Here is a 288,358-nt window from a genome sequence, read left to right as displayed (position 1 = left end):
AAAATTTTAATCTGTGTTGTACAATATGACAAAGTGTTACCTACACAATGCTAGGAAACAGCAGACAAAGTACTTAAAGGGCAAAATCCTGTTGTGTAGTTATGCAAGCAGGACAGAAATGGCATATCACACAGTGGCAAATTACTGCGTGTTAGCAAGTCCCTATTTGGATTCCTAGGTGTGCAAGTAGGAATCCAAGAAGAGACTTATTAACCAATGGCAATTTGCCACTGCAAGTTCCAATATTTGCTTTCCACCAACATTAACTACCCAACAGTATCTCCCTCCTCACAACATACTTTGCTAGTTTTCCATCATGATGTGCTGTCAAGTCAATTCTGACTAATGGCATCCTTTTTCAGGATCTTCCTGGTAGAGAATGCTCAGAAGGGTTGACTCTTCCCTTCCATTGGGGGGGGGGGGGGCACCCTGGGAGTGCACAGCTTGCCCAGGGCCACACAGGCTGGCTCCACTTGCCAGAGGCACAGTAGGAAATTGAATTCTGGCTCTGCAGACAGATACCTAAACCACTGAGCTAGCAGACAAAAGCTTATACTGAGTAGATTATTTCTTTCTACTTTATATAATTATAGCACCATGGATACATGCAGGGACCAGAATCCATGGTCCCTGAAAGAACTGTAGGTATCAGTACTTGTTTGTTCCCTTTGCATAACTGATCATGCAAAGAGTACAAACCTACCTAGGCAATTATCCTGGAACATGTGGTTTTCTTCCAAGGATTCTGGGCAGAAGCTTTAAATACATTCCACTCAGCACTGCAACCATTCTGTCTTGAAAAAGAATCTACTGTTGCATAAAAATGTGAAAAACGTGGCACCTTTTAAAACATACCTGTAAACCTGGAAAAAATGCTAGCAAAGAGTCCATCCAAGTTCTAGCATTGAGCATTGGTTTGTGTATATGCACATCAAGCAGAAGAGGTGGCTGGCTAATATATCTCATTATGGCATCATAGTGCTGAAAAACAAACTCCTTGTGAGCTCACATGCTCTCTGAATACCAAATCCAACATCAGATTTAAAGCAGATAAACATACTAAAATGAATGCAGATGTAGAGGCTTCTTAAGAACCAAATTTCAAGCTTCCAGTTACTTGTCCAATGTCTGCTATACTCTCTTAGCCTAAACTATCTTATAAAATGGTAGAACAGACACTGATGTACATAAATGAAATTTAAGAAGTCTGTTTATGTGTGCCTTTTCTACTGGATTAAATTCACCACCAGAAAAAGTCTTAAAAATAATTCCATGAACAAACAGAACTAAGTTCTAAAAGGCTATGGCTTGACACAGATAGTGCATCAGCCATAGGATTATCTGTTATCCCCATCATCAGACTCAGAAAATTCCCCTTAACCAAAATTAAGGGACATCGGACGGACTACCAATCAGGTTAACTAAGTTTCTCGCTTTAAATCAAGGTGAGGTGGGAAACTTGGGGGTCCTTCATAACCTACTGCAGGGACTATTTTTATATGAGTTCTTCCCACTTTCTGAAATAATATATGAAAGCTAAAAGCATGTGAGATGGGGTAATTACACAGGTAATCACCTGTGAAGGAACAACAGGAAAGACCCATGCAGTTGATCCTACACATCATTCAAGTCTTTCAGACATTATCACTCCAGAGTGTGGGTGGTGGCAGCAAGTTGCTATTTGTGATGATATGTTCTTTAAGTACAATTAAACAAGAGGGAGGAATTTACTTCCAGGATTTCCAAGCATCACCATGCACTAGTATCTTATCTGCTCTATATCACACATATTAATAGTTCTAATTCAGTTTTAATTTAAGCCACATGGGGCTGAACTAAGCTAGCTTAATTGCTGCTGGATAATTCTGAATTGCTCTGGATCAAAATGCATCCAGAGAGGGCATCCCATGAGCCACAGATAAAGCAGAACTTCTGTTTCTATGTCCACCTTTACAAACTGTCCCATTGCAAGTGTGGGAATGACTCCAGCCCTGGCCTCTCCAATACTTCTGCTGCCAAAACCCAAAGGCCAAAATCCTTCTGTTCTCCTGACACACATCCCAAACTCACAGCAGCCAATTTCTTCCTATTAGAACCAAGACTGAGCATGAAGGAGTCAAAGGAACGGAACTGAAGTGTGTGTATGGGGTGGGTTAAAATTACTGTCCCCTTCCAGCTGCTGATGCAAGCCTGCCAGGGTCCAGAAAAAGGCAGTCTATCTATTTTGGATGCTTTCTCTCATACATTATAGGATTGCCCTGTTAATCTTTTATCCAATACAGTATGACAAGGTAGACAGGTTCTAGGTGTCAGAGGGCCACATGCACCCCGAAATAAGGCATTCAACATTAAGCCAGTTTAAAACTGCAATTAGTTTATGTATGTTAAAAGCAACTACATCCATTTTTCAAATGAAGAGAGATTTTGTCTCCATATCAGTAGTTACCTTAGACAGTGAGTCACTAATACAATTAAGTCCCACAGCACATTGACATATTTTGTTATAAGTATTTATGGATAAGAATCCACTTCCTATTTTTACAACTTCTGAATCCAGTGGATTTGCTAACATTTGGTGTTTGATGGACTTCTACATGAAACTGATAAAGGAGTGCATCTTGATAGGGAGTTGGGGTGGTGATTACGCCACAGAATGATTGCAGGTTCTGCAATAATATTGCAGAATAAAGAGCAGCAGAAACAATTCTTACTATACCTTCCCCTCTGCCTTATATGTCTTTAAATGTTTACCTACTGAGACTATATTCCATGCACTGAAAGAAGCGGGCTGCAGTCCACAAAAGCTTATGCCAAGTAAAACTTGGATGTCTTTAAAGTGGCACAAGATTCTTTGCTGCAACAGGCTACCGACTAACAAAGCAACCACCCTAGAGGATTCCTGCCACATCTCATGAAATAAAGAGAGAATTAGCAAGTCTACTTACTGTATTAAATCTTTCCAAAAAACTGTCATCTCCTAATAAGACATAGGCCTTCAATAAATATTCATAGTATGAATCTATCCCTGCTCCAACACCACTATCTAGAAACAAGAAAAAAAGTTGTATTATACTTAGGATTAACTAATTGAGTTTTCATTCCAAGGGGGTTTCTTCTGCAGTAAAAGAATTGGTGCAACTGCAGCAAAAACAAACAAAATAAATAAAGAACAAGCAGCAGAGTGGTAAGTGCACGGAGCAGAGTGTGATATTTTTGATTGATGGCAAGACTTCTTTTTGGCATGCAGTTTATGTTTCTGCCCCCATCCTCCATAAAATGCATTTATGAGACTGCATATGCAATCTCTCTAGTTTTTATATTCTCACTCCTTGCCGCATTGAATGTTTGTCATGCTTGAGGAGGAAAAGGTCAATCAATGGACACCAGAAGCAACAAAATGGAATCAATCACTTCCGCAAGGAGAGGGAGTACAAAAACGAGAGAAATTTTATGTGCAGTCTCATAAATGCATTTTATTTGCAGGGAGAGGGCAGTTCATGTTATATTTCATCCATATCTTAAGAAGGATAGCTAATTCCAAACTGACAAATCCTTGGTGATAATAGCTTGCAACATTTACACCTCATCTTTCCTACTACTAGGTAGTGCTCAAGGCAGCTTACATACATAGAAGTTAATTAAAAACATAAATGACAGATTCAACCACAAAATCATTAAAATGAATTTTTTTAAAAAAAACCACAAAAACCATTAAGATCAATAAATCTATTATTAAAATCTAATAATAAAATAATGACTATCATAAGCCAGTTTAAAAAGATGTGTGTTCACTCCCCTACTAAAGACAGTGAGAGTGGAAACTGATCACAATATGGAGGGGTGTGTGTTCCATAGTCTGGATCCATGCAAGAGAAAGTTGTCTCCTATGTGCTCATTTGGCCCTGAAACAAGATGCTGGTTTAAAGCTTCAGAGCCCTGAACAATTCAGACCTAGTTATCTGAGGGGACTATCTGTATTGCTATAAACCTATCTGGATGTTAAGCTCTTTGGAAGAGATCTTCTTGTGAACACCAACAGTTGCATAGGTGACACCAGATGCTAGAGGCCATGATGTCAAAGGTAGCTCCCCAGCACCACTTTCTGAATATGACCTGACAGGTAGGATCAGAACCATGCCAGACTAATGCCCTCAACATCTATCCCAGCCAAAAAGTCCAATGGAACACCATGGTAAATTGTACCAAAAGGCACCAAGACATCCAGAAAAACTAACAATGTTGATCTTAACCATTCCCCAGAATATGTATATCCCCAGGACATTTTGTACTTTTTGATTCCCGCAAGAGCCAGAAATCAAAGCTTCATACCTTTGCGGACCCAGTCACCCGTATGAATATTAATAGTGACTCCAACTAAATTGCTGCTCCGTTGCCTTTTCTCCCAAAGAAAATCAAGCGCTTTCCGTGCATATTCCTGTAAGAAAACCAAGTTTCCTAGTTAAATTAAACTTTAGGTGCAAAACTGATGCAGACAACTAGAGCATCAATTTCTCTCCAACTGTAATACAGTATTACATGAAGTTGAAATATTTAGTAAACTGTATTGTATCAAGAGAGAGGATGGTCTTAAGAAAATTATTTAAAATTTTTATCCGCAAAATCATTGTATTCTTTGCTACTAATAAGGAAAAGAATGTGCTATTTGCAGCCCTTCAGATGTTGTTGGGACTCCAGCTCCTATTAGCTCCAGCTAGCGTGGTCAGATGTACCTAGCTCATCCTTTAGCTGGAAATGTGGCCATTCTAGTCTAAAAGCCAGTTGTTCTTTAAGGCTGGAATTACTGAACAACACACAGAGCCAGCACTATTCTCTGTAAACTCTTATCTGCTGTAGGCAACTAGGAAAGTCCAGAACAGCATGACTGCTACAGGATTCAAAAAGTCATGGTATGACCAACTGGTGATAGACTGCAAGTAAATCCACAGTACGAGCCTTTTGGATACCTGAAGAAGTGGATAATAAACTACACAGCTAGTTTGTGACAGGGTTATTTGATTTATAAATGGAATATTTCTAGCACATTTAAACCCACAACTCAAACTATCCATAGGAAAGCATGTTATGAGCTTCTGCTACAATAGGGCTTGTAACTAATTCAGTAACGGATACATCACTGGTAGACTTATCATATTTTTTCATGTATACAACCCCCCAATGTATAAAACGACCCCCTAATTTTGAGCCTTGCCAGAGGCGGAGGAGCAGTTAATGGGCAACTGCTCCTCCACCTCTGTCTCCTGCTGCCTCTCCCAACCGATCACCTCCTCCAGTGTGACTGCCTCCAGCTCAAGTCATTGCCACCTTGTCTCCTGCCCAAAGGGAACGCTGGAGGAAGCGATGTGGCAGCAGCAGTCTATGGGCAGCAGCAAGAGGCGCCTGAACGTGTGCAAATGCCCCTTTGTCTCTGCCTCCTTCTGTGTATAAAATGACCTTCAATTTGTCCTCTAATTATTTAAGGAAAAAATGTCGTTTTATACACGGAAAAATGCAGTAATTCTACCAGCCACATATAAAATACTCTAGTTTAATCAAATTACAACTACACACGAGATGAATCTTGAGTCGTTAAGCAAACCTCAAATACTGATGCTCCTGTGAAGCGGCTCAGAGCAGCAAACTCCAAGATCAAGGTACCCGCACAAGCTGTGCAAGTGTCTGTCTCTGTTCCTGTCCGAGCCTCTGGACTCCTCACACCAAATTTTAAGTTAACCTAAGAGAAAGAATGCTAAAACTTTTTACTGCAACAGTGCAATTTCCTATGTAACCAGATGAAGTTGATTTCTTATATTAGATAAAACAAAAGCTATTAAAATAAAGTGTACACTGCATTAAGGAGAAAAAATGTACTAAATAACTTCAAGCAAAGATTAAACACAAAAAACAGGAAACATCATGAAAAGTTCGCAAATAAGTGTTGGCACAAAGACTGATTTAAACTAGATTGTTTTCAAGTAAGTTGACTTAATACAATACAAGTTGCTAAAGCTGACACTCATTCTGCCACTCTGATTTACAGCAACTTATTTAGTGCAATAAAAGCTGCTGAGGTTCACACTGATTTTTAAAAATGAAGAAGCCCATTACAGAATTCTGACAAAGGCATCTCAACTGAGCTACTGTCATAATTTAAAAAATGTTTTTATCAACATCACATAAAGTAATATCTAGGCAACTGAATTCTTGTATACATTTTATAAAATCTAGGCTAAAAAGTGAGCACTGGCAGGAGAGTTCCAGATCAACTATTTGAGTATCTTTCAATGCTGAACAGAACCCTATGCAATTCTACAATAACCACAAACCAGAGCCAAACTCAAAAGCAACCAAGGACTGTGCACACACTCTCTAAAGTTCCCATTGCAGCACTCTGCACTCCTAAACTCTGTGCTATTTTAACAGCAGCTTGCTTTCCAATGGTGAACCTGCTCTAGAAGGGACCTCAAACTGAAAGGAGTCTCTCGCCACAACTACATGGACATCATGGCCTCAAACTGTGGCACAAGAAAACAATTGTTTAGGTTATTAGAAGAATAATTACTACTGCTCAACAGATAATTTGTTTTGGATGTTGTTACATAAACAAATAAGCATCTGGTCTGGGTAATTTCAAGGGTTGGCATTTTTCACGTCATATTCTGACTCTGAGGTTCTCAGCCAAGGATATCAACAGTGACATCTCACTGGTCATTACATATCAGGAGGTGGCAGCAGCTATAGTTTTGGGGAGTCCTAGGGAAAGTATGGGTTGAAGAATCTAAGGGTCCTTGTTGGGGTTCCTTAAATATATGAAACCTATCTAGAATAATTGTTTTATACTAAAAACAGATGTTCTGTGCAGCAAAGCATGATTTTACTATAAAAGGAACAGCATTTGCTCATAGTATACTTACTCTTGGGTAGGGGAGACCACTGGTGGTGTTAAAGGCTGGCAAGAGCTTATAACCCAGCTGTTTTGCCATGTGTAGAAGTTCCCCGTTGTACCACTGCATTTCACCTTTCTCTTTGAGCATGATTGCTACTGAATGACCACCTAAAAGACCTCTAAATACAAAGAAGTAATACTATTTAGAAACTGATTATGAAAAATCCTCTCACACAGAAATGCTTAAGAGTAGGATCCATACATAGGTAACTAGGCTTGACAATGGTCAGGCTTAACACCTTATAGGGCAAGGAACAGTGAGTAGGAAATTCAGTGCACAAGGTGGAAGAAAAGGTAATGTGAGATGATAAGAATTGCTTCAGACAAAATAGTTAGCAATTTTATCTCTATTAACTAAAAATGTATAGGTACAGAAAATGATGTTAATGGTGATCTGAATTGTCTCCAGCTTAGACAAATGCATATAAGTAAGGCTTTATTTGTGCTGCTATTCCTGAGGAGTGCAAAACTTTCACAGAATGTGGTGCAAACTGCAGAATTTAGCTTCCTGGGAATCCCATCAAAACTCTACTATTGTGTTTCCCCGAAAACAAGACAGGGTCTTATATTAATTTTTGCTCCAAAAAACGCATTAGGGCTTATTTTCAGGGCATGTTTTATTCTTTTCTTGTACAGCCATCTACATTTATTCAAATAAAGTCATGTCATCTTCTTCTGGTGACTGCACCATGGTGGATGGTGGGGTTTAACTTAACTGCGGGTTATTTTGGGGTAGTGCTTATATTACGAGGATCCTGAAAAATCATACTGGGGCTGATTTTCAGGTTAGGTCTTATTTTCATTGAAACAGGGTAGATCGTGTAAAAAGGAAATTAGTTCAGCATCCCATTTTTCACCATGGCTAGAATGTATGTACATATGTATATATGCATACATTGTATGTATTTGATTTATATATCACCCCTTCAGTGCTAGCAATACTCTGGCTGGTTTACACATTAAAACTAAAACCCCATGAGACCCAATATAACAATACAGTCAATATGGCTGTTTATAGATATGGGTCTAAAATTCCTACAAAAGGAAAAGTAGGCCCAGAAGTGATAGTACAGCCCTTTCTTGTTGCTATTATACATTAATCTGGAAACATTTTTTTAAAAGGATGACTACTTTTAAAAGTCATCTTAAGGGACCAACATCACATTTTGTGGTATCTTTGCTTCTTGTCCTTACACAAACATGTTCATAGAAACTTGTCAACAATAACTGTTGAAATATCACAAGCCAGAGTCAACCACCATTTGACAGATTGAGCAAGGAACAGTGAGTAGGAAATTCAGTGCACAAGGTGTCTTTTCCTTTGAAGCATAAAACTTACCCAAGGACTCGGATGTTGGTTTCAAACACTGATACTACAATGTCATTGTCTAGATTAACATCTCCGATCACTTTTTTAACAGCTTCTTCAAACTCTTTGGTTTTATTTAACACCTGGGGGGGAAAAATCCTGTCAACAACCTGATTCCCTCTCATAGAAACAGTTCACTAGAACAGCGGTCCCCAACCTTTTTGGGGCCACAAACCAGTTCAGGGGAGCGAGCTCCATGCGCGGTGGGTGTCACGCTTGCACGGGGGGCTGTCACCACACAGGGGTGACACGCCCCCTGTGCAAGGGTGACACGCCCACTGCTAGTGCAAGAACCCCCCACAGCGAGCGTCACACGCCCACCGCACATGCATGCAGGGGTGAGATCCGTATCTGCAGCCCAATTCCAGCAAGCCCATGGACCGGTAACAGGTTGTGAACCGGGGGTTGACGACTCCTGCACTAGAAGACGTATTGTGGGCTTTATTTTTAAAAACAGATTATTAGATCATAATATAGTCAGATGAAATTTTGTAAACACTTAATAAAATTGTTAAAAGTGGATCACAGGAAAATATGCAGGAGCAACAACAACAAAGATTAAACTTACCACAAGAGTGTCCAAAGTATCAATCAAAGTCAGTGAAAATCTGGGTGAAGAGTGAGAAGAGAGCAAGGAAAACTTTAATAAGTACATTATAAGTATTACAATAAACTATCTCAGCTACAATTAAATATATTCTGATGTTCCTTACTAGAGCAGCAGTGTGAACGGGAAAATTATCATGCAAATGGACCACATGCGTACATGTGGTACATGTGTGTAAGAGTTGCACACACAAAATCCAGATTATTTTTGTAGCTCTCTCAATTGATGAAATGAACTATTGTTTGAAATTCTTTTACATTCCTTGTACAATACTCCACAGTTCCACCTCTCTCATCTCCAGGACAAGTGCTGATTTGCAGGCAGATTCTGACAGGCCCTCTCACCAAATACATAACTTAGTCACACAATTTATTACACATTATGTATATAGAAAGAAAACAACTGATTCTAATTTATCACAGCTATCGGGTAACACAGTCAGATTCTTGTTCCTCTATAAATAAAGGGGAAACGGTATTCATCCCTGACTCTGCAGTACAGATATTACATGCTACGGAGTGTAGGAGAAAACCTTGTTCCACCAATAAATAAAACACAGTGCCTATGTGTATATGTGTCTGTGGATCTTCCCAATCTCTATGAATCTTATACAATATTTTTATTGCCAAGAAAGGCCAAATAGATTGTACAAGCAAAATGCAATGACATAGGCCCAGTCACATTAAGATTCTGAGAGTACTACTACTCTGAGTACTTCTGAGAGTACTACACAAGCCCTGAACTTATGTATATGTATAGTATATAATACTATAATACAATAATTATACCGGAACACATTCATATTTAAAACTGTCAATATACATTAACTTTAATCTCTATAAACATAAATTCCAATACTACTAAATGCGATATCCATTTTAAAATATCAAATCGTTTCTAGCAGAGCAATTAAGGTGAACAATTCCATATGCTTTGAGTTCTGGTACATTATAAACTCTACTTCTGAACAGATTTACTATAGATGTGTCTACCTTCTGGAACTTTAACAATTTGGTTAATGTCCCATACTTTTAAAAAACAATTTATTATTGCTGGTGGATCCTTTACCTTTGTAAAATACTTCTTCCTAGAAGCCTACAATAGATCTTACCATAGATTCACAAGTGATGGGGCTATTTACAAGTCTATGCTGAGTGACAGACTATGTATGAAGTCAATGAAAGATATGTACCTACTACTATGTAAACAGCAGAAGAAAACAATCTCAGCAACATTAGGATCATAAGAAAAAGGCTGGAGCCCTAAATTTTCCCTCTGTCATGGACAACCAAGAATTTCTGCTCCAAAAGCAATGTTTTGATTAGGACTGCTGACAGGAGAGAAAGGGCTAAACTACTATACACCTCCCATGATTACCCTGCATAGTCCTGAGGCTGCTTAAGCTTTTTTTAGACTATGTGGATTACACAAATGTGCATATTAATCACATTCATGCAATTATTTCCATGTCTAGTTTGCCCTTATTTTGCTTTGGAATATTCTCCTCTATTCTTAATTTCTCAAGAAGAAATGATCCCTGCCATTGTAATTATCCAGTATTGACATTCAGGTCAGGTAGATTCTAAATACAAACGTATAGCCCAAATCCCGAAATAAAATGTTGCAGCTTCATCATCAATATAGTCATTTCAAACTACTAACTTTCCCAAGGCATCATCCACATCCCCACGACTTGGTTCTTGACCCCGAACTCTTCCACGGCAAGTTAAAGGCATGAGCTCATCAGCTGGGTAGGCATGTTCCTGTTCATTGTAAAAATGGAAAATGAGACACATAGGTTGGTAGGCATGTTGAAATTCATGGCACAGTTGTATCTAGGCCTTAATATAAATATGGGAATTAAAGAGGCACACAGTCTCTACAATCATGGGAGCCTATGTTTACAAAAATAAAAACTGCTGAAAAGCTCTGAGTAGAACACCTATTCTCTGGCTGGAATGATTAGCATTTTATCTAAGTGGCAATAGAAGCTTTCCACATAGGAAAATAAATATACAAAAATATTTAGAAAATATTTTTCGGAAAATTTAGAAAAACACAAGCCACTACAGTGTGTTTTTAACAGGTAGCCTTTTCTGTGATTTTGTGGTGGTGTTCTGGTTTATTCAGAACATAGCTTGGTATGTAACACTTAGGTAGCCACAATTTTTTCTATCATGATCTTTCTCTCATTCTCCACATCTTGTATCTTGAGTCATGCAGAGTAGCCACTCTCTTCCTACTGAAAGTACACCATTAATGTGAGCCACAATTACATGGTTATTTTAAAAACTGAATAAAAACCTTGGCTGTTTAAGGCAAGATTGAAAGGTCTGACAGTGGAATCCCAGATGTACCTATTCAAAGTAAGACCTATGATTCAACAGGGATCATTTTGAAGTAAGTGGTTATATGACTTACAGGGCAAACCCAAGAAGGAAGGGGCCAAGGCCACTTACATTCCCTTGCAGAGCCTCAGGATCTATCATCCATTGGCAAAATGTGGACAATTTAGTAGTGTAGCTTATTTTGGTGCAAGGTTAAGATCACTTTAATTTGGTATGAAACCGTAGTGGAAAAAAACAACCTTCAATGATTATTAGAGCTGACCCTGTTTCCCTGAAAATAAGACCTATCCTGAAAATAAGCCCTCGTATGATCTTTCAGGATGCTTGTAATATAAGCCCTACCCCCAAAATAAGCCCTAGTTAAGTGAAACCCTGCCCTCCACCATGAAGCAGCCACTAGAAGATGACATGACTGTATTTGAATAAATGTAGATTGTTGTAGATTAAAAAAAATCCCATGAAAATAAGCCCTAATGCGTTTTTGCAGCAAAAATTAATATAAGACCGTATCTTATTTTCGGGGAAACACGGTATATAGTAAAATGTATGCATGTTTCCATTATACATATAAGAAAATAAATTTTCAGCATATCTTCAAAACAAAAACAAGAACTCAACTCAGCACTTAGCAGTAGCCCATAAAATCTTACTGTCATATAAGTCTTAAAACCTTATCTTGCTTGTCAAGCAAGAATGCAATTTGTTTGTTTAAGGTCTTAGTATACGTGGCAAGTAAATATCCTTTTGACTTTAAAGGTTCCAGGATATGCCAAGTCATACTTCCTTATAATCCAAACATTTCATGTTATAAGTATAAAGAGAAAGTCATTTTCCTTCTGTCAGCAAGATGACAATACAGAACATCCAGTTTAATAATATATTTCTCTTCCCTGACTCTGCAAGTGTCAGTCTTACTGTGTACTAAACAAATTTCCCACTGTATTCTATACACAACAGACACCACTGACTTGGGTTCCACCACCACAATAATCTGAGATTTGTATTCTTGAAGGCTGAGATTTGCTTCACATAATATAAGGCATTATATACATATTTTAAACCATGTTTACTAATAACCCAAGTCAAGTGCTTTACACTCACTGCACCTATTCTTATCATAGCCCTACAAAGATCAGCATTATTACTCCAATCTAACTGAAGCACAATAGAAAGAACAATATGTCTGTTCAGAGCTCATGGCCTCAGGCACCAGTATATTTGCTCTCATAGCAATTGTACTTGATTAATGTTCCTTGCTGGGAAGGCAGGGAAATGGCTTTCTGTTTTAGTTTGTTTTCATGAGTATCAGGCATAAAATCTACATCACATAATATCTGAAGTGATAAATAGCAGTACTACTAACATACAGTCATGTGAAAAAGAAATGCATGCTCTTTGAATTGTACGGTTTTATGTATCAGGATATAACAAAAATCATCTGGTCCTTAACAGGTCTGAAAATTAGATAATACAACCTCAGATGAACAAGAACACACATTACATTGTGTCATGATTTATTTAACAAAAATAAAGCCAAAATGGAGAAGCCATTTGTGAAAAACTAAGTACACTCCTACTGATTCCATAGGAATTAAGAGGATAAGTAGCAGCCAGGTGCTGCTAACCAAATGCCCTTGAGTAACTGATCATCAGCAAGTATGACCACCTCTATAAAAGTCAATGTTTTAGCAGTCTGCTGGTCTGGAGCATTCAGGTGTGTGTTAACACAATAGCCAAGGAGGAAACACAATGGTGGCAGAGGAGCAATTGTTGCTGCCCATCAATCTGGAAAGGGTTACAAGGTCATTTCCAAACAATTTAAAGTCCATCATTCTGCAGTGAAGAAGATTCAAAAGTGGAAAACATTCAAGACACTTGCCAATCTTCCCAGGAATGCACATCCAAGCAAATTCACCCCAAGGTCAGACCTTGCAATGCTCAGAGAAATTGCAAAAAACCCAACAGTTACATCTCAAACTCTACAGGACTCAATTAGCATGTTAAATGTTAAAGTTCAAGGCAGTACAATTAGAAAAAGACTGAATAAGTATGGTTGGTTTGAAAGGGTTGCAGGAGAAAGCTTCTTCTCTCTAAAAAGAACATGGCAGCACAGCTTAGGTTTGCATCCGGACAAATCACAAGACTTCTGGAACAATGTTCTTTGAACAGACAAGCCCAAAGTGGAGATGTTTGACCATAATGCACAGTGCCACATTTGGGGAAAACCAAACACAGCATATCAACACAAATATATACCAACTGTCAAGCACGGTGGTGAAGGGGTGATGATTCAGGCTTATTTCGCAGCCACAGGACCAGGGCACCTTGCAGTCACTGAGTCAACCATGAACTCCTCTCTATATACTAAAGTATTCTAGAGTCAAATGTGAGGTCACCTGTTCAACAGCTAAAGCTGGGCAAAATTGGGTGATGCAACAGGACAATGATTCCAAGCACACCAGCAAATCTACAACAGAATGGCTGAAAAAGAAAAGAATCAAGGCGTGCAGTCGAAGTCCAGACCTCACAAGCCGACATAAATGCTATGGCCAGGACCTTATGAGAGCTGTGCATAAACAAATACCTGCAAACTTCAATGAACTGAAGCAACGTTATAAAGAAGAGTGGGCAAAATTCCTCCACAACACTGTGAGAGACTGATAAAGTTATATAAAAATGGCTTTATTTTTGTAAAATAAATCATGACATGGTGTAATATGTCATGTGTTTACCTGACATTGTAATTACCTAATTTTCAGGTCTGCTAAGGACCAGATAATTTTTATTACGCCCTGATACATAAAAGCATAGAATCCAAAGAGAATGTACTTTCTCTGAGCTCCACTATTTTTAAAAATAGATCTGGTTATTATTTATGTTTCACTTCACTTAACATTAGTGTTAACTAGTGTTAATTAAATGTGCATAAAAGTCCTTCAAGAAATTGTTGCTTGTTATGGGTAAGTAGGTGAGGTTTTATTAGGACTGAAGTTTCAAAGCCCAAAAGCAAACACATCAAGACAAATGCATGAAAGTGTAACAGAAGTTATTGTTTCCCCATTAACTGAAAATGATGATTTCTTGACTCTGACATAAACTCAATTTATGGCTATGTTTCCTTACTCCTGACTGATACCAGAGTCACATCCATTAAGTATTTATAACTTCAATCTTACAGGTTGAATTGAAGGGCATTTTCTCTGAATGAATCCCATAAAGAATGTACAGAATTGCATCCATAGTCTCTATATTAACGTAAATAATCTTTGGCCAAATAGCATTAAAACAAACTTAATATCAAAATGCAAGATTGGTTATTAAGTAGCTTTGCTATATCGGTCAAAATCCCACTAGTTACACCCACTGGTGTAACACAATCAGCATACATCTTGGTGACAAACAGAGTATGCAAGAGAACAACAGCAAATGCCTACATTGATTTGCTCCAATGCACCATGCAGATTTAAAGCAATTGTGCTATGCTACACAGTGTAAAAATGTCACAGGATTTTGGCCATTAGCATAAAAGTATGAAAAATCCATTAATGTATTAACAGAAGAATTACGTTAATTCATTTTTTTATTTATACAGTTTATATACTCCCCATCTAGCTCCCTGGGCTATTCTGGAGGTTCACAAAAAAGGAACAAACATTAAATCATAGTTACATACACATAATTACTACTCAAAATTAAATAAACGTATCATCAACTAAACACAACATATGAGAAGCATATGTTTGCTTTTCATATGTAAGCATATATAACACCTCTATGAAGATTACTGTTTGTTAATTTGGAAAGAAGCTTATGCAGAGGTCTACTGGTTTAAGAAATTACACACAGAGAAATCAAAAATATAAAATATAATTTAACTACGTGAAAAATCCCAGAACACTAATCCAAAAGCAAACCGAATCAATTATTAATTGTTGCAAGTTAAGCAATGTTCGAAATAATTACGTGTCATTTTCCTTACCATGTAATTACTATAGGCATGATCAAACATTTCCACTACTTGATTCCTGAAAAAAGAAACAAAAACAGAATGACTGAGTTAATTAACTGAAAAACTAAAAAAACTAAAAGTAAAAACAAACTATAAATGGAAATAGCTACTGAAATAAAAAATGAAAACACAATGAGATCTAGAGTATCTTCCAAACTGATAAAAGTAGTAGTGATCAACCAAGACAAAAAGCCATCAGTCATAAATATTCACTATTTCTGGATACAAAAAAGATACGTAGTATTTAAACCACCAGCAGCAACAAAATCAAACAAGCAAAGAATGCTGTTTACATCAATATCTATCCCATACTTAAATATTTTTAAAACTGCAGTTTAAAACCAAAACTAAGATTCTCTCATGTTGGCTCACATGTTATAAAGCCAGGAAACAGGAAGCTAAGGCTAGTGCCCTAAGAGAAAGGTCCTTTGATCAGGAATTACTTTATGTAAATGTTACACATTATGCTTGCTTACAATTTACCCTTCCTCCACCTATGTATCTTAGCCTTTCAAAGCCCAATACAGACTGAGCAGATGGAATGCATAGGACTTAGCAAAGGCACCAGATTTTGTCTTCATCCTGTGCTCTCTGATGAACCATTTGGGAAATACTCAACAGCCAGAGGACTCCTTCTGTGAGCTGACCCATGTCTGGTTGTGGATTACATTAAACCAGTGTAATGGAAAGTTTGCTGTACAAAATAGTGTACCAGTATAGAAGGACTTGCTTCTGGATTCCAACTGACATTTTTCATTTCTCCGTTTTTCAACTGTCACCTCACACTTTGCTCAGTTGTCATTTAATAGAATACACAGCACAAAACACCCTACAACTCTTTTTCTTAAGTTTGATCAGCAAAATCCCTCAGAATAATTTATTATGCTTGAAAATGTTATCCAATTCTAAGAAGCAGAAAAAATATCTAGAAATTTGTTGACTTCCAGTGGAACCATCAGGAAACATGGCAAGATTTTAACATCAGAATAAAGAACCGAATTTGGACACTGCTGTTGCTCTCACTGAGATTAATGGAACATAATTATTTTGAAAAAATAAGAAAGGAAAGCTACTCTGTGAGTAGAAGAAATTATATACAATACCTAATTGGAATAACAGAGATCCACACACTGCTTTCCATGCACACAGCCCCAGCGCTAATCTCAGTTCCTACTACTTATTTTATTTATTTATTGTATTTATACCCCGCCTATCTAGTCATTTCGACCACTCTAGGCGGCTACAAATCTGCGTGTACATTGCTATCTGTCCTTTCAATTACAGGTAGAAGATGAGCAGTCCATCCATTCTCCCAGGATACTGATTTTTGCTTATGGCAAAACTGTAACTAGAATAGGACTGTACTTTAAAAATTGCACAGCAAAGTTTGTAAGAAGAAATAAGTGAGTATCAGAGGCATTTACTCTGTGGTGATGTATGTAGCTCAGTGGCAGGACAGGCTTCACATAAAGAAGGCCTTCAAACTCCTACTAGTCCTGAAAAGAAAATCCTGTCTCAAATGCTGAAGAGCAACTGCCCTTTAGCATTAATAGTACTAGCTTAGGCAGACCATCATTGCAGAAATCAGCTTCCCATGTTCTTTGATCCACAAGGAAATCCCATTTTAGAAAATCCTTTAAGCAAGAAGTGGGTAGCTGCACTGTTCTTCTCACCTGAAATGACAAACTTTGCTTTATTAATTTATCAGAGTGACTTTCCATTGTTAATAGAGATTCTAACTTGATGTAACCATCACTGTTATTACATCAGTTAAACTGTCCTACCCAGTCTGGGAGCTGATTGAATACCTAATATTGCTCATTTCATTCAGAACCTAACCCAAAGTTTTTACATTTTTTTACGTTGCACATGGTTACATATGCAACATTGTAGCCATACCATTTTATTAGCACCTGATTACTTCACTGATAAGAACTACAGGATATATGCGTGCACACCTGTATAATAAACAAAGCCTGACATTCTACTGCATTTGGTGTAGGGTAAAGTTAAACCTTAGGAGGTTTGCACTGAATACCCGATTGTGCAACTGACTGCAGAACTGGGCAAAACTGTTTGCTGAAAATGACTTCTACCTTGGCATGAATGTCACAACTGCCTATGCAACTTTGAATCATCAAGGTGTAATTTACATGCTAATCACAATATATGTTTCTCTGAATCCTATTTATTTTAATAGAATTATTCCGAGTATGTTACTAAAGCTTCAATAACACTGTGGAGGAGATCCAGTCCTCTTTCTGTGAGGAGGTCCCTTGTGGCACTACAAACATGAACAACTCAACACAAAAGGCTCTTTTTCAGTATTATTTTTTAATTCAGAAAATTTCCATGAAATTTAAGTGAAGCTCAAAAAGAAAAAAAATGTTGAACAGTAATCATAATCTAAGCAGTCTTCCAACTGATGGTTAAATAATCCGGTGGTCACAATGAATTCAATACACTCTAGGGCCTTGGGTGCCCTTTATTCCCAGATCGACCAGAAAGGGGCAACACACTGAATTTTTCAAAATGTGCTATTTTTCTGTTCTTGTGTCTGAACATTTGATTAAGCAATTATAGTGCAACTTCTTTTTTTTGAAAGACTGTCCTCTGATTTGTCATGTGATTTATGCATAATTGAATTGGACAATTTCAGAATGCCATCATACAAATACGAACAAAGATTTCAGAACTGGCAATGAGAACCTTGTCCTTCTAGCTAAGTAGAGGAAGGAGGCAAGGATTCCTCCTCCCTTACGTCTTTTTGTCATCACAGTAGAGAAGGGGTAAGCCACTCTGGGGTGTTTTGTTGCCAACTGTCTGAGGACTCTCCCATGTGCCATACAGACCACAAAAGTGCGGGAAAATGCTACAAAAACTGAAATGGAAAGTGGTTACACTGGAGGATTCTAGGAGCTGTAATTCACCTTTCTGTAGTGGAAGAAGAGGGGGCTGCCAAAGGGCTGAAAGCAACACGAACATTCTTGCGGTACAGCCAATGGTAAATATGACTCCATTAAGTAAAAAAAGATTAATACAGTAGCCATCAATCGGAAAGTCCATATGAATAATTTACTTGCTACTATTGTTCCGCCCATTATTGCTAACCCACACATTAAAATCACCAGTCCATGCACACAGAACATTAAGAATATGGACACACATATCATTTACAACTTTTCATTTGTGTATTATCCTGTCACTTTAAATAATTACAAACATGCCTCTAAATCTGTAAATAACAGCCACTGAGAATTGCCTATAATACAAGTTTTAATACTGCCTCTGATATATGACATTATCAAGTACTACAGCTGTGAGAAATATTGCATATTCCTCTGTATGTCACTGTCAACAAAACCACTAAAGTCAACAGGCATGTGGATGCGAGTGAACCAGTGGATATTGTCTATCTGAATTTGCAGAAGGCATTTGACATGGTCCCTCACCAAAAGCTGCTGACAAAACTCCACAGTCAGAGCAGGTCCTCTTATGGATTGAGAATTAACTGAGAATCAGGAAACAGAGTAGGTGTCAATGGGTTATTTTCACAATGGAGAGAGGTGAAGAGTGGTGTGCTCCAGGGATCTGTCCTGGGACCAGTGCTTTTCAACCTGTTTATAAATGGCCTGGAGACAGGGATAAGCAGTGAAGTGGCCGAGTTTGCAGATAACACGAAACTTTTCCGGGTGGTGAAGACCAGAAGGGATTGTGAAGAGCTCCAGAAGGACCTCTCCAAACTGGGAGAATGGGCAGCAAAATGGGCAGCAAAATTCGTTTCAACATAAGAAAATATAAAGTAATGCACACTGAGGCAAAAAATCAAACTTTAGTTATCAGCTAATGGGTTCTGAGCTGTCTGTGATGGATCATGAAAGAGATCTTGGTGTGCTGGTGGACAGCTCGATGAAAGTGTCAACCCAATGTGCAGCAGCAGTAAAGAAGGCCAATTCCATGCTAGGTATCATTAAAAAGGGTATAGAAAATAAAACAATCAACATTATAATGCCATTGTATAAAACGCTGGTAAGGCTGCACCTGGATTATTGCGTACAGTTCTGGTCACCTCACCTCAAAAAAGACATAGTGGAACTGGAAAAGGTGCAGAAGAGAGTGACTAAAACGATGGCTGGGCTGGGGCACCTCCATTATGAGGAAAGGCTACAGCATTCAGGGCTCTCTAATCGAGAAAAGGTTCTGGGGGGGACACGATTGAGACGTATAAAATCATACAGGGGATGGATGAAGTGGATAGAGGGAAGCTCTTTTCCCTCTCACACAATACCAGAACAAGGAGACATCCACTCCAATTGAGTGTTGGGGGAGTGAGAACAGACAAAAGGAAATATTTCTTGACCCAGCATGTTGTTAGTCTGTGGAACTCCTTGCCACAGAATGCGAGGATGGCATCTGGCCTAGATGCCTTTAAAAGGGGATTGGACAGATTCCTGGAGGAAAAGTCCATTGCAGGTTACAAGCCATGATGGGGGTGTATAATCTCCATGCTTAGAAGGAAGGTCCCTCCAAATGCCAGATCAGGAGACAGGCATCTAGTTACCTCGTGTGCTCCCAGAGGCATTTGGTGGGGCTACTGTGAGTTATAGGAAGCTGGACTAGATGGGCCCTTGGCCAGATCCAGCAGGGCTCTTCTTTTGTTCTTATATGATCTATTGCCTTCAGATAAACTACACCATGTTTTGTTCACACAGGTCAACTGCACTGAAGCTCTGAATGCACACCAGACAAGGATCAATTAATATACCCACTTATTAGAAGGTACTATTATCCATACAGATTTGATTTAAATATGATTTTTAAACTATTAGCATAATCTGAAGAGGCTGCCCATATGTAACTAAATTTCTAGCTCATCCTGTTTCCAAAATGGAGGGAAAGCAACAATTTAAGTCAATCGTACAGAACAGCAATAGAGAACTATGCTGAAAGCCGAAAACATCACTATCTCATATCTCACATGGGCTCTTAGATGCATGAAACACAAATCATAAACAGCAGCTTTTGCCCTTTCTTTTTTTAAAAAAGCTTCAATGTGCATTTTTCAGATTTGACTATTTTTACATATTAACCCATGACAACCGCATCCTTACAAAAAGTGCCATGAGCCAAGAAGTCACGGCAAATGCTACTGCAGCAGGGATTTCCATCCATAGAAATGTGTCCAGGCAGCAATGATTTGCATCATGGAAACAGCTTTATGGCGCAGAAATGAGAACACATCTATCTCACAAAGAATATAAATACTTGTTTTCAGGGTTATCTTTCCCATTTCATTACATGATAACAAGGAAGATCTTTCTTTTTCCTCCACCTGAATGTTTTTAGAAAGGTATTTATTGATATCCATGTTAAAAAAATTGTGTAATAGTTTGCCAGCTCCTGCGCAACAATTTGTATGAAAAATATCTTCTAGGTTGAGAAATCTGACACAACATTGTCTACACCTATGCCTCCACTAGAAAGCAAACAAGATAGTAGGAGAAAGAGGAAGGCTATGACAGAAATTGCCCCAACCGCATAATGAAAGAAGTAATTTCTTTAAATAAATGCACAAATGGATAAAACATAAGTGCACATGTAAGGTGAATAAAATTAACATGTTGCACAGATATGCCTCTTAACACAGGCTCAAGAGTCTTCTAGGAGTTACTAACTTGTCTGTTATGAACAGTTAGAACTGCTGGATAGCTCAATGGTTTAGGTACCTAGTTGTGGAGCTTGAGAGAATGGGAGTTCAATTTCCACCCATGTCTCCTTTTAGGGTTTAGATTACATGATCCACAGGGTCCTTTCCTGCTCCGCAGTTCAAAGATAATGATGACTATAAACCTGTGTAACCCTTATCCTATTTTTTCCATTCAGTCTCAACACTAGGGTATGCATAATTACATCTGACATCTCTCCAAAAGCCTCAAAAATAGCAAAAACTCACCACTTCTTCATGGGTTGCCTTAAAGCTAGGAAATATTATAACTCGTTACAGAAAATTGTCCTCTCTTCCTCAAAGATACAAGCTTTGGAGTTCTCCCTGAAGAAAGACATGCCTTTTCAAGAGACAGTTTAGCTCCTTAAAAACAAAGCGTTTAACATTTTCCACTTTGATAGAACCAACAGTTCTCTCAGGCTTGCACATAACTACTCCTCTGGTGAAATACACCAAGAGACAGTTATCCGTGTTCCAAAAATATGTTAAACATAGGAAACTGCCTCTCAAGCCCTTATTGTCAGGTCTGAGCAGCTGTTGTCCTTCCCGGTTTCAGGAAGGATTCTCTTCTAGATCTACGGACGATTTTCAGGAGAAATCCCATTCAAGAACTAACCGGGCCTGGCCCTACTTCAAGAGTCGTAAATGCAGTTCAGGCAAGTGCGACAAGGCGCTCGGCTCGAGCGTCCTCCTTGTTTCTGCCACAATGACAACACGAACCCCCGGTCAATCTCCTCTTCCCCGCTTCGAGGAAAGCAACCGCACTCCCTTCTTTGGCCCTGCCAGGGTGACCTCGCCGGGCGGAAACGAAGAGCAAAGTAAGGTGGGTGCTGTGGAGAAGAGCCAGCCAGCCAGCCAGCCACCTCCCTCTTCTTCCGCATCCCTCCCTTGCTTGCTCGCTCGCTTACCCGAGGTGACGCTTCTCTTCCCGGCTCATCGCCTGCACGGCCGGGGTTGCCACCAGTACCGAAGAGGCGGAGAGGAGGCCCAAAGCCAGCAGTTTCCAGCCAGGCCAACGGCCCGCCGGGGAGTCGCCGCTCCTTCCCTCGCCCCCAGTCGCTGCTCCGCTCATGGCGGTAGCTGCCCCGCTAGGCCCGGCAGTGTCCCATCCCTTCAACAGCGCCGCAGCCGCGACAAGAAAAAGGCTTCCTCCCTCCACTCCTTCTTCCCCCTTCCCGCCCCCTCCTATCTCTGGCGTAGCCAAGGAAACAACACTCCCACCGCTAGGCTGCTTCCGGGTTCTTTCCCGGTCAGGTGACACGAATGTTGCCTGAGAGCGAATGGAAACTCGGGACTTGTGTCACCTGATTGCCAGCTAAGCGGACCCGGATACAGTGATACGTGGAATAAGGAGACAACCTTCCTCCTCGCACCCTGCCAACCTGGATACGGCTCTTGCATCTAGAGATAAGAATACAGTAGAGGAGCAGATTCGTTATTAGGAGACGGAGCTTCCGGATTCCCTTTGGAGACGTGCTTTTTAAATGTCCGTCAGGACTGTACAGGAACAGGACGCACGCCCCGTCTCCCGTGGACTTGAATCCACGTGGTTGTGTTTTAAGTCACATTACATTTGTCAATCGGGTTATCTTGCCAAGAGTCACTACTTTCTGAATGGCCAACGTCACCGGCACCGTCCCGCTTCCTTCCCACCCACTTCCTTTCATTCGCTCCGCGCATCCCAGGAAATCACCGCAGCCCCACGAACGGGCGCCCCTCGACCTCCCGGCCCGTCTTTACAGGGACACACAAGGAAGGCCTCCTTGTCACTTTGGCTGCAACCGACGTCCGCGGCCAGGCATAAGGGAATCGAAGGGAAAGTTTAACGGGACTCCGCTACAGCGGCAGGAGTCCATGGGGAAGAAGAACGACGAGGCATCTTGTGCCATTTGAAAGCCGCGTGGGCTATTGATGGCAGGGCGCCGTTTCTCTTGGTGCCACAGACGACCCGTGGGGTGGGGTGGGGTGGGATGGGGAGCGTCCTCGCTCGGAGACAGAAAAAGAGCATCCTTCGAAGCCGAGGGTCCTCCTCCTTCCGGCCCTAGCTCTATATGCTCTTAATGGGGCAAAAATATATATAAAAAAAATAAATAAACCACCGGCCCCGAGATGCAACGCTTGAAAAGGCTTTCCTGATTCGTGTCCCGGCGGTTTCCGGAAGGCTGGCGGGCGGTCTTTCGAAAAGGCTTGGACTTGCTTTAAGAGATACTAGCCGCCTTTCGAAATTGGGTCCTCGCGGTGCTAGCACAGAAAGGAGGTTTGATCATCGATTTCCTGATCCGGGGAGTGTAACAAGTAGCAGATCTACATGGCGAAAATCATACCTGCATGGATTGCCTAAATCTTCACTAGTTGTGAACAATATTGTTACATCGAATAAGGGCTCCATTCCAATTTTTCTTGTACTCTTTAGGGGCTTTATATGTTTGGATTAGATCCTAGATCATAAAGTGTAACCCCCTTTCCCAACAGGGACCCATACTTTTTGGGAGAGATTATTTGGAGCTGAAAGTTATTTAAACCAGTAGTTTAATTATAATAATAATCTTTGAACTGCAGAGCAGATCATCGAATCCAGCCCCTCTCAAATAGGCACAGTGGGGAGTTAAATTCTCAACCTCTGACTCCGTTGCCAGAGACCTAAGCCACTGAACTATCCATCAGTTCATTCTCAACCTTTCATCCTTCTCATGATCTGCTCCCAGAAGTACCACCCATCTTGCCTAATAGTCAGGGATTCTGGGAACTGAAGACCTAAAATCTGTCAGACCAAAGCTTGAGAACCAAGATCTGAAAGGAAGGACTTTGCTAGATGGCCAAATTGGATCAGGCAGAGCACCCCCCAGAAGAAGGGAATAATAAACCACTTTGGTGTATTCTGTACCTGGGAAACCCTGGAAAGTGCCACATCTCAAGCTACTGTGTTTAACCCAACCAAGATCTTCTTTTCTTTCAAGCTCATTAAACAGCTGGCTGGCTGTCCCTTTGAAGAAGGTGGTTAACATTCTTGAGAAATGGAAATTTTCTGGTCTGGCAGGAGAGAGTGAAAGTTTTGCATTTATGTTTAAGTGTTGCTAAGATATCAGTAATACAGTACTTTGATTTTTTTTAAATAGCCCTGTCAAAGTATCCTTGCTGCATTGTATTAGTTAGCAGCCATTAAAAAGGAATGCAAAACTTCCACTCTCTTGGTTGTTGTGGGTTTTTCGGGCCCAAAAAACTCACAACAACCATTAGATCCTCAGCCATGAAAGCCTTTGTGAATACATTCCCCTCTCTTCCCTGCCAAAGCTGAGCTGCAAGGAAAATTTAAAGAGAAAGCTTTCCATTTCTCAAGATCATTAAGCAGGGACAGCCAGGCAGCTGCTTTGGTTTGATCCCAACAATCACATGCTTGAATTGAACCAAAATGGAGCCATGCTACCCGCACCTAAAAAACAACAGTCCTTGACAGAGACCCCAAATGATGCGGGTAGGAAAGCTCTGCGGATGGGCTGGTTTGTGCTGGCAATTACAGTATCTGGTTGTCAGCAAAAGGAGCAAACCAGCCCATCCCCAGAGCAGACCGAACAGCAGGGGCATATGCCTGTGCAGTAATCCGCTAAGTTGAGGTAGGATGTGCTTTACTGCAGAGGAAGCTCTGGTCAAAGATGTTTTCTGTCTGAGACATCCATAGGTGCCATCTGGAGTTCACAAATTTGTATCAAGTTCTGGGACTACTGTCTTAAATTGGGAGTTTTTGGAGATGCAGATGTCTGAAAAAATGATGCTAAAATATAAACCACACAATAGCAACTTTTAAAAAGTATATTGCTTTATTTATTATTATCATTATTTATTACAATTACTTATATCATGCCTTTCAAGACAAAAGTCATTCCAAGGCAACAATAATTAATAAAATCACAATAAACAATTATTTTAAAATGACCAGGATCCTTTTCATAGAGCAATTGTAATAGATGGACTATAAGAACAGAAGACAGTCCAGCTGGGGAAATGGTCACCCGTGCAAAGGGAATTGTAGCAGTGGCAGACTGCTGCTGATTAAAAGCTTCCTGTCATGATTTTGGGGTGTAAATGACTCTCACACAACACACTTACAAAATAAATCCTAAATTAGCATGTATCTTCTGCCACCAATGACACCCTTCCCTTTGTTCAGGTGGATCCTGCCCAACGGAGTCCCAGTCTGTATGTTGTAACATAGATCTCAGTTGTCATTACATAGAATATGGTTTCTGCCAAGGGGCAAATTGAAGTAAAGGAGATGTAACTGAGTTTGGCGATAATAGTTTATGTTACTTCACTGTATTAAAACGAATACAAATTTTAATAGAAAAATAAGGACTGTCCTAATATTCATCTTGGCATGCTACAACATATCATTGTGTGTGCCACCCAGGGCATGCCCAATGCAGGTGAGTCACCAATTCATCAGGGAAAACATTAATTAGATGTATTTACTTCGGGGGGGGGGAATACTATAAAAATATGAAAAGTTGTGCTGATAAATTTTAAAATAAATGCTAGATATCTCATCAGTTTTATAACCCGCTCCCTTTTGTTCTTTAGATAGCACTGCAAAGATAGCATAGCAACTTTTCTAAAGCTAAATCCTATCAATACTTTTGGTTAAGCCAAGCGCTATGTTTTAACATGAACCTTTGTTTTATTGTTATTACAGTATAATGTTTATTAACAAGATATTCTGTGATTGCACTTTTCTTTTAAAACAGCTGAAGCAGCACATCTGCCCAGACCACCAACTTAAATATTCCTAGCATTGTACTTGATGATGTCTGTCACCAGTAGATGCAACACTGACAGAATGGATTGTATCCCCCTCCAGCTCCATTTGCACCTCCCAAATCTATGTTGGAAGACTGCGGGATTCCCCTGAACAGATGAGGGGTATGAGAGGGATATAGCAGGAAGAAAGGAAGGAAGTCCTTTTGCAGAAGCAGGTGCTGGATGTTGTCCTTTGAGGTGCTACTGTAAAATCATGTTTTCAATCTGAGCAGCCAAGGACTAGTGATGAATACATTGGCCCACTCTGGGATACCCAGTACCTCTTCTGGGATTTTCAGCTCCTTTTTAAAAATGATAAATCTTTTTAGCCCTGTTACTTTCAAAAAATACAAGAGAAAAATATGTGGGTAGTACAGTATTTCTACCACACTGCTCATTAGGAAGTAAATTCTGATCCTAATCCTCAACCTTCTGGCTTATAGAACTACAATGATCTGATAACTGGTAGAGCTCCTTATTGCTCTCATGACTAGAAGGATCAAAATATATTCTCTAAAGCAGGGGTCTCCAAACTTTTGAGCGTGAGGGCCACATAAATTTTCCACATTTCAGGGGGCAGAAGGAATGTGTGCGAGTGTGCATGCATGTATGCACGCACGCACACACACCCCTGCACAGATGCCCACCTGCACGGCTGCCCATATGCATCCCCATGCGTGCATGTATGGACTGAAGAGAACGGGCCAGATAAAATGGCAAGGTGAGTCGGATGTGGCCCGTGGGCTGTAGTTTGGAGACTGCTGCTCTAAAGCAATGCTTATGCAATGCCCTTAATTTACAGAATGCATATGGAGGTTGCATAGTTCCCCTTTCCTTGCTGCTAAAAATGAGATGCTTCATCACTGAATCTGCAATTAACTGGGTATTTTTTTAAAAAGCACACACATAACCCTGGCTTTAAGGCACCCTGGAATAGTTAAAGGTGCAGATTATTGTAAACATTTATTATTCCCTTTGGAAAAAGAAGTATGTATAAAGTACCCAGCAAAAGGTGCCTCTACCCCCTTTAAAAAGGACAAAGAAGCCTCCAACTATTCTGAAAGCTTTAAATATTGCAATAACTATAAAATGAGAAGAGGAAATCAGACCACTCCATTGTCAAAATATCTGAATGCTTTTAAATATAGAAGCTCTAATTTGACTACTAAATGTCCGAACTCCATGCACAGTTTTGCTGTACAAACTCCAGTAAGCAAACCACTTTACCCTTCACTGAAGACTTCTGTCACTTTCTTCTTAGCACACTTCATGCAAATGTTCTTGCCCTTTAATTAGATTTGATTTAGCATTTCCTTCTAACACCAGCATTTCCTTCTATTGTTACAGCACTGTAATCCTTATGCATGTGAAGAATTATTCCTTGTAAATAGTGATGATGAACATTCTCAGTGAACTTTGTTTTCAAGGAGTTCAAATATTTAAAATCTTCACTCAACTTTCCACAGACAGATTTTACCAGTCTTTACCATTTTGGTGACAACAATCAATCTTTTGTTAGCCAAACTCTGAGTGGTTGGAATGCATGAATTACAAACAGCAATAGCTAGCAGAGAAAGGAAGTTACACAAACAGTAAGCTACAGATTCCAAAAAAGGTGAGTGTTTTGAAATAGGATGTGTGAGTTTGATTAAATCTCTTCATTCTGCTTTCAAGACATCTCTATTATAATGACCATAAGTCTAAGATTTTAGACTCCCAAGATAATCTTTATTTCTCAGACTGTGACATGGGATACATAGCCTCAGCATTTTCCCATCTGTCCGTTGCACTTTCTGTTGTACTTGCAGAATCTGAACATTCAAATGACATACTACATGCTGGCTTAGGATCGTACCCTTCACCCAGAGTGAGGGCTTCATTGTCTGTCTTCAGCAATGTCTCTAGATTTTTACACTCACTCTTTTTGACTTCAGGAGAAACTGACAGAGCAGTTGGTTCTACGGACAGGTCTGCAATATTCAAAATAGACTCTTCTGTTATGACTGCACCACTTGAGTAGGCTGGAGCATCCATGTCTCCTGGAGCAGACTCAAGAGGGGAGGACTCTGCTTCCTGAAAATCACCATCAGCAGATTTCTCTACTTGGGAACTGTCATCCATTGGGACAGAGGGAAGGGAAGAAGGCTCTTGTTTCTCCTGGTCAAGTTCTCTACTTTCGGCAGATTGTTCCACTTGCGATATCTGGTCCATGAGAGCATTATGAACAGGAGGGATACCTTCGGTCTGACCAGATTGCCTGGGTTCAGAAGGCAGGTTTGCTTGTGACTGTTCATCAGTACTGCCACTCTCCACATCAGTATACCACATGCTTGTCTTTGTCTCCAACTCTGTCTTTGAGGCTTGACAAACACCCAGTTCTTCAGGCACCTCAGAAGAATCCATGAAAGTTATGCAGCTTTCTTCCTTGGAAATCTTCACTGGATTTACATCATTTCCTTCCACACTGGAGGGAAAAGGCACCTTGGAAAGCCCCTGTGTCTCCCACATTCCACATTCCACCATGTTCATTTTGCTGTCCTTCTCTCTTTCTTCTAAACATTCCTGTGGCTTTGAAATCACAGATTCACAAAGAACATTTTCTTTGCTTTCCAATGAAACATTTAGTGGCAATTCGACTGTGAATGTCAGCAAATTCCTTATTTCATCCACACCACCAGGAACTGAACTTTTTCCCTCTTCCACTGGTACCTTAGTTTCTACCATTGTGCTTCCACCAAAACTTGTCGTTACTACATCGGGAAGCTGAGGAGCTCCCTGTTCCTCTGCAGTGCTGTACGTCACAGAAGGTGGCTCCTGATTATCACTGTGATCTGAAATGATTTCTTTTTCCACTGGTGTAGCAAAAATACTAGGTGCAGCAGTAGAGGTTTCTGCATTATAGTCCACCATCTTCCTAGTTTCATGGCATTCCTCCTGAGAGCTTTTTTCTGGTGTGAACACGTCATTACTTTGACTGTCAGCATCTGGTACTACTGTCCCATTGGTGGCTGGCTTCCTAGCTGGGCTAGCTTGGGTTGATCCTGAAGGGGTTTTTAGGTCACTCAAGCTGGATACGCTTTCAAAAGGCAGGTTCATTTCTTCATAGAGGTTGTGTTTCTTCAAGTGTGCAGCTTCTCTTATCACTAAGCAGGAAATGGAAAAAGTTAGCAAAAGTTTAAGGCACAGGAATACAACGAACAATGGCTACAGAGAAAGAAAGACAGTAAATAATGCAGCAACACAAGACTATCATTTCACTTGTTGGGCTTCTACCCCTCCCTGGATTTTGACATTATTTATTATACATTTGGCTGAAGAAAGAAGAGAGCTTGAAAAGTTACTTCTAAAACATAATTTGTTGCCCTCACTTGTTGTAGTGTCTGAAAGATATTGTCATTGTCAATATTTAAAATGTAGGTAGCTGTATTATTTTGTTACTTATCTGTACTCTACTTTGCGAAAAACTTTTTAAATCCTTAGAAGGGATAACAAAATGCATAAAACTCAAAGTGTTCCTAAGAAAATGCCCCAAAGGCTCTTGAATTTAAGAAACTTGAAACTTACTCATTCATTGACAAAATAATCTCATTCCCACTCATGTTACTTTTGTATTTCTTTTTAAATATAACCATAAAATTTACTCATTACAGGTAACTACATGTCATTTTCAGTTGCACTAATGACAGTTGCAGGTCAAAATAGTAAGAGAAATGGCTTTACTTAGGGAATAAGACTGTTATGGGATAATAAATAGAACTAGGCTTGAGATGTGGATTTGATGGAGAGATGGGGAAAGGATAATATTTATGATCCTTTAACAGAACTGGGTATCTAAAGACTTCCAAAGTCCAAGGAAGTTCAAATCTCTGTGAGCTAAGGGAAGTGAATCAGAACAAAACTACTATCTCAGGATATCTATTGCTGGTTTCTTGCTTCATTACGATATTTTTATAAGCTGCTACCTTTAAGAGTTTCATCAAGCAAAGTCTGAAGTAAAATCTCTTCATAGACATTTTCAACTTGTATCACATTGGTATGCTCAGCAAAAATGTACTGCTCATACTCCTGAAGCATCTGTATAACAAGATACAAAATCATAAATTTCATTTTGTGATATCATTGCTTTATGAATAAACTAAAGCAGTCAGAGCTCTTAAAGGTGAAGGACTCTTGGTTAGAGATAGGCACAAATTTTAAAAATGAATCACCAAATTCATTCAAAAACACTAATTCATTGATTCATATTTGTACAAATCAATACAGTACCTCTGATGCATACAATCATTTAATTTTTAGTGTTTTTTTATTGATTGAGCTATAAAATGGTCCCTCAAGAACCTAGAGACACCAAAATTACAGGGAGGCTTCCCCTTACTCTCCTCTACAGTCTTTCCAAGTTTTGTGAAGATTGGTTTTCAGATATCTAAGCTATACACCCACAAAGAGCCCCAACAGGAAAGTTCACGCCAGGTGCTGAGAGACACCAAAATCACAGGAAAGCTTCTACTGACCCTCTTCAGTCTCCCCAAACCAGCTGCCAAAGGGCACTTTCTGGGGGGGGACAACTTTGTGGGCGTAGAACTTGGATGTCTGAAACCCAGTCTTGAAGGCACTGTAGAGGAGAGTCAGAAGAAACTTCTCTGTGATTTTGGTGTCTCTAGGTCCCTGGGAGGAACTTTCCTGGGGGGGCACTATTTGGGGGGTATAACTCAAATGTATGAAACTCAAACCTCACCAAACTTGTAGAGGAGTGTCAGGGTAAGATTCTCTGTAATTTTGGTGTCTCTAGGAGCTTGGGGAGCCATTTATAGGGGTTTAAAGTTAAAAAAAAAATTAGTGAATCAGTTCATCAGAATTTTTTATAACTTGTTATTTGTTAACCTTGATGAATCACACATCAAAAGGAATCATCATTTTTTCCCCTGATTCACGCCCATCTCCACTCTTGATCCATCTTTGTATCAAGAGAAAATTTCATGGGAGGAGTAAACAATTTGCTAGGGACTTTGTGCAGATCTGTAACAGTAAAGCCTTCCATAGTACAGTGGACCCTCGACTTACAGACGGCTCGACTTACAAACTTTTCGAGTTACAGACTTCTCTGGCCGCAAAATTTAGATTCGACTTGCAGCCGGAGAATCGACTTACAGACCAGAAAAAAACCAAAATGGGACAAAAATAGAATAAAAACTGCCAGTTATGGGATTAATCGGTTTTCAATGCATTGTAGGCCAATGGAGATTCGACCTACAGACTTTTAGACTTGCAGCCACCGTTCCAATACGGATTAATTCCGTAAGTAGAGGGTCCACTGTAGTAAAAAGGGCCCTTCTGGCCATGAGCAGTGGTGAAGTGCTTCAGGCAAGCAAAGCACAGGGGTGGGGGGAGAAGTGGAGACACCACCAACTTGCTGCCACTTGAGGCGTAGCCTCCCTTCATCAAAGCACTGCCTTCCTAAAGCATCCACTTCTTGGCTGGCTGTTTATAATGGCTGCTCCAAGGAGATCTTTAGGGCTTGAGGGATTATCGGACAGTGGCCAAAATAATTCATCTGTGACATGACACTCCCCCCCCCCATGTTGCCTACAATACCTTGACCTTGAGGACCCCCTCAGAGCCAGGCATTACTCAAATAGCCTATGAGAGGTTGCCATGCTACAAAGGTAGTGGTTTAGCAAAGGAAATCTCTAGTATTTGTGCCTTTGGCCTCTCCCTCTTCTCCCTCTTCCTTTTGTGTGATTGCTGTGAGATGGGGCGGGTTGGGAGCCCAGGGAATGCCTGCAACACCTGGGCAGCAGTTCTAAGCAGAGATTGCACAGTTCGGACAGCAAGGAGCCAAAGGAGCATTATGCTTGGCATGAAAAGTAAGAAAATAAGAAGAAAGAAGACAAAATTCAGGGAATGAAAGGAAGATAAAGAGGGGCCACACAAAGCTGTAGGAATCAACGAGGAAACTCAAAATCAAGATGATCTTAAAATATGACTTCTATGGGTTGTCATATCAAGAACCCCATTGATATTTACAGGCTTTAAGCACAATGAAATCTAGTCTCAAATGGTTGTTTCTTTGTCTGGACATCTACACCAGTCATTTTTCTATTTTAATAGTCTTTAAAATACACAGAATGGTGCCATTAATTTTTATAGCTTCCATATATGTGTCTTATAATTACATACTTCAGTGTGGATACTTACTGGTTTACAAGTGGAGGCCAGTGTTCGTTGCATTGTAGGCAAAGAGATTTGGACCAAGGCATCCTGAAATATCTTCTTCCGGACCGTACTGCTGTCATAATCGTATTGCTGTTGTTTATTTAAAAGATAATTAGCTGTGAGATCCTGAAGTGCTGGCAATTACCCTCCTGCCTTCCTACACCAACACAAAGTAATCCCACCAAAATCAGTGCACAGAAGCAGTAATTGTTTCTGTCCCCTGTGAAACCTGAATAAGACTGGCTGTTTTACAGCGTATGTACCAGAAATATATGAGTATCAGACCTATGCTTCCTTTTATATTTATGTCTGGTTGCAACTAGACATTTAGCTTTTCTGGTGCAGACCTTACCATTGGGCAGAGTGATGCAGCTGCTTCAGGCACTAGATCTGGGGTTTCATGAAAGGAAAGTATGTGGTTAGCTATTTAATTTGATGTTTTTATATTTTTACTATCTAAGGAGGGAGAGGTTGTGAGAATTTCTCATGCCTTGTTGGGAATGCATATGGAGGTTGCATAGTTCCCCTTTCCTTGCTATTTTCAAACAGAATTTCAGTATGCAAAAGAGAAGATACACTTTCATTGGATTTTATAACAGATACCCTGATCCTAAAGCTTCACTGTACAGAAGTGTGGGGAAGCATACCTTTAAGACACGAAGTTTGACTTTTTCAATAGCTGTTACCATTTTGGCTGTATCTCGGGGATGACTTAAGCCCAGCAACTGTTCAAAAGTATACACTGCATTTTCCAGGAGCTACAAATATATTGAAAAACAAATGACATATTTATTGATCTGCAGTGGTCCAGATGACACCCATCAGTCAATATCTTATATACTAATTAAGATTCATAAAGATTTATTTATGCCCTTTTATGATGATCGTTCGTTCATTTAGTCGTTCAGTCGTGTCCGACTCTTTGTGACCCCATGGACCAGAGCACACCAGGTCCTCCTATCTTCCACTGCTTCCTGGAGTTGTGTCAAATTCATGTTGGTTGCTTCGATGACACTGTCCAACCATCTAATCCTCTGTTGTCCCCTTCTCCTCTTGCCTTCACACTTTCCCAACATCAGGGTCTTTTCCAAGGAGTCTTCTCTTCTCATGAGATGGCCAATATTGTTACTTTTATATTCTTGAGGCGGCCCTCCCGCTCTCCCTATCTTTGCAGCTGATTCAGGCATATACACCATGCCTTAAATAAGCCATAGTACTATATCTCTTGTATAAAGTTTTGTAGCAAGAGGATGGGATCGTATCTGGTCACTCTAGGCCTGATCAGACACAGGAAGGAAGCCGTGCACATTGCCAGTCCTTGCAGCTGGCATGCAACATGAAGCCTTCAGGCTGGTTAAGTCTGGTATGGATATTAATTGCCCAGCTTTTCTTCCTTTCCTAGCCAGCACCCCTCACTTCCTGCTTTAGAGATTGAACCTGACTTGGCAAACATACATGCACAATTGGATTCTGATGTGGCTGCTCACATGACTGGCCTTACCCATGCTGGCTGAGCAGTTCTCTAGATAGCCTTTAGCCATTTGGTGAATGCAACAAATGCAACTTTTGTTCCAAAGCATATCAACCAGCAATCTATATGTATGTCAAAGCACTCACTCACAAGATGCACTTCTTCTGAGATGAAAACTGAATGGATAGTTAAAGCATGTGTGAAAATACTATACCTCCTGCATTAAATTTTGGGTCTTCTGAATAATCAAGTCAATGTCATGGAATCTGAAGCGGCTCTTGAGGTCCTGGAGCTGCTCTTGAAGGAGGTTGACTTTCAGATAGCAAGGTTCCATTTTTACTGAGTTGTATGGAAGACTCATCAGGCAGTTTACATTCTGTGAGAAAGACAGTTTTGCAAGGAAGTACACTTTTAGCAGTGATGCTGATGCAACGATTTGTTTTAAATGACAACGTTGTGTAATCAGATGAAGTGAAGTGTTAAATTGAGGGCGTGAGAGCAATGGAAAACGGGTGGCCAAGAAAAACCTGACAGCCAGTGGAAGAAAAGGGAGAGACTATTGGGTTCTTTGAAGAGAACAGCTTTGTTACATGGCTGTTCCATTATTAAATTAGCCTAGAGGAAACTGGCTTCCTGGCCTTTACAGCACAGACATAGACTGAGGAGTTGTGTCCTAAAGCAGTCTTAGAGTATCTCAGAATTGCCATTAGAGGGTAGATGACCAAGGTAAGCTGCAACCTTTTGTATGATAATTTATTTACATAAATGTGTTGCTTCTTACTATTTTAATAAAAAGCCATTAGCTGATGACAGACAGAATTTGCTTCTTATGAAATACGTTTTCATTAGCTTTATTGTCATGCTCTTTTAGCTCTGGACAGGAAGCCGTGCCTCCTTAGCATATTCACCAAGCTGACCCCATCAGAGCGTCTGCTGTTACTTCTAGTATCCAGAGCAGAACTGAGATCAAGAGATAGTCACTAGCTACAGGCCATGTCATGAGTCCTCAAACAAGCATGGAAATTGGACACTGACCCCATTTACACACTAACAAGTTCCACAGGTGTGTTGATTGCAGTGGAGTCCACTCCCATAAATGGTTAATTGAACATCACTCTTACCTCTTTCAGCTTTGTGGTATCACTTGTTGCTTGAAAGCTTTGGCTGATTCCATTGACCTCTTTTTCAAAGAGAAGATGGACTTCACTGAAGCCAGAACTCACTGGGCCCATGAGTTCCTCCAGTATGGAAGGCAGAAAGGGCTGAATGTTCTCACCACAGCATTTCTGGATAGGTTCAGATACAGTTCCTAAAGATTTAAGCCGATCATGAGAACTTACTTCAAAATCTTTAAACTAATATTTGAATATCATGGCAGGGCATGAGTGTCAAGTCTATAAATCCAGAAGTTCCTTCTTTTTTCTAACATATATTGATCTAATAGCATTTTCTATATGAATGATTGAAAGAGCAAATTGGCTGGGATAAATGTTCTGAATTAGAACACCTAGGCACTTTCTATTCCAACTTCTGGTCAAGATGTATGATTTCTGAAGTGTGTACATGGGTTGGTTGTTTTACTTACATACTCAAAATAAATATTGCCTTGACATCCTGCTCTTCTATACTCCCTCTTTCGACGTGGTACATATGCACACATACATGATTGGTGGTGGCAATGCAATTCATAGTTCTCTGTATATACCAGGAAAAAAGTGAGCTAGACACTTTTCACTGTGAAGCACAAAAATGGGTCTACCCTTTTTTGCAGCTTGCAAAGAGAAATAAAATTGTTTGGATTTAATCAATACAGTAATTGTATTGATTAAATCCTTTATCTGAATAATTTCATAATTATTCAGATAAAGGAAAAGACCAATAAAGCTTTACAAAACAACTTTAAAAGCCATACATTCCTGTAGTTAAAGATGGAGCTACCCCTGGCTTGTGCAAATTTTTGGAAATCTGAACACAAGATATAACCCAGTTGCCAACTGACTTTATTAGTGACCATCCTATGGTGCTTAGTGGCAGTTTTACAGATGGGGGGTTAATAGGTGAAGCTGCTTTTTTACACTGTCTTTCCATGGCAGGGAAAACTACAGGTTACCCACCTGTAATTGTAGTTCTTCGAGTGGACCTCTGTGATTCACACCCTGGGTGATTCGCGCCTGCACGGAGCCTCACTGGAAGATTCTATAGCTTCTGCGATAGCAATAAACACATTAGAATATGCCCCTCCCACCCGTATAAGTACCTTGGTGCCAAGCGTCCTCTTTCAGTTGTGTCAACCACCGCTTAATAGTATGTGAACAATGGCTTGACAGATGAGAGGTTGGGTGGGATGTGTGAGTCACAGAGGTCCACTCGAAGAACTACAATTACAAGTGGGTAACCTGTTGTTCTTCTTCATGGCCCCTGTAAATCACACCCTGGGTAACTAATAAGCTGTCTTACCTGGAGGCAGGGTGTCACACCAAAGTAGAGGCTAGAACAACACATCTAAATGCCGCATCAGACTTCTGCCAGAGGTCAAGTCTATAATGATGGATAAATGTGGACGGGTGTGCCCAAGTGGCAGAGGCGCAGATGTCTGGAAGAGGTACACCGCAGAGAAAGAAAGACTGCCACTGCCCTGGTGGAGTGAGGGCGAACCACTCTAGGGGCTGGTTATCAAGCAAGTTGATAAACCAAATGAATGGTAGAGGTGACCCATCTGGAGATAGATTGGGAAGTCACCTGACGACCTTTTGTAGGTAGCTGATGGATCGAGATGTCTAAAAGGTTGGGTACATTGGAGATAAAAAGCAAGAGCTCTTCTGACATCCAATGTATGGAGTATTTTTTTCTTGGTTTGAAGAAGGTGACGGAAAAAGTGAAGGAAGGACAATCGGGAAAAATGAAATTGAGAGACAATTTTGGGGAGGAAGGAAATGTCCATGAATAACTTCAACTTATTGGGAAAAAATTGTAGATAAGGGTAGTCATAGCGTAAAACTGCCAATTCACTAGCTCGTTAAGCTGAGGTGATGGCTACGAGAGAAGCTGTTTTAAAGGTGAGAAGTCTTAAGTCAGTTGTAGCTACTGGCTCAAAAGGAGCTTTGGTAAGCTGTTTCAAAACAAGAGTTAGTGACCATTGTGAAGAGGGAGGTCAATTATTGGCGTAGATATGAGAGAGACCTTTCAGAAAATGTTTGTTGTTGGATGTTTGAAGAAGTTTGCTGCTGGAGAATTTGGAGGTTGTTATGATATTATTGCCGAAAGGTAGACTCTCAAGGATGAGATGGAGAGGACCTTGGATCTGAGATGTAGGAGGAAGCAGAGAACAGTGGAAAGTGATGGATTGATGGAAGATGATGAGGAAGATTTGGTAAAGGATTGAAATTTCTTCGATTTTTACAGGTAGGCTTTCCTTGTGGATGGTTTTTTTGGCATGATGAAGAACGTTCATTAACGAGGGAGAATCCTCCATACTGCTAGGTGCAGAACAGGTAAGTCCGAGTTTAGGACTTGGGAGTTGTTCTGTGTGAGAAGGTTTGGCAGGCAGGGGAGATGGTGGATGTCTGATGAGAGACTGTGCAGAACTGGAAACCAAGTCTGTCTTGGCCACCAAGGGGCTATAATGATGACATTGGTTTTGTCTTCTTATAGAAAACAACTTTGTGGAGGAGAGGGAATGGTGGGAAAGGGTAGTTAAGAGTCTTGGGCCAACGGCCAACAAACACGTCTCCCTGTGAATATTTTCCTATTCCTGCTCGGGAGCGATAAAGTTGGCATTTCCAATTTGTTCAGGAGGCAAAGAGATCGAGAGTCAGTGTGTCCCATTTCCGGCATAGTTGGTGGAATACTGATTGAACTAGTTCCCACTCGTGAGCTTGGGCATCTGTACGGCTGAGCGAGTCTGCTAGGTCATTGTGTTGACCAGCGATGTGTAAGGCTGTGAGACAAATGTGATGTTACAGACACCACTCCCAGAGGTCAACTCCTAAGTAGAGGAGACCTGAGGAGTGGGTGCTGCCTTGTTTTAGAATGTACATCGGTGTGGTGTTGTCGGTGGCGATCGGTACCATTTTTTGCAGGCCTTTATGACGGCTAGTAGCTCCAACTTTTTTATGTGGAGCAGTTTTTCTCTGTGAGACCATTTGGCATGGGCTGTGTGAGGGATTTGCAATGAGCCCCCCAGGCAGTGTGACTGGCATCAGTAGTGACTTGTATTCGCAAGCGAGGTTGTTGGAACGTTTACCCAATAGAAAGGTTGGTATGGGAATGCCACCATTGAAGTTGAGAGGCCAGTTCTGGAGTGACTCTTAGGAGAGTGTGGGGAGAGTCTGTTAGTGGATTGAATAGGGCCAGAAACCAGGATTGGAGAGATCTCATTTTGAGACGCACATGCTGTACAACTGACATCATAGGCGCCATGGTGCCTAGAACTTGTTGCACCGTTAAGGCATGTATCAAGGCATGCGGAGTGAAGCCATGAAGTAATGGTGAAGAGATTTTGTCTCTTTTCTGCAGGAAGGAATGTGCGAGTCTATGAGCGTGCCTATGTAATGTATAGTCCTTGTGGGTTTTAATTTTGATTTCTGTTCACTGATAGTTAGACCAAGATCGCAAAGAAGGGCGAGGGGAAACGGGTGTCTTGTTGAGCTTTGCAATAGGAGCGTGGTACAAGGAGCTAGTCATTAATATATGGAAAAACGAGAATGTTTTGAAGTTTGAGGTAGGTGGCTACCGGCACCATGCACTTGGTGAATACTCTCGGCACTGTTGCAAGGCCAAATGGGAGTCTTTTGAATAGGTATGCTTATGATCCAAGTTGGAAAAGAAGGAATTTTCTGTGTGCGGGATGTATTGCAATATGAAATATGATTTAATAATCTTAAATCTAGAATAGGGCATAGTCCCCCATCTTTCTTGGGGGATTGAAATAGCGAGAAAAAAACTGGTGTTGTTTTGATAGATGAGTTGTATGGCATATTTGAAAAGTAAATTTGTTATTTCTTCTTGCAGGGGTTGTGACGGAGGAGTAACGATGTGTGTTGTCGGAGGAAGTTCAAAGAAGTGGATGGAGAGTACCCAGGAATCTGTGGTGATTGATTCCCATGCAGGTAAGTGTTTCCAGAGGGCAGGGTTGGTGGGGTGGGTTTTGGCTCTTTGGTTTTTGAAGCATAGATTGTAAGAGGTTTGTTGTGGAGGGTCTCACTGGAACCTCTGGCATGAGTTATAGGGTCATTTCCATTGATTTTGCTGAGGACCTTGCTGGTAGGAAGGGTAAACTCCCCAACATCTGGCTGCTGAACATTTCTTTTGTACGTTCTCTAGTATATTGTCAGTTTCAGCATGAAAAAGACCCCATCGAAGGGGAGGGCTTCTGAGCATCTTCGGCTAAGTCGGACATTCTGAGCCAGGAAAAACGGCAGTACTAAGGAGAGATGGCAACATCGATATGTGTATCGGAGTGGTTGTATTTTTAGAGACCGGATCATATAGATGATCAGCTGGTTCTGTCGATGGTCAGTGGATTTGCAGATCAAGGGATTTAGCCATGCGAATCGTAAGTTGGGCATAGTTCTGAAAATCCTCTGCCGGTGACAACAGATCGGTATCGACAATGTCCGACTCTGGAGAGGTAAGTAATACTGATGGAGTCTGCAGCCAAGATCCATGGTCAGAGCCATCAAGGTCACGTCTGGAGTCAACGGACTGTTGATCCACTTCGGTGTCGAGAGGGTGAGTTTCTTACTATTGCCGGTTATGAGTCCAAAAAGATGGAGGTGGCATGTCCATGCACATCTGTCGATGTCGAGGATCGCTGACATCGAAAGATGGTGGTTGAGCATCGACGGACTTCAATTGGTAGGGATGGACCTCGGTGTCAAGCTCAATGTCGTAACAGTGCCAGGGTCGATGACTTGGATTTACCGGAGGATGGGAACTGCGGTGATGTAATGGAATGGAACGTGTGTCCACAGACCAGGATGAATATTGAGGATTGTCAATATTAGAGCCTGTGCCTCTGTGATGTCGAAACGGAGGTTGCTGATGCGATGGCATAACAGTAGAATAAATGGATGCTGGTGATGCCAAGCGTGAAGAGTGATTTCCGTCATCTATTGTAGTAGGAAAGTATCGGGAGGCTGGGGCTGCAAAAGCCTCACATGTGGATGAAATCTGCTCTACTGTCTGAAGTTTTTTCAATACCAAGTCGGAAGCAGGTTGAGGTATAGCCACCGCTCGGTGATGTGGCCACTTCGACAGCAATGGTTGTCAAGAGGTAGGCTGACTACTAGATGGTATTATTCAACTGGGTAAAACACCTGGTCGACTAGTCGGTGCAGTTTGTTGAGCAGAGCACTGGTCGGGGCAAATGGCAACCTGATGCATGTGCTGAGCATGGGTTTGAACCCACACTCAGTGAAGCGAACTGTTGAGATTGTTGATGTCGACAGTTCTGGTTAGGGATTGGTGGGCAATCCAAGGCCATTGAATATGGAACGGTGTCGAGCCATTCGGGATGGGAATCCTCGGGCAATGGAATAACTGAAGGATTGCTGGAAGGAATGGAAGGTTGTGGACTGGGAAAAGAGGACGTTAGTCGGTCGACTCTATCATCCCATTCTGGAGACTGAGAACAGAGTTGATGGGATGGAAGTATGTCATCATCTGAGGGAGATCTGATCGAAATTGACTCAGAGAGTTATTGTGGCTGTGGTGGGATGTCTGTAGGCTTAGACTGTTTAGCTCGTTTAGGAGGAACAGGCTGCGGAGCTGGAGCAGCTTCAGTAGGTCTCTGATGTTTAGAAGTTGCTTTCAAAGTAAAAAAACTTTGATATCGAGGGTTTCAATTTGTGTGTCTTCGAAGTCTTAAACGATGCAGGTGGAGAACTGGAATGAGCTGGTGTAGCCGATGGACGTTGTTTCAATGATTCGGTAACGGCTTTTTCCATTGCTTTGGTTTAGGAAGTGGCCCTACATGGAGGTTGGGCCATTTGAACTGGTTGTAAGGATTGTTCCCAAAGTCGGAGTTTTAACCTTGAGAGGCAAGATTGAAGAACTCTGTGCTTAAAATTTTTGCAATGGGTACAGGAGGAAGTTTGATGTTGTTCTCCCAAGCAGAAAAGGCACTTAGAGTGTCTGTTGGAAAGTGGGATCTTATTATCACAGACAACGCAGTGCTTAAATGGGCCCAAAGGGGCCATGAATAAGAGAAAATAATTGAGGAGAAAAACCGATGATTGGAGGGGTGTGTGCTGTGGCTAGAGGCCGAGCGGGGGAAAGGAAAAAAAATTCTGATAACAATGAGTTTGATCTAATAGTTTAAAAGGAAAAAAAATGATAACAGGAAGGAATAAAGAATAAACTCTCTCTTTTACTCACAGAAGCAGAATTTGAGGCTCTAAATGCGTCGGTTGAAAGAAACTGAAAGGGGATGTTTGGTGCCAAGGTACTTATGTGGGTGGGGAGGGACATGTTCTAATGAGTTTATTGCTACCGCAGAAGCTCTAGAATCTTCCAATGAGGCTCCACGCAGGCGTGAATCACCCAGGGTATGATTCACAGAGGCCACAAAGAACTTAGCTCACAAATCTTTGCTAGTGAAATGTTCAGTACTAAGAAACAATGAAGATTTAATATTCAATTTACCTTTTATTTTCCCAGCTAAAAAGTTCTTAGAGGTCACAATTTGATCCATATTTGAACGAATGGTTCCTTCAAGCCCCATGGTAACTTCTTTGCATTCCTCCTTCAGGGCATGCAGTCCATCTGAAACCTGCTCTTGGACTAAATTGTAAGTTTCTTCTATTATCTAGAACAAAAGAAAATATAGATGGAGTCAATGGTAAACCAGCTGCTTCATGAACTAGCAATGCAATCTGTTCAAAGATAGCCTTCCTGGGATTTAAAAATAGGACTTTCAATGAAGGCTCCCAGGAGAGATACCCTAGCTTTTTCATTGTAGTTGCCAGTCTGAGTGACAATTTCATTGGCCAAATGGCATTTCGATCCACCATTATATTTTGTTTCATGACCCTGAAAACCTGAAGCACTGTGAGGTTGGTGCCCATGTATTTACGCAAATGGTCTATCACCAGGTCATAAAAAAGTTCATTATCTGCAAAACAAAATCCCCACAGCAGCAAGACCCATAATTTTGTGTAACTGGGCAGTTGGAAGTGTTTCCTTAATAGTCTCTGATGTTTGCTGTACCCTGGAATTTTTAAAGCACCCAACTTGCCTTAGGCTGCAATGACATGGTCAAATACCATAAGATTTGGTCTGCTTATAAAATGAGTGAATCTGAAGTATTTTTACTGACCACATAATACAAAAGCTGATTCAAGTTGGTCCAGCCCTTTTTACTCCCAAGGTGCTTTTTCTTCTCTGCCACTGGGGGGCTTCTACTTTTTCCAAGCATAAACAATTCGGACTAGCTTTTCCCTGTGCAATACATTCTTGAAAAGATGGGTGTGTGTCTACAGGTGGCATTTCAGCGATACAGGCAGTTGAGGTGTGATATTCAGGACTGGGGGAACACACACACACATACTTTTCTCTCCCCCAATCATCCTCTGGTTTCTTTTATTTTTAAAAATGTCTTACATATTTGAGAATAGTGCTAGATCACTCTATCACCAGGTCATCATGATCATTTCCTGTATTTACATGCCCATCAGTTGCCTGCCAAATTGACAGAGGTAGAATCATAGGAAAGAAGGCAGGCTATGGGCTGGAATGTGATTTGCATTGCATCCAGTATGACCAGTGAACCCCTGAATCAATCTGCAGCCCCTGTGTGAGCACTGGCTGCAATTTCAAATATAATACAGGCTGCAAAACATATTGAAGCAAAGCCAAATTTGAGCATAGCACAGTATATTCACACCCTTAGTTGAGTCTGAAGCTGGTTTGAATATATTTAGTTTTAAAGAAGGAAGGTACCAGCTGCAGCATCTGTTTCAAAATTAGTATTGGCTGATAACACACCTGCTGACTTCTTGGGGTGGATTAAACTGTTATTTCCCCTTTCTTTTTGTTTCTCATTCTTCCACCTTCAATTCATTCCCTTCCAAATTCACCTCAGTTTCAGGTTATTATTTTTCATTCACACAGAAATGTGGACAGAATTTCAAATTTCTTCTAATATACACATTTATGAAATTACATTAGCAAGAACCTCTCCTATACAATGCATTTTTATGTGCTTTTTAGTAATATATCACTTTTGTGCACTTTTTTTGCCAAGGATATACATTTTAGGCACAATTTCCCCCTGTTGTGTATATTTTTGTATGCAAGTTTTGTTGGGAGAACTGCATCACAAAATCCATGCAAGTGATAACTATATTCTCTTCATATATTGATCCAAGAACAGTAAATTTATTAAGTCTAGATCAAATGCAAACTAAACACAATTCTTCATCGCCACCATTGCCCTCTGTTCCACCTGTATATTCATAAACCAACAGGTTTTTTAAAAGATACCTTTGATTTCTAAACCACTCATTCAGTAAAAGTTTGTTCTGAAATTTATGACTGCTCTCAAAATTAGGGGTCTGAAAACAATACTTACACCAAACCATGCCCTTTTTCGGTCATTTCTCTTCCCTTTCAGTTTAGGAAGCAACATGCTCTGAAGGCTAGGTAGAAGCTCCTCCATCACAAGGTTACTGAGAATCTAGAAAAACACAAAATAAAACAATCATGCATCTGAACGGTATTATATAGACATTAACAACGCAGCCTAATCAACTGACACAAACAAGTGGTTTCAAACAGTATGGCAGGAGGAATCCTATTTCTTTCCAAGAGGTCTTCAGGGAGATGAATACTCACTGATACCTTTTCCCGAACAACAATGTTGTAGCATCCCCTCGTTCTGCACAGCAATGGGGGTTTAGAACAACAATGGGGAGTCCCCAATATCCTGGACAGTGCACTACTTGAATTCCACACACTTGCTCAAAAACACCTACTACAATCCTCAACAATATGAAGCCGGACTTTTGAGTGTCTCGATGAAGCATTAATTGTACTAAAACTAAGGCAGCAAGTCTAAAAAATTACTGTTTCATTATCTCATCTGCAAATTTCTACAAATAACTCTGGGATAAATCCAACATTAGTTTTCCCTAGAGTAGGCTTGTTGACATCAAAGGGACTTAAATTAGTGGTAATTCCATTCATTTCAGTGGTTCCACCCTTGAAATTTAGCCCTATGAAACATCACCAGTGAAAAAGAGGGAATAGTTTTGATCCTATCAAGGCTTTATTTCAAAGATGAAAACTAAGAACTGCACATTGATATAGTAAAAACATGGCATACAGTTTGAATATCTATATGGCTATTTATGAGGTTTCCAAGAAAACTTCATGAAATATTTATATGCTGAATCATTGCACACTGTTCTCATAGGCTAGAAAACTGCCTTAAAAATACCTGGTTAAAGTCCGTAAGAGTACACATTATACCCACAGCATCATATACCAGGCACAGCATGAATTGTTACTATGGAGATAATAATGTAATTCATCAAAGCTCTGTTACAATAACTCTCAAGGGAGGCCATGAGTAACTCCCAATGTCTGCCAAGTGAGCTAATGAGATGCTATAGAATTTATTCAAGCAAGCTGTAACCATGTGTAAGTTTCAAGCAGTATTTTTAACTGTAATCCCCCAAGGTACATCACAATTTCCATATGATATCATGTTTTAGGGCTACATCCCTTAGCTAAAAAATATAGAAGTTGGATATGAATCTGGCGTTCACATTGTTAAAGAATCTAAATTTTTATCAATTTGATTAAATGTACACTTATGTATGGTGTCAAGCTATCTGCCCCTCCATGTAATTGTCCTTGCATTCTAAGATTTGTATCATTAGTGGTAATTACAGCTGTAATAGCAGTCACATAGCACATTTCAAGTGCCTGAAATGCTCCATAAGAATAATTATGGTACCTTAATAATCCATATTGCAAAGTAGTACAAATACAAGGCTAAGACTGCACTTAGACCCACATCACATTTAACATTTTTGAATGTGTAAGTCAGTTCTTATAAGAAATCTTATAAGAAACATATTAGTAACACACCGTTCTTAAAGTGACAAGTAGTGATCAACACAACAGTTTTTCAAAAGTAAAGACCAGTACTAATGTGTTGCATTTAAAAAATAACATTCCAAGCCGTGTGGAAATTAATATTGAAACATGTCAAAGTATAAGAGCCAGACTTAAATTTATTGTGTTTAATTCTACTGAAATGATGGCACAAGTAACACACATCCAATACATTTCAACAATACAAAGTCTTTGGTGTATGGCTTACCATAATAATTCAACAAATATGCCAAATTTCCGCTGGGCTTTCTATTCCCAAGCTTTCTGTGCATTATGTTATTTATGCCTCTACAGCTATCTTAAGGCTTGATCACATCGGGCAAAAGAACCCCAGTTACACCAATTTGGCTAGTTTTTAGATTGTTCATAAATTTCTGAGCACACAACATACAGCCAAGATATAGACTCATTTTCTCAGCCAGCAGTTTATTTGTAGTTTATTTCCCCCTTGCCAAGAGGATGGTTTTAAATTGTACCAATGATGTATCAATTCATTCTTACCAGTAAAGCATGTGTACACATTCCTATAAATTCTTTTCCCATCCTTGGTCCCCAGGGAAGGTGGCCATCATGATTTCCATGTGGCTGCCTGCGATTAATTTATTTAAAAAAAATCTTGCAGCCAGTATATCAATAAACCAAGGTCTAAAGCTTTACATGGTCAATCTCAGTGTGGATTGACTTCTATGTACCATTTGTCTTGTTTACTGCTTGATGCCTCAGCTTACTGTCTGCAAAGAGGCACCTCTGTACAGGAGGAAGCTGGGATGATGGTGGGCAATGCATTACTTCCAGAGTCACAGACACCACAGATCAAATGTTCCCAAAATATAATCCCTTTCCACCATATCAATGTATCAGTTTTTTAAAAATAGGAGTAGAAGTAGCACTGCCCCAGGAAACACCAGAGAAAATAGATTCCATGGTGTATCGTGCATTTCAAATAGGAAGAAATGAGTCAATACAGTGGGGTCTCGACTTACGAACTTAATCTGTATTGGAAGGCAGTTCTCAGGTTGAAAAGTTCTTAAGTCGAATCTGCATTTCCCATAGGAATGCATTGAAAACCATTGAATCCGTATCTGCTCTTTTCGTCCATAGAAACTAATCGGAAGCTGCTATTCCGCCTTCTGCCACTAGAGGGGGATATTTTTTCTTTTTTCCTTTTAACCTAAGATGACTTAGCTTTTAAAAAAAGGGGGAAAAAAGTTCGTAACTCGAATATAAGTTTGTAAGTCGAGTCCATATATTCCTATGAGAGTGGTTTGTAAGTCGAAACGTTCGTATGTCGAGCCGTTCGTAAGTCGAGACCCCACTGTATTGTTAAAACCAATGGAATGTTTCCACCAGTAAGTATATATACCATATGATCATGAAAATAAACGTATCGGTACAACAGAGGTGTGGAAATAATTGGTAACTGGGGTTCTTTCAGCAGGTATGGTTAGGTCCTTAGCTAAGTAAAAAACCCAGCCAAAATAAGGATAGTACCTGAATTTCATTTCCAGTTATCATTTCCCACGAACCATAGTGACCTTTCTCTTGACGGAAAAACTGGACAGCTTCTAAAAAGGCTTCTGCTTCAAAGGAGTACTGCTTGAAAAAATCTGAAACAATAAATAGGCATTGCTGATTATAAGAAATACTGCTTTTTTCCCCTCATTCTCATGACGCCCAGAGTAGACCATTGGTCTAGATGGGCAGGGTATAAATCTAATAAAATAAATAAATAAATAAAATTATACTTTCTGTGATCAGTCTCAGACCAAAGAAAGCTAATTTGCAAACTATTAGAAATATGAAAAGTTCATACTATTACAGGTGTCTTTCAGCACTTTAGAAATTCTCTCTCCTAATAATATGCCATTTATGCCAGTGCAGGCTGATGCTCAGAAGGGATTTTTTAATGCTTCGTCAGTCAGCCTTAATTCAGTCATGACACAAGGAGTTCAGGGTAAGTCTTCTATTCATCCCGGGAACAAAACCACTATATTTTCCTTTTAACCAGGCTTTGAATCTGCGTGAATTCACTGCCTATTTCTGCTTCCAGGCAGAAGAAGTCAATAACTACCCTCGGGACAAGCCAACCACCTTGCCCACTTTTTGTTTAAGGGATTCACCATGGGACAGGCCCTGCGTCATGCGGCTGCCAAATGTGCCCAAGGTTCATCTGGCTCTCAAAAATCTACATAGCTCATATTTAGCACTTTCCCTTGCTAGTGCTGCAGCCTAACTCATGTTTTGTTCCTCGTTTTTGCTTGAACCACCATCTAATATGAACAGACAGATCCATTGCTATATACATGGAACTAGAAACTCGCACCTGAGAACACACTGCTACGTTTTGCCCATATTCTATGGAGGAGCAATGTCCTTCAGTAAGGCAACAGGGCACTTAAGGTTATGGACTCTCTCTCTCTCTCTCTCTCTCTCTCTCTCTCTCTCTGGGTTTGTTGGAAAAGCAGGTCCAGGACATAATGCTGAGGAAATATCTTGGAGCAGAGTGTGTGATGAATTGAGTGTGACTTAGAAATTAAATAAACTTGCTCTAACTACACAGCCAGTTACACAGCAGATAAAATGATACTGGGTACATTAAGTCGGAAGAAACAACGGCCGTACTCCTGCTACACCACATGGGAGCATAATGAGACCAACGTTGATAATAGTAATTTTAAAGGAAGTTTCTACACTTATCAAAAACCTCAGCAAAAATGAACTGCAAAATCCACTCATGCTGGTGTTTACTGATTCCTCTTTTCAAGAGAACCATTGTAGGCAGAGGAGGACATAAACTGCTTGAAATGTAATTATGTCCCACTCTGGCAGCAATAGATAGTTATTCAGGGTATCTCCCTATTGTCCAATAAAAAAAGAAAACAGCTGTCTGATCCGTTTACCTACATCTGAAAACAAGAGTGAGGGATACTTCTATTAGACTAATAATAAAGGCATCTGTCAGTAGCAGCGTCTAGCAGAGGGGGCAACGAAGAGACAGCACCTTCCCTTGCAACACTCATTCTGTTCTCTCCTATCAAGAAGCACAGCCAATACCCTAGCACCAAAGGCTTGCCCCCCAAGGAGGTGTCGAACACAACTGGGCTGATCCATGGTTGCTGGTCCAAAGCAGAGATGGAAAACATGTGGGTTTTGGATTACAAATCCTGAATCCCCTTTGTGGATTATAACTTTTTGGAATTTAAGTCCAGCCTCCCCCCCCCCAATGTTTCCCATCTGTCTGGTCCAAAGCTAGATAGGATAGAGCCTGAGACTCCCCTGCTAGCAACACCATTCGCAAACTGAAAAAGGTAACTTCAGCTGACCATCTAAGCAAGTACAAAACTGAAGTCCCATTTCTAAGCAGTATGATATGGTCCCACTTTGTACAGCAATCTCTGGGTTTTTTGACATTGCAAACAAGAAGTACAAGGTTACAGTGGAGATAGGGCTTTTCTCACATCCATTTGTTTTCATATAGAAGGACAGAATTGGATCTTGGAAACTCTGTTCTATTGGACTCTAACAACCAGAATCATCCAGAAACCTCCAGCTCAAAAAAAGTAACTTTCCCAAGCCCAAGACGGAATTAAACCTTCCCTTGCTTGTAATATTTGACCGTATGAGGTTAGAGAAGTGGTACATAATAATGTGTACAGAATTTGTAAGGAAACCATTGGGCTGCTGGTCCCTCCTAAATATATATTTAGGAGCCGGCACACTATTTTTAATAGTGCAAAGGCACTCCTGACTACTGGTGAAACCTGTGCATCCAAGCTTAGAGACAAATCCAGGAGCACCCCCAAGGTGTGGAGTGGATCGAATGTGTTTGGAGAGGGAGCGTAACCCCATCCAGTACAGGTTGCATCCCTGTTCCTTGTTCTGCCTTTCAACGGACCACAGATCCTGATCTAGAGCTGAAAACAGACTCCTCCTTTTACCGTTGTTGCCATTTGTTATGTTTTATTTTATGTTGATGAGTCTCCTTGAGGGGTCTATGTGGATTCAAAAGCCAGAATACATTAATAATAACTAAATATTCTATTAATTTTGAGCCCCAGTTAACTCGTTAAGCCAACCATTCTTTCCAAAATGTCTATGTGTCTCATTCAAGAACGGCTTGCATAATGCAAAACATAGTGTTAACCGACGGAGCAGTTCCATTTATTATGTTCCTTTGAAGGCAAAGCAGGTTTGCCTGCACTGAGGGACTGTTAGTCAGAATTCAGGGCAAACTGCCAAATACTGGGAACATTGGGATCATCAGTTTACACTAAGGCTGTTTTCCCCCTAAAGGCCAGAGAGGAAACAAGCTGTAATGCTGTAGGGCACATAGCTGTAATGTGGCACAAAATGTCTGTGACAGAATTATCAGTCAAATGGATTCATTTAAGGCTGTCTCTTTGAGTAATCAGAATGAATAAGGGCATTCAAAGTACTCAGCATCACACAATGAAATGTTGGGGAAAAAATGTCAAACCATCACTGCTACAAGCAGTATTAACTGCATTGTGTGTGTGTGTGTGTGTGTGTGTGTGAAGCTGGAACCAATGTATAGTGACCCTAGTAGGGCTTTCAAGGAAAGTGAGGTATTTAAGGAGCAGTTTTAGCAGTGGTACATTCTCTGTGAGTTTCCATAGCTGAGCAGGGATTCAAATCCTGTTCTCCAGAGTCCTAGTCCATCATTCGATCCACTACACAACACTAGGAATCCCATCAACTGCAACAGCCTCTGCCAATTTCCAACTCACTCTATCACTCCTGAGCTAAACATAGTTCATCTAGTTCTGTCTTCCCAACTTTCTCTACCTGTTCTGCTTGTGGAAGAAATATATTTGTAAAGATGAGAAATCTCTGGAAGAAGTCCTGCATAATCTCTCTCTGTCTTTTGATGTTTCATTAGTTAGAGCCAACAACTGGACAGCAACCAAAATTTATGAGGCAGCTTTGCCTGTTCTATAGCACAAGGCAATTACATCTTGATTCATTCCACAGAGCTGAGGCACGCTGCTGACTCAGTATTTGGAAGCAAAGTATTTAGTCTGATATGTAGCTCGCTAAAGGAAAAGAAATGAAGTTTGTGAGATATGGAGTCAAAGCATGACTGAACTAAAAACAATGTTCCTAACTGCTATTGTACAAAATGTACAGTTTTGTTGTGCATTGCTTTGGCAGATTGATGGAGGAAAAAAGGTTGTAAATATTAGTAATAATAGTGTATACACTATGATGCAGTAAAAAGCCTCACCACCATGAAGCTACATGAACCCAATGCGCTAATACAATATATTCCATTTGGATTGTATTTTCTTAATTTGTTAATTAATTCACATCTTGGCTTTCTATTAAGTTAACATACTGTGTGTGTGTGTGTTAAAATATTAAGCTATTGAAAAAATATAGAGAAAATACTGAGGAAAATAAGACCCTATAATTTTGGGTTAATATCAGGTTTTGTTCCCAATCATAGACATATGGTGACCCACTCTAGCATCTTTGGCCTTACCTCTCTTGATTAGATAATGTGACATTTTACTCACACCAAAATGTCCAAAAGGTATAATGTCTATGCTAATAGCACATTTCTCTCTGTAGAAGGGGTGTCAACTGGTGGCTCTTCAGGTATTGTTTGATTAATGTTTGAAAAACAGCTGGACCAGATGGAATCATGGGATGTGCTGCAGAATTAGCTGAAGTTTTTATGGATATTTTCAATCTATCCTTGTTGCACTGTTCTGTCCCCACTTGCCTGAAGACATCTATTATAGTGCCAGTCCCCAAGCAGTCAGCTGTGGTATATCTCAATGATTATAGACCAGTAGCTTTAACATCTGTTATTATGAAATGTTTTGAGAGATTAGTGCTGGATTACATTAAGACTAGTCTTGCCTCCGGCAAGGCACCTGGAAGGGACAACATCCCTGTTGAAGTGCTGAAATGCTGTAAGGAGATCATCACCACCGAACTATATGAAGTCTTTCGTCTCTGCTGGAGGGAAGGTGGAGTACCACAGGATATGAAGGATGCAAACATCGTCACATTGTACAAGAACAAAGGAGACAGGGGCGACTGCAATAACTACCGTGGCATCTCTCTTCTTAGCGTGGTAGGGAAGCTGCTTGCCTGCGTTGTGCTGAAGAGGCTCCAGGTGCTTGCAGACAGAGTCCATCCAGAATCACAGTGTGGATTTCGAGCCAATAGATCCACCACTGACATGGTATTCTCCCTCAGACAGCTGCAGGAGAAATGCAGGGAACAACAACAGCCACTCCTTGTGGCCTTCATAGACCTTACAAAAGCATTTGATCTGGTTAGCAGGGATGGCCTTTTTAAAATACTTCCCAAGATTGGTTGTCCACCTCGTCTCCTCAACATCATCAGATCTTTCCATGAGGGAATGAAAGGCACTGTAGTTTTTGACGGCTCAACATCAGACCCCTTTGACATTCGAAGTGGAGTGAAACAGGGCTGTGTCCTCGCACCAACCCTGTTTGGGATCTTTTTTGCTGTCATGCTGAAGCATGCCTTTGGAACTGCAACCGAGGGCGTCTATCTCCGGACTAGATCAGACGGAAAGCTCTTTAATCTCTCTAGATTGAGAGCAAAGACCAAAGTCCAACTGAAATGCATGCGGGACTTCCTCTTCGCAGATGATGCAGCCATTGTTGCCCACTCTGCCGATGACCTCCAACAACTCATGAATCGTTTCAGCAAGGCCTGCCAAGACTTTGGACTAACAATCAGCCTGAAGAAAACACAAGTCATGGGCCAGGGCGTGGACTCACCTCCTTCTATTACCATCTCCACAAAAGAACTGGACGTTGTTCATGACTTTGTGTACCTCGGCTCAACCATCTCTGACACCCTCTCTCTAGATGTCGAGTTGGATAAACGCATTGGCAAAGCAGCCACCATGTTCTCTAGACTCACAAAGAGAGTATGGCTCAATAAGAAGCTGACGACACATACGAAGATCCAGGTCTATAGAGCCTGTGTCCTGAGCACACTCCTGTACTGCAGTGAGTCCTGGACCCTTCGTGCATGGCAGGAGAGGAAGCTGAACACCTTCCATATGCGTTGCCTCCGACGGATTTTTGGTATCACCTGGCAGGACAAAGTTCCAAATAGTGTAGTCCTAGAATGAGCTGGAACTTTCAGCATGAATACATTACTGAAGCAGCGACGTCTACGTTGGCTCGGGCACGTCGTGAGAATGGCTGATAGTCGGATTCCAAAGGATCTCCTCTATGGAGAATTAGTGCAGGGAAAGCGCCCCAGAGGGAGACCACAACTGCGATACAAGGACATCTGCAAGCGAGATCTGAAGGCCTTAGGAATAGACCTCAACAGATGGGAAAACCTGACATCTGAGCGTTCAGCCTGGAGGCAGGCACTGCATCACGGCCTCTCCCAATTCGAAGAGACCCTTGCCCAGCAGGCCGAGGCAAAAAGGAAGTCACAAAAGCAGCAAAAGCAGGGAGCCGGACAGGGGACAGATTGGATTTGTCTTCAGTGTGGAAGGGACTGTCACTCTCGTATTGGCCTTCTCAGCCACACTAGACGCTGTTCCAAGTTCTCCATACAGAGCACATTACCATAGTCTCTCGAGACTGAAGGATGCCTATCTATCTAGTCTTCCACCTTCTTTGGGCCCATGGCAATTTGCATACAAGAAAAACAGATCTACTGATGATGCTATGTCCATTATTCTCCATACTGTATTGAGTCACTTAGAACAACAGGGAACTTATGCGAGGCTGTTGTTTGTGGATTATAGTTCTGATTTTAATACAATTCTACTCAATAGGTTGTTTTTTAAAATGATCAAACTGGGATTACCTCAGAAGATTTGTGTGTGGGTAAAGGAGTTTCTGACAGATAGGCCACAGTCAGTAAGAATGGACTCTCACCATTCTTCTACCCTGGTACTAAGTACAGGCGCTCCCCAGGGCTGTGTGTTAAGTCCCTTCCTCTAATAACATCAACGCAATTATTAAATTTGTGGATGATACGAAGGTGGTGGGGCTCGTAAATAAGAACAATAAGTCTGCTTACAGAAAGGAAGTACAAAGGTTGATACTGCGGTGTAAAGAAAATCTTACACTTAACATCAAGAAAACTAAAGAACTCATAATTGATTTTAAGAGGAAGAGAAATGTACATTTACCACTGTACATAAATGACGAGGAAGTGGAGAGGGTTGGTAGTTTTAAATTTCTGGGCACTTACATCTCAGAGGACCTCTCATGGACTATAAATGCCAACATGCTAGTGAAGAAGACACAGAAGAGGCTGTATTTCCTGATAATGGTCGGGAAGTTAAATTTATCTCAGTATTTACTTCTGTCCTATTATTGTAGCACCATTGAAAGTGTCCTAACCTATGGCATTCTTGTATGGGTTGGGAGTAGCTCTGTAGCAGACAAAAAAGCTCTACAGAGAACTATTAAAATTTCCCAGAATATCATTGGGCTCCAGCTATCAGCCCTGGATGACATCTCCAGATCCCGCTGTCTGAAGAAGTCACACAATATCCTTAAGAGACTTTTCCCATCCTGCTCACAACTTCCTTGAACTGTTGCTGTCTGGCAGAAGATACAGAACAATTAAGACTCGGACCACACATTTTCTGAATAGTTTTTATCCCAGAGATATATTAGCACTTAACAATGAACTTAAAGACCACCAGTAACGAACAGTTGGACAGTGTTACTTAGCCTGTAGTGTAGATGTTTGTGTTCTTAGTGGGGTTTTTTTAGTGGGTGGGGAGTGTTTTGGGGATTTTTTAATGTGTGTGCATGTAGGTCTGGTCTCTGGGTATCTGTGTGAATTACGTTGTATATATGTACTTACAATGACAATAAATAAATTTATTTGAAATTTATTATTTATTTGTTTATACCATTGAATATGCTGACTAAGGCTGCTGGGAGCTGTAGTTCAGCAGCATCAGAAAGGTTACACGTTGTCTACTCCTACACTAATGGTGTTTGATCTGTCCCCAACCCCCAGTCCGTGGCCTGAGCCGCAGAGACAGACCTCCCACCACTACCACATGCACTTCCCCCCGCACAGCCTGTTTGCGCCTGCGTGTGTGTGCCTGCACCCACAGGTGTGCTCCCCGACCCCTTTGCACATGCGTGCGAGTGCCCCCTGAGCACCAGACCACCCTTTGAGCATGCGTACGAGCACTGCACCACCCTCTGTGAATGTGCACGAGCGCACCTGCATGAACGCCTCCCCCTCCTTTGTGCCCGCAAGAGAGAGAGAGAGCACCTTCGCTCATGCACACGAGTGCAGGGGCTGCCCCTCCTTCCCCAGCCGGTCCACGGGGCTAAAAAGGTTGGAGACCGCTATGTTACAGTACATCATTTGATAACTGTATGGCTATGACAGAACTATCATTCATAAAGAATGATCCACACAGGAGCTTCCTGATGTTTCTTTAGCATATGAACAGTCTCCCTATGAAAGAGAGAATCTCAGTGGGTAAACAAATGGTTTTCTTTCATTAATAATACGTAATGGTTCCGTGTTTTCTGTGTGTTGTGAGCCGCCCAGAGTAGACAATGTCTAGATGGGCGGCATATAAGTTTAATAAATAAATTCCTTCACCCTATGAAGAAAACCTTCTAGCCTAGAGTCTTTTCCTTCCCCAGAAATCTTCTCAAGAGAGCATCTGGTTTTCCTGACAGTCCCAAATTGCTGGAGGCTACATCTCAAAAGGCTACCTATCAAAAGACACATGATATTGAATGTCTGTCTGTCTGTTTTCCACCTACTCAAGATCTATGACTTGTTTTTAAATTCCATCTCTAGATTGTTCAGAGATAAAGAAAACCAATGGCATGCAAAGGAAACTCCACTTTTCCTCCAGTCTTCGCCTGGAGATTTTTTTTTTTAACAAGGAGAGTTTCACCTGCCTTATGTTCTTTTACATGGGAGAAACCACAGGATGGCCAAAGCTTCTCACTCATAAGCATCAGCTTCAGGAGCACTCTGGCAGTCAGTGCTTGAGTGTGAACACTGTTTTCTCTTCCCATGAGGAAGGTAAGGAGGGAATAAGCCTGGGGTCCCCACTGCAGCAATGGCCAGACATTTCAGCTGGTACTGTGAGCAGGGAACCTCCAACATTAGGAAATGTATGAGCTAAACATCCCACCTGGGGCCCAAAACAAGTTTCTCACCCTGGTGCTATTTTTATCTTCAAAGGAATACTCACACTTCGATTATATAGAGCAGTGGTTCCCAGCCTTGGTTAACCCAGGTGTTCTTGGACTGCAGTTCCCAGAAGCCTTCACAACCAGCTATGCCAGCCAGGGTTTCTGGGAGCTGCAGTTCAAGAACACCCAGGTTATCCAAGATTGGGAACCACTGCTATAGAAAATCTCTCTCTCGAAGAACCACAGTTATTTTTAAGGTGGTAATGGCTCAGAGCACATTATAGGTTGGATTGACTCAAACTAGAAAATAGTTCTGAAGAAGGAGGGAGATGGAGGAAGAAAAGTGATGGTGGTGGTGAAAGGGCCTACGTGAACCAAAGTCACATTTTATTCAGTACTGTATCAGCTTTGTGGCTAAAATTTTAATTTCTAAAATTCAATCAATGCAGCATTTCTGTGAATGCAATTTATACTGACCACATTTACAAACAAATGGCTAGATAATGTTATTGAAGTAGCCCACTTCTGGTCAAAAATAGTCTAATTATCTCAACCTTTTAATTTGTTTTTTATTTTATCTATATTTGATATATATGCATATTTTTAAATTATGCAACACTCTGATACAAGTAAAGAAAAAAGATGCCTAAAAGTTGAACTAAAAGCAAATCTGTTCAGAGCAGGATAAAATAACTAAGTTTTCACTGAATGCCTTCTATTACAACAACAGATAGTCTAAGTACACAAAGAACTTGAACTGTGAAACTTCCTTAGTCAGATGATGTGGTTTAAGAGCTGCTAACCACCAACAGAAACCAGATGAGGTCACTTCCAAACAGGATACAGCCCTGCCATTGTGCTCTGTATTTATAGCGACTGAAAACTTGCAAGCCTTATACACAAACTAGCACATCTGTAGGATTAAGCAGCTTGATGGATCTGAAGGCTCGACAGAAACTTCCCAAAGTTTTTCAGTAAGCACTATCTAGTTGCCGTACTAGAGCTTCTGTAAAAAGAATGCATAGTCTTTTTGGTCCTGAAGGTTGCTGTCTCATTTTGGCACACACATGTACACACACTTCCCACATATGCGTATCCGTTTAAGCTCACATGCCCTCCTCAATCAGACAGGCACAGACACATTTCTTCTCAATCCCTTTTCAGACTCAACGTATGTGCACATACTCTCCTTCCACCCACCCATGTGCACATATGCACCCCCTACCCACTGAAATGTAGGATTACTGGGGAGCAAATGAAAGCCTCAAAAATCCCAGAGATTTCAGAAGCTGGATTGCTGTTCATTGGAAGAGGCTTTTGTTAAAAAAAATTCCCAGTAATTTCCATTGCCATCACTGTTTCTGTACAGACTCTGGGATTAGGAAAATATCCATTTTGGAAGTGGGATCCCTAGAGATCGGGGAAGATATTCAATAACTTTTGTTGGCCCAGCAAATAGCAGTGTTAAAACACCAACACCAAACTTATCAACTGCAAGGAAAAGTGGCTCAGGGCTGCTTGTGGTCCTTGGTTGCAGGTTATTCCCTGCCCCCCTCAGGTTCTTTGTTAACAGCAAAGTCAGTTCTCCAAGCTCTGTATGTTCCACAGTAAGACTGTCATGGATTGAGCCTGAGCACACAGGAGGCCTCAGCTACTACATGAGGGGCATATCAATGACAAGCAGTCCGGTGGATATACTTCATGCGCTGGGTTCAGTGTGAGTAGGACATCTATCATTCTGGAAAAAGAGCATTATCACCACATAAAATATTTTCCAGCCATCAAGAGACATCTTTAGGCAAAAGCACAGCCTATACATTTCAACCTAACATCTCCTATAGACATAAGAATCTGCTTTTCATTTAATACAAAGTAAAACGTCACTCTGAATATACAACGTCTGGAATTAACAACTGATATGAAATACATAACAAGGGGCAAGGGAATATAGCATATAACAAAACTATACCAGTCCTGCTTTTTGTTTTTAAATCCTGTCTTGACTTTAACTGCTGATGTTGTGGACTCTAGCTTCTAACTGTTTTAGCTTATTTTTCTGGGACAGCCACCCTGAGGAAATGGAAATAGCAAGCTAGTGAAACCTAAAAAGGGTGTTGCCCTCTCTTTGCTGGACACAAACATCTGTGCCAGCTTTTGGTTTAACACACATTGCAAGATTCTTCCTTCCCCCAAAAGGCCACAACATTGGTAGACATCTGAAATATCGGTTTGTGCAACCGCTACACCAGAAAAACAGCAACTCCCCATCAAGCCAGTGCTTAATTAAATAGTGAAATACTGAAGACCAAAAAATAATAATTCTGTGAGACAGGTAAACCAGTTGTGGCAAGCACAAAGACCAAGAAACATTAATTGAGAAATATTAAAGATGGGGGGGGCTATTAAGTCATCCCTTCCATCCTTTGCTAGTACATTCTTTCCTCTGTAAGTCTGGAGCAATGGGCTGAAATTCAGTGAGGAACAGAGGCTGCCAAGAGTACTGAGAGCCTGCTAACATTTCTGCAAAAAGAAGCTGAGCAAACTAAAGCTACAATGCACTTCTTGAGTCACAGATTATTTGGAGCGTGCCAGGAAAAGTTGATCTAGTCAAATACTTACCCAGTAAAGAACAAAAGGAATTGCATTTCACATAGATCACCAGATGACCAACATTTCAAGAGATGAATAATAGGGGTTAGAAACTATGGGAAAGGAACACTTTCCTTTTAAGAATGCATTGGAGAAAATTGACTTCAGCTGGCTGTTTTGCAAAGTGCATCTAACTTCAGTTTACCAAGTTGATATTTAATGACATGCCAAGTATACAGATGTGCCTCAAGACACAGAAGCTTCACCCCATGCAGATGTTGTTTTAATGCATCTTTTTGTTTGGGCAGTAAGAATAATGCTTATGTACTTCTGAACAAAGACAGATTTATACCAGAAAGAGGGATCTACCTTGGTCATGAAGGAGCATATGCAAGCATGGGGAAACATTCCTTTGGAACATGGGCCCTGTGGCTCCTACAGAAGGCTTGGATGTGTACATGGTGGCAACCAGCAGCCTCACACAGGCTGGGCATGGCTTCTTCCTTTGTAGTTGATGGGAAAATGATCTGCATTTGCAAACCATTGGACTTTTGCATATGAAATTGGAACTGAATTTTAATACATCTCAAAACTAAAAGCTGAGTGCTTATCATGTGTGCCATACTTTGATAAATTCAGTCTTGCAGGTGTCAAGAACATTGCAAGCTATCACAATGATATGGGAATCTTAAAGTTAATTACCAAACAATAATCACCCCCTCTAATAGCGAACTTGGCTGGTGATTCCAACTCAAATGAGGTCATTGAGAAGCAAGAAGGAGGTTTCAGCCTGTTCAGGGTGAGGTGTGTGATGGGAAGATTTGTAGAATGCTCCTAGTGGAAAAAGGTCCCCCCCCCCAAATAAAAGCCCAGTGAGGACTGGGTAGACATCTGAGTATCAATTTGGAAGAGGTCGAAGAGGATGGGGAAGACTCAAGGATAGCCTCATGTCACACGTATTTCCCTTCCAACATTATGCTGTCACTTCCTACAATGTCCCAGATAAGACAACAACTTTCTTCTGTCTAAAACAGGGACTGCCCTGACAAGTAAGTAACAAACAGGATGCACTATCTGCAAAATCTTAAGAAAACGAGTAAATCCAGTTCAGTCAGGGCTGGCCATTGAAGTACTAATCAGATCAGATTTCAAATTAGCAATTTCAGAAAGGTTGCAACATCATGTGCTTTAGATCTCGGTAGCCCTTTTGCTTTCTTCCCTTAGGAGGAATAGAGAGAAGCACACATTTAAGAATCAAATTCCAGGATTGTCAATCTAGCTTCAACCTTTCTAAACCTGAGAAAATAAATGAGTTCTTCCTCTCTTGCTTGGATCACATTCAACATCAGAAAGTCACCACACCCAACAGATCCAGTTCCACCCAATAGATCAATGCCGAAAAGAACACGGAGGAAATGCATTGCAGGGTAGCATCTCCATATCATCTGTACCTTGCAGTTCCACTCTAAGTACACCATAACTTACCAGAGACATACAAGAGAGTTTTGACTTAGTTCTGCTAAACTAAAAACCATTAACTGGCTAACCAACAGTAGGCAAACTCGCAGAGCAGACCCTCCCCAAATAAAGGCATGATAGGAAGAACTTTGTCTACTGTACTTACCATGGTTTAAGTGTCTGATGCAATCATTCAATACTGTGCTAAATTGTTTCTGAGCCACAGGATCCAGAAAGCAGAAGTAATTATGTCTAAGGAAAGGCTGCCATAGGTAGACTGGAAATTCCTTTGGAAGAACGACAAAAGCTGGGGAATTCTCCTTTTCACTGGAACCTTGGAAGAAATACATGTAAGAAATGGGCAGTTTTGGGGACCTGCAAGCAGTTTCACAACTACACACAAGTGGTGCAAGATGCCAAGTGAGTGTGTTCTCCAACTAGGGCTCCCAGCTTTTAACTTTTGTTTTACTAGTTCATTTTTCTTGTGAGTCTGGCAGACTCATGTCTATACTTTGAGGAAATAATCCAGGCTGCAGTATCATCTTACCTGAGCATTCAATCAGCAGACACACAAGGTTGAATCCGGGTCCACTAGGCCCTATAATCCTCTAACATCAGAAAATGTTCTTCAGCCACAGCGGATAATGCTAGAATCTTGCCTAGACCCCTGCCCCCTTTCCCCTCAGCTCTCTGCACTTCAAGCCTTCCTGAAACAAGAACTTACATCTTGAAAGTAAGGAGTTAACAGTTACAAAGCTACCCTTAATAAGCTTTCTCACCCCCACCCCCAAGAAAGGCATAAGAATGATAAATTTCAAAAGTAATATGAAGAAGGGAAACAAAATTGTCGCATTGATTCAGTGGGTAATGCTTTCTGGGGATTTCTAAATGTTACTGTTGAAGGGCATGTTTGGAGGCAATTTTCATAACACAAAACTGGCCTGCTGGTAAGATTTGCTGGCTGAAGAGCCCCAGAAGGGGTGGGGAAGAGGTGGTGTTAAGGAGGAGCTACATATTTGCAGATTCAAGTCTTGCCTCCAGACCACAAGCACAGCCACAATGCTGGCCCACCATTAGGACACTGTGACAAAGTTGTTGTTGTTATGTGCTGTCAAGTTGGAACTGACTTACAGCAATTCTAATAGGGCTTCCGAGGTAAGTAAGTGATGATAGTCATAAGTAATTTTCATTATTCCTTATCCAGGAGAAGCCTGGATTCAACACAGCTTAATTTGGCCTAATGTTGGCTCAGGTGGCCCTTGGCCATTTTAGCCATTTATAATTTCATTCCAAGATGGCCAAGGGTCAGCTAAAATGACAATAGGCCAACAGGACAGACTTGTGCATATCTTCAAGTCAGGATTGGACTGTTTGTTCACTCTTGTATGGTCCAGAAGCTGACATAACACGTTTCTTTCTTATTTGTTTACATATATAATTCTTTTACACACACCATCTAATCAGTTATCTTAGTGTCATGTTCCAAGGCTGGTCTCAAGTCCCTGCAGGGCTGGCACATGGCACAGCTCCAAGGACAGCGCTCCGTGAACACCTTGCCCCAACAACTTTCTGGAGCTGCTGCACTCTTACAACTGCAGGCTCAAGACTGCTCCCTTCAGGCTCCAGTTTCTTTCTTTCCAAGTCGGAAGCCTTAACAGGACAGCTCCCTAGTTTGCAGCCCGGCACTTTTTTACTCCCCCAGGAGCACCTGCCAGGTGCAACTGTGAGTGATGGCCTACCAGTTCCTGGGATTGTAGAGCTCCTGGAAGTAAACAGCCTATCCAGGCCAGGGTCAGCCCCTGGAATCATCTTGGTTATGCCATAAAACAGTGGCCCAGAAGGGCCTCTAGACTAAATTACATTTTCCATTAAAGAGACTGCATACAGTTTAAAACCCCTGTTGACTTCAGGTTCAAGCAAGCATGCAGGTTTTGGCTTTCTCTCCATCTTTTTTTTTTTTTTTTTTTTTGCTGCCCTCCTTCACATCAAAGCTAAAGAAGCAGAGAAAGAAAGAAAGAAAAACTTCACTCTGTTGGCATTGCTCATCTAACAGAGTGTATAGTTCACCACTCCATCAATCCATCAGATAGATCTCATGTGGAAAAGTCTGTCCACCCTCAGTGAAGTTCTAGGTTATTTCCTACATAGATGCACCCTGCAACAATTCATATTTTTAATACTTTCTGAAAATATTCCATGCAGCATTTAGAAGGGCAACACAATCTGTGCCAGAAAATATCAATTAACACACAGTGTACACACCCTGTAATGCATTTCGTTTAGTTATTTAGCAACTCATAAAAATGGTCTAACATTTACCAATAATCAAACAGGATTTTAAAAGAGCAGGAGGAGGACTGGGCACATTATTTTTGAAGGTAACTTACCATTAGGGTCTGGAAAATGTTTATCAGATATGACATTATATTCTTCCTCAGAAGTCAATACTTTGCCACCAACAGGTAGAATGCAGCTTTTAGAACCAAGCCCCTTCTGATAGGCCTAGGGTTTGGAGGGAAAAAAAAGAAACTTCAACAACAGCATAAATCTAATTTAAGCCAATGGACTTCTTCCGACTCACAGATATGAGTCTTCATGCACTACTGTAGGTCAGGGCATTTTAACTTGTAGGATCATATTTTGTTCCAAATGAGGCTTCTATTGCAGGCATTCTGCAACAGTGTCACCTGCACAATTATAAAAATGTCCCAAATTTCAGCCACTTGTCATTTCACCCCCCCCCCAAACAATAATCAGCTAGGAGAAACAAAATTAACTGAATCCCAGTTAATCCATGGCTTTCTGCCAATTAGGTTCTTTTTTGATTCCACCAATTTAATGTATTCAGACAAAAAAAGCCTCATGATAGTTTGCAGGAGACCATGATGCAGCAAAGTAGAAGGGATGAATTCAATTTTTCCGCACACTGGTCCCATTGGAGGAAAACAGAAACTTCTTCCATTTGTGGAGACACTGGAATTTATTAAGGGTAGGAAATAACAAATTAGAATAGTTAAGAACTTTGTTTCACCTTGTTAAGTTAGAACCCATTTGAATCTGTGCCCACTAACACTCCTTTGAAATTAGGGCATTTTTCTACAATGCAATACAATGGAATTCTCACTGAGGTGAAAAAAATACATCACAAATTTCATGATGCAAGTTTGTTTAGCCTAGTGTAGGAGAGTTAAATGGGGGTATACAGGGAAAAAAAAGAGAGATGACAATACTGTGTGCAAAATTAAGGTCTCTGCTTTCCATCTTCTTTTTTTAAAAAAATCTCTTTTGTTGTTGTTGCTATGGCTTTAAAAATATGCTTTTGCAAGAGTATGCATTTTCCTGATGAAATCTCAAAAGCCAGAGTGGTGGCTAAATAAGATTTTCAAGAATCATATTGTATCTTCACATCTTATGACTTAATCAAAAATGAAAAATTAAATTGACTCTTTCATGAGCCTTAACCCTGTTCCCAAGGCAGCTTACAAAACACTGAAAAATACTACACAATAAATATAAACAGGAAAAAAAGAAGAACCTATTGCCAAGTGTTATTCTGAAAAACAAAAATTATGGTATGTAAATATTCTCAGCAAGTACCCACATCATGAAATTCAGCAGTCCAGGATCCAAGATTTGGAATGTGTGATTGCATTTTAGAAACAGAACAAAACAGTGCCCTGAGTTCTCAAGTTATATCTGTAGCAGCCTTTCACTCATATTGACCTTAAATAAGACGCTTGGATCTCAGAACTGAGCATGCTAGATCAAAACACTTTAAGATCAAGGCTCAGGACTTTAAAAACTGACAATTTACCTCTTTGCTTTCAAAGCATTCCACAGCATAGTTGTTTTTAATCACTATGTATCTGTCCTTCCATTTCTTCAAATCTTCAACAAAGTGTAACGATTCTCCTTCATAAAGGACCATACTGGATTCTGCAGGAGGCTAATGTAAATGTTAGAATGTTACAAATAAATAAAACTAGCTCTTGTGAAGCCTTCCCAATCCTTTATACAGTATTATTTTTTAAAAAGGGCAAAGCAAAGCACAGGTGTCCCAGGGATCATGGCTGAAGGGGGCAGACTGTGACACCACTGCCTGCCCCCCTTCAATAAAGATCCCGCATAATAACTGGTTAGCTATTTTTAATAATTATTTGTGACTTGATGGGATCTCTATATAGTGCTGTTTTGTGTTGTTGCTTTAATGTTTGTTTTAATGGACCACAGCAATTTTGTAGTGAGCTGCCTCAACCACAGATATTAATATTAAGCTGCAAAGTCCTCTGTTGCTAGTGAAGATTTTTGAGGGCTGAGTAAACTAAGGGTTCCTGCTTTCAGGGTTTATTTGTAAGATTGATGGTTTTCTTTCTGTTTAAAAGAGGGAGAATGGGAAACAGAAGAAGGAAAGGTTTTCCTACTGCAGCCAGTTTGCCAGTGCAGTGTACCCACCCAACCCCACCTGCTCCAGGGTAAAAAGCATTGTTACTCAAAAGGTGTTAAGGTTCTTACTGTACTGCCCACAGGAAATGAAAACTCCTATCTTTTCTGGGAGAAAAAATGTGTGCAAACTAGTATAGTATGGGAATTAAACTGTTGGAGTGGGACTTGAGAGATACAAGAGTGAGACTAGACAGGGAGTTGTCCTATAGTTTGTTTTGATGTGGGTGTGGGCTGGTTCACTCCTTTCCCCTGTGATTTTACAATGAATGGACCATTGGAAACCACCCTGTCCTTGATCCATGCTTACCTGCACCTTTTTGCCTTTCTCTCAGGGGCTCGGGTTTTTTTTTAATGGTGCAGGCAGAATGGCTCTGTTTTGGTTTCGTTCCAACATGCATGATCACTGGGATTGAATCAAAGCAGATGGCTTAAGCTGTCATGCTTCACAATCTTATGAAACCGAAAGCTTCTTCCAGCTTCCCCATGAAGGGTAAGAAAAAGGAAATAAAGGTTCTTTTTTAAAAAGCCCTGCTAAGGCAACACTGATGTGATATGCCGCTTAGGAAAAAAAATTGCAAATTTCCTCAAACTGGAAATTTGAGTGTGAGGAAGCTTTCAACTTCTCAAGATTGAAGGGTAGTGTGGCTTATCCTTGTTATGTGGATGCAAGAATCCCATGAAATGACATACCACACCTTAAAGTGACCCTGTTTAGCACCATCTAGTCCAATCCAGGCTAGAGTAACTGGCCATCTAGTCACACTCTATATTCAAGGTCTTTCAGATCCATGGAATTCAATGGATCAATCCTTTTCTCTTGGCCTGATGTACCTGGCAAGGGTGTTGCAAAGATAAAGTGAGGAGAAGCGAATCTCCTCTGCTGCCTTGAGTTCACAGAAAGAAAGTCAGAACACACAAATAAATAATCAACCAAGAAGAACAAAATAGGAGTAGAAGAAACTATATTTGATTGAGCTCCCGTGAGATGGCTGACATTGAGAATGAGTGACTGATCAAGGCCAGCCAATAAATTTTAACTAACTGGAGACTTGAGCACTGGCTGCATGTTTTGTATACTAACATCAACCAGGAAATCAGGGATGGAACTAAAGCACGCAAGCAGAGGAAGGGAAGAAGGCAAGGAGGGAGCACTATAGTGACTGAGGCTTTGCCCCAACAGCTGGATCAGGACACTGTGCCCATTAAACTGGTTTCATATAAGTTTAAAATATGCCTCATATAGGCAGCCACAATAAATGCTAGTTCTTACCTTTGTTTTTAGGAACTGGGACTGCAAATCTCTGTTTTGTTCCAGCTCATTCTGGATGTCCTTACAAAAGGCAACTGCATATTGGCGTTTATAATGTGGGCTGAAGTTCTTGATCACAGCTTCTGTCTTTCCTGAAACAACATATTAAAATACTCATTACATTTTGTTTTCATTTCTCTAAGGCTCCACAATTGCACGAGGAGCAGAATTTGCAAAAGACTGCCAGAATTGTATATATATATATCAGATGGCATCAACAAACACTGGTCCTAAGGCATTTCTGAAAAGTGTAGTGAGATAGGATCACTTATCTCCTAAATAAATATTTGAAATCGTATTTTATTCCAGTTTGTGTGCCTGATGTAGAGACAGGAACTAAGATGCGGCCTCATCTATACTTTCCAGTTTTGCTTCACTTCCTCATGTATACCTCTTCCTCTCCTTCTGTCTGTCTTAATCATGTAGCCAGCGGTAGCAGAGTCCATCCTTCACTCCTTTCCTAGGATGCAGTTCTCTAACAAATATATTTTTCTTTATTGAAGATGATGATTCATGATTCAAGACACTGGCTTCTGTGTAGACTAATGCCACATCTGATCCTGCAATGAATATCTTACTTTTAATGTAGAATGCTCCAAAATATAGGAGTTGCCAACTTCTCAGCTAGAAGCTTAAGAGGAAAAGAGGAGTTGTTTAACCTATTGTGAGGTTTTTGCAGCTCCACAAGTTGCACAGGAGGTTGTTTTTGATTAGGGATTGGCCACTGGGATGTAAACAAAGGGCTTCATTTGCAAGTTAACTATGCAGCTTTGAAGAAAGTGTCTTGTAACTATTAAGCTGACATCTCTTGCAATTCAGACCTCACTTTCTGGCTCATATGAAGCTCTACAGGGGATCTGAGGCTTACACACCAACACCCATGCATTCTACCCTGCATTCCCCGCTTTCCAACATGGAGGAAGATCAGATTGGTGGGGATGGCATGCATGCCAGTATTCCACACACAGTGTTGAATACAGGTTTTTTCCCCCATAGGGGAGGAGCAACTATTTAAAACTACAAACATTAATGTACCATATGATGTCTCTGTATATTGGAACCATTTACTGGTACACTGTATAGCAGTGAGGAGGAAAATAAATTGCTTTTAAAGAAAGGCACGCAGTTTCAGTGGTTTGACATTCTTACCCATCTTCTCCAACCAAAGACCCTCCCAATTCCTATCCATATTGTTTTTGCTCCAGCAAATAACAGGGAAACTGGCACAAAAACAATTTGAAAAAAACTTTTTGTCACTTAAAAAAAAGGAATGGAGTAAATAATACTTCTATCAGAACACTAAAAACTTCATACAATTTGCTAGCTTTCGTGGATCAAAATCCACTTCCTTAGGCATGCACCAGTGTCTTGTCCATAGAGCAGATTGTATGATTTTTTTAGTGGTCTAATAAAGGTATCACCTACTCTTGCATTGTATTATGTAAAGAAAACATGGTTCTTTTAAAAAAATTTCAAAATAACCATCTAGAAACATTTAAAAATAATCTGTTTTTTTTATTTCTGTACAGCTGAAATCCTGTTGCTTAGTTCAGCAAACTGCACAACAGTAGGCACATTGTATCAGTGGGAATTTGGTGAATTGACTCTTCCATAAGTTCCGTTGATTCAAACAGGCCTACTCTAGTTGCAACTCGCTTTAACACAGTAAGACACAACTAGAGGGTTCTCTATGCTTGTTTATGAAGATAACTATTTATACAGAAGCTTCCTGGAGAAAACACAGCTTGGACCTAGGGAGCTTTATGTAAGGAAATGACTGGAGGTCAAATGTGTCATTTTAATAAAAAATCGGCTACCTCGCCATTTTTCATAAAGTGAATCCAGAATAGTTTATTGCGTAAACCTTCATAAGTGTAGAAAAATGGATCAAATACAAAGTTTCAGAAACAAACAAAACCAAATATCACAAAATAAGAAGGGAAGGAAGACACCAGTCACAGAGGATGTGTCGCAAAAATAATAAGGAGATGAGACCAATCAACTAAAAGCTTTTTGGAGCCATCATGGTTATGCCAGATATTTAAAAAAGAGAACTAAGGGAGAACATTAATGCTCTCCCCACAGCCCTTCTTCTCTGGTCATCTTCTTGAGACAGATTTTCAGGTAAGGATGGATGGATGGTAAACCTACTACACAGACTTCATTACAACCATTTGGTTTTACCATTAGGTTGATCAAAAACTGCAGCTCAGAAATTCCCTAACTTGGTAGTCACCTCAGTCATGAATTAAATGGCCATAAGTAAATCAACCTTCTCAACTTCAGCACAAACATTATGGGCTTCCCTCACACAATTGAGGTGAAGCGCTTGGAGTACTCTAAATTGCCATATGCAAGCTAGTCCAAATCCTTTTGGTTAGTTACACCAGTGTAAGTGTAGTGGTATGAAGTGTAATGGCAAATTACAACTAGCTAACAGGTTGCAACAGGAGGGCCTGGCGTGCTCTGGTCCATGGGGTCACGAAGAGTCGGACACGAGTTAACGACTAAACAACAATAAAACAGGTTGCTGCTTTTATCCTTTGTTGTGCATTGATTCATACAACTGGTGTATGACAAGAGATCGAGATTGAAAATTGCTGTTTATGTCACTGCACTTACACCAACATAAGTAATCAATAAGATTTTGACCACTAAAAATGCAATTAATCTGACTTAGAATTAGAGTTACTCTTAATTCTTTTCTTATCTCATTCCAAAGTCTTGAAGGCATATTTTCTCTGAAGCCCCACATTTGCTTTTAGTTTTACATCACAGGGGCCTTTTCCACCTAAATGTCTCCATTCACATTTTATGCACATTGAGAACTTCTACAAACAGTCCCAGAAAGTGATGCTGGAGAACACTTTATGTACCTTAGCACAGTGATTCTTAGCCTTGGGTTACTCAGGTGTTTTTGAACTGCAACTCCCAGAAACCCCAGCCAGCACAGCTGGTGGTGAAGGCTTCTGGGAGTTGCAGTCCAAAAACACCTACGTAACCCAAGGTTAAGAACCACTGCCTTAGCAGACTGTTGCTGGGTATGAGTGTTACAGATCATATAACTTCAGTCTTGCATTACCTTCACCGGCTTCTAGTATGGTCTTAAGCTACACCCGAGATGCAAGCATAAACCATAAATAGTTCATGGACAGGATATCTGGAAGACTTCATTCAGATGAACCTGTGACTTCTGAGAGCTGTAATTAGGCCAAGAAGATATTGACCCTGGTGCCAAAATTTTAAAGGATGCAAAAATTTAGTCAAAAGCTCTACTTTCAATTCAAACTATTTTTCAGATGTCTTTCCCTTACGGAGCGGTGCGGAGAACAAGTGACAATCATTTCTAAAAAACGAGAATGCTCACATGTACAGTGCAACAGCAGGGGAATTCTAGCTGGCCCTGACCCCTCATTATCACTTCCATCACCTTCCCACATTTGTGAACAGGTCTTTGAGTTTGAAGAGAGAGTGTTGCTGCAATCTGTGGGGGCTATCTGTGGAAAATTGGGGTGCTGATTTAGAGACAGCCCTCAGAGATAGCAAAGTTTTTCACACTTGTCGCCTTTCACATATAGGAAAGTGACAAAACTGGGATGAAGAGAGAAGGGCATGAATGGTCCCTTGTACTCATGAACATTCTCCATACTTGAAAAGGGCTGTTAGGATTGTATTCACCCCTTCCTCCCATACTGTTAACTTCCAGAACTTCACCTCTCATATGGTCCACAGAGAATCAAAAATGAAACTACACGGCCTGAGGTCTGGTAGGTATTTTTTTAACAAAGAGTAGTTCCCGTATACAGAACAAGTATTACTACATCCCACAGAAGAATATGAGAAAAATAGCATAACAGCATAATGGCATTTTTGAGCCACTACTAACCGTTAAACCAACAGGCCAATAGGGTAGTGAATATCCTACCCATAATTTGCACTTGTCTTCGGTGGCCCTGTTATCAGCCACATCACCTAGGCTTAGCGAGGCTGAAGAAGACTTGGGGTAGGCCTTACATCTGTAGCAAAACCTTTCCTGTGGAACCCCACCTTAGATTGGTCTCCTCACTATTGTACTTTAGGTGGTCTGTGAAGACTGCTTGTTCCATGGAGCCTTCAATGGTTCCTAATTTTTGTTTCTTGTTTCTATTGTATTGAAGATCTTTCCCCCATGACACTATGTTACTGTCGCAGGGTAAAAGAGGTATTGTAGTTTATGGTGACATCACATGTGGCCATTGTTTCAATATTGCTTCCTTCCATCTGTTTCAAATCCTTTAGACATTTTCACTAGGTTTTTTTTTCTTTTTGTTCCTGATGAGCTTCCAGATCCTTGCATTTTACAACATAGCTAACTAAAGGTCCCAAGCAACAGCCATGGTGGATTCTGCTTCTCCCTCCCTATCTGCAACTGAGAAACATTTCCATCTGTTTTTGGTTGCATGATATTCCTATGGTTACCTCAAAGTTTCAACACACGGGAAAGTAACATTAGAGAATAATCAAATGTATATTCCCATCTAGCTACATTAACCGCTGGGCTTTCTCTCTGGTACCTCATGAGGCAAACATAAAGGGGAAACAGCTCCCAATGCATGGGGAGAAAGAGGTACATAATATGTTGCTGTCAGAAAAACTTTAATGATGCTTATGAGAACAGGCTAGTGAATCCAGTGTCACCATTATGTGGCATCACATACTACGAAGTTACCTCTCCTCCAAGTTACAGCCCAGCACTAAGCAAGTAATGAGTTAATACCATGATAACTACTGATGACTCACAGGTACCACCCAATCAGGATTGTTGAGGGGTCTTTAAGTTAGCAATCTTGGAAAAGCTTCTGTGTTCTTTATCTAGCATGGAGTGGACTTGACGATACCTGGGTGCACCGTGAAGCTATAGTAGAAGACCCACAATGAACGAGAGAAAATGTCATGTTAATGAATAATTTGTTGTTGTCACATGTTGTCGATTCAGAACTGATTTATAGCAACTCTATTAGGGCTTCCAAGGTAAGTGATATATTTAAGGAGTGGTTTTACCAGTTCCATTCCCCCCAGTGAGTTTCCATAGCTGAGTGGAGATATGAACCTTGTTCTCCAGAGTCCTAGTCCATCAATGTATCCATCCTATATCCATTACATCACACTGGGAACTGTGTGAATAACGTAGACCAGTGGTCCCCAACCTTGGGCCTCCAGATGTTCTTGGACTTCAACTCCCAGAAATCCTGGCCAGCAGAGGTGCTGGTGAAGGCTTCTGGGAGTTGTAGTCCAAGAATATCTGGAGGCCCAAGGTTGGGGACCACTGACGTAGACAACTGTTTCAGAAAATGTTATGTTTCTTATTTGTGTATTTGGCACTCAGAAGAAGACTGAATATTTTTTCCTATTTCAATGCACCCCGGGGAAGGAGTCTTGTGTTCTACGGTATAATTCTTCATTGCTGCGATCCTTTTTAGTATGCATTGTACACAAAACTAGAGATGGGGATATTTGTATTCATAGATGAATATCCCCGTGCAGCTGGAGTTAATGATGGTCTCGCCCCTGGGGCCAGACTGCCCACTCACATCTCTGGTGACAGCCACAGCCCTGCTCATCCTTCCAGTCGCTCCCGAGCGCCATTCTCTTCCCAGTCGTCTAGCCACTCCTGGCAAAGGGAGGGAGGACAAGTCTTCCTGCAAGGCTGCCGAGTGGCTAGCTGAGCAGTGCTCCAGAGCGACTGGAAGGAAGGGAAGGGCTGCCGCTGCCAGATGTGTGAGTGGACACCGGATGTGTGAGTGGAACCTTGTTAACTCCAGCTGTACAGGGATATTTGTATTCCTATATGAATATAAATACCCCCATCTCCACACAAAACATTTACAACACGTAATAAAACCTTCCTACTTCACAGATAAAGCAAGTCTGCTCCAAGTGGTTTTACCTGCTTTGCAGGCAAAGCAGATTTCCCCTATTAAAAAGAAGATAAGTCTTTTTCATTTTCTTCCAGGGAAGAAAACAGATCCCATATAACAGAAGAGCTTATGTGTTTAGGAAGAAAGGAGGTTATTTTGGGAAGTCTTAGTGGTTTTACCTCCAAAAGAAGTGAGGCCTAAGAAAAAGACCCTAAACTACTAACAGTTCCTGATGCATGTCAGAGATAGGCTCAACCTTTTCAGAAGGTTGAAAAAGTAGAAGCCCTCCAATGGCAGAGAAAAAAAGACGCTTTGCACCACAAAGGATTGGACCAACTTAAATAAACCTTTGCATCATGCAGTCATTAAAAATACTTTGAATAAACCCATTTTTAAATGGAGCAAATTCCGCAGTATTTGACCATGTAGTCGCACTCTAAGAAAGTACCATTCAAGGTTTTTCATGCTATTTCACTGTAGATGCCATCTCTATTTATTATTAATTATATTTTATTGATCCACTTGCCAAGATGTTCCACTACACAAAAAAGGACATGTTCATATTTAAGATTAACTGACTGGAATCCTATTGATATTGGTTTAAGATTAATGTATGTTTGGCATGACCAACTGCAGCTAATTGATGAGGCACTGAGGCAATGAGATCTGCAATTAGGTGTGTGACCAAGCATGCTAACGTATAAACTTTATTGTTTCTGGCCATAGACCTTTACAACGTACTGACTACTATAGCATATAAAATCCGATTAAAACAGGTAATAATCTTAAAACAATTAAAACCATTAAAACCAATAAAACCAATAAAACTAATAAAACCAATAAAGTCAGATGTAAGAATATTGTCATAGCACAGAACGTCAATCCACTGTATTCAGCATTTATGTAGCATTATGATCCCTGACAAATCGAAGCCTCAGATTTTTAGCTGCTAGTACGAATTGTGCTACAGCATATGTAATGTTCGATTGTGTATCAGCGAGCAATCCTAACTGTTTCAGTGGTGGTACAGTTAAAATACATCTGAATGATGGGTGACAGAAATCTTTCCCTAGGATTTTTGTAGAGAGGGCAGAACAGTAGTGAGTTAGATCCTCAATCTGGATGCAGCCAAAGACACATTTTCGTTCCTCAACTGGGATTCCTTTATACCTCCCTTCGAGATATGCTGAGGCCATCTGTCCAAATCTAAGTTCTGTAAATGCTCTGCGAATCTGGGGAAAAGTCACTAACTCAAAATAATTTGGTTTGGCATGATTCACCTGAAGTTGAGGATACCAGGTAGAGAAACGAGACCCAACAATAGCCGCCCTATCCTGACTAGCGTCAAGATCAAAGATCCAGTTCCTGAGGTCGCGAGAGCTTAAACTAAGGAACTTTTCCATCGGAAGGTTATGGACCTTTAATTTTTGGTGACATTGTTGTGCCCATCCACCAGACTTTAGTTGTTCTAGCCAGCAGCACTTTGTTAGGGAGGAGTCCTCCAGATTGTTCAGTCTATGCCAATATCTAAGATAGGCCAGATCAATTCTAGCTGCAATTGAGGGTAGGCCTCGCTCAGCTCTGAGGTGAGCCGAGGGGGTTCCTGGGGGGAGCCCCAGTATCCACCTCATGAATTTGTTCTGCAGGATTTCTAATTTGGGCTTGACTGTCTCTCCCCATAGTTCTATCCCATAGAGCATTTGTGCTAGAATTTTGACAACGAACACCTTGAGGGCAGGATTTACCAGCTGGCCTCCTCTGCTGTAGAAAAATCTTTTTAATTGCCCTAATGATCTGGTGCTCAGTAAGATGGCGGCATTTAAATGCTGTCTCCAGGAGAGTTTCTCACAGAACTGAAGGCCCAAGTATTTAAATGAGTATACCTGCTCAATAGCATGCCCATCCAGTGACCAGTTATACTTAGGTGCTCTCTTCCCAAAGATCATGATTTTTGTTTTGGTGTAGTTGATTGTTAGCCGTTCCTCTTTACCAAGCATGCAAATATCCTTGTGCAGCTGGAGTTAACAAGGGTCCACTCACACATCCGGTGTCCAACACAAGAGGCGACTCTACACATGGACATCACCAGATGGGCAATACCAAAATCAGATTGATTATGTTCTTTGCAGCCAAAGATGGAGAAGCTCTATACAGTCAGCGAAAACAAGACCTGGAGCTGATTGTGGCTCTGATCATCACCTTCTTATAGCAAAACTCAAGCTTAAACTGAAGAAAGTAGGAAAAACCACTGGGCCACTCAGGTATAATCTAAACCAAATCCCTTATGAATACACTGTGGAAGTGAAGAACAGATTTAAGGAACTAGATTTGGTGGACAGAGTGCCTGAAGAACTTTGGATGGAGGCTCGTAACATTGTACAAGAGGCAGCAACAAAAACCATCCCAAAGAAAAGGAAATGCAAGAAAGCAAAGTGGCTGTCCAACGAGGCCTTAGAAATAGCAGAGAAGAGAAGGGAAACCAAATGCAAGGGAGATAGGGAAAGTTGCAGAAAATGGAATGCAGACTTCCAAAGAATAGCAAGGAGGAACAAGAGAGCCTTCTTAAATGAACAAGAAATAGAGGAAAATAATAGAAAGGGAAAAACCAGAGATCTGTTCAAGAGAATTGGAGATATTAAAGGAACATTTTGTGCAAAGATGGACATGATAAAGGACAAAAATGGTAGGGACTTAACAGAAGCAGAAGACATCAAGAAGAGGTGGGAAGAATAGACAGAGGAATTATATCAGAAAGATCTGGAGGTCCCAGACAACCCTGATAGTGTGGTCGCTGACCTTGAGCCAGACATCCTGGAGAGTGAAGTCAAGTGGGCCTTAGAAAGGATGACTAACAACAAGGCCAGTGGAGGTGATGGCATTCCAGTTGAACTATTTAAGATCTTAAAAGATGACACTCTTAAGGTGCTGCACTCAATATGCCAGCAAGTTTGGAAAACTCAGCAGCGGCCAGAGGATTGGAAAAGATCAGTCTACATCCCACTCCCAAAGCAGGACAGTGCCAAAGAATGCCCCAACTACTGTACAATTGCACTCATTTCACATGCTAGCAAGGTTATGCTCAAAATCCTACAAGTAGGCTTCAGCAGTATGTGGACTCCCAGAAGTACAAGCTGGATTTCGAAGAGGCAGAGGAACTAGAGACCAAATTGCTAACATGTGCTGGATTATGGAGAAAGCCAGAGAGTTCCAGAAAAAATCTACTTCTGCTTCATTGACTATGCAAAAGCCTTTGACTGTGTGGACCACAGCAAACTATAGCAAGTCCTTAAAGAAATGGGAGTGCCTGACCACCTTATCTATCTCCTGAGAAACCTATATGTGGGACAGGAAGCAACAGTTAGAACTGGATATGGAACAACTGATTGGTTCAAAATTGGGAAAGGAGTACGACAAGGCTGTATGTTGTCTCCCTTCATATGTAACTTATATGCAGAATACCTCATGCGAAAGGTCGGACTGGAGGAATCCCAAGCCGGAATTAAGATTGCCGGAAGAAATATTAACAACCTCCGATATGCAGATGATACCACTTTGATTGAAGAAGTGAGGAAGAATTAAAGAACCTCTTAATGAGGGTGGAAGTGGAGAACACAAAAACCGTCTGAAGCTCAACATCAAAAAAACTAAGATCATGGCCACTGGTCCCATCACCTTCTGGCAAATAGAAGGGGAAGATATGGAAACAGTGACAGATTTTACTTTCTTGGGCTCCATGATCACTGCAGATGGTGACAGCAGCCATGAAATTAAAAGACGCCTGCTTCTTGGGAGGAAAGCTATAACAAACCTAGATAGCATCTTAAAAAGCAGAGACATCACCGTACCAACAAAGATCTGTATAGTCAAAGCTATGGTTTTTCCAGTAGCGATGTATGGAAGTGAGAGCTGGACCATAAAGAAGGCTGACCACCGAAGAACTGATTCTTTTGAATTCTGGTGCTGGAGGAGACACTTGAGAGTCACCTGGACTGCAAGGAGAACAAACCTATCCATTTTGAAGGAAATCAACCCTGAGTGCTCACTGGAAGGACAGATCCTGAAGCTGAGGCTCCAATACTTTGGCCATCTCATGAGAAAACTCCCTGGAAAAGACCCTAATGTTGGAAAAGTGTGAAGGCAAAAGGAGAAGGGGACAACAGAGGATGAGGTGGTTTGACAGTGTCATTGAAGCTACCAACATGAATTTGACCCAACTCCGGGAGGCAGTGGAAGAAAGGAGGGCCTGGCGTGCTCTGGTCCATGGGGTCACGAAGAGTCGGACATGACTTAATGACTAAACAGCAACAAACTTGTTTTCATATATTAATTCTAAAATTTTTAGTGGAGACTGCTTCCATTCTTAATCTCCTCTGGAAATCAGATGTCTTCCATAACTACATTTTGGAAAACCCAAGGGAACCCATTTAAGAATGATCCTCTGTGCTAGATGTTGTCTTGTTTTGTTACTAGATTAGCACTAACACTGATCTGAACCCTTTTCAATGGAAGATCACTCAATTTCTAATCACTTTTAGAAATCAGCTATCTTTCACATCAGCACTTTGAAAATGCACAAAAAACTTCTGGAGCCTTTTAAATATGATTTTATGTACTAAATTTTGGGTGTTGTTTTTTTGTTTCCTAGATTACCATCTTTTCACCAAAGTATTCATTGCTGCCTGAACTCCACCCTGTAGCAAAGCAAAGCAATATTAACTCCAGGAAAATAGTTTTTTAACAAATCCCTGCAAATCCAGCATTTTGTCACTTTTTGTTGATACCAACTTGAAGCTTGTATCACCAACAGTTAAAATACCAATATCATCACCATACTATCAGGTAGATTAAAGAACACTAACTGGATGAGCCCTGAGAGAAAAGATTATAGATTACCATAGATTATTTCCCTGACTTCCTATGGGAAGCACAAGTTTAAATGCCAAGGCCACATGTCGTATTAAACAATACGGACCTCAGCAGAGACTATCGTAAGGGGGAGGGGGGAAGCGAGGGTAGGAAAATAATGCTCTGACTTTCTTTGATATTTATACCCTTAAAGTGTAACGCCTGTATGTCCTGTCCTTGTTCTAAATGGATTTAAGCAATTTGAATTCAATTAAAATTTTAATATTGACACTTTGGTTTAATTGCTGTTATAAATGGTCTTTCTGTCATGATTCCCTTCTTCGAACAGAACTAGATGGTGCTGGCGTTCGGCCTCAATTTCATCTTGAAATGCCTTCATGTTCAGGTTGAGAATTGTACATTATTCTTGAGGAGGATAAATAAGACACATCCAGGGACCAAGAAGCTGCATGCCATCATGTATGAAACATACACAATGTATGAGGAAAGGGGGCTTTAACCCCTCTATCTGTGAAAACAGAACAGAGTTTATAACCTATAAAAGATTTGCTGCACTGAAAAAAATGCCCATTCAAAGATGGCTTGGCATAAAGGAAGTTTTACGTACTAACACACTTTTCCTTTCTCTCTTGCAGATGCTCAAAGGCTTGAGAGATTGGTTCCTTCTAAGCCCGTTTCCAAATTTAGTACCGATTTGTTCATATTGTTTAAGATGAAGCACAGCCAAGTTTTTCAATCCGTTTGCTTGGCGAGACTGCTAGGACCCAGCCTGGGGGGAGGTGAAGTGGGAGCCAAGAGCTGTGGGAAGCAAAGACGACTTGAGTGAAAATGAGACACAGCTCTCAAAGAGAGAGCCTGCCTCCTCCAGTACAAACAGCAACGTGTTGCTCTGGTCATCTTAAGGTGAGAAGCTTCCCAACGTCTGAGCAAGTTTTTGGTTCTCACCTAAAGATGGCCACAGTGACAGGACAAAACAGTTTATTTTTGTTTGTGAGATGGCTTTAAAACTTATGTTCACCCTGTATCAGCTGCTGCCAAGCCTGAGGAGGGAGTCAGCGATTGCAAGGTACTTGGGCTCACTGCACACTTTTTAAGGATCTCACATACCTTGAACCCTCTATCAGGATGGACATAAATTGGATGTAACTTGACAGTACACAACTACATACTGCCCACTACTTCCTCTCTCTGCCTAGTGGATTTTGTATGTCTTTCTGCCTTGTGAATTGCATACCCTGCCCCAACATGCTGGGAATAGAGTGGTGCTCCACAAGATGAATGTAATTTGTTCTGTGAGAACCGCTGTCTTGCGAAAAAAATCGTCTTGTGTGGTTCCCTATGGGAACCCCGCAGGACAAATGAAATTTATTTGTCTTGTGAGGCATTGGTCTCGGGGGGTGGGGACCCGTCTTGCGAAGCATGGCCATAGAAAAAACCGTCTTGCGAGGCACCATAGTGATTGCAAAAAACAATTGTCTTGCAGGTTTTTTGTCCCACGAGGCAATTGTCTTGCGAGGCACCACTGTATGGCGCAGTCAGCTGTGACTGTTTTTCCTCTGAGTGCTATAGTGGAAGGGAAGATATGTCTTTCTGAAACAGCATGTGCTTGCACTTCAGCTGAGGCCTCTACGACCAGATTTCATAGTAGAGGGTGTCCACTTTCCCTTATGTTATAGGGCATTCTATGTACTCGCTTGTATGCTTCCTTATCTTTTGTCTGCACATGCATGTATACATAGACACAAATGCTTAGTTGTGTGTACATGACTGAGAATGGAGTATGTGGTGGATTGCTGGGTTCATCTGGGAACAAATGACAGGGCTGTGTAATTCTTGGCAGAGTCCTCGCCTTTGGCTGCCATGCAGGGCTTTGTGTGTGTGTTTGCCAAGGCAGGTTCCTCTCCCGATTTGACAGAAGGTACACAAATGACCAGGCATCCGTGATTAGGATTATGCAGGTGCACTTTGGCTACTGGGGGCGTGGAAGAGGGCTGGGTTGGTGCTATGATGCCTTGAAGGTCTAGGTAGTTCCACAGTTGTTTTTGAACACTTGGTCTTCTCTGGTGGCGCTCTGTGGTTTCCTTCAAGCTGTGATTCCTTCTACAATGGAAGGCAAAGTGAGAGCTGGCCTGGGTTTCCCTCTTATGTATGGCTCAAAGTTTAGAATTAGTTCCTTAGTGTATTATTCAGTACATGCAGCATCCTCAAAAATGCATCACAAGGGCTCTACTGTGAGTGAATGAGATTAAAGGGATATTCAAACAAGTATATTGTAGTGGAATGCAAGGAATATGTAAGGGAGATCCAGTACTTTAAAGTACATCTGATAAAAGTTTTATTGGTGGGGGGGGGCTGGAGGGGGTTGTAGCTGAATATTTCCACATCTGTGGAAAACCCACCAGTGTGATTAAAACCATACCCAATTTTTCTCATCATTTTATGCCCCCGTTATTAAGACATTCACATGCTAATTGTAAATAAATACTTTTTGCCCACTTTCCCCCTTCTTTTCCAGCACTAACTGAAACTGAGCAGTTTCTCTGAAAGCCCTGGAACAAAAGATTTTGCTCACTCAAATCTATCCGCTCATCTCTGATACCAATGCGAATTTATGCAAATTGAGAGCACTGCCATTAAAGTAACAGGGGCCTATCCACATGCACAGATGTCAGTTGCTTGGTGACATTGCAGGATACAGCCCATTGAATTTCTAAACTGCTTCAGTCTGTCCCCTTCTTCAACTGACTCATTAGAGTGCCACCAATGGCAAAAGATTAATTCATGGTGCATGCTTGCTCATCTTTCTTTCATTTTTCTTATACTGTACTTGCAAGTTTGGAAACTCCCCAGTCTTAGGAATGCCCCACAAGTATGAGATTAACATATCAGCGCTGAACAAGAAAAAGCCAAGCTCTGTAACTATAATTAGAGACTCTGTCTCACAGCCTTTATCTGAGTGACAATATTGTTAACCAAAATTGCAACTGTTATTGTATCTGCAGGGTATCTGATTGCTTTGGATCATGCAAATAACAGTGGTACTGCATTTCTGTTAAAATGGGAACAGGCAAAGCCTAAGGCCCTGAAATGCACCATTTCCAACCAGCTTTTTGCTACAATGCTAGACTGAAAGTTGTCCAATTGTGACTATAATGTTTTCTTGCTGTGGTCTGTCCCACCCATCTGCACCATGGTGTGTGATTTTTTTAAAACAAAAACTGTTACACATGAGAAGGCCACGATATGGAAGTAGGCTTCAAATAACTCCCAGTGATAGCTATCAATATACGTACATTCCAGCTGGCCTGCTTGCCACAGCAGCCCCTGTTTTCTGGTCCTGCTAAACTGCTGTCCATATTGCTGCAATCTGCAGATAGCATGGCAATATTCTGTTAGAATTAATTTGTAGCAGTATCCCTGTTTCCCAAAAAATAAGGCCTAACCTGAAAATAAGCCCTAGTATAATTTTTCAGGATGCTCGGAATATAAGCCCTACCCCCAAAATAAGCCCCAGTGAAGTGAAACCCCACCCTCCACCACTGTGCAGCAGCCAGAATAAGATGACATGACTGTAATTGAATAGATGTAGATGGTTGTACATGAAAAAAAAAACCCTGAAAATAAGCCCTAATGCGTTTTTTTGTAGCAAAAATTAATAGAAGACCCTGACTTGTTTTCAGGGAAACACGGTATCATTCTTAAGGGCTCTGCTCATTCTACAGGCTTTATAGAAGATTAAATCTCCGAATGAGGAATGGCTGCACATTATTCCAATTATGTGCCCATGTAAATTACTGGTGGGAAACTTCACAGGACCACATTGGATGAGCACCACCCCCACCCCGCTGTAAACTGGCAGTGGCCATTATGATTCAGGGCCCGGCTACAGATGTCACGGAATTCCTCTTTGTGGTGCAACTCTCTCATACTATAGAGCCACAGCTAGCTTGTGAATAGGCAGCAGCCACACACCCCGACACTCAGATTTTAAGGTGAAGTGCCCTGTCATGTTGGTCCATGACCTGTCCCTGCATAAGGCCCTGAAGACTGGCATGGCAGAGTATTTCCTCCATCGCCAGACACCCTCAGAAAGAAAAGGAATGGGGATCTACCACTGTTTGCACAAACTGGCTCCTTCAGTAGGATATCCATATGCAGCTTCAAGTCTCCAAATCACGTGTGGTTAGGCCTTAAAAATGTGGACTGGAAATTTAAATACAAAGCTAGAGAGTACTGTCTCTGGTTTCTCAGTCTGGGTATTCTCAAATGGCTTAGAATGGTTTCCTCATTTTTTATTTATTTTTTTAACTGTAATGCCTGAAACCTCTTGGCTCATCTGTGTAAAAAACTTCCAGTACTGGATTAAACTTGCAGTCTGTATCTTCATGTCTAGATTTCCTTTTTAGGGGAATGGGCCAAGAAGTCATGCCTTTCAATGCAACATCATCTCCAGATGGATCCCCTCCATCTGAAATCTTCTGAATGAATTTGACAGCAACCAGTCTCTTTCCCCACCAATATGCAGCATGTGATTGCCTCAAACCATCTGTATTTCCTTGTACTATGGAAGACAGATTGGCTGCCTATTTGCCAAAAAATGGGAATTAGACAAAAAGGAGAGAGATGTATAAATATAGCTCTGGAATAATAACAATAGCAGTGCTTCAGCTGCAGCATGAAGAGCCAATAAACAATTTGGCTCTGCTGACATATTTTTTAAAGACACATCCAGCCAAAACACAGGGATTTAAGCCAGTAAAGTGTATGAAGCTTAAACCCTTCTAAACCAGAGAAGCCAGGGAGCAGGAGGAGGAGCAAGTAAACATTCAAATATGCAATCATGTTTCTGCAGCCTCAAGAGATAACAGCGCAGAAGATCCATTTAGGATCCTCTTTTTAACCACTTGATTCTGATCAATATGTAAAATAATTGTTTTAAGATTCCACCACAGACAGATAGGAAATCGACCACGAATCAAAGGAAAAATACATGATTTAGAAACCTATTTTGAATTCCTAGCATATTCAAGATTAACAACAACAACTGTACAGCAGGCAAGGAAGGGCCTTTCCCAGAGACACCGGATAATGTCTGCCAACCAGAATGAGTATTAGGCATTGCCCACCAATATTCTGGCATATCTGTTGCAGTTAATGGGGAGGTGGGGATAATATAGGGCATACAGGAGGAAGTTAAAATGCAGCCCAGAGTGAAGGAAAGGAAATGCTGTTTGAAAACCTAATATATTGCTGCACTGGGCATGTTTTGAAATCCCTTTGTCATCCAGACTAAAATTAATCTGTTTACATCATAAATCCTATTACTAGAGAACATATTTGCCATAGCAACAATCTCAATGCTGACTCAATTCAGTTTCTCTTTGGTCTCCTGGATTTCCTTCCCCTTTTCTCTGAGGCCCCCAGTAGCCCAACTGACAGTAGTTTTCTAAAGCAGCATATATGATACCCAGATACAGGTATGGGAGCCTAGATTGCTCCACACTGCTAGTCAAATTGGAAAAAAAAAATCTCACAGGCATTTGGAGCTCATTTGCACCTTGATGTTGCATGTACAAACTACAAAGCGGAAGCGTGGTTTCTAAAGCTGGAGCCCCATATGCTTTGGTTCGGACTGCAACTCCCAAAAATCTTAGCACAGCCAATGGTCAATACTTTTATCTTGTGACCTGTTTTCTTTTTCTTATTTCAGTAATTAATAATATTTGTATTATATTTGCAAAATTTTCTTATGGTCTATTGTAATTTGGCTAGCGTTTACATTATTTCAGGTATCACTTGGTGTTATGTTTTTGATTTACTGTGGTACTGAATATATTTTATCATCTGTTCTATATTTCATGTTATGTAAACCATTCTGAGTAGTGTCCTCACTAAGTTGGGTAACGAATCGGCTTTATAAATAAAATAAAATAAATAATGGTCAGGGGCTTCTGGGAGCCATAGTCTTGAATGAATGAATGAATGAATGAATGAATAACCTGGAGCCTCATATTTGGGAACAACAGAACTAAAACAAGGGGGTGAACATTCTGCTCTCTAAAAAAAGATATTCAGAAACATGCATGGTCATGATTTGATTACCATAGCACCAAGCAAGGTCCTGCTTATGTCAGTGAGACACCACAGCTCAAAACATCACAGTGAGAATTGTCATATATATCCCATGTGCATCAACTGAAAAAGCACAAAGGCAGTTCTATGGAATCTCTTCACACTCTTTACCTGCAGCAGGGATGAACAAAATGTGTTCTTTCAGATATTCTTGGACTGCAGTTCCCATCATCCCAAGCCAGGATAACCAATGGTGGCGAATTCTGATAGTTGTAGTCCAACATCTAGAGGCTACTCTGATCTCTCTTGTTGTCAAGTGATATCTAGATGATTGTTGTTATGTGCTGGCAAGTCGCATCCACCTTATGGGGACCCTAACAGAGCTTTTAAGGCACAGAATATATTAAAGGAATAGTTTTATCAGTGCCACCCCTCAGTGAGTTTCTATGGTCAAGTGGGGATTTGAACCCATGTCTTCTAGTCCATCACTCTATCCACTGCACCAGACTGGTTCTCTATAGATCATAGTCATCTTTAATTAATGGAAGCCAAAGTAACTACTTCTATAACCCCCCAGGCAACTGAATCAATATTGTGTCATCATGAAGTTTTTGGCCCAATCCTAGGATTAAAGTAGCACTGTATAAAGATCTATATGGTAAAGAAACTACAAGTTGGCATGCTGGACCATCTTTGTTTCTTAACTTGCTGCTAGCATGCTCTTTTGGGCAGTAGTTCTCAAACCTTGACCCTAAAGACATTGTGGACAACATGTTCCAGAATCCCTGACCATCAGCTATACTATCTAGGGGTCCTAAGGCTTGAAATCCAAAGCATCTGTAGTATCAAATGTTGACAACCACTCCTTTAGGATTTGGCTCACTTGTCTGGGGATAAAATCTAAAGTAAAAGTATCCACGTGGCAGTAAACCTAACTGAGGTTGATGGTATTTACTTCAAAGAAGGCATGCATCGGGCTGTACTGTCAGTCATAGAATTTAATTTGTCCCATCAAAGGCACACCTCACTGATTGGGAACATGGAACGTTCTCTGAAATGGGTTACCTGGGGCAACCTTGGATGGCTACCAACGTTAAATAATCAAAGTAGAAGTAAACTTCGAGAAAAACATAATTCGTGAAAAAGTATTGAGAAAGCTTGCCTATTCTGATTCACAGCCCATTGCATACTAAGTAAGTGGATTTGCCATTTTGCACATAGTTTAGCTTTTTATTTGACACCAAACGCCACACAAAAAGTGAACTTATAATGCAGAACAATAACTTGCTGCTTCCAGGCAACTCTGTTTAGTAGTGTTGACATGGTCAAAGCACTAAAATCTATTAGCAAAATTAAGGATAGAATATCTACTCAGAGGGCCTTAATTGCAGCACTTTCCTGAGCCGTATTTCCACAACACTATATATTTATTTAGCACAAAGAATATGCTACAGGGACAATATTGCTAGAAACCATAATGATACAGTTTTAGACTTCTCACATTCCACAGCTATTGTAACAGGAAAATAGCATTAGCATACAGCTGGAAAAGTCATTGGCTGTTTCTGCAAAGACAATGTATCAGTTTCACAGATGTTGCAGTCTTCATCTTTCCAAAATGTTGAGTGCACATGGGACCCGAAGTTTGAAATCTAGGTCTTACATCCTTAACACTACATGGATTTTAGGCAAAGCCATTTTCAAGGCCAGAATGTGGTTCAAAGTTCATATTTTATATAAAGTCATCAAAAGCATTATTTACTTTCTCACTGTCCCGTATTTTAATAAAAATGGGAGCAACTCACAGAGCACAGATTCTTAAAAGAGTCGCATCAAAGGATAATGGATCTGGAATATTTAGGGATGTCAGAACAGATGGAGGCTGAGAACCACAGAGACGCTTCAGCATGGACTTTTATGTGTACCCTGTTTGATATTTTTGAATACATGTATTGAATGCGCAGAATGCCTTTTAAATTCTTCATAGCTGCAGAGGCAAATGTTCCATAAGAACAACAGATCTGTGTCAGACTCTGATCTGGACTGCCCCTGATGCCCTGTCAACTGTACCATGGACTGGACATCAGTGTTCTGTCCATGGACACTGCACACTCCTACAGCATGAATGTAGGAGACGATTTTCTTCAAGTGAGAGTTTAGGCTTGATTTGTTCTGGATCTACCTGTTTGTCTTTTTGACAGCCCAAGGTATCTGCAAAGCTCTACTCCAACACCATATTTCAAATGATAATTGTTTCTGTCGACACTCTCCATTGTCCAGCTTCCACATCGATACATAGTAACCGGAATTGCCACAGAATGGATTATTTTCTTCTTGAGCCCTAGAAAGACATCAGTTCACTTGAGGATCTTTTCCAGTTCCTTCATGGCTGCCCTTCCAAGTCTTAAGTCTCCTAATTTCTTGGCAGCAATCTCAATTTGGGTTGATGACTGATTATGGAACATAACATCTAACAATTTAACTTTCTTCATCATTAACACTGTTATCTAATTCTTCTATAGTCATTATTTTTATCTCAATATTCAGTTGTAATCCCACTATGACAGTTGGAAATGGCCGCACATTCAGGTGCTGCAGCTCAGTGCTCTTCGACTTGGCGTTCTTTATGGATGTTTTTGTGTGTATTATCTGGTGTTGTGAATACCTCCGGCGGAGTGAATATACTCTACAGCAATTGTGAACTTATGAGGATTGGATTGCAATGTAAACAGGAGATAACAGCTAAGTTTATTTGGAAACATGGCATACCATCAGAGATTGCAAGGTCCCCTGGCTCTCTGTGGACTGTAATTCCATCAAAAGCGAGAGTGAGAAGGAAAAGGAAACGTAAGGAGAGGAAGAAAAAAAGGGGCTGCAGGGCTGGTGTTTTGTATAGGCTGCAAAAACAGACAAAGCGACTACCACTCCCAAGTCTCTTTCTGACTAATGCCAGATCAGTGGCAAACAAGATGGATGACTTAAGGTTACAGGTCTCCTCAAGTAAGTTTGTGAAAAACTGTTGCGTGCTGTTAATCACTGAAACCTGGCTGAACCCCACTATTCCAAACACTGTTATTGATATGGAAGGTTTTTTATTACATCATTTGGACAGAGACAGGAATGTGGGGAAGTGCAGAGGAGGAGGATTGTGCGTGTTTGTTAGAGAGAGCTGGTGCACAAACTCAGAGATTATAACACGTCATAGCTCTTTGGAGCTGGAATATCTGTCTGTTAAATGCAGACCTTTTTACCTTCCACGGGAATTCAGCGTTGTTATTATTCTTGTTGTTTATATTCTGCCGGATGCAAATGCGGATTTGGCGCTGGGTCATCTGGGCGATGAAATTGGCAACTAGCAAAGTAAATTTCCGGATGCTGTATACATTATTGCAGGAGACTTCAATCATGTAGATCTACGTGCAGTCCTCCCCAAATTCCATCAACATGTAAGGTGTGCTACTAGGGGGCTGAACACCTTAGATAAGGTCTACACGAATATTGCAAATGGATACAGGATATTACAATTGCCACACTTGGGCCAGTCTGACCATATGTCCCTGTTTTTAGCTCCGGAGTATATTCCTCTGAGAAAACAGTCAGGGCCAGTAGTCAAGACAGTGAAAAGCTGGCCGGAGGGAGCAATGGAGCAGTTAAAGGACTGTTTTGAACAAACAAATTGGGAAGTTTTTGACCATCCTGATCTGGAAGAACATACAGCTGCAGTGTTAGGGTATATGGCACACTGTATTGACACGGTCACAGTGGATAAACGTATCCGGGTTTATCCCAATCAAAAACCTTGGATGACCGGGAAGGTTAGACGCCTGTTGTATGCTAGAAATAAGGCTTTTAAGTCTGGGGATGATCTAGACTACAGTGCAGCAAGAACGAATTTGAGGAGAGGCATTAAGCAAGCTAAGGCCGAATACAAGAGGAGAATTGAAGACTGCTTTCTCAGCAATAACATGAGGCAAGTTTGGCAGGGGGTTCAACAACTAACAAACTACAAAGCAAAAAAGGTTTCCTCAGGCGGAGGTGTGGAGGTGGCTGAGGAGTTGAACAACTTTTTTGCTCGATTTGAGATCGATCAAACTGAAACTGTTCGTTTGCCATCATTTACTCAGCAGAGTCCCCCCTTCATTGTGAATGAGCAGGATGTGAGACAGACTATGAAAGTGGTTAACTCCAGAAAAGCAGCTGGACCTGACTTAATTCCTGGTCGGGTGGTAAAAGACTGTGCTGATCAGCTAGCCGGGATATGGACTGTAATTTTTAATAGATCCCTGACACTATGCGCAGTTCCCGTCTGTCTCAAGGCTTCCGTCATCGTTCCACTGCCTAAAAAGTTGCCTACAAACAGTCCAAATGACTACAGGCCGGTGGCACTAACTTCAATCTTAATGAAGTGCTTTGAGCAGTTAGTTCGGAAATATATTATCTCCTGCCTTCCTCATCCCTTTGATGGGCTTCAGTTTGCTTATAAAGAAAATAGATCAACCGAGGATGCGATCAATACTGTGCTTTATATGGCTTTATCCCACTTGGAAACACAAGGGAATTATGTAAGAATGCTGTTCGCGGACTTTAGCTCTGCTTTTAACACCATTATACCCCACAGATTAATAGACAAACTTAAAGATCTTGATTTTCCAGATTCTATCTGTCTGTGGATTTTGGATTTTTTAACAAATCGTCCACAAAGGGTTAAACTGAATGACTACATCTCTACTGACAAGATACTCAGCACTGGCACTCCACAAGGCTGTGTCCTTAGTCCACTACTGTTCTCCATTTATTCATCGGATTGCACCAATAAACATCCCAGTAATAGGATTATCAAATTTGCAGACGATACTACACTAGTAGGACTTATCTCTGGGGATGATGAGTCTGCGTATCGGGACGAGGTATTACAGCTATCCCGCTGGTGCAAAAAACACAATCTTTTATTTAACATCCAAAAAACCAAGGAATTCATAGTGGACTATAGGAAAAAAAGAGCAGACATTCAGCCACTGTATATAGATGGAGTTTGTGTGGAACAGGTGGTTGAATGTAAGTTTCTTGGGACTATCATAACAAATGACCTGACTTGGAGTGCAAACACCGCTGCGTTAATCAGGAAGGCACAACAACGGTTGTATTTTCTAAGGATTCTTAGAAAGCAACAATTGACTGAGAGTTTGTTAATCACCTTCTATCGGAGTTCGATTGAGAGCATATTATCCTACCGTCTCTGTGTATGGTTCACGAGCTGCACAGTGGCAGAGAAAAAGGCAATTCAAAGGGTGATTAAGACGGCCCAAAACATCATTGGCTGTTCACTCCCCTCTTTGGAAGAATTGTATAAGAACAGATGTAAGAGGAAGATATCTAACATACTGAAAGACTCCTCTCATCCGGGATATCAGCTCTTTAAACTATTACCATCAGGAAGGAGATTCAGGGTATTGAAAGCAAGGACAAGCAGATTCAAGAACAGTTTTTACCCAAGTGCAGTATTGAGTTTAAATGTGGGGCCATAGGTTTTTGGTGGATTTTAATTGCTGAGAGAAAACGGGGTATCTATATTTGGATGATGAAAGTTGTGTATGTTTTAACTTTTTTTTGTAGTGTTGTCCAGTTTTACCTTGGGGAAGAGCACCTCATTTCGTTGCACCCACTTGTGAGCGCAATGACAAATTTCTTATGTCTTATGTCTTATGTCTTACTATTCCAGTTTATTCTTTAAGCTTCTACAGTAGCCATTTCCAGTCATTGCTGCTTTCAGACAGTACTATGATGTCATCTGCTTTATCTTAAATTACTGGTGTTTCTTCCATCAGTTTTCACTCCTTCAGATGAATCTGATCTACTTTTTCCTGTGATACATTCTGCATATAGACTGAACAGATAAGAAGATAAAACAGTCTTTTTTCAACACCTCTGCCAATCGGAAGCTATCCTGTTTCTCCATTTTCTGTAGTCTCGTGCCCAAAGTATAAGTTATGGATCAGGACAATAAAATGCAGATGCATATATTTTCATAATCCACACATTCAAAGGCACTGCACAAAGCACAATTTGAATTTCTTCTGGAGTTCTTTTGTACACTCCAATAGCCAATGGGTATTGTCCATACGACCCCTGCTGCCTCTTCCTGGCTCCTGTTTGACCATCTGGCATTTCTTAATTCATTATGGTAAAATCCTTTGTTGCAAAATCTTGAACATCACTGTGTCTGCATGGGAAATTAATGCAATGGTCTCACAGTTACTGCAGTCATCATCACTCCTCTTTAGGATAGGGATGTAGAATTAATGATTCCAGTCAATGTATCTTTGTTGCTTCCCTTATTTATTGGCATATCATTGACAGGATTTTGATAGAATCTGTTTCTATAGCATGAAATACATATGTTATTACCTATTCTATTCCTGGTGATTTATTTCTTCCAACTATTTTGAGATAAGGTTGCACTCTCCTTCCTAACTGCATATTCTTTCTCAAAAGATTATACGTTGAAGAAATCTGTAATCCGTGCATTACACCTGTTTAGTTCTTCAGTATCTTGTTTCTGCCAACCTAGCAGTTTGAAAGCATGCAAATGCAAGCAGATAAATAGGTACCACCATGGTGGGAAGGTGCTTTCCGTGTCTAGTTGCGCTGGCCATGTGACCACGGAAACTGTCTTGAGACAAACACTGGCTCTATGGCTTGGAAATGGGGATGAGCACTGTGCCCTAGAGTCGGACACGACTGGACTAAATGTCAATGGGAACCTTTATCTTGTTTCTATTTTATCTATTTTATACCAGTCAGGTAATAGAGTCCCCTGTTGATCTTTCAGCACCTCTAAACATGGTTTAAATTTTTCTTTGACTCTTGGATCTTAAGAAAGAAATATTTTGGTTTTCATTTTTGGTTGTTCTTTTCTATTTCTTTGCACTGATTATCATAATAGTTATTTTTGCCCCAAAGTTCAATGAAAAACTTTATTTAGGATTCTAACCCTATTTGTGACTATTGTTCCTCCTCTGTCATTAACAACTCCAACAGGTTCTTCCATCTTTCACCAAGGCTCTTTTCACTATAGGAATAGTCTTTGCATTTATTCCTGACGATATCTGATTTCAATCCACATTTCTATTGCTTCCCACTCAACTGAGTTTAGTAATAGTGATATTTTATTTACAGTACATGGACTTTAAATTCACAAATGTCATTTAGCAAAACCTTTCCTGTGGAACCCCACCTTAGATTGGTCTCCTCACTATTGTACTTTAGGTGGTCTGTGAAGACTGATTGTTCCATGGAGCCTTCAATGGTTCCTAATTCTTGTTTCTTGTTTCTATTGTATTGAAGATCTTTTCCCCATGACACTATGTTACTGTCGCAGGGTAAAAGAGGTATTGTAGTTTACATCACACCTGGCCATTGTTTAAATATTGCTTCCTTCCATCTGTTTCAAATCCTTTAGACATTTTCACTAGGTTTTTTCTTTTTGTTCCTGATGAGCTTCCAGATCCTTGCATTTTACAACATAGCTAACTGAAGGTCCCAAGCAACAGCCATGGTGGATTCTGCTTCTCCCTCCCTATCTGCAACCGAGAAACATTTCCATCTGTTTTCGGTTGCATGGTATTCCTATGATTACCTCAAAGTTTCAACACACAGGAAAGTAACATTAGAGAATAATCAAATGTATTTTCCCATCTAGCTACATTAACCACTGGGCTTTCTCTCTGGTACCTCATGAGGCAAAAATAAAAGGGAAACAGCTCCCAATGCATGGGGAGAAAGACTTTAAATTCACAAATGTTATTTAGATTATATTTATGGACTATGATTATTTTACTGCTCTGCAGCTTTACTCAATTTTCTGATTAACAGTTCATGATCTGTTCTGGTCTTATTTTTGCAGAGAGAATAATAGAACTTCTCCAAATTCTGCTTCTAGTTATATAACTTATTTGATTCCTGTATTTGTATGCTGTCAAATAGAATGCTTAACATATGTACCGGCAATAAACATTATTGGCTTCATAGAACTCAAAGAGTCCTTCTCCTGCTTTATTTCTTACTCTTAGGCCAAATTCTCCCTTATTTCATACTTTTGCATTCTAGTAACTTTTGATTATCAGAATACAGTTTTGATTTGTGATCAATTTACAGAAAAGCTTTCTATGTTTTGTCCTTCAGCATTTGTAGATGGAATATAGGCTTGAACAATGGTTATGTTGGTAGGCTTCCCATGACTCAGAATTCAGTTTGCATTATAGCTTCTCTTACTCATATTTGTTGACCAGTGTTTGCGTCACAGCCCCTAACAGCTTGTGCTCTTGCCTCACTATTAGAGCCATACTGTATCTTCTGAATTCCTAATTTCCAGAGCAAATCACTTTGTACGTATCTAATTGAAAATGTAATATTCTAGGGTAATTTACTCATTTCCATCAAATACTACAATGTCTAAATATACCATTTCCTGTTCATTCAAACTTCTCACATTCCATGTTCCAGTTATATATGTCCTGCAGCACTGGGCTTTTCTTTTTCCTCTGTACACATTTGAAACTACTGTAGAGTTCTTCCTGTCTTTAATCCATTTGCTTTATTAGCAGCAGCTTTTCTCCTGTAGCTCACTGTCTTTAAACCTCAGAGACTCCTCTTCTAGCACTAACTCTTGTTTTGTTTTTTATTGTGTCCCTCTTCATATTTAGCTCTCCATGTGTGAAGGGTAAGATGGTGGGAAGTAGAGCTAGCCTGCTCACGGGTTACAATTAACTTTTCAACTGAGCATCTGAAAATGTCTTTGTGACCGACAAGAGGATATTGGGGGGGAAGCTGAAGTTTCTAACAGCTGAGATACTGGAATAGTTGGCTTTGATCCTTTCTGTTCCCTGTGTGCACCACAATCTTCTGGTTTCTAAAAGGCAAGCTGAACATTATAAGGCCAACAAAACAAATCCATTTTCCTCTGTGATTTTATTAAGTTGGCATCAACAGAATGAGAGGATGGTCCATTACTTCATGCATTCAAATTTCCACTCCTGTGCAATTTTATTTCCACCCACCTTGCCAAGCCATTTCATAAACCTGAAAGAAAGCAGTTTGGAAGAAGCATTTGAAAAAGATTAAAGAAAATCCCTTTCCCTGTCATCACCTACCTATCCTCAAATGTAAATATCTTTTCCCTCACCTTCCCCATTATCTTGGCAAATGTAAGACTGGCACCACATATATTTGCTGAGGTAGCTTCTGAGTTTTTAATTCAGCTTATTGCTTATGTTTGCATTACAGCCAGCCTACCTGGAAAAGGCTGGACTCAGTGGGCTTTAAATGTCCTTTGACTCTTAGAAGATTATCTGGTTAACACCATTCCTTAGTGCAAGGGTACTCTCTTAAAATATTAACAACTCTTATGTTAATGAAACTAACACCTGCCACCACGGAATCTTACAGGAAAGACAGAATATTTCAGTTGACCACATTTCCTGTTGCTAAAATCTAGGGTATGCACGGAGGAAGGCTATAACTTCATCATAACATTCAAACCACATGTGTCCTACTGAAGATACTGCACAGCATTTTAGTTCACGCAGAAACATTTTCATTTACTTGTTTACATTCAGCAACACACTTGTATCCAAGTGCAACTTCTACTGAGATGAATCATGGTCAATTTGCTAAAGCATATACTGTATGTAGCAACTTCACATTTTCCTTACACAACTAGGCAACAAGAAACAGGAACAAAACAAAATGTCTCATCATTGCATCTACATTTGTCAGTACTAGAAGGCCAGTCTTCTGTAGAACAGATTTAAAACTAGTTTCTCCACATTATAAAAACAACTGTGGTTGCTGAAGAATGGATGCATCAGGATTACACAGGTACGGTATTACAAATGCTACACATTCACTGTAAGAATGACTGGCTTACAGCCTTAATGCGCAAGTATCATATATGCACTACATATAGCGTATAACTGTGGTCCTCATGTATATGGATGTCTAATAATGTGCATCTGTTGTTCAAATAGTCACAGATTGGGTTCAATTTAGTGCTTTTAAGAAGTTGCTGAAATCAGTGGGATTCAGTTATGAGTAACTGAGATCCTATTGATTTCAGTGGATCTACTTTAAGCCCAAATATATCAAGATACAACGCCATGGGTTTGCTACAAATGCCTGTGTACCCAGAACAAATATGAGTGACACAAAAATGTCACACAGCCCATGGTCTCCAACAGCTGTGGGCAGAGTAACCAGGCCTAAACTCAAATGATCACTACACAGTAGTGGTCAAGAGCATCAGATAATATATTAAATATTTATTAACTTCTAAAGTTTGGGCCCACTTCTTTAACTGCAGAAACACCCAGATTATCTAGTTCTCTCTTTTTTTTAAAGAATGATGCAGTTTCTTCTGAGTTCTAGATTTTTCTCTCCTGGTGCGTGCCTTGAACATGTAAAAACGTACACACACACAGAGCACTGCACGGCCAGTCTACTTTTTTAAAACAGGCAAGAGATCAAGTGAGTTTCCATGATAAATCAGGGAGTGGAACTGATAACAGAATACCATAAAAAGCATTGTACACCTGCAGGTCAGGTTCTCTAGCCACTGGGCGTATCTACACTCAGCTGGTCGTATAGCAGTCTAAGTCTCATGATGTTCCCCTGAAGAATCTTTGAATGTGGAATTTAGCAATAGTGCTGAGGAACACCCATAAACTCTCTCACAAAACTACAGCTTATAGATTTCCATGGGAGGTGGTGTAGCTACTGCATCATTTTATATCCAGGATGAGGGTCGATAAAAATAAATGCTTTAAAAAAATTAATTGTTTTAAATCACTATTTAAATTTTTAAAAACTCAACTAAATAAATTCCATCCTGTCCAGGATGCACATATACCTTCAATCAGCATCACTTCAACAGTCTGATCCTATATATATGTACTCAGGTGTGTGTTCCAGAGTATTCAACAGGTGTGACTCAAGAGGTAAGAGAGCATAAAGATTAAAATTTGTTAGGAAAAGAAGGTTGATATTTCTGTCGCAGGATCTCGCATGTGAAAACAAAATCCTAAAAATGTTGACTAAAGACACACAATAAAGCCCTACTAGGTCTGCTTTAACCAGTTGGAGAGTTCATAGAATTAGGTGTCTCGTTGTGAAGCTAGAGGTTGCAAGTTCGATTCTCCACTCCATGAAGAAGAGCCAGTTTGTGCAGTCTTGGGCAAGCTGCACAGTAACAGTTGTGGTTAAGTCAGAACTGGCTTAATTTATCATTATTAATCATTAAGGCTGCTTTAGAATCAGAATAATTGGAGGCGCTTTTTAAAACTTTGTATGGTATGATTTACATATTCTTGCCATACAACACTGTCAGATAGCAGGAGATTATCAAGAGGAGGAGGGGGAAGAGGGGAAAATCCTTTCAAATAAGATTTCTCCTAACATGAAAAAGTTGTGCTTGGTGAGAGTTGAATTCTCTTATGAGAGAACCATGGATCTGACTCATCAACAAAATCCAGTAAGGACCTTCTGAATGAATATCAATGAAATATGCAAAACTGAGTGACAAACATGACTCATTTTTTGTGCAGCTCGCACTCCATTTTAATGCCACTGAGAATGATGCTACCACAGGCACTAAAATATGCTTCTTTAGTCCTACTTCAGTGGCAGACAACATCTTCAGTGCAACTGCATGTAATGCCACCTCGCCTTAATTTTCTCTTTCTCTCGGGGTAGAAGCAGGCATTACAGAGAGCCTCTGATGAGGAAATATTTCATATTTCAGAAACCAGACTTCAAAGAAACCAGACTTGGACACCAATCACAAAACAAATCAAGCCAACTGAGAAATTCTGAAAGGTCAGAGGAGCTTCGGCCATGATACCCACAAACAAGCCTTAAGGATTTTCCTCTTCTACTCACAGACCATTTATAACTTCCATTTTATGAAGCAGATTGGAGGAACTGTGCTCTTCAGCATCAGGAGGAAGGATGGGCTGCAGGAAAAGGATTCGTTTTAAGTCTTTCTCCATTCGCTCTTTTCCTCCTTAGCCATTCTTCAGTTGCTTTTCTTCTTACAGAGTTCTAGGTGCTTCTGATCCCTCTTTGGCTACACCAAAGAAGGAAGGGGAGTCAGGAAGCCATAAGGCTGATGCTTGTTTAAGGTTAGGATGGTTAGGATCCTTATTCAGCTGGGGAGGGAGAGCTAAATTCCAATTTATGAATGTGTGATTGGGTTCTTTGTCTAAAGTAGGCGGGCCTAGGGATTCGGCGGGAATGACAGCTGGAGTAGATGTCATGGTTCCAAAAGGTTTTGTTTTATTAACTTTAACATTAAACAACTCTGAACCAAACGGGTCCAACAACTCTTCATCAGTTAACAGGTTATATCTCTTGGGTTTAGTCCCAGGTCCCACATCTTTAACTTTTACAGTTTCTTCCTCCCAAAGTGCGGGGTTACATTCGGATTCGTGGACTGGTGCACTCAGCACCACGCAGGTTGTCCTGCAACATGGATGTATTACGACGGAGCCCTCCAACCAGGGTAGGAAAGGGCTGGTTCCACCAAGGGTCCCGCAATCCTCCGAAGGTGGGGTAATCAAACCCACTCCCTGTCTCCATTCCCTTTTCTTCTCACCTGCGCCCAACTTATTTACTCCTTTACGTAGAGGCAGCAACCCATCTTCTTTCATCAAATTCGGGAAGCTTTTAACCAGTGTCGCGATCCTTTCCCTTTCAACCCCAGTCTCCTCCGTCTGAGTCTCTCTCTCCACTCCAGATGAACTCCTCCCTCTTTTTTCATCTTCCTCTTTTATACTCTCATCCCATCTCCACATCTCTAGCTCCTCCCCCCAGTCTCTGGACCTCTCTGCTAAGAACACCTCTATAGCTTTATTAGTCCCATTTTCCTCGTCGTCCAATTTGATCAACTCTCCCACTACACATCCTTCACATTCTTCTTTCCTCATCACCAGTGTGGACGGCTCACTTCTATCTCTCCATTCACAGAATGGCCTCTGGGTTTGAATTCCAGAAGTGGCAGAAACCAAGAGCACAGGGGATAGCCACACAACAGTTCTGCAGGCTGCCAAACAAAGCTTAGTTCCACATAACAGCTCCTAGGCTTTGAATAATCAATCCATGATCAGAGAAAAGATGTCCGAATCACGGATGGGAGACAGCACAAGTAGCCTGGAGGGTGGTTCCCCATTCTTGTTGTAAATGGCGGTAAAGAGCAGGTGAACATTGTGTGCAAACTAAATGCCCTTGTATAAAATAAAATAAACGGATATATGCAAATCACTTTCTTTGCACAGTGTATGTACATTCACCTTGGCAGCAAATTTGGATTGTTTTGAGACACATTTTTTTTTCTATAAATATCCCTGGTCTCTAAAAGTTTCATTACAGTTAATACAGAGGATTTTGAAAACAGAAGCTGGCTGGCTGGCTGGCTGGCTGGCTGAGTGGTTTAGATAAAACAAAAGGCTGAATTTAGGTCCTAAAATATACAGTATGCTTAACTTAGAACTAAGACTTGAGCCCCCAAAACAGTGGTAAGCAGGCAGATAAGATTTTAGGACCATATAACGGCAGTCTGCCAGCATAGCATGCAGATAAAATGTTATTCTGTATGGGGGGAAAACCTTCCCGGATATGGAAAACTAGCACTCTTGGAGAAGGCCAGTTGAAAACCCATCTCAATGAGATGGCAGTTTTCTACATGCATTAAACTTTTATTGTATGGAAGAACAGTCATTTGAACCCTAGTTGAAGTAAGAAGTGGCACAGCTAAGGTATTTACTACCTCATCTGCTGTTTCTTGAGGTGAGGCTGGAGTTAGTGAAACCACCGGTTTAGCAAAAGGAACCATTTATTTGACTTAGACCAGCACAAAAACTCTGCTCATCTTCTCTCTTCCCCTCCCCCCCCAGCTTTATTTGTACAGCTCTGCTTATTCAGATCATAGGGTCTGTGCTTACTTACAACAAGGAAATGAATACTGTTATAAGCCCAGAGAAGAAAAACAGTTAGCAATACTGGTAGCCAGCCCAAAGTGGAAGGTCAAAGAAAGAGAGACCAGATAAGAAAGTGTTTATACATAGATTTCATTCATTTAAAAGTGTATAGCCTCTTTTGTTTACAAAACTCAAAGCAGCTTACAGTGGCATAGATATCTTTGCCTGGTATATGTATCTACGCCCTTTGTTGTGACAACCTGAGAGTAAGCCCTAGCACTAGGGTAACTGCAGCCAGCAAAATAAATGGCTTAGTAAAAGTGCTTTGAAGAGGATGCACCTTCATCAGCATCATCAATTCTTTTACATTTCAAATTCAGCTAGCGATCCATTCTGAGGCTCAGCCAAAATGTACTGTTATGAAATTCACTCTGATATTATAAAAAAGTCACTTTACCCAATAATAATCAAACCATTTTATTAGCAGAAATCGAAGAAACACGATCATGGAGTCCATCCAAACACTCATACTGACACTGACTGACTCCGACTCTCTCTTCCCATGGCTTCTGACTGTCTGCACAGCAGCAAGAAACATCACGTCTCTCAGCCACTCAGCATTATTTACTTGCATTTCTCACCGTGTGCAGAAATACCAAACCGTTATTTGCTATCAAACAGTTATTTTCATAATTGATGTTTACATGTATTTGTTTTTAATGGAGGCAGTACGTTAGAAAAGCCAAATTTTACACAAACAAGGGAAATTAAGATTTTGTTCTATGTTTTATTTTTATTTATTCATTCATTCTATTTTAACTGAAAAAGATCATAACATTTCTTCAAGCCTTTGCAGACCCCCTGTGAAGATACTGGAGCCCTGTGGGGGCCCGTAGACCACAGGTGAAGACCCACTAGGGTCTAAAGTGTCTTGCAGCCCAAAAACCTCACCTTTTAATTTTCCAATACACCCCATCTTGATTATGGATTTTGCTCATAGATCCCACTGCTGTGTTTCTTCTGCAGGTTATTTATCTGTTTTTACCATCATCTGTTTGCCATTATCTGGTTTTACCATCATATTTTGCAGCGGCAGGCTTCTGGTCCCCTCCCAAAGGTTTTGTAGGTCAGCTCCCAGAGAGCCAGCACAGCCAGTGGTCAGTTATTAACGGTGTTCTAGTCCAAAGCCTCCTCAGGACACCAAGTTGACCACTGCATCTGTGGCTTCCCCCTTCCCCTACTCTCACCTTCAAATACCTTTCCAGAAGTGTCTCCTGAAATACTTCTGCAGCCTGCTTAGCTACTGCTGTGCTATAGAAAGATAAACCAGCACAGTAAAGAAAGAATAAGTGCTTTATTATTTTGTTTTCTGTCTGTCTGAATTCCTTTGATGGTGAGAAAATTGACCAAGTATCCAGTACCCACCAACATACAATGATTTTAGAACACACTGCTGTTTCTTCTGCACAAACAACTTAGTGGTTGTCATGAAAGCCCTGCTATTTAAGTTTCTTTTGGAAACAGAGACATCCTTATGTTACCAAAACTAGTATCCTTATTTTCCTTAAGCGGAAAAAGAAATAAAACAAAATTACAGTTTTTGCAATATTTACTCCTTCCAGCCTCAGAAGCCAAAAACTACAAAACAATTAAATGCCCATTTAGTGGCTGCTGGACCCCTATTAAATGGACATAAATTCTTCTGAAGTGCTCTGTGAAAATGCTGTTGAAAACATTGCAAAGAAAACTTTATGAAGGAACTGATAATAACACCGTTTCTGCTTCATCCATCCAACCAAGAAAAATGGGGCATGTATGGCAGGTACATGTCTGGCTGTTTAAATCATATAGAGGAATGGAATATAAAATAACAGTCAGGTGTTAGAGACAGTTCTACTGCAGAAAGCAGGCCAAAGCCTCTAGGTATCCTAGCTAAGAAAGCTTCATATTTGGCAAGGTCCATATGATACAGGATGTCTCATCTCATTTCTGGATGATGGTGTTCTGTGACATTCATCATTCTCCTGCCATTTGTTCGGGATAAATTGCACAGAATGCATTATAAAGACTATCCAGGACTGCCCCCATTATTTATTTATTTATTTATTTATTTATTTATTTATTTATTTATTTATTTATTTATTTATTTATTTATTTATTTATTTATTTATTTAATCTCCACCTTTCTCCTTAAACGGGTCCCAGGGCAACTTATATCATTAAAAAACAATATTTAAAAGCTAAAAACAGTACATTAAGCAAATATGTACAGTATTTTTAAAAAAATCAAACAAATGACACACTAAAAATGGTAAACAAAACCAACACCAAAAACAGATTCAAAGCAACAAGGCTGAGATAAAGGCCTCCTCTGATTATCTTTACACCCAAGCAGGCTCATAAAGAGAGATGTGGTCCTTGAAATAACTTGGGCCCAAGCTGTTCAAGGCTTTATAAGTTAAAACTATTCACAGTTTTGAATTTTGTTATTAAATTCCTCCAGCTCTACAGCAGGAGTGCAGGGATTCACAGAGCAGAACAGCTTAAAGTTCTCCAGGGTAATTCACCCCTTTTATCATTAACTGGCCGAGAGATGGGCATAAAGTGCTGGTTCAGCGGTTCGGCATGGTTCGTTTACCAGTCACACAGCTGATCTGCGGTTCAGCACCCCACCCTCTCAGGTGGGCGCCCACTCAGAAGCAGCACCCTTCCTTCCCTGCTCTGCTTCCTTGAGAAGCTGCCTTTTAGTAGATGCTTGCTGGACGGGGTGGGGTGCTGAAATGCAGATCAGCTGTGCAGCTGGTAAATGAAGTGCACCAAACTGGCAGTTCATGCCCATCTCTAACTGGCACTTAAGGTATCAATAACTCACTCTGAGACATTAGTAGGAGAAAGAATTGAAATGCTACCTTACTTACTGTTGTAAAGAGATCAACAGCAAATTAACAAACAACAAATTGAATCCTTCCAGCAAATTTCAAGAGCTTATAGAGAGGGAATATGCTCTGAGCAGAGAGGTGAGGCTTTTTTTTTAAATTCAGAGGCAGGGAGGGAATGATTCTTGGTGCTGGATTAGACTGACAGTCATCCCAGCCCAGAAAGGTCCCTCCCAGCCAAACCTGCTAAAGGCAGCATATGAGGTTGCAAAAACTCCAGTAAAACCCAACAGTTTGAATTACCGGTATGGTTGCTGTAGGTTTTTCGGGCTCTTTGGCCGTGTTCTGAAGGTTTTTCTTCCTAATGTTTCGCCAGTCTCTGTGGCCGGCATCTTCAGAGGACAGGAGTCAGAATTCTGTCTGTCTAACTTCTAACTCCTGTCCTCTGAAGATGGCAACCACTGAGACTGGTGAAACGTTAGGAAAAAAAACATTTCAGAACATGGCCAAATAGCCCAAAAAACCTACAACAACAATTGGGGCCCGGCTATGAAAGCCTTCAAGAATAGTTTGAATTATGATTGGAGCTGGATTGGAGCAGCCGGTGGAGTTGTTGTAACAGGAGGATTGTGTGATCTCTCTAACGCCAGTCCTAGTCAACAATCTGGCTGCAGTGTTTTGGACCCAGTTAAGTTTCCAAACATTTTCCAAAGGCAGATCCTCATACAGAGCGTTATAGTAATCCAGCTGGGATGTGTCATGAAACTCATCAAGCAGCAGATTTTGAGTGTTATGAAAGAGCAGCAAATAGTTGGTTATTTAATCCGCTATTATCATATTTCTACTGCAAGGGATGGGGAGAAGTATTTGTACCAATCATTTGACTTGGGTCGTGGGAACACTTGTCACTGCTCTGCCTAGGGCAGCAAAATGTCTTGGGACAACGTTGAAGCTAACCACTTGATCTGCCCAGTGTTTATCCACACAATGAGGGACATTGCAGCTCCCTCCTGGCAGATGAGGCACACAAGGCCTTTTTCCTTATTGTGGAATTACAGAGCAACAAGCTTATGTTTTTTAGGAGTAGGTTTTAACCACCACAAGCTGATCTGAGTAGTGTGTAAACACTAGAAGGGCAGGCTACATGGTTTCCTATAAATGCAGTACAACAGATTATGCCTAAACAGACTTTTTTTTTTTGCAGAATCTATCCTGGTTGACATCTAACCCTATGTTAGGAATACAGTATACAGCCGGAGAGAGGCACAACCAAGACCAAGTGGCTTTTTAAGCAACTCTTTATAACATGAAGAGCAGAAGGTGCTCCATCTCTTGCCTTCTTGTGCCTGTTTTTAGGCGGATGTTGGTCTGTCTGCACATATATAACAAAAACAAAACAAAAATGAAGATAAAACTATAGTGGCACTTCAGTGACTTGCTGATTTATTTCAGTGTGAGTTTTTTGTAGATTACAATCCACTTTCTCAGAACTATCCCTAACTATAAGTGTGCCCATATGTCTAAGTAAGAGGATTGAAATCTACAAAAAACTCACACTGAAATACCTGTAAGTGAGTCTTTCCTGTGCAGCTATGCTTTTGTTTTCATTTTCATTTTTTATACATTCCTCAACCTGGTAACTCTAGCTAGGGACATGACTCTTTCAGCCCCTCACTCTCAAAGAAAAAGCCAAAAAAACAAAAAACAAAACAGCAAATCACTCTTTCTTCCACTTAGTGAGAGTTTTCTGCAGTGAGATGCCCTCCTTTCCTGTGAAACCATGTGGAGAAATCTGATGGGATTTCTCATTAGTTTTCTGGTCATTTTGCTCTCGGCAAGATTATTACAATTCTTACACAGAATGTCATCTTTCCTGTGCAAGGTTCATCTGGAAAGTGCAGAAGAAATACCAGCCTGTACCAGACTGTTACAATTCCTGCACAAAATGGCATCTGTCCTGCACAGGACTCACTAGAAAAAGCATCAAGCTGTGCGGAAACTGGCAGTTGCCTGCACAGAGCCACAGTAAAAAAAATATATATATTAAAAAACAAAGGAGCAAATTAGACCAGGCTCTTATTTTTGCAGGAAACCACAAAGCGGTGTAGAGGGAAGTGTTGATGGGGAGTCCCAGCATAGAGAGGCTCTGAAAAATGCCAAGAATGAGAAAGTACTCAGAATGATTGCTTGGCAGGGCTGCCACTGAACCAATGACCATTTCTTCTAATTACGGTTACATTTAGGAGCAAAGTATAATCCTTTGTTTATTCTTTGGATTTCATAGGCCATAATTTTTTTTACTGAGTATGAATAATAAATTGTCTGAAGTGAATGAAAAGGGAAGAATCACCTTTCCTTTCATGCAAATACAGAGGATTCCCTTTCTAAACAAACTACCAAATGTACACAGCCCAAAAAAGGTACCATCTGCAAAAAAGCAACCCAACCATTTATTGCTCCTCTTATCCATTTCATGCATCATGTGAAATAAGGGCTCTGTGGAAAACTACAACCATTTTATTCAATGAATGCACTGATGTAGAGCATTTCATTAAGCCAACTGTGAAACTGGGTTTAATTGCAACTGACATTCCCCACCTAGCTAAATATAGGTGTGTAAAAACCAGAGGATTATAAATGTAAACTGAATGTCAAGGGTCTGTCATACATCCATGTTATTCAATCAAGGGCCAAATTCCCAAATTATGCCTGTACACCGGAGGTTCCACTAAAATAAATGGATCCCCCATAATAAATACATGGGATTTTCCCCAAAACATGCGCTCATACAATTTGTTTTGAAGTAGATGAGGATGCCCAATCAAGTAACCAGTTGCTAATCAGGCCCTTCTTACCTTGCGAAGCAACTGGAACACTCCATAAAACAATCAGAACACCAAGAATTAACTGGTTGAAACTTAAAACAAAGACAACCAAACCTATCTGTTATTGTACATGTGAAGCTTCTGCGTGTTTGGGTAATTTCACTCTTATAAAGACACAAAGCAGCTTGGCATGCATAAATGTCTGCTCTTCCATTCATGTCAGCCACAAGGGGAAGTCCTTTGTATGCAGTGAAGCCCTGGAGCTCACAGCAATCTGCATACTGGGAGTGATATACTGTATTGTTCACACTGTGAAACTGAAAATGATTCCACAATAAATTAGTTAGCAAACCAGAATGTTAACTCAAGGGTGAAATATTAATAGTGTCTGACAATTTTTAAAATTTGGTCTTGAGACCTTTAGACCAGATGTGGCTCCCCACACATCAATGTCTACTTTTAATCAAGGCAATTTTTTCTACTTTCGCTTGTAAGATGAAGAAGCTTCTGTTTGAGATGGAAATTTCACACTGAAATGCTACTTCTTTCTTTCAGTTTTGTATGCCCCAGCCTGTTCATGCCAACACATACTTTGACCCACCACTGTGAAAGTCCGAACCATCTCAAGCCTTGTCAACCATTAAATAAATGACTCTTCAAAAAGTACTTATTTGTGTAGACATCCCCTAGGTAGTAACGATTCTTTTCTTCACTATTCTTTGGTTTTGGCTGTTGAATTGTTTTCAACCTTGTTTTAATTATTCATTATTTGTTTATTATTTTTAAGCTCCTTTACAAATCGCTTTGTATTATCTTTTACTGGATTACCAATATATGTTAGCATATACCATTTAAAAACATTTTATAATAACAAGCCTCCTATGTTGACTAGACATGTCATAGTTGTTAGAGGCTGGCTCTCCCATACTTCACAAGCCATCACATAGTCTTCCTTTTTGCCTCCTATTCTCCAGTTCTAGCAACTGAGCTCAGAAACATAGTTCTTGGATTGAATTAGAACTGCTCTGAATTCAGAAGGTTTACTCTGAACAAGCATAAAGGATTGTTCTACTAGGTGTCCTTAAATACATTGAGTCAGTTGTTTTGAAAAATAAAGTATGAGAACTTTAAAACTGCTTGCTCTTAATATGATGTGTTCAATGCACTCTTGATGTCTCCCATCTTTTTTAGATTTTTAAGCTGCTCCTGCTTCTTCATCCCTTCCTTTTCTGGATTCAGATACAGCTTTCCACAACAGAAGCCCAGCTCCAAGAGAGATTGTATGACTTGCATGATAAACTTCTGGCCACTGATCTGCAGCGTGAGTCGCAGGGTGTACCAACAAGATGTAGAAGCTGACTGCCCCTTATCTCAGAGGTAAACTGGGAAGTAATATTTCCTGCAAATCTTGATAATTGTATGTTTACAATGTAATACAGACCAAGCCAAAATGCAGAGCCATAATTAACATAAAGCACTCTTACAAGCTCTGCACAATTATTTTCCCACTCCCCTATATATGCTGAAGGAATATTTTTTCTTTCCTTTTTTATGTTTTCCCTTCAAGATGATATGTTTCATGCTGCAGGGGCTCTACCACATTCTTTTGAAGTCTTTTAGATCTAATTGCAAGGGTGTTTTTCCTGACACTCAACTGTTTCATTAAATTTGCCCTATTGTGTCCATACTTTGTTGTACCACCCAAAATATTTCTTCTACTTACTTGGCAGCAGATTCATTGAATATTATGGGCACACCTAATTATAGCCTATATCTAGTCAAGCAGTCTATAATAACTATGTAAGATGTTAGTGTAAATTAGACTCTGCATTTCATGACTCCACCTTGAACTGCTGAGTTTTTTTAAAAAAAGAAAGGTGACCTCCAGCTGTAGTTTCCAGTACTCAGTTTCTAGGGGCTAAAATGTCCCTGGAAATTGCATGTTTTAATCAGAAGGCCTTCTCCCCAGTCTCTGCTGTGTGCAGATTCAGTGAGTCAGATAAACCCATCATTTATGGATAGCACATTGTTTTACATGGCACAACTGATTTTAGAGGAAACAGCAAAGGCAAAGCAACTCACAGACCATGGTTTATTTATCATATCTGAATTAGATACTCAGGTGCTGTTTCTGCCTTCACAAACCAAACCAACAAGAAACCATAGCTTATGATTGTGATTTGCTGGGGGCAAGCCAAAATCTCAGATTTATGTGACACAAGAAACAAATTACAGATGTAAAATTCAGGGATGGGGTGCGGGTGGAGTTTGGCCACTCTTGGTAGCAATGCAAAGAGCTAGGCAGTATGAACCAGCAGAATCCTTTGTTTGCCACATGCTATCAAAAGAAGCCCTATTCAGTCATTATTAATGTATGCATGCTTGCAACATGCACAGGAGAGTGCTCCAGGTACCCCTTCTGTTTCTGATTTCCTTGGTCTCCTACACAGGACGAAGAATGAGTATGAAGAGGAGAGCTCACAATGTAACCTGGTGAGTCAATGCTCTCAATGCGCAGCAAAGCGAAGAAATCATAAACAGAGCAGTGCAGCATTAGAGCACTGGTCTCTACAAACCAAGAACAAACCACTGGTCTCTACAAACCAAGACAAATGCCTCGCGGGATGAAAAACCTGCAAGATGATTGGTTTTTGCGATCACTATGGTGCCTCGCAAGATGGTTTCTTCTATGGCCATGCTTCGCAAGATGGGTTTCCCCCCCCCCCGAGACCGATGCCTCGCAAGACGAATACATTTCATTTTTTCGCAAGACCAATTTTCGCGGAACGAATTACATTTGTCTTGCAAGGTACCACTGTAAGTATATTCAGCTTCAAAACAAATTAGTAGGGCTGTGCTGGGCCCTTTGCAAACTCGGCGATAAAAGATTACCCTGCACCTGCTTTTGAGTATCTTCATCTTTTGCTATTCAGGATGTTCTAGGCCTGAGCACTGAAAGCAAATGTCTGTATTTTTTCCAATTATATTCAACATTATTCTACTAGAAATGGTGTCCAGTAGGCTTGCAACTATACACTTGTTTATTCAACAAACACATCAAAATAAAAGTGCAAGCCTTCTGTTATAGCTCATATCCAAGGGATCTTCAGAAAAATATTTTGTTCACTTTCAGCAGAGGAAGTAAAGCTAGCCAGGTCTCTACAATTGCTTCCAACAGCAAACATCAGGTACTACAGGTACAAACCTCAAATTGGCTGTGCTCCAAAGCGAGAGGCTATTGTTGCTTTCCTAGCCAAACATTTTATCTGATGTTAGGTTCCAAATGCTTAACCTAAAGGACCACATTACTCGGCTGCTGCAGCTTTCCCCAGATATTGATAAATAAGGTGCTTTTCTTCCCCCTCAAAAATAGTTAATGAGTTCCCCATCTGCAAAATAAAGAAGATTAGAATATCCCAAGTTATTTCCTTCTAGCAAACTGAATGTGCTTACTGTATGCTTGTGTGGGGAGGAGCCTGTGGCAGAATGGTTTTTCTGTTGCAATTCACAAGTGTCAAAGCATCAAGTACGTCTTTAAATTCTGGATGCTGCAGGTCCCTGCAGTAATCCTGTCAGTGAAGACTCAAGCTGTCACTGTCAAATCATGGGCAGGTAATGGGCTCCTTGCAACAGAGTCTCCAAGTACAGTGGAGAAAGTGAAAAAAGCAACCTGTCACTTATAAAGAAATAAAATTAAATAAAAGGATGCATGTTGGGGGAAGTGAGGAGATGGGAGATAAGTTTGCACGCTGTGAGGTGATCCTAGCCATTAATAATTTTTCTACCACTATAGCTTTACCCTGCAAAGCTTCATTCTGGGTTCTTTCTTTCCTTGTCACAGTCTGGGTGGACACGAGCCCCGGGCCGTCCCGGGCTCCCAGACTCCCCTTGACCCCTGCCCCAAAAGTGTCACCTAGCAAAGAAAGAAAGAAAGAAAGAAAGAAAGAAAGAAATCTTACAACAGTCTTTCAAGAGTGTTGATTCACTTTTTAAATAGGTAACAAAGGCCATCTGCACCATTTTGCATTAAATAATACTAATTTTTCAAAACTAGAAATGGACTTTTGTCCACTTCTGTGGTTTTCCCTCCCCTCCTTCTCTAAATGGCTTTTATGTGTGCATCTCTCTCTCTCTCTCTCTCTCTCTCTCTCTCTCTCTCTCTGTGAACTGTGTAGTTCCTTGTGAAGTTGTCTACTCCTAGAGTAAAGTATGACAACACCTTGGGAACTTACTTTTATAGAAAGATTTATGAAATATCATTAATGTATTTTATAAATTTAAAATATTTAGTTCCCCGTTTTGGAGATCTTACAGATTCAGTCAACTCAAGGAGGAGGAAGGAAAGAAAAAGAGTTGTACAGATATGAGTCAATGTAAGTAACCATTTAAACAGTAGTTTGGAATTGACTGTAGAAGGTAAAAGTTCAACATATTTTCAATGGTAAAGTTTTGATTTTATAAATGAGACAATTTATTTTTCAAGTTTCCTTCTATATGGATTCTCACAATAGGAATGTTGGTTGAAGCCGCAGGTAGACACTGAATCAGAGTGTTTATTTACAGACCAGGTGATCATGATAATAGAAGGGGTATTTAGTTGATTGAGCAGTAAAGGCCAGCTTAGAAAAGGCAAAGAAAATACATGTAATGGGAGGAAATCTATCTAAGAGACAACACAGTTAACACATCATGAGAAACAGGTTGAAAGGAATATGAGCTTTCACTCAGGTCCATATCTTGCATTCCAGTGTGTTTTGTTTTCTGATTAGTCTAATTAGGATTGTACCTCTGTAGAAACTGTGGTGGGAAAGCAGGCTATCAGATTCTAAATGCAAGCTTGATCACTCATCTAGTTTGTCCCTAAGGCAGGAAAGTTATTTAGGGTGCTATTGTATTTTTAGTATGCACCGAAAGAGCTGGGATAATGGGTAACATTTCTGAGAATACAAAACTACATGGAGGGTGGGGAGATGAGCAAAATTCAGCTATCCAGCTATTGTTGGACTGAGCTCCCAGCATTTGTCCTCATTGGCTACAAATCAATGGTTGGGGGCTTTTAGAGGAGGAGCTGCAATCAAACAATATCTGGAGGGACCCTCTTGGTCTACATCAAAAAGGGAGATAAATAGAGATAAAAGGGCAAACTCTTCATGCCTATCTTCACTACACCCCCCCTTAAAGTGGTGTATTCCTTAATGTAAAGTACATTACTTCAGTTTTAATGCATACAAATGAACTGATCCATGCTCAACACCCAAACATAAACAGTTCTATTAAAAATTAAAGTGCGGATGTTACTTCCACTCAGAGGAATGACCAGCTAAGAGCTGAAGCTCTGTATCGCCCAGCACAGTAAAAAGATTTTAAAATGCATTTCTCTTCTAGAGGACTGGTTCTTTTTGCAGAAATCTTTGAAGGGAAATGATAAGGAATGAGTATATTTAATTAAACTCTCTAAGGACTGTGTTGTTTTAAAACTGAAAACTACTTTCACTTTTGGGTCCGATAAGTGGCAGGATTTTTCTAATAGTCCTGCTCCTAACAAAAAGCTTGTAATAACAATGATTACTCTTAATTGGACCTCTTTATGTCAAGGAGGAGGGATAAATCTGGCAAAACCCCTGCCTGGAAAAGGGAAAAAAATCCAGCATCTTCAGATCGCAGTTTGGAAAGACTGACAAGGATACCAACGGAAAAAGAGAAACAGGAAACAATGGAAGAGCTTATGATGATTGTAAGAGATATGTCCTGTAAAATGTCTGAAGGCTTCGATAAAACAGACGAGCAATGGCTATTGAAATGAGTATTAATAAACTTCAAGATCAAATTTCAGGGGTTTCACAGGAGATCAAAGATGTCACTAGCAAAATTAAAGAGCTTGGAAATACAGTTCAATCAGATCAACAAAAATATCTTCCTTGGACAAAAAAGTCAATGAAACTAATAAAAGGCTGATCTACTTGAAGGATAACCTTAGAAGGTCTAATATCAAAATAATGAATTTCCAATTGCAACACGGACAAGACCTCAAAAAAGAGGTTATAGCTTGGATCAGTTCCATAATGGGCATGCAACATCTGGCTGAACAAGATACAGAAAGGGCATATTTCCTGGGTAACCTGAAGAGTCTCAGAGCCAGACCAGTGATGGTGAAGTTTTTGAATTACACAAAGAAAGAACAATTTATGAGCGTAATTAAAGAAAAGCAAGACCAGCTGGTCTATTGGGACAATAAAATACATTTTTTCCAGGATTTATGCAATGAATCTTTGAATTGGAGAAGATCTATGCAGCCTGTCACAGCAGTTTTGAAGAAAAACAACTTCAGATATCAATAGAGTTATCCTATTTTTTTGAAAATCTGGAAAGACAAGGTTCTGTTCAAAATCTACTCTTGTGAGGAAGGTAAAGAACTGATGAAGGCTTGGAAACTTTGGCAAGAAGAAGAAGAAAGTCAGAAGTTAACAAGTAAATAAAGTTTACAAGTAAATAAATAGAAGGCTGAACCAGAAATGACCTGATGTTTGGAAGAAGATGGATCTACTTTTTCCCTCTTATTAAATTTCTTTTTTTATATATACATATTATTTCTTATTTTCCCCTCTTTTCCTTAATCATCTGTATTGACTACTTCTTTATTTCTGTCCTATACTCTTTTTCTTCTCTGTTTCTATATAGATCTTACTCATATAATCACATTAAATATACTAATTTTAGATAGTAAAAGCAATAACAAAATTAAAATTACTAAAAACTGAGATTTAATTTTAAAAAATGATTTATAATTAAGGGGAAAGAGGGGTGGAGAAGGAGTTTGTTATTTTATTTTTATTAAGTAGAAATGCAAAACCAAAATAAAAAGATCAAAGGCGAGGCTCCGGTTGTAGTTCCGCTGGATGGTAGTGGTGTCCCCCCCACCTTTTGGTCACACCAGTTGTTATGGCATGGGAATATGGTGGAGCAGATGAAAAATTATATGTTCACAAGATTGGCAGTGGTAAACTATTGTAGCTTTATTATGGCTGGAGATTTTAATATGGTTATGGACAAGATAAAAGATAAAACCTTTTATGGTTGGCATGATATTTATCAAAGAAATACAATATTGAACAAGAAGGTAAAAAATAACCAATTGAAGGATATTTGGAGAGAATTGAAGGGTGATGAAAAAAGATATACTTATTTTTCAACTGTACATAACAGTTACTCTAGAATATATTATATATTTACATCTCAAGATTTAATTTCTAAGATAGTTAATACTGAAATTAATTCCATTAAAATAACAGATCATGCTTTGATGTTAACAGAGATTGAAAAAAAGATTATAAAGATTCTAAAAGGTGGAGAATGGATAATAACATATCCATTACCAGAGGTAATAGAAAAGATAAATAAGGAATGGTTAGAACTATGGACAATAAATGAAGCAGAAGGTGCTAAATTAGGCCTGTTGTGGGACACAATGAAAGCAATCATAAGAGGAATAACAATAAGGAAATCCTGTAAATTAAAAAAAATTAAGAAGAGAAATGTAAAAAAATTGGAAGAAGACCGGAAAAATCTAGAAACAGGTTTTTTTTTAGAAAGAGATAGAAGAATTCTACTAGAAATTCAGGCTAAGAGAAAGGAACTAGATAACTTAGAAATAGAGAAAGACCAGAGACATCTGATGTATTTAAAGAAACATTTTTTGAATTTACTAACAAACATTCAAAATTATTAGCTAGAATGTGTAAAAAAATAAAACAGCAAAAAACTCAGGGATAATTAAAGATAGAACAGGTAAGAATTGTAATATAATGAAAGATAAACTGAAGATTTTTCATGTATTTTTAAAGAAATTATATAAAGGAAATAATGTAATGAAATAAAATATAGAAAATTATATAAATTTAAAAATTTAATTATTAGAAGATGATAAAAGAATATTAGAAGAAGAGATTAAAGAACAAGAAATTGCTGAAGTTATTAATACATTGAAAAATGGTAAAACACCAGGCCCTGATGGATTGGGTCCAGAATATTACAAGAATTTTAGTTCCATTTTGATACCTAAGTTAAAAATGTTTTATAATAAAATAATAGAAGGAGAGGCAATACCTGCTTCTTGGAAGCATTCATTAACGATTCTTATGTTAAAACCCAATAAGGATAAAACAGATCCAGGATCTTATAGACCCATATCTCTAATAAATCAAAATGCTAAGAGTTTTACTGCTATATTAGCAAGTAGATTAAATAGATTTATAACAAATTATATTAAGGAAGACCAGTGTGGTTTCATTAAGGGTAGACAAACTGATAATTTAACTAGACAAGTTTTGAACATTATATATGAGATAGAAAAGAAAAAAAAAACAACTGTTCTATCATTGGACATATTTAAAGCTTTTGATCGTGTTGAATGGCCAACATTAAAACTTATAAGGGGTTGGGGATTTGGCAAAAAATTTAGAGGGGTAATAGATCAATTATATTCAGATAATACTTCAGAAGTAATAGTTAATGATGGTTTAACAGAACAGATTATCTAGGCTGAGGTATGAGACAAGGCTGTCCACTTTCATCAATATAGCTTTGTATGGTTATAGAATTGTTAGCTAATGCAATAGGAAATGATGAGTTAATTAAAGGATTAGGAAAAATGATACAATTAAGATTAATTTATTTGCTGATGATTCATTATTAACTATCAAAAACCCATTAGACAGTATGGATAATATTAAAAGCATTTAGAAAAATTTGGGGAAATAACAGGATAAATTATTAATTGGCAAAAATCACAAATAATGATGTTTAATTATAATATACAGGAACAAAAATGTTTGTGAATAAATATAGTTTTAAAATGTGTAATCATCTTAAATATTTAGGTATAAATTTAGTTAGAATGACTCATAAATTAAAGGAGAAAAATTGTAATAAACTAAAAAATGATATTAAAGATACATTGCAAGAATAGTCTAAATTGAAATTATCATGGTTTGGGAGAATCGCCATAATTAAAATGAAAATATTACCAAAAATTACCTTCTTAGTTCGGATGCTCCCAATACAACTAGAAGAAGAAGATTTTAAGTACTGGCAGGTAAAAATTAATGGATTTTGTAATCAAGGTAAAAAATCTAGAATAAATAAAAGATATTGTTATAAGTCCCAAAAAAAGGAGGTTTAGGTATGCCTAATGTAAAAAATTACTATATAGCAAATCAACTAAGATTTATTGGAGACATTATATACAATATAGTGGACCCTCGTTTTACGGAATTAATCTGTATTAAAACGGTGGCTGCAGGTCAAAAAGTCTGTAGGTCGAGGCTCCATTGACCTACAATGCATTGAAAACCGATTAATCTGTAACCGGCCATTTTTGTTCCATTTTGGGTTTTTTTCCGGTCTGTAGGTTGATTCTCCGGCTGCAAGTCAAACCTAAATTTTGTGGTCAGAGAAGTCTGTAACTTGAAAAGTCTCTAAGTGGAGCCCTCTGTAAGTCGAGGGTCCACTGTAAAGAAAAATTAATTTGGTGGGATATGGAGTCAGAAATAAATGGGAATGCTGAAAGATACTTGTTTAATGTAGTAAAGAGAAATATAATAAATCACATGAAAACCCCCTTTTAAAGAAATATGTTGAATAAATATAACGAGAGGTTGTGTCCCTCAACATCACCATTAAAATTAGTGACTGAAATAGAAAGTTGTCCTACAAATTTAAAGGGTTTAGTAGAACTGTTTAAGGATAAAAGTGTTGCAAGATTGAAGGACTGGATGAGTAAAATGAGATTGAAGGAGTTGATTATGGTTAAACTTCAAACTAACAAACTATCATGGTAAATTTTATTCAGTTAGACACTTGGACAAATGATTGGTTGAAAACTTTCTTTAAATGTAGAGAATGCACTAAGTACGAACAATTTCTGTCATCACAGGAAGACATGCAGAAAGAAGCTTTGATGAAGGGAGTAATAAGTAGAATATATAATATAATTTTGTAACAAGAGGAAAAAGAATGGGGAACAGAGAAATTAACAGTTTGAAATTAATTTGGGAAAATGATTTAAAGACAGAAATTAAACAGAGGATTGGATAAAAATGTGGAGGGTGAGAGTTTTAAGGTCAATGTCGATAAGAATAAAGGAAAATTTCTTCAAAATCTGTTTAAGATGGTATTTGACTCCTGTAAAATTTAATATAATAAATTCAGCATACTCCAAAGCTTGTTGGAAAGTGATGAAGAAATTGGTATGTACTTTCATATATGGTGGGATTGCAAACTGGTTAAGAAATTTTGGAAACTGATTTTAAAGGAAATATGTGATATATTTGGTAAAGATATTGAATTTAATGCTAAAATTGCTTTATTGTCAATTTTTGATAAGATAGATTTTGATTATTACTCAAAGAAATTGATTACCAACTTTATAACAAGTGCTAGAATATTAATAGCTAGGTTTTGGAAAGACAAAAATGATATTAAATTAGAAGATTGGTATGGTGAAGTATGGGACATCACATTAAATGATAAGTTGATTATTGAGCTCAAGATGAAAAGAGGGGGAAAAGTTCCAATATTTTTATGCTATTTGAGGTAGATTTGTTTAATCTGTATTAGTGAAAGGAAAGGGGAAAGCCTCTAAGCAACAATCTATACAATTTTGGAAAGGAAGTTTGTAATAAAAATATTGTTCAATGGGGTCCCATGGGTATGGGGTGCATGGTAGAATTTAGTGTATTATGAGCACTATTATTTGTATTTTTGTGTTTTTTGCTTTGATTTTTTTTTTGTTTTTAAAATTAAAAAAGAGAGAGAGAAAATTAAATTACATCGAGTTCAGGTACAATTACATCCACGTAATTAAGAGTTTCTTTAAGATCGGATCCAACAGAATTTCACAGGACCACTTTTGAGTAGATGCACGGATTAGTACAAGTAATTGTTCGGAGAAGCTAGCTATCTTTGTTGGAGGTGCACTGCAGCAGAATGAAAAGCTAGCATGTGCTGACTGTAGCAAAAATTCTTTCATTTTCTTCATATGGGTCAGTTTGGTAATTTTGCTAGCATTATGCAGTTCAAATCTTTACTTAAGGGCAAGAGGGCCAGTAGCGCATCTTATCTGGTTTTATTTTCTGTTACTTTCCTGCTTTCTTCTAGTCTAGTTCTTTATCTGGACCTGCATCTTCTTCTCTAGCTCTACTATTTCCTACATAGGTTTTGCCCCCACATATGTTCTGTCAGGTTGTTATCTAAAGGAGATATTCTTGCTAAAAGCTCTGCTGGATTTAGAGAGTGTGTGTGGCAAAGAGGAAGGCCAAACAAAAAAGCTAGTGGGATAGCAATGTATAGTAAGAGGTGTCCTTTCCTGGTGCTACAGAAACCCTTAAGAAATAAGTGCCATATCAGGGTGAAAATTTTTTAACCCTACACCAAGTTGAATTAAATCAAACCCCCTTTCTCCACATGACAGTATTTCATTTCCAGTACTTGGCCATGTAACTGTCTTGTACTATTCCACAGAAGAGTGGGACACATGAAGACAAGAATGAGTTATTTGGACGCATCTGTGCGAAACTTGTTTGTGGCTATTTGACCCTATCATGTACATGTCCGCAAGGATTTGGATTGCACTTGATGGCTACTCTCCAATATAGAAATCATAGCATGGGGCAGAACATGAACAGGTATTTTTATGAACTGATGGTTACTGTGGCAGAACCCCCACGTCATGCCTGTCCATCATGGGGAGCTCAAGGGCAGGAGCCTATGATAGGACAGGAGGGGCGGAACCAAGAAGAACAGTTGGACAATTAGTTAGACAGTTAGAGAGGAGAGTTGGAGAAAAGAGGTTGGAGATAGGGAATTGAGGAGAGAGAGTTAGGAGATTGAATTGAGAAAGTTAAGACAGAAATTGGAAAGCTGGAATGCTAGAGAGAATAGGAAAGAGTTCAAATGCATAGAGAATAAATTGATAGTCAAAGAATATTGTAAAAAGTGAATAAGAACACATAGAAAGCAAAGTGAAATCAAATGATATTTACTCAGTGAGCTTAAACATCTGTGATTTTCTCCTGTGATTTGCATAACAACTATAAGATCAATAAATTTGTTGTATTGGCAGCACCTGTCTAAGATCCATCTATTTGGTATTGAGGGAATAATACCTGGTGGCAGCATGAAGTGAGGAAACGCATCCAGAGGGTGGACTTGTGTTTAGGGAAAATAAACAAAGGACACTGGGTGGATACGACAGTTACCATTACAGTTGCAATTTTATAAAGCAACTTTTTGCTTCTCCATTTTTAAAAAGTAATTCAAATAATCACTTCTTAGTTACTTGTTTTTTAAAAAAGTCATTCAAATGATACAAACTTGTGGTACAGATCGCCCATTAGTAATGAGGCCACATTATCTTTGTAATTGCAAAAGTAACAAAAACAGTTATAATTAACACAGCAAAATTATTTTTCATTGTGTTAAATAATAAAAGTCAGACTATCAAGTCTTTCTGAGTAGCAGCTAAATATGGGCTGTCAAATACATTGTGCACATTTTTACACAAACATTTACAGTACTTTTCATTGATAAAAATGTTGAAGCCATTCACAGAAGTAAAACCAATGAATCAAATTATAAAATGAAACAGTGAAGTATGTCATTAAAATCACTAGAGGTGGTAGCAAAGGGAAATGCCTGAGCAAAGAAGTTATGTCTTCAGTTGTTAGCAGAAACATTCCACATCAGCAGTTTGCCTGATTTAAGTGGAGAGATCAGTTAAAGCACTTTGGAATCTCACTGAATTCAAAGACAATGGTGTTAGCATGTATTTAAATATGCAATCTAAAATTTACATAGGGCCTGAAAGACAGGTTTGCAACCTGTGATTTAAAGTCAGTTTCACATATTATATGTTCCCTGTAATAGGACTTGTCCCTTATTTCTCCTGGCACTGATCTATTTGTCTGTATGTTATGGTTGCACGCAAGCATGTGTGCACTGTAAACAGCAGCACAGGAACAAAAAAGGGACAACGAATAACTAAAAAAAAAGAACCTGATTTAAGTTATCAAAAATTCTGTCTGCCTGGATAGCCTTTGTCTTTGGCAAAAGAATGTTGCTTCTATAAGCAAAGTGGAAAATGTGACGGTATACAATGTTCAGTCTTTTAAGATCACCTTTCTTTTTTTTAAAGTAAGTTTCTATACTGTGTGGTTGTAAAGTGATACTTAAAAGTGAAGTCCCAAAATTTTGAGCAATTATTAACTTCCAGTGTTTGAGACAAGAGTTTCATTGCCCGGCACTTTGTATAACTGACCTCAACTCTCCTCTCCAGCCATTGAAGTCAACAGTCACCATGTCTTGGTCACTGACTAAACAAACCAATAAAGATCCTTGAGTCAACTATGATATACTTTCTTCCATTGTGATAACTGTCTATTTTACTCTTATCCTTCATTTTTTGTCATTTAATTACTTAGTGGCTGGAATCTGTTAGTTCAACTGTGTACACATACTACTGATGATTTTGTCAACTATGGTCTTTTATTTTTAAATAAAACTCTCCTTCTCCCCTCCTCCCCCTCCCTGGTCCTGTGGTTCTCAAGGGATACTTTTCGTTCCTGGGGAAGCTTTTGGGAGCTGAACCTTATTGTTCCCAGGATGAAGACTGGCTGGGGCTCCTCCTCCTCCCAGTTCTGAGATGCTCAAAGGCTTCCCGAGGATGAAAGGGAGCCTTGTGGGAGGAGGTTTACTTAAAGATAAAAAGCTGCAGGTGATGACTCCATCAGCACCGGGTGCTGTCCCAACAGCATTCTGATTGCTAAGTGATAAAAGCACCCTTGACTGCTGAACCTAACCTCAGAAGTGTTTCATGAGGGGCTTTGTTAAAAAAAAAAATAAATAAATAAAAGAAAGAAAAATGTGGACCTCAAATATAGAGTGCCTACCAGAAAAACTCTCTTCACGTCCTTGTCTGACTTTCTGAAATCTAAAAGACTGATGAGACTTCAAGGCTCCCTTTTCATAAGCCATGCTTATTCTTCTATAGCCTTGTTCTTCTATATGTTCTATATGTTAAATAATGCTCTCTAATAGAGATGGGGGTATTTGTATTCGTATACGAATACCCCCGCACAGGTGGAGATAACGAGGATCCGCTCACCAATGCGCTAATGCTGTGGGCTCCGCGCACCTACCCTATCGCACCGGAGATTGTGATCACCAAGCCACTCTTTGACCTGCCAGAGAGGCTTGTCATCCCACCTCTCGCCAGGAGTGGCTCAGTGATTGCAATCTCCGGCATGATAGGGTGGCAGCGCGGACCTCGCAGCATTAGCGCATCGGTGAGTGGACTGTCTGGCCCCATGGTGCAGGACCCTCATTATCCCCACCGCTGTGGGGGTATTCGTATATAGATACTTCCATTTCTAATCATGTTTTTCTTGAAATTAAGAAAGACAGAAATTAAGAGATTTTAAAAATAAAATTAAGAAAATCAGACATTAAACTAAGTGACCCATAATCTCCTGGTCCCTTCTGGATCTCTTCTTTAAAACTCATATTTTGGTGAGTACCTGCCTATCCTTCAGTATGGAGGCTAGTTTCAGTGATGACCCATGCAATTTAGGTCAGCATTTTCACATGCTAGTTCCCAAAATGCTTTCAGATACATGTGTGCAGATCCAGTCATGTACCCCTAAAACTTTGCCTTTTGTCACTTCCATTTGATTCAGTTCTTTGAAAACCTCTCTGAAAAATTCATGCTCTCTCTCAGCAATTCCCCTATCTCACTACATCCTTACTAAGTGATCTAAACCTAACGTGTTTCAAGGAAATGCCATGATCCTCAAATCTGTGTTTTTCCATTCATGTTATTGCTAGCTTACCTTTGTTATGCCAGAGGTTGTGCTCCTCTTTGTTTTCTCCTATGAGCAAGGAAAGCCTTCTTGCCTTTTGCAATTTTCTTGACACTTCCGATTAGCCCTGCTGACATCTTGTCAGACTTGTTTGTTACTTGCATAATCCATAGTGTACATTCTAGCTGCGCTTCTAATACTATGGTTTTAACTACTAGTCAGTCTGAAAAGATTTGACATTCTACACTCTCCCTTTCAACTCTTCCCTTTTCTACTCACTTTTGCAAAGTTTCCTCTTTTGAAAAAAAAAAGGTTGATCATTATTCTAAGCCTTAAGGACAATTTTTTACTTACAGGTACAGTATGTATATGTGTCTGTCTCTGTGGGTTGGATCCATTATACCCATGGAAATAAACAGGACTTAAATCACATTGACATCAGTGGGTCAACTCTAACCAGCCTTAACTGTAAACTGCTCCAATTCTTTCCTCGCCTTGTACTCTAACTTTGCCAGAATTTGGTTTATTTTTCTTTGTCTCTTTTAGGCACAGTTCACTGTCTAGCACAGAATAATGAATTACCATATTGTGGGGTGTCTGTGTATTAGTCTTCTGCAAGAGGGGAGACCTCTTCTATTTGCAGTATACAGTTTTTATAAGTATGCGCATTTTGAAAAAAATATTGTGGATGGATTTCTAATGCTCCAAAATGTAACTAACAGCCTGGGCCTTCTGGCTAAGATCAAGTGTAGTAACAGACTCATGTAACTGATTGACAAAAAAGGTTGGAGCCCCAAGACTTTTAGTTGTCACTCCTTACAAGTGACTGTAAACAAGTGAGCACCCTATCTACGTATACAGTATGTATGGAGGGAGAAGAAGTGGACAGTAGTCCCCTAACCTGCAGGTGTTTATGCACCTGTATTCCCACATGAGGCATCAGACAAGGGAACCCCCTGCCTCTTGTTCTTGCCTGCAGTCACCACGGAGCCAGCCCAAATCCGCCCTGCCGCCCGATCTTGCCCACGTGTAGCACGAAACGACTCCCACCGAACACAGCAGGGCTCAGACCCTGCGGGGTCCTGTCCTGTCCTGTCAGGAATCTCCTTCCGCATGTGTGTATTACTCGTGTGTAAACTTATTCGGGTCACCTTTCCGCACGAAGACCTCAGAGCAGCGGCGGCTATAAGCCACGAGCCCGAAAAAGTAAAAGGAAGCCTGGACAGCCCTAAAGAATCTTCACCGGGTGGGCTTTGGAGGGGGTGGGTGGGTCAGAGCGACACGTCCCTTCCTGAATCCGCAGTCACTTCTGTTGTCTAGTGTGTAGATGAGGCCAGATCCGGCCTTCATCTGGAATGACTGAGAATTAGGGAAGGCTGGAAAGGGACGCGTCCATCTGAACCAAAGAACTCCGTACGCGATGCCTCCTCCTCTAGTCGTGGCCAGCCTGAAGGGTCCAACCGTGGCACGCGCCTTCTCCCAGTTAGTTCGGAGCAACACCCCACGCGCCCAAATTTCTCGGGGCTTTATTGCCGACCAGTGCCTGCGCCCTCGCAGCCCCCTTTCCCACGCTTGGATGGAAGCCGAAGGGCTTTTTCTGCGAGGGTCCCTCGCCTGGGAATCGCACTCTCGTGCAAATGCCGTCGCTTCCCCGCCCCCTCGTGCGCTTTACCTCGGATATAGGTGCACTTGCTCTCGTCGAGCAAGCTGGATCCAGAGCCCCCCATCGCGCTGGTGGCGGTCGGAGCAAAAGCGGCGGCGGCGGGCAGCGGCTGCGGCCGAGGAAAAGCGGGAGAGCCGAGGGATGCCCCCTGATACACCCCACCCTGGTTGAGGGAGCTGCCGGAGCTGTGAAGTTCGAGGGAGTCAGTCGACCTCTCCTCCCGCCGCTCTCGCTCTGTGAGGCGGCGACTCCGCGGCCGGCGGTTCTTTTCCCCTCTCTGAATTTCCCCCTCTACAGCTCAAATGTAAAACTTCCTCAGCTCAGCTCGAGGGCGCCGCCCTCGCAGGCGCCTCCTTCCCCTCTCCTCCTGGCCAAGGGGCGGCCGGCGGGGAAGAGAGCATCAATAAATAGGCCGTCCCGCTCCGGCAGACGCGTCCCGCACCATTTCCCTCACAGCTCTCCCGTGTTGGGCTGCGGCCTCTCGTTCTCCCTCTCCCGACTCACACCATTTCTCACTTTCTTCTCTCCTGTTTATGCTATTCAAAGACATCTGACTAAAATCCACAGCTGCCCACACAGAACAACATGTGTGTGTGTGTGCGTGCGAGTGTGCAGTGTCTTCCTCTTTCACAGTGAAGATGCCTATCCAAGCTGCCAGCTTTAACTTCACGTTGTCTTTTATTTTGTTATTCATGTCCTCTCTTTCTTGAAAGGAAGCATGATGACACTTCAGGATGCAAATAGGAGCCTCCTCTCCATTTTTACCTCCACGACAACCCTTCTGTTTAACCCGAGGGAGTGACTGGCTCAATGCCACCCAGTTTTCATGGCTAAATGGGAATCTGAATCTTTCTTCTTTCTTTCTTTTATTGAATTTATACTCTGTGAATCCAAATCCCTCAAGCTGAATCTAGTTTTCCATGCTAGGCAGAAGGCTAGTTCCACTGGGCAAAGAGGCAAGATGCCCGTGGTGTGCCCAAAGAAAAATAGCCTGCTGAGAAAAGAGAGGTCTATCAGTTTTCCACTGCTGCCTGGCTGTGCATTTTGTGCAGAACTGGTGTATATGCATCCTTCGGTCTTGAGAGACTATGGTAACATGCTCTGAATAGAGGTCTTGGAACAATGTCTGGTGTGGCTGAGAAGGCCAATTTGAGAGTGACAATCCCTTCCACACTGAAGACAAATACAATCGGTCCCCTGTACAGCTCCCTGATTTTGCAGGCTTTGGGACTGCCTCTTTGCCTCGGTCTGCTGAACGAGTGTCTCTTCAAATTGGGAGAGGCCATGCTGCACTGCCTGCCACCAGACTGAATGCTCAGATGTCAAAGTTTCCCATTTGTTGAAGTCCATTCCTAAAGCCTTCGGATACCACTTGCAGATATCCTTGTATTGCAGCTGTGGTCTCCCTCTGGGGTGCTTTACCTGCACTAATTCTCCATACAGGAAATCTTCCATCCGTCAGCCATTCCCATGACATGCCCAAGCCAAAGTAGACATTGCTGTTTCCGTAATGTATACATGCTAAAAATTCCAGCTCATTCTAGGACTACTCTATTTGGAACTTTGTTCTGTTAGGTGATACCAAAAATGCATTGGAGACAATGCATATAGAACATGTTCAACTTCCTCTCCTGCCGTGCACAAAGGGTCCAGGACTCACTGCAGTACAGGAGTGTGCTCAGGACACAGGCTCTATAGACCTGGATCTTAGTATATGCTGTTAGCTTCTTATTGAGCCATACTCTCTTTGTGAGTCTAGAGAACAGCTGCTTTGCCAATGCATTTATCCAGCTCGACATTTAGGGAGAGTGTCAGAGATCGTTGAGTCAAGGTACACAAAGTCATGAACAACCTCCAATTCTTGTGTAGAGATGGTAATAGAGGGAGGTAAATCCACGCCCTGGCACATGTCTTGTGTTTTCTTCAGGCTGATTGTTAATCCAAAGTCTTGGCAGGCCTTACTAAAACGAATCATAAGTTGCTGCAGAACTGGTAAAACCTAAGAAAATAAAGCTACATTCAAATAACTTTTATTTAGAACAAAGAACACCGAATCTAAAAATTGAAAAGAAAATATACCCCAAAGTTAATTAATGGAGGTTCATTATTATCATTAGTACCCCAAAGAGCTTTCGGTATCTGGCTGCAGAACCAGAGGTTGGGAGTTTGATTCTTCATTGTGCCTCCTGGGAGAAGTCACAGGATGCACTCCTCAGAAGGGAATGGTAAAGTATTTCTGTGTATTCTGTACTTAAAAAACCCTGAAAAGAGTCACCATAAGTCAGAACTGATTTGACAGCACATAATAATAATAATAATAATAATAATAATAATAATAATAATAATAATAATAATAATAATAATAATAATAATAATAATAATAATAATAATAATTTTTTTGTTATGTAGAGGTGCGTTCGTACATTGAAACATTAGTTCCCATAGGAACTAATGCAAAGCTGGTTAATACGTACTCTACCACTAGGGGGAGAACTTTTTTTAACCTAAGATGACCTAAGGTTAAAAAAAGAGCAGGAAAGTTTTTTTTTCCTGTTCTTATCTTGGATTTTTGTTCTCAAGTAGAAGCAAAATTTAGCAAATGGAGCTGTTCTTAAGTGGAATTGTTCTTAAGTAGGGACGTTCTTAAGTAGAGACCCCACTGTACTTCTTGCTAGAAGAGGGCTGTTTTTTTGTTTTGTTTTTTTTTTTTGCAATGGGAAGGGGGAGGGGAGGACTGCAGGATCAGAGTGAGAGTGAGAGAGAGAGAGGGGGACTGAGGGTAAAGAGGCAAGGATGGAGGGACGGAGGGAGCTGTGGCTCATCAAGCAGCATTTTTTCACTCATCACAGACAAGTGGACTTTTCAAGCCCTGTACTGTATGTATAAATACTTAACTGAAAACTCCTTATACCCAACTGAGCAGAAAGGAAATTTTAAAAAGTGAAGAGGCAGAAAATATTAGCTGCTTATGGATAAAATTATCCTGAATAATGCAAAAAGGCAAAAAACAAACCTTAACATGGCCTGGATATACCAGAAAAAGGCATTTGACTCATTGACACACAGCTGATTAACACCTACCTAAAAATGTTTGGAATTAGTAAAAACATTCAAGAAAAATATGAAAAAAATGGAAAACTCTCTTAATGGCCCATGGTGAAGAAATTGGGGAAGTTAGCATCAGAAGAGGAATATTTCAGGAGGATTCTTTGTCACCACTGCTGCTTCACATCTCACTAATCCCCATGTCAATAATTTTAAGTAAAACTGGATTGGGTGACCATATTTCACAACAAGCAGGAAAAATCAATTATCTCTTATACATGGATGACCTAAAACTAAATGGATGACCTATGTAAAAAGTCCCCCAGAGATAAAATCACTGCTAAACACATGGACAACAGCTGAGAAATACTGGTAGAAAGCATTATCATAATTCAACATGGGCATGGCTAAAACTGGGGACCCTTAAGAAAGAAACTGAAGGCTTGATTTTTGCTGCAGAAGAACAAGCACTCCAAATCAATATGATGAAAGCTAAGATCCGGGGAAGGGATGGAGTGACAGCAGCAAGAGGAGAGGAATCACCAGTGCTGTGGGAACCTCTGTGTAAACTCTGGGTCAGCAGACACCCCCCCCAGCAGTGGAAGGGGAGGGAAGTTCCACAGGAGAGTGGGCTTGCAGCGAAGGAGTGATGGAAAAACTCCAAATTCAGAGAGCAAATCTGTCTTCTTGAGAGCTTCCTTTCTGAAAGCATCTGGCTCGGGCGATGCCATGTATGGTGAATTAGCTGCCTAACTTTGCCAAGATGGGAAATGTGAAGAAGATTTTTACCTGACTACATGAACAGTGAGTAACTGACCTTTTAATCAGCATCAGTAAGCATAAATCAATTCACGCTGCTGACTTTAAAGCTGAGAAGAAATAAACAAAAGCAGCAAGGGAGTAATTTGTATCTCCATAACATTGGTAAATTTTTATCTGTGTCACACTTTAGAGAAAGAGAAACTAGTTAAAAGACACGGACGGAGAACACTTTCTCATCCCCCCCCCATCCTCCTTTGATGGCATAGACTATTATGCTATAAAATTTAGAGATTTAAGAAGCTTGGAGTTAAAGATAGTCCTTAATAATGGCACTTGGGGAGAATTCTGGTATTGATAGATTAAAAGGGGGAACCACCTCAAGTGGCCTTGCTGTGAGCTGCGAATGGTGGATTATAAATTAAAACAGCTCCTGGCTGAAGCTGGATTTACAATTGGATGTGTTAATTGATAGTCAGGGTCTGGACTGACTCATTTAACATGAAGATGGACTGATTAATGGTTTGACTGTTTTATGGCTCCTAACTGAATTAGACCTAGAGGAAAGGAAAAAAAGGAAAAAAAAAACTAGAGTTGGTGGATGTGGTGCAAATAGGAGAGAAAACAGAAGCAGGCTTGCTGAATTATAAGAATCAGTAGTGGAACATGTGAATTTATTAAAGCAGAACTCTTTTATTTCTCAGCAGAAACTGTTATTCTACAATAAATCTACAAGTCCATCAAAACTCACAATGGAAGACTTTTTAAAACTATATACAGGAGTTTTAAATGAACATTGTCAATCAACTTAATAATTACATTAAAACCTAGACCCTTGAAATTAAGGCAATACTCTCAGGACACAAAGAGGATATCCAGATGGAAGATTATATCACTAGAGGAGCAGAAGCAACAGAAAAAGAGACTTTAGAACTAAGACTGAAGGAAGATAAAATAACAGGCTTTTATGAGAGGAAGGTTCGGTTGGATGAGTTGGGGATTTATACTAATGAGAAGATTACAGTACTCCAAAAATGTATATTGGTTTGACAGATGAGAATTTAGAGAAGGAAAATGTGAAGGCAGTCAGGATGGAAGGGGTACAAAATCTTGGCTATAACTCAGACATATATGACTGGATTCGAATGTGGAATTATAATTATAGATGGATTAAATCAGTAAATTTGAGAGAAAATGTTTTAAAGATGTTCTATAGATGGCATTTCAAAACTGGCAAAAAGGGGTGTTAGAGATTAACGCAGGTTAAAATATTGTCAGCAACTTTGGCCTGTCCTTTGTATAGGTGGTGGATAAGTGAAGTAAAATGACTTGGACATTGAAAAAAAGATATTAGATAAGAAATTACATACGTATATACAACTTTTAAATTTAAAAGCCTCGTGCTCATTATAACATCAGAAATTGTTGATTTCAAAGATATATATAGAGACAGTAAACAGATGTGGTTATAAATGTTTATAGGTTAAAGATTTCAGCACTGCAGCATAAGATTATATTTTAGATATTGTGATAAAAAGATATTATATAATATCTTTTAAACTACAAAGGCTTGTGCTGATTATAACATTAGAAACTGTTGATTTGGAAGATATATAGACAGTAAACATATGTAGTTATAAATGTTTATAGTTATATGGTTGATCTGGGCTTAAAATGGGATAGATTGTTAGAGATATATGCGAATTTGAGAACTTACGTTAAAGAAAATTGAAAAATGTTTTTGATCGTGCCCAGAAATAAGTCAGAGTAGAGAATATAACATAGGTTAAGATTTTAGCACTGTAACACAATTATTCAGTCAGGATTACATTTTGGATATTGTATCATGGTAAACACTTCCCTGTGTGTTTTGTTTTGTATGTGTTGTCTGTCTGTTATATAATAAAATAAATATTATAAAAAAGAGCTAAGTCCCAATGTCAGCAAATGTCGACTCTGCCAAGAAAAAGATGAAACTGTGTCACACCTCATCTGTGAATGTCCAAAGATTACACAAACACATTACAAAATTAGACATGATAGAGTGGCAACGTTAGTGCACTGGTCATTATGCAAAAATATAACTTGCCAGCCTCCAAAAACCCATGGGAACATCAGGTAGAGAAGGTGTCAGAAAATGAGGAATAATAATAATAATAATAATAATAATAATAATAATAATAATAATAATAATAATAATAATAATAATAATAATAATAATAATAATAATAATAATAATAATAATTATTATTATTATTATTATTATTATTATTATTATTATTATTATTATTATTATTATTATTATTATTATTATTATTATTATTATTATTATTATTATTATTATTCCTCATTTTCTGACACCTTCTCTACCTGATGTTCCCATGGGTTTTTGGAGGCTGGCAAGTTATATTTTTGCATAATGACCAGTGCACTAACGTTGCCACTCTATCATGTCTAATTTTGTAATGTGTTTGTGTAATCTTTGGACATTCACAGATGAGGTGTGACACAGTTTCATCTTTTTCTTGGCAGAGTCGACATTTGCTGACATTGGGACTTAGCTCTTTTTTATAATATTTATTTTATTATATAACAGACAGACAACACATACAAAACAAAACACACAGGGAAGTGTTTACCATGATACAATATCCAAAATGTAATCCTGACTGAATAATTGTGTTACAGTGCTAAAATCTTAACCTATGTTATATTCTCTACTCTGACTTATTTCTGGGCACGATCAAAAACATTTTTCAATTTTCTTTAACGTAAGTTCTCAAATTCGCATATATCTCTAACAATCTATCCCATTTTAAGCCCAGATCAACCATATAACTATAAACATTTATAACTACATATGTTTACTGTCTATATATCTTCCAAATCAACAGTTTCTAATGTTATAATCAGCACAAGCCTTTGTAGTTTAAAAGATATTATATAATATCTTTTTATCACAATATCTAAAATATAATCTTATGCTGCAGTGCTGAAATCTTTAACCTATAAACATTTATAACCACATCTGTTTACTGTCTCTATATATATCTTTGAAATCAACAATTTCTGATGTTATAATGAGCACGAGGCTTTTAAATTTAAAAGTTGTATATACGTATGTAATTTCTTATCTAATATCTTTTTTTCAATGTCCAAGTCATTTTACTTCACTTATCCACCACCTATACAAAGGACAGGCCAAAGTTGCTGACAATATTTTAACCTGCGTTAATCTCTAACACCCCTTTTTGCCAGTTTTGAAATGCCATCTATAGAACATCTTTAAAACATTTTCTCTCAAATTTACTGATTTAATCCATCTATAATTATAATTCCACATTCGAATCCAGTCATATATGTCTGAGTTATAGCCAAGATTTTGTACCCCTTCCATCCTGACTGCCTTCACATTTTCCTTCTCTAAATTCTCATCTGTCAAACCAATATACATTTTTGGAGTACTGTAATCTTCTCATTAGTATAAATCCCCAACTCATCCAACCGAACCTTCCTCTCATAAAAGCCTGTTATTTTATCTTCCTTCAGTCTTAGTTCTAAAGTCTCTTTTTCTGTTGCTTCTGCTCCTCTAGTGATATAATCTTCCATCTGGATATCCTCTTTGTGTCCTGAGAGTATTGCCTTAATTTCAAGGGTCTAGGTTTTAATGTAATTATTAAGTTGATTGACAATGTTCATTTAAAACTCCTGTATATAGTTTTAAAAAGTCTTCCATTGTGAGTTTTGATGGACTTGTAGATTTATTGTAGAATAACAGTTTCTGCTGAGAAATAAAAGAGTTCTGCTTTAATAAATTCACATGTTCCACTACTGATTCTTATAATTCAGCAAGCCTGCTTCTGTTTTCTCTCCTATTTGCACCACATCCACCAACTCTAGTTTTTTTTTTCCTTTTTTTCCTTTCCTCTAGGTCTAATTCAGTTAGGAGCCATAAAACAGTCAAACCATTAATCAGTCCATCTTCATGTTAAATGAGTCAGTCCAGACCCTGACTATCAATTAACACATCCAATTGTAAATCCAGCTTCAGCCAGGAGCTGTTTTAATTTATAATCCACCATTCGCAGCTCACAGCAAGGCCACTTGAGGTGGTTCCCCCTTTTAATCTATCAATACCAGAATTCTCCCCAAGTGCCATTATTAAGGACTATCTTTAACTCCAAGCTTCTTAAATCTCTAAATTTTATAGCATAATAGTCTATGCCATCAAAGGAGGATGGGGGGGGGATGAGAAAGTGTTCTCCGTCCGTGTCTTTTAACTAGTTTCTCTTTCTCTAAAGTGTGACACAGATAAAAATTTACCAATGTTATGGAGATACAAATTACTCCCTTGCTGCTTTTGTTTATTTCTTCTCAGCTTTAAAGTCAGCAGCGTGAATTGATTTATGCTTACTGATGCTGATTAAAAGGTCAGTTACTCACTGTTCATGTAGTCAGGTAAAAATCTTCTTCACATTTCCCATCTTGGCAAAGTTAGGCAGCTAATTCACCATACATGGCATCGCCCGAGCCAGATGCTTTCAGAAAGGAAGCTCTCAAGAAGACAGATTTGCTCTCTGAATTTGGAGTTTTTCCATCACTCCTTCGCTGCAAGCCCACTCTCCTGTGGAACTTCCCTCCCCTTCCACTGCTGGGGGGGGTGTCTGCTGACCCAGAGTTTACACAGAGGTTCCCACAGCACTGGTGATTCCTCTCCTCTTGCTGCTGTCACTCCATCCCTTCCCCGGATCTTAGCTTTCATCATATTGATTTGGAGTGCTTGTTCTTCTGCAGCAAAAATCAAGCCTTCAGTTTCTTTCTTAAGGGTCCCCAGTTTTAGCCATGCCCATGTTGAATTATGATAATGCTTTCTACCAGTATTTCTCAGCTGTTGTCCATGTGTTTAGCAGTGATTTTATCTCTGGGGGACTTTTTACATAGGTCATCCATTTAGTTTTAGGTCATCCATGTATAAGAGATAACTGATTTTTCCTGCTTGTTGTGAAATATGGTCACCCAATCCAGTTTTACTTAAAATTATTGACATGGGGATTAGTGAGATGTGAAGCAGCAGTGGTGACAAAGAATCCTCCTGAAATATTCCTCTTCTGATGCTAACTTCCCCAATTTCTTCACCATGGGCCATTAAGAGAGTTTTCCATTTTTTTCATATTTTTCTTGAATGTTTTTACTAATTCCAAACATTTTTAGGTAGGTGTTAATCAGCTGTGTGTCAATGAGTCAAATGCCTTTTTCTGGTATATCCAGGCCATGTTAAGGTTTGTTTTTTGCCTTTTTGCATTATTCAGGATAATTTTATCCATAAGCAGCTAATATTTTCTGCCTCTTCACTTTTTAAAATTTCCTTTCTGCTCAGTTGGGTATAAGGAGTTTTCAGTTAAGTATTTATACATACAGTACAGGGCTTGAAAAGTCCACTTGTCTGTGATGAGTGAAAAAATGCTGCTTGATGAGCCACAGCTCCCTCCGTCCCTCCATCCTTGCCTCTTTACCCTCAGTCCCTCTCTCTCTCTCTCACTCTCACTCTGATCCTGCAGTCCTCCCCTCCCCCTTCCCATTGCAAAAAAAAAAACAAAACAAAAAAACAGCCCTCTTCTAGCAAGAAGTACAGTGGGGTCTCTACTTAAGAACGTCCCTACTTAAGAACAATTCCACTTAAGAACAGCTCCATTTGCTAAATTTTGCTTCTACTTGAGAACAAAAATCCAAGATAAGAACAGGAAAAAAAAACTTTCCTGCTCTTTTTTTAACCTTAGGTCATCTTAGGTTAAAAAAAGTTCTCCCCCTAGTGGTAGAGTACGTATTAACCAGCTTTGCATTAGTTCCTATGGGAACTAATGTTTCAATGTACGAACGCACCTCTACATAACAAAAAAACAGCCAGAACAGATTAATTGGTTTTCAGTCCATTGCTTCAAAATTAGCTTTGTCAGAAGTGCTTTTAACACTGTTCCCTGACCTAAGGGGAAAAAAAAAAGAAAAAATATCCCCCTCTAGTGGTAGAAGGCGGAATAGCAGCTTCCCATTAGTTTCTATGGACGGAAAAGAGCAGATACAGATTAAATGGTTTTCAATGCATTCCTATGGGAAATGCAGATTCTACATAAGAACTTTTCCACTTGAGAACCACCTTCCAATACGGATTAAGTTCTTAAGTAGAGACCCCACTGTAAGTTCAAGCGGCACATCGATATATAGATCTGCAGGAGAATGTAGTGTAGTCCCATGCTGGAGAATATGGAGATTCCCTGCTCCCAATTTCAACCAAATGACCTGGCTCCTTAAGAAACCAGGCACTTTTGCTTTTAGTTTTATTTTTGCTGTAGACATTCAAAAGAAAGGCATTCAAAATACAAGCTTCATGACCCCACAGGCACGCAGGTAATAAAGCAACCAAGTCTGAAAGTATCTTTATTTTGGGTTTGTACACATTATTATGTAGAAAGTGTCTAGTTTAAATTGAAATTTAAGTTTAAACATAAATTGCAAGTCCAGTCATGCTGACTGGTGAAATTTTTGACTGACTGGTGAGACATTCTACAATTTTTCAAGCCCTGTGCAAGATGCCCGTGGTGTGCCCAAAGAAAAATAGCCTGCTGAGAAAAGAGAGGTCTGTCAGTTTTCCACTGCTGCCTGGCTGTGCATTTTGTGCAGAACTGGTGTATATGCATCCTTCGGTCTTGAGAGACTATGGTAACATGCTCTGAATAGAGGTCTTGGAACAATGTCTGGCGTGGCTGAGAAGGCCAGTTCGAGAGTGACAATCCCTTCCACACTGAAGACAAATACAATCGGCCCCCTGTCCAGCTCCCTGATTTTGCAGGCTTTGGGACTGCCTCTTAGCCTCGGCCTGCTGAACGAGTGTCTCTTCAAATTGGGAGAGGCCATGCTGCACTGCCTGCCACCAGACTGAATGCTCAGATGTCAAAGTTTCCCATTTGTTGAAGTCCATTCCTAAAGCCTTCAGATACCACTTGCAGATATCCTTGTATCGCAGCTGTGATCTCCCTCTGGGGTGCTTTACCTGCACTAATTCTCCATACAGGAAGTCTTCCGACCGTCAGCCATTCCCACGACATGCCCAAGCCAAAGTAGACATTGCTGTTTCCGTAATGTATACATACTAAAAATTCCAGCTCATTCTAGGACTACTCTATTTGGAACTTTGTTCTGTTAGGCGATACCAAAAATGCATTGGAGACAATTCATATAGAACATGTTAACTTCCTCTCCTGCTGTGCACAAAGGATCCAGGACTCACTGCAGTACAGGAGTGTACTCAGGACACAGGTTCTAGAGACCTGGATCTTGGTATATGCCATCAGCTTCTTATTAAGCCATACTCTCTTTGTGAGTCTAGAGAACAGCTGCTTTGCCAATACATTTATCCAGCTCGACATTTAGGGAGAGTGTCAGAGATCGTTGAGCCAAGGTACACAAAGTCATGAACAACCTCCAATTCTTGTGTAGAGATGGTAATAGAGGGAGGTGAGTCCACACCCTGGCCCATTTCTAAAAATTTTCAAGCCCTGTGCAAGTACACCTGTAAGGAGCTTGAATATTGTTGGAAGCATGTAATTGGTCGATAATTACTGGGTTCATTGTCCTTTTGATGATCTTTTATTATCAGAAACATGCAGCCTGTTGACATCCAGTCTTCAGTTGTAGAATTTTGAAGTAAGTGGTTAAATTGCATTGCTATATGTTGATGGAGACTTTTTAAATGTTTTAACCAAAATCCATGCAATTCATCTGGATCAACTGTATTCCAATTTTTCGCAGCCTTTACTTGCCTCTTAATCATTTCAGTTGTTATTACAATATCATCAATTTGTTTTCCTAGAGTTTCTTTGCAAATGTCTTTAATCCATGAGGAGTTTGTGTTGGGCTTTCCCACATTTCTTTCCAAAATTTTAGAGCATCATCTTTACATGGGCCTAATTTCTTTTGCTCTGTGTTTTCTCCTAGTGATGTATAGAATACAGTCGTGCCTCGCTTAACGATTACCTCGCTTAATGAGGAAATCGCTATATGATTAGGTTTTTGCGATCGCTTTTGCGATCGCAAAACGATATTTTAAATGGGTTTTTTTCTTAGCTTTCATCAGAAGAGGCTGAGACGGGGTCAACAAGTTAACATTCTCTGGTTTATTTGCACGTGGAGATTTAGCATTAACACCAACAGGGTCAAAACAAGATAAACCGGGTAACTGTCCATAACTGGTCAATACGGACCTCTCATCCAAATTTAGTCCATTTACTGCGGGGCTGGACCAAGCCATTCGTGGTCGGTAATCTTGTACATGGGAGCACTCCTCATAGCGCACACTATCCCACAATATGGGTGACGTGCCCAGTCTCTCTCCTTCAGTGGAGTGTTGTAGACCAAATCAGGGTGTATCACCCTCTGCGCACATCCTTGCCCACGTGGAAGCACTATCACAGTCCATTCCTGTGCCTCGTAGATTGTCTTTCCTTCTCTCGGGATGTCAAGGTTCAGGAGCAGACCTCCTACTTTTAGGTTGGGGAAGTGTGACGTACACCACATGTCCCTGTTTGTTTCCCTCAACCCAAGGGTCCACGCTGGCAACGTTCCTTCTTTCTCTCTCGCTGCCACCAGTGGTTTTCTCTTATCCACACAGTAAAGAACTTTACTCTTACACTTACTGCCAACAACAGAATTAGTTTTATTAAAGGGTATGAAAGGGTAACTTAGAATCACAGATGGTCTTTATTCATTTTCATTAGATCACAATCATTGAAATATTATATTTTATGTTCCACATTAGATCACTTCTTGCTTACTTGTTTTCATTTTAACCAGTTAGTAATAATTCTGTATCTCTGGCTATCTAGCTATCTCTGCAAACCTCACTCCTTCTTCTCTCCAACTGACTAACTGACAAAACTCTGCCTCTGCCTCTCCTGTCCTTTCATTTGCTTATGCACATGAGGTTCCACTGTGATTGACAGGAGCTACCTGGGCATCCGTTACAGGAAGTCTTTTAATAAGGCGCGTGCCTTTTCATATTCTTTCTTAACTTTCTCTAGTTCTACTCTCATCTTGTCCTCTCGGCACTCCTCTACCACTCTGCTCCTGAACCTCTGCTCTCTCCCTTCTTTTATCTCCTCCTCCCAGAAAGAGAGTTTCAACTCCTTCCATTTTCTCCCTTCCCCCTCCTCTACCAAACAAACTTCTATAGCCTTTTCCCCTTCACCCGACGCTCCTGCCATTCCTCCTATATCACCCTCTATGGTCTCTTTCTCCTCTTTTGGTGGTCTTGCTGGTGAGGACAGCACACCTGCCTCCTGTTCTCCACACTGAGACCTGTAGAGTCTGAGATGCAACTCTTGGGGTTTTGGCAATTTCTCTGAGCATTACACAGTCTGACCTTGGGGTGAATTTGCTTGGATGTGCATTCCTGGGAAGATTGACAAGTGTCTCAAGTGTTTTCCACTTCTGAATAATCTTCTTCACTGCAGAATGATGGACTTTAAATTGTTTGGAAATGACCTTGTAATCCTTCCCATATTGATAGGCAACAACAACTGGTTCTCTACCATCATTGTGTTTCCTCCTTGGCATTGTGTTAACGCACACCTGAATGCTCCAGACCAGCAAACTGCTAAAACTTTGGCTTTGATAGAGGTGGTACTTAGCCTCTTCATTCCTATGGAGTCAGTAAGGGTATGCTTAGTTTTTCACACATGGCTTCTCCATTTTGGCTTTATTTTTGTGAAATGAATCATGACACACTGTAATTTGTTGTGTTGTTGTTCATCTGAGGTTGTATTACCCTAATTTTCAGACCTGCTAAGGACCATGTAATTTTTATCATATATTGATACATAAAACCATAGAATTCAAAGAGAGTGTACTTTCTTTTTCACAGCATGGTGTATGTGGTGCTACTTCTGGAAAGTGTCTTAAATGATCCTGAGAACCATTTAACCTTGCATGGCGCCTTTAGTAGGTTTGGCTGGGAGGGATCTTTCTGGGCTGGGGTGACTTTTAATCTATCCAGCAGTAACCAGTTGTTCCTTCCCTGCCTCTGAATTCAAAGACAGCTCTGTGTGATCGGGTTCAGTTTCAAATTTTGACAACTCCTCATTCTGTGTGGGAAATATCACAGGAGGCGTCTTCTTAACTTTAACATCTTTAGCTTTATGACTTATTTTGCATAACAAGGGGTGAATACTACAGTGAGATATTTAAGGAGCAGTTTTACCAGTTCCACATCCTCAGTGAGTTTCCATGGCTGAGCAGGGATTCAAACCTTGTTCTCCAAGGTTCTAGTCCGTTACACTATTCACTTCCTATTTTAATTACCCATGGATGTATTTATAATGTAGTTCTAAAGTGAGTTCTGCAGTTGTATAATTCAGTTCTAAAGTGAGTATGATTTACACTAAACCTGAAATTTGTTTTTTTTTAAGAGCTGAACAACGGCACACTGTACTCATTGCCATCAACCGAGGGCAATGCCTGTTGGAGTTACTCTCACATTTCCCAGGAAGAACACCATGGCAAAGGGAAGACCATCCATCAGTCAGAGCAAAAGCAGCAACAATCCCTACTCCTTATGCAGCTTTTATTACTTGCTCTCTCAAGTTGGACCCTGCATTTCTGGTGTCATCGCGTTTGCCTGGCAGACAACCATGATGGCACTGCCTGGTGTCAGCAATATTCCGAGGGGCTGCCATGACCATTGCACACCCACAGCCCCTACTGCAGCTGGCCAATAGGGATGCCTGTGGCAACATTTGATGCACCACTACAGTGAACTATTTGGTGCTAAAACTCTGAAAGGCACTTTGACAGCGGGAACCACCGAGGGCCAAACTAAGCATTGTAGATAGCATGTTATTAGAAATGGAAATCATGTTAATATTCCAGATACATGTTTCCTTTCTGATAAACCAGACTTGGGGTGGGGGAAGCCCCTGTTTATATACTGAAGATCAATCAATTGGCCCTGCATGACCAATCACAAAACAAGGGAAGCTAATTTGTAAACTACAGGAAATGTGAAAAGCCCCTCCTATAACAATCAAATATTTTCAGTCCTTAAAGAATTCTTGCTTCTTTCTAAGGATGTGCTCTTTGTTATGGGTACATTTGACCTTGAGTTCGGTAAGAACCACAGACTGGACAAGTTTGCAAACCACTGGAGGCCATGTCATAGGTGTGAACTGAAGACAAATGTTTTCATATTCCATCTTTCCTCAGTGGCTGAAATCCTGTTGGGTAGCTCCATGTGCACAGTGGGGATGACATCACCAGTAGGGACAGGATTTTTGGATTTCAAAAACTTCCAGTGCCATAATTTGGCAGAAAATCCCAGGTTGAATTATGGGACCAGAAGCCCTCAAATCATCAGGAGGTAGAGCAGCCTTCTCACCTCCATGCCATTCTCATGCCACATTTTCAACTTGTTAGGAAAATGCCTCACTACAGTTTCAGAATGTATGGAGACAGCTTCTCTCATAACTTATTCCCCATTCACCTTTGCAAGTTCAGGGAATCTTTGTGACTCCCTTGTTGTAACAGGGCACTTTTCTATTGGTTCAAAGAAGCAGCCCGAGGTGAGGAAATGCTTTGCCTACTGCCAGTTTGAGGACCCCAGTCCCATAATTTGGCTGGTGTGTTTGTGTTTCCCACTGATTTATGGGATTGGGAGTCCTTGAATTCCAAAAATCCCATTTCTAATCAGTATTGAGAAAACGTTGCTGATTAAACGTTTCCTTTGATGATTTTGGGATGCATGTGACTGTCATTCCCCCTCTATGTTTAATTAAAACATCATAGGCATCCTTCAGTCTTGAGAGACTATGGTAATGTGCTCTGTATGGAGGACTTGGAACAGCGTCTAGTGTTTTGACGCTGTACGTGAAGCTGGAGTGTCCTCTCCAGGGCACGAAACCTGGGTAAAATAATATGGAGGATAGGCTGTTACCCAACCAGCAAATCCCCCCTCTCCATGTCACTGAAATAGTCCAATGGAAAGGCAAAAGCCAATACAACTAGTTCCAGAGACATTGCAGGAGCTAACAGAATAACATGAACTGCCTCCGGGACTCCGGCTCCGGATTTTGCTTCGAGGTTAACTCCTGAATCCTTTTCCATCAGTGGATATAGTCACAAGGCAGTGGAGGTTTGAAGTCAGAGTTTTCCTTCTCCTAGATGGGCTGCCTTCCAGGGCTGAACGAGTCCCACCTACCCGGCAGTTGAGTATGAATCAACTGCATCCCCAAATTGCCAAAGGGACGCCTTTAATCAGCAGCAGTTTGCTACTGCTGCTTCTGCTGCCAATTCCTATTATGCAGGTGGAACTGCACTTCAGCATTTCAGCCATCCCAGTGGAAAACTTGCTAAACCTTTTCCTCCTGTGAGCTCAGGACAACACTCCTATTAGCTCAAGGATGACTGACATTGCAGTCCAACATATTCTGGAAGGCCACTATAGTTCACTCCTGCTATATAAGCATTCGTCCTAAAACAGCCTAAAGGCAGTTGGCAGTCATATCTGGAGACTTTCCATGAGATGATGAGAAAGAGCTGTGGGTGTTAGTTGCTCTAGAAGCAACTTTAAGTCTAAGTCTAAGCAATTACAGTATTTTCTGTGGGGAAGTTTTGTTTTCTTTTGTAGGTTTTCTACAGTTTTCTGTATGTGCAGATTTGAGAATAACTTGAAAATGACAAAAGGCTCTATAAGTACCCCATGACTCTTATCCAAAGGAAACAAACTCCTGTAGCACTACCATGGATTTCTTACCCTACTTGAGGAAGTACACAGTGTTTTATGAAGCATTGCTTACAATTAATGGGCTTCTCTAGCAGGCTATACTTTCCAAAGAAGAGCTTTTCTGGGGCTGTTACTTTGGTTATTTTTAAATGTGTTCCTGAGAGAGGAGATTGTTTGAGGTATTTCAGATGTCCTTCTGATCTGAGAGGAAAAAAAAGCTATCAGTGGTTTGATCTGGATGCAGTTACTCTATAGAGTTCAAAAGCAGTTTAGAATGCTCTCGAAAACCAGATGAAAGGCTGATCAAGAATATAATTGCATTCTGGACATTGGTGTATAGGCAGCTCCTGACCAGGGACCTCCACTCCCAATATCAGCCAAGGTGCACCCCCTTAGTCCATGTGCTGTCAGCAGGTGCATAACTACTAGCACACTATTAATTAGCTGCGATTTTCCACCACAGTTTATATGATTTCAGTCAGTCCAGAGCAAAATTGCAACAGGATTCTAACCAATGTTATTGGTTATATGTTCAGAAATTCAGAGGTCCTCTTTGAGTTTTTTCAGTCTCTTGAGGACTTTGTGTGTCTTGATCAGGCAATGTCTCTAGACTCCACATTTCTGAGGGCCAACGTCTGCTATCCAGGCATTCTCTTTGGCTTGCTCCACTCTGGAAGATATCTCTCATTGTATCAGTAGCTGCCAGTTCTTAATTCTACAGAGAACATACATTAGAATTTGCATTTTGTTGACACCTTCTCCTCCCCCATTACCATTCAGGTGCTTAGAATATAATACAGATCACTGTTTACAATAACCAACAAGCAATCATCTCTAGTATGGACTGAGCTCACCAACTGCAGCGTGTGTATAGAGACAAGTTAAATCTAGTTAAAGAAATGTCCTTGAATGTTGCAAATCAGAACTAAGAAGGAAAATATGTAGTTGTTGTTAAACAACAACAACAAAACAAGTCTGGCATAAAGGCCCACAATTTGGTCCAGAGTTTTTTCAACCATTTCCAGCATTTAACATGAGCTAGAGAGAGAGAGAAAAAAAATACAAAATCAGACATACTCTATCAGCCGTTCTCAGTAGGGGCCATATGCCCCCTGGTGGGCCTTGGCACTTTTGAAAAGGGTCACAGATTCATCTGTTCGTGTTGTATCCTTGTTTGCACACAGCCAAAGGCCTTCCTTGTTTGACAGGGGTCCTGGAACCTGAGAAGAACTTCTAAAAGGGCCCTGTCAAAAAAAAGGCTGAGAGTGGCTGCACTACTGCTGAATTGACGAGACCAAAGCTATAGGATAGAGATTGGCATTGGCAACATTGTAGGACATGGATGGGCTAAATTTCCCCACTTCTGTACCATTACTAACTTACATGCAAAGAAGGGGGTGGATCAGAACAAAACATCCTTTTGGCAATGAGACTTAGCAAGGTATTGAAGAGACAGAGCAGTATGACCTAGCAATCCACCACCTCTTTCTCCAATCTAAATAATTTCAAGACTATAAGAAGTGGCCAGAAACCTATTGCTATTTGTGTAACTTAAATGCAGTTAATTGATGAGGTGCTGAGGTACATCTTAGTAGCATGCCTGGTCAGACATCCCAATGTGCAACCACAATGTGCCCCCAAACCTCATCAACCAGCACAATTCACTGCAGCAAGTTATGCAAGCCTAACAGAAAGACAGAGTTCCAGTCATTTTGCTTAAAGTAGCATTTTACTAAATAAGGGTATTTTTCTTGAAATATTGGTCTTTCTGATCTTCCACTATCACACTCAGCTGATCTTATGTCAAGAAGAGGCAATATGTGTCCACCAGAGGGTGAAGGACTACAAGCCCCTCACCCCCCAACTTTTGGCTGCTCTGAGTAAGGCCGGTGAGAGTTGCCACCCAGCTCTATACTATAGGTAGATATTTCCACAACATTCTAATGTTTAAAAAATTATTCTCTTGTTTTATCAGAGCCAGATAGCACTAGAGGGATGCCCACCGTTGCAGTTTCCTCTTCTTCATTTTCTACTGAAAGAGAAAATACCTTGCAGTCTTAGGCAAGCTTTACAACATACCTAGATGAGATCATGACTCTTGCTCTCAGAATTTATGGATGTTATCAGAGTGAGACCCTGTTGCTTGTCCCAGCTCCCACCAGCCTAGCGGTTCAAAAGCATGCAAAATGCAAAAATGCAAGTAGATAAATAGGTACCACCATGGTGGAAAAGTAACGGTGTTCCGTGTCTAGTCACGCTGGCCACGTGACCACAGAAGATTGTCTACGGACAAATGCTAGCTCTATGGGTTGGAAACGGAGATGAGCACCGCCCCCGAGAGTCGGACATGACTGGACAAATTGTCAAGGGGAACCTTTACCTTTTACCTATCTGAGAAAACAAATCATCTCCAACTCCAAAACTGTCATGTTCATCTTTCTTTTTCTGCTCTAAAAAGCCTTGAAAGCATGCAGTGTTCAATCAGTTTCTTAGTAACATTAATAATTTGTAATTTAGTTTATCAGTATGTTCAGGCAGCTATACTATGTTTTAGCATTTTCATAAAGAGCTTCATAAAGACACACAGAAACAAGAGTGATTATAAGCATTTATTTTAATATTTATAAATGTATATGAAGTATTAAAACAGTTTTCCAACTGAAGTTAAAAATTTAAATTTAAACATCTTTCTTGAGATGAAGTGGCCTTTAAAGTCTTGCTCTCTGGGTTATTGAGCTCCAGTCGTTAGAAATAAAACACAGAATTTGGGAGTGAGTGGAAAAGGCACTGCTCAGCAGCCTAGCACCACTTCAAACAAACAAACCAAGAAACAAATCAGACGCTTAGCAGCTCCAGACGCTGAAAAGAAACGGCTTTTAGACGGTCTGGATACCTGTTGACAGGGGAGAAGGGAGGCGTGGCCGAGGGGCGTGGCTTAACTGAGATTTCCCCCGCCCTCCGTTTATTTTGTTTCTTCCAGCCTGGACGGCTCTGAATAATACCACTCTCTCCTTGTTCTCCCAGCGTCCTTTGCGGCGGCGGCGGCGGCGGCGGCTGTCTGTTGCTCGCCATATTGTGTAGCTGAGAGGGGAAGGGGGGCTGAAGCAGCCGCTGTCGACTCGCCTCAGCCCTGGCTGCGGGAAGAGGAGGCGGTGGTGCCGAGGGCGGCGGCGGCAACAACGCGGGAGGTGACCACGACGGGCAAGAGAGCCGAGCGGGCGGGCGGGAGCGGACGAGCCTTCGAGAGGCAGCGAGCAACGGGGCCGGTGAGGGGATGGGGGTAGCTGGTTCAGCTGTTTCGGGGTTTCGAAGGGGGGGGGAGGCCCTCTTTCTCCCTCCCCAGGACGGGAGGCAGCTGCCACCCACCGTCTGTGGAATGACAAATCCTGTCTACTCGGCGGTAATCAGCTTCGGAATAAATAGGTCTACAACCGTGTTCCATGGTCTCGTTCGTCTCCTCCCCACCCTGTATGATCCCTTTCTTCCTACAGTTGAGACCCTATGCAAACCGCCCCCCCCTCGCCATTCTGTGTGTGTATTTGTGTGTGTGCGTGTTTTCTCCCCAGAAGGTAGTCTTGTCTCTGTCCCCTTAAATTGTCACGATTGTCCCCTTAAGACAGGGAAGGAGGAGGGAGCGATCCGATAGCACGTAGGAAGCGGCCCCCTCAAGGTGTCAGCGATCCTCTTTAGTTTCTGCCTGGGTTATTGTGGGGGAGGCTGCCTTCATAACGCAAAAAGGTCAAGACTGAAGGAATGATTGAATTTCCCCCTCCCCCGTTGTGTTAGCAGATAGGTAGTAAGTCCATGCATTTGAACAAGGGGTTGTAAATCTACCCTTTCTACTGGCTTTGCACACCTCTTCTCAGTCCAGCGCGATTCCTTTAGTAAAATCTATTGCTGTTAATGTAATGCAGTTGCTAACTTGTTTGCTATATTTTGTAGAGCAGTGCCATGCAAAGTAGAGGGTTAAAAAAAAACACAACAGAACCCTGAGATATGCCACCTAGACACCGGTGCAAAAGGCACAGGTTTTGCATGAAATAATTTTGAGCTGAATAATTAGTTGTATATGTAAGAAGTGTGTATGTGTTATACTATCCTTGCCCACAGAAAGCTACTTTTGATTGCATCAAGCTTCCTTAATGTCAGCAATATTATTATTTACAAATGGGTCTCAACTAGTTGCTGCTAATGTTAAATACTGTAATTGGGATGCTGGAAATCTCTCCAGTTGTACTTTGTAGCTGTATGCTTCATAAGAATACATCTCAACAGAGTCTCAATTCTCCTGATGTGTCCCCTTGATATCTGTTAGTTTTAAGGGTTGGCTTTTGTGAATTTGGACCTCTCACCAAATCAAAGATGATTATGGGATGTCCCAGCTCAGAATTTTGACAGAACACCTTAAAATGTTGCCTGTGTTCCTTACGATATAAATACTTTTTGTGTGTGTGGCTGGATAACTCAGTGATTTAGGTACTTGGCTGCAGAGCCAGAGATTGGGAGTTTAATTCCCCACTGTGCCTCCTTAGAAGAGAGCTGGTCTGTGTGGCCTTGGGCAAGCTGCATAGTCCCAAGGCTCTTGCAGAAGGCGGCAATGGTAAACTACTTCTGAGTATTCACTATCTGGAAACCCCTGGAAATGGTTGCTAGAAGTCAGAATCGACTTCATGGCACACAGTTGATATTAGTTTGTCCAAAAAGTGAAAAGCCTATGTAATTAAGTTTGTTTTAAGGTGGTACTGCTGTAAGTTTCTTTGAAATTTTAATAGATCTAGGGTCAGAATAAATGAAATATGCAACCTGTGGTTGGATTTCTTCCCATTTAAAGATATGTATATACAGTTTGAACAAGAGTTGGGTATTTGAGTAATAAAAGGGATTATATTTATAATTTGTTCCTAAAATAATAGCTAGTAGAGTATTAACTTAATTCCAACAACAAATACGTTGTTCTGTGTTACTAATTAACATTTTTAGTAATTGACCATGCTGAAAAGTTGTGGCAGAGTGGAATTGATCATGATAAGTTAGGGAGTTGCCTTTCTCTTTAAGTAATTTTATTCTAACTCTCTTATAAGATTTAACCATGCTTCCAAGTCTTAACTTAGAAAAAAAGTACCCCAGCTATTGAAAATTGGAGTGACACTATTTTAAACACTTTGTAATTATGCTGCAGTCTTTAATTGGTTTCTAAATAGAATAATTATTAGATGGAACTAGTTTGTCCAATGAAGTACTTCTGATAAGAAATAAACATTCAGTATAGAAGTAGAAGTACTTGGCTGTATAGCCCAGTGTGAATGGGTTCATTAAAGATCTGAAGAAGTTCCTCCTTTTTGGTGGGAAATGACAACTCTCTTTTTGAATGTTAACACATTTATTTAGTTTAACATTAGGTGAGTCTACAACAACCTCTATTGGTTCAAAACAACTAAGATCTGGTAACTGTCCAAACTGTGAGGACGATAATTCTGTCTGGAAATTAACAGGATTCATTAAGGGGCTGGCCCAAAACATTCCTGATAGGTGGGCTTCTTCAGCAGAGCACTCCAGGCGTGCATATTGTCCCACAACAAGGGTGTCTGGCCCAGTGGTGGTGGGTGGTTGAAGGAAGGGTCTGGCCGAATCACCCTCCTCGAGTGATCTTGTCGCCGTGGAAAGACCACGACCATCCATTCTAGAGCTTCTGCCAATGTCCCCTTTTCTTTAGACTTGTCTGGGTCAGGTAGCAACCTTCCTACCTTCAAATTAAGGAAGTCTTCCAACAACTCACACATTCTATCATATTCATATTCTCTTTTTTTCACCCCTCTTTTCCTACCCTTCCTTCTTTTTCTCCCTCCTTGGTACATTGCACTGTGCTCCCCTATATTCTCCTCCCACACAGGCAAAATTAACTCTTCCTCCCCTTCTCCCTTTCTCTCTTCCACTAGACAGATTTCAATCTTCTCCTCTTTCCCCTTTGATTCCCTTCTTTTCCCTTTCTCCACATTCAACTCCTCACTTTTCATTGTCTTCCCTACTTCTATATCTCTCTCCTGCTCAGATGTCTCTAGCTGAGGGGATAGTTCACTTTGTTCTTTCTCCTTTGGGTCTACCGCTCCTTCACACTCAGTGAGTTGAATATCTAGAGGTTGGGAGTTTGATTCCCCACTGTATGTCTCACAGCCAGCCTATGTAGCCTTGGAGGATTTCCTCAAGGGGACTAAGAGAGAAGAATCAGCCCAGGGCCTGGGGGGATGAGAGAGCTAAGACAGCAGTTAGAATAGGTGGGAGAGGAGGAGGAGGAGAAGGAGGAAATAAGAAAGGGGGTGGGGGAGAAAGGGGAACCAGTAGTAGAAGCAAGATAAGGAGAAGAGGTAAACAAGGAGGAGACAGTACCACCAGGATGGGAATGGATCTGGTTAGAAGATCCCTGGACTCACAGGTAAGAGAGATTAAAATTACATCAGGAAGAAGCAGGCCATAGGAGGAGAGTGGTCATTTCCCCAAGACCTTCATATTGGGGAGAAGCCAAGGCAAGGGATTGGAGAAGGAAGTTAAGAGAAGAGAGAGGAAAGATGAGAGAGGATCCAGTGGCGAGTGTGGGAGATGAAGAGGCCAGGAATGGGAGAAACAGGGAAATCATGGAACCGGGGGAGAGGACAAAGTGGGAGGAATTTTTGGGAGAAGTTTCTGTGCCCCTGTTACCTGTATCGATGGGGATGACAATAAAGAGCTGGATACCGGCTGAGCAACCGGGCCCCTGGAATTCGAGTTTTTGGAACTCTTTTGTCCAGGAAGAGTGGAAACTCTTTCCGACCCAGTTGGAAGGAAAGGAGAATGACTATGTTCCAGTTGAAGTAAATTGTTTGATAGTTCTAAAATTGTGGCCTTTACTGTTTCGTGTGAATGTTGACACAATCTTACAGTTTAATGAGAATTGATGCATTTAAGGTGCAAAAGATCTACAGTGTCTGAATCTAGAATATTGGACACATCTGAAAAGTTTCAGAATTTCTTTTGCTTCCCCATTCCCAAATTACATCTAACCACAATGCAGATACATTTTGTCATTTTGCTGTTTGTGCTTAATGCTAATTCACTTGCAGAGAATATTTAAACTAAGGTAAGGCATAGTAAAGATAGGAATGTGATTTCAAGATTAAATAGCCTTCATCCAGATAGAATAGACACCTGTCAGACATTTGTGAGCTACAATCAGGGAAAAGCAAGTAGATCAGTATTGGGTAACTTGCTAACTCTTTATATCTGGTTCCTTCAGTCACCAGAAAATAGAAATGTGTTTGATGGAGTAGTTAGGTTAGTAGGGCAGGTGCTAAGGTAAAGGTTCCCCTTGACAATTTGTCCAGTCGTTTCTGACTCTAGGGGGCGGTGCTCATATCCGTTTCCAACCCATAGAGCTAGCATTTGTCCGAAGACAATATCCCGTGGTCACGTGGCCAGCGCAACTAGACACGGAATGCCATTGTGGTCGTACCTATTTACAGTATCTACTCGCATTTTTGCATTTTGCATGCTTTCGAACCGCTAGGTTGGCAGGAGCTGGGACAAGCGACGGGGGCTCACTCCGTCGCGTGGATTCAATTTTACGACTGCAGGTCTTCTGACCTTGTAGCACAGAGGCTTCTGCGGTTTAACCCGCAGCGCCACCACGTCCATGCATGACCCAGTTGCCTCTGTTTAAGCAGGTGCTTAAACAGAGGCAACTGGGCCATGCATGGAGATAGGGTTATATTTGAATAAATTCATTACTGTAATGAGTTTTGCTGAAATGGAATTCATAGTAAACTTCATGAATTATGTTGGGATGAATATTAAAGTCAGCAAAACCTCTTTATCATTACTAATGAAAATTTTCATGGGAGGTTAGTAAATTCTACTTTTGAATGTCAGTTTTGGGTGAGGATGGTAAATTGTAGAATTCTCAACTTTTGGCACAGCAACAGTAATTTTAAAAAGCAAGTGTCAGCTGTCTCTGCTCAAAATCATGGGAAACAGTATTCTTGTATAAAGGACAAGATGAAACTTAATAAATAAAATTAAATATTGTTTCTTGAAAGTGAATTTTGTATTGTCATGAAGTTAGTTTCAGTGTACAAGGTGTGTGTCTATACAAGTGCACAGTAACAACATCCTCTGTGGTCTTTACTAGGGACTTTAGGTTTTTTGTCCTCCAACTCCTAGAATTCTCCAGGAATTCCCCTGGCAGAATTCTGGGAGGTACCCCTCCGAAACATAGGTCTACATACCAGCTGTACAGTATTTGCTTCATTTGGTATCTTCTGTTTCAAATTTTCTAGGAGACACAAGTCTCTTTGGAAGACAAGTTATTTGCCTGTCCTGCAGGCTATCCAGGGACATGAGTGTAGTCACTTTGGGACTCAGTGGCATCATGGAACTAGGGCTTGTGGGAACTATGACATCATCCATCTATCCCCAGGCTTGCCTGTTCCCTCTGAGTTTAGCTGCAATCCTCTAGTTGAGAGAAAAATGGATTTTCTCGGGAGCGATGTACTGTTGCAAGGTATACCTGTTGTGTGGTTGGTCTTGAATGGGCAGTTTAGAGCCACTAACTTTATGAAATATATGTACCTAATTTGTTAATGTGCACCAATCCAGCAGCCTGCCTATTTGGACTTATGTTTTGGAGTGCTGTGGGAGCTATCACTAGAAGCACCTTCACTTTCAAAGTTACTCCTACATCACTGTTGGTAACACTGTTCTGGACTATGTGAGTCTTTCATTCAGTCTGTCAAGGCTCTTCTTGTGCTCTCAAGTATGTTTTGCATGCTCTCGGGTATGGCAGATATGAACAGTAGCATGCATAGTATTGTCTGTACTACCCACAGCACAATATATGAAGGGATTATCCATATGGGTGATAGGGATGTAGTTGGCTCAACCCTTTGGACTTGCTAATACAGTACATAAACAAGTATACAAGAACAATTCAAAGAGACTTGTCTTGTTGCATTTGTATCCACCCGGCCCTCCGCACCCCCCAGTTCTGCAGAATGTATTGTATTTCCTCACAACAACTGAGTTTAGACTGAGAGATGGTAGATTGTTCAAACCAATTAGTGATCTTTGTAGCTAAGTTCCAGATTGATACTCGACTTTCCACCTCTGTGCTTGATGCATTAATCCATATACCACTTTGTCAGTTTGTCTCTTGGAAGTGTTTGTTGAAACCTAACGATGAAGCGAGGTGAAGGAGAAGGAATATCGGCACACTTAATGCTGTGACGATTTGTAACAATGTGGACTTAGAGACCTTCTCTGACATTTGTAGATACTCTACATGTGAGCAGTAGATGTTTTTTCCACTACTTGAAATGTACTTTTCTCCTACCCAAAGTTTTAACGACTTGGCCAATCTATGTGAAAGCAAATCGTGCCACATTTCTCTACATACTCTGTAGCCAAGGGGGTGGGAGAGGGAATTCAAAACGTGTAAGTTTATTTTGGCACAGTGCTAGGCAAGATATTTGCTTAATAAATTTCACAGAAATGTCTTGTATGGCGTATTTTTGTTTTTTATTATTGGTTTTTAAATAGTGAGACTGGTCTAGTTTTGTACTGGAATGCTTCCATGCTGTCTAGAAAGTTATGTGCATGCTGTTAAAGAAGTCCTACTGCCTTTGTGTCCTAGGAAACATTTACATATTTTCAGGGAGAAGCTTGGGATTTTCGTATTGCCTGTGATCAGCTCACTACTAACTCATGGGAAACATTTTTTTGGATCTTTAACTTTGGAGATTTTGGAAACTAGACCAGGCTTTTCTAGTGCCTTAGGGAGATAAAATGTATTGGGATGGAGATACTTCCCTGCCCAGATTTCTGTTATTGTGTGGCTTGGGCATTTGTGTTCCTATTGTTGCTGTAGGCTGCTAGATTTACACATTTTGGGCATTTTGGAGCTTCTTTTTTACACTGTACGTATACAATATGAAAACAGGTGCTGTTCGGTGCTCTGGAGTCTGATAGCTAATGATTCAATAGCATTTCTAAGTTTGGCTTTCTCTGGAATTGTTATCAAAAGCTAGTTTGTTTGGCAAATGCCTACAGGTGTCTGCAAACCAGACTCTTTCCTTTGCATGCACGTATGCTAGAGTGCCAGTACTGTATTGCAAAAATGGCATCATTCCTGCACATGAACAAGGTTTGTGCAGGTTTAACTACGGCTTGAAAGATTCAGAACCCCTGCCACCCTCCCACCCGCCAGAATAGCTCAGTGACTTCAGTATCTGGCTGTGGAACTAGGGAGTTCAATTGAATTTGGAGTTCAATTCCCCACTCTGCATCCCAAGATTGGAGCCAGCCTGTGTAGCCTTGTGCAAGCGGTACAGTCCCAGAAGAAGGGAATGGTAAACCACTTCAGAGTATTCTGTACCTAGACATCCCTAGAAAGGACTGTCACACATCAAGAGTTGACAGCACACAATTATTACTAAGAACTCGTTTCCAATAACAAATTACAGGTATTTAAGTGCATAACCTTATGTAGCCAAAATGGAACAATATGTATACAAGAAGACATTAGGAGGTTTGGCAAAACCCAAGGACTAGAGAAGTACCCCCTTGCCCTGCTAACTTACTAAAAAATCCTCTTAAGGGGCAGATTCACCCCAGTTGTCCACTATGAATAGAAGATGCTCAGTGGATACCAAGAGCTAGCTGAATGTTGAAAGAGAGTTGGAAGATAAGGGTGGAGTGGAGTTTGCAATTTCATAGTTAAAGACTGTGAAGACAAAGGAAAATTTGAAACTTAGCTTATTAAAACTTACAGGTTTCAGGTGATAAATCTTTTGATGTCTAAATAGTATTTTGGGGTGTTATAAAAGTGTTCTGAATAGAGATGACCACAAACCTTGACCTGGAAGTTCATGTTAGCTTGTACATGCGACATTACAGGTGCTGCACATTCCCTTCCCCTGCCTCCCTGATGAATTACCCACTCACCAGCTGGCATGCTCCTCTCCTCCTCCTCCTCCTCCTCCTCCTCCTCCTCCTCCTCCTCCTCCTCCTCCTCCTCTTTGGCAGTCCCCAGCAGGAGCGTGAGTGGACGAGATCAGCCAAGGAGGTAGAGCGGGGAAGCTGGTGCTCCTGCTGGGGACTGGCTGAACAACCAAAGAGGAGGAGGAGGGGAGAGTGCACCAGGTGGTGAGTGGGGGATCAAACGGGAGAAGAGAATGTGTGGCACCTGTGGTGCCGTACGTATAAACCGACATGAACCGCGGAATTGAGGTTCATGCCCATCTCTAGGTCTGAATTTCCTGCCTCTTTGGTTTGCTCTTTGTTTTTTTAAAAAAGCCTCTGCTACATTTATTTGTTATACAGTACATTAAGTTAGCATTTTCAATTCTCACACATAAGTGGTATTTGAAATTCCTAGGAACTTGTGATTAGTAATGAGTGGCAAGAGCCCTGTTGCACAAATCTTCATGTGTAAAGGTTGAACCCTGTGCATGTAAAGCCATGTACTTTAATCTTTCATTAGGAATTTATTGAAGACCATTTAATCCATTCCAGCCAAAGGAGAAAAAAAATCCCGGACTTCCAAAGCTGCACCCGCTGCCTCTGCCTTCTATCCCTGCTGCCCTCTGCCTCCCATCCCCATAGGGACAGGAGGCAGAGGGCACCAGGGACAGGAGACAAGAGGGCAGCGGGTGCAGCTTTGGAAGCCCTGAAAGTCGAAAGCCGGCAGCTGGTGTGGAGGTCGGGGTGGCTTTTGGCTTGCCGGGAGCCCGGCAAGCTGAAAGTTCGAAAGCTGCATCTGCTGCCCTCTGTCTCCTGTCCACTGTTCCAGTATGGATTTCCAGCCAAAGAAAAAAAAATCCTGGGCTTCCAAAGGTGCACCCGCTGCCCTCTGCCTTCTGTCTCTGACTGGCAGCTATCCCCGTCTTTTAGGAATTTTCAGTATGAAATAATAGTGGGTGAAAATGCATGTTAGAACTAGAAGTGATCTGAAAGATGTACTCAGAGGATCAGGAAATAATCAGTGTTCTCCTTCAGTCCTAAACCATCTTTGAAACATATCTGGCTTGTAAAAATGCTTGTTTTTATATATTTTCTCCTTTTAGCCATGTCTCAAGCAGTGCAGACAAACGGAACACAGCCTTTGAGCAAAACATGGGAGCTGAGCTTGTATGAACTTCAAAGAACACCTCAGGTGCCTGTCTATTGCTTCCCCTCCCCTCCTATTTTTGCAGAAATAAATACAGTGGTGCCTCGACTTATGAACACCCCTACCTACGAAAATTGCGAGTTACGGAATGCTCTGGCCACAAAATTTTGCTTCACCTTGCGGCTGGAACTTCGACCTAAGAACAGAAAAAGGCAGGGGGAAAGGGTGGGAAATTCAAACCGTTGGTGGCGAAGAGGCTGCTTCTTTATAGCTCTTTTGCCCCAATGGTTAGAGCGGGGGGGGGGGGTTCAGGGAACTTTTTTACTCCTGCAGGGCAGGAGGAGGAAGGAGAGGCAGGGGCAGCTCCAGATCGCTGCTGGGCGCAGGAAGCCGGTGTGCCCCCTGCCCACCCCTTCCGTGGGTCTAATCATGGGTAGGTCTGCCGAAGGCACATGTCTACTCATGAGTACAGGCAGCCAAAGGTGCAGGGGTGGGAGGGGCACCTCCGTGGATGGGGCGTGCAGAGGCGGCGGTGCAGGAGGAGGCTCCCCGCCAGGAGTGAGTGCCATCGGAGGAGGCTTCAGTCTGCCTGGCAAGGTGCTGCTTTTTCCTTTTTAGAAACTTCTGGGTGGGTTTTGCAAGGGGGGTTGGCTGAGGGGGGGTTATGTTTCTGTGCTGTGTTGTTTTTTTTGCAGTCCCAGCGTGGGGATTGCTCAATGTTTATTTCTGGGTTTTTTTCTGGCAGCCTTCGGGGCTTGCTCTGTTTATTTTTGGTTGTTTTTTTAAAAGCCCCAGCACCTTCCGATGGGGCTTTCCGTGTGCTTTAATAATTTTTTTGCCATTTTTTTAAAATGCTGGAACAGATTAATCCTGTTCCCATGCATTTCAATGGGAAATGGTGCTTTGACTTACGAAAATTTCGAGTTATGACCACTGTTCCAATATGGATTAATTTTGTAAGTCGAGGCACCGCTGTATGTGGGAGAAATATGTGACTGAGTTTGCTTTTAGTTTGCTACCTAGAGTGGTGCAACAAAAATTAAACCTGATTTATATTGTCAGAAATAAAAAAAACCAGATGGGTGTCTATGAAGAAATCTCTTACTTAGTGGCATCTTACGTTTTTAATTTCAACATGGTCAAGAAATAATTGCATGACACCACTATTTTTGATCATTAGGAAGCAATAACAGATGGCCTGGAGATAGTGGTGTCACCCCGAAGCCTCCACAGTGAGCTAATGTGTCCAATTTGTCTGGATATGTTAAAAAACACCATGACTACTAAGGAATGTCTACATCGTTTTTGTGCAGATTGCATCATCACAGCCCTCAGAAGTGGGTAAGTAAGAGGAAAGTATATAGAAAAAAAGGGACAATTTATCTCATGAGCAGTATCTTTTAGTTGTAATAAAAAGGACATGCAAAAATATTCTTGCTCTACTTCTTTTTCATTTCCCTCTAAAAGAATAGTTTGCTGCCAATATAGCCAGCCAGAACCAAGACCACTGTCTTAAGATGAAAAAGAATTTGTAGTAGTTATATTTTTATCCTTTGCTTTTCTCAGGGCATAATGGGATGGGGTATGTGTGTTTCCCAGAAACCTTCATAGCCAAGCTAGGATTTGCACCCTGGCTGAAGTAGATTCTTTATCCATAAGACTAAACTGGATGCCAAGTAACCACTTTTTCCCCTCTGCCTGGAGAAAAGAGGATGTATAATGATTTGTGTGTGTGTTCCTGTTCCTTCTCTCCCATTTTTTCAAATCACAGAACAGTATGTAGGGATAACAACAGTACAATTAATTCAGGGGCAAACCATTCTGTTGACTTATGCCTCATGTTTGCCTGTTGTTCTTTGTTTACAACATTGAATTGTTGTGGTAACAGCAGTAAAGTTAGTGTAACAATTTTTTTAGCATCAGGTACTTAAGATTCTGAAATACACAAAATTGGCTTGTGTCCTTTGCCCAATCTGGGAGAACTTAAGTATACCTCAAGGAGCTGTTGCTGAACTCGTTCAGATTTTTGCAATGTTCTACAGTTGTTTGGAAACATACTTGCTGAATTATTTTTCTCCTCTTCTCTGCTCAGAAACAAAGAATGCCCAACTTGTCGTAAAAAGCTTGTTTCTAAAAGATCCCTGAGGCCAGATCCAAACTTCGATGCCCTCATCAGTAAAATTTACCCAAGTCGTGATGAATATGAGGCTCATCAGGAGAGAGTTCTAGCAAGGATCAGCAAGCACAATAACCAACAAGCTCTGAGCCACAGCATTGAAGAGGGCCTGAAAATCCAGGCTCTGAACAGGTAGGAAATCTTTAGCAGTCAAGCATTAGGGATGGGGAAGGTTCTATATTACATGTAGGTAGATCAGTTTCCTGTATTGTTCTTACGTTTGTTAGCAGGTATGAGAGAAGTGCCCATCTTTAGGGCCCTGCTGCTTGTCAGAGTACTGGTTTACATGGACTAGTGTTCTGACTCTGTTAAGTCAGTTTTATGTGTTCATTAACTTGAAATGTGTGAAAGGCATACATTTTGAATGAAGTCCTGTATATTTTTCTTGGATATTGGAAAATAGCAAACTGTGCAAAGCTATTGTTCATGTTACAGTGGGGTCTTGACTTGAGAACTTAATCCGTATTGGAAGGCGGTTCTCAAGTCAAAAAGTTTTCAAGTCAAATCTGCATTTCCCATAGGAATGCATTGAAAACCATTTGATCCGTATCTGCTCCTTTCCGTCCATAGAAACTAATGGGAAGCTGCTATTCTGCCTTCGACCACTAGAGGGGGATATTTCGTTTCTTTTTTTCTTAGGTCAAGAAAGGTTCAGGGAAGGCAGGGAAAATACAGTCCAGGCAGTACCAGGCAGTCTGAAGACTGTCTCCCAATCCACTCTCTAAATGCTGGGAGGAGTGAGGAAGCAGACAGGCACCCTTTTCACTGGCCAACAGTTAACTGAAAGTTCACATTTTGCACTTTCCCTGCCTTCCACGTGTTTTTTTTTTTCCAGTTCTTAACTCAAATCTAAGTATGTAAGTCAAGTCAATATTTTCCTGTGAGAGTGGTTCTTAAGTCAAAATGTTCTTAACTTGAGCCGTTCTTAAGTCAAGACCCCACTGTATAACAGCATAAGGACAAATGTTCCAATATTACAGTGAGCAGAATGTAGTATTTGTTAGAAAACTACACTAAATTGCCACATTGTTGAATAGTATTTTTATATTTGCACTGTTGAGTGAATCCCTTTTGGAAAGTTGAATTAAATCCCGGTAGAGGGGGGAAATTAGATGTGTTTAATACCAATGCAAAAAGACCCAGTCTGGTGTATTTGTGGGGAAAAGTTTTCCTGAGGTCATGTTCCTGCTATATGCAGCTTTTGGAGAGAAGTACCGTGTTTTCCTGAAAATAAAAGTGTGCTGCTTATATAAAGCAAAGTGTGCTGTTTATATACCGCCCCATAGTGCTTCAAGCACTCTCTGGGCGGTTTACAAGTTAATTATGCAGGCTACACATTGCTCCCCCCCCCAACAAGCTGGGTACTCATTTTACCAACCTCAGAGGGATAGAAGGCTGAGTCCATCTTGAGCCGGCTACCTGGGATTGAACCCCAGGTCGTGAGCACAGTTTTAGTTGCAGTACAGCAGTTTAACCACTGCGCCACGAGGCTGCGGTAACAAGACAGGTTCTTATACTATTTTTTTTGCTCCAGAAAACACATTAGGGCTTATTTTCAGGGGATGTTTTATTTTTTTCATTTACAACAATCTACAGTTATTCAAATACAGTCATGCCATCTTCTTCTGGTTGCTGCACAGTGGTAGAGGGCGGGGTTTTACTTAACTGGGGCTTATTTTGGGCGGTAAGGCTTATATTACAAGCATCCTGAAAAATCAGACTAGTGCTTATTTTCAGGTTAGGTCTCATTTTCGGGAAAACAGGGTATTAGATGTTATATTTCTACATTTACAATATTTGAAAACTTGCTGTGGTCATGCTTTAAGGAGCCTATACATTTCGTGTTTTGTTCTCCCCCAACCCATTCTTCTACTAAATTAAAACAGACCTTTCATTGTATCTGGCTTTTTCTGTATCTTGGCTACCTCTCTCTTCTTCAGATGGAATGAATTCTGTATATAATTGTTCCCATCTATTTATGTATTTAATACATTATTTCAAATGTAATTCAATTTTTACATGGAGAAAATAGTTCTATAGAATGCCTTGGCAAAATCTGAGCTATACATTCTGAGATTGCATATTCATTCCTTCCCACATATGATATTCTTTTCTGTCCCCCACCCCCACCCCCCACTCTGGTTTAGGAATGGAATATAGACATTATTTCAGCTTCATCAGCATTTCTTTGAGATCCATATAAGAAAATGCAGGTTTACCCATCAGAAAATGGGGCATGTTGTTGATCCGTTTCAAAATTAGCCTAGAAATGGCTGCTTGGCTTGGGTGCTGTTAAGAGCCTATTGCATTGTTATCAGCTAGATTTGAGTAAGGGTGGTGTGGCTTTTGTTGTTGGACTGCAACTCTTCTGACCTCCACTGTATGCAGTGCTAATTATGGCAGATGACTGTGGCAGTCCAACAACATGGGTGGGGGGCAGATGTTCCCAGCTTCTGAGCTAGGCTTATATTTTGTGATGTTGTAGTCCTAGTAAATTGTGTGCTAGATTTCTTGTAGGGCTATCCAATGTGGTGTAGTGGAAAGGGACAGAATTGGATTTAGGAGGCCTGGGTAACTCACTGGGGGTGTGGAATTGATAAAACCACTCCTTGAATATTTCCTTATTTTGAAAAACACCATTAGGGTCACTATAAGTTGGTTCTGACTTGATGGCACATAACAAGATTTCTTGTACTTCAGATATTTGTATTTAGTGCATCAGGCAAAACAAAAGAAAAATAAAAAAACAAAGAAGACAAAAATGTAGTGGCACCTTAAAGACTAACTGCTATATTTTAACGCAAGCTTTCATGGACAAGTCCACTCCTTCAATTTATTTAGTGAATAGTTTTAAAATGGACAGAGCGAGAGCTCAGAAAAAGATTGGACAAAGAGCGTGGATTGCACCCTGAACATGATTTTTTGAAATGTCATATATGTCTGATAGGTTACAAAGAGGCAAGAAACAACAGATAGAGAACGGCAGTGGAGCAGAGGACAATGGGGACAGCTCACACTGCAGTAACGCTTCAACTCACAGTAATCAGGAAGCCGGGCCAAGTAACAAACGGACCAAAACATCTGATGATTCTGGCCTAGAACTGGACAATAACAATACAACAGTCGCAATAGACCCAGTCTTGGATGGTGCAAGTGAAATAGAGCTAGTTTTCAGACCCCATCCTACGCTAATGGAGAACGATGACAGTGCACAGACAAGGTAAACAAAGGGTCTTGTCCTTGTTTTAGAAGCAACATTGTGCATGTTGGTGAGCTAGAATAAATACGGGAAAATGCTAGACTGCTGCCTTCACCTATGGCTTGGATTGTTTCATTGTGAGTTTTAAAACAATTTTATATCTGGTATAGGACAAGTAACTACATGGATTGTCTTTGCTCCTGATGCAGGTACATAAAGACTTCAGGCAATGCCACAGTTGATCACTTATCCAAGTACTTGGCTGTGAGACTGGCTTTGGAAGAACTCCGGAGCAAAGGAGAGTCAAATCAGATGAATCTTGAAACAGCCAGTGAAAAGCAGTACACAATTTATATTGCTACAGCAAATGGCCAGTTTACTGTGAGTAGTTAACTGGAGGAAAAATGGCTTTTAAGATATAGTTGAGTCGTATATATAAATTCTCCACCATGTGAATGGTTATACTTGTGGAAGGGGACTCAACCCTTCAGGTGACTTACACTGATCTCAACATGTTGATCATGGATGTTTTAAGAGGTCCTGGTTGGCATAGGTGTCACTTTGGCTGTATCTGTGCTCAGTCTGTAGGTGTGAAGGTAGAGCTGACGAAGGCAAGCCGAAGAAATGCTGTTCTTCCTCACATACACACTAAGCTCTATGTGTACAAAATGTTTTAAATAAGGTTGTGATGTGCTTTTGTGCCTGCTGTGGATAATGCAGCAGAGTTTTATGCACTACATAAAGAAATGCAACATTATGCCAAATGTGGACACACATGTATGTGGTCAGCTTGCTAAAAGAGGAAATGGTGTAACAGACTCTGAGGTGAGGAAGCTCTCGCTTTAAATCTTTGTGTTTGGGCATTGGCAAGTCTTTGTTACAGAGCCTGTCATATCCACAGTGTCATTTCATATATCACAATAGAGCCTGATACGTCAGCCCCCTGTACTGTTGACATTTTTAAAATCAAACAGACCTGTGTTAGAGAGCCAAATATTCTAGAATCTACATCTGGGACAGAAATTAAATACCAAGAATATTTTCCCTAAAGTCTAAGATACCAGGAGATACAATTGTTACTTTCAGGATAGATGGAAATAATATTGTATTTTCCCTACAATATTAGGGATATTTTGCAGCTGAACAGAATTTAGCTAGTTCAGGGGCTTTGTGCCATTGCTGTTGTTGGAAGAAAGGCATGCAATAAATTAAGTTCACCACCACCACAAAGGTTCCACAGCCTTTCAAATTCCGCTTGAGCTGACCATCTTTTTGCCAGTGTGGCAAAAAAGTGAACAAGCGGGAGAAATGGTTAGTTCAGAATTAGTAATTTTCTCTCTCCGAAGTTACAGCTCTCTCAGAGAATGCCTTACAAGCTCACTGGAGCAACAACTCAAAAGGCTGGAATGTGTTTGGTAAAGAATAGTAAACATCTCATGGTACCAGTGCCTCTGATTTAAGTGCTGTTACCCTGTTCCACTCCTCTTTTCAGTACCAAACGCCTGAATAAACCTATGTCAGCCAGTGTTATGACCTCACTCAGTATCTTTAAAAAGTATCCATGGAAAGAATTTGGAATACATGTGAGATATTTTGTACTGTCGCATGCAGGTCAAGTAAGATAGGTAGATTTATTTACTTCACAACAACAGTGTTGGATTGGGTGAAGAAATTGCCCTAATTAGTATGGCATCCTAGAAGGGACATGCTATATGAAAAATGCTAGGCAGAAGAGTAGTTACAGTTCGAAAGCTTTAAGATCAGATAATAAAAGAACCTGGATGTTTATTGGTATATATGATTTTTTGGCTTTGCATCCTATTCCATTCTCACACTTCAAGATATCTTACCATCCTCATTACCTGAAGAGCGGAAATGATGCAGTGTGTATCTTTATTTGGGTTGATACTGAGGCAGAAGTTTGCCTTCTCTTAAATCTGTGTATAATGGAATGGGCTTAATTTTATTCATCTGGAGTGTTGAACTGCACTTAACAACTTTCCACAAGTGAATGACTACCTCACTACTCTGTGCTCTAATAGCAAGAACTTTACAAGAAGAACTGTAGACTTTTTGTGTAAAAACAGTCATGCAACCGCAATCTGAGTGCAGCTGCTTTTTCCCTTGGAGTGCAGTTCACATCTGCTTTGTATTAGACTATTTATAGAATGCTCGCCTAACCACTCTTCCCCTTAATGCTGTATTCAGTGTTTGATCATTTCTGTAGTTATATATTCCTGTTCATTTTCAAGTGACAATAACATTAGCTTTATTTTTGGCTTTAGCACTGATTTAATCTTTGTCTTTAGGTGCTGAATGGGTCATTTTCCTTGGAGCTGGTCAGTGAAAAGTATTGGAAAGTGAATAAACCCATGGAACTTTACTATGCACCAACAAAGGAACACAAATAAGCCTGACAACAGTTTTGAGGTGGAACTCTAATTTCTTTTTTATAACTTTGGTTTACTTTAAATAAGTGAAGCACCATCCTCTGCATCACGGACATCTACTGAGGGACTGGATTCCTTGATTAATATCCATATTGATCATTAGCCAGTATTTTGTGTGATATTTTAACTTGCATTTTTCTCTCTGGAGGACTGGTCTGTACATTCCATTGTTGCTGTTGGTGTCCTTTTTTATTTGGTGGCTCTTGTTCCCCGTGCATGATAGTAGAAGCAGCAATGGTTTTTGGGGTGATGTGTCTTCAATCTGGCATACATGCTAGCACCAAATTCTGACAAGGGCTAAGCAAAAATAATTAGAGCATAAAGAACTCTCGCTGACATCAGCAGTGTTAGAATCCATATGATTAGAATAGATTTCTTAAGTCACTGACTACTTGTGATGCAAAAGAAAGTGGTGGTAGCAAGAACCAAAGGGGTTGTTCACAGCAGTAACTGAGCTTCTGGACATTGCCTGGGCAATAAGTCTTACGGCCCTGTAAGTCAAAAAGGTTGGTTCATATGTAACTATGTCTCTGGTATCAAACAGGTGACAGCCTTGGGAATGTGTGCAATTCCTTCTCTCATTACGTTTTAGAATAATTTGGCTTCCCTTGGTTTAGATGCTAAAACCACAAAATCATGATTGAGATAATCCTAGGTAATGGTTGACTGTATATGACAGTAGTATCGTCTGTATTGCTTAACAGCAATTAAAGAATGAGAGGGAATTAAATTTGGCAAAGTACTGCATATATATCTTTAGTACTGATAATTTGTTAGCCATGGTTTATGAAGAGCCAGTGTTACTACTGCTTTGGCCCATTCATAGGGAAAACATTAGCACTGATACACCTTGAAAATAATTATTTCTGCTGAAGCCTTAGGCAGCTTCAGTATCAAGTGACTAATTTAAATGAATTCTGAGCATAGTGTCCCTACCTACTTGCATACTTTGAAGTCTGTAATTCAGAGGTGGAGCCTAATCTATGCTAGAAGCCCCCAATACCCTGATCCAAATCCCCTTCACTATAATCTTCCCTTACCTAGTGGAAAATGAATTTTAAAAAATCTATGATAGAAGTAAAAGGCACAAAATAAAGTGCTCCTACCAAACTTTTGTACAGAAAATACTGACAGATTTTTTCCTCAAATACTTTCCTAATATTTTTAGCCATATTAACAATACTTGGCACTTATGATTATAATAAATAAAACACAGGTGACTTTTGGTTTTGCCTGGATCAGAAGTCTGGTTATATGCTCAGTTACAACTGATTGGGTAGGGTAAACCGATTATCTGAACCATATTTGTTCTCCTAATGAGACTGACACAAGGCTGTAAGGCCGAAGAGACAGTTAAGTATTTTTTTTCACCATCCCCCCAAAACTGCAGTATATTGGCTGCTGTCATGTTGTACTGGGAAGGGGAGCAGTAGAAAAGTTGGAGGGGTATGGGTGAGCATGTTCTTCAGTGTTTCTCACTTAAGACCTGAAAAAATATGCAGTCAGCTGTTGGTACACTTTTAAACATTTGGATATTCATTTAAAAATCTGGCAATTAACCTGAGTTTAGGATGAAGCCCATAGTTTCCCACTCTGGTAATGTTGTACTCCTGTAAGAAAAAGAAATTACAGTATAGCCTTTTTGACCTCTCTAATACCAATCATTCTAAAGGTCTGATAGCAGTTTGTGCTATGGAATTCCTTAATAACCAGAAATCTAGGGGTGGGAAAGGACGCTATACCTTGCCAATTTAGTTTTACTTAGTAGTTTTGATGTAATGTACAATTTATATAGCTTACTAGTGCATGTCCACAAAATATAATCAGGTTTCTTTTCACGTGAAAAATGCTTTTGTATGGGCAGATACCAATTGCAGTAGGAAAAAACCCTGCATTGTGATTTACCCAAGATAGTGTTTAACCCTGTAATCAGATAAAAATGTTTGTAAAATTCTGAAAGTTTATCTACTTAGAGTGTGTGTTATTCCCAACTTATGTGTGGGAGAATGTGAATTTTTACTTTTGTGTTGCCATGAATTCATCAAGTATTTATATTACTTAAATACATAAAGTAGCTGTTTTACTCAATTGCACTGTGACTTTAATGTTGTGGCTAATTTGCATGTACTTCGTTGCAACCATACCTTTTCAAACAGGACATTTTGTAATAGCAGTGATACTTCAAATGGAAGGCTTCCCCTCCCCACCCTTTGGGGCACCTTAAGGGATATGAAAAAAATAGAAAGGAGTAAGATCCTGTAAGCAGATGGTACTTCCTACCTGGTCAGCTAAGTTTTGATTAGATCAGTATCCTTTTGCACTGGACTCTTGCTGATCCCAACTGGATTTGTTGGGATACTCTACCCTTTACCCCATCATTTTAAAGGGAATATAATTTTGGAAGAGAACTTTGAAAAGTTTAGAAGGGCTGGGCCCTAGATTTAAAGTCCTTGACAAACACTTACATGAAATTAGTTCTGTTACACCTTTTTGAAATAAGCTCAGCTCATGCACACTAACATAGGCACTGCATGTTCCTACCTTACACAAAAGCTCTGGACAGTTAAAGATGAATGTGTCTTTAATATCAAGTGTATTTGCAAAAGCGGTCTGTCCTCAGATGCTATATGGCTGGTATCTTCACCTAGACACTTGACTGTTGTTCTTAGGCCTTATGTTTACCAAAAGTAGCTAACCACTGTTCTTGCACTTTCTGGAATTACAGTAAAGTGCTGCTCCCACTGAAAACAGGTGATGTTGATACCTATGGCCTCCACCCATATCAGTTAGAAACAGCAACCTCATTTAATAATAATCACCATCAGCAGCACCTTTGAACTACAGAGCTGAAAGGGACCTATGGATCATTGAGTTTACCCCCTCTCAAGGAGGCACAGCGGGGAATTGAACTCCCAACCTTTAGCTTTGTAGCCAGAGACCTAAGCCTTATGCCAGTGCTAATCCCGTTATATGGCAGAGTGAGCAACGCAATATGAAAAGAGGGCCAGCTGAATGTTTGGATGCTTTCAATAACTATCTGTCAATCTCTATATGCCATATTAAGAATACAGTATCAACTTCATGAAAATGCAACTAGAACCAGCTTATTGTATTATGTATATTTCAAAGGCTCGGGCATCAACTTGTAAATCAGATATTGACAAAAGGGAACACTTTATTGGTTGACCCAGTGCTTCATATATATATGAATGAATTGTGATGCTAACTGAAACATGTGACTATTCAGAGGTTTTTCCAAAAATATCCTTAAGCAGTTACAATAGTTGAGCAATCACAACAAGAATTCTGCAGCTAGAGAGACTAGGTTCAGTTAAACTCTCAACACAAATATTCAATAAAGAAATTTTGCAAGAAGTATCATTTTAAATGCTTTCTTCTGCAAAATCACCTTCTGCCCCTATCTGGGAATCCTCAGAAGTCTGCAGAGAGCTTTCACTTTGTCCTCCTGTATATGTAGGCGCGCTGTACTTCACAAGGATAGATTTAAACTGTGCCAGAGGGGCATTCGTGCGAACACCCATTGGATCAAAATGGGTTCGGCTTACTCGGTAGCCAGCTTGAGAGAGGTAATGCAAGAACTTATTTAACCTGAGAAGAAAATTATAAAGCATGAAATAAGTATTGCTTCCATCAGTTGATCACAGTGGTATTCTAAAAATAAAGATATTTACTTACTTTGGCATGTTCATCCCTTTAATGCTGTGTCTGTGAATATTATAATAAAAGGCAGGATGCTCGGCATTATTCTCTAGCTTCTGCCGCTTTGCTCCATTTTGGCTAATTTCATTATCTTTTCTTTTTCCTGAAACATAAGAAATGGTTACAATTTGGATATGTTACATTTGTATCTACACAACATACCATCATAAAGCAGAATCACCTCATATCTATATAAAAGGAAGTAATTATTATTATTATTATTATTTTTTGGACTTATATACCGCCCCATAGCGCTACAAGCACTCTCCGGGCGGTTTACAATTTTTTAATTATACAGGCTATATTTCAACAACTTTATATTATATGGATCTTGGGTTTTTTTTAAAACGGTGTGACCCTGTTTTATCAAACTGAAATATTATTCCATATGCTGCTTTATTTTCTAGAGTTTACTTATATAATCTAAACTAACATCTCCTGAGCAACTCTTGTTTGGTTCCAGGTGCTCTGCTAGATCGACAAGCTACCGTATTTTTCTGTATATAAAAGGACACTTTTCTCTAAAATATTTAGATCAAAAATTTAGGGTTGTCTTATATACAGAAGTAAAGAAGGGGGAGGGATCAAAGTGCTTTGATCCCAGCTTTCCCCCTCCACTTTCTTCGCTAGAAAGTGCTTTCCCCTGCGCTTTCCTTGCAAGAAAGCACTTTCTTGCAAGGAAAGTGCTTTCCTCCTCCAGTTTCTTCTGAGGAAAGTAGGGGGAAAGCACTTTCTTCGCAAAGAAAGAAATTCTGGGTTAGAAAAGTGGGGGTGTGTATCTTATTCATGGGGCGTATTATACATGGAAAAATACAGTACCTACCATGTACAATGAAGTAGTCAGCTGCAGCATCTGGTGTCCTAATAATCACACCACACTCTTCTAAAACACAAGGAAATGAGTATATTTAGGAAACCGTGATGATTTTTGAAATAAAGGTTATGTTAGAAAATATAACTAAATGGAATGATATTTGTATAGCAAGACATTTCAGGATACTGTCACATCAATACTTTAGGGCTGGTTGATGTGGCTAGCGTTTAAATAATGTGGTATAACAGCAAGATATATGCTGAAATCTTCAATTTTGGCAGATACATTTTTAAATGGCCTTCACACACTTTGCTGAAACTGATATATCGGGTTATATACAGTTATACTTTGATGCAGTGGTCCCCAACTTTGGGCCTCCTGATGTTCTTGGACCACAACTCCCAGAAGCCTTCACCACCACCTCTGCTGGCCAGGATTTCTGGGAGTTGAAGTCCAAGAACATCTGGAGGCCCAAGGTTGAGGACCACTACTTTAATGTACTGGATATCACCACCACCCACCTAAATCCTATTTCTTGGAATGCATGTTGTGGTCAATATACTATTGCTTACCTACAGTCTACCTGAAATCCAACTTTGTTGGCAATGCTATGACTCTGCTAATCTGAACAACATAAAATGTGTGAAGAACAATTTCAATATTTTAAGATCATGGGAGTCTCAAAATTAGCAAGCAGATTCTTTAATATGATATGCAGATTAGTACATTTAACAGTAACCCTCTTTTCTGTGGACAGCTTTGATAATTCTAAGACCAAATTTTCCCATCCTGAAACCTACTGAGGGTGACTCCCCTGTTAAAATTAGGGAGAAATCTGTTTTTCTTGCTTTTTTAGTTTAGACACATGCTGCTCACTTTCATAGCTTACAGCACTCCTAGATGTCTCTCAGAAGCAAAGAATGCATGATGTGTGTGCTTTATTTGCAGTCCTAACTGTTTCAGGAAGCTTCTGGGAGCACTATTAAGTCTCAGAAATCAAGAGCTGTTTTAAAGTAAGAAGGCAAGGAAAAAAGGCTAGTTGTAAACACCAGCTATTTCAACAGGTGGAAGGCTGGCAACCACAACAATAAGAAGAGAGAACCTTCTATAAGCCACATGTTGCTTACCCCCAATTTACTGCCACTACATCGTGGGATTCTGTGACTATTTTCTTTTAATTAACAGGGCCTTTAAAAAAAATGGTGTCCTCTCACCTTGTTTGTTCTGGCTACTAGGTCCATGGATGGAAAACTGCTTGAAAATTGTGCATTCTGCTTCACAGATTAGAGTTTTTAGAAGTGTCTGGATGTCTTCTAAACCATATTGAACAGCTTCAAACAACATTCTTCTGAGAAATCCAGTGTTGAAGAGGGATCCTGACCTGGAAGATAACAGAACTGCACCATCTGTTTAAAGAATTTACTTTAAAACTAGATTTTTATAATAGAATCACAGAATCTGTCTGGGGTGGGTAGGGGGCACCGCTGCCAAACACTGTGTGTTTTGAGATTTTAAAGAGTTTGATATTTTTCAGCACTTCATTGTTTGTAAAGGATAGCTTTTTAGGAAATGAATTAAATGCATACTTTTTAGAAAAGCACAATGGAGATTTTGACCATAGTGATTTGTGATGGTTTGACACACTAGCCCTCATCCTCTTGTTACACTTGTAAGAACCATGAACTAAACTTGCATAGCTGGTGTGGATATGCCGCTGGTTTGCAAATCAGAAGCTTGCCCTAGGGCACACGTTTCTCCTTTGGATGAATTTTACTTTTAGTTTCCTTACTTACTAGACTTACTAGAGATAAGGGTATTGGTATTCGTGAATATGAATTGCCCCTCACAGCTGGACTTAATGAGGGTCCAGCCCATGGTGCTGGATCGTCCACTCATGCATCCAATGGCGGCGGGCTTGCTCATCCTTCTCCCAGAGTGCCACTCTCTTCCCACTCAGTTGGCCACTCAGCAGCCGTGCAGGGAGACTCATCCTCCCTCCCCCTGCCTGGAGTGGCTAGCTGAGTGGGAAGAGAGCCGTGCTGTGGGTGTGACTTGAAAGATGAGTGGGACTGCCACCGCCAGCGGATGTGTGAGTGGACAGTCTGGCCCAGGGGGCCAGACCCCCAGGAAGTCTCGCTGGGTGGGGATATTCATATCTGAATACAAATACCCCCCACCTCTAATTACTACTACTGTTTTTGCATTACAGGAGTCCTGTTGCATATACACCAGGACCCCTATGGCTATGGTTTTAGTCTCTGTTTTACTGGAGCCACTGAACTGTTAAGGGAAATCCCTCTGGTATACAACAGCCTCCAATTTTGTGCTCCTTACAGAAGTGGGGCCTGATACTGAGGAAGGCTTATTAGTCAACTGTTACATTTTGTATTGTATATGGTCTGTTTTAAAATCCAAATTTTATAACCAGAAAACTGACATCTTTAATTTGCATGACTTTGCATGTCTACATTTTTTTCTAATCCTTTCACATTTTTTAGGAGTAGCCATATGCTTATTGATGTTCAGGGCACATCTTTTAATACTGTATCTAGTAACAAAGCTAATGTTTTCAAAATTATTCCAGTTCAGCATTGAAACAGATTTTGTTGGTGCCACATTCCCTAAACATAATGAGCTAAATATCAGTTCTCTGTGCTATCAGGAAGCACTGGAGAAGAAATCAGAAGAGATACGTAAGTAAAATATTGGGATCCTACCGAGATATGGTTTGTTTATTGGCCAAACAACTGTTCGCTGCTTCAAAGCCTGCCTCCTCCAGCAGGTGCCCATTTGGAGGCAGTGGCCTGGCTTCCCTGCTCAACCTCCTAGCACTGCCTCTGAGTGGATGCCTGCCAGAGGAGGCGGGGCTTTGAAGCACCAAACACCAGTTTGGTCACTAAACAAACTGGCAGTTCATGCCCATCTCTGTTCCTAACAGAAAGCCAAAGAACACCTGCACTGTTTTGTAATGGATTGTAGGGTTGTTGTTTTGTACATGCAAGAATATAATGCCCCTCCTGCAATAAAATGAATTAGTGCTTTTGAAGGGGCACAAAAAGAACAAGAATGTATGTAGACATAGTGATAAATTATTTGCCACGCTGTAATTTGAAGAGTTTCTGAGAATAGTGTGAATCCAATTTAGCTTAGCAATTCATTAATTTCAGTTTCCCACTTGCTTTAGTATGGGTCTTGCAAGTTACATATCAGTTTTTTCCAAGTTGAAAAGTGAGGGAGAGGATGAAACAAGGGAAAACAACTAACTTCTTAATTAGAAAAGAACAGGTGGAGTAATGAAATAAATGGCTGAGGTTGCTAGAAAGGTTTTACAAATATTTCCAAAAGCTGATACAATTTAACTTGGGGAAATTGCTAATTCAAAAAGAATTGTACTGAGCAGAGAATTGCTTTCCAGTGATTACAGAAATCTTGCTTAATGCCTTCTGAAATTAAAGCAAGCAAAGCACACAATTTTTCAAAAATACCTCTTTCTATCATCATCATGGCTTACACAAATAATTAACATCAAAGCACAGATGAAAATCTATAAGCGATATATTTAAGTATACCACACCAGCAATTAATAACAGAACTGCAGAGCTTCAAGGAACCCTGTGGATTCCAATGTCCACCTCTATCAGGGAGGCTCAGGCGGGATTCCAGCTCCTAACCTCTAGCTCTGCTGCCAGAGACCTAAACCACTGAGCTTTCCAGCAGTGACCAAACAGACAAATATTCTGAGTTTCAGCTCTCCGAATAAACTGCCTAATAAGTAGCTTGTGGGGTCTTTTTTATGGAAGGAAAAAGCCAAGCCATATATATTAAAATCCAATCATTGAGATTGCAGAATGGACATACAGTCTGAAGTTCAACAGAGGGAACTGGAAGCGGAGAGAAATAAAAAATATCATATGATTGAGTTGTGTATCTTTAGGCTTGCTTGCAGACATCTTGGTTGTATGTATCTTTTGAGACCTGTTAAGATTAGTGAGCCTCACTCTCAGGTAAACAGTCGTAGGACTGTAGCCCTAGCTGGAATAGGGCACACAACCAAACTTTTGTTTTCTAGTTCTGCTTTCCAGTGTTTTTCAGACTGAATGCCCCTAAAGTGAAAACAAAACGATGCCCTTTTCCAAAATGCAATGTTCTTTCATTGTCACCTGTATTTTACTGATACAACTTTACTCTTGACACATTCAGAACATTGGCTCTTAGGAAGCAACTGATTCACAACTGGCAGACTCCAGGCCTATTTGAGAATCAAGAAAATGACATACCACAAAGGACCAAGTTCAACGGCAGTCTTGCCTGTCATACGGCTGTAGCAGTCGCATGGGAGCAGTCGATATGGGTTTTCTGTTGAAAAAAATGATACAAACATTCATTTTCTAAACAGACACCTGAGGTATGGATATAAGTAATGAACATAAATTTGAATTTAACAAGGTACCCTAATTGAAAAATAAATGAATAAAAGGAATTGCTATTTGCAATTGTAAGTAATTTGCTTCCTAAAATTGCTTAAATCTAAGTAATTTATCAGAGCAGCTAATATTTAGGTACAGAATGAGTCATAACACTATTCTATGAAAGTGTCATTTCAGAAAAGGGGAAGGGGGGCTTTAACTGCAAACCAGAATGCTATTCTTTTAAAAAGTCTACGGCACAGAGATTAAGTGGGGAAAAGGTTACCTTCTTGAAGATAAATAAGAAAGAAAACTCAGGGATTGTGATGGTTTTGTTTTCATTACCTGAGCCTTGCTGATAACTAGACAGTTACAGTGAACAATTACCTTCTACCATGTTTCCCTCTTTCTTGAATACCCTCTCTTCGCACCACTGACAGTGGATTAAGTACCGAATTTTCTTGACAGTGTCATCTGCAGGAGAAGGTCCTCTCAATACTCTCACCTCCACTAGAACAAAATGTTCAAGAGCCACCGCAAACAAAACGTCAATGCCTTTGTTACATCGAGCAGCAGCTCTGGGAAAAGAGATACTGTTACTCAGCGTATTCAGCAAAAGTGAACTCTCCCAATTTGATACACAGTTTTAATTTCAGTTGGAAGTGCCTCTACTTTCTGAATGGCTCTTACGGATTGTGAAAATTTACAATCCCAGCATGCTGGCATGGCTTTCTATTTTTTGGACTGTTTCAAATCTAACAAACTTTGTTATTAGGATGCCATTGAAATAATGTGGCTGAATACATCTGAAACCATCTTACAACATAGTGTGCAAGTTCGATTTTTGTACCATCCGATGGCACTTCCTCTACTCCCCTTCATAGTCTCACGTCTCCCAGTCTGCTCTGATGGGTCACCCAACCCACCATGCTAGCTTTGGGAGTTGCTCAAGGGGCTGAAGATTGGGGATCAAATTAGCTTCTTCCTGTTCCACTGGCATATGCTTTCTATTACTGAAGCCACATCATTTGAATTTCACTAATGAATACCTTGTTGAAACTAGAAATTTTAAAAATGTGCAATAATTGTGCCTGGTTCTGAGAACCACAGATCTCCAATCTTGTTCCAGTGGGAAGTCACTTCCATAACTTGTTGCATTCCTAAGTAATGATGGAAACTCCTAGCAGAGCATCTTTACATAATACTACATAGTATACTACATAGTAGTTCTGCTATTCTTTCACCAACATCTTTGCTACCAACCAAAAACCATCTGTTTTCTTCAAAGACGTCCACATTTATTAAATTAAATTCAAAAGCAGAAATCCCCCCAAACCTTGTACTCATGAATTCTAGCCCTGAACAATTAGTTTTACCCAATGATTACGGGAACTTTAGTGGTCTTCCTGATTTTCTTGCTTGCAAAATAAGGGAAACTGCTGAGGATCCAACAGGCCATGATACAAGACTAGTGATCTGCATTCAGCTTGTGCGGGGGGGGGGGGGGGAGACATAGGTTTTGCAGGTCTGTTTTGAGCTATTCACATTCTCAATCTAACTTCAAAAACTATTGGGAAACAAGATGCAGAGGACTAACTTCTCACAACTCCTACCAGGAGTTTTACTTAGCAGAAAAGGGGAAACATTGCTACTTTTCCATTCTGAAATTTGGGAGTGCCACCCATCAGAAACTGCACATGTACCTTGCTATAGCAGCAACTACCATCCTAGCAGCCAGTTCCCTGTAGTACTCAGTGCGGACAATGTTGCAGCTGTAGTGCCGTTGTGCCACATGCTGGGCCTTTGAATAGAGGGAACTGGTGTCTGTTGACGTCACTGACACAATTCCAAGATTTCTTACATTTCTAAAAGCTGCATCTAGATAGTTCACAGAGGATCCAAATGGGTCAAGATGGCTGTAGGTGCGGCAGGGGATAGAAAACAGGTACAGTAAATAATATAAACATGGTGACAGAGAGATCTATGGCACAGTCATAACCTTTTTATTATTCAAAATTCATCTCACTAAGTTCAGCAATAATAACATCCAAATATGTATGCTTAAGATGCAACGTTGGCTGCAGTATTTCCAATACAGTATTTTCCAATAATAGAATATAGTTCTATTCACTTTAGAAAAAAAAAGTTTCATTCCTGAACTGGGAATTTATTCAAGGGTGGAAACCATTCTGTAAAACTTAAGAGCTGGCCAGACAGTTTGTGGTGGGAAGATCCTGGCAAAAGAAGACATCTTGTTTTCCTTGTTTGCCTGTCTCTTTCTCTCATCCTCCCCCCAGTAGTGTTTCACTGAATGTTTGTAGTATTTGAGTTTCCTGCACATCAGCACTGCAGTTTTGGAGTATTTCCTCCATTGATTTCCATGCAGTAGCTGTGTTCATCTGTTGGAACAAAACCAACCAGGAGTTTGGTGATACCTTACAGACAAAGTAGTTTTCTTTGCCCTAACCTTTTTGTGGACAATAGCCCACTTAATGCATCTAATAAAGCAAGACTCACAAAAAGGCATTCATCTACAAAAGGCAAGTATCTAACAAACAGAAAACAGAAGTTTGTGCCTGGTTTTTCAAACTGCCTATCCAACCCTAAAACTGAAAGTATATGCCTACCCTTAAGCAAAGTAACCACTCTCTTGTCTATATGAAAATGAGGGTTGCTCAGTAAACTAACACCCGTCCAGCCAACTGCTTTTTAAGAGCCCCAGTTTCTTTTGACAACACACAGGGAAACAAAAGAAAACAATTGTGTAAATTAAGCAATAAATTATACATAGTTTCTCTAAGAATGTTTAGACAAAATGTGCTGGATTTCCAAGAGGAATTAGCCCCATATTAAAATTTTAGCCAAAAAAGTAATGAATCAATATTCATAATGCTTGAAATCTCATTAATCCCCTTTTCATATATTAATAAAGGGATACTGATGGATAATGTTTGTTACTGCTTGATTGTTACTCTTCTTTAGTTTCTCATACATGCTGTCTTAAATCATTATTTAATAGAAGAGTTATGATTATTGTACTGTAACTATTATAAGAAGAGGAAAATAATAAACATTTCTGATTATTTTTAAAAATGCATTTCAAAGTCCTATAAAGGTATAGTAATTTGCCACTAAAACATTAACAGTGGGAATTAGTTCATTACTCATATACAAGTTGCACCAATGTTGGATGTCAAATAGGATATTCTCTGAAACCCAGTTTTGCTTGATAAATATGATTAAATCTACTTTGCAGTGTTACCATTCTAGATGTTCCACAGCTGAACTATTTTCCTCTTAGGGACTGGTGAGTGTTGGAGGGGGAAGGGCTGATCTATGAGACAAGATGTCACTTACATAAAATCAAATGCTCTCAAGTGCATGATGACATTAGCATCCATATTTGTCACCTCAATGGTAGGCAAGTTTTCTTCCCCTTCTTCCATTGCTTCATCACAGTCATCCTCCTCCTTGAAGTTCACTACTGCTTTCATCTTATTTAATTGACAGTTCTCCCTTATCATTGTCACAGAATTTTCACTGTAGTCATTAATTGTGACCTTCACCGAATTTCCAAGATGCTTTGCCCATTGTAACCCCATTATGCCTAAAGGGCAAGAAGTGTATAGAGTCAGGACAGTGGCAGCTTCCTTCAGTGGTGCTTGTTCCAAAAAGTCAGGATCATGTTCTCAATATGTGTGATCCACAACTACAACAGCTCAGCTTTTGGCTCTCCAGCTGTTTTGAACTTCAGCTTAGCCAATGGTCAAGGAGCAGAACACAAAAACATCTGGACAGCCAAAAGCTTTAACTTCGGAATTTCTGAACTAAAAGACTCAAATTCTCTGTAAAAGATACAGCTTCATGGAAAAGACAGATTCCAGGTATGTGTATATATCAGTCCAAGATTAACATTCTCTTCTTCTGTCCTGGAATGCTGCAGCAGCTTAATAATATAGGTATGTTTACTAATAAATAAATCCTACTGACATCAGTGGGATTTACTCCCTAATAGATATAATTGTGACCAAAATCCAACTGCAAACTGAATATACAAGGGAAACCATGCAGAAGTTTCTCCCTTCTGCTAGCTTCCCTTTAGGTTCTTGGTCATGCAATCTGCCACATTCCTGAATTTGCAGACGGTGCAAGATCAGGCTTGCAAAGAAGAGCCTTCCAGGTAGGAGGGAAATGCTTATGTAATCCTCACTACTACACAACTAGATAAGCAAACAGGATTCTGGCCAGTGTAATATAAACTACTACTAACTTTTTAACATGTTACAAAATATCTTAATAAATTATGTACTTCAGCTTCAGTACATAATTTAGTTTTACAAATTAGATATAGTTAATAAAAGCACAGAACAGAAGACTACCTGTGGCTCCAAATGCATCCAGACATTCCAAAGGTTTCCGTTCCTCAACTAAAACGGCTAAGGCACAGACTATGAGCTGCCTAAAAGAAGAAAAGGATGTTTTATTGAAATATACACCACATATTCACTATTTATTCTTTTTCTACCCAGTTTAAGTAAAAAACAAATCACTGGACAATAAGACTTAACATAAAACAACATACTCTTCTGTAATAATAATTCTATTTTAAAAATCAAATTTAGAAGTTTCAGAGAGGTACTGTGGTGTGGTGGATAAAATGTTGAAGACTTAAGAGTTGCCATCCCCAGTTGACCATGGAAATTTGGTGGGAGGGCTGCAATGGTAAACCACTCCTTGAACATCTGATATACCTCTGAAACCTTATTAGGGTTGCCTTAAGCTGGAGCAATTTGATGTCATCATCATCACTGTTGTTGTAACCTTAATCATAAATGTTGCAGAGTGCTAAGGTTTTTGGTAGAACCTTCATCTCCCAGTATTATGATACATTTTTATATCCTTCCAACTTCTACCTGTTGAACAGAAATATCTGCCACATACTGGCTCCTGTTAATCTGAAAAATATTTAAACTCCTCCCACTCTCCATTCTTACCTGTTTAGTTTCATTTTGGGATTAAAATAGGAGTCTGTTTTCTGTGGTGTAGAGTAGTTAGGAAGGACTTGCACACCTGTGTCTGCTTCTTTCAAGACTTCACAGGTAGATTTTGGAGCAGGGGCTAAGAATGTTTTGCACAAGAAAGAGGCATGAGAGAAATTTCAGCCCAATTCAGACATTAATTAAAGGCTTCATAAACCAAGGATGAGATTCTTGACGAGATCCCTGGCTTGTTCAATACCATTAAGCTACAATCCACCAGTTTGAGCATAGCCAGGTACAATGGATGAACATAACCCAGAAAATAAGGTAGGCACTAGCAAATGACAGTAAAGGTGAGGGAGAACCATTAGGCCCCAATGCCTGTTCTTGGCTTCTTAAGCTTTGGTTTGTGATACATAAGCAATTATCTGAACCAGGCCTATAGTGTCCTTTCATGTTCAACCACTAACACATTTACATTCACAATAAATGGGGAATAAAGTGATAACCAAACAACATACTTCTAAGGAAGCAAGCATACATTTTCAGAATACTTGCAGACCATTTCCTATGTGAGAAATTGCCACAGTGCCACCATATCACATTTGGATTCATTTACATTCCTGGAAGCAACTCTTTCTTGATCAGAAAAAAATCTAACCACAGGACAAAAGGTGTGCAAGTGCTCATGAAAATATCTGAGCTATCATCTGATTGTTAAATTTCTCAGTCGTAAAAGAAAAAAAAATTGAATGATGACCCAGGAACATATGCATCGTTTGCAGACAGGAAATTGACTATGAACTGTGATGCTTTTATGATATACAGTCGTGTCCCGCTCTACGATGAATCCGCTTTACGTTGATGTTTTTGCGATCGCTTTTGATGTTTTAAATGGGGTTTTTCTGCTGTGCGATGATCGGTTCCCTGCTTCAGGAACCAATTTTCGCTTTACGACAATCAGCAAACAGCTGATTGTCGGGTTTCAAAATGGCCGCCGGCTGAAGAAAATGCCCCCCCGGCTGTTTTCTAGGACGGATTCCTCGCTTTATAGGCACCGAAAATGGCCACCGTAAGGAGGATCTTCGCTGGACAAGCAGGTATTCAGCCCATTGGAACGCACTGAACGGTTTTCAATGCGTTTCAATGGGTTTTTTATTTCGTTTGACGTTTTCACTCTACAGCGATTTCGCTGGAACGAATTAACGTCGTCAACCGAGGCACCACTGTATATTTTCACATGAAAATGAAAGACAAGGCAATTTATCTATTTTATATGCAGGTTTTTAAAAACTAACATGAACACAACAGTTTCATGAGCTTCCATTCTCAACAATCCAATGCGACCCATTTAGACAAATAAGGTGATAAAGACTGCTTTAAAAAACACTGAAATTATGCAAACTTGATGTTCTTGTGCAAAGAAATTCTTTAAGTGCTTGTGGGTTAGACAGAAATGGACATGGACACAAAATTAATCCTATCCTCGTGTTATCACACATTTCATCTGTAACATCCTATGATCAAAATATGGTACCTTCATTGAAGGTGAAAGAGATATTGACATATTCACCTGGAACAAATCTGGATTTGGTTTCTCCTTTATTCACATGGCGTTTAATATGCCCTATCATATCAGTCCTTCGAGTAATCATTGCTGAACAGATAATACAGTGATAATGAGCTCCCATCTTTGTAGATACCTACAACACATATTGCAAGCACATTTAAAGATTTTCAGATAAGCCTTTTAATATTAACATGATACTAAGGTGGCTGGATAGATCAGTGGTTTAAGTATCAGTCTGTGGAGAAAGGGGATGGGAGTTTGATTCCACACTGTACCTCCTAGGAAACGCCAGGCTATGTGGCCTTGGGAAGCTGCACAGTCCCCAGAAGAAGGGAATGGTAAACCAATTCTGAGTATTCTCTACCTAGGAAACCTAGGATTTTTCAGGATGCTCATAATATAAGCCCTACTCCAAAAATAAGCCCCAGTTAAGTGAAACCCCGCCCTCCACCATTGTGCAGCAACCAGAAGATGACATGACCATATTTGAATAAATGTAGATTGTTGTACATGAAAAAAATAATAATAAAACATCTGAAAATAAGCCCTAACACATTTTTGGAGCAAAAATTAATATAAGACCCTGTCTTATTTTCGGGAAACACAGTAGTAGCAGTAGTAAACTCAGAACTTCAGAGTTGGAAGGGAGCCAGTAGATTATGGAGTGTAGCCCTTATCAAGGAAGCACAATGGGAAACTTAACTCCCAACTTCTGGCTCAGCAGCCAGATGTCTACCCCACTGAGCTAGTTCAACATCTATTACCTGGTCTCCAGCAATGTTTGGTTTCGTGGGGCGACAAGGTAAGTGACAGATACACATCCTGTAACCTGGAATGCAGAAAGACCATTGGTCATCTAACTATTTGATATATACACTGAACAGATACAACAAAGACGGTAAATTCAGGGAACTTCATTTAAAGCTGTCCACTGTTACTTCTGCAGTCATTTAACAAGATGAATTGACTTTATCTCTGGACCTAATGAGGGGTCTTTGTGAATAGTTGTTGGGATTTGGGAAAACTTGGAATCTGAAGCACTGAGCAGAGTTTTAAAAGAAAACAAAAGCTTCAATTATAATGCTGGGTTTGTGTTTGCATAAGCAGTGGCACTTCAGCCATCTTTACCTTCAAATTCCACAGACACTTTCCAGTGGAGATTCTGAAGGTGCCGATGCAGCTTATGACCATAACAGGATCTGAACTTCTCTTCCGGACATAGGGGACAAGATTTCTTGCCAGCTGATGAAACAAAATAGAAAAAGAAGGGATGCAACAACCCAGACTCTTGTTTTGAGATCACGACTGCTTAGAAAATGTCAGACAATATTACTGGCCTTTACAACCTCTTAACAAATTCCACCCACCCACCTATCCAAAAAATGAAAACAATCTACTTTGCCACATATTTCCAGCACTTTTGCAACCCAAAGATACTATTAAGAAGGTAAATTGTTCATGGATCCCTTTGCACTGATTGAATAGGTTCTAGCTTTAGGGGTAACAAAGCAACCACCTGGGGCAGCCGACTTGAACAGAACTTCTTGCCTCTGTGGTATAAAGCAGAAAATAGAACTCTCTGCAAATCTTACCTCTTTCACAAGATTAACACAGGTACATTCTGCTAAATCTAAGTTTGATCACAAAAATAAACCATGCTCTTCCTCTCCCCACCTATTCTCTTTATGCTATAGACACCATGCTTTCCTCTCATCCTCCTCTGTGAAGATACCTCAAGTAGATTTCCTAGCTTAGGAGTGACAGTAGAAGTAGAGCTGCAAGCTATACATGCAATAATATTTATCTCTCTTAATTTCTCACACACTCATTTTATACACAAGCCTTGAAATGATCTGACATACCACTACAGATATGCAAATAATTAGAGCTTGTAAATCAGCAAAGTTCATGGCTTCTTATTTGGTTCCTAAATTCAGGCCAAAAATACATCTTCCCTGGACAAATCAAATTATTTACTGTTTCTTTTTGTTACTGTCAGTCAACTACCCTTCCAAGGAATCCAATGATATAAGCATTCCCTTTGAGACACACTCCGCTCACCTCAGGCACTAGTTTTATTTAATACCTGCCATTTGATGGTCTGCATTTTGGGAAACGGTTGAGATTAGGCAACTATCCTTCAAGTCAGCCAGTTTCTCTAGATCAGCAAGCGTCCTCTGAATTGAAACATGTTTCTCTATAGGAAAACAATTCAATGAATTTTACCATTAATGTTTTTGTGTTGCACAGAGATTCACAATCAACTGCTACTTAATTTTATTCCTCCCAAAAGCTTTCCAGGTATGTGGGCCTTTTGTGCTCTGCATCAATTAATTCACTCTCTACTTGCTTATTCACTAAACCACTGGTTCTTGACCTTGGGTTACTCAGGAGTTTTGGACTGTAACTCCCAGAAGCCTTCACCACCAGCTGTCCTGACTGGGGTTTCTGGGAGTTGCAGTTCAAAAGCATCTGAGTAACAAAGGTTAAGAAACATTGCACTAAACCATATAACCATACTGTCTATTGCTTCCTTTTCTCCTCCTACATCTCTTCTGCAAAAATGAGCAAAATATAAAACTATTCTATGCCGTATAACAATTCATGCCAGATTTTAAACAAAGAACATAAATTAACTAAGTACAGATGAAACAAACTAAATATCACATTTCTTTTAGTTTACCCGTACTGGAGAACTTGGGTTTGCTCAGTGCATATTTCCTCTGCTCTTGTGCTAAACAAATAAAGAAAAGTGTTGCGCCATGGCTGTTCCTAGAAAATCTATTCTATTCTTTATTTTCAGTTTTTATCTTCTGAAGTAAAATGCTCCTAATCATATTTTTAATTACATTTTGTTTTCAAAAAGGAGCTTTCAGAATGTTCGCAAACAGCATAGATTTGAATAAATAATTATTTATGTGCTTTTTATAGCATATACTCCAAACATTGTTTGAGTGTTTGTTAGAGAAAAGCATTCTAGAAATATTATACATGTATTAGTCTATTTCGGAACCAAACACAAGATGTTTGTTCTTTGACAATAATTTGGAATATTTACTGCAAAACACATTTGTTTCCTATGCATATTTACTTGGAACTAAGTTCCACTGTGTTTCACAGGCTTCTCTTCTAATTACTGTATTTTGGTGCTTTGAAAATGATTCATTCACCACACATTTTGGTGCTGTGAGTATGTCTACCTTGGTTTGAAGTCGTGTATTTTGATACTTTGTATGTTGTTGTTATGAACTGTGAAGTTACATCAAACTTACAGTGACCCTAATAGGGTTTTCAAGGTGTATTGCTACTATACGTATTTTTCAAGGTGAGATATTTAAGGAGTAGTTTTACAATTATTATGGCTCCTGTAAGTACATATTGTAAAAGACATAAGAGGCAGGCTTCAATGTTAAATTTCCACAGGTAGAATAGTGACATCTAGAGGATGCAGAACTTGGTCACCCCCCCATTTCCACTGCCATCCCCAAAATCTGTTGCTGAAGGCTGAAAATCCTCCACAGCTGATTTTGAGGCATCCCTTAGGGCTGCTAGAGGTTCTGTCAGGCTGGATTTCGGAAGACACAAGCATCTGTAGTAAAGAAATGGGTACTTCTGACTAAACATCTTCCAATATCTCTAATTGAAAAATGTATGTTTAGCATTCTAGTTGAGTAGCAGTAAGTACATATGACTATTCACTTGCATTTCAGCAAATACTTGAATGAATGTAACTAAAGGCTGATATTCTAAATCCTGTACATATCCCCTACATACCACAAACATTCCTACGTTAAGGCAGCAAACCTCTTAGACAGTCAGATGATGCAGCCAGTACGTCACTTTCTTTTACAGATTCTTGCTCCTCTGTTTCTTCCTCTGTGATTTGTATTTCTTCCTTCATTATTTCCACATCTGGACAGGGGCTTACAATTTTCACAGCAATACCCATGCCATCTAGAGAAAATTGAAAAAAAACCCTTCACAATACATTTGTATCCACCTCATTAGTAGAAATTCAAAATGCACTGGTAGTACAACTACATGGGGGGAGCATAACTATGGATTGGATCCAGACTAAGTTATACTCAAGAACGGACAAAATGATATTAGTGGAACTTACATTTGACATTACTAACTTAAGTTCCATTGATTTCCCTCATTCTACACTAATTATGACTAAACCTAGATTCGACTGTTTGGAATGAAGGACACGTGCCCATTGCAGGCCTTCCAGAAATTACTAATTATTATGGATGCAGCACTTCAACACTTTCACCATGATTAAGAGATGGGATCATATAATTCTATTCCCTCTTCAATTTCTCATCTCCTGGATAGAAATTTCTCTCACATTTGCTCTGACTTTTTAACCATGTTTTAACTATAACAACCAAGATTTGAAGCTCTTCTACAAAATGTAAGTAAAGTGGAATATGGTTGATGGCAATCATGGTTAATGTGAGTGTGTATGACACCTTCTTAATGCCATGCTTGCTCTATTAATGGATATGATTACAGATTATGGCTGGGCGTGCGGCAGGTGGCTCAGCAGCATGGGGTGGCGGGCAGCCCAGTGGTGGCCTCTGGCCACTCAGGCATGGCCGGCTCTACTTCCTTCCCTCCGTACTGCCCGCCTGCCTGCCTTCCTCCCCGGCCGGCACGGCCCCGTGTCACTCACTCAACGGTGGTGGCGGCGGTTCCTTCCTGGCCCAACTGAAGTGCACCCGGCGTATAAGACGACCCCCCCACTTGGAGTCATGTTTTGGGGGCCCAAAAAGTCATCTTATACGCCAGCAAATATGGTATTTCCTGTTTTCAGCCAATAAATTGTGAAAACTAAAATTGTGAAAACTTTTTTCAAATCACATTTTCTAATTCATACTGTTGTTTGTGACATCTATTTTCATCTTAAAATAATGTTGTAGAATATTAGAACAATACCCCTTTTCCTTCCCAAAGGCTGTATTATGAAAACTGCAATCAAAAATGCAAAGCCTAAGTCAATACCAATTTTCTTTCTCTCCTTTCTAAGTGCATTCACATACTTAGGATCTTGTCCAGATGAAATTTCTTGGGTCAGGTGATTGTAGGCATTCATTAGGTGACATTAATCTTAATCATAATCTTAGAATTGCATTGCTGGAAGGGATCCTATGGATCTTTTGAGTCCAACCCCTGTCAAAAAGGCACCGTGGGGAATCAAACTCCCAACTACTGGCTCCGCAGTCAGATACTTAAACCACTGAGCTTCTTTTGCTAAGCATAAACTGATAAAATCTGAATTATGTTCTCCTATCTAGCTGCCTGGGAGACAAATATGCAAAAGACAGAAAATGGAAAAAAAACATGTTTTACATTTTATTGTTGTTACCTTCTACAGCACATGCATTCAAAAAGAAAATGTTATCCTACATATTCAATCAGAAAAGTATTCTGTACCTGGGTTATGTGAAAAGTGCTGTCCAATGTGGATGGGCAGGTGAGAATGTGAGAGAAACAAATGCACTCTTTCATTACATTTACTTTCATTTTCTTTATAACATCCTGACTGTGCATGTTTTATCCATTAATCTGAGGACATTTTTTCATCTGAGGAGAAAGACTGTGTAGTCTTCACATTGAATTCTATGACACATTTGTTAGTCTTAAGTTGCCACAGGATTCTTGTTTTTTTGTTATGAAACTATAGTTATGAAAACTGCAAAGGAATCTTAAAAATCAACTCCAATGGACTCCTTTACTGTATTTTATTTTGCAACCTGTGGCCCTCCAGATTTTGCTGGACCACAACTCCCAGATGCCTTAGCCAACACTGTCCATAGTGTGAGAAATGATGGAAGCTGCAGTCCAGCAAGGTGCCCACTGGGAAACTGATCAACTCTCCCCTTCCAATCAGCTCCTCCACTGAGAGAAAGTTATAGCTGAACTGGTTCATTCAGGGATTGTTTCTGAGGCTGTGCATAGATAGCATCACGCTTTGTTCCCGGTGAGGTTGTATGTAAAGCAAGTCCTGCCCTTTCTGGAGACTCCTCCCAACTCCAAGAGCCAGTAGAGCCAGAAGATGTTAACCTTCCCCCCCTCAAGGAAGGCGGCAAGGCGTGTTCCTGCAGAAGTCACTCCTCCATGCTCACCGCCACCCAGTCAACAACAGGGAAGAAGTGAGAGAAGGCTAGGCCAAGGAGGGAGCACCCCGATGTGGTGGCCCCATCCATCCATTGCAACCAACGCGCCTTAGAAGCACACCTCGCCAGTGCAAAGAGTGACGGCTGCACTGAGTTTTAGTCCATCCAGGGCGCACACGCCGCCAAAAGTGTACCTTAATCTACAGGAAGTTGCGGGAAACACTTATCTAGGGGCTTGGACTTTAACGTAGGAACGGGTTGGCCTGTTTCCTCGTGGGGAGGATTTCCTCGAACTGATCCAATGGGTAACACAAACACACACACACACACAAGACCCGCTGCAGATACAATCCCAACCACCCCCACCCCCACCCCCACCCCCAAATCTCACGCAGGGAGAATGCCCGGGCACGCCCTCGCCCGCGCCCTTTCCTTCCTTACTGAGTCCCGCTCCTCGCTCGTCTTCCTCCTCCTCCTCCTCCTCCCTGTCTCCCGCGTATCCCTTCTCCTCCGGGGGTGGCGACAACCGGGGCTGCCCTTTCCCTTCCTCGGCCGCCATCTTCCCCTACGGAAGCAGAGAGGAAGGGGAAAAGGAGGCGGCGGCTGCTCCCTCCCCTCAGTCTCCCCCCCCCCCGCAAGAGGAACGGGAGCGTTGCTTGGGGTTGGAAGCGCGGTCAAAAGTCGAGACGGCCTCGGCGGAGGAGGCGGCAACCTTCGAGTCGCCACGCCTCCCGGCGACCAAGGAACTACGTCGCCCAAGAGGCAACGCCGCCGCCCCTGAAACTACAATCCCCGACGTAGGCCCTAAAGCCGGCCGGGGCCTCGATGGGAACCGGATATACCGCCGCCGGTAAAAGGCGAAAGGTCGTGGGTGCAGGAGAGGCGGTGTCGACGACGACGCGGAAGGCCCGGGTGCCTTTTTCGTGTGGCTGCGTTTTGTTGTAAAAGGGAAGCCTCCGCGCTCTCCCGGCAGGCAGCGGCTTTCCTCGCCGCCTCAGAAACGAGCCCCCAAAAGGCTTCAGGGGAGACGAGGAGCCGCCCCGAGCCCCGCGGAAGTGGGGGGAGGTCTCCGTCTCTAAGAGCGGGCTTTCCGCCTCTCGGGTTCCTTCCCCTCCTTCCTTCTCGTTAAGAGGGGCGAAAGAGGCACCTACTGCGGAGGGCACGACGGGCGAAAACACGCGAGTTGGCTGGCCGTCGGGAGTCGTCACCCCCCCCCCCGAAAAAAGGTAGAAACTAACCCTCCCCCCGGCGTGAATTTGTGCTCTTCGTAAGTCGCATGATGTGTGGAAACTATGATGTGCTGCTAACAGTTTCTGTGCTGGAAGAAGAGAAAGAAACTGAACCACAAACAGATCTTGAGGGAAGTCTAACTGGAGGGCAGTATCGTCCACGAAGACTCCTTCCAAATCCAAATAGTCGGCCTTTGTAGTGTAAATGCCTCAAGACGTTTTGTTTGTTTTGCTGCCCACTCGGCTCCCTTCCTTCACCGCCCAGTGTTGTGCCCTCTGTCTTTCTTGCAGGTGTGGGCGAAAGGAGAAGGCAGCCCGCAGGCTGGGACGGACGCCTTGATACGAAACTCTTCTTCGGGTTATTATAACCGTCGAAGCCCTTCGGGGAAAGGGCGCCGGAGTGGCCGAGTAAACGGGCTTCGAAGGGGACCGTGGTTCTCGAAGGTCCGTCCGCATTGAGCGGGCGAGGGGGCAAAACTACAGTACCCAGCATGCACCCCGAGAATTTTCTTTATTTATTTCATTTTTTTTAATGGTGATGGGCAGAGACTGCAACGGACGCTCAGCATTCGTTGAGATGCTACAAATAGAGCCGGGTTGGCTCGTCGAAAGATCAGCGAGCTGCCCCCCGGGAAAGAAACCTTGAGGAAAAAGAGGTTAGCGGCTGAGAGAGTTGGCCAGTTGGTGAGGCATCCCTGGGGGAAGAACAGGTATTTCCTTTGAAAAGGAGACATGCTCCTTGGAGATGTGTATCCAGCTCCTTGTGTTCCATAATAGATGAAAAGCACTACCATGACAGGGAATCCGGGTTTGCCTTCTCTCACCCATCTGGACTGTGGTAGGGAGGGGAAATATCATCATATCATCACCAGACCTGGAAGGGACCCAGTGGATCCATGGTTCCAGATATTATCAAGGAGGCTCAGTGGGAAATCGAGCTCCCAACCTCTGGCTCCACAACCAGATCGATACCTAAACCACTGAGCTGTCCTGCAGTGTGCAATGCTTGTGGCAGGAAGCATTTAGATGAACAATTTTGATTGCCTTTGTTGTCTTTACAGAGACAATTCTTTCAAAATTGGTGGAGTTTGTCCCCAATTCTTGGGGAGGAAGCAGCATATGAAAGGAGATTCTATAAGATGTGTAGGAATTTGGCAGTGGTGCTCTTCTGTGTTGTGTCCTGGTTTTGTAGACTTTGGCTTAGTGGGGATGTTTTTAGGGGTTGTTTGACAGGTAAATAATGATGAAAATGTCCTGCTAGATTTCTGCATGACTGACTGCTGTTCAAGTTATGAGAGTAAGTCTGAATAATTTTCTTAGAATTTTGTTTGCAGCCTCACATGCTGCCAGTGGTTTGTGTGCCTGGGAAGGATTTTTTGGTTTGAGATGATGGTTTATCTCTCCAGCACTTACCAATTGTTCCTAGCAGCCTTTGAATAGAAAGAGACTGTCTTTGGTATGGGTTTTCTTTCCTCTGTTGGATTCAGGGTTTTTGTTTTGTTCTGCTATTGATCTGTTCAGCTGGTTGCTTAAGTATATGTGCCGTAAAGAAAGTAGCATACACAAGACTGTAATTTTAAGCAACTGTAAGTAAATTGTTATATATTTTTCTTCTACAAATGTCTCAGAGTCATAGAAAATGTAAGTGCCAATTAATGAGAAGGAGGTGGACTTGGGAAATTTAGCTATTCTCCTCTGTGAATAATAGTAGGGAGTGGGCCAACTCAGCCTGCAGACGGAACACATTCCACAACCCGAGAACATCCCCAGAAAAGGTTTCTCTCTCACATTCCCATCAGATGTGCTTCCAAAAAGAGTGGGATTGAGAGAAGGGCTTCCTCTGATCTTCTTAAGAGTGGGGAAGGCTGTAAAGCGGTAAACAGCTTGGGTCCAAGCTGTCTAAAAGACCATGTCTGATGGTTTGAGAGAGATTTTTAAATGAATTGTTGTGTTCTGTTTTAAATGTATTTTAATATTGATTTTATTTATCATTTTAATATAATTCTTGTTTAATTCTTTTTAATATTTATATTTTATCACTTTTTTTTTAATTATTTTATTTTATTTAGGAACAAGGATAGAGGGTACAGAAAGAAAGAGGGGATAGGAAAGGAAAAATGGTTTGGGGGGATAGGAGAGCATTAAGTATAACATCATCCAATCAATTCATATTACTAATACATATCAACTTTTTGCTTTTTCACAGTTTGATTACCCTCCTGCTTTTATCTTATCATTTAATTTTAATTTTATTCTATGTTATTCCAACATTGTCTGGTAGCTGCTGCCATTTATACAATACATCCCATCGTTCAGTCTCTTTTTGAATTGAACAGTCTTTCAGCCCATCTGACAGAATATCCATTTTTTTCACTTCCCATATTTTCACCATAAAATTATCTGGTTTCAGTATCTCTGCCTCCTTAATATTTTTGTCATAATGCTTTTTAATTTTGGAAGCTGCATGGGTCACTGGATAACTCTCTACTGCATTCATATTACCTGGTGTCATGTCTAATACAGACGATTCTAAAGTCTGTACAACTTCATTTAAGTTTTGTTTGGCATCTACTGTCCCCTCTTTCGTCCCTTTCATCAAATTTTCTATTTTGCTAAGACCTGCATTCACTTGCTGAAACCCTGTTAATATTAGCCTTTGTATATTAATCTGCCATTCCTTTTCTATTTCTTGCACCACTATTCCAGAACTTTGGGATTGAACAGACCAAGTCTCCATTTGTTCTTTTAAATTTTTGGGGTCCATCTCAAGCTTTGGGGTTTGTATGGTGGTGGTGGTGGTATATTTTATCACTTTTGAATGTTGTCTTTTTAATTATGTATGCTGCCTTTGGACCTGTTTGGGTAGAAAGGCAGGATATAGATATTTTTAATTAGTACATTAATAATTAGGGAGATAAATGATCCTTCAGATAGCAAGTACATAATTCACATAGGATTTTATAGGTCAAAACCAGCACCTTGAACAAGCTCAGAAACAGAGTGGCAAAGTTATCCCCGTCATTATTGCAAATATTGATTTAACATAATCTTACTAAACAAGTATTGCTGTAATGTGTTACTTTTTTAAAATGTTGAAATTTATTGTGATTAGTTGATTTGTTTTCAAGTAACATGTGAGCTGCCTTGGGACCCTTGCAGAAAAGGCAGCATACAAATGAAAATAAATAAAATGAATAATAAATAAACATGGATGAGACTGTGGACCAATAGCCATAATTTATTTTCTAGCCTGAACAGAGAAATAGAGAGACTCTTTTTACCACTGATATATGATGAGACAGATTTATTTTGCTGATAGACAGGTTCTTCCCATTTGGCCTTCCCATGCACGTTTTCTCAATTATTGTACTGTACTGTGTGTAGTGAATCTGTGGAGAAGCTTTTGCAATGGAGTGACCATCTGTGGTCCCCCAGGTTTCTTTGGCCTACAAATGCTACCTGCCTAAACCAGTATACTTAGTGGTGAGGGATTATGGGAGGTGTAGGCCAAAAATTTACAAAGTACATGGTTGCTTACCACTGCTGATGCAAGCTCCCCTGCTACTAGAGGCAGCAGGAGAAGTACTACCAGTCCTCTTGCTGCTGCTGCAAACCTTACTATCCCTTCTCGCACCTCAGTGCTGCTCAGAAATGTTTATGGAGCAAGGGAGGAGGAGGAAGAAAATGTTGATAGAAGCAGCAATGGAAGGTTTTGAATGGTTGCTGCCTGCTTGGTCATCTTTGGCGCCAAGTGATCAATAGCAATTCAGACAAGTTGCTGCCTTCACCATTGTTATCCTCTTCTCCCTTCTTCATAAACATCATTCTACTTGGCAGAAGGGGAGGGGACCAGGTGTTGGCAAGCAGGTAAGATTCCACTATTTTTGCCAGTCACTCAATCCTTCTAATGGCTGGGATGGCTGTGCTGCCTGCTCTTGCCTTGTTACATAAGAAATGGTCAATAGCCTTATGATTCATCAAACAATATAAGAACTGAGAGATGTAAGATGAACTCAGATACACTTTCATTTATTGGAAAAGGGTCTTGGAAGGGAGGAAATTAACCCATCTGTCTGCCTGGAAGGAGGTGAGAGAGAAGAAAAGAGAATTCAGCATGAATTAGGTTTTCAATGAAAAATTACCTAAATATCCTAGCCCTACTATTTTTGAGCAAGGATAAGGAATGTGTATTCCTCTAGATATAGGGCTCCAACTCCTGCCATCCTTCTTCAACACGACCAGTAGGCAGAAGTGATGGAAGTTGTACATTTGGAAGGCTTCACGTTTCCCACCCCCAGTTTGAGACACATGGTTTTAGAAAGCCTGCGATGAGAAGAGGAATGTGCTCTAGTTAGTGCAAAGCAGCCAGCTGTGCTTTCTCCATTACCATCTGACAGAGTTAATATGGTCAGTCGCTTTCTTTCTAGTATTGTAACAGATGGGAAACAAACAAACCCCTCCAATGTATGACAGGAAAAAATCTTGATGTATGTATGTGAGTGTTTGGGAGTTCATTGACTAAACTGTTGACACAAATTTTAGGACTTAAAAAAGTAGCAGATATCATAGTATCATTATGAATAAATGAAAATTATTCAGATGTTTAAGCATGAAGTAGGGTGAGTGGTGGATAAAAATTAATGATTTTTAAAATCACATTTAAATTGTGATTTTTTAAAAATTTAAATTGCCCAAACTCCCAATTTTTAAACATTTTAAGTCAGATTCACTCTGTCTTGAAGTCTTATACAAGTCTACTTAGCAGTAAAACATACTGAATTCGTTGGAGCTTATTTGTAGGTGAGTATAAGACTTTTCTTGAGAGTCCCCTGGACTGCAAGGAGAACAAACCTATCAATTCTAAAGGAAATCAACCCTGAGTGCTCACTGGAAGGACAGATCCTGAAGCAGAGGCTCCAATACTTTGGCCATCTCATGAGAAGAGAGGACTCCCTGGAAAAGACCTTAATGTTGGGAAAGTGTGAAGGCAAGAGGAGAAGGGGATGACAGAGGACGAGATGGATGGACAGTGTCATGGAAGCCACCAACATGAATCTGACCCAACTCCGGGAGGCAGTGGAAGATAGGAGGGCCTGGCGTGCTCTGGTCCATGGGGTCACGAAGAGTCGGACATGACTAAACGACTAAACGAACGATAAGACTTTAGCCTTAGTATTTATTTATGAGAATGTGCTTCAATTAATTCTAACTGCAATCTTGTATCACTGACCTCAGTGTGACTCATTTTTGAACAGACAAAATTTTGAGACTGCACTGTCAGGTTTTTTCCTCGTTTTCTTCTTCACATGCAAAACGTATCAAAAGGTAGTTGTTATTGCATTATTTTAAACCATTCTAGTGGATTGAGGAAACTTAAAGGCATATTGAATGCTCTTAGGCATAGTTTAAATAATTCCTGAGGAGATATTGTAAATGTATTTTGAAGTAAGTTTCTTTTTTTTAAATTTAGACATTGAACCTTGAACATGTCCAAAAGACACAAAAAGAAATCCAGTGAGAAGGATGATGATTCAGAGGACAAGGTATGAAAGTTGGTGAAATAGTATGTATTGAAAAAAAGTTTTTGCTTCAGTAGTTTTGAAAGCACGTTTGCAGTTACAGTATGTACAGAGAATAGGTAAACTCAGAGTGACATCATGAATTGAAGAGACCCAAACACAAATGTTGTTATTTATACAGTGGTGCCTCGTTTAACGGGCGCTCCGTTTTACGAAGAAATCGCATAACGATGAAGTTTTTGCGATCGCAAAAGCGATCACAAAATGATGTTTCCCACAGGGGAATTTCACTTTGCGATGATCGGTTCCCTGCTTCGGGAACCGATTCTTGAAAAACAATGATTTTCCTACAGCTGATTGGCGGTTTCAAAATGGCCGCCCGCTGTTTTCTGGGATGGATTCTTCGCTGCACGGGCAGCGAAAATGGCCATGCTATGGAGGATCTTCGCTGGACAGTGAGTTTCAAGCCCATAGGAATGCATTAATCGGGTTTTAATGCGTTTCTATGGGCTTTTTAATTTTGCTTTACGATGCTTTCGTTCTGCAGCAATTTCGCTGGAACGATTTAATATCGTAATGCGAGGCACCACTGTATTGCTAAATCCAATGGAATACAAACCGCTCTGCGAGCCACTCTTCAACTTTGCAGCGAGGCTTGTCCTCCAGCCTCCTGCCAGGAGTGGCTCACAGACCGAGAGCTCTGGAGTGATACCATATTTCCCTGAAAATAAAACAGAGTCTTATATTAATTTTTGCTCCAAAAACACATTAGGGCTTATTTTCAGGGGATTTTTTTTCTTTCTTGTACAACAATCTACATTTAGTCAAATACAGTCATGTCATCTTCTGGTTGCTGCACAATGGTGGAGGGTGGGGTTTCACTTCACTGTTTTTTTTGGGGGGGGTAGGGCTTATATTATGAGCACCCTGGAAAAAAATCATACTAGGGCTTATTTTCAGTTTAGGTCATATTTTGGGGGGAAACAGGGTAGGAAGGGATTGTGGAGCCCACAGCAACAGCGGAAGGTGAGTGGACAGTCCGGCCCCAGGGGGGCTGGACCCTCGTTATGTCCCCCTGTGTGAGGGTATTTGTATATGAATATGAATACCCCTGTCTCTAAATACATCCATGGATCTTAAGTTACCATATTTTTCCGTGTATAAAATGACACTTTCCCCTTAAATTATTAGAGGAAAAATTGAGGGTTTTATACACGGAAGGAGGCAGTTGCACGTGCGCTTGGCCCCTCTTGCTGCCGCCGCTGCCCAGTTGTCTCTTCCAGAGCTCACGGCTTGTCCCCTCCGGTGGCCGAGGCAGCAACAGGAGGAGGAGGCAGAGACGGAGGCGATGGAGCAGTTACACATGCTTGGGCACCTCTTGCTGCTGCCTTCCCCACCTGCCCAATCGCCACCTCCAGTGGGACTGACGGGACTCAGCTCACGTCACCACCTTGTCCATTCCGGTGGTGGAGGCAGCAGGAGGCGGAGGCGAACAAGCACTCTCGCACGCTCATCCGCCTCTTCACCTCCCCCAGCCATCCTCTCCTTAGGGCAGAGGACAAGGCAGCGGTGTGAGCTGGAGGTGAGCCCTGGCAGTCACACTGGAGGACGTGATCAGGCAGGCAGCGGAGGCAGGAACAGCAGGAGATGGAGGTGGAGGAGCAGTTGCCCAAAATTAGGGGGTCATTTTATACATTGGGGGGTTGTATACACGGAAAATTAGGGCAATTGCAGTTAACAGGCCCAATTTGTTTCAGTGGATCTACTTTTAACACTGAATATAATCTGTAATACATTTAAAGCAAATTAATAAAAGTTAATTATACAATTATACAAAAGACAAATAAAGCAGAGTTAAGCAGCTCTGGCGCTCCAGATGTTCTTAGAGTTGTATTATTTCCTGTTACTTTCTTACTTACATGCCTATCAGGTAAGTGTAGATGTTTTGAAATAGAAGAAATGCATAATTAAACAAGGCATTTTACCCAACTATGTTATTAGTAATTCTGAAGATTTAATTTCATTTAGTTAACTGCTGACATGTTGTTAAATTCCCAGACTAATTGCCTCCTCAGTTTAGAAATCAAATGAGCTAACCCAAAAGAAGCTGTTCCTCTTTCCATCACCACAGGTGAGGGAGTGTGGTATTAAATTAGTACATGTGTTAGTAGCGTTATTTTAGTACAATGTAATGGTTGTGTTACCGTCACAATATATTTCTACTTCATGTTAGTGTACTAACATTCTTTTTAAAAAGACTTCTAGTGTCAATAAGTCACATGACTTGTTTAGCTCCTCTTCCCCCAACACTAAAAACATAAAAGGGTTGAGCTGTGTATTCTAGTTTTGGAATGAACAACTGTACAAAGAAGGAGCTGAAGATGAAAACAATGCAATCTAAAGTGATGCAACAGATGTGTCTCTTTTTGATATATTTGCATCTATTGCTTGTAGGATGATTGTGTGAATGCACACCTTTAAAACTGTGTTTAGCATAAGTATTTTTAGCTGCTGTATCATCATCTCTATTCATCTCTTTATACTGTTGAAGCAGAATAAAGTTATATGTATGCTCTGTAAGCTAGTTGAATTCAACTTGATGGGCTCATATTTTCTTTTGCTTTACATTTTGTAATTTTTGCCTAAAGTAATAACACTCAACAAAAACATTAGGCCAAATTTGTGGAGCTTAGGAATTGTGCTTGAGTGGGGAGTACTAATGGAATTTAGCTGTCTTTTTGGACTATGCTATTACCCTTCTTGCAAAAGAGTAGAGTGTTACTGTATATATTTAGAGGCTGATAATCATCCACATCTCTCTTGCAGAAACCTGAGAAGGCAGAATTGGGGAAGAGTAAAAAAAATGAACAACTAAGTCAAAGGTAAATTCTTCTTTGCTGCTAAAAACAGTTGCTTAGTCTGACAAATAACTGGTCTTTCTCAAGGATTCTTAAACATCCTTGTTTACACTGAAAATATTATGAGAAATCCATTCATTAATGTCAGGCCTCAGATTGGAGCACATTAATTCTTGCTGTTTAGATAATCAGATTCACACATCGTGCCTATATCCTGTTGCACAGCTGCACTTATGCAGTGGGAGTGATGCCATCGGCCATGATGGATTGCCACTAACTGATGAGTTCTCTTTTTGATTTTGGGATACATGCACTGTCACACACACCCAGCTCCTCTATATGTTCTCCCTAACAAACAGATTTGCCTTTGGGCATGACAGTTTCTCTTGTCTCCACTTCGGCTGCCACCAGAGGAAATCCTTCCTCAATTACCAATTAGGACCACAGAATCAGTCATGTCAAATATAACATTGTTTATTAACAGATTAATATATTTAAGACTCAAGGAAATCATAAATGGTATTGGATATTCATTAAACTTCATATAACTTGTAAATATGTTGGTTACTTTGTATTTAGTTTCAATTACTTTAAAACAGTTTATTTATTTCTCATAGTTTTCATTGCATTCAGTCCTCTTATACGTTTCTTTCCAAGGGTTTCTTTCCAAAACAATTCTTCCATCTAACTAACTCTTTCCCTAACTCCTAACTAACTGTCCTATATTATCACTGAAACCTCTAACTCCTGCCTAACTGAAACTCTAACTGATTATAACTGTCCTCCATTCTCTTCTTATATTCCTTGGTTCCGCCCTCCTGCACAACCATTGGCTACTGAATCAGTGTTCCATTGTGATGGACAGGTGTGGTTTCTGGCCTGTCCGTCACATGCACATCATGCACAATGATGCAAAGTCACGCAGAACACAAAATTGCAAAAGGAACTCTTTGATTACTAGCAACATGTCTGAGCTGTTATCATCACTCCGTATATTATTTTGCAAAAATAGGCAAGTCTTTAATGTGCACCTAAAACTGAATTCTTGTTGTGTGTCTGGTATCAGAGGGAGCAGTATTTCCCATATGGGTGCCATCATACTAAACACCCACTTCTGAAAAACTGTGGACCGGACCACAGGAACATATGACATCACCAGAAACCCCCCTTTCCATAACTTCAAAAAGTAAATGTGTCTGTAAGGGAAAAGCTAGTTTCCCAGTTCATCAGGCCCCTAGGTGTTTAAAACTGTCAAAAAACAAAACACCCTTCAAACTTGTCCCTGTAGCAAGTGGGCAGCTAGAGCAATTCTTCCAGCAAAGGTCTTATTTACTATCATTACATTGCCCAATTTATAAGCCTGACTGAAATATTTTGCCTTAGTAGCAGTAATGTCCATCCTGCTCTCATTTAAACTTTCTACATTGACCTTATGGTGGGAGAACATGCATTCTCATCTAAGGCCACTAGCAAATGTGCTCCTCTAGAGCTGCATGGCAGCAGCATTTTTATTTGAACTGTGAAAGTAATTTAAGCCATTCTATCTGCCACTTCTTCTGGATACCGTAATGAGTGAAGTAGAGTTCAACTCCAGTGTTTACTTTTAAAAATATAATTTGGGCTTTATTCCTTAAACTGCAAAATATAATCACTGTCACAGTGCTTTTGTAACCATTTCTTCTATAATGCTTTCACAGGCTAAGAGATAATGTTGTGTGCACAAAACTGAAAAGGAGTCTTGATCTCAAAGAGTCAACTAAAGATTCAAAAGATGTACACCACATCTGTGATAACTTAGCACCTCTGGAGGAACGTGAAAAGATTAGTGTTTATTTTAAAAATAAGGCTAAACATGTTGGGAAGAGAAGTAATGTGGATTCTGTAGCAGCTTTCCCTAGCAAGGAAGAGTTTGACACAACTTTTAAAAGAAAGAAAAAGGAGTTGCAAGACTTGTGGATCCTGAACAGCAGGGAAAAGTACAAAAAGAAGGACAAAGTGGAGCACAAGAAACTAAAAGAAAAAATTAAGAAACATGTATTAGTGGAGTTCAAAGACACTCTTCACCCTACAGACTGTTCTTTGGTTCATAAGAAAAAGGCTTTGGACTCCTATTATTGTATCAGAAAACATAGTACTTCAAAAGAGCTGAATGCCTCAGCTTTTAATTTCTCAGGTCCTAAAATGCATATACAGAATAGCAGAGAAGAGACTTATGAAAGAGCCAAGCATAGTTCATTAGAGCAACCTAGCAAAAATGAGAAAGAGATGAAATGTCAACCTTTGTGTCACACGATCGAACAACCCAAACCCTGGAGGGACAAACAGAAAGAGGAATGGCGTACTGACACAGCCAAGAACACTGATCATGTGCCGATCCAAGAATTCACGTTCAAGCCTGTTACATTTAGGAGAAGTCAGGTAATTTAAAAAGTTGTGATAAGAATTGGGTTTGAAGTTTATATCTGTAGAAACTAGCAACAGGGGTGCACAATATCGTCCTTGTGCCAGTTATGGAGGAACAGTAGAAGTCCAGTTATATGGCTGAGAAGTTGTTGCTTACACCGTGCCATTTAATAAATGTGGTTATTGTATCTCTTCATAAGCAAAATAAGATAGGGATCATCCTTGCCTACAAAGAGTTTACGCTGTAATTTTTTGGGTTGGGAGAAGCCAGAATTCTTATGTGTATCAATCTAAGTCTAACTGTATCAATCTAAGTAACAAATTGCCATTAGTTAAGAAGTTGACTCTCTATCTCTTCTTGTACACCAGTCACATGACTTGGTATGCAGTAAGGAATATAAGTGACAATTCCTTGACTGGTGCCAATTTGCCACTGTGATTCATGCTGATTGTCTTAATGCCAACATACAATGTGTAAGTAATAGGATCCTGGCAAAAGAGTAGAGAGGCTAGCAAATTAGTGTACTTAGATGTCATTATTAATGGGTTGGAAGATCAAAGTTGACCTAAGACTTCGCAGAAGATGGGCTTTGATGTGGAATTTCAAAAGAGAGGAAACCTTGGTGTCAAATACGTATAAAAAAACAGTTCTAAGCATAAATGGTAGCAGAAAAGAATGGTTTTCATTCTGTTGAAAACATGAAACCGAAATTGTCATACAGAGAAGAAAAAAAGCTGTGTGGCCCTTATACACAATCAGAAAGCAAGAATGGCTGATATATTTTTATTAGACTACTAAAATATCAGACAGATGCTAGCTTTTGAGTCTTGCAGGATTCTTCATCAGGATGAGCTTGCAGATCTGGGGGAGGGCGAGCGTTAGACCAGGCTCTCTTTATGAAATTCTGTTCAGCCTTAATATGTTCTGTAAAAGCATAACCCTTCAGTTCATTTAGACCAGGGCCCTCCAAACGTTTGAACATGAGGGCCACATCGTATATTTTCAACACTTTAGAGGTCCGAAGGAACATGTGTGTGCAGCTGCATGCACATACACACACACACCCCTACCCGAATGCCTGCCCACCTGCACACACGCATGCCCCTTCGCCCAACTGCCCGCTGAAGGGAATGAGTGGGATAAAACGGCAAGGCGGGCTGGATGTGGCCCTTGGACCATAGTTTGGAGACAAATAAGCTTCTTTCATACTTTTTCCCTCCTCCCTAGACAAGCTCACAATAAAATGGCAACATTACACTTAGGAACCACTAAAGCTGTTTTTCTTTAGAAGAAAATATTTGGTAATGCATAGAACCTTATAGGGTTCCTTTTGTTGTTGTTTTGTTCCAGAGCTCTGAAGCCTTGACTCTCTCTTCCTTTGGAGCCACTGGAAGTACTGATGCAGATGAAGAGGTTGGTGATTACATAAATCTGATTTGCTGTACATATTAGCATTTTTAAATGGTAATACTGAGCTTATGCTTTCCATATATTCCCTATTCCATTCTTTTTTTAAAAATTGACTTTTAAAGTAGTTACAATTAACAACAACTGACAAGAGAAAGCACACAATGTCTAATATTCTATCAATGAGAGGCACATCCCAAATAGTATATTATTTTGAAATAGCATTCCTTTACTTCTTAGAGTCATTTTTTAAAAAAAGATGTATGTCATATTACATCTGTCAAAAGATTCTCATGTGCCTTTGGTGTGCATAATATGCCAAACTGGGCTTAAAAACAAAATAAATTGATACCGCATACTGACAAATTAGTCTGTCTTTGATTCAGTTTCTTGTATGTTGTCTCCCTGTTCCTCTGTTTCATCATCTTGATTTGGATATGGCAGATCTAGAATTTCACTAAATTTATTTGCTTGCACATTATGTTGTACATTGTTGTGGTGGATAGACCCAGCATTAAGGAATCTCTTTCTTCCTTAATAGTGAAGTAAATTAATTTAATTCTTGCCTCTTCCTTGGGGGTGGGGTGGGGGGGATACTAACCAAGGGATGACCCAAATAGCTAAATTAACGCTGAACGCACTCAGTGGCCATAGAACGCTGAATGGTTATTAAATGGGAGGGAGTGGCACTCATGAAGAAGTACAGTCTGTACCGCAATATTTTTCTGGAGGCAAAGAAGACCATCTTCAGATGGGGTGCTAGGAGCAAAGCATATGCAAATAGATAGGCAAGCCCTCCTGGAGGAGGAGCAGTCCCTTGCCCTTTTCTTTCCTAGCTCCAGGGTAGGTTTTTTTTAAAAACACAATTTGGCTTGCCTTTGATCTTCCGGTCTTTTCTTCTTTAGTATTTACCTGTTCTTGTCTCTTTTGTGTTATCTTTACTGGTATAGTTCTATTTGTTTCTAAAAACAAATAACCTCTGCCCAGGCCACAATGTATCCTGCAAACCCATTATCATCATTCATGGAAAGTAGTTCCAGCAGAGAGAGGAAGGAGGCGATTTTTGCTGCATGGATTAATGTCACTATGCGAGGCACCACTGTACAGATTTTTCTCATGCTCTTGGAATAATTCCAGTGGGATATTATGGGCTAGCCCTTCCTGAATTTCTATACCAAGCTTAAACCCAGTTATGGCTCCAAAGATAACATACATACCATTTTTCTCACCCATAATGATACTAGTTGTGGCATTCACCCTCGTGACCCCTGTTTGTCTCACTAAACACAGAGCTCACAAAGGCAAACCAAAACACCTCTTGACATGCTGCCACCAATTGATCTCTTTATCAGCATACCTTACTTAGAAAAGATGAAGGTCCATTCAGTACTGACTTTTTAATAGAACAGGTTTATTGATTACAATTGATTTCTGGAACAATTCATAAGCACAATCTTCAAGTTTCATCAAGCTTCAGTATTAACCTTCTATAGTTATTATCACAATTTACACTCAGACTAATCATTCCTCAAACCCCCAACTATTCTCTCCCTGATTCCTAACACAGACTCTGACTAACTGATTCTCCTCTCAGGCTCTGCCTTTTAACATTCCTTTCAGCCCCACCTCTTAACCACCTTAGCATATAACTCATGAATAATACATAACTTATTGCATAATTTATTTATTTATTTATTTATTTGATTTTTACCCCGCCCCTCTAGACCATGTCTACTCGGGTGAATGCTACACGGGTGAATGCTACACCAGTTTAGTAATTTTTTTTAAAATTGCAATCAAATAGGTGTTGGTTATTATTATTATTTGTATGTTATTTGTTTGATCCCCTTTGTATTTGTACATTCACCATTGTAAGCTTTAAATGCCATCTTTTAATGATGCAAGCTGCCTTGTGTCCTTTTTAAGGAGAAAGGCAGGGTAAAATTACTTTAATTAAATAAAAATTATATTTTATTTATTATTTTAAATATTTGTTACGCCGTCTTTCTCTGTGAAAAGGACCCAAGGCAGCTTACAACAGCGAAAGACAATATTTAAAGTTGAAAACTATGAGTATAAAAGGTGGTTACCATCATTAGAAGACAATGTTTAAAGCTAAGAACAATGAGTAAAGAGGAATCTTACATCATTAAAAGGCAATAGTAAAGCTAAGAACAATAAGTATACAATTTTTAAAAAATATGCAATTAAAAATATTACAGTATATTATCCATAGTTTATGCTGTTGTTGAGGTAATGGTTGTAGTTGAGGCAGGCAGGGACATTCGGGAAAGGAAAGAAGCATGAGAGCCAATGGCCTTGTTACAAATCTATTCCTTTCTTCATTAAGAAGGAGGCTGTGTGCAAATTATAATCCTCTTTCTTGGTAACTGCCTTCTAGTTCCAGTCTTGTTTGACCTGCAGTATTGAGACTTAGACTGAGCACTCCTCCATTGTAGTGTTTACAAATTAAACTTTTTGCCTCAGTGTCAATAGATGCAAATCGCTTCTTTATGTCTTCCCTGGAACCTGCTTGCTCTTACTGCTTCCCATTTGCCTGCTGTCTCTCTCTGTCACAAACACACCATGGCCAAAAGACAAACAGCAAGGCAAGCAGAAGTGGTGGTCCTTTTCACTAGTGCTTGTTGCTACTCCTGATTTCAGGTTTATACTGCTGTTTTTACAGATGCAGATTGTAGAAGATTTACATGCTGCTCGCAATGACAAAAAGATAGTTCTGCCTGTGGTGCAGACTTGTGGAGAGCTGACCAGCATGGAGATAGATCTTCCAGATGAAGAGTCGAATCTGTTTTCTAGTAAGCTGAGCTGTATCAAGGATTCATCCTGCTCATCAAGATGTCAGGAAGATGCAAATAAATAAATGAAGATTCCAAATAACTGGACTGCTCTATTTTTTCTTTTGTAACAGAAACTCACGCTGGCCTAAATGCGTTGATTGTGATTGATACTAATATAATGATCAGTCATCTAGAGTTCGTAAAGTCTTTGAAGAACAGAGATATCCCAGGTACTTATGGAATAGTAAGTTTGGTTTAAATGCAACACTGAAAGTTGATTGTTTCCTTGCTACCAATTTATTTCTTGGTTCTGCTTGAAGCCTGAACCCCAGATTTCTTGCTTGTATCATGTTGCCTGTGTTTTTCAATCCCTCTGGAATTATGCTGACCATATATGGGAAGTATCCACATATAATCCTTACTTTTTAAAATTTAATTCTGCTTTATATAAGTAAGTATATGGCAGATAAAGCAGTGGTCCAAAAGGAGGCAACCTGAGACTGTTCTGCCTCTTCTGGCATCCTCTGCTTCCCAAATAAGTTGCTGTTTGGCCTCTTTCTTAAGCAGTACAGATTACCCAAAGTGGGAGACTGCCCCAGTCTAATTTGCAAAGGAGTGAACTGGGAATATTATTTTATAATTTTCTGTCCTGATGGTGCGATGATAGCAGCATAACTCCCAAAGTCAGGAAGGACAACAGAGTCCTAATGGCACTGTAGAGACTATATTTGTTACTGCATGAGTTCACATAGACTATTGCTTGTTTCATTAGAAATGTTACCTAAGATTCCAGGCATTGCTCATCTTCCGGTGTTGTGTTTGTTGACTTCTGTCTGCAGTGCCCCCTCCCTTCAAATATCCATTGTAGAGGAGAAAAACTTCAAAAGGGTGTTTGAATGGGAGACTGTATACGTATCAGTAGGACGTTCTAGTCTATCACCAAAGGTTTATATTGGAATAGTAGATTCTTGTCATGCCACATGTATTACTTGGCATCATGGTGTTTTATGTTATCAACAGTTTTAGGAGTGGAAAATTTTAATAAGGCACTTACCATTGTCAGTATTTTCTGCATTGAATTTCTTTCCAACTTGTTGCCTGCATTCTCACCACCGTCATCTTTACAGTGTAAGTTAAACATACCAGAAACCCACTGCCCTGCATTTGAAGCATCTTTGGGGTAGAGAGAGAAAATCCAGAATCCCAACCAACTCTAGAAGGTAGTAATACCACCTCTTTGTCTTGTCCTATTCCCAGTCTCAGACGGGAGCATTCCATTTTTCAGGACCCACTAAAGGTTTGTTTGTTAAAGAAAACAAAGAGTAGTAAGCCAAATAGCCAAGGGAGTAAAGGTACTGGAATTATAGTCAGGGATGCACACTGAGAGATGCATACACATACTCAGGGTAATTTTATTAGAAGAAAAGAAGGAGTAGAATACAGTGGTACCTCGCAAGACGATTACCCCGCAAAATGTTGTGGTTTTTTTTGCTAGACGTTGACTTTTTGCGATCCCTATAGCAATTCGCAAAATGGTTTTTCCTATGGGGGATTTCGCTGGACGATGATTTGGTCCGTGCTTTGCAGACTGTTTTTTTCGCAAGACAACAATTTTTACAGCTGATTGGCAGCTTCGCAAAATGGCTTCCCTATGGGTGATCTTTGCAAAACGGGTGTTTTCAGGACCGATGCTTCGCAAGACAGCGATTTAAACAGCTGATCGGTGCTTTGCAAAATGGCTTCCCTATGGGCGATTTTGGCTGGACGACGACTATTTCCCCCCATTGGAACGCATTAAACGGGCTTCAATGCATTCCAATGGAGAAACGCTTTTCAGTAGACAATGTTTTCAAGACAGTGATTTCAATGGAGCGGATTAACATCGTCTACCGAGGCGCCACTGTATAGGAATAAAAATCCAACAAGCTAGTTTTAGAGAACTGCTTTTGGAATATATATAGGAGGAAAAATAATAAAGCTAGCTATCCTGAGGTATACATACCAATAGCAAAAAAGAAAAGAAAAGCAAGCTTTTAGCCCACAGATCAATACAGGAAAAAAGAACACCTCCACATAAGCTTCTACATAGCAAGAACACAAAAGGGCATGAAGGCAGAAAGAGCACCGACAGTACAAAGACACCAAGCAAACTATGTTTGTAAAAGCAAACTTTTTAGCTGACCATTTGCGTTCATTTACATAAGACAATCCACATGTACACATTGTCTTTTTCTGAAACAGACAGGCACACTAATAAGTTAGGAACCTGGAATGCTGAGTGTTGAGAGACCTTGCTGCTAGAAGGATACAGACAGAAAATAGATTCCTTGAGCAAACTTAAATGGATTTTGAACAGTTGTTTCACAATACCTATATAATTCTGGGTAGCCCATCAACTACATTGACATTGTCTATGTAGTCAAAAAAAGAGCAAGTGCTATAATTAGTGTGTTTAACTTTATGGTGCCACAGGACTTTTCGTTATTGCAACAGATTAGCATGAGTACCCCTTTTGAAATTATTACAGTCAGAATCAGGACAATAGTAAAGCTCTGGCCGATTCCATCTTTAGTATGTGAGAATGTTCTGGGCAGCATACAGTATATGTGTTGCCGGTCTCCAGCCTGCTATTGCATGCTAAAGTTCAGAGTTTCTTAAAATAACATCACTTTTGAACTGGCGTGTTTTGGCACAGATTTGATATAACTAGGCAGTGCTCTTTTAACCAGCTGTTCTTATTTTGGGTCACTGGCCAAAGATTCATAGTTTTGGGTTAGATAATTCTTTTATTGGATCACTAAAATGATTTATAAGGTGAACTTCCAGTTTTCTTCAGAACTCTTCATTAGGGAAAAATGGTATAAAATTGAGGTTAAGGCAATGCAGTTTTATGTTAAAAATGAACTTTTAGAGTAGTGTATAGTTATGAACCTATGGCAGAATAGCTAGTGGTGAGATGAGTTAGTTTTTAAGATGGCTGTTTGAAGATCTACAGTAAAATTTTCACCAAAAATACTATTTTTCTTTTGTAGGTAATGGGAGATTTGTGCTTGTCATTCCTTGGGTTGTTTTGCAAGAACTTGACAACTTAAAGAGAGGGAAAATGCTGGCAAATGTTGGGGAAAAAGCAATTCCTGCCGTTCACTTCATTTATATGTGCCTTAAAAACCAAGATCCAAAGTTGTGGGGACAATCCATGCAACTGGCTTCGCAGAAAACACGTAAGCTATGCCAGGTCTGGTGGTTTCTAGTAGTATCTGTTGTGTAGTCCATGACACATTTTAGACACAAGATGATTCCCCCCCCCCCCAGATAACTGAAACCACTTACACATCTACAGTCTTACACTTCTAAAACCTTTCAGCTACCATGGTAAGAGCACTTAATTTGAAATAGATCCTGTTAAAATCAGTGATGTCTATTTCAAATATATATGCAGCATCGCTCATAGAAAATGAAAATTCCAAAGGTGGCCTTTGCTTTGAATACCCCCTCTGTATATGGTGAAAGTGGAAATAAATCCTTCTGAAAATTATGAAGCTTATGTTTGAGTAAGCATGGCTTAGATTGAGCAGTTTCCATAGATAATTTGTAACTCTTTTTCTCTGCATTAACTATTTATAAATGTAATAATACAGAAAAGAATACTATATGAACCCTCATACATCCTAGCCTTGCAGTATGATCCTGCCTTACCAGAAAATGTATTCATTTGCAGGATGTACTGAGTTACATCCAAGTCTAAATCAGGAGGGGAAAGCTTCAGTATTAAGAGAAAATTAGTATTATTATTCTTATAAAAATTCAATTAAAATTCTTTTTAAAATGTTTGTGTATATATTAGGTTTTTAAAGATTTTTATCTACTCTTTGCAAGTATTGGCCAACAAGTATGGCACTCACATTTGTGACATTTCAATGACCTGTCTGCTTGTCTGAGTGTGAGTTTTGCCCTGCACACAAGGGCAAGCAATTCATGACCTATGGGCTATATGTAGCCCTCAGGCCCATTTTTCAGCCTTCAAGGCTACCCTGAAGATCCATCCCCTTGATTTTTTTTTCCACATTCAGCTAATGTTGGTTTTTGCATTGGGAAGCTGGAAGGTCCCCTGAGATTCCCAGGCCTCATAAACCCCAAAGATACCAGAAGTGTCTATCCAGGCATTTCCTGTTTCTTTCTCTTTTTTTCTAAAGTAGAAAACAGTAATTTTTGAGGTTTGGTGACCTATAGGGGGATCTGGGGGAAAATATTTGGCCTGCAAGGACATAACTGTTGTTTATCTGTACACAATTGTTTTCAAGCCTGATAAATGACACTGTATTCTCAAATACAGGATTGTGGGCACAGTAATAGCAGATGCATACATTAAGATCATTCTGGTAGAAAAAATGTTTCTATTCCAGTTCTGAAAATAATTTGCTAAGCAGTTTTATCTTGAGGAAGAGGGAGTAGATTTCAGGCTTGTTTGTTCCTTTCCCCGTTTCCATTACTGTGGGGAGAAGATGCTAAATGCATCATGGAGATCCTCTGATTTTGTAGAGTAGAATAGATTAACCTTATGAAGTAGTGTATGGCTACAGTATTAATTAAATATGCTTGGTACTTCCGCACCCTCTGAATATACTGATCAAAATCTCATTGTGATTCCTACATCAGGTAGACTCAGTAGTTGAATAGTAAATCAACACTTACATAAATCTTGTTGTGTCAATACTTTTATGGTGGTTGGGAACAGCAGCTGGATTTAGATAATTGCTTATGCATAGAAAGCAAATGAAAAACATCCAATGGCATCTTAAGTGTCAAGTGTTTTTCTTAACTTTTAGAACAGTGCTGTTTATTCAGAATCAAATTATTTCAAGAACATGAGATGCTGATCTATTTTACGAAATTTTCAGATAATTTTGTTGTTGAGAACAATGATGATCGTGTCTTGCAATGCTGCCTGCAGTATAGGAACCTCTTTCCTCAAGCTGAAGTTGTACTGTTGACGTAAGTAGATTTCCAATTAGCAATCTAAATGACATCATAATAAATTCACAACTGTCTCGTTCTGGCTTTTAAAACAAGGAATGCCAGCTAGACCTTCATAGATAGACACTTTCTTGAAGAAGTGCTTATGACTATGTATATATCTGTAACCATGGGATCACTTTTAAATGTGTCAATATATTGTTTATACATTGGCTGAAATCCTGTTGCACATTTCTGCCTGTGCCATGGAAATAAGGTCAGGAGCAGCAGCAAATTGTTATTGTTTAGTCGTTAAGTCGTGTCAGACTCTTCGTGACCCCATGGACCAGAGCACTCCAGGCCCACCTGTCTTCAACTGCCTCCTGGAGTTGGGTCAGATTAAGTTGGTAGCTTCAGTGATACTGTCCATCCATCTCGTCCTCTTTAGTCCCCTTCTCCTCTTGCCTTCACACTTTCCCAACATCAGGGTCTTTTCCAGGGAGTCTTCTTTTCTCATGAGATGGCCAAAGTATTGGAGCCTCTGCTTCATGATCTGTCCTTCCAGTGAGCACTCAGGGTTGGTTTCCTTCAGAATGGATAGGTTTGTTCTCCTTGCAGTCCAGGGGACTCTCAGGAGTCTCCTCCAGCACCACAATTCAAAAGCATCAATTCTTTGGTGGTCAGCCTTCATGGCCCAGCAATCCATGAAGGGGAGGTTACCAGTACAGTGTTTTAAACTTTTTACAAATTAACTGCTACTATCACTGATCATAAAGTGGCTCTAGTTTATACTGCAATAAATCTTTATTTAAAATGCTTATGTCCTTTATAATAACCTATGGAATTTCTCAGTTCCACAGTGCTGTACTGTAGGACTGAAATACTTAGCTGTGTGCAGGCAGCTACTAATGCTGTTCATTCCCAGTGTGTGCAGTTGCTGAGAATGGACTAAAATCGAGGCTTGCAGTTGACAAAGCTGCCAAGGCTTCTTCCAGTTTGGATTTCGGGTACCATGAAGATAAATGAGCTGCTCCAGGATATCAGCAAAATGAACATTTCCTCTGCCCCCCACTGAAAACTTGTTTTGCATCTCCTTTCTAGAACAAAACCAAACTCAGAGCCTAAACCTCCTAATTCAACTGAATCCATCTCGGTTCCGAAATCTCCTTCGATATCGGAACACTCCAAATCGAAAAAACAAAAGAAGTCTTCCACTGACTCTCATCCTTCCAGACAAAGACCGGTGCCAGACCTAGCACCATTATATGACCAGCCTACAATCCGCCTTGACTCACTGGAAGAGACCCTTCTTCCTCTATCTGGTCAACCTCCATCTCCACTACTCGCACACTCTCCATCTTCTATGCTGAATCCCGCTGACATTACCATTATGCCTTGATCACCACAATTGAGCCCCGTGTCTTCGGGTTGCTCCATTTCCATGGGCAATTTTGAGTCTGTGTATCCAGTACTCGACATTTCCCCTCCGCACAGGAGGTTAAGGAAGACCCATCACACGTTGCAGACGTGCCATTCTGGTGCTGATCCCATACGACCCATGACTCCGACTGGGTCTCTGGCATCTCGAGAGCCTTCTACTAGGTATCGCCACTCTAAACGGGTCACGCTCTATGAGCCTGCGCAGTATTGCGACCCTACATTCAAACGCTCTCAACATCAAGCATATTGGTATTACCAACCCAAGCTCGATTTCTATACCTACCGTCTGCACCCTCGACACAGATACTATTACCAATCCAATTTCTCCAAGTCTTCACCTTCTCTTCGATACCGATTACAGTATCATGGCTTCTACTGTTCCTCGTCGGATGATGACTCCGTACCACCCCCTCCGGTACGAAAGTCCCACAGACCTCACAAGAGACCAGATCCTGAGCCTCTCCAGGACCAGCCTATGATACTGAAATGACACCGGACCTCCGTACAGACAGTGCCACGTGTTGCACAACCCTCTATTTCCACTCAACCAAAGCCTCCCTCGGTACAAGCAACCACCACTTATGTTGGACCTCCACCTCTACCTTCTGGTACCGTGCATTCTCATCATAAGAAACACTCTAAACATCAGTCTGCTTCCTTACTGGCCCATCAGGCTCCTGCTAGACCTCATCATGATCTTTCAGAACCTCTTTCCACTTCCATCCCACGGTACCGTCCTACCTCTCCGACCTCATCTTCTCAATCCTAATATTTGGAGGCTTCTAAATCTATACCAGAACAGGAATTTCCCCTCTCCCCCCAATCTGCCTATACCAAACTCGGATGTCACTCAGTTAACCCTCCATCACCATCTGATGACTTTTCTTCCTATTCTCAGTTGGTCCTTCGAATTGCCAAGGCTATGGATGTGCAACAACCTGTTCAGCCCCAATCAGATAAAGTATTTGAAGACATTAATGAGGAACAAACTCCACCTCTAAGTATGAGTTTTATCCCTTGATTATTAGAACTCAGTAAACAAACTTGGTCTAAACCATCATCTGTACCACAAATGTCTCGTAAAGTCGAAAATCTTTACAAGATGCATGGAGAAAATACTTCCTTCCTCTCCAAACATCCACCTCCCAATTCGGTCATTGTTGATGCTACTCAAAATAGAGCACAAAACCGTTCCAGCACCACACTGAATAACAAGGAAGGAAGGAAATTAGACATTGTCAGGCGTAGGATCTATTCCCTTGTCTCATTTACTTTTCATGCTGTCAATTATCTCACAGCTATGGGAGGTTATCATCGTTGTCTTTGGAACAAGGCTCTCCCATCACTGCAATCAGCTTCAGGTGAATACAACCCCGTGGCCTCACTTTCCACCAAGAGGCCATGGCCCTTGCACATTAAGAGCGTATCACAGCCAGACATACTATCAAAGCATCATCTAGACACATGGCTACTGCTATAGCCCTCTGTAGACATGCCTGGCTACGATCCACCCACATCTCAGATGTGCTCGCATGAGAATTGAAGACTTACCGTTCAGTGGTATTGGTCTGTTCAACAAAAAGACCGATGACATACCGAACAACCTGCAAAAATTGAAAAATACAGCACGATCATATAACACCCAATGATGCTACCAACCACAATGATATCAGTGGCACCACCCTTCCTCTTACCAACAATCCAGATCATTTGCTGACAAAAATAGATATCCTTCACAGCCCGCTCCTTCCTTCCAACCTAGACACACAGTACAACGTCACCGCCCCAAACAGTCTTTCCGTCACCCTGATAAGAAACAAAAACAGAATATTTGACTTTTTCACCCCCGATATCTGCTCAACCTAGCTTTCTCATTCCACAGCCACCTGTCTTTCAGCCCATCTTCCATCTTGGGTATCTATCACCACTGACTCCTTGGTCCTTATGCCATAGAATTCATTTACCCACCTCCACCAAGGATCGTTCTAACATCACCGTCTGTTGCTCTCAAACAGAAAATTCAATCTCTTCTCCTAAATGATGCCATATCACCTGTCAATCCTTCAGAAGAGGATCCAGGGTCCTTCTCCCGCTATTTTACTGTCCCAAAGTGAGACGGCAGTCTACGACCTATCTTCAACCTTTGGGACCTCAACTACTACATCATTCAGAGACGTTTCCGTATGGTCATGTTAGAATGAATCCTAACCATTCTTCAACAAAACGACTGGTTGGCAATTTTAGATTTAAGCGCTGCGTACTTCCACATTACAGTTCACCAGGACCATCGCAAATTCCTCAGATTCACCGTAGGACCCCATGCCTACGAATTCAAAGCCCTCTGGGAATCTCCATCTTCCCGTACATAGATGACTGGATAATAGTCTCCCCTTCATGCTCTCAAGCTTCAAAGGATATCTAGTTGACCCTCTCTCTCCTCGTGGATCTGGGCCTCAAAGTCAACGAAGAAAAATCCGTTCTTACTCCCACACAATGCATCGTCTATATAGATGCAATTCTCAACTCTACCAAGGCAAGAGTTTTTCTTCCTCTAGAAAGAGTGATCAGACTTCACACACTCATCAGTTAATTCCTTCCTCACTCCTTCATCACAGCGCATTCGGCTCAACATCTCCTAGGTCTTATGGCCTCCACCACGGTGACCATTCAGCACACTGGGCTAAAAATGCACTCTCTACAATCATGGTATCTGTCCCTCTTCGACCCTATGACAAACCCACCGTCTAAACTTCTCCAAGTCACCCCCGAGCTCTCTTCTCAGCTCCTCTGGTGGGACACTCCGTCCAACCTGTTCATTGGATGGTCCTTTGCTCCTCTTCAACTATCAGTTCAGATCACCACTAATGCAAGCCCTGCTGAATGGGGGCGCATTGCAACGACCTTCAGTGGTAGAATATACCAGATGGGCGGGATATAAATCAAATAAATAAATAAATAAATAAATATATATCCATGCTGCCTTGTCCCGCGCAGAGCAGGTTCTTCATATAAACACCCCCAAACTCTTAGCCATTTTCAAAGCTTTCCGAGCCTTCAAACCAATCATTCTCGACAATGCCATTCAAGTTACAACCGACAATACCACCACGTTGTTTTATATAAACAAGCAAGGAGGCACACACTCCCTTCCACTACTGTATCTTGCCGTCCAATTCTGGGAATGGTGCCTAGATGCCACATCTTTCACGTAGCAGTGCATATTGCCACTCAAGACAATTTTGTTGTGGACACCCTCAAGACTGCACACCCAGATGCACGAATGGTCTCTAGACTAGTCCGTATTTCTCCACCTTTGAAAGATCTGGGGCCAACCTCAAATTGACATGTTCGCCATGTCCCAAAACTCCAAATGCCCCCTCTTTTATTCGAGGGCAGGCATGGGACGCAGATCCCTCGGGGATGCACTGATGGCAGACTGGACCACACACCTCATCTGTCTCTCCCCCCCCCATCCCTCTCCTTCTCAGAACAATAGCTGAAATCCGTCACAATTGCTCCAACGCAATCCTCATTGCCCCTTGGTGGCCAAGACAACCATGGTTCACCATGCTCTACTCCATTACCATGGATTGCCTCCGGTTACCTCTCATTCCTCACCTCTTCTCACAGCATCAAGGCAAGACTCTCCATCTCACAGTGTGGAGAATTCACTCTCAGTAGACGCCATCTTAGCTAATGGCCGAAAGCTTGCCACTGTTAAACTCTATTCCTATAAATTGACTGTTCTCACCAAATTTGCACTCCAACATCATCTTCCTACCAAACCTACAACACTGCAAGCTTCAGTTTCTCTCCCATCTATTTCATAAACAGTTCTGCCTCTCTACTCTCAAAGTTTACCTATCTGCTATAATAGCTCATCAACTTCAAGATTCCGATGCAGCTCTGCTTTCTTGCCATCCCATATTGAAACTATTCCTTTGAGATGTTTCCAGTATGTGTCCTTCTGCTCCTGCACCTTCCCCACAGTAGTCTCTGCCTGTTGTTCTTCACTGGCTTACACATGCTCCATTTGAGCCACTTGCTACCGTCTTTGAGCACCCCCTTTCCCTCAAGACACTCTTCCTTGTCATCATTACTTGTGCTCGTAGAGCTTCAGAACTTGCTGCCCTCAGGGTTGATCCTTTATTTCTTCAATTTCATCCAGACAAAGTCACCCTCTTCCCTGATGTTTCCTTTCTATCAAAGGTTGAGTTGCATTTTCACTTCTCACAACCTATTGTCTTACTTACCTTTTTTTCCATCACCTACGAGTGACCTAGAACGGTCTCTACACATGTTGGATGTTAGACGTGCACTTGCTTTCTATGTCTCATGGACCTCTTCATTCCGCAAATCAAAATGACTTTTTGTGACACCACACCTCCCTCACAGAGGTTCCCATGTTTCTTCTCAATCTATATCCCATTGTATTGTTTCTACTATAAAGTTAGCATACCAACTCGCTAAACAGCCTCTACCTGCTGGTATCAAGGCTCATTCTACCAGAGCTTTGGCTATCTCTGCAGCCTTTCTTCGTGGAGTACCACTCCTGGACATTTGTAAAGCTGCCACATGGGCAACAGCATCCACATTTGCCACCCACTATCGCCTTGATCTGAGAGCCAAAAAGGATGCATCGTTTGGGAAAGCTGTACTTTCTTCTGTTCTTCCGTGATGTCCCTCCTCTGGTAAGTTAGCTTGTTAATCACGCATTAGTGTGCATTCACAGAGACCACGAAGAAGAAAGAGAGGTTACTTACCTGTAACTCAAGTTCTTTGAGTGGTCATCTGTGAATTCACACTTCCCGTCCGTCCTCCCCTCTGTCCATCACTCCTGTATCTCTTGATACAGCAGTGGGATATACTTCAGAACTGAGGTAATTACCAAGACGGGCAGACTACGTGGACTAGGGGGGCGGTCCTTAACAAATGTATCATAAAGCTCAGAATATTCTGGAGACCTCTGCACGAGCAGATTAAACCCATTAGTGTGAATTCACAGATGACCACTCAAAGAACCAGAGTTACAGGTAAGTAACATCTCTTTTTAAAGATGATCTCTAGGTTTGTCATCGCTTTCCTCCCAAGAAGCACGGGTCTTTTAATTTCGTGGCTGCTGTCACTGTCCGCAATGATCGTGGAGCTGAAGAAGGTAAAATCTGTCACTGCCTCCATATTTTCCCATTCTATTTGCCAGGAGGTAATGGGGCCAGTGGCCATGATCTTAGTTTTTTTGACGTTGAGCTTCAGACCATTTTTGTGCTCTCCTCTTTCACCCTCATTACAAGGTTCTTCAGTTCTTCCTCACTTTCTGCCATCAGAGTGGTATCATCTGCATATCTGTTGATATTTCTTCTGGCAATCTTAATTCCAGTTTGGGATTCCTCCAGTCCAGACTTTCGCATGACGTATTCTGCATATAAGTTAAATAAGCAGGGAGACAATATACATCCTTGTTGTATTCCTTTCCCAGTTTTGAAGCAATCAGTTGTTCCATATCCAGTCCTAACTGTTGCTTCCTGTCCCACATATGGATTTCTCAGGAGATAGATAAGGTGATCAGACACTCCCATTTCTTTAAGAACTTGCCATACTTTGCTGTGGTCCATACAGTCAAAGCCTTTTGCATAGTCAATGAAGCAGAATCCAGCGCATGTTAGCAATTTGGTCTCTAGTTCCTCTGCCCCTTCGAAATCCAGTTTGTATTTCTGGGAGTTCTCGGTCCACATACTACTGAAGCCTACCATGTAGGATTTTGAGCATAACCTTGCTAGTATGCGAAATGAGTGCAATTGTACAGTAGTTGGAGCATTCTTTGGCACTGCCCTTCTTTGGGATTGGGATGTATTGTAGACTGATCTTTTCCAATCCTCTGGCCACTCCTGAGTTTTCCAAAATTGCTGGCATATTGAATGTAGTGGCTTAACAACATCATCTTTTAAGATTTTAAATAGTTCAACTGGAATGCCATCACCTCCACTGACCTTGTTGTTAGCCATGCTTTCTAAGGCACACTTGACTTCACTCTCCAGGATGTCTGGCTCAAGGTCAGCAACCACACTATCTGGGTTGTCTGGGACATCCAGATCTTTCTGTTATAATTCCTCTGTGTATTCTTGCTACTTCTTCTTGATGTCTTCTGCTTCTGTTATGTCCCTACCATTTTTGTCCTTTATCATGTCCATCTTTGGACATGTTCCTTTAATTTTTCAAATTTTCTTGAACAGATCTCTGATTTTTTCCTTTCTATTATTTTCTTCTATATCTTTGCACTGTTCATTTAAGAAAGCCCTCTTGTCTCTCCTTGCTATTCTTTGGAAGTCAGCATTCAATTTTCTGTAACTTTCCCTATCTCCCTTGCATTTTGTCTCCTTTCTCTTCTCTACTATTTGTAAGGCCTCATTGGACAGTCACTTTGCTTTCTTGCATTTCCTTTTCTTTGGGAACATTTTGGACGCCTTCCGACCTGAGGGTCCCATCTTCCAGCGTCATGGTTTTTGTTGCTGCCTCCTATATGATGTTACAAGCCTCCATCCAAAGTTCCTCAGGCGTTCTGTATACCAAATCGAGTTCCTGAAATCTGTTCTTCACTTCCACTGTGTATTTATAACGGATTTGGTTTAGACTAGCCCAGTGGTTTTTCCTTCGTTCTTCAGTTTAAGCTTGAATTTTGCTATAAGAAGCTGATGATCAGAGCCACAATCGGCTCCAAGTCTTGTTTTTGCTGACTGTATAGAGCTTCTCCAGCTTTGGCTGCAGAGAATATAATCAATTTGATTTCGTATTTCGGTATTCTTTCGCTGTTTCTGATTGAATGCAACTTGTACAGAATGCAGTGCAGATCATGGGTGCAGCCTGACGTCACCAGAGAAGTAGTGATATGCTGCTGCTGCCATTGCAGAGGCAGAGCTGCGCAACAGGATTTCAGCCATTGATTTCCATATTGTCTTTCTACTTAATTGAGACCTTTCATGATACCAGTTCAGAAATTTGGCAGACTTTTTTAAAAACAGGTGGTGCAGTCTTGTATAATATCAAGGCACAATATATATCTGTTTTTAAAAAACCGCGAAACATTCATATTAAAGTTTTTTAAAGCAGATATTGGCTATGTATTTTGACTGTGTAGGAGTTTTGAGAATCTTCAGCTGAAAAGGTGGCCTGCTTCTGGAAAGCAGTTGTGCTCTGGTAGATCATAAAGACGTGTACATCTTTGGACAGTAGGTTAGTAGTAAGTGCTAGTTTGGTGAAAATTCTGTTTTAAAACGGCTTCAAACAGGCCTAAAAAGAGTGTTCAAATTAGATACTGGCTCTGTTTTGCCACAGAGAAAGGAATAATTATCCTGTTGTATTTATCATCCTATTAATGCAAAATAAAAAGGAACTTTCTTTTCCCAGGGATGATAAAAACCTGTGTAACAAAGCCCTGGTGAGTGAAGTAAAAGCGTTTACAAAAGTAGACTTTGTTACTATGCTCCAGAAGCTGGCTCCAAAGACTGCATTTAGGAGCCAATATGTTTTCAGTGGCCAGCCACAATCAGAAAAAGGTTAGTTTTCTTGGTATATTTGGATTATAGTAATGATTATATATGCTAAATAATGGGAAAGTGCTATATGTATGCATCTGGAGTAAGCACAAATAGTCCCTTCTCCCAGGTCAGAAGTCATCCAATTGCAGCCTATGATTGACAAATGTTAGTTTTCCAACTGTTTTCATCAGCATAAAAAATGTTGTAAACAGAAGTTAGAGTAAAGGTGCACTATATTTTAATTTGCAAACGAAAGACAAAACAAAATTACTTTATGCTCTAACCCCACATCTAAGAGGTCACTCATTATATCTCTTCTTGCTTCCATCCATTATCCTGTTTTATTCTTTGTTTTTGCTGTTTTTTTGTTTTGTATTTTGATATGCATAGTATTACTTTGAGAAACTTGGATGGGTTAATTTTTATCCTGGACCTTATCTTTCCATGAGTTTATGCAGAGACCATTTTTTAAAAACTGGTTTTCTTGTCTACAATGCCTCAACTTAAAACGTCCCTACTTACGACCATTTCGAATTACTACCAGCTCCGGCCGCAAAATTTTGCTTCTACTTGCAACTGGAGCTTCCACTTACAAACAGAAAAAGGCAGGGGGAAAAGGCGGGAAATTCAAATTTCTAACTGTAGGTGGTGACGAGGCTGCTTCCTTTTAGCTCTTTCACCCCAGCTGTTAGAGAGTGTGTGTTGGAGGAGGCTTCGGAACTGCCTCGCTTCTGGTTCTGAGTGAGCATGTGTGTGTGTTTGCAGGGAGGCTTCAGGCTGCCTGGTAAGGTAAGGTGCTGTTTCCTGCTTTTTAAAAACTGTTCTGAGTGTTTTTGCAGTGTAGTTTTCAGCTGGGGGGGTTATGTTTCTGTGCTGTGATGGGTCTTAGGGGTTTTTGTTTTGTTTTTTTTGTCCCCCCCCATTTCCGATGGGTCTTTGTTTTTGTTGTTGTTTTGGGGAGTGTTTTTTCCCATTTCCGATGGGTCTTGGGGTTTTTTGTTTTGTTTTGTTTTTTTCCCCATTACCAATGGGTCTTGGGGGGTTTGGTTGCTTTTTGGGGGTTTTCCCCCATTTCCATTGGGTCTTGGGTTTGTTTGGTTTTTTTTTTTTGCTTCCCCCCATTTCTGATGGGTCTTGAGGGGTTGGGGTTTTTTGTCCCCCCCATTTCTGATGGGTCCTGCATGCTTCCTTTGCTTTTTCCTTTGTTTCCTTTGCATTTCCGACCTGCCCCCTTTGTTCTCTGTGCATTTCTGATCTGCTCTGTTTCTTTTCAGTGCATTTCCAATGGGTCTTGCACGCTTGGTTGCTTTTCTCTCCCCGCCCTTCAGCCGGAAGGGATTAATTGCGTTTCCAATGAGTCTTGCAGTAATTTTTGTGTGTGTGTGTGTGTGTGTGATTTTTTTTCTTCGGCTGGAACAGATTAATTGCATTTCAATGCATTCCTATGGGGAATGGTGCTTTGATCTATGACCATTTCGAGATACATGCATCTTCTGGAATGGATTATGGTCGTAAGTTGAGACACCACTGTACAATGAAAAATAATCAGCTTTATTGTATATGTCATGTCCCATACTTAAACTTTCCTCCTGTTTAACCATTCTGTATTTGCTTGAGAGACTTGTTTCCCAGTTGTTAGAAATGCATATTTGTGCTGCTGTTAAAGAGGATATATTATCTCATCTGTTAGTTCCATTATGCAAAGCAGAATATTACTGTTAAGTGGTACATATTGGCTAAAACTATATTTTATTTAATTATTTTATTTAAAATAAATTTACCTCACCTTTTTCCTTAAAAAGGATCATAAGTGGTTTACATCATTAAAAGACAACATTTGAAGCTAAAAATAGAAAGGATACAAATACTAAAAAAGAGCAAAGAAATACCACACTAAAAATGGTAAACAAAAGCAACACCAAAACACATGCAAGGCAATAGTACAACCATTTAAAAACCTGACTCAGGCAGCCGGTCACTCAGGAGAAGCCTGCCTGAAGAGAAAGGACTTTGCCTGCTTGTTGAAGGATAGCAAAGATGGGGCCAGTCATGCCTCCTGTGGGAGGGAGTTCCACAGTCTGGGAGCAGCAACAGAGAAGGCCCTCTCCCGTGTCCCTATAAGACACACCGGTGAGGGTGGTGGGATGAGAGAAAGGCCTCTCCTGATGATTTTAATACTGAGCAGGCTCATAATGGGAGACACAGTCCTTGATATAGCTTGGACACAAGGTATTTAGGGCTTTATAGGTCAGAACCAGCACTGGATCGACAACTAGTGGAGCTGCTGTGACCAAGGCGTTATGTGATCTCTAGCTCCAGTTAGCGATCTGGCATTTTGGACCTGCTGAAGTTTCTGGACACTATCCTGAGGCAGCCCCATGTAGAGCTCATTACAGTAATCCAGCCAGAATGTAACTAAGGCATGGACCACTGTGGCCAGATCAGAACTCTCAAGAAATGGACGCAGCTTTTCAGGGAATAAAAAAAGGGACGTGGTGGTACTGTGGGCTAAACCGCAGAAGCCTGTGCTGCAGGGTCAGAAGACCAAGCAGTCGTAAGATCGAATCCACGTGACGGAGTGAGCACCCGTCACTTGTCCCAGCTCCCGCCAACCTAGCGGTTAGAAAGCATGCAAATGCGAGTAGATTAATAGGGACCACCTCGGTGGGAAGGTAAACAGCGTTCCGTGTCTAAGTCGCACTGGCCATGTGACTACAGAAGATTGTCTTCAGACAAAACGCTGGCTCTATGGCTTGGAAACAGGGTGAGCACCGCCCCCTAGAGTCAAACACGACTGGACAAAAATTGTCAAGGGGATCCTTTACCTTTACCTTTTCAGGGAAGTGGAAAATCTTCTGAGGAGACGGTTGAAAAGAAGTTGTTTAAACATAGTATTGACACTGAATACAGTGGTGCCTCACAAGACAAAATTAATCCGTTCCATGGTTAATGCCGTCTAGTGAAAAGTTCGTCTTGCGAGGCACGGTTTCCCATAGGAATGCATTGAAATTTAATTAATGCGTTCCTATGGGGAAAAAGTCCAAAACAACAAAAAAATTAAAAGAAAGTCACTTACCAGGTACTGTAGACTGAGCCCGGCTCCTCACAGTGCCTTGGTAGCCCTGAAAAGCCCAGAAAAAGAGTGCCAGACAGCTGAGAGCACTGGGTCTTAGAAGCTTTCCCTGGGCTTGCCCAGCACGGAAAAAAGAGCTGGAAATAAAAAATTGTGCTTTCCCCCTGCCCCCGGGGAAGCCTCTGAAAGTGGCACTTTGCCGTGGGGGGGGGGCGGGCCTGCCCCCAGCGCCACTTTCAGAGGTCCCCCGCCAGTCTTCCCAGCACCATTGAAGGACTGGCGGGGGACCTCTGAAAGTGGCACGGGGGCGGGGGGGCCGTCCCCCATGGCAAAGTGCCACTTTCAGAGGCTTCCTGGGGGGCAGGGGGAAAGCACATTTTTATTTCCAGCTCTTTTTCAGTGCTGGGCATCCCTGGAAAGCTTCTAAGACCCAGTGCCCATCAGCTGTGAGGCGGGGAGGGGGGCGGGAGCGGAGAAAAGAACAAAATGGCTGCCGCCTCCCTGCTGGATCCGAGCTCCAATGGTGCTGGTAAGACTGAAGTGGGACTTCTGAAAGGGGGACCTCTGAAAGGGGCGCTGGGGGGCGGGGGTGGGGTTCGCCCTGCTCCCCCACAGTAAAGCGAGCCCTACTTTGTCTTGCGAACCAGGCCCATAAGAACATTTGTCTTACGAGGCACCAAAACCCTAGCCAGACCCATTCGTCTAGCGGTTTTTTCGTGCCGCGAGACGTTCATCTTGCGAGGCACCACTGTATATTGATCTGTGAACCTTTTGAGAGATTGAACAATATGCTGAAGCAACATACTCTTCTGTCTGTTGGATGAGGTTAATCTCAAGTAGTGATAGTAATTCTAATTCTGTGTGAGTTGATATATAGCCCTTATTCATGGGAGTTTGAACAGAACCTTCTCCCCCACTGGAGATGGGTATCCTGAGGAGAACTACTGTATGTGCTCTTTTTCTGCTACAGGGCCATGTCAACTTATCCAAACGGTTAAGGTCATCCACCAGACACTTCGGCTTTTCTTCACAGCAGCCAAGCTTGTATACTTAGAGATCATTTGAACAACAGTCCATAAGATCTAATAATTAAGTTCCTTCACTGTTACAGCTTTAGGTAAATGAGAAATTAACATCCACTGTGCTTGCTTGACAGATACAGAGTCCCAGAAAACTGAGGAGGTAATGACTGATCAAATTTCAGGAATTATTTTTGACACAAAAAAATGTTTGGGGGAAGTTTTATCTTGTATACTGGAAACAGAGCTGAAGATTGCTTATGGAGAAGACCTTTGGAAAGAGGTAATTGTTCTCTGAATGCTAGAGAGAAAATACATGCTTTAAACTTAAAAGACTATAATGTTACACTGTGCCTTTCTATGCATACTGGTATCTTGTTATAATAACTGATAATATTAATCTAACGTTAATTTTATCGAATAGTCCTACATCAATACCATACTCGTTGTTTTGATACCAGTCCTTAGGTAGCCAGAATGGCACCTTCAGACATGAAAGAGAAGATTGAAGGAACTCAAGATTTCCAGAAGTAGCAACAAAAGATGGAGGAGAGAGGGACCCACCCCAATAATTTCACAAGGATTGAGCAATATATGATACAAACATCATGCAACATTCCATGGTTCATTGACTATAGGATGCAGGATGAAATTTGAATCTAATTTGCACACCAATCAGTTCCATTGTGCTATGTAATCCATGCTATGTAATCTCGACCATTTTCTTAAAACCATCACAGATTTTACATATCTTGTACATTATGAAATGTTGCTAAGTATGAAAAAACCCTACTCAAGATATTATCATCAGGTCCACTTTATGATGTTTATATATGGAGAAGAAACTGAGTTGTTAGCAAGAAGACCATATGAAGAGGCATTGTCAGGTGAAAAGATCCCAAACCAGATTTGTGTTACTTGTAACATAATCCCTTTTGTGGTGGCTGTGGGAGAATTGTGGAATCTTAGCAACTGGGTCTGACAGAGTGGCAAGAACTACATAACATGGCTGCTACATAACATGGAAGAGAGGATAATACTTATACTTTTTTCTTTTCCAGGTTGTCTATCGTAAGCCCCCGTGGACATTAGCAAACTTACTAGAGTGTTACAAAAAGCACTGGATGGCTGTTTTTGGACTGATTATAGCAAGAAACTTTTTTTCAACTATTGAATATCTATATGCAGAACTCTGTAAATGTAAGAAAATTTATAACGTTAACCCTTATAATTGCTTTTGAAAACTAAGAACATGAGCCAAATGGCATGTCAATAGTGAAAAACCTAAATCATGCTTAACCATGATTTCCTGGGGGAGGGGGGAACCCTCTCAAAACCATGAAGGGGTGATAGTTTTCTAACAGATCTTACTGTTCTCCAGGTACTAACATCTCCCAAGGTTTCATAGGGGAGTCTATTGAAATTAGCCCAGTTCCAAACTGGTAGTGTCAACATTTCACAGTTAAACATTTCTCTGGACCTGGTGTTTTCCACTGAGCAGAGTGAGTCTGCTCCAATGGTGACTGACCAAGTGTCTGTCCCCTTGTTGTGGTCGGATCATTGCTTAATTAAATGCAATCTCACAGTGGCTCTCCCACCCCGCGGGGAGCAAGGATTTGTTTTAATGGTTCGCCCTGAAAGGTTATTGGATCCTATAGAATTCCAGGACACCATGAGAGGTATTCCAGCTGATTAGACTGGCGCTCCTGTCGAGGCTTTGATTGATAGCTGCCTGGCCGCCGCCACCAGGGCTGTTAACACAATCATACCTAAACGCCATATCCGGTGCAGAGATCGCCCTTCACCCTGGTTTAATCCAGAGCTGCGATCAATGAAGCGAAATAGGAGAAAGCTAGAGTGCATATGGAGGTGGAACCCGATGGAAAATAATCAAATAGCTGTCAGGATTGCGACTAACCTCTACCAATCTAAGGTGAAGGCTGGTAGTCGATCTTACTTTACTGTCCGGATAAGCAAAGCTTCCAAGCAGCAGGCCGAACTTTTCCGTATAGTCCACAATTTATCCAGAGTTGGTCATAGTGACTGGCCTCCCACTAGCATCTCATCTGACCAATTTGCAGCCTTTTAAAAATCAAAAGTGGAGGCTATCCGCCGGGATCTTACCCCCTATTTGAAAACAGTGGAGCGAGCAGAGACATCCAGTGTTCTATCTTGCCCAATGAGACTTAACCACTTTCACCCTGTGACATCAGACATGGTGGACAGAGTGCTTGACCGCTGTTGTGCCATCATCTCCTCCTCAGCAAGATAGTTGAGAGGGTGGTGGCCGATCAGCTGCAGGCTCTTCTGGATGAAACCAGTGCCCTGGATCCATTCCAGTCGGGCTTCAGGCCATGCCATGGCATGGAAACAGCATTGATTGCCCTGTTTGATGACCCACTGAGGGAGGCCGACAGGCAAAATGTCTCTGTTGGTCCTCCTCGATATCTCAGCCACCTTTGATACCTTCAACCATGGTATCTTCCTGGGGAGGCTCTCCGAGTTGGGAATCAGTGGCCTGGCTCCATTCCTTCTTGGAGGACCGTCCCCAGAGAGTGCAGATTGGAGAGAGTTTCTCAGCCCCGTGGAGCCTCAATTGTGGGGTTCCGCAGGGCTCGATTATCTCTCCAATGCTGTTGAACATCTATATGAGGCCGCTGGGTCATCAGGGGATGTGGGGCTTCATGTCATCAGTACGCTGATGATATTCAGCTCTACATCTCCTTTTTTCCAATAACAGTGGGTGCTGTTTCGTCCCTTGAGCACTGCCTGGGGGCTGTTCAGCAATGGATGCAGGTAAATTGACTGAGGCTGGATCTGGGCAAGATGGAGGTCCTTTGGGTAGATGTCCCAGACATCAGTGATCTGGGAAACTCCCTTTCCTTTGGGGGGGTGACTCTTACCACCAAGAGTGAGGTTCGCAGCTTGGGTATACATCTGGACCCGGCACTCACCATGGAGACCCAGGTGTCATCTGTGGTTCATTCCGCACATTTCCACCTTCGGTGGATTGCCCAGCTGCATCCCTATCTTGATGTGGGGGTGTTCACCACTTTGGTCCATGCACTCGTAGTATCAAGATTAGACTACTGTAATGCAGTCTACGTGGGGCTGCCTTTGAGACTGACGCAGAAACTTCAGATGGTACAAAATGCAGCAGCCAAACTTCTTACAGGGGTGAAAAGGTACCAACATATTTCCCCAACACTGGTCATCTTGCATTGGTTGCCCATTCATTTCCGTGTTGATTTCAAAGTTCTTACGATTACATATAAAGCCCTAAACGGTTTAGGATCTCGATATCTGGCAGAGCGCCTTCTCCCACCCAGTTCTGCGAGAGTCACTCGTTCCAGCCAGGTCAGGTGGCTGAGGGGCCTAACGCCAAGGGAGGTCCAGAAGGAAAGAACGAGGAACAGGGCCTTCTCGGCAGTGGCCCCTTGCCTTTGGAACAACTTGTCAGTGGAGATCCACCTGGCTCCCTCTCTGGGTGTTTTCAGGAATAAACTTAAAACCTGGTTATTTGGGCAAGCTTTCCCTCCTGCCGTATCTTAATTTCTTTCACCACCTTGGATCTATAATATATGTTTTTGATTTTATTTTTTTAAAATTTGTAAACCGCCCAGAGTAAACCTTTGGTCTAGATTGGCGGGATAGAAATCCAATAAACAAACAAACATGGAGGCAGTGCAGTTGTCTGGGGCAGAGAAAACAGTAGCACATCAGCAACTACATTGGTTAAAATATGACACACTTTGCATGTCTAAACTTAGATTATAATCAAATTTATACCCAATTTATGTTATCTCTTTATCATAACTGAGCTATCCTGAGCACCATTCTTTCAGTACAGCAGCATACTGTAGATATCACTGTCCCATTTTATATTTCCAGCATATCAGTGGAGTATGGCCAAGACCATGTGGTCTGCTTTATGTCTGTGTACCTTGGTCTAAGTCCAATACTTTATTATATCATGTTGAGGTCATATCCTAATGAGTTTTTTCTTCTCTTCTAAAAACATCTAGGGTTAGCAGGCACTTCATTTCCATGGCCTGGGTCTCTTTGATATGATAACATATTTCAAAAATAGATTCTTTTGTTTACATAGTACATGTTTATAGGTATAGGCTAGGGCTATGTTTCATTAATTACACTTTGCTGATGTAGTGTTTTTTTTAAATAGCATCTTGCAGAACACTTCTTCTGCTTCTCAGGAGTAGTCACAGGAAGGACTTATTCACTGGTGGTGTAGAATAGCAAGCGATCATTAGAAGAGAGATCCTGGTGGTAATGGAATGAAATACCAGATGAAAAGCCTCACATGGCCAGTGATGACTGATGGCTTGGGTAGCCCATCAAAATGTGTAGTGTCAGAGGCACAAAACATCTGGCAGTTGTAGGTGTGCAGGTGGGAGAAGAAAGTGGGCCTGTTTGGGTTCAACAGATTCCTGGTGATGCATAATGAAACAAATCCCAAATGGGTCCCAGATCTTCAAAAATATGACCCAGTGATGGATGGGAGCAAGGTACCATTTGAGTGCCTTGCTTTTCTATTTTGTTGCTCCTAATGGTAAATATACTGGGTTTCAATAGAGAATTGCTTTTAGTTACATGATGTTGTTTGTTTTTCCTCCATTTCTTTCTCTCCCTTCCTCACCTCCGTCTCAGCTAAAGTAATAACACATTCAAATGTGAAGAAAGTGCTCCAGAAATCCAAAATGCTGTTGGAGACCTTTTGTCCAAGGTCAAACTATGATGGTGCCCTTGCACGGGCCTTGGATCAAGTGAAGAAACTACTTGAGGCACTAGAGAAGGTAAGAGATCCTAAGATTCCTTTTACAAGCACGAGTTCCTTTTACTTGGAGAAAATACAGCTGGGTAGCAGAAGTCCTGAACAGAAGGATATCACACTACAACATTTTGTTGCAGTCCCCACCATTTATGTAGTCTACTAAACAAACTACATAACTGTTAGGATGTATCAGTCTGACGATAGTTATCCATAATCTACTAATTCATCACTTAGACTACTACAGTATTGCTTGTCAGGGCTGTCCTTGGAAAGTTCAGAACATGTACAACGGCTACAGTTTAGATGGAACTGCTAACTGGGAACATACCTTGACCATTCTGAGAAATCTGTCTTGGTTACCAGTTTGTTTCTCAGTTCAATTTAAGGTCCTGATTTGGTTTTCAAGACCCTTTTTTTCAAAGGCTTAAAGATAGCCTTTCCCCCTGTATCAGTCTATTTGAATGCAGATATTCATGGAGGCTCCTCTTAGAGTGTAGCAGTGAAGTCAGGCAAATGTCCATAAAGGAAGTAGTCTTTTTCATTTGTGCCTTCTCGCAGAGTACTGTTTATTGTTTCACACTTTACATTTTCAGATGAGTTGTTAAAGAAGCGTGGCTGGCATTCTTCTGAGGATTTTATAGGCTTTAGATAAAGATATATTTGTTCACTTGATATTTTGAGTGATAAATACTAGAAATGAAGTTACTCACTTCGCTGGATGATCTGGCTCTTTTATATAATTGCAGTATTTTATTGACTTATATTGTTCGTACATTTGTTTGCTATTTTTTTCTCAGTTCCAGTCAGGTACTGGACCAAATTCTTCAGACACCTTCAAATCTACGTCTGGAGATTCTGCTTGTGAAAAAATGGAAGATGTGATTTTGACCCAAGAGATTCAGGTGGGAGATAAGTCACCGGCATCAGAGCCTTTAGCTGAAGGGAATAAGCACATGGAAATCTGGGCAGTCCTTCAGACTGTTTGGGACACAGTAAACCAATTCAGGTAACATGCTAAAAGAATGGTTTCTTCTCCAGATTAACTTCCTTTGTCAGACTTGCATATTAGCTGAACTACTGTATATTAATTGTGAGCGGCTGAGGGCTGTGACTTTCCTGTCTTTTGCCTGTCATTGTCAGCCATTGATAATGATGGTGCTATATCCATAATGCTTCTGCTTTTAGAATTGCAATCCACAGATTGAAGATCATTGTATGTAAAGTTGAATGATTATATTATTTGAGGCTTCTGCCATTTTATCAACGTTTTCCTAATTACTGATGGAAGGGAGTGTTTTTCTTGCCAGCATGATTCATAATCTTCATGAGTTTGCAAGACATGGGCCCATCATGAAGAACAAATTTGGGTGTGCCCCATAGCATATACCTTTCAGAAATCTGTCACCATTTGTGACTTCCTGTTCAGTTTTCTCACAGATACATACTGTATCTATAAATGGTTAATTGTTTTCACACTTTACATTCTTAAATTGCTAAATGTCTTAGAATCCCTACAGATGAGCATTGGATATCACTTGGTATCTGGCACCTGCATGTAGCATCTGGAGCCACTGAAAGCTAATATGTTTTGAAATGATGTGTTAAGTGTCCTTTTAATATAAGTGTATGCCCAGATGTGCACTTTTCAGATATACAGTGATTTCAGAACACTGAATGTTTTGAAGGGGAGGTAGGATAACAAATAATAATGTTAATATGTAGATAATTGACATAAAAGAGAGGATAAAAGAGAGGAAGAGCTATTTATTTATTTTATTTATTTTTATTTATTTATTTATTAGATTTATACCCTGCCCATCTAACAATGGGCGGCTAACAATAAAAAATGGAATAAAAACAATATAATAAAGTAAAAAACAACAATAGTAATGTGCAAATTGGTTCTCTGGAAAATTAGAAGAGAGGAGAAAAGTTTCCAGAATTGCATTAACTGAGGGAATTCTGGGAGCTGAGGTCCAAGCAAGAATATTTCCAAGGTCTGTGAAACAGTTAATCAGTGATAAAGAGTGTAGGTGTGGACAAGGCGCCGTGGCAGAGCCGGAGGGAAGAGCTGAGGAAGAGGGGCGTTGGAGGTGCGGGCAGGGGATTCCTCCACGCAGGGAGGCGAGGACTCTGGGCAGGGTTGGCTCTCCCGCACGCCGTGGAAGGTGGGCGAAGCTCAGGATGGAGCCATCCGGTGAAGCAGCCAGTATGGAAACCCGCCCGAGCTCTCCCCGGGGCAGCGCCAAAGGAAAACTCTCCTCCATCTCCCCCCCCCCCCCCATTATACGGGCTCCAGCCCAGGAAGCTGGAAAGTGGCCTCAGGTTCACCCGGGCGCCCCCACTCCCGGCCCCTTAGCTCGAACCCACTGTAGCATCGCTGGAAGCCCAGGAGGCTGAGCCTCCCCTTTCCAAACCGTTGGGGTGAAATAGCTACAAAGAAGCAGCCTCTTCGCCACCAACGGTTTGAATTTCCCGCCATTTCCTCCTGTTATTTTTTTCCGTTCGTAACTAGAACTCAGTTCGGAAGCCGAGGGAAAATTTTTCCATCGGAGCGGTTCGTAAGTAGGAATGTTTGTAAATAGGGCCGTTCGTAAGTCGAGGGCCCACTGTAACAATGTTAGTCTGTTTCAATATAGAAAGAAAGTAAAGCAAAATAAAACCAAGTCTGGTGGAAACTTAAAGACAAATATTTATTTCAGTATGAGCTATTCTAGATTACTATCCACTTTTTCTGATGCAAGATAATGGGGAAAAGAGTCAACAGTGCAGGTGTTTCTTCTTGCTTTATATGAAAAGCAAACTTTAGGAACTCCATTGTTGTTGTTTAGTCATTAAGTCGTGTCTGACTCTTCGTGACCTCATGGACCAGAGCATGCCAGGCCCTCATGTCTTCCACTGCCTCCCGGAGTTCGGTCAGATTCATGTGGGTAGCTTCGATGACACTGTCCAAGCACCTCGTCCTCTATGGTCCCCTTCTCCTCTTGCTTTCCCACTTTCCCAACATCAGGGCCTTTTCCAGGGAGTCTTCTCATGAGATGGTCAAAGTATTGGAGCCTCAGCTTCCGGATCTGTCCTTTCAGTGAGCGCTCAGGGTTGATTTCCTGCAAAATGGATAGGTTTGATCTCCTTGAAGTCCAGGGGACTCTTAAGAGTCTCCTCCAGCACTACAATTCAAACACATCAATTCTTCGGCAGTCAGCTTTCTTTATGGTCCAGCTCTCACTTCCATACATCACTACTTGAAAAACCATAGCTTTGACTATGTGGACCTTTGTCAGCAAGGTGATATCTCTGCTTTTTAAGATGCTGTCGAGGTTTGTCATCACTTTCCTCCCAAGAAGCAGGCGTCTTTTAATTTTGTGGCTGCTGTCACCATCTGCAGTGGTCATGGAGCCCATGAAAGTAAAATCTGTCACTGCCTCCATATCTTCCCCTTCTATTTGCCAGGAGGTGATGGGACCAGTAGCCATGATCTTAGTTTTTTTGATGTTGAGCTTCAGATCATTTTTTGCGCTCTCCTCTTTCACCCTCATTAAGAGGTTCTTTAATTCCTCCTCATTTTCTGCCATCAGAGTGGTATCATCTGCATATCTGAGGTCGTTGATATTTATTCCGGCAAAGGTTTTTGCGTGTTGTATGTGTATTCTTGCCACCTCTTCTTGATGTCTTCTGCTTCTGTTAGGTCCCTACAATTTTTGTCCTTTTTCATATCTATCTTTGCATAAAATGTTCCAATGTTCCTTCAGTATCTCCAATTTTCTTGAACAGATCTCTGCTTTTCCCCTCTCTATTCTTTTCCTCTATTTATTTTCACTGTTCATTTAAGAAGGCCCTCTTGTCTCTTCTTGCTATTCTTTGGAAGTCTGCATTCAATTTTCTGTAACTTTCCCTATCTCCCTTATATTTTGTTTCCCTTCTCTTTGCTATTTGTAAGGTCTTGTTGAACAGCCACTTTGCTTTCTTGCATTTCCTTGTCTTTGTCATTTTTTTGTTGCTGCCTCCTGTACAGTGTTGCCAGCCTCCATCCATAGTTCTTCAGGCACTCTGTCCACCAGACTCTATTAGCCTTTGCCCTGCTTCGTTTTGAACTCCAAGGCCAAACTTACCTGTTGTTCATTTGATCTCTTGACTCCCTACTTTAGCATTCTAATCCCCTAGAATCAGAAGAACATCTTTCTTTGATGTCAGTTCTAGAAGGTAAGTCTTCATGGAATTGGTCAATTTTAGCCTCTTCAACATCAGTGGTTAGTGCATAAACTTGGATTACTGTGATGTTGAAAGGTCTGCTTTGGATTCGTATTGAAATCATTCTGTCATTTTTGAGATTGTATCCCAATACAGCTTTTTCTACTCTTTCGTTGACTATGAGGGCTACTCCATTTCTTCTACGGGATTCTTGCCCACAATAGTAGATGTGATAATTGTCTGAATTGAATTCACCCATTCCCGTCTATTTTACTTCACTGACACCCATGATGTCAACGTTTATTCTTGCCATCTCCTCTTTGACTACATCCAGCTTACCAAGGTTCACAGATTTTACATTCCAGGTTCCTATGCAGTATTTTTCTTTGCAGCATCATACTTTCCTTTCCCTTCTAGATACGTCCACAGCTGAGCATCCTTTTGGCTTTGGCTCAACTACTTCATTAGCTTCATTAGCTCTGAGCTACTTGTACTTGTCCTCCGCTCTTCCTCAGTAACATGTTGGATACCTTCTGACCTGAAGGGCTCATCTTCCAGCGTAATATGTTTTAGCCATTTGTTTCTGCCCATGGAGTTTTCTTGGCAAAGATACTGGAGTGGCTTGCCAGTTCCTACTCCATGTGGATCGCATTTAGTCATAACTCTCCACTATGACCTGTCTGTCTTGGGTGTCCCTGCACGGCATAGCCCATAGTTTCTCTGAATAAATCAAGCCCCTTTGCCACGACAAGGCAGCAATCCGTGAAGGAGTAGAAAGTCCATAGGTGTCCAGAAACATCTACAATGCCCAAATAAGTTAAAACCCAATGTGTCTTGTTGAAGTAGTAGTAAATCTGCTCACTATGTATTCAAGGATGTATTTGAGGTGGACAGATGTGCCTCTGGTCCAGTGAGCCGAATGGAGGAGGAGAAGGGAAGGCTTATTATATGCAGAATCTCTTTGTCTTTCATTCTATGCTCCCTGCATCTTATCCTACCTATATTATTAAATAAACAACTAAATTCTTTCTAAATTTATCCTTCCCCTTTTTTGTAGTCTTGAGGTTTTCCAGAAGCTGGATCGTAGTGCAATAACCAACTCTCAGAATATGACTGCAGTCAAAGAAGCCTTGGAGGGTCTGCAGAAATTAATGGCAGCAGTCAGTGAAATCCTTTCAGGAATTCGGCAGTAAGTATATTTGAAATAAATGTAGTACAGTGGTGCCCCGCTTGATGACAATAATTCATTCCAGCAAAATCGCTGTAGAGTGAAATCGTTGTCAAGCGAAAAAAAATCCCATTGAAATGCATTGAAAACCGTTCAGTGCATTCCAGTGGGCTGAAAACTCACCGTCCAGCGACGATCCTCCGTAAAGTAAAGCAAGGAATCTGTCCTAGAAAACAGCGGGGGGCCATTTTGTACACCCGGTGGCCATTTTGAAACCTGACGATCAGCTGTTTTAGATCATCATAATGCGAAAATTGGTTCCCGAGGCAGGGAACCGATCATCGTGAAGCGGATTTTTCCCATTTAAACGATCGCAAAAACCTAATCGTCAAGCGATTTCCTCGTTAAGCGAGGCAATCTTTAAGCGAGGCACCACTGTATCTCAGTGGGGTTCCTACTTCCACCTGTGTTTTAAAAACCAATGTTGTTTCTAGTGTAAGTTGGTAGGAATTTTCATACTTTCCAGTAGTTAAAAGTTGTTTGGGGAAATACCTAAACATTAAAAAAAATATCTTAAATCAGTTATCTATTATGTTGCCAGTGGTGTTTACAGTATTTGGGTCTAGAAAGATTTCTACCTGAAGTAGATTCAGCTAGTCTGAGTTAAAATGAAAACCTTGGTTAGTACTGATTGTTCTTGTTGTTTAGTCGTTAAGTCATGTCCGACTCTTGGCGACCCCCGTGGACCAGAGCACGCCAGGCCCTCCTGTCTTCCACTGCCTCCTGGAGTTTGCTCAAATTCATGTTGGTAACTTCAATGACAATTGGTAGCTTTGATGACATCAGTTAATTGGAATCAGTTAGTACTGATACTAACATAAATTAGCAGTGGCTGGGATTTGAGGGGAGGAGTGAAGCCGTAGTTAAATAGCCTGACAGTGTTTCATATACACTGTCCTTAGTAGTCTTGACATGGCTAATTCCTGATACTCAGAATCATGAATTGGCTCATGTAGAATTTATTTATTTATTTATTTTATTTCTATCCCGCCTATCTGATCATATTAGACCACTCTAGGCGGCTTACAGTAAAAACAACAATGTAATTTTAAAACTTTACAGCAGAAACGTAAATAAAAAAAATAAAAATAAAGAACAGAATAAGAAAAAAGATCGTCAAGGGTTTTCTGTTGGGAAGGCCCGCCTATACATCAATGTTTTTAGTTGTTTCTTAAAAATGCCCAGGGAGGGAGCCGCGCGAATCTCAGGGGGCAAGTTGTTCCAAAGGCGAGGAGCCACCGCCGAGAAGGCCCGGTTTCTGGTCTTTTCCTTTCGGGCCTCTCTCGGCGTTAGGCTCCTCAGCCTTATCTCCTGGCTCGCGCGAGTGACATGGGTAGATCGAGGTGGGAGAAGGCGTTCTGCCAAGTATCGAGGTCCTAAACCGTTTAGGGCTTTGTAAGTAAGCGTTAACACTTTGAAATCAATGCGGAATCGGATGGGCAGCCAATGCAATGCGGCCAGAGTGGGGGAGATATGTTGGTATCTTCTCAGCCCACTGAGTAGTCTGGCCGCCGCATTCTGCACCACCTGTAGTTTCCGCAGCAATCTCAAAGGTAGCCCCACGTAGAGCGCATTACAGTGGTCTAATCTCGAGACTACAAGCGCATGCACCAGAGTGGTGAGAGACCCCACATCAAGGTAGGGCCGCAGCTGGGCTATCCGCCTGAGATGGAAAAAAGCGGAACGGACCACGGACGCCACCTGGGTCTCCATGGTGAGCGCCGGGTCAAGATGGATACCCAAGCTACGGACCCCATCCCTGGCGGGCAGGGTCACCCCCCCAAAAATGAGGGAGTTTCCCATGTCCCCAGGTGTGGGGGCGCCCACCCTCAGTACCTCCGTCTTGTCCGGGTTCAGCCTCAGCCCGTTCTCCTGCATCCATTCCTGTACAGCCTCCAGGCAACGCCGAAGGGACAGAACGGCATCTCCTGCAGTTGGAAAAAAGGAGATGTAGAGCTGTGTGTCATCCGCATATTGATGGCACTGCGCTCCACACCTCCTGATGACCCCTCCCAGCGGCCTCATGTAGAATGTAAGGGATGGGACACATTCCAGCCATTTTTTAACTGCAGCTCCTGTTATATTTGATCACTGACTATGTTTTCTAGGACTGAAGGCCACACATTCCCCTCCTTAAACTATTGATGATACTAAGTAGGATTAGCTATGAGGTTTGCTCCAGACCTTTATATATTAGAAGAGAGTTTTTGTTGTTTTTTTGTTTTATTTTGTCTTTCAAAATATGTTACAACCATGAATGCTGTTACTTTAACTGAAGGCAATATTATCTTTATTCTAACAGTTTATAGAATAGTGTACATTCATTTCTATGTACATCTCAAATACAGACTTCTTTTGTTTATACAGTGGGAATCTCTTTCATAGTAATCTGTTAAAGCAGTGATGTGAACTCCTTGCTTTATCTAGACAGCCAAGTTTAATGTTGATCTCTCTCTCTCTCTCTCTCTCTCTCTCTCTCTGTTTTCCCCAAGAGTTTTAGTGCCAAACAGTAGCTTTCACAATGTTTGGGCCCTCTATACATTCTTGACACGCAGTGAGGTGAGTTAATGTATCCACTGAAGTATATACACAGTTAGGGTAAGCACTGCACTAACTTGGCTAACTTGTAGAACAGGACAGGAAATGGGTTGTTCTCCAGATGTTGTTAGATTTCAACTACCACCCTCCCTTAACAATTGGCAGACTGACTGGGGCGTATGGGAGTTGAGCCCCAATAATAACTGAAAGGCCAAAGATTCTGTTCTCCTGCTTTAAACTGTGGACATATTTACTCTACAGACTTAAATTGGTATAGTGGTCATTCCCTCTTCCCATAGAATTTTGGAAAGTGTAGTTTTTAGAAAGGACAAAGGATCCCTTACAGAGATTTTTTTTTAATTGTAAAAACTTATAAACTACATATTTTAAAATGTATCTGAAAAAACTGGAACTCCTTAAAGACTTCAAACTACATGTTTTTTAAAGTCCACAGTTTGAGGATGCTGATGTCTACAGAATTAAAATTAGCATCCCTTAACACTATGTCAAGGTTTAAAAATATTTAGTTTGTATGTATTTAAATTATGTAATTTTTTAAAAAAGTCTAGACATCAATCTATTTCATTAGCAAGTGTTTGCATGCCCTAAATCTTGTAAATTGTTTTTCAAATGCACTTAGTAACAGTTATCTTTTGATAACAATAAAAAAATCATACTTTGATGAACAACTAACTTAAATGGCATAGAGATTTATTTATTTATTTATTTATTTATTTATTTATTTATTTGATTTGATTTGATTTGATTTGATTTGATTTATATCCCGCCCATCTGGTCTGGTCGACCACTCTGGGCGGCTTCCAAAAAGGTATATACAATAAAACATACATCCAAACATATACAATAATAAAACAAGTATTGAATAAAGGAAAGAAAAAGAAAATAAAGAAAAATTTAAAAAAATTAGATATTGACAGGAGGGAAGGCCTGAATGAATAACCATGTTTTTAGTTGGGTCTTAAAGTGCCCAGCAATACTCTGGGCGGCTCACAACTTAGAAAATAAAAACAATTTAAAATATACAGTTTTACATTAAAAAACAAAATGATATAAAATATATGAATTTACGATTTTAACAGTTAATTTAAAGCAAAGAGTCCCAAGATGGCAAGAATAAAAGAAGAAAAATAAGAATGACTTAATTGACTGAAGGGAAGGCCTGCTTGAATAGCCAAGTTTTCAGCTGGCTTTTGAAAATGCCCAGCGAGGGTGCCAGCCGAATTTCAGTGGGGAGGGTATTCCACAGCCGAGGGGCCACCGCCGAGAAAGCCCGATTTCTTGTTTTTTCCTTCCGGGCCTCCCTCGGCGTCAGACCCCTCAGCCGACCCTGCTGGCTATGTCGGGTGATTCGGGTAGATCTGGGTGGGAGAAGACGATCTGCCAGGTATTGAGGTCCCAAATGCAAAAATCCTCCATACGGCCACCAATTTCGCTGCCCGGTAAGCGAGGAATGGGCGCAAAAACACAGCGGGAGGCCATTTTTTAACCCGGCAGCCATTTTGGAACCGCCGATCAGCTGTTCTAAAAACATCGCTATACAAAAATCGGTAAGTAAAACAGCTTACAGATCATCGCAAAGCGATGTTTTACCATTTAAAACATCGCAATGCAATCGCTTTTGCGATTGTAAAAACTTAATCGCTATGTGGATTTGTCGTTAAACAGGATGCCCGTTATGCGGGGCACCACTACTGTTTTGCCCTCTGGTCTGGGAGCTAACTAGCTCTAGACTTAGATTTAGCTTAAGGTTCTACATGTTATATATTACTTCAATAATGTTAATAATAATGATGATGAATATACACATACACTTATATACGACATTGATATCTAACAGATACTTATGTTTTGGGTTAAAACTTATATCTGTTATATAATATTTATTTATTTATTTATTTCATTTATATCCCGCCTATCTAGTCAATTATGACCACTCTAGGCGGCTTACAACATACACTTAAAAAAAAATTAAACATATAACATACCACATCACAAAAAATAGTTTACATAAATTAAAAGATAGAATAAAATTTTTCCCAAAGATGGCGAGAAATAGGATATATTATAACAGAAAAAAAGAATAATTAGGTATTAGGTGGAAAGGGGGAAGGCCTGCCTGAACATCCATGTTTTCAGTTGTTTCTTAAAAATACCCAGCGAGGGAGCTGCGCGAATGTCAGGAGGTAAGTTGTTCCAATACCAGTCAGTGTTTTTATAATTCTGATTAAATGTGCCTGGTGTTTTTTAATAATAATAATAATAATAATAATAATAATAATAATAATAATAATAATAATAATAATAATAATAATAATAATAATAATAATAATAATAATAATAATAATAATAATAATAATAATAATAATACTATCTGGAACAGTCCTTGATTCTTTTACTGCAATAAATAATTTGCAGTAGGAAATACCAGTATTTGGGAATTAATGGTCATCCTTTGTGTTTCACTGAGTAGTTTTTTTCCCCTCCATAGATATATAACATAACATTCACTGCTGAGGAGCTTTATGACTGCATTTCCCAGGAGATATACAGGTAAGTCCTTCTTAATTTTTTAAAACTATTTGTATGTACAGTGGACTCTCGACTTACAGAATTAATCCATATTGGAATGGTGGCCGCAGATCGAAAAGTCTGTAGGTCGAGGGTCCATTTTCCATAGGAATGCATTGAAAACTCGTTAATCTGTAACTGGCCGAAGAAAAAATACCCCCCCACCAAAAAAAGAGAAAAGAAATGCAAAAAGCAGCACCTTACCGATCCAAAGGGGTCCCTCACCACTGCCATCACCAGTGCCGAATCCCTACAAGGGCTTCTCTGCTGCCATGGGAGGCCTCTCGGAGGTCGTCCGCCGCCACCAGCTTTCCCAGGGTACACCGGGCCTACGAGGGGAGGGCTTACCTCAGTAGGCCCAGTCTACTTCCTGGGAAAGCCTGGTAGATTTTCCCACCGATCGTGCTTCGGAGGCATGATCAGCAGCGAGGGGAACCTCCAGAGGCCTTTCAGGGCTTCTCCGCTGCCATGGGAGGCATCTTAGAGATCCCCCCTCGCCACCGATTGTGCCTCTGAAGCACGATCGGCGGGGGGGGTCCTCCGAGATGCCTCCCATGGCGGTGGAGAAGCCCTGGAAGGCATCCAGAGGCACAATAGGTGGTCTACAGACCAGAAGGGGGAGGCGGAGAAAGTGCCAAATTCAAATTTGCCCCTTTCCCCGCCTCCCCCTTCTGGTCCGTAGGTCGATTCTCCGGCCACAAGTCGAAGTAAAATTTTGCGGCTGGAGAAGTCTGTAACTCAAAAAGTCCGCAGGTGGAGCCCTGTGTTAAGTCGAGGGTCCACTGTATGTTGCTATTACTGGGCAGCCTATTTTTTTTACTTGCCTCTATTGTGGTGAAAACATTATTCATATGGCAGCATCCTCCGCATCTTTCAGAGTTGAGTGATTTTGGCTTCAAAAAGGTGATACAGAGATCTCTTGACAGGTGTGTTATTTGTATGAGTATATCACCATGAACTGTAAGTGTTAAAGGCCTTTGTCAAGATTTTTATGCTACAGTCCTAAGTAGGTGGGAGTGCTTTGCTTTGCAGAAAGAAGCCTTGCTCCTTAGTTCTAAATATACTGTTGCTTAGTGCTAAGGAAACGGAACTTTGTTCTATACATATATATTTTTTGTAGGTTATATGCTGTCCTATCTAGCAGTGATGGAGCAAAATGGAAATGGTGATGGTGGGAATAGAACTGTAAGGCCATGTGCAGAAGTCTCTGCCAATGTCCCTGTGTCGTATTTCACTACTTTCTCAGTACTACAGCAGCAAATTAGAACTGAAGACCAGTAAAACTTGTCTACTCATGAAGCTAAAGTCAAAGCACAGAAAAGTGGTTTTAGCTCTGGATAAGGCTGCCAGGGAAGAGGTCATACAGCCCAGTCCACTCTTAAAAGAGAGTTACAGACACCACCAATTTCAGAAGCTTGTAGGACATGAAAGAGAACTTGTCTTGAAGATCTCAATATCAAGATAGGTACTCTTTAAAAAAAGATGGTTCTTCAGATCACCTGGCCCTAAGTCAACTGTAAAGGTCATAATTAACATTTGAATTGAGGCCCAAGATGAACCTGGATACAACAAAGAGGATTGCATTCATTTGCAAAAAAGGTAAATAAAGGCAATAGTGGCATGCTTTGGGACAGTTTTTGGTAAGTAGAACTTTTCATGTTCTGATTTCTCCTAGGAATCGGTTATTGGTTGGATACAACCAGCTAGCCCAGCTGGAACACACAATAAAACAGCAGTATGAATCTGTGTGCTTTGAAATCAAGAGCAGGGGATGGCTCTAGTTCTGCAGTCAACTGAACCTTCTGAAGAGAGGGTGGATTTTTTCAGCAGGTACAAGAATCCTGCGGTCCAGCAGAAGAGAAATCAACAGCGTGCTGGAGCCTAGGTGTCTGTAACAGCATTCCTTTTCCTCTTGGCAGCCATGGCTGAAAGCCAAATGGTCATTATGTTAAAATACATAGTTTGGCCTTGGATGTTTGTGTGGCTATGTGTAAAGGGCAGCTGCTTGGGAGGAGGGCAGTTCACCACTGGGAAAGGAAGCATTAAAAAAAAAAAATCCCCAAAGCTGTTGGGGAGCTTCCTCCAAATGAAAGTAACAGTTCTAGGTGGAACCCTGGAGTGAAACCCCCTCCCCTGATTATGATTCTCCCTTTTCTCTTGCTCCTGTTTAAATAAAAAGCAAACAAACATGCAGGGTTAAAGCTATGCACTGAACATCATGTGCACTTTTCCTCCTGCACAGTAAGAGTAGCAGAAATTTAGCATGACAATGCTGATGGTTACTGCTTGCTAATTTCCTAATAACACTTGTGTTGTTGCCTACCATTCAGAAAATCCCCCTTGATAATGTCCCTCTATTGATGAGGCAAGGAAGAACTCAATTTGCAGTGATGAGAAGGTCTTGATAGATAATATCACTACATCTGTTTTGCATCCCCTCTGAAAATGCAAAGCACAGCTATACTGTGGAGGGGGAAGAAAAAGAAAGCTCATGGGATTTTCAGGAGATGTGGTTAGTCCCATTGTAGATGCAATGTCTTGAAGGGAAATGTGAGCTTTCTTTAATGATGGGGCTACTTGGGAAAGGAACAGTGGAAAATACAGCAACTGGCTTATATGCAGCAAGATGTCAGCTACCGGGGAACAAGAACACTGCAAGGGGAAAGAGGGGTTAGATCCCACAGCAGAAGAAACCCTGAGGGGAAGAACTACTTAGGAGAGGTAGGGGACTGTGGGAAAGTCCAGCATTTGTAGAGGCAATGACAATCTACTTCTCTCATCTACAGGGCAGCACTCTTCACTACAGATAGGCAGACATATTGAAGCTTATGATGGAGCCCTTGTGCTCTGACTCAGGCATATGCCTTTCCGAACTCCACTCAATCTTTTCTTCCTTACACTGGCCTAATTCACTATTAGTGCTTTTTATGGGGGAGAAAATATACTTGGGACAGAAATGGAAATGATGCTATCATTTGGGGTGATGCACATGCCCATGAAGAAGTTTTATGGTTGCTGCAACTTTTATTTTATAGTTGCTATAATCTATGGAACACAATTATACTGTTAAAAGTTACACTTGTGATCTTTGGTGAATTATCTTTGCCTGTCCAGCTTAATTTGCTGTATTTGCAAACCATTGACTGGGATCCTGTTGTGCAGTTGGATACGTGCAGTGGGAATGACGTTTTCAGTAGCAGCAATTTGCTGCCGATTAAAGTCTTCTTTTGGTGAGTTTCAAGTGCACATGATTGATACTCAATGCAGTGAATTCCTGTGCACCCTGGAATTGCAATTTGCTGCTTCCAATTATATAATTCCTGTAGTGCCACTTTGCATACAGAGCTGTGCACCAGGACTTGAGCCTATGAAGATTTGTTGCAGCAAAATAAAAATTCTGAGCAGATGCACAGGGTAGTCGCGTTATCTTCACTTGTGCAGAAGTAGTTAGATGTTCATATTTTACAGGCACTCCTTGTTTACAATAGTAATGTCCCTGCCTATTTCTGAAGATGATTCTAAACTTATCTTGCCAGTGGGGAAAGGGGAATATGGTTTAATTAATTTATGAAAGTGGGGAAAGGTTTTGTACCTTTTTGTAAGCAATAAGACCATCTTTTTTGTGTTTATTGATTAACTATTGTTTAACTATTAATTATTGTTAATATTTTATTGCTGATGTTTTAACTTTTTCCCCAAGTGAGGATTCATTCCATGATGCAAATATTTCTTTAAAAGCATATTTTACAATATTAAAGCCAACTAGAAAAAGAATCTTATATAATTTAAGGCATACATGGTCTGTTTCGCTTGTTTCTATGTTCTGATTCTGTTCTGAAACCTTTATTGGCATTCACAAACTACAACAGCACAGGCAAAATGGGAGAAGTAGAATTACACAAATTAGGAGTGAGAAGCAGGGGACAATTTCAGAATTGCAGATAAGAAACCTGCAACAGCAGCGGTCAAAGAATTACATTTGTCACTCATAAAAATGGAAAGAATTGACTCAGGAGAGTTGGAATAACAAAAAATCCAAGATTCGAAAAAAAATCGAAAGTAATAATGAGCAGGGCATTGAAACAGTATATGAAACAAGGTATCAGGAGTCTCTAAACAAAAAAAGCAAAGTCTTTTTTTCACGGGGGATATTAAGAAGATGACCAGCATGGGTGGCTGAAGGCTAACATAAAAGCTCTCCTTAGATGTGGGTTTACTAGGGAATGGAAATATTTGGGAAAATGATTCTGAGATGGAAAAAATCCAACAGAAAGGGTGGAACATACAGGATTAAGTTTATTGCATAGGTAATTGAATTCAGTGTGGCAGAGGTTGTCCTTAATTATGGAATAAGCCCTAGGGAGATTCCAGGGATCTGTTAAGAGAGAAAAGTTTCTTTTCAAGAAGCTGAAACCAAGAAAAGGAAGAAGAGTCACACAATAAATCATATAACAGGGATTCAGAATGTGAATTTAATAAAAGATGGAGCCAGAATTTAAATGTTAGTAACCAGGCAGTTGTGGAAGGTAGGTGAATACCCAATTCTAAAGAAATGGTAGAAAGCTGAATTAAATTGGGAACTCCTAATATTCAACGAAAAAACGTTGCTGCAACTTGATCAATATCCGAGTTTTCTGAGTGTATCCATATAGGTACACAGTATAGCAAGTGAGAAAGAATCTTAGACTGAAAAATCTGAATGGCTGCTGGAATATATTGGTTTCCAGAAGAATAATGAAACTTAGAAATAGCTTTTAATTGGGGAGAAATGGAAGAGATAACAGCTTTTTTGTGTGATGTCCAACTGAGTTTGTGATGAATAAGAAGACCCAAATATTTATGAGTGTACTTGATGATGGGAAGAAGATCCAATTGTCCAAGGGGTAGGGGACCAAGAACAGGGGGAAAAAAACAAAAATTGGGTTTTACTAGGTTTAATGGACAGGTCATTCAGATCACAAAAGTCCTGAAATTTAAGTAGAGTACAACGGAGGCCTGATCTGGTGTGAGACAGCACAGTGTCATCGGCATACAGGAGTATAGATAAGGGAACACCATTAAGGGCTGGAGCTGACTGATTGCAAGGGGGAAGATCAGCTAAAAATAAATAATAGAGGGGCCAGAATGCAACTTTGACGGACACCTTTAAAAATTGGAATTTTTCAGTAAATATTGGAATTAGATATGTGAACCAGGCAGGAATTAAGGGAGTGTAATTGGCGAAGCAAAAATAACAGGCATGAATCAATATCCCAATTGGAAAGTTTTTCCCATAGTAAATCTGTATTTACAGAATCAAATGCCCCTCGGAGGTCCACAAAGGCAACAAAAAGTTTGGTTTTGTTGTGGATTGCGTATTTTTCAACAAGAAAAGTCAGCAGGAAAATGTGATCCAGAGTGGATGCTCTGGCACGAAAGCCTATCTGTTCCTATCCAGGAAGATCCTTGTCAGCAGCCCATGAGGAGAGTTTTTTCAATAGATATTTAGAATATAGTTTTCCAATATTGGATAATAAACTTATTGGGCAATAATTTGAAGGTTGAGAAGGATCATCTTTTTTATGAATAGATATAAGAATGGATGATAGCCAGGAGTTTGGAAAACAGCCAGAGTGATTTATCAAAGTAAAAAGAGTAGCTAGAGGCTCTGCCCACCAGTGAGGGTTTATGGTTAGGATCTCATTGAAAATGAGATCAGGGCCAGGAGCTTTACCTGGCTTAAGTGAGATAATTAATTCAAGGATCTCTTCAGGGGTGACTGGGGACCACTCAGGAAGGTCTTGCGATATGTTTACTGAAGAAGAAGTCGAGATAGGGAAAATTTTAGTAAAATAATCCAGGTAACAGAGGAAATAGAATTGGATGGTTTAGAAGATGAAGAATTAGCCTGAGAAACCAAAGACCAGAAAGATTGCTTGATGACGTTGGGACCATTTTTGCTGGGCAAACCAATTTCTTTTTTCGCCAAACAAGGCATGGCCTAGCCTACACAAATTAAAATACAATTTTAAAAGTGGTTGAGTGGGTTGTTGTTGAATTAATTGGAATAAAGTCCTGATTTGTTTTTTTAGGGACCAACAATCTGAGTCGAACCAAGAGTCAGAGCTATGGTTGTCCCTGGCTATTTGGGAGGGACAGGAGACACTGAGAAATTGAACTAATGAGTCAATTATAGAGTTATATGCAGAGATAGCTATAAGGAGAGAAGAAGCTGACTTTAAATTATCAGTAAGAGACTTAGTCTCTGGTTGATGAATCCAAGAATAAAAAATTTAAGCTGATATTTAAGAGGGTTTGAAGGGATAGAGAGATCTATGAGGGGAAGGTAAGGGATGAGCCTGGGGGAAAGGGAGGAAAAGAGATGGGAGAATAAGAAGTGGTGCACAGATCAATAAGAAATGGGGTATAGCTATTAAAGGAATGGTCCTTAGAAGTCCTTGAAGTAAGAAAACAAGGAGGAATCAGATCTTCTAAATTCCAGTTCATTTGGAGTGCTAAGGCAGAATTGGTTGAGCCTATTCTAGAATTTAAATCTAAGATTAGTAAGGAAGACAGGAGTATAGTATTGGAATATTTCAACACCAAATTCACAAGGTCCTCCCATAAAGCCTGAGGCGAAGGAGCTGCAGGTGGAATATAAGCACTGAACAGCAAGATTTTGAGGTCATTTGCTTGGAGCAAAAAAGCTTGGGTATGAAGGGAATGAGAAGAAAGAGAAGAGACAGAAATAGGGACAGAAGCTTTAGCAAAACAGCAAAGTCCAACGCATGGTCAACCTGCTTGGTTGAGCTTGAAAGTTGGTAAATGATAAGTATAACCAGGGAGACTTGGAGAGGTTAGGGACCAGGTTTCTTGAATGAGTATTATATCAAAGGCTTTCAGATACTATATAAGGTCTTTATCAAAAGCTTTCTTTGACCAACCTGAGATGTTCCAAGAGATCGTTTTTAAGGGCAGGGCAGAATTTGAAAAAGATGGACAGGGTTTAGTTAGCAAGGAGGGTTAGATGTAATAGAACTGCTAGATAGAGAAGGATAAGCATTAATGTCAGAAGACAAAATAATAGGAGGGGAATTAGAGGCCGGGAGAGTTGCAGAGGACTTACAAGAAGAGGGTTTAGAAAGAGAAGAGGAGTGGAGCAAAGGCAGCAAGAACAGGGGACTCCTAGGGCTCTGGGAACCCCTGCATTTACTCCAAGTCAGCAGACACCCCCCCAGGTGAAGGGGGCAAGTTTTCAACAGAAGAGTAGACTTGCAGCAAGTAGCGCTTGGAAACCTCCGAATTTCAGACAGCAATCTGTTTTCATGAGAGTTTTCTCTCCTATCAAGCAACTGGCTCAAGAGAATGCTGTTATGGTGAGTAAGCTGCTTAGAAGAGGGGTATGAAGATTTACGCCTGACTGCATGAACAGGGACTAATTGACTTTTATTCGGCTTCAGCAAGTATAAATCAAACTTAAGAGGCTGATTTTTAAGGAGAAATACCGTATTTTTCGCTCCATAAGACGCTGCTCTGCATAAGACGCACCTAATTTTTAGGGGAGCAAAACAGGAAAAAATATTCTGGCAATTTCGGCCTGCTAGGCCCATGGGGTGGTGGTGGAAGATGGCTGGGAAGGGAAGGGAAAGTGGTGATTTCGGCCTGCTAAGCCTGGCAGGAGGGCTGGAAGATGGCTGAGAAGGTAAGGGAAGGTGGTGATTTCGGCCTGCTAAGCCCGTGGGGGGTGGAAAACGGGAAAACTGCCACCTTCCCTTCCCTTTCCAGCCATCTTCCACCACCACCCCCGTGGGCCTAGCAGGCTGAAATCACCACCCCACCCCCCCATAGACCTCTGGGAGCCTACATGGCCTTCCTCTGCAGCTTTTTCCTAACTTTTGGGGTGAAAGAGCTACCAAGAACCAGCCTCTTACGCCACCTACAGTTAGAATTTAAATTGCACCCTTTTTTACCGTATTCACTCCATAAGGCACACACACTCCCCCCCCCCACTTTCTTTGCAGGAAAAAGTGTGTCTTATAGTCCAAAATAATTGTATTTTTTAAAATGGAAGATGCTATATTTCTTTTCTTTTTTTAAGGGCTTCTGGACTGTGTTAATTTTGCTCTATTGTGCGAGCTTATTTAATAGTGTTGAAATCAGTGTAATTTGTTGTAGAGGATTTAGACGCATCTTTCTAAAAGCCTGTACTGTAAGCTGCCTTTGGTCGTACAAGCAAGAAGAGTAAATTAAGAACTAAATAAATAATAAATTTGAACTGGAGAAAATAGATATAAGGAGACCAAATAGATGCACCAACTGCGTTGGTTTTTAAGCAAGGACACCGCAGGGATTTGAACCCCGTCCTGGAACCCAGGAGTGCCAACCACCAGTGCCTTTTGCTTTTTTTTTTTTTTAGACAACGCAAGCAGGTGAAAAGAGTGTTCTCTCAGGAAAAGAAAAACCTTGCAGAGAAGTAGTGAAGTCTTTACCACAGAGTTGAAAACAAAGCCACCACAGACAAAAAGGAGGCAACTGCGCGCTTGCCATACACATCCCATAACCCTAATGCATAAACTGCTTCCTGAATTAAAGAAATTGCTTTTTTAACTTATGCTGGTTAAAAAAAACATTTGTATCTTCTGCATGACAATTAAGAGCATTTTCTTATCTCTGGGAATTCAAACCTTTGTAGTTACAATCTGCCAGCTGCTCTGCCAAAGAATTAAGGCTCTGCCGTGGTGAACAGCATATTATCGGTCGCTGGGTTTTGTCTGATCTGTGAAAAGCAGTCTCAGGAAACGAGTGGTTCCCAATAATTCCATAAAGGCGCACAGAAATAAATTGTCAATAAAACTTTTCTTACCAGGTTTGACTTCTGTGGCTGATCATGAAGAGCTGGTATCGTCTATCATGCGCTCTTGAATTCACCTGTTAAAAAACTGAAAAGGAAAGAGACCCACCCGAAAGAATTGCACTGGAAAAAGTCACTAACCAGTCATAGGTGAAGAGGACTTGCTCTCTGAGCTGCTTGAAGGCTTGGTTGGCTTAGATTTCTTGTATCTTAAGATGCATCTGGAAAAGACTAAAGGCTTCAGTGCCCCTTCCACCCCCACCTAACAGGAACGGAAAATGCTTACCTGGAGCAGATCAAGTCAAATGCACTGCATTCAGACAGGGTTTTCTTCCATGAAGTCTGCAACAAAGGAGGAGGAGCAGGGACAAGGGGGTTCCCTCAATGCAGTGCCAAATCAGACAATGCATTTCTAACGTAATATTTTGTTAGTAACAAAATAAGAACTTTAATAGTCCTGTATTTTGTATATTTAAGGGGGGGGCGTGTCATGAATTTGATTATGAAAATAGAATAGAGTTGTCTTTCATAGGATTTATTTCAGAGCTGCAACGAAAAAGCTAGAAATCTGCTTGTGTCCAGGTGCTAATTAGAGAGAAAAATGTACAAGGTCAGTTCTTCTCCAGCTAAAGAAAAAAAAAGAGTTAAGAAGAGCAAGCTGACCCTTATCTTATCTCAACTCCGATGGACAAGGACATAACTTCTTAATTTAAGAAAGATGGGCGAAGAAAGGAAGGAGAAGGACGGAGAAGAGATGGAAGGGAGAGAGACGACACCGAGAGAAATGCAGCCGACAGGACTTTATTTTGAGATTGCGTAAGAATGCTTATTTAAGATATAGTTAGACAGTTCATTATTTTCACTTTATAGAGGAAATGACTGGTGGCTAAGGCTGGGGGTTATTTTGGAAATAATTTGGAAATACTGAATGATGTTAAAATGAGCTTGTTGAAATGATATCTTTTGTAATAAAATATAAAAAGACAAATTGTCTGTAAGCTGTCTCCTTGTTTAGACCACAGCTACTATGGTAAAATTGGCTACGTTAGAAATATATTATTTGATCTGGCCACATTTACGCTACCAAATGAGGGTCCTAAAGTAATAAAAGATAAAGAGCAGACCTTCCAAATTGTTTATTTAAAATCGAGACAGACTTGGGTGAAGGAGTGAGAAGTCGCCTAGAGCAAAATTACAGGACCCGATTTTGCTGGCAATAGGGACTGATCATTCTGAATCCCTCTCTGTCTCGTGTAAAGGCAGTTCTAAGGAACGCTTTTACCACAATATAGGCTTGAGCTGTTGATGGGCAGAGTTGCACAACAATCTCATCTGTCATTGAGACATTTCTATAAGCATGGGGAGGAGGTGGATGAAAGGAAATGTAAAATATAGGTAGAGTGGTATAGGTCTTATCACTGGCTGATAATGGTCTATATTAATGCCACTGTTGACTGCTGTTCACTTTACATGGCTCAAATGTTATTCTGTTATAGTTTATTAAATATTTTATTACACTATTTGGTTCAGAATATATTAAAAAGAAGAAAAAGAGACAGAAAGAGAAGAGGCAGGAGGGCAAGGGTCCTGAGAACAAGTCCCACTATTTGGAGAGACACAGGAACCTATAAAGTCATAAATAAGTGGAGGAGGATAAAGTGGAGGAGGATATTGGGATTGGGCATCAATTAATTAATAAAGAATCAGCTCGAGAGCTTTTTTTAACAATACAGAAAGGAGAGAGGGATTTGAGAGAGAGTTAGTGATAGGAGCAGAAGAAGAAACGGCAGAAGCATTATTGGTGTTAAAAGGAAAAAGAATATTAAGTAGCTCATGATTCAATAAAATATTCGAAGTCAACAAGGACTTAACACATGTAGAATCATCTAGACCATTAGAGGGGGCTGACATCGGAATTTCCACAGAAGCAGAGTTCATCTTGACTGCCTGTAAGGGAGAAGGAAGGGAATGGGGTTTGGGATTAAACAGAGGACAATCCAAGATTGGGGGGAAGGAGAGCGAGGTTGTTTCAGACAAGGAGGTTGCACAGAAGGACTGGTTCTTGGGTTTCTTCTGTAGATGTGTTCTTCCTTCACCGCAAGATGAGATGTAACTAGATTCCGGAAGAAGCATGTTCGTAGAGGGATTTGACTGCAGCAAACAGAAGAGACAGAATGTAGCCAGAGTGGAACTCCAACAGGTAGCACGAACATTGCTGGCCAGAAGATATTTGAGCAATATTTGAAATATCTACAACAGAAATAGGCACCTTAAGAAGGTGTGCCAAATGCCTCCTGGCTTGCTGAATGTTATTCCAGGCAGGATGTCTTCTAGTTCTGGTCGCATGGCGAAGTGAAATAACATCTGAATGTGCTTGATAAACTAGGTGAAAAGAGGATTTCGTAGGCACTGCACAATGAGCCCTTGGGGGAGAAACTAAAGCAAGAGGAAAATGCAAAGTATTCAGCTCAGGCACCGTAGGAGGCTTGGGAAGGTGAATTGATATCCTTGAGGTAATTTGGTGTAGTCCCCTTAAGAGATTTAAAATATGAGAAATGGGGGGGGGGAATGAAGAAATTGTCTGAGCAGTCAATAGGGATTGATCCTTCAGTAGTTTGCTTCACAGGCCACTCCACAAGGTAAATAATCTCCATTCATGGTCGGGGGGGGGGGGGAATGGGGTTCCTGTAGCCCAACCAAGGACAGAGTAGATGACTGAATAATGTCCACCCACAAGGTGGAATGACTAGTAGCTAATTTATTTGTGGTTTCTTGTGAAATTGGAAAATATGTTTCCAATCTTGACTGCTTAAGTGTTGGCTGTGTCTCCTGGGGAGAACTAGAAGGAGAAAGTATTCTTTTTTTCCTCATTGAGGGAGTATAAAAGTCTGTGAGTTGTAAGCCGGCTCAGACGCTGTGAGATTTAATGGCGTCCAAAACAGCGTTTTCAGGCAGTAAATCACTCATAGGCTCGCAGAGTGTAGAAACAAGGTGAAGAGGCCAAAAAGTTCAAAATGTGGGGTCAAGATTGCTTATAGCGAAGAGCAATTCAAAAGGGTTATGAGACAACATAAATTAGGGGAAAAAAGGAAATAACTCAGATTACTGGAGCTCCAAAATCCAGCATCTGGTGGCTACGACTCTCCCACGTGACCCCCAACTTGCTTCCATATACACAGCAAATGTATAGAGTGGGAGTGAGCAGGATTGCACCCACATGTTCAGTATTTATGCTTACAGTACTTTTTATGCAAAGGGACTTCTGCCAGAAGATTTGCAAGCATCCATGACTGACCATTTTGTTACTAATGGATGAACCATTTGGCAGTACTGTTTCTTTATTAAATATAGAAATAGACCAAACTTAGAGCTGGAAGTATGTTAAAGTTGAAAAGGGGTGACTGAGTTAGCCTTTCCAAATAAATCCTGTGCTTAAATCCTGAAGCAAGCTAAATTACATAGTCCCAAAGGAAAAGGAAGCTACTTCTGGGACACATAAATGCTCACATTAGGCAAGAGTTTCCATTTTCCATTCATGGGCTACCCCTAAGATCTGTTTCTGTCCTTAGAGCTATTTTTTATGCTTCAGTGACCAAGCTAGTGAAAATGTTTTTTTTTCCTAGTCTGAGATGTTGCTCAATGAGTGGGAAAGACCAGGCTGGTGTGAAAAACCAGTTCTTTGTGGCCTCTGTGAATCACACCCTGGGGATGATTCACACCTGCACAAAGCCTCATTGGAAGATTCTAGAGCTTCTGCAGTAGCAATAAACACATTAGAATATGCCCCTCCCCACCTGTATAAGTACCTTGGCGCCAAGCGTCCCCTTTCAGTTTCTTTCAACCAACGCGTTGAAAGCCTCATAATTCTGCTTCTGTGAGAAAGAGTTTATTCTTGATTCCTTCCTGTTATCAATCTTTTTTCCTTTAAACTATTAGATCAAACTCATTATCATCAGAGATTTTTTCCTTTCCCCTCTTTTGGCCTCTGGCTGCAGCACCCCCCCCCATCATAGGATTTTCTCCTGTTCATGGACCCTTTGGGCCCGTTTAAGCACTGCGTTGTCTGTGATAATAAGATCCCACTTTCCAACAGACACTCTAAGTGCCTTTTCTGCTTGGGAGAACAACATCAAACTTCCTCCTGTCCCCATTGCAAAAATTTTAAGCACGGAGTTCTTCGTTCTCACCTCTCAAGGCTAAAACTCTGACTTTGGGAACAATCCTTACAATCAGTTCGAAGGGCCCAACCTCCCTGTGGGGCCACTTCCCAAACCAAAGCAATGGAAAAAGCCGTTACCAAATCATCGAAACAACGTCCATGAGCTACACCAGCTCATTCCGATTCTCCACCTGCACCGCCTTAAGACCTCGAAGACACACAAATCAAAACCCTCAATACCAAAGTCCTCGGCTTTGAAAATAACTTCTAAACATCAGAGACCTTCTGAAGCTGCTCCAACTTCGCAGCCTGTTCCTCCTAAACAAGCCAAACAGTTTAAGCCTACAGTCATCCCACCACAACCACAACTCTCTGAATCAATTTCAGTCTGATCTCCCTCAGATGATGACAGACTTCCGTCCCATCAACCCTGTTAGTCTCCAGAATGGGATGATAGAGTCGACCGACTAACGTCCTTTTCTCCCAGTCCACAACCTTCTATTCCTTCCAGCAATCCTTCGGTTATTCCATTGCCCAAGGATTCCCGTTCCGAATGGCTCGACACCATTCCATATTCAATGGCCTTGGATTGCCCACTGATCCCTAACCAGAACTGTCGACATCAACAATCTCAACAGTTCGCTTCACTGAGTGTGGGTTCAAACCCATGCTCAGCACGTGCATTGGGTTGCCATTCGCCCCGACCAGTGTTCCGCTCAGCAAACTGCACCGACTAGTTGACCAGGTGTTTTACCCAGTTCAATAATACTATCTAGTAGTCGGCCTACCTCTTGACAACCATTGCTGTTGAAGCGACCACATCACCAAGAGATGGCTATACCTCAACCTGCTCCCCACTTGGTATCAAAAAACCCTCAGTCGAGCAGATTTCATCCACACGTGAGGCTTTTGCAGCCCCAGTCTCCTGATACTTTCCTACTACAATAGATGACAGAAATCACTCTTCACGCCGGCATCGCCAGCGTCCATTTATTCTACTGTTATGCCATCGCATCAGCAACCTCCAATTTGACATCACAGAGACACAGGCTCTAATAGCAATGATCCTGGATTTTCATCCTGGTCCATGGAAACATGTTCCATTCCATTACATCAACACAGTTCCCATCCTCTGGTATATCCAAGTCATCGACCACGGCACTGTTACGACACCGAGCTCGACACAGAGGTCCATACCTATCAGTCGAAGTCTGTCGATGTTCAACCACTGTAACAGCCTCCTTATACCTCACAAAGGGGCCATTACATCACACCCAATCACTCTTCGTTTCCACTGCCACCAACCATTCCCTCAAATAAAGCTTCAGGCCAAAGTATGATTTCAAAATAAAAACTTAGGTTTATTGTATACAAACAAAAGGAATGGTAAATCACTTGAATATAAATAATAAAGCAATCACTATAATAATATAACAATCCCACACACACTCTCACAGACCCTCACTATATAGCACAGTTCTTATCTCACAATATCTCCTAGCCCTATTTCCCTATCTCAACCCTATCTCAAAGCCCTATCTGGCCCTATCTGAATCTCTCACACCATTCACTCCCCTTATATACAACAGCTCCACCCCTCTGTCACGCCATTGGTAGATGACACACAGCTTCAGCAGTGACGGGCAGGTGATGTCATAGCTGTATGTAACATTACCTCCCCCCTTTAAAAGTTGTTTTGTGGGGGAAAGCTAAGGTGCTTTTCACCCAAAACAACTGGAAACAAAATCAAATATTACATTTTCCCCACATTTCAACACTTACCATTAATATATTAGGCACATTCTTACATAACTATATTATTCAAATTATACTTACACTTATATAATCAATTGCATATATATATACACAACAATATTCCCATAACCATATATTTTCATAACTTATTAAACACAGTTATTAATTTCAAGAGTCCAATTTTTCCTTCATCTGTCGTCGTCTGGTCTTCGGGATAAGGCGTCAGCAACACAGTTCATAGTCCCTTTGGCCACCTTAAACTCCAAGTCATAGTCCTGTAAAATTAAAGCCCACCTCATTAGCTTGCTGTTTTGGGCCTTCATAGTCTTTAACCACATCAGAGGTGAGTGGTCTGTACACAGAATGAAGTGTCTCCCCCAGATGTAAGGTTTTAATTTCTTGACTGCATACACGATGGCCCAACATTCTTTCTCTATGTTCGACAGGTGTTTCTCGCCTTTCTGAAGTTTCTTGCTCAGGTAGGATACAGGATGCTGGTCTCCGTTGTCATCACACTGGTACAGCACGGCTCCTACCCCGGCGTTGGATGCATCGGTGTATATGATGAACTCACTATCAAAGTTTGGAGCACGCAACACAGGGTGGTTGGTTAACGCCTCCTTCAGCTTCCCGAACGCCTCCTCACAGTCACTGGACCATGGGATGCAGTCATCACTCCTTTTCCTCGTCAGCTCGGTCAACGGTGCTGCAATTTCGCTGAACCTAGGGATAAATTTTCTATAGTATCCCACTAAACCAAGAAAGGATCTGATTTTTTTCTTGGTATTGGGTCTAGGCCAATTACGTATTGCCTCTACCTTTGCTTCTAGGGGTTTGATTACACCTCCCCCCACCATATGACCCAAATATTTCATCTCGGGGCTACCCAGCTGACATTTACTTGCTTTTACTGTTAACCCCACTGCTTTCAACCGCTGCAGTACTAACTCTAGGTGACACAGGTGATCTTGCCAGGTGTTGCTAAAGATCCCTATATCGTCAATGTAGGCAACTGTAAATGCACTGAGCCCTTGCAGAGTTTTGTCCATCAGCCTTTGGAATGTAGCTGGGGAATTCCTAAGGCCAAAACTGAGGACACGAAACTCAAATAAGCCAAAAGGGCTACAAAAAGCAGTTTTTTCTTGATCTCTAGGGTCTATCCGCATTTGCCAGAACCCTTTAGTCAAGTCTAAACAGGAAATGTATCGACAACCCCCAATGGTTTCAATCAGGTTGTCAAGTCTGGGCATGGGGTAAGCATCTGGTTTGGTTACTAGATTTAATTTTCTGTAATCCACACAGAACCTAATGCTTCCATCCGGTTTGTCCACCAAAACTATTGGAGCTGACCAAGGACTAGACAATGGCACAATAATATTTTCTTTTAGCATCTCATCTAGCTCCTTGCGCACCTTGTCCACATAAGGTCCGGTTACTCTGTATGGGGTTACTGCCTGTGGGGGTGCATTTCCAGTATCTATTCTATGCATCACTCCCTTGGCTAAACCAGGCTTGCTTGAGAAGACCTGTTGATACTTAGTAACCAACATCTTTATTTCCCTCTGCTGTTCTAGGATGAGTGCAGGGCTAATCTTCACCTCCTCTGGGTTGAACTTTATTTCACCCCTTCCTTCCCAGTATGGCAAATCATGTTGTTCTTTATCAGCTGCTTTCATTGCAAAAAGCACTCTCTTTTCCTCTCTATAATATGGCTTGATGGCATTTACATGAACTACCCTCCTGCCTAGGTGTTCATCTCCTTCAATAATGTAATTAAGATCACTCATTTTGGAAATGATCCTATAAGGTCCTGCCCAGTTCAATTGTAGTTTGTTCCCCTTGATGGGCCTCAACATCAGCACCTCATCTCCAGGGTTAAACTGTCGTTCCCTAGCCTTTTTATACCAAACTTTTTGTTTAATTTTCTGGGCTTGCAGGTTTTCAGCAGCCAACTCTAAATTTCTTTTGAGGTTGTTCATTAATGTGTCTATGTATGAGACTACATTTTGAGGATCTTCTTCTACAATCTGTTCCCAATTTTGCCTAATCAAATCAAGTGGTCCTTTCACTTTTCTCCCGAATAGCAGTTCAAAAGGACTGAACCCGGTACTTTCTTGTGGGACTGATCTATAGGCATATAGCAACAATTGCAATTTCTGGTCCCAGTTATTTGGGTTCTCTGCTAAATAGGCTTTAATCATTCTCATAAGGGTTCCATTAAATTTCTCTGTCAACCCATTACTCTGCGGATGATATGGGGAAGTTTCTAAATGTTTAATACCACAAATCTGCCATAGTCTCTTCATAAGTTTGGAAGTAAACGATGGTCCTAAGTCAGTTACAATCTCTGAAGCAAAACCCATTCCACTCATATAGCTTAAAAGTGCATCAGCCACTGTATGAGTCTCAATGTTATTCAAAGGAATCGCCTCAGGGTATCTTGTGGCATGGTCAACAATGGTGAGAATAAATCTGTTTCCCCTTTTTGTGACCTTAAGCAACGGTCCTATAATGTCCATGGCAATGCATTTGAAAGGTGTAGAGATTACGGGTAATGGACACAGCTTAGCCTTAGTCCTGTCACGGTTATTACCCTGTCTCTGGCACACATCACATCTTTGACAGAAATTTTTAATTTGTTTTCCTATTTCTGGCCAATAGAAGTTTTGAGTTATTCTCTGCTTGGTCTTATTTATTCCTAAATGCACAGCAAATATATCAGAATGTCCCCTTTCTAAAATCATTTGGCAATATTTAGCAGGCACTACCAACTGGCTTTGAATCTCTTGTCCCCCTTTTGAAATGTTCATCAGTGTTTCTCTATACAGCAAACCCTGCTTAAAAAGGAACCTTTCAGGGGATAATTCCATGCTTGACACTTTCTCAAAACAACATCTTAAAGTGGGATCTGCTTGCTGCTCCTGGGAAAATATACTGCTTTTGGGGTATTTCATGTGAGACTGCCTCAACTTGTTGTATATCATTTTCATTTTCTTCTTCCTGAATGTCAGTAACATTTTCAGCTGCCTCTGTTTGGTCTTGGTTTGAACGTGTAAGAACTAACACCCTCTTAACATGCTCAGAGAGGTCTGTCCCAATAAGTACAGATGAAGGCAGTTGCAAGGAAATTCCAACACGCCAATTTCTTTGCCAGCCCTTATAACGAACTAACACTTCTGCCACAGGCAAAACAACTATTTCTTCCCCTATTCCTTTAATTGTCATACTTTCATTTGGTATAATGTGATTTTGTGGTATGATATCAGGGTGACACAGTGTAACCTGAGAGCACGTGTCTCTTAATGCTAAATAGTTGTGTTCTAAAATTCCTATATTATCACCAGCTGCTTCAAATAATTGGGGATCAGTTCTTATAAGTAGACAATGTCTTATTTCAGCCACAGGAATATTATCTTCATTAAACTCATTTGTTGTAGAGACCTCTGTTGGCGTTGCTATGACAACAGGCTCCCTCCTCCCTTGGTGGAGTTATCTGTCCCTTCTGAATACAGTAAACAGATTTAGTCTTGTTTAAATTCATTTTCTGAGGTAAAATTTCTTTATTTTCTTTTGCTTTATAACATTGGGACGCAATATGGCCTTTTTCATGGCAGATGAAGCAAATTCTATCACTCCATGGACCCTTTCCAGCCCCCTTTTCTTTTCCCTCCAAAATCTGGCTTCTGGCTTGGCCCTTTTCTGAAGGCTTTCCCACAAAATGGCCGCCCACTTTCTGCTGGCTTTTAACTTGTCCTTGGGATATCTATTGTAGTCCTCCCATGTTTTTCTTATATTCTTTCCCTCAGAATACATAGGTTTTCTGATTTGAGAGATGAAATCTGCAATTTCCCCTGCCTGTTTCAAATTTAGAGGTTTCTTGTCTTTGACCAAATATTTAATTTCACCATGTAGAAGGGAATAAAACTGTTCCAATCCTATAATATTTTTAAATTGCTGAATTGTCTCCACTTTCTCCTGCGCCAACCATTTATCTAAATATTTAGCCAAATTGGCCCCTAACTGTGAGTAAGACTCATCAGGTTTCTTTGTTAGTGTTCTGAACTTTTGCCTCAGATGTTCTGCATTGATGCCATACCTGGCAAACACCAACTTTTTAAATTCAGAATAATGTTTAATCATTTCGATTGGCATTTCAGCATAAACCTCAGCGAGGCTTCCACTAATTTGCGATCTTAGAATAATCATTTTTTCTGACTCTCTGACAGAAAAATCAGCACACGCTCTTTCAAAAAGAGTTAAAAATGCTTCTGGACAGTCTCCCTGTTTGAAAGTAGGGAATTTCTTTAGATCTGCTTTTGACAACTGCCCTTCTTCAGAGTTGGAATTTCTATTATTATTATTGTTCTGGTTCATTAATTCCAATCTCCTGATTTCAAAAGCCATCCTCTCTTTCTCTAATTCTGTTTGTTTCATTCTTTCCTCCATCTCCAGCTGTTTCATTCTGTATTTATGTGCTTGTGCTAACTCAAATTTTCTGAGGTCTGTTAACTCTTCTCTAGAGGACCTTTCCTCTTGAGCTGAGGAAAATCTTTCCTCTCCCCCACTAACCTCTTCATCTGAACTAGCTGCCATTTCAGATGGTCTTAGTTCATCTTTTCTACTTCGGGTTAAGGGCATTTTATTTCACCAAAGGCTCTTATATCAACTTTCAAGCCTTGGTTTAAAGTCACTTTTTTACTGTGCTATTGGTCTGTGTAATAAAGTTGCAGCCTTCTCCAGCACTGCCAGCTAGCAACTGGTACTCTCCATCACCAAAAATGGCTACCACATTCACTTCTTCAAACTTCTTCTGACATCACACATCATTACTCCTCCGTCACACACGCGAGAAAAAGGGGGGGGACATCCCAATTGTTATCTGCTGGTGGAAAGACATCCTTTGTTTGGGGAAACAAGCCAGGGGTTACGTGGTAAATGTCACAGCGACTAGACATGGAACGCTGTTACCTTCCCACCATGGTGGTACATATTTATCTGCTTGGATTTACATGCTTTCAAACTGCTAGGTTGGCAGGAGCTGGGACAAGCAACAGGAGCTGACTCCATCATGTGGATTTGCTCTTATGTCTGCCAGTCTTCTGACTTTGCAGCATAGAGGCTTCTGCAGTTTAACCCACAGCGCCACCACGTCCCCCATGAGAGTCTACCTTTCGGCAATATCATACCAACCTCCAAATTCTACAGCAGCAAACTTCTTCAAACATCCAACAATGAAACATTTTCTGAAAGGTCTCTCTCATATCTACCCCGATACTCAACCTCCCTCTCCACAATGGTCATTAACTCTTGTTTTGAAACAGCTTACCAAAGCTCCTTTCAGCTTTGGCCCAACCACTTCATTAGCTCTGGAGCTACTTGTATATGTCCTCCACTCTTCCTCAGTAGCATGTTGGACGCCTTCCAACCTGAGGGGCCCATCTTCCAACGTCATATCTTTTAGCCTTTTGTTTCTTATGGTTTTCTTGGCAAAGATACTGGAGTGGCTTGCCAATTCCAGCTTCAGGTGGATCGTGTTTAGTCAGAACTCTCCACTATGACCTGCCCGTCTTGGGTGTCCCTGCACGGCATAGCCCATAGCTTCTCTGAATTACTCAAGCCCCTTTGCCACAACAAGGCAGCAATCCCTGAAGGGAACTATGCAAGTACCCCATTCCAAAACAGCAAGGCAGGTAAGAAATATTTAAATGATATCAATGGGGACATTGTTATATATGCTTCAAAGAGTTTTCTCCTAGCCTGCAAAGGCCTTCTATGAGACCCCTAACAGGAAAAGTGGGAATGAAACTGAGTGCTTATCAAGCCCACCAAGGAAAGAAAGCTGTACAGGCTTTATTGAGAAAGTACCAAGAAAAAAAGGGGTGAGTAGCTTGGGGTGAGAACAGAGATGAATGGAGAAGGTAGACACTAACTGTGGAACAGCCCACCCCTGCCATGTAACCACCAATGTTCCAGCCGAAGGCCAATTTGACCCTTGGAATTTTTTTAAAAGTACTTTTTAATTGTCTCTGTCATTCACATACATAGGTTGTGCACCTGCATAGAATTTCCTTTGGACTCTATTAGAGTTGAGTAGCTTTGACGGAATCCCTGCCCCCAGCATGAATATTAACAATTACTCACCTCCTTTTTAACAATAAGAAGTTCAGTAGTGAAAGGGCCCTACTTCTAGCTAACAAATATTTTTTGACTGACTGCTTCTTTTATTATTAGGTTTGGGTAGGTAGTGTGTTACTTTATCAGTGTTATGCTTAGTTGTTAAAGGGTTTGTAAAAAGTTTTGTTCAGAACACCTTTATTAATTCATTCATGGCCTCTGTGGCCCTTCTCAAGAAGTATGTTATTTGTGAGTGAAAATCAGCTCTACGGATGGGCACTCCTAATGTTTATTTTCCTTTGAGAAGACACATTTAACAGAACACAACAATTACATTTGTGGAAGAAATCCTTTCATGCAGCAGAGTTATTGGCTACGAATACACCACTGCACACTGTCTCAGTTGTGCTTTAGATTAGAAGATGCAATTAAAGAACCTTTTAATGGCATAATTGACTACAACAGCCACCGGATTCTAGGAGTAGATGGCCAAATGTTCTCTCTTTGGTAAGATACTGACTTTAGAGACACTGTAAAGGGCACATCCTCTTGGTGTGATCATGTAAACAGAATAGCCAGGAACAGCATTTACAGAGCAGGATAAAATGTATTTCATCCTATCATTGTTTTTTTTTGTTTTGTTAATACTCATAAATTTCTGCAGAGCTTCACAGTATCAACAATGCTAGTACCATCACGTTGGCTAGGTTTCTACAATATCTCTGCTGAACCTTATCTCAAATCTTTCTGTTTGCGGGTGTGTTCATGAAATGCAGAGGTACTGGAAACCTGTTTGGAAAACTGTATAGATGCCACTGTCCTAGACCAAGAGGAGAACCACCAGGGCGTGGGACAAGGCCTTGCTGGTCTGATCAAAGGACTGGACACGACATCAAAATGACAGGAAACAAAATTCCAGATGCTCCACTGGAATCTGCTTCTGGGGTGCAGCCGGTGCTGTTAAGTGAGACAGTAGGCATTGATGCCTCCTAACAAAGTGCAGGTGGTGTCGGGAAATCTGCACTGTTAATGTCAAATCCCCCCCCAACATTGTCATTTTCACTCCCAACCTATGCCACAGTTTTGTAATCATTTTGTGGTACAGAAGCACCCAGAATGATGCAACTGGCAAATGTCATTTGAGGGACCCAGTGAGCACTTCAAAAGGACACTGTCCATTTTACTCCAAACATAAGCCAAATCTTTAATACTGTGTTTCCCTGAAAATAAGATAGGGTCTTATATTAATTTTTTGCTCCCAAAAACAAATTAGGGCTCATTTTCAGGGGATTTTTTTTTCCATGTACAACAATCTACCTTTATTCAAATACAGGCATGTCATATTCTTCTGGCTGCTGCACAATGGTGGAGGGTGGGCTTTCACTTAATGGGCTTATTTTTGGGGTAGGGCTTATGAGTATCCTGAAAAATCATACTAGGGCTTATTTTCAGGTTAGGTTTTATTTTCGGGAAATAGGGTAGCTCTTTATGTCTTGTGTCAAGCACAATTGACTAAAAAAAATCAGTAAAATACATTGTTTCTTAATCAAATGTGCAAAAATTATAACTGACTGCTCCTTCCTGGCACTGAGGAAAAAAATAACTTCAGAAATGGGTGGAAAAGAAAGCAGTAAAAGAAAATTAAAGTGAAGGCACTGGTTTAAACTGAAGTGTGATTGTTTGTGTTTTAAGAATTCACTCCTGTCAAAACTTTTATGCACAAGATAAAGGAATTTCTTGAGGCAGATTTCTCAGAAGAAATAGTAATACTGCAAGCATACGAAACAGCAACAATTTTGTTATTCCAAATAAATTCATATTTACTGTTTTTCTCTTCACGATAGCCCGAGCTTCTGAAGATGATGACTGTGTATTAGACCACAATGGATATATAAATCTGTTGTCCAAAAACCACCATTGCCGCATAACTCAGTGTTTCACCAAATTAGTAGGTTTCCACAGCTGGACCTGGACAATGTACAGAAAACCTAAAACTTTGGGATAGGTTTTGAGTGGACATTTTTAAGGTGTCCACAGGTTTCAACACAGGGCAGTTACACCAGTTTGAAGGGTGTGACAAAACACAGATTTGTGATCTGTGGAACAACAAAAACTATAGCATTTGTTTTGAAATGTTGAACTTAAATTTCAGAGTTTGTCATGTAACGTAGGGGAGAGAGTGCCAGACAAGGACTCAAGATATAGATTCAAAACCTTGCTCAGCTGTAGACATTCAGTGTGTGTGCATCGTAAAACTGTTCCTTAAATACCTCACATCTTGGAAACCTCAGTGGTTTCACCATAAATTGGAGTTCACTTGAGACCACATAACACAGCTGAGAGTACAGGAAATCAAACTCAGAATGATTAGAAACAATTATCATTGAGTATATCCCAGTACTTGTCAGAAGCTGTTAGCTATTCTATTTTATTTTGAATCTTTGTTGCTGTTTAGCAGAAGAACATCACAATGAGCAATCTTCAGAATGTCCTGTCCTCAACTGCCCTGCTCAGCTCTCATAAACTCTAGCCTGTGACTTCCTTTAGGGAGTCAATCTACCTTGTATTTGGCCTTCCTGTTTTCCAACTCCCTTCCACCTTTCTCAGCATTATTGTCTTTTCCAGAGAATTCTGCCTGATCTCATGATGTGCCCAAAGAAAGACAGGCTCAGTTTTAACATTTTTTACTCCAGAAACATTTTAGGGTTGATTCCATCTAGAACCCAGTTGCTTATCTTTCTGGCAGTCTAGGGTGTCCACAAAGTTCTCCTCCAGCATATTTCAAATGGATCTTTTCCCCCCCATCAACCTTCTTTACTAGCCATCTTTCACACCCATACATGGTGATCCGAAATACAAGCATCTGGATGATCCTTGTTCTCCAGTGACACATCCTTACACTTGATCTTTTCTAAATCCTTCATTGCTCCCCTTCCAAGTCTAAGTCTTCTGATTTCTTTGCTGCAGTTTCCATTTGGACTGTTGATTGACCCAAGGTATACAAAATCTCAAACTATTTCAGCTTCCTCATTGTCAATGCTAACATTGTGTAGTTCTTCTCTAGTTATGATTTTGGTCTTCTTAATGTCCAGAGAAATATCTTGTCCTGTCCCCTCCCCCATCCTTATAGCACCATTCAAGGATGCCCAACCTTAACCCTCTGCTAGTTTTTCCAGGCTTTGTAGTCTATAATAGCCTAGGATGCTCTCACCTATGGGAATTTCCTTTTTCTGAGTATGTAATCCCCTTAATTTTTCAGAAACAAGCATATACTGTATTTTCCCATGTATAGGACACCTTCATGTATAAAATGCCCGCCCCTTTTTCTAACCCAACATCTTTCTTTGCAAGGAAGTGGAGCAGGAAGGCAGGGATCAAAGCGCTTTGATGATTCCTGCGTTCCCCCCTCCATTTTCTTGCAAAGAAAATGCTTTCCCTGCCTTCCCCCCCCACTTTCTTGCAAATAAAGTGGAGGAGGAAAGCAGGGATCAAAGTGCTTTAGAAGGCTCTGATCAGTGCAGAGACTAACGGCTACTCCCCAATGCTCAAAGATGAATATTTTCAGAACACTTATGATTTCAAACATGTGCTCTGAGAACATACTAGGTAACAAGTAGTCCATCCAGCAGCAGCCTCCCAAATGCTGTTTAGGTAAAAAGCCAAAAAGATTACAGACAAGATGCTTTTCAAATTCAAGTTGACATTTTAAGGAGAAAATGAAAGCAATTGTGGATCTTATTTTTTTAAACAATCTAAGAAAAAATTATGTAAAGATTCCAGGATAAAAACAGGTAGAATGAGATAAAGGTAAATATCAAGAGAATTCCCAAAGAGTAAAATGATTTTTGTTACTCAAGCTCAAAGTTTCCTGTTTTGTTTTTGATGTTTAATGAAAAATGTAACCTTTTTCATTTCTGTACATAAATCTATCTGGTAGATATCCTAAAAATGCAATTTAGAGAATGGAAAGCAAAGCCCTGTTTGTTTGGTTTTTCAGTTTATATTATGAATACAGTATATATCCCACATCTTTAGGAATTTCCTAAGAGAGATATATAAGAAAAGCAGAAAAAAATCACATCATCAAATCCTAACAAATTCAGTGTAATGATGGGAAGAAAAATTTGACTCATCCTCTGAGAATCTGCTGTGTTCCATTGCAGTATCCACAAAAACAGCATAAGAGATGGCACTGGAAGCAACAGGAGCATAAACCCATCTGCGGAGGATGAGTTGATAAGCATTCAGCCCACTGTTTAGTCCACTCTGGGGACAGGCTGTTTTGCTCCTTTTGCCTGTAATCAGGCAACATAACTGCTGAAGCAAACTAACCTGCCCCTAGAACATTTAAACCCACACTTTTCTGGGACACTGTCAGGGACTACTATTTTTTTTGTGCCTGTAGGATTGCTCATTTTGGTTTACTTCCAGCATGTGTAATTACTAGCATCAAACCAAAGCGAGCTCCGTGCACTGATTGCCCAATACCATTAGTGGTTTAAACAGATTTCCCAACACCATTAGAGGTTTAAACAGACAGCCTTGCCACTTAATGATACAGGGAAATTGGGAACTTGAAAACTTTTTCTTTGTTCCTGCATGGAGAAGAGGAAGATCTTTTTAAAAATCCAACTAGGGAAGCACTAATGTGTTGTACTTATTTTTTAAAAAAATGAAAGCTTCCTCCCAGAAACAGAAGAGACAAGGGGGCAAGGAGGAACTTTTTTTTCTTGAGAGAAGCAGACCAAATATGGTTGTGCCATATGTATGCAAAGATCGCGCCACACAGCATATCAGTCCTCTACCAGGCCTTGTGTGATCCTATTTAACTCACAACAATACTGCAAATGAGCAGTCTACGTAAGCCCAATGTTTAGGTGACATTATATGAAATAAAGAACCTCTGATAGATTCCAAATCCTACCACTAATCCAAGGAGTCCTTATATTTGATCCAACAGATCATGTAAGTGAGCCTTCTCAAAGGCTGAATGTTTGTCCATAGTACTTACTACTGGAAGTCACCAAGCCTGTGCTACTAGAAGAATTCAACAATCTCATAAATAAGTTATATGCAGGAAGGCTCCTTAAATGCAAGAACCTAATTCTTTTTCTGCTGGTTGTTTGAAGTTAGCTTGTTCCAAAGCTTCTTGCAGTGCAGAGGGATAGTCAGTCAAAGTCCTCCTAGCTAAATTGCTCATGTTATGAAGGGATGGAGTACCTCATGTTATTGGGCAAGCCCAAGTAATACTGCATATGGCTCATGATTGTGACCTACTGTATATAGAGTGGCATCCAGGGAGATGTGTAAACTGAAATCCGGTTCATCCTAACACCACTCATGATGAACACCAGATTAAAATGGATCATGCTGGTTGACAGCAATGTACTGGACTAACACTTGGAAGATAACAGGTTAGGAATGGGTAAGTTAGGAAGAGGAAGAATACAAAACAGAAACTTTTAAACAAACAAAGCAGTTTGTATTATATCATGTTTTAGGCTTGCAGTAGAAAGATACAAACTTGTACAATAATGTTCAAATAGGTGACCTTGCTAACACATCACACAGTATTTGCATTTTGCAGCTCTGCATGTTTGTTCAAACTGCATAATCTATGAACCATACAGAAAAGCAAGTCTACTTTACATAAATTTCAGAGCCAGGCTTTTCCGTCACATTAAAGCCATGTTTAGAAAACTCCACTCTGATGCAATGAAAATCAATATTGTGCACTATGGTTTATGTAACATTTTAGCAAGGAAAAAACTTTTAAAAGGTCTCATAGTGGAAAATGACACATCTCACTCCAGTCTATGAACTTTGAGATTATCTCTGTTTCAACACATTTGTATCTTAAGTCAATTCAGATATAACAATTTCTGACTATAAATATAAAAAGTTATAAAAGGCAGTTAAATTGGCAGGTGTGTCAGGTGTTTTCTTTAAATAATAAAGCCATTTATCTATTCAAATAAGGCTTATTACATTGTTCCAGTTGCTTAAGATAAAAAAGAAATCCAAACAAGGCCTAAAAAGTATTTTGCACATTGAAGATCATTACCTTTTCCTGCACCAGAAACAAACTCTAAGGAAAAAGCATGTGTTGTGCAAACTGGCAAAACAAACATTGGGGAAAGCTCTCAAAATGATGAGCCATCAGCCGTCATTCTAATTTTCTCAGGGGAAACCAGCTTCCAGGATCCAAAGTAACAAATTCTGATACACAGAACACCCTTCACATATTGTAAGTAAAATATGTACAGCATATTAATAGTACACAATATGCAAAGGCTTTGTATTGCTGATGGCGACTTATCCCTCCCCCACCTTCTATAGTCACATGTGTACTTCTACTAAAACAATTACATCACTAAGCCTGTTAGTTTTGAGGAGAACTGTGTTAAGTCAATATTTATAGATCTTTGTATAAGGGCTCCATTCATTTGACTCCAGATTGTAGACTTCCACTGTGTTCAGAAATTCATTACCATCAAATCCTCCCACTGCATAGATGGTATTGCCCATTGTGGCAAAACCAGCATTGCTTCTTGGAAGGGTCATGCTGCCCATCATCTTCCACTCATTCTTAGCAGGGTCATACATCTCCACACAGCTGACTGCACGTGAACCATCAAAGCCACCACCAACAAAAAGTTTTCCTGTGAAGTGAAAAAGAGACAAACTCTAGAGGACTGTTCTTGTGCAGCCCTACCAGAAAAAAAACCAACACCACATTTTGTATACAAAATCTGTTCTGTAGTTAGGACTTGACTGGATAGTAAGGGATATGATCTATATTAAGCTTGATTTCAAAAATCTTAGCTCAAAGACTAATTATAAATTTTCAGAACTATACTTCTGTACTTGTCTTCTAGATACCTCAAGCCTACTGCCACTGTTGATACTTGGGTCTCTACAGGCTCACTGCATACTGATATTCTGGGCAGTGCATGTTTACTTAAGATGTAGCTGAGCTTGCAAGCATTCAAGAGTTCTTTGTCACAGTGCTCCATGTCATTTATCCCACTGCATACCAATTAGGTTTAACTGGAGCAAATACCTCAGTGGCTGAAATTCTGTCACATACGTTATGCTAACAAAGGTTGATAATGTCATCAGCTATCACAATGTTTGTTTTTTTTTTTTGGTAAAAGAAACATTTCCAATTCCTCTTGTATAGGGCCTGAGACTCCCATGCAATCATTTTCATTGTTAGAGAGCTGTTGGGGCCATGGAACAGCAGATGGAAGTCTTTATTGAAAATCGCAACCACTGATCATCCCAGCAGTGGCAATTTTTAGTGACGAAAGATCTCCCTTCCATAGTCCCCAATAGCTTCTCAATGATAAAAGATTTCATGGCAGCCTCAGGACCTTCAGGACAAACTGGAAATATTTAATTTCTGAACAAATTCCACAACTGACAACATCAGCCTTATGCAGTGTAACTTACAGCAATAGCATTTCAGCCAATATATCTTACATAAACATATATTAAGAGTATCAAAAAAGACTGGGAAAGAGAAAAACCACCACAAATCCGGCTCAGCAATTTGACAGCGGCAGGAAACAATAACTTTAAAAGTCATATTCCATCCATTTGGCATATCGCTCTGTCAAAAGGTGGGTGGGAATTCTCAAATTAAGACTGCCTAGAATATAGTACCTATATGGCATATGACAGGATTCCCTTGAGAATATCCTACCAAAAGATAAGTATTAGGAATTATGCAAATATATTTTTCATAAGATTTCAGTTCTATCCTGAATAGCATAACTAGCCCCCCTCCAACTAAATCTGTTTCCACTTCCACAAGCTTACCATCAAGTACAGCAACACCAGCTCCACGCCTAGCCACATTCATCGGTGCAATCAGTGTCCAAGTATTATTTTCTGGATTGTAACGCTCAACACTATTAAGGCAGTTCCAAGACTCGGCTCCCCCAATAATATACAAATATCCATCAAGCTCACATACAGCAGCTTGGTGTCTACCTATAAATCAAAAGCCAACAGAAGTTGAACTATCATGACAAAAAAGGCATGGTTTAAACTCTCCTATCAGTAACAGTGTTTTCATGGCTGCCAGAAGCCTCCAGTGATCCCATAGTGAATATTGGTCAGTTAATGCCAATATATTCAAGATAGCCAAGTATCTGATTATGCTGATTCCATATGCTGCAGCTCTCACTTATGCACTCTATATAACTTAGACTGGACACTTTTTCCACTGTAGTGCATGGATTTTTTTCTCTTGCTATTAGTAAGAAAATTGTCAGTAAACATCAAAACTAGCAGTGGCCAATGCTGTCTTCATCTAGTGCCACATTAATTGTAAGGGATAAGTAGTCTGGTACTTCCTAGAAATGTTGTGCTACAGTTCACGCAATTCCTGACCATGGTGGTTAGGGCTTTTGGGGCTTTGTGCACCCAAACTTCTGGAGACAGCACAAGACTGCTCACTGTGCTACACTACAGCTTGAGACTTTCTACTATTCATATAATTCTCAAGTCCATCTAATTTTGAAGAATGCAATAGACTTACGAATGTTAAGTGAAGCACAGCTTGTCCAAGATTTTGTAACAGGATCAAAGACATCACAGTTTTTCAGTCCTTTCTGACCATAAGGATCTGAGCCACCAAATATATACAGCTTTCCATTCAGGGCACACACTCCTGTTTAAGCATTAAAAACAAAACAAAACAAACCTAACTCACTGCTGCAATACTTAAAAAGAAATAGCTTCCACAGATTTATTATATATTTTTACCTGCATTGCAACGGTTAGTCCTTAGTTCTGGAACAGGAATCCAATCATCTATCTCTGGATCATACATTTCCCCACAGCTCAAGTCATCTGAGTGGCCGTTTGACCCTCCAACAACATACAGCTGACCCTAAGTTGAAGAAATGATAGTAAAACAAGACAGATTTATTAAATAATTTAGGTAAAACAAATATGCTTGGGTTTTGTTGCAAATCACCATCACAAAATTTTCCAAGAAAACAGAGGGATTATTACTGCCACACAGCTTTTAGAGATCATTCTCTCGTCTCATGGTAGAGCACGATACTTAATTTCCTTCTGAAACATCTGTAATTATCAGAATGACACTTTCAATTCCTGTCCCCATAAAAAATATTGTAATTGCTACAAACAAGATATGGCAGGTAATTAGACCCTTGAATGCAGGATAGGAACAGTACTCTTCTATCACAGACATACCATGAGAACTGCCATTTGAAACCGAGCTCTTGGTGTCCTCATTGGGGCAATGAAAGTCCAGCAATCTTTTTGAGGATCGTAACATTCAACAGTGCGCAAGCATTCTTCTCTGTTATAACCACCTAGAAATAGGACAAATTGAGCAAGATATATTTTGATAGAGAATGTCTACAGGGAATCTCACATACCTAAATCAGCAATTACCTATAAAATATATGCTAGTCTGGCCAAATACAGTGATACATGGTTTTAGTAGCATTTCGATATAATTACCTGCAGCTATGAGCTTCTTGTTAAGTTCAGCTGTTCCCAATCCAGATCGCGCATACTGCATTGGAGACATGGGCTTCTCTATAAGGTCATCGGGTTGAATCTCAAAACTTAAACTTTTCATCAGCCGTGGAGTGCTGGTTGGAGAACTCTGGGGACTATTGCGCCCATGAAGGAAAATCACACAAAATACACCATCCAGAAGAGCAAGACATAGGTAGGTATTATCTGTAAATAAAGAAGGTAGGAAATAAGAAAAAAATGGATTTAATTCCAAAATATGAGGCAAATCTATACCCTCCCTCTCTGGATGGGATGCCAGCAATCTTTTCCCCCCAACATTGTTCTAATTACAAAGTACTCTGTATCTCACAAAAGACATATTGTTGTTCTCTACCTCCCCTTACACAGGTGCATAACAGTCTAATAATAAACAAAATTCAGCTTACTTGAGGTCTTCTCAGAAGCAACAATTTTCCACTCGTGTTTAGGACTCTGCACTGCTGCATTTGGAGAAAGACTTCCAGAGGAACTGCTACTTATCTGCTTGAGATCATTCTCACGGGGTGGCTTTTTCTGCAAAATCAAAAGGCAGCTACAGAAACCTAGCCAGGGAGCACACTTTGATCTGCCTTTGTTTCAGAACTATTTCTTCTTTTATTTTTTGTACCATGGAAATTCATGTATAAATACATCTACACAGGCAAATTGATGAATCAGCAGTCAATTGCATAATGGAAGTTTAAATAGCTATTTCTCCATTACCCCATTTCAACACTTGACTCACTGTCCTTTGCTTCTGATTTTTTTTTCCTAAACTAACTGAGCTTCATATAACATATTGTCTCCTATGGATAAGAATCCTCATGTCATTTCAAAATACTGCTGTGTAAACAAACTATAGATAATGGGGCATCCTTACTACACGAGTTTCACATGAACAGCATCTTGGCTGATTATATTCACATCAAAACTTCAGATTTATTCTATGAATTCCAGCTACCATTGATTGTCAAACTGCATATTTAATACATGATATAGTTAACTTCAATTGGTTCCAGTTCTTTTAGTAGTTTCATATTTCCAGAAGTGAAAGCCCTGTCTTCAACACTTGAGGGACACCAACAGGATTGGGCCTTCTTTGTACTGGCTTTTATCCTGCAGAATGCCATTACATCAAGACTAGGCATGCACTCTGAGGTTTTCAGATCATGCTGAAGCCTCTTCAGATAGATACTTCATGACTGATAAACTCTAGTCAGTAATAGGGCATCTGTTCTACAATAACTTTTAATTTGGTTCTTTAATGTATAGTGGTGCCTCGCAAGACAAGCGCTCCGTTTTACGACGAAATTGCATTACGATGAAGTTTTTGCAATCGCAAAAGCAATCGCAAAGCAATGTTTCCTATGTGGGAATTTCGCTTTGCAATGATCAGTTCCCTGCTTCGGGAACTGATTCTTGCAAAACGAAGATTTTCCTACAGCTGATTGGCGGTTTCAAAATGGCTGCTGGGTAAAAAAAAAGGCCCCCGCTCTTTTCTGGGATGGATTCCTCGCTGCATGGGCAGCGAAAATGGCCGCACTATGGAGGATCTTCGCTGGACGGTGAGTTTCAAGCCCATAGGAGCGCATTAATCGGGTTTTAATGTGTTTCTATGGGCTTTTAAATTCCGCTTTACAATGTTTTCGTTCTACAGTGATTTCGCTGGAACGAATTAACATTGTAATGCGAGGCACCACGGTACTGTACAGCACCTCAAAACTTTCAATATCAAGCGATTTATCAGTTATACAAGTAAAACACATCATGTGTTGTAAATAGAGATTTGTGCAACAGGTTGAACACTGCAAATGATTTGGAGGCATTGTAGTTGAAATACACTTCCCTACTGCCTCTCCATTGCCTCATTTTTCTTTTTTCCTTCTACCCTACACTCCTATTTCACCTTTGCTAGATCATTCTTATTTTAACAATCTCAACTTCCATTCCCCCGCTCCTTCTATTGTAGGGCTCAGTGGGGGAAAAGCAAGGCAGGTGGTTGATATGGGCTGTCATATTTGGAGCTGCTGCTATGTTATTTAAACTACCTTAAAAATATATTTCTCATCCCTAGTCATAACTAGCTTGTTGAAAGCTTCTTCAACACTATATTGCATGATAATACATGCCATACAAATGAACTGTGAAAAATCTTGCCTGTCCTCTAGATTAATCTGCACTATGACCTCAGTACCACCCGTACAGAAAAAAGTCTGATATATCTTCAAAGATATATATTGGATTCCACAAGGCTACAACGCTATCCACTTATGGACTGGATGAAATGAAACAATGAATTCCGATGGACCGCTCAGTTCCATCCTTATTTGGACAAGAAATCCCTGACAACATTGTTTCTTGTGCTGGTAATCTCAAAAATTGATTACTGAAATGCTCCCAAATGGGAGCATTCTGCAGATGGTACAGAAACTTCAGCAGGTCCAAAATGGGGCAGCTAGGCTGATCTTGGGGCCAGGTAAATTTGATCATCTCTCTCAGATCTTGACCCACTTGCACTGGGTCTGTTAATTTCCATGCCAAATTCAAGGTTTTGGTTTTGATGCAAGGCCTCTAAACAGATTGGGACCTTGTACCTATCAGGGTGTCTCTCCCAAAGAGTAACTACCATGTTCACCCACTCCTCCCAGGCCTTCCTTCTTAAAATGGTCACCCTGAGAGAGATAAAAAAAACAATCAGAAATTGGGCCTTCTTAGTAGTGGCCCCCTCATTGTAGAATGCCTCTCCCTCGGTATTTTTAGAAAACTTGCTAAGGCAGTAACATTCTACCCTTAAAGGAATAATTCCAGACCTATTTTTCTGAATGTTGCTAGGTGATTCCTTTTTGTCTCTTATACTATGTTTGCTAATGTTATATTGCTGTTTACTCATTTGTAGTTTCAGAAAAAAAACTATTTGTTCACTGCCCAGACTAGTGGATTGCCACTAAGTCAGGTAATATATAAATAAAATACATAAATAAATGCACTAACAAAAGAGTAGACTAAGCTGAATATAATGAAGTTACTTCCAATTACGCATATAATACTGAATCTCTGCAGTTCTGCAAATCGGCTAACATCACCAATATGAACTGAACTCAGTCTGATCCTAGTTTTGGACCTAGTCCATTCAGTCAAATTGCCACTGGCAATTGCTAAATCTAGAAACAAACAGGCTTATGAATTCAGCAATGCACTTAGAAGGACAACTCTTCCACTGATTCCTCACATGAACAGGTAAGCTACTGCTGCAGAGACAACTGCTTTACTTTGTTCAATTTGTACCATTCACCAAGTTTCCAAAGGTAATTGCTAGTGCTACTTCATGATACTACTAATGCTCACATATTTACGAAATTTCTATTTAAAATCTAGACTCTGATGAAACTTCTCAAATCCTCTTTATTAGCCTGTTTCCTTAAAAGTGTTGTACACAAGTTCTTGAGGATGTTATTCTTTCCCAGACTTCTTTAGTGAGCATATGTATGCATGCTTGCACATGAACGTCTCAATACTACACAAGTTTACCTAAACCATCTAGTGCTGGGCTTACTATGCCATGCAATTAGCACACATTTATGTTATTATCTCAGCTTTAAAAAAAAAAGAGAGATAACCAAGACCACACAAGCATCTAAGATAACTATTTCCCCATCTTGTAAGGCAATTAACTGTTCCTTTCTTTCACTGGACCACACAACATTTTAGTTGTGCCATACTACTCTAACTAATTTTACCTGAGGTTACCTCAGACCATGTGCAATTTGTACCTGCACAAACTGAATGTGGTCATCATCACTGCCATACACCTCAGCCTGTCCATCTAGTAGGTTTCCATCAAGCAGCTTGTGATCAGCTGAGTAGTACAGCGTTTGAACCTGCAAAAACAACAGAACAGCCATGTGGCTACAGTCTCAATTGCTACTGAGCTACTGGTAAACTGCACATAAACTCCACAATGTCTCCAGCAGTGTTCAGTTCCTCTTCTCTCCATCTAGCAGAATTGAAAAATTAAAAAAAAAGTAGGTTGCTTTCATGATGTCAGATCTTCAAAAACTGGTTGAAGGATCCCTTGGGTTCAGAGCTCAACATGAATCTTCAGTTTCCTGGACTTCTATTCTCACTGTGCTGTAACATTAAGATGTGTGACAAGTATGATGTACATTGCCTTGCAGAATAAGATGAACATTAACAATCTCATCCAAAACTCCACTATTTCCTACAAACAAGGACCTTATTTACAAAATAAACTGTTCTTCCTTAGCCAATAAAAATATGTACATTAAACATGTAAACCAAGAACAAGTGGATTATTTCAAAGGTCGTATTAAAGATACACTTCTTAAAACTATTAAAGAGTTCAAGCAACTTTCACACTCAGGAAAGATTGCTGCTCATTACTGGGTACCATGAAAGACTGCAAGGAAAATGTGAGGATTCTAAGAGCTAAATTCAACATTAGCATAAACCAAGAGTAAATCTATGAATCAATGGGGCCTGTTAGTTGTGACTTCATTTCAATGGCTTCACTCTTGATAGCACTAATGTTGAATAGATCTTTAAGAAATGTACAGAAGGGCAAGTAAAACCGCAAACACAACTGTTCTCAAAAATGACCTTGCCCATGATGGCAAACTAAACAACTGAAATTGTATGGGAAAAGCTTATTGCCACTGCAATTGTCAAGATGCTGGCATTTCAGATTTAGACCATGCTGACTACAGAAACTGTGTTTATGCTATTTAATTATACAAAACTTTCAAAAGTTAAGATATCCTGTAAAGAAGTAAACACCATTAAACATCATCGTTCTCTGCCCACAGCGGATTTTCTTAGGAGAACTGGGGCAGGACTGCTGCTTCTTTACGTGTCATTACACTTGAAGTTTCTTCTATGGTTCTTCAGCGTTGGATATCCTAGTTTTGTTAATAAACCTATGGGGAGATAAATCAATGGGGAGGAACAACCATTAGAACCTTTTACCTACTTCTCTATTTAAGCAAAGCCCTGTAAAAGGAACACATTAAGAACACAGAGTGAGCTTTTAAACCACCTCCCCATTTTTAAAGTGAAGTTACATGCTATGTTTGAAGTTATAACGAGATAACAAGGAAAAAAGGAAACTGAAACAGAAGACCAAAATGAACAGTTTATTCAGCTCACCTGGAACCCCCCTAGTTTCTCAGCCTAGGGATACCTACAGCAAAATTTAAATTCTTTGCAATTTTTAAAGAAAAAAAAGGAAAAGGAATCATCCTTAATTTCAGAAAAACATTTATTGCAGACTGCCAGAGCTCATTTTCGTAAGACTAACCTCTTCCATTAAGTCTTCTAGACTGTCTCCATTCTCCCAGATGCTGCGCTGTACCCAGTTGATTACCTTTGTGTATAGTTTGCCATTACTGGGCAAGCTAACATTTTCTTCAAGCACAACCTCGAGCTGGAATGAACAACAAAAGGCATCATAGTTTATATACATATGTGTGTGCGTGCACGCATGTGTCCCTCGAAATAATTATTAAGACTAATTGAATATAATTCTACCAGTCAAGCAACAATAGTACTGATACAAACAGAATATGAAATATCCATGTTTGCTGACACCCCGAGCTAGAAACAAAATCTAAATGGGGCTGTGTGAAGGAGGCTAGGAAGTCTGAATACAAAAGCTTACCCCACCACCTTGAAATCTGAACAAAACTGCAACTGATAAACACATTTACAGGTTTCTAGATGAACTATAGCAACAAATAGCACATGTGCTAGTAATCAGCTAAGAAAAGTCTGACCCTTGTTAGCAAAAACAAAAACAAATTAGAAATTCCCCCAAGTTTCCTTACAGAAAGGTGTGTGAAAGGCAGGTTTTTGTTTTTTTTTGGAGACTTAATACATGACACATGTACTCAAATTTTATTCCTCATCCTTCAATATATAAAGTTGTACCAATCTGAAACAAATTGAAGCTTGATATAATACATCGTCATAAAGATGATACAGACAACTTGTATCTAATGACTTCTGCGCCTCTGTCCAAAGGCATTTATTAAATTTGTATGCTGTTCCACAGCAGAAGATTCTTTGAGGAAATTACAGTAAATAGAAAAGGGCAAAGGTGGCCAAATCTTTTCTCTTTTTGGCATATATATAGGATATTATCTGTTTAAATACCTAAACTGTTTAGAAGCAATAATGCTATTAGCACCCCAAAAGATGCCTTTCCTTAGAAGACCTGTATCCAGACTTGGTTCAACCTGGGTTATAGTCAGTTTGCCATGGACATTTGGAGGAAGAGCTGCTGGAAAGATCTGCTACTGCTGATGTCAAGAAAAAAAGCAGGACTCATCCCTGCAGTTGACACATTGAAAGAAAATCGTCCTCTGTGTCATGCAGTTATGAAATAAGGCAATCACATATATACTTCAATGTTTTACAAATTACAGTGTTGTTAATGGCAACTTACAACTCATGATTATTACTCTATTGTACTTTCTGCAACTCATAATTATATCTCAACAGCACAATTCTTTTCATATTTCAAAAATAAAAAAGATCACTTAGATCTAACACACTATTCAGAGAAATGCTGGTACTGTACGTAAGACTTCATTTTGATCCCAATGACATATGTTTAGATAACACTGTTTTAATGGAAAGCAGAACATCTCAATAAAGGAAGTTTCTTTACTTGAAAATGCTGTAATGATGTGGAATCAATCAAATGATGTGGAAACTTCAAGTGGTGCAGAATGCGGCGGCCAGACTTCTTGGTGGAATGAGAAAATATCAGCATATCTCTCCCTCTCTGGCCGCTTTGCATTGGCTGCCCATTTGATTCCGCATTGACTTCAAAGTATTAATGCTTATGTATAAAGCCCTAAACGGTTTAGGGCCTCGATACTTGGCGGAATGCCTACTCACACCAAAATCTACCTGTATCAACCGATTGAGTCAGGAGGTGAGGCTGAGGAGCCTGATGCCAAGGGAGGCCCGGAAGGGAAAAAAAATAGAAACTGGGCCTTCTCGGTGGTGGCGCATCACCTCTGGAATAACCTCCCTCCGGAGATTCGTGCAGCCCCTTTGCTGGGCATTTTAAAAAAACAACTGAAAACATGGATGTTTACACAGGCCTTCCCTCCAGTTAATACCTGATTTTTTTGTTGTTTTTCTTTTTTTCCTTTTTCCTTTTGGATAATTCGTTTATACTGATGTTTATAAACTTTGTTATATTGTAATTTTGTTAGATTGTTGTTTTATGTGTTGGAAGCTGCCTAGAGTGGTTGTTGACTAGATAGGCGGGATATAAATGCAATAAATAAATAAATAAATAATGCTTAACTGTCGAAAGATACTTATTTAAGTGGATTTGCATCAATACTGTTTAACGTATAAGCTGAGGGTGAATATTTCTTGGTGGATTTACAATATCAATAAAATCTTCCATTTTCATTTCATAATTAAAAATAGAAGGATTCCTCACCTTTAAACGTGGCAACTTGAGAAATTCCTCCTGGTCAGAAATCTCCAACAAATGCTCCTGAATGTAACTATCAATCTTATTCAGTAAACGTGTGTCACCCATGCTGCTTGCAAAGTTTCGATAGGAAATGCAGCTTTCAACATTCATTTTGGAGAGCAAATAATCTCCACAAACCTTTAAAAAGACATAGAATTATGTTATTTTACTCTGGGCACTCTGCAAGAACACTTCATTACTGTCATTTTAAGGGCAATTTGCCAAGATATCCCAGTAACGTTAACTTTTTACACATATAGCCCACTTTTTCCCCCAGTAGAACATTTTTGACCGATTTAGAATTAGTGCTAGTTGTTCAAACTTCTGTGAGAAGTTTCTCACAGAACACCAAAATATTTTTACAGCTACTGCTTAACACTGAAAATATTATAAAATCACCAAAGTGATGGAGAAGTGTTGCCTTTTTTCTTTTAGGCTGTTATCATTTTAAGACTAAACAAAGAAACTCAACTATTCCTTTGTAATTGAAAACATTTCTAAATATACAAGGAGCTCTGAACAATTTAGATTTTGTTCAGAAGGTGAGCATTCTTTCAAGTAAATTTCACAGATACCTGTAAATCTTCCATTCCTACAACTCTATTCTGTGACCCTTCAGTGGATGAAATAAAAAAAACCAAGACTCTAACTCTTACACTTTTGCTAATAAGATGGCTCAATGTAATATATCTGTCAGTTTTAAAACTGCAATCATCTTTACTGATACCTACGTCATTCCCACATTACATTTATTCATATTAGTGCACTGGTATAACCACTTAACCAAGTAAAATGTATACCATATACAACAGCTAATTCAAACCTATTGATTATAATAACTACAGATCATTACATGGAAATAAAAATGAAAGGTGTTTTGGTTACTCAAAACACTATCAACATTCCTAGTCAAGTGCCTGTTCACATTACAACACAGTTCTTTCTAAATCTATAAAGGGGTCAAGCTAACCACCACCCCTTACTTTCTAATATACAAAAATTATACCTGCTTCACTCTTTCCATCTTTAGCTTCTTTGCTGCAGAGTATACATCTCTGACCAGTTCTTTATCAGCCTTCAGTCTATGAGAATTATAGAGTTATATTGAGAATATATTCTGGACACAGCATTTAAGATAAACTATCTATTGTATGTACATTAAAATCCACTTACTGAGCAGTGTAGGCATAATTTAACAAAACTTCAACAGCTTCCGGATTAAGATCATCAAACTTTACATGGGAAACTCCATGGGAATCACTGTCATTGTTAAAGATTTCAAACAGATAAGGACTGCAGCAAGCTAGCACTGCTCTATGTGCCAACATCTCATGTCCACAGACCTTTATAAAAATAAGAGCAAATATCTGTCTTTAAAATGTGAACACAAAACCTATATTATACATGGTATTACAATAAATAAAATGAACTATAAAAGAAAAAGAGACTAATCTCTTTAATTTACAACCCTGCCAAATCTAAACATTTTAAGATCATTCCTCTGAGTATCAGAGTTAAGCACATCTCTAACACATATATGTTATCTAAGGCTTCAAAAGAATTCCTCCCAGTAGTCGTGCAAAATGACTGAACTTGTGTGAGGAACCATCAAAAATGAATTTTAAGGTCATTGTTTGAAGGTTAAAATAACCAACAATTAAACTGCCTGTATTTTAAAGGATTTCAAACATTATAGAGCTCTGCTGTGCTAAAAACCATACTTCCCAGCTGACTGACTGTTAAGTTACCTGGAGTCTAACGTCGCAAAACTGGCCACTTTTACGCAAAGCATTTAGCTTGGCAACTGATGATTCAATGAAATTTTCATCTTCAAACATCAAATAGCCGTTAGGAATCATTTTGTTGCTTCTGTGGCTAAAAACAAGAAAAGTCTTTAATATAATCTAATGTAAATGTATTTCTTTTATACTGAATCTTATAAAGACTATAATCCTACATGCCATCTGGAAAGAAATTACAATGAAAATAATGGGATTTATTTTTGAATTAAACCATACAGGATTCCACAGTAAAAATAAAAAAGAATATGGAATTTATTCAATAAAATATTCAAATCTAGACCGTGATAAGACCAAAAAACAAACAAGCCCCAATAACAGAATTTTAGCTCAGCAAAACACAATATAAATCATAATAATCACTGTATTCATTTCTCACAGAATCCACAGTTTAGTGTGAGAACCTCAGGCATGCTTTCACTAAGCATGGCACCAATGAAGGCAAAAGGACTACTACTGATCTCTCCCCCCCCACCAAGCTATTGTATCAATAGGCTTATACTGTACAAGTCTCCGATATCCATATTAAACTCTTATTGAGGTATATACATGCACTGTATGCATATACAACACATATGTACACATAACCAGAAATGGATGAACTCTATCCTGCTGTCTTTCTGTGGAATGAATGCTGAACGTGGACCAGGCCTAACAACACCCTCAATTTAAGTCAGGCTTAATGAGATACTTCCCGCAAGAAAACAACATACTATCCTTAAACAATGATAAATCTCAAGTACTGTATTTTTTGCTCCATAAGACACACCTGACCATAAGACTCACCTAATTTTTAGAGGAGGAAAAGAAATATTCTGAACAAGTACAGTACAAGGAATAGTTCCTGCAAAGAGCGCCGGAAGTAAAACTCCGCCCCCTTTCAGAGAATGGTACACTCTGTCTTCGCGCATGCGCCTACAACTGCTAAGGCATTGGGTAGGGAGCCACCAGCTCCCTTACCGCCCCAGCCAGCTCATCATCTCTATGGGACTCGTCAGTTGACCGCTTGTGGTCTGGAAGTGCTCCTAGTTCCTGCCCTGGAAGGGGAAGAGAAGGGCGGCATGGAGGCAATGGGAGCTCAGGCTGGTGCTGAACGAACTAATATCGGCGGTAGGCATGAGAGGGGGAAGCCGGAGGTGACGGCATGGAAGACGGGAGGCAGAGCTCACCTCTTTCACTGTGGAGTCGAGCTTTTGTTGCCGGCAGTCAGAAGCCAAAGAAGATTCCTGAGGCGTGCTGTTGGGGCTTGGGTCGAGAGGGTAAAAAAAAGACTGGCGGTGCGGGGGAGGAATACAGAACCCAGCCGCGTATGACAGCGGCATGGGCTCTGGGGGGGTCTGTTAATGTCCACAAATTGCACCATTTTTACAGTATTTGCTCCATAAGATGCACACACTTTTTCTGGGGGAGGGGGAGAGAAGTACATCTTATGGAGTGAAAAATATGGTACTAAGGGACAGAATTCTCTCTGACTGTCATGGTATTATATTGTGAGAACAAATATGCCTCCAGTTATACCATCGAGCTTTAAAAAATATTTGCTGCCTTATGCTTAAGAAATGGCCATGACTGAAAAAGCAGTGCATGGGGCCCTCTATTAACCTTTCTTAGTTTTCATATGCTCTTCAGCATTTAGAAGGAAGAGCAAAACACCTAGAACTATGTTTGTCCAACAGTGCTATTCTGCATCTTCCTTGCTTTCAAGGCCAGAATAAGCAAGAACAGGAGAGTATTTGCCTTAGCAGGAAAGAGCAGGAGGTGGAGAATTGCCCTCTCATTAATGTACAGATTCAGGCTTTTAGATTTCCTGTTTTGTAACAAGAATTGGAATTTGTTTTCTAACTAAACAGCTTACACTGTGTGATAATATACTTGTTCACTATGATCTAGACCAGGCTTGTCCAACCTGCGGCCCGAGGGCCGCATGCGGCCCAGGTCAGCTCGTAATGCGGCCCAGTGCAATTTTTAAATTTTTAAAGAAATTCCAAAGTTTCAAGTTGCACTGCCAGCACTTGCGGCCGGAATGTGGCCGGGGCATGTCACAACAGTAGAGGGGGAGAGAAGGAAGGAGTGGGAGGGGAGGGGACGGGGGGGCTGCATGACTGCATTGCGTCATCCCCGTCAATAGGTGGACCCCATCCCGGCCCCATAAAGCCACCTGAGTCGAAGCTGGCAGCCTCTGCTGTCTGAGATCACAGCTGCCGGTAAGCGCACTTGGAGCGGGGCTGTGGAGGACAGCTAAGGCTGCCCCCCCATGCGGCCCAAACCAAATGTATGTGTGGCCCAAACCAAATTTTCATCTTCTAATGTGGCCCAGGGAAGATGAAAGGTTGGACACCCCTGATCTAGACTCTTTAAAAAGTTGCTTATCTGCCAATATAAAGAACTTGCAATTCCTCCCTCCCTCCCTTCCTTCAAAATAGACTGGCTTTATAACATCCATGTGGGGAATAACTACTTACCTATGGTAAGTACTGCAGAATTTAATGATTTTTATGTTTATAACCCACATCACACAAAATTGTATAACATAGCTTACCAAATGAATCAATGCTGTGATTTTATAAGCAGATCTTAAATATTCTGAAGTCTAGCTGTGTGTTAATATAGAGCACGTCAATTTATATTTCTTTGCAGGTGAACAGATTGTGAAATCCAGACAACTGTGTTTTCTGAACAGGTGACTCCAAAACTACCAGGCTTTAAACTGATGTAATCAAGTCCTTAAAAGCTATAGACATGAATTTCTTCTGTGGTAGTCCTGCATCATACTCTGTAATAGAAAACAAATATTAAATGAATAAATCTGGCATTTGTGCTTATTTCCAATCCATTTGGAACCTCCCTCTATCTTAAATGTGAATGCAGAATTCATTTAGACCTTATTTCACTCCTAACAGAAAATGTTATGCAATAGAAAAAATATGAAAATTCTCACTAGTGTTTTACTTCTATAATTAAATGTTTTTAATAGATACAAATACCAATTCATGTTCAATTATGGAACTCAACAAACAATTTTACATATACATAAACAACTCACACACCGCAAACTCCATCAAAGATATGTCTTGTTTAGATCTGCATTCCAAACCTTTAATTACACCCTACAACACTTCAGTTACAGTTTATGTTGCTACAGCTGACCCAACAAACTTGAACATAAGCCAAACTGAACAGCATTACTTAATGCCACTGAACCACATTCATAAGAGAAGTTTCTAAATAAATGGCTCAAATCTCTTGGGCAGACTTAACATTTGTAGCTGTAGATATACACTAGTTACAATATTATTATGAAATAGCAAAAATAATATTTGTCCTTTAAAGCAATGAGCCCCAACCTTGGCCCTCCAGATGTTCTTGGACTAAAATTCCCCGAAGCCTTCACCACCATCTCTGCTAGCCAGGATTTCTTGGAGCAGAAGTCCAAGAACATCTGGAGGATCAAGGTTGGGGACCACTGCTTTAAAGGAACTAAAAATTGCAAACAAGTTTACTGCAATTCAACATCTCAGAACCTTCTCTTCAATTAAATCAAAAGCACTGATGAAAAAATTGCTTTGCCTCAATTTCTTAACATTTTTGGCAAAGGTTCTGCAATAATGTCATGATCTTTTAAAAAACTGATTCCTGTTACACCATGAAACTAGTAAAACAAACACAAAGTAACAAGTATATTAGATTGGAACACTTCTGGTGAAAAAATACTACTGTAGTACAGTATATGTAAATTTTACACATGCAATAAAGCTGAAGTGTTGCGTTTAACTGAAATACAGAATCAAAGATTTTCAGGATTAAGGAAGATGAAAAAACAACAAAAATGTCTGTAGGAATTAGCAAACTACACAGAAAAACATTAATGAAACCTAAAGGGGGTTACCAGCAAGATGCACCAAGTGTAATTATTTCCAACATCGTTTCTAGTTTGTTATAGGAATAAAAACTGCCTTGACCACATCTAGCTACAATTTACAGCAAAGCAACTGAAACATCATACCTCTTGCAGGATGGATAAAAATCAATTATTTTTAAAATCAATTTGATTTAAATCACAATTGAAATAAAAGAAATATTTTTTTTAAATTTAAATCATCAAAAACAGTGCACTTTTAAAATTTAAATTAGGTTTTAAAACAAATCAATCATGCTTGATGGCCAAAGCACAAAAATGTCCAGCAAGCAGCCACCGAGAGTCTCAATGGCCTCACACAGTATACTGAGCCTTCACTACTAGCAGTTCATTCCAGTGGTGGCCAATATAAGTCATAGGCTGCATGTGGACCCAGAAACATTTCTGCCTCCATGAATCTTTCCAAAGCTTCCTACTTCAAAGCTCCTTTCCCACTCCTAGAAGCTCCCAAGAGAAGTGATTTTGCACTGCCCCACCTGCTATGCCCAAATGGCCCTTCTAAAGAACTAGATGTTCAAACACATCCTCTTTGATTTTTCCAGCAAATTTTTCATTTGCTGGAAAATATAGCTAGATGGTCCTGAAGTGGAAAAGAGACATTGCCACTTCTGGACTTTGTCCACCTTTCTCCCAAACTTCCTGGATTAAGGTGAGAAATCCTCTGGTTACTTCAATCAGTAAGTAGTAGAACATAATGTTTTGTTGTTCTGTTTTTCATTACACTAATATTCTCTAAAGAAGTGGTTCCCAACCTTGTTCTTGAACAACTACTCTCAAAAATCCTGGCCAGCACAGTTAGTGGTAAGGGTATCCAAGGATTTAACTCCCAGAACACCTTGGGATCTAAGGTTAGGAACCACTGCTCTAAAGGAGGAATGTGCAGTTCTTCAGATTCTGTTGAACTACACCTTTCAACAGGAACTATCCTACTAGTACTGATGAGTACAGAAATCTACTCACATCTGGATGGCCAGATGTTTCCCATCGTATGTGAAATACAGTAACATTTTGCTTTCACTTGTTTTAAGTCATGTATTTTTAACACATCACTATGTATCAATATTCAGTTGGTGTTTTTTACATTTATAGCACCATTCTATATAATTCTCCACAATACAGTACTATCAAAAATTTGAATACTGTTGTAATTAAGATGTTCTGTACTACATAAAATTTTACAGATTTTAACTTGGCTTTTAAAGGCAAACCTCAAAACAAAACAAAAAACAAACAAACTCCACACAAATGAAAAATACTGACCTTCTTCCCTTAACTTCACACAAAAGGCACAAATTACTACCTAGAAGCTCACTGCTGGGAGAATCCTCAGCTAGTAAAATATTTCTTGTCTTTTTAACTTGCACTGTTATTCTGGCTATCTTTTAAGTTGTTTTTAGCTACTTTTAAATTAATTTCCTTCCAACTACTTCCAAAATCTGGGGACAACTCTTGAGGAAGAAACTTACTCAAATTCATTTATTTCACTGCAAGAGGAAGAGAACTAGATCAACTTCCCTGCCTAAAAGCCATCCATCCAAGTAAAGGCAAAACTGATTTCTTGTCCTGAAGGAAACCAAAGAACTAAACATGAGGAATTTTAGTAGCTTACGTTATCCCACCTTTTAAGTCTGTTCTGCTGCAACTTCAGAGCAAGAAAGTTTATCTCTTTTAAAGAAGACAACCTGATCAGGGTTCTACACTCTATGTACAATGGAAAAGGTAGGTCAACTGACATGCCATCATCCAGAGAGGCAAAAAAGACAGCTACAAATAATTCACAGCAAGGACCAAATTCAATTAACCCCAAACCCTTCTTAATAATTACATAAATTACATTTGTCATGGTACTCAGCTCATCCGACTGACACTGTATGTGAAATAAAATTCAGACATCATGAATTCACAAGTTACCAGGCTCAAACTATATGTCAGGGAAGGGATCATGATAAAGTGTCCCAATGTTGTTTTGCTGTGAAGCAGATTTTGACCAAAGCAGCAGTGTGGGGCATATTCCTGCCCAATTTAACCCACCTCTACAAGCTGCTGGAAGGGAGAAGTAAAAAGTCTATTTTTTTGATGATGAAAAGAAGCACAGATAAGTCTATGAAATGGTGGTAGAGTATGCTTCCATATCAACCCAGAAGGTTCTCATGGCTACTTTAAAGGGGCAAAACCCCGAAAAGAGTCAAGAACTCACAATATATATTTTCAGCCTCAGAAAACTTTTCTACATCCTAACACTAGAAATTGATAACCTCACTATCCTTAAGAGCAAAGTACACACTATGTGTAAAATTAATACTTCAAATTTCCAGTAGGTATCAAAGTTGCAACTTTAAGCAGAGGAAAGACAAATGGGTGGACACTTAATGTTTCCCACTGATCCCCTAAAAAGGGGCTCTAGATGTTTTATTAACCACACACAATGCACCAAACGTGGATGGGGAACAAAAGGTGTAAAAGGTTGGGTTCAAAAATGATTGATTTATATAGAATTAAAGTCCCTTTTTTTACCTCCCTTCACAGTTTATAATCATGCTGTAACAAAGCCACTGTTATACATACTTAAGTGTAATACTGTATGTACTTTCCTTATTTATTTGTTTTTAAATAATTATATTGTTTCCAAAGTGTGGCGTTCTACCCTTGTAATGGCAGAATATATGCCCATCCCCACTCACCTCCAAAGCCAAACCCTTCTCTAAAAATATAAAAGCTAAATACTGTCAGCACATTTGATAGACAATCATCAGATGAAGAAAATGTTCTGAGAAAATTTTAAGCTGTTACTATATCACTGTGGTTTTCACAAATACATTCAAGGTCACCCACATAATTAACTAAATAGAAGGCAGAACTAAAACAACCTTGTTTTCTTTGATGTCTGGCTGATGTCTGCCAGGCTGTGTGCAGATAGGGAAACATAAGGGTTACAAAGACAAAGTTCCAACTACTTATTTAAATAATAATATAAATGAGTTATTAGACAGGTGAAAGTCCTGTAATAAAGTCTGTGCCCTTTCCTCCCTGGATTCTCTCTCTCTCTCTCTCTCTCTCTCTCTCTCTCTCTCTCACACACACACACACACACACTCTCTCTCTCTCTCTTCCACTCCACATGATCTGTCTCATGTCATAACTGCCTCTAGATTGGCTAGTGCACTTTCTCCTCCACCCAATCATACCTCTAGCTACAGCAAGCATACTGGAGCAGACACGTTTCCATCCCATGAGCATGGCAACATTATTTAGCAAGGAGGAGAAAGAACAAAGGCAAAGCAGAAGAAAAACCTACTCAACCCTCAGAAAATAAACAATCCATATTCCACAACTATGTTTCACGACATCTGAATTCTAAGATAATTGCAGATCTTCTTTTTTCCCTTTTGAACCAGGGAGTGTCCTGATAGGACAAAAACATAAAGGCTGGTTTCCCATAAGGTTTAGAAAGCCACCCTTCTAGAACTCACCATAACAAGGAACATAAGAGACACTATGAGGCAGTGGCACTGCAAGCCTTTCAAACTGCTCAGAATAGGTCACAGGATCCTCTACTTCAGTTTCAGAAAAACACTGTACTATTGCCTTGTCAAAGGGTTCCGATTTACTGATAGATATCTTAGGACGAGAAAGTCCTTCAAGCTGTCAAAACCCCGCTAGCGAATCTTTTAGCAATTCTCAGTTTAATCTCACGGGGCTGGTGAAGTTCACTTGTTCTGCCATTAGTCTTGCAGCAAGCCCATAACAAAGAAATATACAGTACTTCTCTTGCGCCAGAGAATGTACGACACCACAAATATTGCCATCACCCGGCCTCGGCCCACAGGGTGTAACGCCCACCACCGCAACGGCCCCCATGACGGTTCAAAGCCTGATCGGACCGGGTTATTTTTCGTTTGATTGTCAGAAGAATATTGCACCTCCAAAAAAAAAAAATGCAAAAAACCAAGAGCATTTTAATAAAGAAGAAGACCACCAGGGCCGGAAAAGCCGAAGTAGGCATAAAAGAATGACGACACCTCGGTTCTCAAACGGAACATGACGCCAATCCTGTTCTTTTAAAAAAAGGAGCCACCAATCCCTTCCCTCAAATTTGACCCTTCTTTTCTTCGGATATTATACTGCCCGTCTCTGCGGCGAATTTCCAATAGTCAAAGGGCGCCCTTTATGTTTTTACACAAAACCTATCTAGCCGTTCCTATGGCGCGTTTCTTCTTCTCCTCAAAGAAGTCCCTCGGGTAATCCACAAACCTCCAATACAAGGACGCCAGTATTCCCTACTCACTTTCCCTCAAGAACAAACGCACTTTAGTCTTTCTCTATCTTTTTTGTTGGTGGTGGTGGTGGTGGTTTTCCCTCCATGACCAAACCCCGTCAGGGATCGCTCACTTTTAGAAGTAAAGCCCCCGAGACGAGCAGTAGCTTTCAGAGGAGGCTCCCAGGAGGCACGTTTTGCCTCAAAAGGCAACTCCCGGGGGCGCCTCCTCCTCTTCCTCCCCGAGCAGCCGCGGATCGGAGCCCTCCCAACAAACACGCCACGGACTGGAAGGGCCTTCCCCCGGTTACCTGGTGTCTCTCAACCGAGATAAGAGCGCTCATATTGAGAAGGTCCAGGCTGGAGAGGAGGAAAGGAGGCTTCCGCTTCAGGGGTGCCGGGAACGCCGTGGCAGGTTATTGAGGAAGAGGAGGGGAAAGCGAAAGAAACAAGGGACCCAGGAAAGAGTAAAAAAAAGGGGGCCGGGCGACAGCTGAGGTAGAAGACGAAGAGCGCCGTCCGCAACGCCTCGGCTTCTGCCCGTGACTCGGCTTGACCGGCCGACGCGCGAGCCTCCTTGTCTGTCGCGCTCCCAGCAGAGGAGAAAGGCGGGAAAGAGGCGACCGGAACGGACGAAGAGCCAGCCAAGACCCAGCGCGCGCGCACACGCACGAGAAGGAAAAAGAGAGAAAGAGAAAGAAAGAATCCACCCCTTCCCGAACGCCACCGACCCGCCTTCTGCAGCCACTGCAGCTCGGTTGGTGGAGTAGGGGAGACAAGGAGGGAGGGGGAGCAAGAAAGACGTTCCTGGCACTCCCCCTTCCTCGCGAGGACGGCCCACACACCCAGCAGTAACCCTCCGCGGGCCGAAGGATGAGGTGGCTTGAAGAACGTAAAAATCCGAACAAGCGAATGTGGGTTGCTCCGCCAGCCGCGCGAGCGCGCAGGAGGGAGGGAGGGAGGGAGGGAAAAGGAGTTCCCCCTTCGCGACGGGCAGCAGTGCAAGGCCGTTGCGTCGTTTCCCACTACTGTATGGTGCAAAGTGGGTCAGTAGAAGCGAGGGGAGGGAGGAAGGGAGGGAGGGAGCGGCTCAGCTGCTGTTTCTGGCGCGAGGAAGTGTATACTGTCCTTTTTTGGTTTGCATTTCCTCTGAGAAATATGGAAGGATATTTTTCCCCGTTTCCTTTCTTTCTTTTTCTTCCTTTTTGCTTGTTGCTTCTACCTGTTGGGCTTTTCATTTGTTGGCGCAAATGGGGGATATATTGACTTACACTTCGTAACTGCGTAACTACGGTAACTTCTTCCCTCAGCCCTGTTCTTGGAAATGACCAGAGAAAGAAAACAAGTGTAACGCAGTCACTCTTAGATGCAATGTAGCCCGACACTGGGCATGTTTATATGTGTTTATATATATAAACACATTTCCCTGCCCTATGCAGATAGAATAAGGTCCCTTTCGATTCAGTAGGCTTTGATTTATCTGTAGCGTCTAGTTACAAATGTACGTGCAGTCTACATGTACAAGGGGCTCAAAGGGCTTTGCAAATCTTACACCACATTTAACCTGAACAGCCTTGCCAAACTGGCCTCAGAGGCTATGATTGCAAATTTAGCAGTAGTTTACCTTTGCATGGAATTTAGCCTGCATATCTTAGGTACAAATCCACCATTATTCAGAAGATTGCTGTAATCTTCTGGATATTCTACAGACTGCATTGATTTGGCTGAGTACCAGCAGTCTTGTGTACACTTGTAAATGTAAGTTCTACTGGAATCAACTGGATTTACAGCTGAATAAACAAGATTGGAATCGGGCTGTATGTGTAGGGTAAGTGGTAGCTAATGACAGCTTCCACGGGGCACAATTCTAGCTTTTTCTCTTTTTCCCTTCCTTGCTTCAGGCAATAGGCAGTATAGCCTGACTAACCAGAGCTATCATGTTTTAGGCCTATCATGATTAAAGAAAATTCACTTGAGGGGAAAAGACCAGTAAGGCTGGGAAGGGTTGAAGGCAGATTATGAGATGGATTTGACTCAGTAAAGGAAGCCAAGAGTTTGAATTTGAGCAGGGGTGTTAAGGATGAAACCTTTTGGAAGTTACAAATTCATAGGGTTGGCATAAGTTAAAAACAATTTGATGACAAATTACAAATTGCCAGCCTTTCTGGTTTTAGTTCTTAACTTGTAAAAACGAAAACCACACACTATCTGGGCTGTTTTAATCTACAGAACTAGGGACAACTCCCTGAGACAGATGTAATTTTATACTTATCTGTTCTTACAACAGCTTATTTTCAGTGGAGATGCTCTGGGCCACTTTCTTCTGTTTGAAGAGAAATGGCTGACAAAGAACTTCTGTAAAGCTTGATACCTGCAGAAATTATGAGGCTATTTAAAAGACAAATCTTTGACTTCAACATATAAACATGCTGTAGTTAAAACATTTTTCTTTACTCTGTTGCTAACCATATTTCTGAGGACTTCATAGTATTCTACCTTGTTATATGCACATACTCATTAATCAAATAATTTTATTGCCACTTTATTCTCATATGGGAGCAAGTTGTAGGACTTTAAATAAGTATCTGCTTTTAAACTTACACATTAATATGGCCACAACAAAGACAAGAGCTGTTTTCCCCCAACTCACATGCTTCCCCCCAACATTTAGCTTATAATGTCCTCATAACTATTTCTGAATTTGTTTGCCTTTCCATTAGAGTTATGCTGTAGTGAAATTACAAAGATGCTCATCAAAACTTGTTGAAATAAAATAAGAACAGCACAAAGACAGCCCTTCTAAGCACCAGGCATTGGTTAGCTGTTTCAAGAATTGCTTGCGTGAAGTCCTAAACATTGAACAGCTCTTGCTTCAGATGGTACTCTGTATAAAAGAAATAAGCAGCTACTGGCTCTTGATTGTCAGGGCAGATTCAAGAGGAGTGCAGAGAGGAAACAGTCTGGCTGGCAACCTGGCTGTTAGGCCGCTGTGTGAAGTAGTGAGGGAAAGAGCTCGGTATGGTCTTCTCCCCTTAAAATGTCCATCCAGTAAAATGAATGACTGGGGGGGAAGGGCTAGTCTTACCACATACAGTGGTGCCTCACAAGACAAATTTAATTTGTCTTGCGAAAAATTCATCTTGTGAAATGTATTTTCCCATAGGAATGCATTGAAATCTAATTAATGTGTTCCTATGGGCAAAAAAAGTCAAAACAAAGTCAAATTTGGTTTGCAGAGGGTTTATTAAGTGCTCTTTAAAGCCATATTGTGCAGATGATTTTAAAAAATGTCAATCAAAAAGCTTTAACTTTTTAATCATCATAGAAAAACATTTAAAAATCAGCAAACATGAGGCAGGAACAAAAAAAATGGAAAACATTCATCTTGCGAAGCATGGACATAGGAACATTTGTCTTACGAGTCATCAACCCCCATTTGCCAAAGCCATTTGTCTTGCGAGTTTTTTTTTGTCCTGCAAGGCATTTGTCTTGCGAGGCACCACTGTACTGTATAATTGTTTGCTTTCATAGGAAGCACAGATCTTTGCTCCACTTAACCCAGAATTGCCATCTCCTAGCTATCTGGAGAGCCTGGTATTACCAATTGGTTCCCTATCCAAATACTAAGCAGGGTCAGCCATCCTTGGCTTCTAAAACTAGGCAAGATCAGGGTGTTCAGAGTGGCACAGTAGTTGAGCATTGGCTGTGTGCCAGGAAACCTTCAGCCTTTGGGCTTTGGAAGGTCCACATAACTTTATTTGCATGTTGTGTGTGTATCTGTGTGTGTGTGTGGTCATTTATATTCTTGTTCAGTGAAAAAAGCCATATTGTTTGAAGAGTGATTTACAATCTTAAGCATGTGATTTGTTTATGGGAAAGTACTGCCAATTATCTAAATGTTCAGAGACCAGTAGGTAGGGCTTTTTAATTTTATATAGGAGTCATATATAAAAATAAAGCACTGGTAGAAATTGGGTGAGGCAGCTTGTATTTCCTTATCTAAGGGAGATTTAATACTGCTGTACTAGCATTAAGTTTGTGTGGCCGGAAGTTCTGCACTTTTCCCAGCTGAAAGGAAAAGGAAGAACACAGGCATTGTTTCGCAAGGCACTAAATGCTTTAAAAGTCAGGCTCAGCTTGGAATGGCTATATGGGTATGACCCTGCTGCATTCCTTTCCTGTTACTACGTTGCACCTCCGCAGTGTTGCACTTTAATGATTTGTTATTGAAATCTTAAACCCAAACCCTGGGTGCAAATGTGTTTATGCTGAGACCTCTCCTGATTTTGATGTACCACTGGGGAAAGTAGATTTGAAGCTGCTGCCAGCCTTCTCTAAGCCCAGGTTAATCACACATGGACACAGTGCTTCATTCCTGCCACTTTATAGTTGTGTTAATTGTACCGCATGATACAGAATGGATTCAATTCTTCAAAACAAACAAACAAAACAAACAAACCTCTGGTTCATTAATATGAGATACTGTGCTTCTGGACCCACAATTCTAAACTTTAGGAAATTGCCTGATATTGCTGCACAATATTGAGCCTGCGTTGCTAGCAAAAAAAAAAAAAAAAATTATGACAAGCTTCAGATAGCAAAGGACAGCCTGAACATTGACAACAGTCAAGATCGTCTATGATATCCTTTTATACTCATTATTACTTACAAAGAGATACATGGCAAAATATTTCCCTTTTTGGAAGATTGCCACTCCACCACTTTATTTGAAGCAAGCCTGTGGGGTTTTTTTAGTCTTTCCATCCCTCACCCATATAATACATTTTATCATCTGTGTGGCTAGTGTGTATCACACATGCTTAGTTTTTAACTCATGGTTTTCCCATTCAAAAGGGCTCTTTTGAGAATCAGTATTTCAGCCCTGGCAGCCTGGATGCTTTCCAAATTTTTAAAAAAAGTGGGTGGAGTCAATCAATGTCTTTCAAAATAAGCAAAACTGGTCTTTTCAATTTGTATAAGCTATTTTAAATCTTGGGTCATTTAGGGTTGTCTATTTCTGAATGGGGATAACAATTTTTTCTCAATGGGGGATACAGTATTTTTTTTTTAAAAAAAACATTAACTTGAAAACCCCTTGCTCAGGTTTTGCCTAATTTGACCCAGAGCAAAATCTGACTGCTACACCTGTGCCAAACTGGGTACTGACCCAAAGTCCAACTTCAAAGTTATACTTTTTTTGTTTGGGCTACTCCTGTTTTTAGAATTACCTTGTAGAATGTTGTTTTGCTGTACAATAACATTAAAAACATTAATCTACCAAGAGTTCTCAGATTAAAATTGGGCATGTTTTCCATGGATACATAAAAGCAGGGGTAAACAACCTGTGGCCCACTAGATCCACCATAGCGAGTTAGCTAGAATTTCAGTCCAGAAACATCAGTGGGGCTGCTCATCCCCTATTACTAAATGAAACAAGACACATGTTGCAGATTGTTTTGATTTGTACTGCATTCTTGGCTAGGCCTACACATGCGTTGGCATGAGTAGATTGCTGGCTGAACTTGAAACCTGCCAGATAAAAACCAAAGCTGGTAAGGAAGTCGCAGTCTACCAGGGCTGGTAATGATTAACCAACACACTTGAATTGGCCTCCCCCAAACTCCACTAGACCTATTTGGAAACACACACAGCTACAGCTTCAAGTTAACTATCATTTCCACTAATGAGAGTAGTTCCAAGAACCTGGGGATACCGATTAGATCGCTGGGTATGAGCAGATAAACCTAGGTAGGAAGCCATGTTTCACAGTGTCTGAGGAAATGATTTGTAACCCAGGAAAATTGGCACTGAAATAGATATGTTAGCTTTAAAGATGCCATTTTTCTGTTTTGTTTTGTATAATGAAATGGATAGCTACGTTTCTAAAATCTTGTTTCCAGGATATCCACCCATTTGGCAACAGTGTATTCTATTCACCTAGGACTAAATCTCATCATTAATCCAAGACTGGACAGATGCATCGAATTAAAGACACTGAGGTTGGTTTAGAAGTTCATTAGAGAAATGTTTTAAGTCATTACAACCTTCTATGTTTAAGTGTGATATATTAACATACAGGTACTCAACATTTGAATAACACAATGTTGTTTTCATTTCTTGATCTTTATACAATTAATTTCAGATAAAACAATATATTTGTAAATAACCTTTTGCCATTCAGAAATAAACTAATTACATTCCAATAACAGCTAAATTAATTCTTATAGCTACAGTGATATAAATGTATACAAATCTGATGTGTCATTAATTCTTGTTAATAAAAAAAGCAAGAGTTATTATTAATGTGATATTAAGGGTTTTTTTATAAAAAAAAATTCTACCTCTTTTTGTGTCTGACACAGGAATCCCCAAAAACGCAAACCATTTAGAAAATTAAACTTTCCTGTTATGTATATCCCAGTGGTAATAACAAGATTCTGAGGTATAGGAAATAGACATTCCCAACAGTAAGTAGGTTTATATCTGTCCCTCCCTGTCTCTCTCTTAAAGTGAAACATGTTAAAAAAGTATGCATAAAGCGGCAGAACTAGCAGCTTTTTACTGCTTTGGGTACTTGCATAAACTTTGCACTTGTGAGATTAAATGCAGTCTGTATGTAGCAACATGAAAGTCAATAATAGGAGGCACATATCAGTCAAAGCATTTTACCCTTTTCTCCACTGCCTGATCAGAAGATTATTTATTTATTTATTTATTTATTGGACTTATATACCGCCCCATAGCGCTACAAGCACTCTCCGGGCGGTTTACAATTTTAATTATACAGGCTACACATTGCCCCCCCAGCAAGCTGGGTACTCATTTTACCAACCTCGGAAGGATGGAAGGCTGAGTCAACCTTGAGCCGGCTACCTGGGATTTGAACCCCAGGTCGTGAGCACAGTTTTAGCTGCAGTACAGCGTTTTAACCACTGCGCCACGAGGCTCTTTGACCATGTTCTGAAAGTTCCAATGTAATTTTTGGAAAATACCAATCAGTCATAGCTACTTGGAAAGAGACTACTGTATTTTTCGCTCCATAAGACGCACCTTTCCATAAGACGCACCAATTTTCTAGGAGAAGAAAACAGGAAAATATAATCTGTTTTCTTAGCTCCATAAGACGCACAGACTTTCCACACCCCTGTTTTGTGGGAAAAAAGTGAGTCTTATGGTGCAAAAAATACAGTACTTGAGTTTCTTCCAAGCAGAAACAAAATATTTATGTAGTTACAAGCATTATGCTTTCTTTTTCTTTCTTAAAGTCACATGAGTTTACTGACTGAGCCAGTACCCTGAATTTACAGATTACAGAGGTCTGTTGTCATTAGATTATGGCAAATATTTTGACGGTAGCTGCTACTGAAGTAAACCTTGTAACCAAAGACCCAGACAAACAAAATGAAAACCCAAACAAGCTTAATCAAGTTGCAGAAAGCTACCAAAACTGTGGTTTACTTGATAGTATTCTCAGAGTCATGGACTTCTGTAAATTTCTCCAACATTCCCATAACAAATTGTTCAGGTAAGAGTTATGAAAGGAGGTTTTTTTAAAAATAAGATCCAAAATAGTTTCTATTGCTCTTTTTACTATAGCGCGTGATGTTTGGCTTGAATTTGAAAGCCTGTGATTCAGCTAGTAGAGTTGGCTTTTTATATTACTACTGTCTGTTTGTGTCCAGATAAATTATAAATTGGTTATTTATTTTGAAGGTTTATATCCCATCTTTCAATTACTTGACTCTCAAGGTGACTTGCAAATACGTTGTAACAACACATGCACACCCAACAAATGTTCGCCAAATGTGAACATACAGTCCAAAAGCCTTCAACACCTCTGGCTGACAGATGGGACCAGAAATTTCTCTTTGGTTCTGCAGGCATGGGGCAACTGGCTGTCTGGGTGCCTTTTTCAGTGTGGGAGGATCTACAGCTGCTCTGCCTCTTACTATGATGTTTTTCTTTAGAAGTAGGTTGTGCTCTTGATTCCACAGTTAGCAGCAGCATTAAAAATATATCAGTTTTTCTGCTTCATAGGTGCATGAGGGCAGAGGTGGATAAATAACTTCAGACACACCTAACAGCAGTACAAGTCTTATTTTCAATGGTACAGTTTAATGCCACTGGAGGCACAAGTGTAACTACCATAATAATGTAGGCAAGGCCAGTTCTTACCATGTTTTGCCCCATGACCAGTCTGTTTCCTGGCTATATGGCCATGTTTCTCCCATTCCATTCATGCATAATAAGGTAGGGTCTTACTATGTGAAAACAGTTTCCAGTCAACTGTGCGAGTGTCTAAATGGGCTTTATTGTGTATTGCTTCTTCCAGGGGGAAGCCCTAAAGCTCAGTGCTAGCAGTCCTTGTGGAACAGAAATTAATGTTTTCAAGTGGGGCAGAAGTCTGTAGGAGTAATGGGAGTCAGCAATTTTAGAACATTCTTGGGCCCTATGTAGTTAAGTTTTCTCTTTCGATAATGTCCGATTTTACTTTTGTTCCTGAAGATTTTAATAAATAGCTGTTAGTTGAAGACATTCATGTGTCTAATGTTGTTTTCTCATCTTCAAAACCTGTAAGATCAGTGAAATTGCTTTTTATTAGAGGCATTAACTTCACCCACGTAATAACAAGTTTTAAGCAACCACACAATAGCATGTTCACTGCAGAACCAGTTGCTTGACTGCAGTTTGATATGCCCATTTAGTATTTGAGCTAAAGGCCTTTGTAGCCACTGGCTTCTGGGTAGCCACTGTATGCATATACCTTTACTCTGTCACTTTCCCATGGAAGAACAGACTATATAAATTTAATGATGAATGAATACAATTAACTACCATTGTGGTGTAGGAGATATAGTGACAGATTAAGACTCAGAAGAGTTCAAATTTCTGCTTGGCCATGTAAACTGCCTGAGGGTGTCACTGACAAAACTCCTCCTGAAATATTTCACGTATCTTGAAAAAACTACTAGTGCTGCTATAATTTGGATGTGACAGTGACTCATAACAAGAGTAATTGGCTGAAGAACTCTCAGAACTATTGTCCATTATTTTCTTGAAATCATGGGAAATGGGTGAGGTGCCATGTGATTGGAGGAGGGCTAATGTGTCCCTATCTTCAAAAAGGAGGAACCTGGGAACTACAGTTAGCCTGATATCAATCTCAGGGAAAATTCTGGAACATATTATAAAATGGGCATTATGCAAGCACCTAGAAAACAATGCATTAATAACTAGAAGCCAACATGGATTTGTCAAGAACAAATTCTGCCAGACTAATCTGATCTCACTTTTTGATTGGGTAACCTCCCTGATAGACAGAGGGAATGCTGTGTAGATATTGTATATCTTGACTTCAGCAGAGATTCTGACAAAGTGCCCCATGATATCCTGATTAGCAAGCTAACTAAGTGTGGGTTGGATAGATCAAGTGTCAAGTGGATACACAATTGGCTAAAGAATCATACTCAGAAGATGATGATTAATGGCTGGAAGCATTCAACACTGGAGGCATTAAAGAGAAATTTAGACAACCACCTGGCAGATATCTTTTGATTTGTTTTCCTGCACCGAGCAGACAGTTGACTCAATCCTTCCAACTTCATGGTTCTGTTCTATGATTCTACTTCCAAGGACACTGGAGAGAATCCTTGACAGCTGACTCTGATTTGTTTGCTAAACATCCGACTGATAACATCACTTACATCTGGTCCAACTTGGCTGCTACTTTCAGTACAGTACAAACACTGGTTGTTGCTGGAAAACCAGATCCTTGGTACCGGTCATGCAACACTCACCCAGTTGAGTTCCATGATTTATTATAGTTGAACCTGCATCACCCAAGTCCCAGTCCTATACTCGAGCACACATACTAATAAAATCCATCTGGTGAGCACTCTTTCAATATATGCTTGAATTCTGCATTACTCAGTTTAAAGAACTTCTATGGCTCTCCAGTATAAATCCTAAGTACTGTTCCTTGCTGTTTGATTTCCCAGTACGATGAGGAGATTTGTCAGTGAAGTGTAGAGAATATAGCCAGAGAAACACAGCCTAAACAGTTCTGAACTAAGGTACTATTTTCCCTCTATTCAGCACTGGTTAGGCCTAATCTTGAGTACTGTGTTCAGTTCTGGATATAAGAAGGATGCCAACAAATTAGAACAAGTTCAAAGGAGAGCAATAAGGATGATCAGGGGGGCTAGAAACCCCCTAATCAGCTTTCAGATTAATAAAGGATGGCCACCTGGCAGATATCCTTTGACTTGTATCCCTGCATTGAGCAGGAGGTTGGACTCTATGGTCTTATGGGCCCCATCCAACTTCATTATTCTTTGATTTTGTATCAGACAAACATTAATTCACCATAGATACGTGTTCCGGGTATCCAGAGCTCAACATAGTTAAGAAATCTGTCCTATTTGTGATTTCCCAAGCCTGAATTTGTTCTTTAAAAAGAATGGATTTTCAGCTTTAACATCTTTAAAATTGGTTGCTTTTACATAGTAATATGCCTGTGGAATTTGTCTAGCAAAACAAAAGAACAGTTTACAACTGCAGCTTTCTCTCGGTATAAAGTCAACCTAAACAATATTTCTTGTAGCAATTTCCTATCTGGGAGAGAGCGAGAGCGAGAGAGTGACAGAGAGAGATTTAATTTCTGGATACATTATCATGATATCCTTTTGTGTCAAATGAATGAGAAAGGTTATATTTATAAACTAACCACCCAGAGAGTCAGGGAGAGCTCAGAAAAGCTTTTTTGGATGACAACTCCCAGAATCTCTTGAGTCAGCATTGCTAATAATGTCTCCGACTTCTAAATACATATTTGCAAGCAAATCAAGTATCAGAGAAACACCATTAAGTCTCCTGTTACCTCTTCCCCTTAAACAAGGGTGGACAGTTATGCCTCTCCTAACTGAGTAGAGCTGTAGGCCAAACATATCTGGAGATTCACACTGTTTACCCCAAAAACTAATGTTTCCAAGCTATGTAGAGCAGAAGTATAAAACATGAAACAATGGAAAGCTCTAATCTTCAGAAAGCATGGTTTATATTATCTTCTTGCTGGGGCCTCTTTGCTTTTCAAGTGCCTCAAATGCACATGCTATCAGTGCTGTCCAGGACAACCTAAAAATTACCAAAGGAGAACATTTCCCCCACTCCTTGATGCTTGCCTTGCCTTGATGCTTCTCAACTGTTGTCTTGATAAATCTTTGTTTAATTCACAAAATGTAAGCAAGGCTAACAGAATATTGAGTCCTTACTTTGCATTGTACAAGGTGTTGTCCTGAGATTGTTAATTAGTCAAAATGCTAATACAGGGGAGTCGTGTTCCATAGAGGCCAGGAGGGTGAAATGTGAAGTGGGGAAACCACATCACTCTACCACTGGCTGTCATTCAGAATTGGTGCAGACACAAAAGCTACTTTCTCAGGTGTGTTTTTCCTCTTTGTTTCCCTCAGCTATGGTTAAACCGTACATCTGCCCAGAAATGCATAATTTGTTTTAGTTTTTGCTTCTGTACCCCACCTGATCTTCACTGAGCTCAGGAAGCATGTGTGGTGGTCTTCCCTTTAGCCTCACAAAAACCCTGTGAGGTAAATTGGACTGAGAAGGGCTTAATTAGCTTTATGTCACCCTTTGAATTTTCATGGCACAAGGAGTGTTAGGTCTCCTAGATCTGAGTCTAGCACGCTAAGCATAATGCAACGTAAGACTCCTCTTGTAACTTGTACTATATTCAAAACCAGAGTTAGTGAAAAAGAAACTTGGTACATTGTTCACCATGACGTAGATGTGACTTTTAAGAGTGGTTAGCACTGCCAGGAGAAGAGCAGAACACATTTGTTTGAGCGAGTGGAGGAAGAGGCTAGGAGAAGAAGCACATAATTTCACATAATTTCTATAACTGACTGTAACCCTTTGTGGCCATGTGTGAGGAAACCAGCAAGGAAGGGTTGATCATTCCATCAGGTCTACCAAAATACTGCCATGAGTTAAGAGGAAAGAAAGAATGTCCATGCAGTTAGGGAGCCCACCTTCACTGGTGTGGAGAATTATATATTAGGCCTTAGGATTGGGGAGTGTTTTTGAGAAGATGAGTCTGCTTCAGTTCACATGGTATGATAACAGGACACAGCTGCTTATCTAATGCATTACTCTTGCAGAAAGTTACCAATTAGTTAGCTAAGAAAGAGCTCCTGATTGGTTGAAGGGATCGAGCCATCTCAGGAGGGGATGATGAGATATCAGGCTAGCCAGAACAATGTTTCAGGGGAACAGCTGCATGCTTACTTGCTTCATGTAATCCAAGCCCGTTGTTACTCTGCTGGTACGCTGGAACTATGCTACTTTGTAAGCATAGCTTTAGGTTAGACCACTCTTATTATTTCCTGTGGGACTGACTCTTAACTGCCTGAATCTCTCAATCAGTTTTGTTTTACCATCATTACTGAACTGTTTCACATCTTCATCACCACCACCATTCTTTTAGCATCCTTAAGTTTGCTTTTGAATTTATATGTTCTTTTGAAATGCCTTTAACAAAAATAATAGAATTTTACAGCTGTGTTTTGATTCAGACAGCCTAAGGGGTTGCTGGTACTAAAGACAGTGTTTTGCCCTCAAAAGTCTTTTGAATAGTACATGGGTTTTGTGTTTTCTAACTTCAAAGGTTGGTTTGCAGCCTGGAGCAACAACCTACATGTTTCATTCTCCCTAGAGCACTGAAGGAGCAAGGGACTCAAAAACGTTGGGGAAAGAGGCTGACAGAAAGCTTTCCCAATCACCAGCATATGGCCCAGCTGGTAAGCATCCATACCAGGTTAAGCATGGATAGTGTGACGGAGCAGTCAGTGGATCCTCTATGTTAGTGGTCTCCAACCTTGGGCCTCCAGATGTTCTTGGACTTCAACTCCCAGAAATCCTGGCCAGCAGAGGCGGTGGTGAAGCCTTCTGGGAGTTGTAGTCCATGAACATCTGGAGGCCCAAGGTTGGGGACCACTGTTCTATGTGGTGACCTGGCATCCTTCACACCATGCAAAAGAGTGTATTTTTTACTATTTATTTCTTTAATTTGTATACTGCTCCATTAGTATCAAGCTCTATTCTGGGTGGTTTACAACATGTAAATAGAATAAACCACAAGCAAAACAACAAAATTATAAATAAAATAGGTTCCCCTTGAAAATTTTGTCCAGTTGTGTCCGACTCTAGGCGACGGTGCTCATCTCCGTTTCCAACCCATAGAGCTAGCGTTTGTCCTCAGACAATCCTCCATGATCATGTGGCCAAATTAAATCAACAGAATAAACAGCAAATAAATTATATGAGAACAAATACTGTGTTGGATATGAGCATAGAGCCTGACCTGTAATATCCATGTTCACTGAACCTTCTTCATTCCCAGCCTGGGCACATTCTGTGTGAAAGTCTGCATAGAGAATCAAAATCTATTCAGCTGAAATAGAAGCTTGTTCTCTATAGTAATGAATCCTCCACAGCATAGGTACAAACTGCTGAGAAGTTCTGAAGTGCTTAGGAATTATCTCAAGTTTTATGTGCAGAACACAAAGATTGGGATGTAAGGGGAATTTTGTTACCGGTGCATGTTTTCCTTGCATAGTTGAGTTTACATCATCACATGTACTTCTATACCACAACAGATCTGGGCAACAGATCTGTTTCAGCTTGCGTCTGATCCCAGCGTATCTTAAAAGATGGTTAGTATGATTACGGAGATACTTTATATAAAGCACTTTCAGTACTTGTAAGATATTGCTATAGCTACAGATATCATCATCATCATCATCATCATGATGTCCCATCAAGTCAATTCTGACTTATGGCTTCCCTTCCCAAGGTCTTCCAGGTAGAGAATACTCACAAATTGTAGCGCATTTCACATCAGTGGTATCTATATTGAGCTTACTTTCTTTTTTTAAATTTTTTTGCACAGGAATATTATTCTCACTACAGATGACAGCCTTCATCTAGCAATGATACTATTATCTGTGTTTCTTCAGAGTTCAGTTTCAGCTTTAATTCATATTTCCCCACTGTATTTAAAGCTTTCTATTTCAGTTGTATATAGTCCAAACCTGTCTGCCCAGTCTTTTATTTTGTCTCTGTGTGATCTTAGCTAGTAATGTAATGGTAAATTTGGAAATGCAGCTGTTCATTCCCATGGTAGAGAGACCAAAAGTAATCAAAAGTAGTTCTATTCTGTAAAGTTAATGACTTTTAGTTGCCTGTTTAAGACTAAACTATTTCACCACAGAACAGATATTGTTTGCAACAATATCCTGTTTCTTCACAAATGCATTTCTCCTGTTGCTGCTGCTGCTGTGGGGTTTGAAGCTAAGCTTAGAGGGAATTGGGGGTGACAATAGTGAATGTAATGGTTGCTGATACTCAGAAAGTCCTGGGACTTTGACCCAACAAGCCTTGGCTCCACTCTACCACTGATCAGACAGCCAAACCAAACCAAGACAGCCAAAGACAGACTATGCCGTCTCAACCACCCCAATCAGGCCAGATTCTAGACTACATGTGATGTCCTTGACAATGCCAAGGACCCTTCAAAGACCCTTGGCTGAAAGAGAGCTGCAGCTTCATGACAAGTGGGAGCTTTGTTATGTCTATATTAGCTGGGAGTGAATTTATCAGCACAAAAGCAAAATGGTTCCAGAAAGCTGCTTGGTCCCTCACCCTTGTGAGGACGGGGGAATCTTCCTTTGGGAGTAAAATCTTCTTTCCACCCAGCTCAACCAGGTGGCATTATGTAGGTCCAAAGATAATGTCTTTGCTGCTACCTTATGGATTTTGTCACTATGTCACAAACGTGGCAGGGGGAATCCCATGCAGATATTTGAAAGAGCTGAAGTTTATTTATTTTTATTTAAAGGGTAAAGGGAAATAATTTGGGATAACGGAATATATCATGCTATAAATTATCACATATGTACTTAAACATATCATTACATTAAAGACTTTTGTGTCTGTAAGTTGCATGTATAATTCCAACTAGAGTTATTTGACTATTTTGCATTAAAATTATCACATTTGGCTTTCAAGTTATAGAACGGATCCAGTTATATATAGGGTCCCATTTTTCAGTTGCTTCTTGGGTTGTATTGTCTTTCGAAGCTTCTGTTAATATGTACATTCCGCTTCTTCCATAATCTTTT

General features: G+C 40.4%; 6 protein-coding genes and 2 long non-coding RNA genes across 21 annotated transcripts in view; 4 read left to right on the top strand and 4 right to left on the bottom strand.

Annotated features, from left to right (window-relative positions):
* The window catches only part of EDEM3 (ER degradation enhancing alpha-mannosidase like protein 3), a 43,335-nt gene extending 21,100 nt beyond the window's left edge, over positions 1 to 22,235 (bottom strand). For 2 of the 3 annotated variants that reach the window (XM_020795099.3, XM_078392344.1), the window contains exons 1-10: positions 21,910 to 22,210; positions 15,247 to 15,292; positions 10,582 to 10,682; positions 8,881 to 8,920; positions 8,283 to 8,395; positions 6,912 to 7,062; positions 5,597 to 5,731; positions 4,330 to 4,435; positions 2,946 to 3,043; positions 856 to 981 (exon numbers count right to left, since the gene is read on the bottom strand). In XM_020795099.3, coding sequence (XP_020650758.3) covers positions 856 to 981; positions 2,946 to 3,043; positions 4,330 to 4,435; positions 5,597 to 5,731; positions 6,912 to 7,062; positions 8,283 to 8,395; positions 8,881 to 8,920; positions 10,582 to 10,682; positions 15,247 to 15,292; positions 21,910 to 22,073 — 1,080 coding nt within the window. In that variant the 5' untranslated portion in view covers positions 22,074 to 22,210. Of the gene's footprint in view, positions 1 to 855; positions 982 to 2,945; positions 3,044 to 4,329; positions 4,436 to 5,596; positions 5,732 to 6,911; positions 7,063 to 8,282; positions 8,396 to 8,880; positions 8,921 to 10,581; positions 10,683 to 15,246; positions 15,293 to 21,909 lie in introns of all 3 variants that reach the window. The other variant, XM_020795098.3, reaches the window with a different exon arrangement.
* A 4,677-nt stretch (positions 22,236 to 26,912) lies between these two features.
* NIBAN1 (niban apoptosis regulator 1) lies at positions 26,913 to 117,868 on the bottom strand. The gene is made up of 14 exons (XM_020795107.3): positions 117,584 to 117,868; positions 64,518 to 64,648; positions 62,619 to 62,750; positions 61,192 to 61,306; positions 58,971 to 59,138; positions 46,089 to 46,204; positions 43,048 to 43,152; positions 41,121 to 41,283; positions 34,598 to 34,785; positions 33,691 to 33,852; positions 32,653 to 32,763; positions 31,988 to 32,095; positions 29,755 to 29,866; positions 26,913 to 28,935 (listed from the first exon to the last, which is right to left on the bottom strand). The coding sequence occupies exons 1-14, from the start codon at positions 117,636 to 117,638 to the stop codon at positions 27,521 to 27,523; spliced, it is 3,081 nt and encodes a 1,026-aa protein (XP_020650766.3). The 5' UTR covers positions 117,639 to 117,868; the 3' UTR covers positions 26,913 to 27,520.
* A 19,332-nt stretch (positions 117,869 to 137,200) lies between these two features.
* RNF2 (ring finger protein 2) lies at positions 137,201 to 156,190 on the top strand. Of its 3 annotated transcripts, none has more exons than XM_072998123.2 (7): positions 137,201 to 137,332; positions 146,234 to 146,322; positions 147,458 to 147,618; positions 148,370 to 148,585; positions 151,401 to 151,673; positions 151,862 to 152,033; positions 153,962 to 156,190. In XM_072998123.2, exons 2-7 carry the CDS (start codon positions 146,236 to 146,238, stop codon positions 154,061 to 154,063), a joined length of 1,011 nt encoding a protein of 336 aa, XP_072854224.1. In that variant the 5' UTR covers positions 137,201 to 137,332; positions 146,234 to 146,235; the 3' UTR covers positions 154,064 to 156,190. The 3 variants fall into 3 exon arrangements, with proteins under 3 accessions (XP_072854224.1, XP_020650756.1, XP_078248469.1); XM_020795097.3 differs by having other exon boundaries at positions 137,249 to 137,410; XM_078392343.1 differs by lacking the exon at positions 137,201 to 137,332 and adding an exon at positions 137,389 to 137,544.
* A 1,069-nt stretch (positions 156,191 to 157,259) lies between these two features.
* On the bottom strand, positions 157,260 to 176,426 carry TRMT1L (tRNA methyltransferase 1L). 4 transcript variants are annotated; one of them, XM_020795094.3, is made up of 17 exons: positions 176,155 to 176,426; positions 173,396 to 173,545; positions 172,275 to 172,325; positions 171,678 to 171,788; positions 170,720 to 170,833; positions 170,356 to 170,420; positions 169,595 to 169,724; positions 168,037 to 168,160; positions 167,422 to 167,501; positions 166,400 to 166,649; positions 164,746 to 164,958; positions 163,430 to 163,620; positions 162,914 to 162,992; positions 159,851 to 160,017; positions 158,646 to 158,705; positions 157,799 to 157,925; positions 157,260 to 157,711 (listed from the first exon to the last, which is right to left on the bottom strand). In XM_020795094.3, exons 1-17 carry the CDS (start codon positions 176,270 to 176,272, stop codon positions 157,486 to 157,488), a joined length of 2,256 nt encoding a protein of 751 aa, XP_020650753.3. In that variant the 5' UTR covers positions 176,273 to 176,426; the 3' UTR covers positions 157,260 to 157,485. The 4 variants fall into 4 exon arrangements, with proteins under 4 accessions (XP_020650753.3, XP_078248468.1, XP_020650754.3 ...); XM_078392342.1 differs by having other exon boundaries at positions 173,366 to 173,545; positions 176,155 to 176,277; XM_020795095.3 differs by lacking the exon at positions 172,275 to 172,325 and having other exon boundaries at positions 176,155 to 176,417.
* A 180-nt stretch (positions 176,427 to 176,606) lies between these two features.
* On the top strand, positions 176,607 to 229,073 carry SWT1 (SWT1 RNA endoribonuclease homolog). Of its 5 annotated transcripts, none has more exons than XM_078392341.1 (18): positions 176,607 to 176,939; positions 182,413 to 182,485; positions 185,288 to 185,343; positions 187,017 to 187,737; positions 189,074 to 189,136; positions 191,817 to 191,946; positions 192,060 to 192,158; positions 194,961 to 195,149; positions 196,827 to 196,920; positions 205,723 to 205,871; positions 210,083 to 210,228; positions 211,007 to 211,145; positions 214,614 to 214,759; positions 215,535 to 215,743; positions 219,983 to 220,114; positions 222,646 to 222,712; positions 225,201 to 225,262; positions 226,956 to 229,073. In XM_078392341.1, the coding sequence occupies exons 2-18, from the start codon at positions 182,429 to 182,431 to the stop codon at positions 227,059 to 227,061; spliced, it is 2,565 nt and encodes an 854-aa protein (XP_078248467.1). In that variant the 5' UTR covers positions 176,607 to 176,939; positions 182,413 to 182,428; the 3' UTR covers positions 227,062 to 229,073. The 5 variants fall into 5 exon arrangements, with proteins under 5 accessions (XP_078248467.1, XP_020650750.3, XP_078248466.1 ...); XM_020795091.3 differs by lacking the exon at positions 176,607 to 176,939 and adding an exon at positions 177,058 to 177,143; XM_078392340.1 differs by lacking the exon at positions 176,607 to 176,939 and adding an exon at positions 177,160 to 177,386.
* A 3,452-nt stretch (positions 229,074 to 232,525) lies between these two features.
* On the top strand, positions 232,526 to 234,218 carry LOC144588863 (uncharacterized). Its single transcript, XR_013544600.1, has 2 exons — positions 232,526 to 232,635; positions 234,126 to 234,218. It is a non-coding gene; the product is annotated as an uncharacterized LOC144588863 (long non-coding RNA).
* Positions 234,219 to 251,598: 17,380 nt separating this feature from the next.
* IVNS1ABP (influenza virus NS1A binding protein) lies at positions 251,599 to 273,809 on the bottom strand. Of its 3 annotated transcripts, none has more exons than XM_020795108.3 (15): positions 273,476 to 273,809; positions 267,533 to 267,766; positions 264,943 to 265,069; positions 264,368 to 264,537; positions 264,201 to 264,276; positions 263,159 to 263,332; positions 260,996 to 261,121; positions 259,452 to 259,559; positions 256,089 to 256,215; positions 255,643 to 255,867; positions 255,370 to 255,491; positions 254,914 to 255,040; positions 254,687 to 254,818; positions 253,963 to 254,136; positions 251,599 to 252,800 (listed from the first exon to the last, which is right to left on the bottom strand). In XM_020795108.3, the coding sequence occupies exons 3-15, from the start codon at positions 265,051 to 265,053 to the stop codon at positions 252,547 to 252,549; spliced, it is 1,926 nt and encodes a 641-aa protein (XP_020650767.2). In that variant the 5' UTR covers positions 265,054 to 265,069; positions 267,533 to 267,766; positions 273,476 to 273,809; the 3' UTR covers positions 251,599 to 252,546. The 3 variants fall into 3 exon arrangements, with proteins under 3 accessions (XP_020650767.2, XP_078248465.1, XP_078248464.1); XM_078392339.1 differs by lacking the exon at positions 273,476 to 273,809 and adding an exon at positions 272,380 to 273,336; XM_078392338.1 differs by lacking the exon at positions 273,476 to 273,809 and adding an exon at positions 271,777 to 271,982.
* A 5,722-nt stretch (positions 273,810 to 279,531) lies between these two features.
* Positions 279,532 to 281,699, top strand: LOC110079776 (uncharacterized). The gene is made up of 2 exons (XR_013544599.1): positions 279,532 to 279,631; positions 281,497 to 281,699. It is a non-coding gene; the product is annotated as an uncharacterized LOC110079776 (long non-coding RNA).
* The last annotated feature ends 6,659 nt before the right edge of the window (positions 281,700 to 288,358 follow it).

Source organism: Pogona vitticeps, chromosome 4 (assembly GCF_051106095.1).
Source record: "Pogona vitticeps strain Pit_001003342236 chromosome 4, PviZW2.1, whole genome shotgun sequence".
In the NCBI taxonomy this organism is placed as follows: Eukaryota; Metazoa; Chordata; class Lepidosauria; order Squamata; family Agamidae; genus Pogona; species Pogona vitticeps.
This window is presented reverse-complemented; position numbering and strand designations above follow the sequence as displayed.

Excerpts from the sequence above, each read along its gene's own strand:
- NIBAN1 (XM_020795107.3), bottom strand. The coding sequence starts at position 117,638 with ATGGGGGGCTCTGGATCCAGCTTGCTCGACGAGAGCAAGTGCACCTAT. Across the intron at positions 64,649-117,583 it reads CAAGTGCACCTATATCCGAG|GAAAGACAGAAGCTGTGATC; the intron begins GTAAAGCGCACG and ends ATGTTGTTTCAG. Across the intron at positions 62,751-64,517 it reads CCCAGTTCCTAAAAACAAAG|CCTCCTGCAGAATCCAGTAT; the intron begins GTAAGAACTAGC and ends CATTTACATTAG.
- RNF2 (XM_072998123.2), top strand. The coding sequence starts at position 146,236 with ATGTCTCAAGCAGTGCAGACAAACGGAACACAGCCTTTGAGCAAAACA. Across the intron at positions 146,323-147,457 it reads AACTTCAAAGAACACCTCAG|GAAGCAATAACAGATGGCCT; the intron begins GTGCCTGTCTAT and ends TTTGATCATTAG. Across the intron at positions 147,619-148,369 it reads ATCACAGCCCTCAGAAGTGG|AAACAAAGAATGCCCAACTT; the intron begins GTAAGTAAGAGG and ends TTCTCTGCTCAG.
- TRMT1L (XM_020795094.3), bottom strand. The coding sequence starts at position 176,272 with ATGGCGGCCGAGGAAGGGAAAGGGCAGCCCCGGTTGTCGCCACCCCCG. Across the intron at positions 171,789-172,274 it reads ACCCAAGTTCTCCAGTACGG|AGAAACATGTTTCAATTCAG; the intron begins GTAAACTAAAAG and ends GTTTTCCTATAG. Across the intron at positions 163,621-164,745 it reads GTAGTTGCTGCTATAGCAAG|AGCTGCTGCTCGATGTAACA; the intron begins GTACATGTGCAG and ends CTCTTTTCCCAG.
- SWT1 (XM_078392341.1), top strand. The coding sequence starts at position 182,429 with ATGTCCAAAAGACACAAAAAGAAATCCAGTGAGAAGGATGATGATTCA. Across the intron at positions 182,486-185,287 it reads ATGATGATTCAGAGGACAAG|AAACCTGAGAAGGCAGAATT; the intron begins GTATGAAAGTTG and ends TCTCTCTTGCAG. Across the intron at positions 225,263-226,955 it reads ATTTCCCAGGAGATATACAG|GAATCGGTTATTGGTTGGAT; the intron begins GTAAGTCCTTCT and ends GATTTCTCCTAG.
- IVNS1ABP (XM_020795108.3), bottom strand. The coding sequence starts at position 265,053 with ATGATTCCTAACGGCTATTTGATGTTTGAAGATGAAAATTTCATTGAA. Across the intron at positions 264,538-264,942 it reads TTTGCGACGTTAGACTCCAG|GTCTGTGGACATGAGATGTT; the intron begins GTAACTTAACAG and ends ATTTTTATAAAG. Across the intron at positions 263,333-264,200 it reads AGATGGAAAGAGTGAAGCAG|GTTTGTGGAGATTATTTGCT; the intron begins GTATAATTTTTG and ends GTCTTTTTAAAG.